At 36.7% G+C, this 288358-nt stretch overlaps 1 protein-coding gene across 2 annotated transcripts; it reads left to right on the plus strand.

Moving 5' to 3' along the window:
• Positions 1-31987: 31987 nt before the first annotated feature.
• Positions 31988-177939, plus strand: PRKD1 (protein kinase D1). Of its 2 annotated transcripts, XM_065635254.1 has the most exons (19): positions 31988-32470; positions 105548-105686; positions 131083-131214; positions 131938-132098; positions 134743-134766; positions 144874-145084; positions 146750-146827; positions 150180-150384; positions 151845-151968; positions 152737-152814; positions 154006-154285; positions 156597-156649; positions 158251-158323; positions 159322-159428; positions 159788-159949; positions 162162-162260; positions 163391-163658; positions 174726-174811; positions 176984-177939. In XM_065635254.1, exons 1-19 carry the CDS (start codon positions 32282-32284, stop codon positions 177200-177202), a joined length of 2688 nt encoding a protein of 895 aa, XP_065491326.1. In that variant the 5' UTR covers positions 31988-32281; the 3' UTR covers positions 177203-177939. The 2 variants fall into 2 exon arrangements, with proteins under 2 accessions (XP_065491326.1, XP_065491327.1); XM_065635255.1 differs by lacking the exon at positions 134743-134766.
• Positions 177940-288358: the final 110419 nt, after the last annotated feature.

Consider the following 288358-nt stretch of genomic DNA (forward strand, 5'->3'; position numbering starts at 1 on the left):
TTGACACCAAGAAATAACGGTAAGTTCAGTTGTAGTCATTCTGCCATGACGTTTACCTCCTTTTTGTCGAGTACACAGTAAAATACATTGTGAAGGATTCATGAGTTCTCTCCTGTTTTATCTGTATTGCAGTCTCACTATATTGAAGTAGCAATGGAAGGCTGTCGTGTAACAGAGACTCATTTTTGTGTAAATTACCTCCACCTAAATCTACAGATTCAATGGGAAAGAACAGGGAAGAAAAGAGACTAAGCTTATAGGCACTGTTGGTAGGAGTTATGATTGTTTCCAACCCATTCAGAGACCCTGCTGAGAGAGGTGCTGTAAAATTGCCACATTCAGCAAGAAGCTGTACAGACGTCTCTTTATCAACTACTGTAATATATTATCTTTAACTCAAATGCTGTGTCTGAGATAAGGCTTGATTAATTAAGGGCTTTCTGATTCTTCCATAAAAGACACTATGAAAGTAAAATGGTACCAGAAGAAAGCTCATAACTATACTTTAATTTAAAGTTTGTGTCTGTGTAATGGCTCCAACTGTGCATCAGCAATTTTGTAAATGCAGTTTGAGTAAATGTTACAAACCTAAAAAGAGCAGCTGTTAAATCTCTCGACAACATCTGTAACACTTCTTTTAAACATTGGGAAACCTGCTCTCTCTCATGATTAACTTCGCTTCTTGTTAAGTAATATTATATAGAACGGATACAGCAACCATTGGGGACTTTTTTGGTTTGCAGTAGTTATTTCCTTTCCACTGTAGTTGAAAAGTTATTTTTACCTTTTGTTTGGCCATAACCTTAGCAGGGGTAGCAGTAGTACAGACATTTTACTTTTCCAGGTAAGTTAAAACCATGCTTCCTATATATGATTAGCCTTATTTAACATTATACATAATCATAATTACTCTATATTAAAAAAAGATCTGGGGAACCAGCGAATATATGGAAATAACAAACAGGATGATTAATATTACTTTTAGTAATGCTTTAGATAAAATTACTGTTTATTTCCAAACAAAAAATTGTGAACCTTGAAAAACAGAAAATCAGAGTCCTTTTTGGCACAGTAAGTCAACACCAGATTCAATAGCTTTGTTCTTCATTTATCAAGATCTACCTCTCAACAGAGAATTACGAGACAATATAATAACTCTACATCAAACTGTCTTTACTTTTATACAAACTGAGTTTTACTGTGTCAGTCTTGTCAACACTGCTGAATATTAATGTGAATAAAGTTAATTGCTGGGTGGATAAAGGTCTGATGCAGTCAAAGTGAAAGAAAGCACCTAACAGAAATCTGTCATTTATGACAAGCTGTAATTTATTTCTGCTTCATGATCTGTACTGACAGGTTTCAAACTTTACTCTAGTCTTTACCATAAATTGCAATTATTATAATTCACAGCGACATTTGACCCAGAGGTTGCAACCTAGTTCACCATATAACAAAGACTTCACATCTCAGGGAATTCATTTGCATACTCCAGCATGTATTTCTTATCGTGAATCAAATTGTTTGCATTCAACAATGAACATGCACAGTAAACTTTGTGACTTGCACTGCTTAAAAAAATAGCACATTGCTTTAGCTGAAACATGAAGTGTTTATGACAAAATATTTACAGATATTTAAAGACTAAGATTAAATTTCAGTATGAGACTACAATTATTAGTAAGTTTTACAATATTAGGCATGGTGACATATTTGTCTGATGAATTTTGCTGAGTATTTTTATAATAAATTGTTTTAATAAAGGCTGTTACTGGTACCATCAACAACAAAGCTGAAGTTAACTCAGTTTAGACCCAAAGTTTTGCTCATCTGTTACTCTGCATTGTTTATAATAAAACTGTTGATGAATATTCAGTTCTTAGACCCAAGCAAAATTCCCAGTCTGACTGAGTTTATGGTATATGTCTCTAGATCTATAAACCTAGTTTTGAAATCTGGATTTATTATGAGCCTTGTCATTTCTTAAGCTTTATAAAGCTTTACAAAGCTTTACTAAGCTACAGGTACAAAAATAGCTTTAAAATTATATCAGTTTAGAAAAGATCACAAAGATTTTAGAGTTAATCAGATGATGCAGGTAATAAGAAATGGGCTACCTCTATAACATCAGACTTTTTTCAAGAGATTTAAAATTCTTCAGAAGACTCCATAGTGAATCATAGTAATTTTATTGCTATATGTATGTCAATTTCATACTAAATTAGGGCCCTAGCAAATTAAAATATTTTCTATTTTCTTTAAAACCATCAATCTTCTACATAATTTTGAAAAATCTAGTGCAAAAATAAGTATGTATTATACTATAGGTATCGACCAGAAACATAACACTTCACTTAGCTTTTTTTTGGGGTAGCATATTTCCTCTTAGAAGAAAGAACTGGGACGCTCATCTATATGTGTTATGTGCCCTTCACATTTAAAATATAGGAAGCGCAGTTAGCAGCTTTCTTGATGTCTGTCTCTCTGGTTCATCCTTTTTGTTGTATTTGACTTCTTATACCTGATTTCTGCGGGTGCTGAGGGAGCTGGCTGAAGTCATTGCTGGACCGCTCTCCATCATCTTTGCCAAGTCTTGGGAAACAGGAGAGGTGCCTGAGGACTGGAGGAAAGCAAATGTCACTCCGGTCTTCAAAAAGGGCAAGAAGGAGGACCTGGGCAACTATAGACCGGTCAGCCTCACCTCCATCCCTGGGAAAGTGATGGAACACCTTATCCTTGGTGCCATCTTAAGACATATCAAGGATAAGAGGGTCATCAGAGACAGTCAACATGGCTTCACCAAGGGGCAGTCGTGTTTGACCAACCTCATAGCCTTTTATGAAGACGTAACAAGGTGGGTTGATGATGGCAGAGCAGTGGATGTGGTCTACCTTGACTTCAGCAAAGCATTTGACACCGTCTCCCACAGCATCCTCACGGCAAAACTGAGGAAGTGTGGACTGGACGATCGGGTAGTGAGGTGGACTGTGAACTGGCTGAAGGAGAGAAGCCAGAGAGTCGTGGTCAATGGGGCGGAGTCTGGTTGGAGGCCTGTATCTAGTGGAGTGCCTCAAGGGTCAGTTCTGGGACCAATACTGTTCAATATATTCATCAATGACTTGGATGAGGGAATGGAGTGTACTATCAGCAAGTGTGCTTATGACACCAAGCTGGGAGGAGTGGCTGACACGCCAGAGGGCTGTGCTGCCATCCAGCGAGATCTGGACAGGCTGGAGAGTTGGGCGGGGAAAAATTTAATTAAATATAACAAGGGAAAATGTAGAGTCTTGCATCTGGGCAGGAACAAGCCCAGGTTCCAGTTTAAGTTGGGGAATGACCTATTAGAGAGCAGTGTAGGGGAAAGGGACCTGGGGGTCCTGGTGGACAGCAGGATGACCATGAGCCAGCACTGTGCCCTTGTGGCCAAGAAGGCCAATGGCATCCTGGGGTATATTACAAGGGGGGAGGTTAGTAGGTCGAGAGAGGTCCTCCTTCCCCTCTACTCTGCCCTGGCGAGACCTCATCTGGAATATTGTGTCCAGTTCTGGGCCCCTCAGTTCAAGAAGGACAGGGAACTGCTGGAGAGAGTCCAGCGCAGGGCCACAAAGATGATGAAGGGAGTGGAGCATCTCCTTTATGAGGAGAGGCTGAGGAAGCTGGATCTCTTTAGCTTGGAGAAGAGGAGACTGAGGGGTGACCTCATCAATGTTTATAAATATGTAAAGGGTGGGTGTCACGAAGATGGAGCCAGGCTCTTCTTGGTGACAACCAACAGTAAGACAAGGGGTAATGGGTTCAAGCTGGAACACAAGAGGTTCCACTTAACTTTGAGAAGAAACTTCTTCTCAGTCAGGGTGACGGAACACTGGAACAGGCTGCCCAGGGAGGTTGTGGATTCTCCTTCTCTGGAGACATTCAAAACCCGCCTGGACGCCTTCCTGTGTAACCTCACCTAGGTGTTCCTGCCCTGGCAGGGGGATTGGACTAGATGATCTTTCGAGGTCCCTTCCAATCCCTAACATTCTGTGATTCTGTGATTCTGTGATTTCTGATACAAGTAGTAGCACCTGTGAAAGTAGGACTGTGATTTATGATTGCTGAGTACACTTTTAATTAACTACACAGCTTTATTTATCTTGACTGTACCTTTGCCTTTTTAGGTCCATAGTTTGTCACTAAGCAACTATCAATGTTCTTCCCTCCATAAAAGTACCTTTTTTGCTACACATAATAATCTGCATTTCTGCAAAACCTCCAATTTCCCATTGACTTCACTGAGATCAGAATTAGTGTTCTCTTCCCACTTCTCCATGCAATTGTATTAACAGTCAAGAGACAACATTTAGAGAACCATAAACAGAGAAAATAATAATTAAAAAAAAAGGGGATGAGATAACATTGCTGAGAATAGCAGAGATACCTACTTGTCTCAACAGAGCAGATTTTCAGTTGCTTCTAAACGAACAACCTGCTTTGCTGAAAAACTAGTAGAGACATCTGCAGCATCACACCAGGGAAATCATACAGGCAGCACTAGGTTGAGATATTACATGGTTTTTGTTAGCAAGGCTTTGGGCTTTGAGCAGACTCCCGTCAGGATGGAGCACAGACTTGTAAGCTGACACCATTACCACCAGAGTGCATGAACTGGTGGTGAATGACAAGGAATGGTGTCCGAGAGGAGCAGGGATGCCATTCTACCAACTATGTGGACTAAATACAGAGAAGATGTCTAGGGTTAGCAGAGAGATGGAGAAACACCCAACAGTTTACACTGTTTTAGATATAACTTACTGATATAATAAGATTTATTCAATAAAAACTCTAAAAGGAAGGCTTATGAAGCATCTCAGTCTTAAAAACAATTGTTAGCCAGCACCCTTTCCGTCATCCATTCCTTATCTAGCTATTTGTTCCTTACCGATAAAAGAAACCTGAAAAATAAATGCTTTAAATGTTTAAATGCTCTACAAACATTTAAATATATACAGGAAGAGGGTTCGATTTGTTTTCTCTAGTTATATGATGAGGAATACTGGCTTTTGACAAAAATATAATGGAATAACATTGTGGTGAAATTATTTTGCCTTTGTGGCCACCTCTATTGTGCGTTTCTCCATGAATTTTATTTGAAATACTGAAACTGTCTCACGACAAAAGGCATTTAAATGCTTTTCCCCCACATATTCTTTTTCTAAATAGTGCTAAAACTATTAAGAATGAAAAAATGCATATTGAAGATGTTCAAGGTTTACGCCGTTATTTGTAGACATATGCAGAAAAATAAGAGGGAAGAAATACTGTAACAAAGCAGGAGAAAACCCATATCTGAAAACTCAGATTCATATATGACCTTTTTAAACTAAATAGTTATTCCAGGGAGGATTCTACCTTTTGTTTTCAACACCTCCATTATCTGCAGTACTACAATCCATCTATAAGTTTACCAAATGAGCAAAAAGTAGTGATTTGGGTAGCAATGTGAGAACAGTAATATCTAAAAGCATTTTTTCTTTGTTCTTTATGGAATAAAAAGTAATCTACAAACCAGTTCTGATTTTCTGAAAAATATTAAACCCGCAATTTAGAGCTGTAGCAAACCTTCAGTGCAAGACACGTCGTATCCTTTTTAACATGTCATTTTGAGTATCCTTTGTCACAAGCAAACATTTAACCATGTGATTAAGCCTGTGTTTCCTTAGCCTTTACCAAAGATACTAGTAAGACAGTTCCCTATGGCAAACAAAAGCAGTACATCACAGGATTAATGCATTTCACATGCTCTCCCTTCCTGAATTACTTCACTTAAGCATGCATATACTTTCTGATATCCAGATTATGTATACTTAGAATATAAGTCCCCGAAGTATTGTCCTTCTTAGCTAAAAGTATCTGGAAGAAATGTTTCTAGTTGCTTCTGGTTTAATTACTATGACCTTCTAAAAACATTTTGGCAGAGACTTGTTATATACCCCTACCTATAACAAAGGCGGTTATAAGAATTACCTGTCTGGAATTTATTATCTTATCCCGCTGCCTACTGAGCATGTGTCTGAATAAAAAATGATGATAAATTATATGTTCGCTAGAGCAGTGGTATGTCAAAGTTTGGACAGGTGCAGCATGTAACCCATCCTTTCCTTACTGGTTGGCCCTTAAAACTGTGCTCGTGAAACATGCTTATTGGAATGAGGTACAAACATCAAGTTCTTTGGTCCTGAAAAGTGCCGTTACTAAGAATTAAGTCATATTACCGAGAAATTCTTCTAATCAGAAGTGCTAACAACTTACAAAATTAAGCAAAGCCTTCAGCACTTGTCCATGAGATCAAATCTACTATACATAAACACCTTAGAAATCTGCCAAAAGACATAAATCTGAACAGCAAGACCTTTTTTTTTTCTAGACATATGCTATGCTCTTAATAAGGACCTGGCTCATTTTCAGGCTTATCTTTTTGTTAAGGCAGAACTGAAAGCAAAAGCCTTGGAAATAGTTAGAAAAGCAGTGTAATCACTAAGATACCGTTATCCTGTCTCTTGTAGCTTTTATAGTTGAGCTTCTCAAAGCTACAGACAGCAAATTACTCATTTGATACCTGAGCTGCATAAAGAAGATTGAAATCTGGGCTGTTAATGATCTTTTCACTCTGTTTGGGAGATTCTCTGTAAGAGCTCATGTGTAGCACAGGTGATGGCTGTCTACATTATTCCTAGACACCCAGCAAAATACAGAGGTGGAAAGTGTCATTTAGCCTAGATGCACTAGTGCTGAAAGAAATCTTATTTCTGTATGAAAGCTGTTCTAAAGAAGGAAGTGGAGACCAGACACAACTTGGAGAAAAACATTAGGTTCCTTTTTAATAATTTTTTGTAGAAAGTGACCCACATTACTAGATACCTTAAGTCAATAATCAACTTAAATGAAACAGAAATTTTGACTAGCAATTAAGCTGATGATTAATAAGAGTATAGACAAACAAATGATTCATTCAAAAGAAGATTATCCAGGTGGTATTTCTATGCCTAATGTTTTAAAAATGCTTCTGCTAAAGCCACAAAGCAATGTTTTAATTTTGGTTTGTCATTGCTAGACAGAACTTCTTACCACAAAGTTCCCCCAGGAGAAAGGAAAAATACCATCATCACTGATGGTACAATGCTGGAGTATACGAAAGATTAACTGACATACATACTCAAAGTCACACCAGCGTGTGAGATCTGGAAATTCAATGTGGGTATACAGGCTTCATGCAGCAATCAAAACATAACTATCCGCCTTCCTCCCACTTCTCTTCTTATGCTCTTTTATTAACCAGGTAAATGCAGCTGTTCTAGTATGCCATTGCTAGTTCCAAAAAACATTTAGCATGTCATTCTTCTTAGATCCTTCATCGCCCACCCAATGTGGTGAAATGCGTACATGGAATTAATATGATTTTATCCCTTTTTATCATCTTATAGATGGCACATACCAGAAAGAAGTGCAGTCCTCAGCATCTGGTTCTGAATGGCCTCAACAGGAGAAATAGTACTATCTTCATCAAGGAAAAGACTGATGAGGTTCTACTGGGCACCTCAGCAAAAAATATTTTCTATGGAGTCAGTCCAGAATGCTTATTCTACAGGCATAACTAAAAGACCAAAGTCTGATTTAAGCTATTACAGATTCCTTTAATCTATTTCTCACTTCTGTTACAAACAACTTTCTCACCAATTTATGACTTTTTGAATGCTTAACCAACTCTTTAGGCAATATTTTTTAAATAGCATTTCCATTTCTTAAATTTTTTTTTAATTGACCCAACTTAGTTCTGTCTTTTCTTAACTGTTATAAAAGTCTTCAGGTCTTCAGTCAAGGATGAAGAAAGGAGTCATGCAGTGAGGGTAGCAGAGATCTCAGCAGGGGGTTCTTAGGGCTCCTCCAAGCACTCCAGTTTCTAAAAATGGTGTCATCACACATTCCAGCAAATACATAGTTCCTTTGAGTAGAAAACCTTGACAAATAAATAAAATTTCAATTTTTAACTTCCTCTGTTAAAGAACACATTAATGAAATAATTTCATCTCTTTCTATCCTTCAGACTTAATGCAGAAAATCTGTGAAAAAGGTGGATTTTCACTAATTGAAATGGTTAAGAGAAAGTCCTGTTACAGTGCCCTGAATTCCTTCTGCAAGAAAACAAGTTTAGCATTGAAAACCTCTGTGCTGTGTTGACAGTTACATTAAGTAATCACAACGTTAATTTAGTAAGTGCTGTTAGAGAACTATCCAAAATAAAAAGAAATCTAAAAAAAAGTTCATCTATGATAAGAGCAACCTCAATAAATCATACCTTTTTTTAAAGTCAGAGGTAAAGTAACTTAGCAAACCCCATTTATAGAACTGCAGAGTTGAAAGAAGGCAGAATAAACCCAAACCTGCATTTTCTTACTGTTTTGGGGGTTTTTTTGTTGTTTTTTCTTTCTCTTTTCTAGAATACAAATCCAAAGTTACTGAAGAAAAGAACCCAGGATACCAAAAGGAAAGGAATGGAAAGAAACCATTCACCAAATGAAACGAGGCATATATGGTTTAACTTGGCATAGTTCAGCTTAGTTTAGAAGAAACAAAAATTTGCATGCATTAAGTTAATGGAAGCATTTCGGTTTGCTTCTCTTTTGATTTTAATAAATCTAACTGGTAAGATGCATGCTTGGGAACATCTCAGACAATAGATCTCCATGATGAAAAAGTAAAATCAGAGACTTATAGGACAAAGAGATTACAGAACCTTGAAGTGACATTTGTGGGGAATCAACTGGGTAGATAGCGGTGAGATTTTTTTTCTATCAGGTGGCAGCAGATGAACGCCTGTGGGGAAGCCAATAGCAACAGGAGAGATGCAGAAGTTTGCCTGACATAAAGTAAAAGAGCGATTCTGATGGGGAAATACCGAATGAGCATATGTCTGCTCCACGTAGATGTTAAACTTTGGATGACATTTTCCTCAAAAAAGAAAAACTTCTTTTAATGTTTCCTCTTTTGCTGTGGACTATCTGCCACACTGTAATAATTTGCGAATCATCCTTCAGGCACCACTTAACCTATCTAAATACAGAAAGATGAATCTGGAATACTATTCAAAGCATATATTGAATAAAAATAGCCATTCTGCTTCAGCAGCAACACAAGAGACCTGTTTTTTATTATGCATGTGAAGTGTTTAATTTAAACTGATAATAGTTAACCATGTCTGGCCTAGAGCTATTCATATCTGGGAAAAAATTCCATAATCAAAAATCCCTCTACCTCCATTCAATGCTTTCTTCTCTAAAGTCAAAGAGAGAGAGAAAAAATAATTTTGGAAACTATGAAGACTGCTTATGCGAAATACCTTTTTTCCCAGGATGTGCAGAGAAAGAAGTTAATAAGTTTATAACTCACACCGAAAGACCTAGGAGCCTTAGGTTTACCTGTGTTAAAACGTCTGGAAAACAGGAAGACGCTGCAACAGAGTTTGACATTGAGCTAGAGGTTGTCAGGGGAACACACACAAAGTATTTATGAAAAAAGGTATCTTAGAAGTCTAGGGTTTTTCAGCTGTTTAGGTGTATTTGGTTAGCTTCGAACAGAGGAATCCCAGCATCAGCATGAAGCCTAAATCCATCTCTCCTATTAAGTGAATATGCCATTATTCAAAAGTGTTTTCACATATTTTATTAATACATGACACTCATAAAAATATATTTATAATTCATAATGCATACATTTATTTTAATAAGAAAATAACTGTACCCATATTTAAAGTTTTCAATAAAATCTCATTTGGGAGAAAAAAGGATTTTTTTTTTCCCCCTGCTTTCAAAAGATTCCAGAAATTTCATGGTTTTAGACTTGACATAATATCCCTACATAATATACCTACCATAGTAAATCAATTTTAAATTAAATATTATAGAATCCAGACACTGTGTACATCTTCCATAACTTAACTAGCATATATATGGTTCAAACAGAAGGCAAAAGTTCAAGATCTTCTTTGCCTAAAGCATGTGTATATTCCACTGAAAGTAACTTTTGTCCAAGGTTGTCTGGTTTTGGCATACAGGTTTCAAATGGTTCCTAGCCCAGTCTGAGAAACAAGAAATTCAATTTTAAAGCAAGTGAAAATGAATTTAACTGCCTAATCTTTCTTTCTCTAGTAATATGTACCAATAGATGTTAATAAACCAGAAGAAAGCAGAGAAGAATATATAATTTATTGCTTAGCAACAGTTATTGAAAAGGATAACAACTTTAGCCATAAATTACTCGGAATGTAACACTCTGAGAGTGTCCAATAATGGACAATAAAAATGGTGCTGAGTAGTACCCAAAAGTAAACAGTATTCAGTATTATAGTCTTGTAAAAGAACCTGACCAGGGCTGAAAAGGTTTCTTTCCACAGCAATCTCTCAGGAATTCAACTATACTTCCTTGATGACAACTGGTGACTTTGTTTTCCTTTTAGGCCTCTCTTGATTTGGTTAACAATGGATTTTAAAAAGGTAAATATACACTTCTCTTCCTTTTCACAGTTAGATCTGACAGAAACCCAGCTTATCAAAGTCAAAGGCTACATTAGCCTTTACTGCTTATGTACAGATAAAACACTTTATCATATCAAAATGGATTATATTGGATCATACGCAACCTTGGGAGTTCATATCACATGACAGCCATAACTCATCTTTTGTGTGTGTGTGTGTGTGTGTTGCCAAGTACTTTTGCATTACTAAACCAAATCAAATGATATTTAAGTCAGACTGTCACAAATCCAGTGGCAACATAAGGCTAATGGACCTCTTCACCTTTATATGCCTTTATCTGATTTTTAATCCGCACAAGTGACCATGCTGGAATAAAATTACTGTGGACTAAGAGTCACAAAGAGATGAAAATGGACCTAACCCAATTTACCAGTCCCTTAAAAATGTGCCCTATGTGGAAAAGGAAGAAAAACTTTAACAACAACAAGACCACTTGCTTATGTAAGCTGCTATTTTAAAATACTATAACTATTCCTTCCCAAAGAAGTAGATAAATAAGTTTCTGAAAACTTATTTGTCTGTATAGAGTTCACCCCCTACTCCAACTGCAAGTTGTACAGATCCATAAAAATGAATGGTCATGTAGAATGAGGCAGAAGAAGGCAAATGTATTTCTTACACTTGGTTATTAATTAATTAACAAGATTTTACTTTGGGCTAATCAAAGATCTATGAAAGCTGAGGAGTTGAAAACCTGAGTTAAAATTTAAGACTACCATTTTTAATGAAATAATAGGTGAAATAATGCAGGTTAAAGTTCACTCCGTGTTTTGGTGTTGTGGTTTTTTTTGTTTCTGAGGGTTTTTTGTTTGATTGGTTGTTTTTTTAACCAGAAAAAGTCAAATAATAGAGTGGTAGGATGACAACTGTTATTGGCTGAAGAGTTAACCTAATACAACTTAAATGCATCGTCCTTGTATTTCCAGTAGATGGCAGGTATAGTACTTCGTACTTCTAAAAACACAGCAAAACTCTTAATTTTTTAAAACAATAAGATGCTATTATCTAGAAAAAATTGCTTATAACACAACAGTCTTTCCATATACATATATCCTTATGGAAGATATATGAAGAAGAAAAGGAATGTTTAATACAAACATATTAAATACTAAAAGCAAATTATAAAGTAATAAAACCAGAAAGAACACAGTGAATAATACTCACAGAGAACTGGAATGCTCAGAATAATATTCGCAATAAAAGTAAAACCACAACTGGCAATTTTAAAATACAAATTTGAAATAAGAAACTTTGTACTTATTTATCTTTTTCATAAATCTGCCTCTTATTAAGGCAATGGATCTATTTTTTTTCCATAAAGGAACTTTCAATTTTCTGCTATGTGTCACTGAAAAATTAAGAACCATGAAATGACAGTCAAGCATTTACAAATTCAGAGATTCCAGCAGTTAAGGTTGTCAGATAAACCAAGATCAACATTCACAATGAATGGCTTATTCTTTTTTTTACTGCAATACTGAGTAATAAAATACTTCTTGCAGCAGAGGAGTCCTCCCTCTCTCAGAAGACAGGATAGTTAATGTTCGATCACAGAGGAGGGACAAAAACTTTCATTTTCTTTCCATTGTTCAGTGTGTGACCCCATGCCTTGTTCACTGCACATTGCTACAATTTCATACTACTCTCAAGTCCATCTTATTAATTTCTGCAAGTGCTTTTCTGTGTGCACATCAGTTTCATAATGTCATGAATGCCACTTAATCTTGACCAAGGTTTGGCGAGTCGACTTTCTGATATAATCTCTGTTTTAGAAAGGGGAGAATGGATATGCATTGAGATTAAGGTTAAATGTATTTGCAAACGTTCATTGAATTGTCTGACTCTTTTAGGGGTGGTGGTGGTGATGTATGTTAAGTGTTATATCATTCCAAATATGTTAAAATCAATTTTTATTAATTTTCATTTCATTCGCAAGTGCAAGTCAAATGCAAAAAGTTAACAACTGCACACTTAGTGACAATTTTTGAGATGAATGGTTTAAAGGAAAAGACTACAATCATACACAAACTGCCGTTAAAATCACTATCTAAAACCAATTTTCTGGGCGGGTTTCCCCATCGGCATCATGAAACCATATCTCATGTTCTTTGTGCTCCGGTACCAAACAGAATAGCACCGACTTTCTAGTTGGTTTCCCTTGACATCCGCTGTTTGGTCACACCGCACTGAAAGAAGCGGGTGGAGTCATCCCAGAAGCGTGTTTAATATTCTTGGTTTCTCTGCTCAAACGCGTTATATGAATATTAATTATTCCACTTATTTCCTGTCTTGCAGCTCATATCCTCCAGCCACCTGTCAATAAATTTCAGATGGTTTATCTGTGTCTTTAGTTAACCCTTCTGGCATTCATTGGTTTTCTTTTTTGTTTTCTTTCCATCCAACCTTCTCCCTGGCTTCTTATGTCCATATATCTGCCTATTTCACTTCTGCCTCCACATTCCAATTCAGGTCAAATCTTCCTCTGTAGTTCCTATCCCTCCTCCAGCTTTCCCTGAAAACAATACATCAGTACTTTGCCTCAGTCTTCCTATGCAATCGGTTTTGGTTTGTTTGAATGGTAATTCATTGGTAAACTTCCATGTTTCACAGATTAGACACCTGACTCCCTTCTTCTGCCTTCATTATTTCTCCTAGACTCAAGTGCTATGAGTCCAGTCACCCCAGTTCTAAGACACCAGCCTGCAAAAGAGCTTTCCTCTTTTCTGTTGTCTGGAAATCACAAAACAAGGTATTATGTCATATAATGAAAAAGAAAAAAAACCAAACAACAATAGCAGACAATCATGAACACATCAATATCTATTATGCTCTTCAGTCCTGTGCCTAATATTGACTCTCTCTCTAAATAGAGAAGTTCATGCAAGGCAGCCTGGCTTTTGTCACGTACTCTAAAGTTTGCCTGCTCAGTCCCACTGTGAAGATGGCAAAAGTCCAATTTTGTCAGTAATAAGAGGCATGAGAGATGCAAGCGATGATGGAATCAACACTCAACTACTGAGCATGTTCAAACTGAATTTTTGTAAAGGCCTGTTACCTGAACAGATTTTGGTGTTTCAAGGAAATGGGAAGATTTCCATATGAATTAAAAAGCTGTCAGATTTCCTTTTCTGCTTACAAATATGTGAACTGTAGAATATTTCAAGGAAAAGAGCAAGAAAGTTTTTTACATGCTAATTTATTTCCCTCAGCTTCATTCTTGGAAACCATGCAATTAGTTTTGGCTGAATTAAAAAAATAAAACAAAATAAATTCTCATGCAGGTGCCACACATGAAAGGTTTCAGCAAAATGCATAAAGTAAATACAGTTGGAAGCAACAGATAATAGAAAAGTAACCTTAGTAAAAAGTAAGAAACTTTAATAACACATGATGAGACAAGCCCTACATTTAATATGTCTTCATACAACGCACATGTGGTAGCAATAGACATGCAGAAAAAACCATTTCTCATAATTTGCCCAGTGTTTCCTCTGCACTTTGTCTATTTCTCGCTTTGGTCATTGTAGTGAGTTCATGGTTTGGATCACGAGAGCTGGTCTGGTTTGAGTACAAGAGGAATTTCTAGTGAAGCCAGCTATGTCTTTAATGCAATTTTATTTATTTATCAAAAAAGTACAAAAATCTCTTTTTTGTACACAGAAGGAGTAAAATAGGAGATGATATCTTTGCATATGTTGCCATGCCTCAGTTAGCAAGCAGAACAAAAAGCTGCTCCAAGTGTTTTTGGTTTTGTTTTTTTATGAGGATCAGGCTCCTGGCATTTCTTTGGAATTCTGTACCATTGCATTCTTTGTGGTATTTTTTGCTGCTCCCTTCTCACACACATAGATAAAACATGCCATACACTATCTTCATTCATCCACCTTCAGATATGTTTTCAAAAAAACTTTAAAAAAATCAGGAGTTTTCCTCTAATTATAAACATAATAAAGAATATAAACACTAATTATAGATCAGTCTGAACTGTTTAAGTCTTCAGCCAGTAGCCACTTTTACAAGAAATGTGTCACTAGTATTCAGGGCTTTCTAAAAGTGGAACTTCTATAGCTTAAAAAATTGGGTTTGCAGAAATCATTAAAAATTCTAGCTGACCAGTTTTCACTTAAATGGCTTACTGCATATATATGGTACATACATACATGCTATGCAAGATAACAAGATTACACCATATAAATGTGAAAAAGACCATTTTGGATAATAAAGATATTTAATGCTGATGAAAAACCAGGATTTTTCATTAGCACTGAGTAGCACTATTAAACTCAGCCATCTTCGGTATTTTTTGTCACTTCTTTTCATGTGGGAAAAATAATATTTCCCTGAGAATATAGAAACAAGGTAAGCAATAAAAGAATAAAGGAATTCAGGGAGTAGGCCAAAACAAACAACGTTCAACACTTAACAATACTGCAAGACTTTGTCAGTTCAGAATCTTGAATTGATTCCCTGCGAACATATTACTGTTAAAAAAAGAGAAGGAAGAGAGAATGGAATTTTAACATGGCACTCTGTAGTCAGTTTATTTCACAAGTGTTGAAGGCTAGTTGAGAAAGCGGAAAATTTCTGAAGATCTTGTCACATGCTCCAAATATGTCAAACAGATCTAGAACTAAAGCCTCGAGAATGCGTATTTAGGGATAACACTATACAACAATAACTTCTTTTACACTTCTCTTGCAGCATGGTAACAGGGAATGTATCCTCAATGCTCTTCTTTTGTGTGCCACAATGAGCCGTGGAGTATTCCTGAGGAATTAATTTCCATTGCATGTTTTGATTCTTTTTTACATTATCACTGAGCAGGACCACAACATAGAAAATTGCAGGAGGATTTTCCTATAATGCAAATCTTCAATATGCCACCAGTACGTAAAGCAGCAAGTCCCCCAAAAGATACATAGTAATATATGACGAAGGCTAACACAAAAGAGATGAACAGGGATATCTGAATTCGAACTTATTTCTGGAATATCCTGTGTACTTCAAATTCAGTGTAAATATCCTATTATGTGAAATCATCAGTAAACAAAAAAAGAAAACAAACACAAAAATCCAGAAATTACCTTGTTTGTGTAGTTTCAATAAATTGCACTAGGAAACTGTCCTGTATTACTAGCAGATCCAAAAGCCAAAACCAAAATACCCTACAAATCATGACTGTCAGTATTTTGAGTCATTTTACTGAAAAGCTGCACAAACAGTTCTACTACCTTCTCTTCTCTGGCACATTCAGTTAATTCTTTTGTGACCTGTTCTGTCAGCAGAGGATAATAATAACAACTCTTTTTTTTTTTTCTCCAAACAAGATGTGCTTTAACTGGAATGCTCCAAGCTGCTACATAAATGTAGTAGAAACAAGGCTTGGCCTTATCAGTTTTCCTCCTTGCTCAGTGACAAATGCAGCACAGAGCATCACCACCTCTGGAGGCTCTGCCCAGCCAGAGCTCTAAAGCAGCCCAGGGCTTCTTGTTTACTTGTAGATGTCAAAAGCAAGTTTCCTGTTCTCCAGAGGCTTAGGCCAAAAATCTAATCACGAACACATGCATGGAAGTGGGAGCCATTAGTCTTAGGAAATTAAGTCATTGAACTATGACAGGAAAAAAGTTTGAAGTAGACATTTACTGGAATTTTCAAAATCATTATTTGAAATACAGCAGCTAGCTCTCTCTGAAATTGAGAGTGTGATGGGATTAATGTGACCATTTTGAAAACACTATCAAAACTTTTTCAAAGCATGAATGCTGGCACATTCCCCAAATAATTATAGCTGAATATAGGACTGGAGAACATGTTTATTCAGTGTCCCTGTAGAGCCAATGGAGAGAGACAAGCAGCTCTAGAGGGTGAATCATTCATAAACCATGCAAAGGTGCCTATCTCTCACCACTGACTGCCTAAGGAACTTCAAATAATTCATTTACAGGAGCCTCTGCTAAGTGCTCTAAGAAGCATGGGATTCATCTGGACTAAACAACCAGAGGTTCTCTAGTTTCATGAGTTCAGAAAGTTCTGGGGCAGGATATAAAGCCATTCAGCACTAATGTGGACCAGATATAAGATTTTGGATGACTTTTCAATAGTCCTGGAACAGAGAAGGAACAGTGAAGCAAAAAAAAATTAAAGATAAACCAGCATAACATGGACTTAGATATCTGGGATCTTATTAATCCAATTGTTCCTGAAGTCACTGTCAATCTTCTTCAGAATAGAGACAATTTTAAAAGGAAGAAAAGAAAAATAATAGTTTTCTTGATATAACAAAGACTAGAATTTTAAATGTGAGCATCCAATGAGAACAAATATTCTCAGTCCTCTTGAAAGGTTTCAATGGTTTTTTCATATGAAAGAAAGATAACAGAATGAAGAAAAGAGTGTGCATTTGAAGTGGTGATGTTACAATCACCAAAGATGATCTTGGCCATGCATTTATTGTTTTGAGAATGGAAAGCCAAATTGCCTTAATCATCACATCACCATGGATCCATTACTGTTGTGGAACATACATTGGCTTAACTGTCTCTTCAGTACTGAGTAAAACTACTCAAACTAGGGGGGTGATCCTGGTAAGAAGGCCTGAGGCAGAGAGAAAAAAAATAACAGTTTTAATTTTGAATTAATTGCTGGTAAAATAGAGCCAATGAAACTATTTCTCTTCTTACATTAGATTCCAAGAAATTGTCTGTAGGTCACAGTACTCTGACATAAACCTGGAACCTGCAGGTTTTGCATGTAAATTAACTTATTAAATTTGTCTTCACCTCATTGTGGCTAGTTTAATTCCCAGTTTCTCCAGGACAGTTATATCCAGCTGCCATGGCCGGTCTTATAGTAAGGCAATTCTTGGAGTGAAGCATGCTAACAAATTCTCCCATGTCTGTTATAAAGTCTCAAGTGTCAGAGACTGGGATGACATAGCTGAATATTTCTGACACAAAGATTTGTAAACTCATGTGTTTCAATGCTGATATTTGTAATCAGGCTTCAGAACTGGGCCAGAGCACAATTTGTACCATCTGTTTCAGCCAGGTCATAGTCAGAGAAAATAAAAAAGTCCCTGATCTGTTACTTATGAACTGCATGTAATACAGAGCTGAGCATGGCAACGACCTGCTCTAAACAGAGGATTGATCAGCCTTCATTAGCTTGTCGTCTTATTCTTGACCACCATTTTCCCCAAGGCAGAACTATACCAGTATTGTAAAGATTTTTGATGCAAAACAACCCATGTGTCAAACTTTGATAAGGAAAGATGGTGGATCTTCCTTTTATTCTATATCTCTGATGTTTAGTTCACTGCAAATTAAGCAGTGAATTTAAAGGAGGACAAATTGCCAGACAAATGCTACCCTGAGTAGGCTGATCTTTGCAATGCACATTAGAATTACAATTGGAATTACAATTAGAAAAAAGGTCAGTTGCATCCAGAAAGTATGTGTTAGAAGTTTCTTTAAAGTGAAAACCATATAATGTTCACAAATACCAGAAACTCGTTAGAGAAGAATCATGTTAGTATAAAAGCTGCTGTTCTCAAATGTAGAATCTTTACAAGATCTCCAAGCCTCAGTTAAAATGCATTCAGAAGCATATGCCAAAATGTATGAAATTATTTCTTCTTTTGCAGAAAGCCAAGATCATCTAATGATTCTTTTCAAACACTGTTTAAACTACTGTTTATCATGAACAGATATTAAATTTTGCTATCCAAACTTCTTGCTTAAGTGTGATATCTAAGATAAACCCTAGTTGGATTAATTTATTGTAATTTATATTACATGCACATATGACTGTGATTGTTGAAGTTTATTGATTTTCTGTGAACATTTTAGTCATTAAAATATGTAGTACTGTGGAAAAAGAACAAAATATGCATGCACACGCAAGAAAACTTGTTTATTTAAAGTTTAAAATATATTTAAGAAATATTTTTGAAATCCCGGTCAAATATTTATGTAGAGCTTTCAAAGTTTCAGTAAAATGAATCAAGACTTAAAAAAAAATGACTGAAGGCAAAAAGAAAAAATACTATAGACCCAGCTAAGACTTATAAAATACATTTTCAAAATGTTCATAAACCCCTGTCTCTCTTCTGCAAACAGCAATCTGTGGGATAATGTTCATGAAGATCATGCGATTCCTATCCCTCCTGTGTTATTGTATTCTCCAAAAGAATAAGGGGAGCAGGCTCAGACTTCTGCCATGAAACACTTCAGTTACGACAGCTGAACTTTATCCCAGGCAGAATAAACTTTTGACAAAGAGTGCTGGCGGAAATGTTGAACATCTATCTTCATGAATGGTATACAGAATAAATAATCCAAGCGATCTTTATGCAAGAAGCACTTTGTGACTGTTAACTAGGGAATTCAGAACTTAATCCACCTTCTTACCATATATTCAACATAAAGATTTAATTTAATCTAGTGTTATAGATGAAAATTTAAATATGCCAGACTCAGAAAATCCAAAATACTGGTTCTCACAGCTGCTGGCATTGAGCCCCTTTGCAGAGATGTATAATTTTATTAGAACAATGCTGTGAGTATATGTCACTGTGGCTATAATGCACTTAAGTGACAGTTGCTGTGAAAAAAATAAATTTCAATTTCCTGACTTCTACACAGTGTTCATATCCTCTTGAATTAACATAAATATTTGTAATGAATATAATATTTGGCATTCCACACTGAATTGTTTTGGCTTTTGGAAAAACAGAAGATGTTCCATCAGAAAGCACATATGTAATCTACCAACTACTGACTTAGTTTAATGAAGTGCTGTATTTTAAATGTACTTCAAATCTTTAATTATATTAATAGCTGATATTTTCGATTCATGGTTTGTATGTTTTGTCAATTGCACAATGTCTAAAAAGGTAACATATTTGAAAATTTAACTGAAGCCCCAGGGTGGGGGGGATTGGTTGAAATGGGAAAAAACATTTTCTGATAATTTGCTCCTCTTTCCCTCCACAGTCCCTAAAGAGTTTCCAGTACAGCTTTGTACCAGTACGATTTGTATTTGCATACTTTGAGATACTGCATTGCTCGCTCATTGAAGACTCACATAATTTATGAAACTTAACTGAATGTATTTGACTGTTGTGGTGAATACAGAGAAGGAAGCTTATGATGAGGAACAGCTGCAAGGGTCTACAAAGCATAAAGATCAATCAGCCTAATACTAAAGATGTGAGTCACTGGAGTGCTGATAAATATAATTAACTATTTCCTAGACCATATCACCTGAGATTAGGTCAAACTAATAGACACCGGCTGTTCCATGATCCCTTGACTCCAACTGTCATTGCTGCAATTAACACAGACCAGCCAAACAGGACCACCTAGGATTCTAATGAGTCAAGCTTTAGACAATGCCTTCTCTTTGCTACCTTTCACATCTCAGTGTCTCAAAGAAAGAAGATACAAAGTTACCTAAAACTATTATTTCATCAAATTTCTTCAAACAAATCACATTTATTAAGAACTTGTAACATATTTTTCTGGATATTTATAAAGCCACTCAGCAATGCTGTGTGCTCAAGTCTGAACTGAAAGAGGCAGCTGAAAGTTCACACCAACACACATGCACCCACGGTCTCCTCCCCAGAGGGGAGTGTATTTGTTCTTTCTTGGCAGGATGCAGGTGGGGGGCAAGTGGATATTGAGCTCGTTTGATATTGGTAACACCTGAATTCAATTTCCTGCTCTATCACAGACAAGTGTGGTCCGTATTTATGAGGAACTGCCTCAGCCACAAAGTACAGTGCACCGGTATGAAATGAAGCTTATATGTATACGACTTTAAAGCAAGACTGCATATCTTTATTTTCACAAAGCATTGTGACTCACGAATGTGATTCATTCCACGACTCTCAATACAGGAATAATAGTCATGTTCTGTTTTGCGAAGCTGTTGTAAAAATATACCTCAAAACCAGTCAGGTATTCAGATACCATGGGGTAAACACTTAAAAAAATTCTAAAATACGTTGCTACTCTAGTACATGCAAAGTAGCCAGTGTAAGTCCACTGATTTGTGTCCTTAGCAAAGATTTGTCTTCAAAGTAGGTCTGAAAAATACGAAGAAAAAAATTATATTTTTTCTTACTTTTAGAAATATTTAAAATGAGTCTTTACTGTGACATGTAACTGCAATATGAAAATAATGTGGTTGGAAAGGGAAAAACAATATTTAAAAAAATGGATGGCACATAGGCTGGATTAAATCACGAGATATGTTATCTGCCCACATCACAGACTAGCTTGAATCCGTATATGCAGATTGTTCCACTTACAGTTCTTCTGAAGGCGAAAATCCTTTTCCAGTTGTGCAATTCAAATAACTCAATGGTTGTGGAATTAAACTGAATAGGAAGTGGCTTTTCTTTAGAAGTTTTGGAGCAGCTTCCTGAAGCTGTATTGTGTTTTGCTTTCATAATGCATGAAACCTAACCCTAACATCACAAAAGTTATTGAAGAATCTCATTAGTCGTGATCAGTAACACAGGTAAAAGTTAAATCCTTCTTCGTGCTGTATGCTGCAAAGCTGGTTATAGTTTGCTCATTGAAACAAATAATCTTAACAAATAAATAATATTTTCTTGTGCCAATGCAAATGACCCTTATGCACCATAGCATCATTTCTCTGCAAGTGCAGCATTCCATCATTACATTTTTGGTGTTAGGGATATATATTTACAAATATACACTTGTTGATTCAGGTGAATTATCAGATTTTAACTATTCTCTTTTTTTCTTTCATTTTTAAGTGACTAAGAAGAATTTTTTTGAACAAAAGTTATTCAGAATCAGGTTAAAAATTGAACAGAAAGAAATCTGAGATACTAAGGTGAAATATTTAGCAACCTTTTCTTCACCTCTAAAGTCTTACTATATAGCTGTGCTGAAACTATCAAGGTATAGTGACACTGATAGGTATGCTGAAGACCAGATTTTCTGATTGTCCGTAGACAGTCACACACCAAGTTCCAGCTCTTACAACCTACAGAAATGAAACTGCTTGACTCAGGGGGATACCTACTGAGGGAAGGAGTAGAGCAGCCTGTATCAGGAGCTAAGGCTTTGTCATTGTTCTTTTTGTACAGACGTGCTCTAGTACCCCACAGAATCTCACCAAAGGAGGACCTGTGGGCTGAGCCTCCAGGTAAAGATTGGAGTTGCTCCAGTAATAGTTGTATGCAGAACAATACAGAGCAAATTTCCACTTAAGGTTAAGCACTATAGTCAAAATGGTATTTTTGACTTGGTTCATTCTGAGCAGAAGGAATAGATTATGTTTAAATTTACCTTTAAGGCCAAGTACCTATCAAAAAGAAATGGGCACATGGGGGTCAGTGCAGGCAATGGGATCTCTGTAACTCAGAACATATTTTATAGTCCAGTAATGGCCAGTTTTATTCTGCTTTTCTCTCTTGCCTCTGTGCTGCAGAGCTGCAGATAGTCCTATTACTCATTCACAAATGGTACAAGTATTGGAAAAAAATGAAGGAATATAGGAGTGTGAATGCACTGCACAGCCAGAATTGGTCTCTGATGAACACCGGAGGTTTGAAGGACATGATGACATTAGGTACATGGCTGTGCATGCTGCTTGTCATTGATACATGCTGCAGCTGGTCAATGTCATCTGCGGATCTGATGATACTGGTTGCTATTCCAGCACTATCTCTGTCTGGAAAAGGTAGAGCCATCTTAACATACTTCTTGAAATGTAGGTTTTTCTTGCTTTAGGTGACAACTTAAAGGCACCTCTCAGAATCATAAATTCAGATTAAGTTCTTTACTCTGTCTCAGTTTAAGATTGCATGGAAAAATCTCTAGGCTCTACAGGCTCCTTTTCATGCTTTCTTCTCTAGGAGATGTGATCCTCAAGTATTTTCAAGTCTACAACTGGATCTTTGTGCTCACAAAGAATCCAGTGGAGCTCTTTGCTAGTCTTCCTAACTGTGCAGAATCAATTAGGGACTGGGTTCTGTAGTTGGAATATAGAAATACTTATTTTTTTGTATTTAAAAGATGAAATGGGTTATAGGTGGTTAGAAAGATATACACATCCAAAAGAATAATATTCACAAAGATGATCATCTTGTCTATTTTTCTCTCTCAGTTCTGAAGTTAGCAGAAAACTGTTAATAACAAGTTCTTGAGAAATGAGAAAAAAATCTGCCTTAAACTTCTAGCAGACAGATTTCAGAGACAAATATATTGTCATGTCTTTACAACATAAAACCAAAACGTTAGCCTGACACTTTCTTGTTGAACCTAATAATGCGTAATACAAAATGTACATCTTTTAGAAAATTATCCAGTCATGTTTGGAAGATATCTACATATTAATTTCTCCACTTCCTTTGAGAGACTCCAAAGGGAAAGATGAAAAAATGTGCCATATTTCTATAAGTTTGATTTCAACTTTCAGGGTTTTTTAAATGTCATCCTTTTTTCCAAAAATTCTTTTATTCTTGATAATATTTAGTATGATAAAGATCCGATTACTTCTGTTTATTTTTATATTCTCCTGTTTGACTAACTATATTTCTATCTTATTTTGTATGTTGTATTCTCTAATCTCCCTGAAAGACATTATTCTAATCAAGTTATTTTTAAGACTCTCTTCACATGCTTCATTGTGTCAAGATCCATTAAATTTAAGCATAATCGAACACAGTTAATCTGTCTGAAATGTCTTCCTACTCTATCTTATGATTTCCTTGTTTATATAACCCTGGATGACAATGCTACAGCACTGTGTAAGGCTTCATGTTGAGATGTTTGTCTACTGTGACGATGAAAAGATGCACTTTTTTGCCCCCTGTGATTAAGCCTAAATTGTGGTTTGCATGAAAGGGCATTTTCTTTTATTACTTAAGGAAGCATTCAGCAATTAAGCCTTTTTTATGTGCAGTTACTTTTCCTATCATGGAGTAAGGCACAGGAACAGAGGGTTTGCTTCCTGTGTGTATTCATTCTACCATGTTATCCTAAGTAAACATATGATGCAATTGATGTAAGAGTGAACTTTCATTCAGTTATTTACAAGGCTTGCATGGAACAACTTGTAGTGTTCACATAATATGTAGTATGTGGTTACATGGATTACCAGTCTTTTATTTGTTGCATATGAAAATGATATGAAATGTCTCTTAATTTGATTTCCAAACAGAAAATCTATGATAAATTAAGATTGCAAGATAGTGATTGTAAATGAAAGGACAATATAGCTCTAATTATCTTAAAACCTATCCTGCTGAATTGTTAAGGTTAAATTTTTAAACCCAAACATTTTCAAGTAAGAAATTGTGATGCACAATTGTAGTACTCCTTGCAATCAATTCCTTTCCTGTGAGGCTTCAATCTTTCCATTTTTACCTTTCTCTCTCCTGCAGGTTCTTTGGGATCCCCTGCACCTTTCCATTCCTTCATCCTCTCTCCTCCTGTGTAGAACACTAGGTTCCCTCATAATGTTATTCTTAGCTCTGGCTTTTCAGTTTCATGCAGTGAAACCAAAGCAGCATCAGTAACCAACTCCAGTAAACATTAAAAGATCAATGACAATTTAGGTAAGAAATCTATTGATTCCCTGTTCCTATGGGCAGTCTCTCTTAACTCATTAAATCATTACAAGTAAGGAAACTCACTCAAAAGAATAGAGGAGTGGTGTTTATCGATTGTCTTCCATCTATTATCTCACATCTATTGTCTCAATAATCCCACCTAAGTATTACCTGGGCCTGTATGTGGTCTTAGTATTCATGTAGCAATCATTAAATAATTTATATTGCATATATTGCAAATTATATTGTCAACCAAATTTTGTGGGCAAAAATATCAAGCCACATAAAAGTATGGTAAAACTAGTCGTAGTGGGACTAACCAGTCTGACAAGCACAGTGAGCATAATTTTAAATACCAGAGCAGAAAGTCAGCAGTCATTCAGAAATATCTAGCTCCTAGATAAATTTCTAGCTCAGTTTTAAAACTGCCTGTAAACCTGTATTCTTTCCATGCTATCAGACATTGCTTAGCTCACAAGTAAGACTCTGCCATCCTTACTTACTCTTGGCCACTCTGAATCTTCTCTACTTTGATGTATCCCATAAGCTTTGGAGACAACTGTTGATGGATAGTTAACAACTTACACCTCTTTCTTTAGGCTGTATCCGCTCACAGAAATAGTATGACACCCATTCCTACAGGTCAAAATCATGCATAAATTACAACATATGTATCTGATTCTGCATGGGTAGTACTCTCATTTCCAGGACCTGGATTATTTTTTGAACTGCCAAAGAATTTCAGTGGAAATGACACGGATGCCTGGACAGCAGCCACAAAAATATTAGTGTTAAGTAACAATATAACAGGTTGCTGATGTGTAAAAGAACAAAGTTTGTAAATCAGTTATGCCTGTATGTATTAATAAGTGAACAGCACTTCAAGAACTTTACTATGATAAAAAACAAATTTAACTAAAATACAGTGTAACTGATTTTCAGTAGCATACTTATTTTACTAACTGAATTACCAATCTAGTTTCAAGAAAATTACCAAAATATTGCAAACACACTAGCTGCTTGTTGAAAGTTATCCCCAGTTAAATCATGAAAATCATGTCATCATTTCTGAAGAGGAAACAGCAGTTATGTACTACTACAAAGTCTGACTCTCAGATCTAGAAATTTCAGGTCACTGCAGCCCAGAATTCTGTAGAATTGTACAATAGTGACGCCCAGGAGACTGTTTAGTGAAATGGTGCCATGTAAGTGATAGAAAAGTGTCCTTCACACCGAGTACACTATTCAGAAATCATCTAAGAAGTAGCACTGAGAAATTTCTGAATAAAACTTGTGCTGTTCTTTCATTTGATGTACAACAACTACTCCATTTCCAGTATCCTCAGAATGGGAAACATGTCTCTCAGGCAGCAGTATCAAGCAGCAACGACCAACCGCCTTGTTCCAGAAGTACCGTGCTCCTAAGAACCAGAGAGCTAGCGAGGACAATTTGCGCAAATATGTACAAGCAATGCCAAGATACTCACACTTATCTGAATGCCTCAGTTATTCTATCATCAAGCTATAACAAACATCCTCAAAGCATACTTTGGGATAAATGGAACCTGTCCTATCCCAGAATTTGTCAAGTATAGCGAGGTCAGTTCAGAGCACAGAGAAAAAAAAACAAAACAAAGCAAAACACAACAAACAAACACCAAAAAAACCTTTTCCCTCCCAAACCAGCAAACTTTATGCTCAAAGAAAAGAAACAGAGCATGCAGACATTTGACAGAAGAAAGCTTGACCCTGCCGTCATTGAGATCCTGTTTGACTGTTAATCTACCTTGTAAGTCCGTGGTCAGTTTGCCCATGGATAGGCTTACATAAGCAGAAAACAGTTTTGCCAGCTTAAATCAGATTTTAACTTCCATTGCCAAGATATCAAAAACTTAAAGCATCTGATGTTTTGTGATATAAAAAATACTGCATCGAATTGTCTCAGATTTTCAACTTGAGTTTTGAATTTTTAAGTTTAATGTTTTAAAATGTTTTGTCATAATTATCTAAAACATTTAGCAGAAAGTCATGGAAGTTAATATTCCAAAACTTTCCTTTTAGAAATGCTGAAGCAATTAAAAAATAAGGAACATTTTAAAAAAGAAACACCCCCCCCCCCCCAAAATACCAAAAATGACAACAAAAACACACCAGCCCCACTTCCCGCCCCCCCCCCCCCCCCCCCCCCCCCCCCGCCCAGCATAAACAAACCAACAAACAAAACAATTAGGGAGATTTACTGACAGTATTTACATCAACCACTTAGATCTTAAAATGTTATCATTTTCTCATGGAAATAAGTAGCTCATCAGAAAACTCCTAACTAGTTCTACAGCTAACATCTGCTGCTTCTCTCCAAATACCCAGGAGACTTTTGCTGGTATTTCAGATATCAGCTCCATTTAACTTACCAGTTCAGCCTCTTATACAATACTGATCCCAGATCCAGTGACATCTGCATTTCCAGCTCTAGTGTCCTTTTACTTTCCACCAGTCTCCACATTTCTTCTCAAATTTCATTCCATTGTATTCACCAGTTTGTTCTTTCCTCTCTCCTTAGTTATTTTTTTTTCAGTGCTCTGTTTTTGAACCAAAGAACAACTTCTCCAACAGTGTCTGCTTCAGGAGAGAAGTTATGGAGGCATGCAGTCCACTTTAAACATAATTTCGGCATCTGAAAACAGCAGAAAGAAAAAATTGTTTCACATTTGTAGACCTGTCTTTAATAAAGAATATTTTGCTGCTTAGTAAGAATGCACATACTGGAGTCTGTATTCAACTGTAGAAATTGGAAAAAGTTCACATATTCTTAACATAAACAGATTTGGCTGAAAGTTCAGTGTTAAAATCTAAGTCTATATAAAGAATATGTAAACCACATCTAGACACAAGAGCTACTCCTTGTAAAATTTGAGGTTTCTGCTCAGGTTTGTTAGTTGGAATAGACAATACATTATCTACATTTTGCAGATCATAATATAATGAAAACTAGCTTCTGGAAACGTTGATCCATTGCCAACAGAAAAGATATGTTGGATAATGCTGTTATCCATAATGCCTTTTTTCAAGCAGGTGGTTAGTGCAGTAACAGTTAGTAACAGTGAAAAAAATAAACCTAGTAGGGGGCAAAAGTTGTTATAAAATATTCAGATAATTTTAAAAGTAGTGTCTGATAAACCTATAATATCAGGTTATTTAAATATATCACAGAAGCAATCACTAAACGATAAATACTTGCCTTTGGAGATTAGTGGACAGGTGTGATACTGGAGGATTTAGAGTAGAAAAAAAAAGTATTTAGGGCATTACAGATGTGTGAAAGTAGTCTAGAACAATAAAAAATTGTAAACACTGAAAGACAACAGTGAAATCAGTACCAGGCCAGCACTGTTTTGTTGTAAAAGACAAACCATGCCAAATGTTATAATCAAATTTCTTCCTATTACAGACCATAAACCATAGGTGTGATATATTTTGACTGATGAGCTTTTTGACACAGTCTCATAAACCATTCTTCTGAGTAAACAGAGCAAATCAGGCTGGGAAGAAAATATGAAGTCGACACAAACCTAGTTGGGTAATAACACCCGAAGAGTATGAGTGTGATGGAATTCCAGAGGAATTGGTGCTTCATCCCATTTTATTCAGTCCTTTACTAATGACCCGAATAATGACTTTTAAACTTGTGGATTATACAAAAAGGAGGTGAACTGCAAATGCCATGGAAATACTTGTGATTCGAAGTCAAATGATCTCGACAAATTGGTGTAAGAACCTGGGTAAAGAAATGGCATAAGGATGCCTGATCAAAGCAGTAAGCCTGGAGGTATGCGTGATTCAGGATTGTGTGAGGTGAGGAAAAGTGAAAAATTTTAGTGGTAGAATGCAAAAATGGGTATCAGCCTGATTCAGCAACAGTGTCTTTGCCTACTTTTACATTTCATCTATTGTTGCAGGTTGAGAAGGTAAATTTTCAATGATAAAAAGCTGTTGTTATCTTCAGCAGGGGCTTGGAAAACACCTTCTTCCACAGGCCTCTGCTCTGCATGGAACAACCTATGGAGTCCAGCAGAGATGCACAGGTAGAAGTGACCTAAGGAACAAAAGGTTTATGCCAACTCACTTTCTTGCTGGACAGATGATGCCTTTCTTCTGAGGCAGGGAGAAAGAAAGATGACTATTTTTACATCCTTGAATTTGTATGTGCTGTCACAGACAGCAAAAATCTGCCTTTTTTGATGCCCTTAAGAATATAACTGATAGACAAAGTCCATTTTCTTCCACTCTGACCTCGGGAAACAAAGAAGTTAACCACTGTACTGAGTCCAAAAGCTTATGTGTGCATAAACTCTCAGTCTGAACTCAAAAACATTTAAAAAGGTTATCCATCACTTTATTTGCTTATGCATTCTAATGACTAATGATTCTCATGGTTAAAATGTGAGCTTTATTTCCAGTCTCACTTTCTGCCCAGCTTCCAGAGACTGCTGATTCTTACTTCTTTCTCTGCTTTGGTACTATCCTTTTATCCTTGCCAAAATACACTATACTAATAAGCAACCTATTTTTCAAAATATTGATCCTGGAACTGGATAAGGTATTCCATTATCTGTCTCACAAAACCAGTAGTAATCATCTCATCATAATCACTTGTGTTATACTCTTTATGTGAATGTATCAGAACTAAATTTAGGTCAACAACTTAGACCTAAAAACTAACACTATGTCAAAGAAACTGCCTTCTAGAATATTCTCCATTGTTTAGGCATAGCCTGCATTATTCTTTACAGGGTGTTTGATCTTGTATTTTTAAAATTAAAACATATGGACCATATAATTGCTTGTGTTAAAGAGCAGAAAGATAAATTGAAAGCTGGCTGTTCGAAAAGGACCAGTTACATCACAGATGGAGAAGAACAGAAAGCAATAAACACTTCACGAAGGTGATGGTTCTTATTCCCAATGAATAGAACAGAATTCTTTTTATACAATGTAGCAAGCTGAAAGAAAGAAGAGATTTCAGTGGAGGGTCAGGTATACAATACATGAGAACACACACTGGCCACTATCCATACTTCATACTGTATTGATACAGAGTAATTACAAGTAACATTACAGCAACTATAGCCCAGCAGCAGCTGGGCAAGGTTTGCATAATGTGTTGTTACAGTGACATCCCCTGCTGACCACCCTCTTCCTGTACATAGTCAGATGTATAAACTGTGTAGCCATGTGCAGCAAACTCTTTTTTTTTTTTCCTGCAAGTTCATGTGACAGTTCAGGTACTGCTTAATTGATCTGTACAGGTCCAGTGAAACCTAAACTTCCAGAGGTTTCTCCAACTGTGCATGCACAGATAGGCTCAACCAGGCATGCACACTGTATCAGGTCACAGGGAAGAGAACAGACTGCTATGGACGGTATTTTCCCTCCCTGGCATCAGCACAATAACTCTCTCATCTGGAAGTATCACGAAATAGACGACATTTCATTCAGTACAACAGGCCAGGTTGTACTCAGGATCACATCACATGATTTCACTGAATCTTTTTATAAATAGCTTTTGTATATGACTGGCTGACACATGCTGAAGTCGTCCTGTCCTCATCTATTCCAATTACAAATGTGTACTCAACATGGCCAATACACTAATCAAACGACTTGGTGACATACAACTTTAAAAAAATATTGTAATCTTTCTTTTTGAAGAAAAACCTGTGCCCATGTTGGCATGTGGATCTGTGGATGAGTCACAACCTATGAGCTATATCGCTAGATTTCACATAGATGAGAAAACCAAGGATATATAATTCTCAGCATTGCTACTGCTACTTCTCTTTAGTTATTTTAAGAGTTGCAGAAGAGCTTTAACACTGTGTATAGTAGCTAAGGTTGTATACTGCTGTCATTTTTCCACTCTTTCCCTTGAAAGCAAATGCCATCATGCCACTCATATTGTGAAATGCTCAATTATGTGAGCCTACAATTAAATACAGCAAGAGCAGGAGAGAGGGGGACAACTCACCACTTCTATTGCCATCAGAGCCACATCTGCTTTTGCCACAGTAGGCTGTAAGGAAGAGGCACTCTGAGAACAGTTGACGACACTTTACTGCATTCAAGGATCACCTGAACAATGAAGCAAGGCTTCAGGATCTTCTAGGATGCTGCATGCAACGCGGGAGAAGTAGGAACTACAGCACTCAGGAAAAAACTGCCACTGGCTACCTGATGTGGCTCTGGCCTTGCATTTGCACTTGAATTTATGACACCCATTCAGGGAGGGCACCTGGACCTCACCAGCCCTTCCTGCAACAGATTCACACATGGACCTCACAGTCCTCCTGTACTAATTCCTGTATAGATTAGCTGGCTGGGCCACAGCTTCCTGGGAAGCCTGCAGTAGTTCTAATGCTCAGCAGGCTTTGACTTTGGAGTATAAATGTACATGCTCCAAAACATCCAAGCACCAAAACGTCTAGTATATAGGGAGCTGTTAAGAAACAGTCCGTCACAATGTTAACCAGCATAGCCAGGGTACACCACTGACTGAAACTGATTCATTTGTAAGGAAATACTGCAGACAACACCAAAATTAAGTATGATTTTCAACGGTAAAGCCAAAGAACATGGCTGAAGATCATTATTACTCCTCCTGCAATAAGAAGAAGTCTACTAAGTGGGACTAGTAATCATCTCATTCTAGAGTGCTGACATTTTCAGCAGATTCGGTAGTCTGTAGAAGATGCAGATAAAAATGCAGCAATTCCAAAAGAAAATACATCAAAGAATAAATGGATTCAAAAACTATACAGACAGTAGGGTGCTGTGCATGTGCAAATCCCAGGGGGGAAACAAGCTGATAACAGTAAAATGGGTCCTAACAAGACAGCTGCTCAAAATCAAACAATGCTGCAGCTGTACATTTGGTCAAAAAAGCAGTTTGTAAAGAAAAAGACTGTAAATTTGATCAACCACTGTACTTAAAAATATACATTTAGTACCGCCATCCTTACAGGTGCCATATATATAGCTTGAGAGTTTCTTTGTTGGTACTCAAAATAATTACAGTTCACATTCCACAGACTTCCAGATGGAGATTCGGGATGGGCTTTTTAGACTAAATGTCGCCTGCCGTCGGTCCTGTTTGCACAGACGGATGGGGCTTGCACAGACCCTGAGAGCTGGGCTGGGTAACTCATCCTGGTGTTAGGTGGCTGGGAGCTCCTCCTTAGCACAGACTGTCCCTGCAACTGGAAGCTGTTTTAGAGAAGAGATGGGTGCGAGCCCTCCCACATTTCTTCCTCCAAACCTGCGGGGGCTTCTGGAGGAAGTGGCACGGTGGTGACCGGAGCAGCGGGGTGAAGCCAGGCAGAAGAGCCGGGGTCAGGCCGGAGCTCCCGCTCCCCTGGCACTTCCCTCCGTCCTCGGGGGCAGCTGCCGCCACCCTGCCCGGGAGACGCCACCGCGCTGGCTGCCGGCGAGGATTTGCCTCGACCTGCGGCCCAGGAGGCCACAAAGGACCGGGCGAGGCGGGATGAAGGCGGCTTTGAGGGACTGCCCAACGGGGCTGACGGGGCAAGAGGCGGCTCTCCCCTCCCCGGCACCGCAGCCCACTGACTCGGCCGGGCGGAGAGACCAGACACGGCTGCGGCCAAGCCCCACCGCAGGGAAACCAGCCGACCCCGCACGGGCTGCTCGGCCCCTACCGCCTGTTGGGACGCGGCCGCCGTGTGGTGGCGGAGCGGCGCGGCCCGACCCGGCCTCGGCCCGTCCCGGTGGAGGGCGCGGCCCGTCCCGCCCCCGCGCCGCGCACAGCGCCAACAGCCGGAGCGGCGGCACCACCTCGGCGGCGCTGGGCTGGGTTCCCCCGTCGCCCTGCGCGTCTCTCTCGCCGCCTTTTCCTGTCTGCATCCTCCCCGGTCCTCTGCCCCCTCCCCCTCGGCCCCCTCGCCATTTTCACCCAAGAGGCGCTCGGCGGGACTTCCCTGAAACTTCGCGGGGGAACTCGCCAGGCGCCTCCGGGGCGGCCGCAAACTTTTCGCCGCGGCGCCCGGCTCTCCCCTTCCGTCCCTGACCCCTCTGCTCCGGCGGCGGCTCCGGCGGGGAGTTTTCGATGAGCGCCACTCCGCTGATCCGGCCGCCCAGCCCGCTGCCGCCGCCGGGGGCTGCTGCCGGGGGCGGCATCGCCTTCCACCTCCAGATCGGGCTGAGCCGGGAGCCGGTGCTGCTGCTGCAGGACTCCTCGGGGGACTTCAGTCTCGCCCATGTCCGGGAAATGGCTTGCTCCATCGTCGACCAGAAGGTAATAAGAACCTCAACCTCCCGCTGCCCCCCGAACCCACTGCCCGTAGGCGCAGCTGGTGGCTGTGAACTTTCCTTTCCCCGGCCTCCCGGCGGCTCGGTTCCGGGGCTAACGAGAGCGATCGCAACTTTTCTGCCTCTTCTCCTCCTCTGCTGCCGGTCCCGCTTCCCTCACCCCGGCCCCCCGCTCTTCCTCTGTCCCCCCCCGGCGCCGAAGAGGCTCGGTGCGGGATGCTCGCTTGCGAGCTTGACTTTCATTTTGTTGGCAATGGATGCAATTAGCTGTACTAATAACTGTTATTAAAAACAAACCCCAGCCGGATCTATCTGCCTGCTTTTTAATGCTGCGGAAGAAGAGGGGGAGGCAGAAACCTGTCAGCTGCGATGGCAGCGCGGCGCCCTGGGGCAGTTTGCGCGTTGTCCCGGCCTCTGCTGGGAGAGAAAACTTTCCACTATAAAAAAAAAAAAAAAAAAAAAAAAAAAAAAAAAAAAAAAAAAAAAAAAAGGCAAACAGCAACAAGGAAAAACCAACCCCGAGAGCCCAGGATTCAAAGCGGCGCGCAGCACTTCGCACTCCTTTCCCGGTGGCGGGCAGCGCGGCGGAGCCGTGAGCTGGGGCCGGGGGGCAGCGCCCTGGCCCGGCACTGCCGGCCCGTGGGACGGTGCTGGGCCGTGGGGGCGGACGCCGCGCCGGGGGCAGAGGGTTCTGCGGTACGGGCTGGCGCTGGGTGCCAGTCCCGGGAGCTGGCAGGTGGCCGCGGCGCAGGAGGCAGCAGCTGCGGGCGGCGGTGGGTCCCTCGGCGGCAGGGTGGGGAGCGCTGGCCCCGGGAACAAAGGTGGCACCGCTGCGGGGGTGGCACTCGCCGCTGGTCCTCTGAAACGGTAGCGTCGCTAGGCACAGGTCACCAGGAGTCTGGTAAAATTCGCGCAACGCGCTAAAATACACGTCTCTTGCATCTGAACGTTTGCTATCCTTTGCCTTTTCTGATTTCTGTGTTTACAATCATGTTGTAAACTAAAGTTCTACTTCATCAGTGTTTGTTGTGTGGAAGACTCACATAAAAGTGTCTGAGTGATTGCAAAGACCAAGTTAAAAAAACCCAACACCTAAATATTCAGGATGGTTATATTGGAACAAGTTGGACTTTTTTCCCCCCTTGTTTTTCCTGATGTAAAATAATTTCAGGCAGGGATTTTTTTAGGCAGGTGGTGTTGTGGTGTTTTTTTTTTTTTTCTTAAGTTGACAGCCTTATCTTACATCTGTTTGTACATCCCATCAATCTGAACTTCACTGGATAGCAGAATTTTTTTTTAAGAGGAACTAATGAAATATTTTCAAAAAAGTATGAAATTTCTAAATTTTCTATTTTTCTTTGTTTAACGGTTATCTGCTTTCTTAAATTCAGTTCTGAAGAAAGGTCTTCTGTTTAACATTACCATATTTCCTTTCAAAGCTAGGCCAAACTTGTTACTTGGTCACATATGCATCAGAAACAACTCAAATAGTTTTAATATTTCACCCTTCATAAGTTGTTGTGCTAGCAATAATGGAAGCATTAAGATTGTTGCATGCGTTGTTTATATTTTTGTGCTCGAGTAGTTTATTAATTTCGTGGGTTTACTATAAACTTGAGTCTAATCCTAATTTTCTAACAATGTGCCATTGTCTGAAGAAAATGAAATGCATTGGCTTGTGCTCAAAAGTCAGACTTGTTTAAGTACTGACATAAAAATTTTGAACACTTTAATTTGTTGCAGTTTTCTGACTACATAAAAGAGAGAATCATTTAGCTGCTTGTCTACAGGGCACATTTGAATGAAGAACTTTCTTCTAGTTACAGTTTCTCAGAGCCCAAATGTCTGCTTTTCCAAGTCTGTTGAGGAGGAAGTGGTGCAAAGAAAGGGAAAACTGGAAGAAAGATAGGCTTCGTGGTGTGTGAGTGTGTTTTTTTCTTGTTTGGTGGTGTTTGGTTTTTTTTTGGTTTTTTGTTTTTTTTGTTTTTTTTCTTGTGTGTGTGTGTATGTTGGTTTTTTTCTTCTTTCTTTCCAGGTGGTGGCCTGTACCTTCTCCACTCTGCAGCTTAATTTGTATGTTATTTATTCCTCAGAATCTCTGTTTTAAGCTTAAACCTGCAAATATGTCTGTATACAGGACTTCACTAATACACATTGTTTCACTAAACGTGAGGGGATGGTTTGCATATACAAAGTTACTCAGTGTAGTGGCAGAGAGCCTCTTTAAAAAAATTAAATGATAACTAGAACTGTTATGAGGTAACTTTTTGTGTGTTGTAGATTAATGATTTTCTCTTTTACTGAAAAGATTTAAAGTATTGCTTACTGTTCATTTTATAAGATGTATCTGCCTATCACAATCAAGCAGGAGACTATACTGTAAATAATATTTTATTGAAATCTCACACTATTTGCAAGTTTATTTAGGTCTGTAAAGTAGTGGCCTACCAGCTAACAATTTTGTCCCCAAGTCTCTGTCTCGTCTGGGTTGTTTAAGCAGTGGATAAAGATGAGAAAAATGTGATTTTGTTTTTCTCTTTGGCTGTCATGTTAGACTGCTAAAATCAACTCTGTTGCATGCTGTGAAATACTTAAGCAGTCCTCTTGTACACAAATTTATTTTTAGGATTGTGCTAAATTCTCTTTAGTATCAGTATCAGATGATCTGTTTATAGAGAGGCTCTTCTGTGGTAATGTGGGTATACCTGAGTCAAGATATTTCTGACCCATATTCTGCACAGATTTGTACAACAACTTAATTTAGTGCTGCTCAAAATTTATGTTAAATTGAACTAAATTTTCTCAAAGTTTGCAGAGTAGAGCATATATAGGCCAGAGTAGGATGTTAATGTAGAGGGGATATGTGCATATGTGTATATATATTTATATATGCATGCATTTATATATATGTGTAAAACCATATATCTTCATATGGTGCTTTTATAGATAAATAATATATAATATACACATGCACGCACATATATAACACTTATTGCTATGTATACTTTAGAAGTTTATATTTAGATATAAACATGTATTTGCATGTATTTACACTACTGGACTTTAAACAGCATCTGAAGTGCAAAGGTTAGGTTTTCTAATTTTGGTAGAGAGTATAATTACATTAATAGTCAAATGTATACGATGTGAAAAACAGAATGAACAAAGTGTGTCTCTTTCTCCAGTGTCCCTGAGAGGCATTTTTTCAGGAATTTTATGGGATCACAGAATGGTTTGTGTTGGAAGGGACCTTACAGATTCTCTAGTTCCAAGCCCCCTGCCATGGGCAAGGACACCTTCCACTGGACCAGGTTGCTCAAAGCCCCGTCCAGCCTGGCCTTGAACGCTTCCAGGGATGGAGCATCCACAGCTTCTCTGGGCAACCTGTGCCAGTGTCTCACCACCCTCATGGTGAACAAATTTCATCCTGAGATAGTTGTATGGAAATTTTCTTAACAAATCTGAAGGTGAAATAGTATGTACCCGTTTTGGGCAGAAATCCAAACACATTTAAATCTGTTAAGAAGTGCTCTGAAGACAACAAAATTTGATTCCTTTGACTTCGTGTGTTTTGTTTGTCCTTCTTAGAATCAATGACATGAAAACTTTGAGACTTGTTCACGTGAGGTTATTTTTTCTTCAGTTGAAATGGAATTTTAGCATTTAAATGATCATGTGGTTGACAAGAAATGAAGATCAACTGCAAAATGTGTGTCAGTGTTTGACTTCTAGGCTGACTCCCCCACAAGAACGGTGGGAGGATATTGTAAAATACAATCTTTGTTTTCTGAAAACAAATACTTTGATTATTGCCCTTTTTGGGTTATCTGCACACAATGGAACCACTTTCTCTAGGGTAAAAGTGTAATGTGAACCACACTAAGTAGGAATGTGGCGTGTTTTTAATTGTCTGGAATGATCATGTTATCAAAGACTTTACTAGTGAAAGTCAAAGAAAGGAATCTTTATACAAATTTTTATACAAATTCATGCAATTTTAATACAAAGGGGAAAAATCTGTATTTTCTATTAGTTGAAATTCTTTGTTATCATTATACTTCGCATAAAATGTTTTGGGCTACTTTTGTAGCATTGCCAAGTTTTGAAAGCTTTGAGTTCTCAAGTAAATAAATGATGCAATATTATTTGACTTGGGAATGTGGATTTTATAAAATAGCCCTTAGGTCAGCCATTAAGGTCAGATCATAGAATCATAGAATAGTTTGGGTTGGAAAGGACCATCAAAGGTCATCTAGTCCAAGCCTCCTGCAATGAGCAGGGACATCTTCAACTGGATCAGGTTGCTCAGAGCCTCATCCAGCCTGGCCTTGAATAGTGTCGATTGTTGGCTTGCCTTTGGCGTTTGAAGGCCGAGAAGTTGCAAGGAATAGGAAACACAACAAATACAGAGACAAAATTTGATCTGCATAGGCCACGTGTAGTTTACGCTGATTTATAAAAGTAATGTTGTATATAGTTCACTGGTTTGGATAATTCTGAAATTTCACAGTGAGGGGAAAAAAAAGTAATAAGCAGAAAGTAGGCCATTTCAGGAAGGGGAAGGGACCAAGGTAGTTCAAGTGGCATACTGCAGCTGGAATACTGTGCCTGAATTAATCTTTGTGTAAGGTATTCAGTGTTAAATTAGGAAAAAAATTGTTACAAGTCAAACCAAGAGCCGTTTTAAAGTATTCTTGTACCTAATCTGTCCCTGAGAATCGAACCAGACACGTTCAGGAACAAATATGCATCCACTTGTGCTTCTGGCTGTCCTCGGTATGGGAAATCTAACCTGAATAAATAAAACAGAAAAAATTAAGCTTAGTTTTGTTTTCTTAGGCTGGAATCTCCAAACCTCTGGTCTGAGCAAATAAAAGAGCTTTTCTAAAGGTTGACCCGAAAATATGCTTAACCTTTTCTGCAAGGGTTTCTTTCAAGCAACCATGGAAAACATATGGGGTTTGTTTATATGGATGATGTATTTCTCCTCCTCCTCCCCACCAATCTACAAACTCTCCTAAAATAAACAAGAGCCTGGTGGCAATGAAATCATTTCCTTCGGAGTAGGATGGGGACTCAAGGTAAATAGTATACTAGAAAGAAACATTTTTAGCCTCAGGATAAACAGAGAAACAGGTTTTTACCATGCTGACCAGAACCGATATACCGTCAATCAAATACATGGATGTAGTCATTTCATATATTCATTACATTTTGGCTGTAGTCACAGTCTTCATATGTTCTGGAAAAGTTAGTACAGATATGTTGTTTATCAGTTAAAGTCACATTCTCATTGAAGTCTTGTAACAAAATGTTAAACTTTCTTCCCTCAAGTGAGTCTTTCTCTGCATGGAATGCTTCCTTCTGCCCCTGCTGTGAAAACACCAAGTTGTTAAATTTCATTTGAGGAATGCGAGGTGCCTTGTCTTTGTGCATGTAAATATATTCCAAAGTGAAAAGACTTTTCTAGCAATCTAAGTCTTATAAACTCAAGTGAGACTTTCAATGTTTACCATTTTATCTTTTATTGACTTAACATTTATTATTCTCCACCCTGGAAACTTAAAGTCAGTGTATGTAACAGTAGTTTGTAGATTGCTTACACTTACTTTTGGAGCATGTGTGAGAAAACACCAGGAGAAGCATAACTTTGATGAAAGGGAGTCAGTGTGAATTTGTTTAAAGAAACTGTAGGGTTTTTAAGAAATGCTAACTTTGTTATCTATCCTGTCAGTGATCCAGATGAGGAAAATTGGTCTAATGCCACAAACTTATCTAGAGCATTTGAGAAATTCATTGCCAAAGATTAAAGGCTATCAAATAAATTCTCACAGAATAAGAAATAAAATGGAGCTTTGAATAGAAGATGGACTTGTAACCAAAGCAGTTGACATTTTGATTTTGAAAGGCATTATAAAAGAAGACTTGCGCTGATCTTGTGTTAGCCTCACGGATGGTTCCCCCAGGAAATATATGATTTCCATAATTATTTTAAAAAAGTAGAAGATGAATAAGCCTACGAGATGCTTCTCTCGTTGCCAATGAGATGAAGCTCTGTTGCCAGAGAAAGAATGGAATTTACTATCGAAGTTGCAACACTTCCCAGACAGAATGCATATGTGGACATAGTGTGACATGTGCTCAGTGAATTTGAAATACCTGAGGCCTGATTATCTGTCCAGTGCACCACACGGCTGGTCTGAGAATGCCCAGTAAGCCCAGTGCGTCCTAAAGGAGTGGTGGGTTTACTGTTTTTACGTAGGTGATCTGTGCTGTGGGATACGTGTGAAATCCCTGTATGGATTTGTGCAGGCTTTGTCCACAGGTATTTTCCCATGACTTCTGGAAATTCCTCACAAACATCCCAAACTATTTGCTCTTCTTATCTAGTTGGTTTTTTTTTTTTAATGTGTTTGGAGAAATCTGGCTGTGCGGTTACCAGGTGTGTTATACTGTGGTTATCTGCAAGGAAACAAGCACACTTGCAGTCTGCGTGTTGTCACTTATGGTTTCTTTTTTTACTGTATTTTGTATATGAAACTATTTCAATGAAAAACTTTTGCCAAATGTATGGTTTTATTTATTTATTTATTTTAGTGACTCTATGCTAGCACTTATTTATAGGACATCTGTGGATTTTTTAGTATATGTGAAATTAAAAATTACAAATTATAAAGACAGATTAATTACAGTGAGACTGAGTGTCGTCTATCTCAAGTAACCTGGGATAAGTCATGTATTATTTGTATTTTTTAAAAATTACTTTTGTACAATGGTGTAGGCCATCACTAACTTCTCCACTTTGCCCTCTGATTGAAATCAGAGAGGTTTAGGTTGACATTATGTAGTATGTCAGCAGTTATACAGATGGAATTAAGTATATAAATTAAATCTCTCTCCCCCCAAGTATTTACCCAAAGTATAGGTGAATTCATTTTAGCTACTCAGTGCAGATTTCTAAAGGCTTTGCACTTGTTGGGAAATGTTTTGCTTCTGCCTCTGTGTACACAAGTATATGCCACAGGTTGATCTCATTTCTAGAAATATTTGATGAATCCTCACCATACAACAGTGTTGCTGTATATGCGTCTTTAGTCAGTGCTGGCAATTGACTTGTATTTGGCTCTTGCTGCTTGGAGGAGGACTTCTCTTTCAAATTGTCTTCTGGAGCTACTATATGCTGCTTGCATAATGTCAAGTTGTCAGTTTTGGGATAGATTTGAAATCTGCTCTGGAATGTGATCCAGTAAAATACTCGTTTCATTTTTCAGCTTCAGTGTCAGACTTCAGTGTCTCTTACACAGGGTTGATCATAGAGGTTCCGCTTGAAAGGCTACCTGAATTTTGTTATCATGTCTCATTAACTCCAAAAGAATGTGGGTTATATGAGAATAAGAAAAAAAAAATCCCCACTTAATTGAAATATCTTTTACCCCATCTTTGACAGTGATTTTTCTTTCCCATATGTGTTACGTTCGTTGTGCTTTACTGCTTTGTTAGAGGAGACTCTTTATTCAATGCCTTTCTGTGCTTGGCTGGTGGGGCACTTGCTGTGGTAAGCTTGGATGCCCAGCATGAATTTTTCGGTGCTCTGCCCAGACATCACCTTTGTTTACATTCTCCTAGCTTATGCTATCCCTGTGAATGTCTAGGATTTTGCTGATCAAACCAGATTTCTTTTACAGACTTTCAACTTTCTTCTTCCTCATACTTTTAGTACTGCTAAATGATCTCTTTCTTTTGGAGACTTTCCTTTTAATTATTTCTATCCATGTAACAGTCTGAGAAGATGGCAGACTTGATGTCACTCAAAAACTGTGTATAAAGTTAAAATGACTTAGATATATCTGTCTTGGAACTTTTAAAATATAAAACCTTCAAGTATGCACTTCAAGTCAGCTACTTCATGAAGCAGATTTTTGCTTTCTAAATCCTCTACTAGTTTTATCTGCTGGAACAAAGTGTGAAGGTTGGAAAGGTAGTGTAGCGTATCACGCTAAAACGTAGAGGTAACACTGTGGACGTATTATACTGATGTATACATAGACATAAAGTTAGACATAAATTTCAGTGTATATCACTGTCTTACTTTCTTTTCCTCCATCTATTTGTTGGTTCCTTTTGCTTGTTCCTTATAATTCTGTTTTCTTCTTCAGCTGAGGAAAACTTGATCAAAAGGTAAGCTTTCACTTCTCCCACCAAGCAAAATGTATAATGGTATTGTGGTTGTCTCAGTCATAGTCTGCTGTGCGTGTGCCTCTTCTGCAGTCAGAATCAGGTTGGAAACAGTGTGAGGGCATTAAAGCTAGAACACAGTTGATTATTTTGGTCAAATATCAAGTTTTGTTCTTTTTTTAAAAAACATTAATGTACTTCATCTAATCTGGATCTTGGCTGTTTCCTAAGAGAAGAGAAGTGTTAGAAGTAGATTTTGTTAGCGTCTTGTCAGTTGCAAACACACAAACAGGGACACAGGTGGGACTGGGAGCATCATTCTGACTAGGAGGCAATTTGCCTAAAAGATGCTTGTCCTTAAAAACAGTGACTTTCACATTGCCTTATCATTTTCCTACCACCTGAGAAATCCTTTCACATAAAAATAGAAATTACTAATGTATGTGGACCATAATGTTAATGTAAACCATGGGCTACCTCTTTGCAGCACCATAAATTATGTAACATATGCCCTTATTTATGTATGGATGCTGGGCGAGGGTCTGTATTCAGACTGAAAGAGTCCTGAAAGCCCTGTGGATCCTTGGGCCACAAAGGCTTGTTTATGTGACTTAAACTTTTTAAATTGTGGTTTCGATCCATGGGAAGGGGTGAAGGAAACCCCAATGACAAAGAGGACAATGTGTTGTCAACACTATTTTTGATCTAGTTGTAGTAACTTTCACATTTTGCTCTGGAGTTCGGTTCCCCTCTACATCAGCTTTTAAAGGGTTGCATTACAGGTTTGCTGTCTGTTTACATGACATGACTCTAGGCGTGCTAATGTTGTAAGTGGTGATCTTATCTGTCTGAGGCTTTAATATTGCCACCCAACATCAACTACATCTAGGAAAGTGGGAAAATTATGCACTAAAATCAGAAAATGCAGCCTTTCAGATACTTGCAATATGTGTGAACTTATCAATTTGTTCTGGTACATTTATTATGCCTACCTCTAAAAAGGAGGAATGCAACAAAATATGTAGACTATGAGTAGGAGTCTGTCCAGTTCCAAACCCGCATGGTTTTCAGTGCATTTTTTTCCCAGAGAACTGGCTGTCCTACACAAAAAAAAAAAAAAAAAAAAAAAAAAAAAAGAGTAAAAAAAAAAAAAGTGGAGTGAAAATTGAAACAATCTGGTAAGAGTCTCTGTGTGTGCTTGTGTGGGGGCAGGGGGACTAGATTGGGGCAGAGGATCTCTTCATTCTAGACTGTGTTTTTATCCTAATTTCCCAAGGAAAATTAAACTTTGAAAGTTATCCATCGCATATAACGGTGTGTTTGTCACATGAAGCTTGATAAAGCATTGTAGCAGAAAGAGTTCAAGTAAATAGCTAACAGATTGTTAGGCAGAAAATATAGTAAAGTCAAACAATTTGGAAAATAAATACTTGTGCTCTACATCTAGAAACTTATCTCTAGTATATCTTCAGTCTGTGTTTATGATCCTGGTTTTTGTTTTCATGCCATGTGAACTTGACCCGCAGAATTAGACACAGTTCAAACCTACAAACAAATGCCAGTATCTTGACTTTCAGTTCTTAATCTAGGTTAAATGATCATCCAATGTAAACCTCCTCTTTCTTCCTTCCATTTGATTTCTTTTATTTGGCAACTGTCACAGAACCAAGGAGGTTCTGAGTTGTATTCTGGTGCTGAATTAGTTCTTGATGTGAAATAAGTAAGCACTTTAAGAGGAGTTACAAAGGTGATAAAGCTAAACCCTTCTAGCTAGTGAGAGAGGCTGAAACAAAGAGCAATGACTACAAATTATGGTTTCATTGAGATTCAGATGGTACATGAGGAAAAAACTTCCTTGCTAGGAGGGTAGTGCAGTACTGGAACAGGTACCCAGAAAGGTGGTGGAAACTTCCTCCTTCATTTTTGGACTTGAGTAAAGAAAACACTGGAAAGCTGGAAAACACTATTTCCAACAGTGCTTTTGAATCTTTGTGTTTGCATTTGTTGCATTAATGCCTAATAGATGTTAAGCAGCCTGTATTATGATAGAGCCTTAGTATATGCTTTATTGTGTACAGGAAAGAAATCCCTCCCTTCAGTACTTTGCCGTCCAGGTGTACTGAACAGCTTGTTATTACACCATGTCTTAAACCACGTGGAATGATACCTCAGCATTAAAACCAGTAGTTTGTCAGCAGTGCCTTTGAAGAAAACCGTATGAGAAGTCCATCTTAGGTTGTAGGCAAAAGCACATCAGTTCCTCATGGAAACCAGTGGTTAGCAAAAATGATTAGTAAAAACCACCAGCCCTTTCAATATGAAATAAAGACCTCAAGTCTTATGGATTAGAAATAAAAAAAATATTGTTACATAGGGGAGGGGCTGACTGAGTTAGCTGTCCTTGTGGAATGGGGAAAGGTTGGTCTGTGCAGAGGTGAAAGGAAGGAATGATAAAATGAATACACCCATCTGCTGCAAAGGTTCCTTTAAGTGGAACAGTGTGCAATTTTTCGAGGAAGGAAGACAATATACTGCTTGAGAAATGAACAGATAAGGACATGCTTGATTCATCTGTCTTCACAGGGAGGACATGTGCATGTTAGAGATGCTCCAAAGGAAAAAAGATGCATTATTTGGACCCCATCTTGCTGTTAGGGCTTAAAGGGAAGGCCAAGGGGACAACAAAACTAAAGTTAGTGCTTGTTGTATTACTTCTTGGGTTTTTTTTCTCCTTCACTTTTGCTTATTTTCCCCATGCTTCTTAAAAGGCTCTTATCAAACGGTCACACTATGTAACATAGGCATCTGAAGGTAATATCCTGGACTGACAGACAGCCATTGAGTAAACCCAGGGCATGTGGTCTACGCTAAAATTTGATTGCTGATTTTTCAACATATCTTAACGTGCTGTGCATTCACAGATGGCACTGAGCTTTATGTGCAGTTGTATGTTTAAATTTAAGAATATTAACATTTTGGTAACATTCAAGGTAGTTTCATACTGTGGTCACACAATTTTGTTAAATATCTTGATTTACCCAGAAGTAAGTGCTTTATGTTGTTAAAAAATGAAAAATAAATTTGTGGCAGTTTTACCGACAGTTTGGCAAGTTTTGCTTATTTGGATGTAACGTAGATAAAAAGATGAAGTTCCTTTTGAAGACTGAAGTACGAAACAAGAATTTCTAAATTTTTAAAGCTACTGAAAATCAGACCTAGTTGTTCAAACATGGCCTAAGAACAAAAAATTTCATATGGTCAGTTTAAAAGGTTGGCAAATGTCCGCTTCCTTATTTGAGAGGTAAATAATATGTAAAAACTTGCTGGAATGTGTTTGGAGATGCCTCGGGAAAAGATCTGAAAGAAAAAAAAAATACTCCTTGGGTTTCCCTGAAATACTGAGTGTATCTCATCCATTGTTGATGAGTGGAGCTGCATTGTTTACCTTTAATTAGGAAGCATATTTATTTTCTGATAAGAAATCGATTTTTGAGTAATGTCACCATTTTTTTCCTCTATTTAGCAGTACGAGAGGAGGGTTCTGAAAACAACAGAAATCATCATATAACAAGAGAGGCTTCACAAATGGCAACTCAAAGGTTAATTCCCATCTTTTGAATAGGAGTGCATAAAAATCTTTCACTAGTGTGGTGTGATTGTTACTCTTTTCCCAATGTGTTTCAATCAAAAACGTATGTGAATATCACTTGCCATGTTGATATCATGCTCATATGAGAACAGATAAACAATAGGACAAAAGTTTAAAAAAATATTTGGGACTGAACCTCATGATAATTACAAATACATTTATAAAGATTAATAACTTCCATTTCTTTTAATCCAAGACATGCTATTGTTTGATTCCAAAGTTTGCATTCAAATCATAATGAATTAGATAGTCAGTTCCGCAACAATTAGAAAATACATAAAGCTTTGAATGAGAATAATCTGTATGTTTATTCTTTCTCTAGATGTATAAAGAATTGCTTATGTATGTTAATGTAGCATTATGAGAGAACTTTTGCTTTCTCTACACATACTTTATTTTGTCTGTATTGAGGAAATAATCCTTTGTATTAAAATTACAAACATAAGCATTAGTATTAACACTTTGAGGTCTGCATCTTCATGTGTGTTGAAGGGCATTTCTGTACTGGCTTTTCAAACTGTGATATTAAGGGATATAGAAAATACTGAATCTAGGAAAGGTGTACATGATAATTTCTCTGACTCCTGCTGGCCATGCATGCCACTGACCAAGTCACTTCCGTAACGTATTAGTTTCCCTTTCCGAATGGTATATTGATACAGAGGAGGATTAAATATGAATAAAGCAGGATTTTGACTGAGTCAACTTAACAGAATTTCTTACTTTGTGTGAAATATCTTAAGAATTTTATATGTAGAACTTTACAAAAAAGTGATTTTTGATGAATCTTAGAATTCACAGTACAAGGATGTGTGTAATACAACCAGAAATATTGATGAATATTGATGTAATTTATCCTTAGAATGTTTCTAAAATGTTAAGATATGATGATTGTTAGTATATAGATACTTCCTAGTTGCAAATAATTAAAAAGGATTACAATTAATTATGTTAGTGTTAACTACAATGCACATTGAGGATTGGTTTTAAAATGTATGAGAAATTTGTATGGAATGTAAATGCGCTTCTAGGTATCTTTCTGACCATTAAAGTCTTGTTAGAATTTTGTGAATGAATTCTTGGGTCAAATACTCATGTTGTGTGCTAGTTCTACAGCTGGGTCTGTATTATAGTTTCTTCTGGTACAAAGAAGTTCAGTATATTGTTAAATTTTTCTGATTTGTAATTTCTTAGTATTCTTCTTTAGTAATTTCCACAGACAGAGATACACTATGGAAGAGACTACTTTTTAATGCGTTTTTTTGTAAGCTAGAATATGTAACTAAAATGCCAATGGAAAGCAAATGTCAAGCAAGCACATATTACCCCTTTGAAGAAAAGATTAATAATTTCTTGTATCGATATATTTTTTTTCTATGTATAGTGCCTTGGAAATAACAGTGTTACTGGACATTTTTGAAACTTTTTTTTCTTTCCCATGATTCTATCAAAATATAGATATACAAATTTGTGTTTCAGGTGTTTCTCAACATGAAAATATGTCAGTTTGCAGGGAAAATCAAGGTGCTTTCACATAACTTTTTAAAAAAATTTTTTTGAAACATTTTAACACATCAGATTTTATTTTTATGTTTATGTAAAAAAAACCAGGGTTTTTTTTCATTTATTTTTTCTTAGTTAAAAAAAAAAACCTTCGAATTGGTTCCTAATTTTAAGGAGATTTTTTTTTTTTTTTCAGAATCTTCTTCAGCTGTTGATGCCCTGGAAATTTCTATAGTTTTCTGATTTTAAAGGAGCCAGAATTAGCTCTCATATTATCAGAGTAAAATGCTACTGAAGTTTTTGTAGTGAAAAAATATAGAAACATCAGCATGATAAGGGTAGGTGACCTCTCTTCTTTTTGATCTTTGTTCAGTGAAACACTGTGTTTTCAAGCATATGACAGGGAATATTTTATTGAAGACTTTATATCCCAGAGGTTGTTTTGTTCATTGAAACAGGGAGTTTGCTATGTCTCCCCCTAAGTAAGCAGGATGGGATATGAAGTGTAGAAACAATGATTTGTGATGCTATGACATGGCCAGTGAAACAAGAAGTGTCGAAAGCCTTTTTGTTGCAGGTTCACATTTCTTGTGACTTTGGCTGATGCATAAGTGAGGAAGTATATAGTACAGGTAGCAGTTGAAGCCTCACTGGAAAATTATTTTTAGCAGCCCATTATTGTTAGAAGAGAGGCATACACAGTTATCATGGTCATCAGCAAGATGCTGCTGTAAACTCTTAATATTGCGGTTGACTCAGCTTTTTGGATCCATACACCTTTCGTTTTCTAATTTACCGCTTTCTAATTCAGCTCAATTCAGTTCTGACCCTGCTTTAAGCAGCATATTGGACTAGATGAACTCCCAAGGTCTCTTCCAATGTGGATGATTCTGAGCTAAAAGGGATAAAAATTGAAAAAAAAAAAAAAAAAAGGCTCTTTCCATTATTAAGTAAAATGTACATTTTCTGCTTAGCAGTCTTTTGCAGTTTCGTAGGTGGTAATATTGGGGACCACAGCTTGCAGATTCATATTGGAGTCTGTTTTATCTATTTTATATTGTATTTTCATCAAATTGCAAATATTTGCAGTGTCCCTTGTGTACTCTCTTATGCCATTTAATCTTCCTTTTTCTTTTGGAATTAAAGAAATAAAGTTGTTAAGTAAGTTATTTGTTTCTTCATGATTGGCTTTCTTATAAAGATAGATAAGGAGGAAAAAAAGTTTAAAAAGATAAATTATAATATTTTGGGTTTTTTTGTAAAGATAATTCCGGTCCCTCCAGAAGTACCCCAGTGTTCTCAATTGCTTACAATTTTTCTTGGTATTTAAAAATTTGACAGCAAAGGCTTTTCACGTTAGTAAGTCAGAGTTTCTGTTTAACTAGATATACTATATATGTAGATATTTACTCTGGGCAGTCTTTTCTCTGTGTTTAAAAAAAAAAAATTAACCAAAGACAACAAACAGCCTAACACTTGACCTCTAGGAATAATTTGTTCTTAATATTTAGACATTCACAAGAAAATATGTCTGTGGTAAGAAGAAGGTTTGATAAGTGACATGCTATACTTGAGCTCACAAAACCACTATTTTAAAAAACAGGAATATATTTTCGAGTACTATTTTTGACTACTACTGATTTTCACTGTAGCAACTGTCAGATAGAACTGTTCTAGAGTGAGAGAGAGATTTACAGTGCTGTATGAAATTGCACTTTTTTTAATGTGATGGAATAGTTTTGATCATGCAAAGTCTAATTAGGAGTAATTGGCTTACATATTGAATAAATAAAATATTTTTACAGAGTTGGTGATACCCTCTCTGGCCTCCCAAGTCCCAATCCACAAACTAACCTAACAACTTTACATACTTGGCAGGTAAATGAAACATAGGCCAAAACTCACATGAAATCAACTGACTTTTATAATGCTCTCAGCTGCTAAGAGGAAATTAATAGATTCTAAAGGTACCTGTTTCCATGTAAAATTTTCATCTGTATAATTTGGTTTTGCCAGTCTGCTGTTGAGTACAGGATTAAGATCTTAGTTAAACAAGCCTATGAGAATAAGCTAACAGCATAGTTGTCCTCCAGACATGAGCCTGCATCTATTTCTTTAATGATTCTTTTAGAGGTGAAGTGAGATGTCAGGAAATGGTTTTTAGAGAAGCAGGATCCATTTTCCTACCATTATTCTTGAACTTTTCAAAATTTATGTGTTCATTCACATTCAGCATGTAACCTCTGAATCCTTTTCTGAAGAAGTGCTAGTTAACCAGTTGTTCTCCATGCTTACTTTTCTCAAACTGTTTCTTCAGTAACACATCCCTGTAAAACTTCATCCTCTGTTCTTCAAGTCACTTCTCCATTTTGTTTGAGATGTTTTTGAATTCTAAGCCTATCTCTTAATGTGTTTGCTAGCCATCTCAGGTTCATATAGCGTGACAATTTCCTAAGAATTTTCTCCGATCCTCATGAAGATGGTCAATGAAATCGTTGTAAAGAACAGAACCAAGACCAGGTTCTGCTTTGGGACCTGCCCTTCTCGGCCTTCTTCAGCATGTCCTTGATTTCTTGCAGTGCTAAGTACTCCATTTGGATCTAGTTATCAAGTCAGTTTTGTCTCTGTTTTAAGATAATTTCACACAAGTATTGTCAGATTTTCTTCTAAGAATGTCATGTCAAACAATATTTGAAGATGTGTCAAAGTTAAAATACATTTTTATATCTAATGGTCTTTCATTAAGTTCTACTTGTCTGCAGTCATCCTTGAGTTTTCAAATGCAGTTGCCAAGGGTATTAAAATTGCCTTGAATTGTTTTATAAAATGCTAGATGCAGTTTTTCAAAGCTGTCCTTTTCTGGAAACATTTACTTTGCATGAATAGTCTGATTTTGTTTTCTCTGGCCTGGGTTAGTCATCTTTGTTCTGGTGATGTTTTTAATGAAGCTTGATTGAAAAAAACAAACAACAACAAAAACCCCAAACCAACCAACCAAAACATATTTGAAAATGTTTTTGGATATCTTTTTATATTACCAATCTCTCCACAGGGTAGCAGGCAAACTTTCCTTATATGTCCAACACTATACAACTGTAGCGAAATTCTTACTTACTATTGCTGATGATTTTTACGAATGCAGTCTCTTGTACCTTTTTTTTTGGTCTTACCTTAATTGTTTGTAGTGTTGTTTTGTACTAAACCTTCTTAATTAGACTAAGTTTCCACTCGTCTTTTTAAGTTTGAGGTTAATCAAAACCACGTGATTTGCCTAGTTCAGTCTTTTAGTACACTTACTGTTTTTTCTTTGACCTGTTTATTTTTTTAACTGAACTGCAGGTTTGGGTTCCTGCTTAGACTTTTCTCAACTCTGAGATTATTGAGGACTGCAAAGCCATTGCCTGAGGAATGTGAACTCTCTCATGGTGTAGTTGCTCTTTGCAAACGTGCTTTTCACCTTCTCATTTGCAGTCATTTCCTTTGTATTGATTGTATTCAGAATTTGAAGAGCCTTTTACTACTTTTTTCACCTTCTGATGATGTTTACCAATGCATTCTGAGAACTTGAGGGACAGTCTGATGCCTTAGTGACTAGTAAAATAGAAAGAGAAAGGAACCAGGATTTTATTTGTGCAGTCTGTTCAATGCTTGGAGCATATGGTCGCATGGCGTATTTATCACCTGTGGGAAATTTGTACCAGGTGTTGGTCCTAGGTGTGTTACCACATATCTGTGAGTGATGCAAAGCAGACTTTTCTACAGATGTGTGTGCATGCACAGGGAGCATACTGCTTGCGAAGCTTTGAGAAGATACACTTTCTTTCTGGTGCAGTAGATACCTTTGTCTGCCTTTCATGTACAGTGCTTCTATGCATGACTTTAACATCGGTTCCACTGGAGGGGAAGCTGTGCTGGCTGTACCAGTGATGTATTTCACTGTGTACTGCGCATCCAAGAGTGGATGCAAGGTGCATTTGCACCTGAAAGAAACCCTTCAGTAGGCCAAGCTGCTAGTCCACATGTGTCTCTGTCTCCTGCTGTACTTTTCTCACAAATCCCTGAGAAATTATGGTTCTGTGCTTTGAATTAGTCTGCTAGCTATTTAGAAGACTGATGCAGCTCATTTTTAAGAGTCATATGAGCCACTTCACCAGCTAATTAAGTCTTAATTATACATTAGAACATCCATATCCTCTGGTTTATTCTCCGTACTTTATGTAGTAAGCTGTTTTGTGTGAGGTCTACAAGTTGGTTTCCTCCTGTTGTGTTACTATGAGTAGCCATCTCTATCCTGTTTCATACAAAGCATGTGCTCATGCCACAAAGGCAGCGAGTGGTATCCTGGGTGGCATTAGACAAAGCGTTCCAAGCAGGTCAAGGAAGATGATCCTTCCTCTCTTCTCAGTACTGGTGAGGGCACACCTGGAGCGTTGTCTCCAGTTCTGGGCTCCTCAATACAAGAGAGACATGGACTGGAGAGAGTTCAGTGAAGGGCCACAACTATGATTAAGGGACTGAAGTATCTCTCCTAGGAGGAGAGGCTGTGAGAGCTGGGACTGTTCAGCCTGGAGAAGAGGTGGCTTGGGGGGATCCTATCAATGTATGTCAATACATGAAGGGAGGGTGTAAAGAAGTCAGTCAGGCTCTTTTCAGTGGTGCCCAGTGCCAGAACCAGAGATAATGGGTGCAAACTGCAACACAGGAGGTTCCATCTGAACATCAGGAAATACTGTTTTATTGTGAGAGTGACTGAGCACTGGCACAAATTGCTCAGAGAGATTGTGGAGTCTTCCTCCTTGGAGATACTTAAAAGCTGTCTGGACATGGTCCTGGGCAGCTGGCTCTAGGTGGCCTGGCTTGATCAGGGGGGTTGGAGCAGATGACCTCCAGAGGTCCCTACCTACCTCAACCACTCTGTGATTCTGTGAAATAAGGTGATGAACAGGAATTGACTGTGTCAATTGTTGAAGTATAATCACACTCCCAGAAGTTTAACCATTTTGCCTGGACTCCTGTGCTGAGAATTTCTGGAGTGTTTCAGTGAGTGATTTGTGGCAGGTATCCACAAACTTAATAGGCTAATTAGATTTATTGTCATAGGCTCAAAAATGTTTGGACTGGCACTTGCTTGTCTGCTTGTACTGTGATTTATGCAAAGCTTACAATATTTTTCTAAATCCTATCAAAGAGTATTTTCCAAAAAAGAATTCTGGGCCATGCTACTGAGGTATCATGCTGCTTTAATACCCAACACTGTATATTTAGTCAGCTTGTAGGACTGGCTCTATAAATAGTACTCTGATACATAGATGGAAAATAACTTCTTACAGCTTTCGGTAGAGTTTCTGAGCTTTCTTGTGATATGTCTAATATTTGAAAGTATAATCTCAAATTAATTTATACCATTTGGAGGTATAGAAAGAATAGTTTATCAAATGAACAAACCATCCAAAAATAAACTAATACAATAAATATTCGGCATGTAGTCTTGTCTCTCAATAACTTCATCTGTTCACCAAAAGAAGCATAGCTGAAAGCAATGTCTTCTACCTGTGGATGCACTTCAGTAAACATTTGTGGTTTTAATGGTTATATCAGGAAAGTAGATTTTCCTTATTTATGTTTACAGAAATAATTTTGAATTTTATTAACAGTGTTTCCAGACACATACCTGGGGAAATGTTTTATTGAAGACCTCATTTAGTGATTTACTGAAGATCTAATATGCAAGGAAGAGTAACAGAGAGGCACAAAACCCATTAAATATCACTTACAAAAATATGAACAATCTACTTGTGCATGCTGAGTTATATCAACATTAAGGAAAGCATTCTGTTCTACAGTTAAAGTTGTGTCATTTTTAAAAATATGGTCCAAGTTAAGATCACAGAAACATAGGTGTCCATTTCCTGAAAAGTGAGAAAGGACTTTAAGTTCTGTTCCTCACTTGACATGCCTTCTCTGGTCTCTTGTCTTGGACTAAATTTTCTAGGCAACACGCTCAGTTGTTACAGTCTTACTTCTAGACTTTTTTCCCTCTACTGGTGCATTTGATATCTATACTCTGATGTTCACTAAGGCTTGATTATTTGGGTTTTGTGTCATATCAAGGATTCCTGAGTGGTGGTCAAGTACTAGCCAGGTCCAGGGCTTCCAGCTGCAAAAATGAGGCCTGGTGTGTTCAGCCCAGGAAGGCTTGGGGCAACAGCTGCACAGAGGTAGATGAGTGGTCATTGAAGACTTCCCTGGCTAGCTGCGTTATGAAAAGTGAACACCATCTTGACAACAGTTGTCCATGTTTTTAGGTAATGATCTACTAATGATGTTTATTAAATATGAGAAGGAAACAAAAAGCCATGAATACATTTATGGAAGTAAATCTTCAGGGCAGTTAAAAGGTTTTTGAATTTCTTGGTTGAATTTTTGTTAAAAAACAAACAAACCAACCCGTGGCACATTTGTTCTTCACGGAATGTATGTGTTTGCTCCATGTCTTCAGTTATGTGCCAGTTTGTAGTACAGCCAGATAAGTGAGCCACTATTGCTACAAAGACTAATTTCACCTAGAAGCTGTAGAAACAAGAATATTATTTGGAAGGGGTTATCTGTCTTTGTGGATATTCGTTCTCTTTTGCTAGGGAAAAAAAGTAAATATATTTTTCCACCACTTTACCAATTTTCACATTTCTATTTCCTTGTGTGCAGACTTACTTATGTCCCAGAGTTTCAGACTCTTATTTATCTTCCACCCGGTGCTTTCTGAAATGACATTAATGTGCTTCAGCTGTCTTTGCTTCTGTCAAATTCATAACTAATGACAAAATGGTACTTTACAAATTAATCAGACTGCTTCTGGAGGAATGAAAGAGTGATCCGCATGTAATCCCTTTATCCAGAGAGGAGAAAAATATTCAAAGATGTAAATTAATAGTATGTGTAAAAGCATATGACTTAGAAATATGTAAACTGCTATATGTTGTTAAATGTTTCTACAGCTCCTCAATTCATTCTCCAACCCATTTTTAAAATGGCTTGCTACAAATGAATCAAACGTGACTCATAAATCAGAAGGTATCTTGGGTGTAGTTATGTTAGAATATTCAAAAATGTCATTACATTCAAATAATGAATTTCAAAGTGTTTATAACGTTATGCAACATCACAACTTTCAAAATGAAGTCTTCCCATTTTCAACTTTTCTTGGTCCTACTCAAAGATTTGAAAATTACATATATATTTTTCTTTCTTACCAGCAAGCATGAGCTTGCTACTGGTAGGAAATAAATGACTAGTTTATCTTGCATTATTTTTACTACTGAATATATGTTACCATTTTTTAAACTGTCATGATTTTTCTTAAGGAAAAATAATAAAAGTTATGTATCAATCCTAGTTGATCAAGAAAAGAGTCTAAAAAAATTAAGTAAAATGTAAAATTCACAATCTTCATCTCATCTGCATGAGTCTCCACTACTTTGTTTTATGTTATGGATTTGAGTGAAGTTATGGAATGTCTTGAAACAGTAGATTATCTTGTCCGGAGTATGTGGAAATCAGTTGCAGTTTCTCTAAAGGATGTGTGTACCTTACAGAGTTTTTTACTAAGCTTTGGCAGAATGCTGATTTTGCCCCCTCCCCCCCCCCCTTTTTTTTTCCATATTTTTGCAATGGTAATTTCTACAAACTCTATAAACAGGTATATTTTTTTTAATAGATGAATGTGATTAGGACTTATCAACAGAAATCCATACATATGTATAAATATAAAGATTAAAAGGTTATCCTTCCTCCGCAAAATCACGAAGTGTAAATCAGTTTTACGAACCTGTCGATTTCAGGACTACATGAAGGCATTTGAGTGTCAAATCAATAATATTCTCTGTAGGAACTATAAAGTAAACAGGAGGGTTTTGGAACAATGCCTACTCAGGCAGCTTGGCATCTGCATCCTAAAATTATCAAAGGCGTCTCTCAGTGATTCTAAGTGGTCTCCTTTTTCAAATCAGACAAGATTCAGAGAAGTGCAGCCATGAGTCTTCCTTAACCATTTCTGATGTCTTCAAGACGAAAAAGGCTTGTTTGGTTCAGTTTAGCAATAAAGCAGTGGGCACAGAGATATTGCACATTGGAAGAGATACTGTATTTCAGTTGAAAACTAAGAATTACATTTTTAGTATTTGAGGTTGCGTGTTCAAAGGTTGGAAAATCCTTCTGGTTGAAAGCAACAAGCTGGAATGGTTTTCCGGAATCTTCTGACCTACATTGATTTGCATGTCTAAAAATGTACAGAAAATTGCCATCCTTTAATAGGACAAATTGATTCATGTTTCAGTATGTTGAACACCTTAGGATATAGCAGTAGAATGTAAATTTAAGGCTGTGCGTTATGTTATTTGTGCTCATAATAGTAAATATTTTGAATGAAAACCAGATACTCTGAAGTTTTCTTCAACTCCAGCGTTTTGTATTTATGATATTAGTATGCATGAATGCCTGTGAAAAAGAGCTGCAGCTGAAGGGGTGTGCTTTTGCTCGTCATACACTAAACCTAATTTGGTCTTTGTCTCGTGAAATGTGAAGGATGTGGAGGGAATCTGAACTAGGGTTCTAATAATTTCTGATTGCACCTTTTTTTTTTTTTTTTTTTTTTTTTTAATTCTCCAAGTAATTTGCCTGACCTTCTTGGGATAATAGTGAAGCGGAAGCTGTGTTGTCATGCAAGGAGAATCAGTCAGTTGAGCAAACAGTGAGCAATACAATTGGAATATGTAACTTAGAGGAAAAAGCATGGAACCAGATGAGAAAAAAATAGCTGGGGATGTATTTATGTTTTGGGAATATTTATTTTTACAACTGAGAACAAGCACAATTTTTTAAACTACAGAAATACAGGTCTAGTTTAGACGTAGAGTTTTGGAACATACAGGTTTGTCTACATTGTCTTTATGAAAAGGGACTGTAGAAGAAAAATTCTGCAACAAAATTAAAGATTCAATTTATTAAATCAGTTCAGGTTAAGAAACCTTTAAAACTCAAGTTGGGGAACGTAAAAATAAGAATGTCAGTTACATTTTTATTTACAACTCTTTGTTAAGAGGATGTAACTCACTCCTATAGATAAGTGTAAATGTTAAGTTTCGTGGAAGGTACAAGACATAACTACGCTCAGAGATAGTATGCTAAAAATGTACAAGAAAATGCTGCACAGTTTTGGTTCAGAATGTATGTTATGTTTTAATCTTGACTGCATTTTTACATGGAGAACAAATTTGGTCTAAGCTGATTTAGAAAATGCTGCACTCCTGTCTTGGTTAGAGTTTGAAGATATAAAACTTTTCTGTGGTTTGACTGTCTTAAGAATATCATTATTTTTAGAACAATTCTTTTACTGATTATAAACAAGCTAACTAACTTCCTTAGTGCTCTCTGTCGCTGGCACAGATTTTCTACATTTATGTCAGGATAAGGATAGTCCCCTGCATTCCTTAAAATAAGTTAAGCAACAATAAAATAAATACTTGAGACTGGATGGAAGTGGTCTTTTAGATCTGATCTCCAAGCCTGGAGAAATAGTTGTCTGTGAACTTTTAATTTGCCACACACTTCCAATGTTAGGCTATTCTGTGTTTGTTTTTCCATCAACTGCGTGCCCTATTTGCACATGCATGCTTCTCGCATAGCTCCCTGAATGTCAGCCAGCACTTGAGGGCACTTCAGATTGTGTATCCACAAAAGGAATCTGTTTCCTGGGGAACCTGATTTTTTTTTTTTTTTTTTTTTTCCCTTTTACCTTCAGGATTCTTTTCAAGGAAGCCCTGCAGTTTTTTCAGAGCTGTGGAAATACTTAGACAAATGGGTTTAGGAGACCAAAGTCACGTGAGAGTAAATTTTTACTAGTCAGTGGATGTGCTAGTGTAGCTGCAAGAGACAGCTATTGGAAGAAACAAATTTGCAGAGTGCTTGGCTCCATTGCTAATAAAACCTCAGCTCTCCCTAGCATCTGATAATTGACTAGGGTTTTTTGAAGGAAACCTAGGGAACAAGAACATAGTGGAATTTACTGACTGAAATCAGGAATGAAGAAGTGTAGGCAACCCTTTAAAAAAAAAATCAGGTGTTTTGTTGTTGTTGTTGTTGTTTTGTTTTTGTTTTTTTAACCTGAGGATGAGATACTCCATAAAATGTACAAACTGAGATTGACCTTTACAAATGTAGAAAACACAGTTGGGGCGGAGCTGTAAAACTGTCAACATCTGGTTCTCTGTGCAACCTCTGTATCTGGAACCACTTACATGCTGTGTCCTAATTTATTTGCAATAGCAGAGCAGGAAATCACGTTTGTACAGCTCATGGCACAAATATCTTGAAGTAGTGAAGATCTAGTAGATTTAAAGCAATAGGTCCATTCCAGCTGTTCCACTGGCAAAGAAAGCATTTCCTATCTATTTTTTTTAATGAACGGAAGACGAAGCAGAATTGTGTCTGGAAGAAGAGGAGTATCACATAACCCAGTACTAAACTAAAGCAAAATTCGGAGTGCACCCAAAGGAGTACATATGCGTTTGAATTTTTGGGTCGTACCTCTGGGTTGAACTAGGACTGAATAGTGAAGGACACTGTTGCCAATATGAAATCATTTTCATTAGTTGCAAAGTTTGGAGTGTATGTGGTAAAAGAGGCAGGAAAAAAGTGGAAAAAGAGAAGGGATAGTGGCATAGTTGATAAAGTTGGATGCCATTTTTGGAATTTATATTCATCCCCATACCTGCTGCTAAATGACTTTGTGCAGCAAGTCAGGTAACTTTTCACTAATACTGCACCATTACTTTCTGTGTATCCAATCTCAAACCATGAGACCTGGCTTGTAGAAGTGTGGGAGCTTGCAACTGCAAGGACATGAAGTGCTTCATGTGGAATGAACTGAACATCTTGTAACAAATACAGACTTATTTCAAGTATAGGGAAAGGGCAAAAAGGAGGCAACTATCGTAGCTTTATCTTCTCAATTACCCTTCATCACTATAACTTGCAGTGCTGTGAAAAGCATTTTCTCCCATTGTTCATGCTGTGGCTCCAATCTCATCCCTTCTTTGTATTTTGTGACACAGAGGATGTGCCACCTTCATTTCTGGGTATGCATTAAATGTATCAGCCACATGTAATAGGAAGTAATTTGGAAAACCAGCAAACAAACAGGCACGTGTAAGATCAAACTGGGCACAGACAACTACTTTCTGCTTACTCTTCCTTTGACTAAGTTCCTAATAATTCAAACAGATGTACTCATATTTCTTATTTCACATGACTCTTGTAACAGTAATATTTTTTGAAAGATTAATATACTATAGCAATTAGTATCATACAAAAGTAATTGAGAAAATTTATTGAAACATTATTAAAAAAAATTACCAGCATCTTAAAATAGGTTGCTGCATACTGTGTCTGAACAGCAAGGAGAAAACAAACCACATAGTCCCAGGCATGGAGTGATGGATGGGTCAGAAGTAGTACAAATACAAGTGTAGTGACTATCAGTATTGTGGTTCTGCAAAGCAGATTAAATTTTCATAGGCAGCCTTAATTCTGGCACTTCTGAGGTTTAAAATGCCTAGCTTTGCAAACTTAAAAATCTTTTTGGTGTGTTCTGACGTCGAATGTAGTAGTTCAGAAACACACAAATGGAATGGAAATTATTTGTAGTGATGTTTTTGTGCATTGTCATTAGGCCTGGAAACCTGAAACCCTTCTTACAGTTTTGCCTATTGACTAATAATCTAGACAAATATGTGTAATGTTTCTGTTTTCATCCTGCAACTTGTCATGCCATCACATTCGGCGATGAAATATTGTATGTTTGGAAAATATCTGTAAACACTTCAGATTTAGAAAAATTCTGAGATAGTGCTATAATTTGCCAAACTGATTTTGGGTAAGTAGTTCGGGTGGTCAAAGTTTCTGTTTTCCTGGGTCATTTGTTGAACAGTATAGCAGAAGAAAATCACTGCAAGGACAAACACTTTGCAATTAAGTCATATGGTTCTTGTGAATTACAGTTTTTAAATGAATCATATTCAGAAATGGTTCTAATTTGTACTCACATCCTCTAATTTAAAAATATATTGTATGCATTCGGTTTAAGAGCACTAGTGTCTTAAATGAATGCATTTTATATATGGGAACAAATTATATATGGTAACTAATGCTAATGAGCAGCCTAGTAAATTGAATTCAACTGCATAATCTTGCATCAAAGTCCATTCATTACTCTTACAATCTAATGATCTGGAACTTCATGGTGCAATTAACTTTACTTCTTCTAGGCAACTAAATGTGTCGCCCCTTCTGCAAATATGTGCAGGACTTGGAAATTTATTTTATTTGAACCCCCTGAGGCAAGTACTTTCTGTACAGGGAAGAAAGTTTAAAAAAATCGCTTGCCTCATAAAGGGCAGAAAATGTGCATACCACTACTGACATGCTTCTACTTAAAACAAAACACCTGCAGTAGAAATTCTATTCCATTTTTCCTCGGTTGCCATCACTTCTTTCTGCTTAAGGGGGGCAGATAGGAAAGGGGTCGAAATGGCCATAGCATTTGTAGCCCTGGTGGTAAACAAATTGGCTTGATTTCTTTAATTTTTTTAAATGATACTTGTTTTCTCTTCTGGTCTCCATACTGTACCAATCTGTGTCTTGGACATAAGGGCTTTGCATCAAAATCTCACAAGCCAGACCCGTTGTTTGTCCGGCCAAGTACTCCTCTTTCCAGCAGCAGTATTTAGGAGAAGCTCTTTAAGGAGTCAGCTCAAGCCTGGCCCCTCTTAGCTCATTTTGCATGCTGCCTCCCAATTCCATATCATTGATTAGGGATTTTAGAGGGCACATATATTCTTATTTTAGTATCTGTTTTGGAACTGTGGTCCATTTACTTGTCTAATGCCTTTTTGATCCTGTTGATGCTTCTGTTTCCACACTTCCCTGCCGTAAATTCCATATATGCCATATAAAAAAAGAGCTTACAGATTTTCTGTAAGTTAGTGTACTCTGTGTGTGAGGAACCTGAGGCATTTCTTGCTGGATGGCTACTTCCAAGTACAGGGGGAGGGTTGTCTGTAGCTGTCAGCTGGAACATGCAAAGAGCTGTGTGTGTATAAATCACATTCTCTCAACAGTGATAATTTTCTCATAGTTTGTAGTCAGCTTGAGTCTTTCATAACGTATTCCAAGAATACCTCAAAAGATTTTGGAACTACAGGCCTGAATAAAGTGGATGGTGAATGCAGCTACATCAATTGTTCTGGTACGTTGTACGTCTGCCTTGCACCCTCTTTGATGAGATCCTTGCAGCTATTCAACAGTCAGATGTAGTTTTCATGTAGGGAAAAATGCAGTTGTCCTCTGCCTAATGATGGACACTACCAGTAGGGTAAAATGATGGACATGTGTATCTGAGTATTAGATACCTCTTACTTTAAGTCTGCTTAGGTTGACTGAGTATGAGCTAACTGGAGCTTCGACAGATAGTGAAGCATGGCTGCAGCGCCCATGAGATGGTGGAGTCCAGGATCTCATGTGGCAGGAACAGAATACCAAGCAGAATCACAACTCTGGCCTTCAGTAGGGCCAACTTTGGCCTTTTCAAACAAGTGCTAGGGGAAATCCTGTGGGCAAGGGTACTCGAAGGTAAAGGGGCCCAAGATAGTTGGTTAGCATTCAGGGACTGCTTCTTCCAAGCTCAAGATGAGAGCATCCCAACACATAGGAAGTCAAGGAAGGGAACCAGGAGACCTGCTTGGTTAAATAGGGAACTACTGGGCAAACTCAAGTGGAAGAGGAGAGTTTACAAATCATGGAAGGAGGGGCTGGCCACTTGCGAAGAATATAAGGCTGTTGTCAGAGGATGTAGGGAGGCAACTAGGAAAGCTAAGGCCTCCTTAGAGTTAAACCTTGTGAGAGGGATCAAGGACAACAGAAAGAGCTTCCTCAAATAGATGGCAGATAAAACTAACACTAGAGGCAATGTAGGCCCACTGATGAATGAGGTGGGTGCCCTGGTGACAGAAGATACAGAGAAGGCAGAGTTACTGAATGCCACCTTTGTCTCTGTCTACTCTGCCGGAGGCTGTCCTGAGGAGCCCCGTACCCCTGAGGCCCCAGAGGAAGGCAGGACAATGGAGGAGTTTGCCTTGGTTGATGAGGACTGGGTCAGGGAGCATTTAAGCAAGCTGGACATCCATAAATCCATGGGTCCAGATAGGATGCACCCATGGGTGCAGATGGAGCTGGCTGAGGTCATTGCTAGACCACTGTCCATCATCTTTGCCAAGTCTTGGGAAATGGGAGAGGTGCCTGAGGACTGGAGGAAAGCAAATGTCACTCCGGTCTTCAAAAAGGGCAAGAAGGAGGACCCGGGTAACTATAGACCGGTCAGCCTCACCTCCATCCCTGGAGAAGTGATGGAACAACTTATCCTTGGTGCCATCTCAAGGCATATCAAGGATAAGAGGGTCATTGGGGGCAGTCAACATGGCTTCACCAAGGGGAAGTCATGCTTGACCAAACTCATTGCCTTTTATGAGGACATAACGAGGTGGATAGATGATGGCAAAGCAGTGGATGTGGTCTTCCTTGACTTCAGCAAAGCATTTGACACAGTCTCCCGCAGCATCCTCACAGCTAAACTGAGGAAGTGTGGTCTAGATGATCAGGTAGTGAGGTGGATGGGGAAGTGGCTGAAGGAAAGAAGCCAGAGAGTTGTGGTCAATGGGGCAGAGTCTGGTTGGAGGCCTGTATCTAGTGGAGTGCTTCAAGGGTTGGTACTGGGACCACTACTATTCAATATATTCATCAACAACTTGGATGAGGGAATGGAGTGTACTATCAGCAAGTTTGCTGATGACACCAAGCTGGGAGGAGTGGCTGACACGCCAGAAGGCTGTGCTGCCATCCAGCGAGATCTGGACATACTGGAGAGTTGGGCGGGGAAAAATTTAATGAAAAATAACAAGTGCAAGTGTGGAGTCTTGCATTTGGGCAGGAACAAACCCAGGTTCCAGTTTAAGTTGGGGAATGACCTATTAGAGAGCAGTGTAGGGGAAAGGGACCTGGGGGTCCTGGTGGACAGCAGAATGACCATGAGCCAGCACTGTGCCCTTGCGGCCAGGAAGGGCAATGGCATCCTGGGGTGTATTAGAAGGGGGGTGGTTAGTAGGTCGAGAGAGGTTCTCCTTCCCCTCTACTCTGCCCTGGCGAGACCGCGTCTGGAATATTGTGTTCAGTTCTGGGCCCCTCAGTTCAAGGACAGGAACTGCTTGAGAGAGTCCAGTGCAGAGCCACGAAGAAGATTAAGGGAGTGGAGCATCTCCTTATGAGGAAAGGCTGAGGGAGCTGGGTCTCTTTAGCTTGGAGAAGAAGAGACTGAGGGGTGACCTCATTAATGTTTATAAATATATAAAGGGTAGAGTGTCACCAGGATGGAGCCAGGCTCTTCTCGGTGACAACCAATGATAGGACAAGGGGCAATGGGTACAAACTGGAACACAGGAGGTTCCACTTAAATATGAGAAGAAACTTCTTTACAGTGAGGGTGACAGAACACTGGAACAGGCTGCCCAGGGAGGTTGTGGAGTCTCCTTCTCTGGAGACATTCAAAACCTGCCTGAATGCCTTTCTGCGTAACCTCATCTAGGTGTTCCTGCTCTGGGAGGGGGATTGGACTAGGTGATCTTTCGAGGTCCCTTCCAATCCCTAACATTCTGTTATTCTGTGATTCTGCAATGGCTAAATTATCTTGGTCATATTTGATATTGTAACTGATCCTTCACTGTATTTCTAGTCCATCCTAACTGCAAAGTAAAACGTTGTTTAAGTCATAATGTAAACATTTGGTTTTCCATCAATCAAAATTCATCATGACTTGTGTTCAGTGGGCCTGAACTGAATATTACAAGGATACTAAATTTTTTTTCAGTGGTTTTTTTTGGGAAGCTTGAAAAACTCAATACTTAGGATGCCTCACATGCATATAAGCCTCCTGTATATTTATTGTAATTGTCACTTCTGAACAGAATATGAAAACCCTCCTTACATTTTTGGCTAACTGGGAGTAATTTGTCATACAGAAAACCAACAGTTTCTAATTCAGTATGTGCAATTACTTTTTCTGAGATTATTTTAATATGTTGAACTCAGTAATAAATTATTTCTTTCACTTTGTGTTTCCTCTGGCTGATTATTAGAAAACGAAACTTTTCTCTAAATATTGGTGTTTTATTTATGCATCTCCTGAGCCATCCTACTTCAGAAGAAGAGGGAGAAATAGACACACCTGAATAAAAACAATAGCAAACATCGTTGCTTAAAAATTATGTTTATTATTAAATGTGAAGAAAAACTATTATTAAATGTGAAGAATAGAGACAAAATTGCTCAGGAAGAAATGTTGTAGGATGCAAAAACAATTTGTAGCCTACTATGCTCTAAGTTTGCACAATTTTTCCAACTCAACTGATGAGCTATTAAGAAGAGAGTGACTTGGACACTTGCAGCTGTTACAGATGCAGAAATAAAGAAAGGTATCTCTACTCTGCAGGAAGGTAGTGATTTATCTTCAGAAGGCCAGTGAGAATATTGTCTCCTCACAAGGTGGTAGGATGACGGTCGCTGTGGAGTACGTCACTCACAATGGCACTGGGCAGGCTGTCAGGAGGAGGATTTTTATGCATTTCCCTTTGTCCTCACCCCCCAAAAAGACCACCAGTAATCATTGCATCTGTCTTGTTAGACTGAATACTCAGTGACATGTGCTTTACAAATATGGATCCACAGCTGAGAAAGACAATCTGGCAGGTTTTTTTGGTTTTCAGCTGTTTAACTAATTGCTATGTATGTGAAAACCGTTAAGTGGAAATAGAAATAGACCATATGAATTTTAATTATCATGAAATATAAACCCCTACTCAAACCTTGCTCTAAAAAACCAAAAAAGTTTATCTACAGATAAAAAGTGGTATTTATTTTTTCATTGTGTAGATTACATTATTTTGTAGTATATTTAATGCAGAATTAATGTAATATGATGACCTTTCAACTTTTGAATCAATGCTTGCTTGAAAAGTAGTTGTTCTTAAGTTCGGCTATGTAGCAAAAAGGCATTACAATATGAAGTTATTGTATCCTTTGTTATCTCTTTTGGCCATTGCATATTACTACATACTATTTATATTGAATCTCTACAAAAAGTTTTGGTTCTTGACTTTTTTTTAGTAAAAACATGTTTATTCTACATAATACGTTTTAGGAAGATGTTTAGGAAATTTAGATTTCATTTTAATGAAGAAGGGAATATACACACACTTCATAGAACGTCCTGAGGTGGAAGGGACCCACAAGGATAATTGAGTCTGACTCATGTCCCGGCATAGGACAACCCCAAAATTCACACTATATGTCTGAAGGCATTGTCCAATTGCTTCTTGAGCACTGTCAGGCTTGGGGCCGTCACACCTCCCTGGGGAGCCTCTTCCAGTGCTCCAACACTCTCTGGGTGAAGAACCTTTTCCTAATGTCTAACCTAAGCCTCCTCTGGTGCATCTTTCTGCCATTCCTTCGGGTTCTGTCATTGTTCGCCAAAGATAAGAGTTCAGTGCCTGTCCCTCCTGCTCCCCTTGTGAGGAAGCCGTAGACCATGATGAGGTCTCCCCTCAGTCTCCTCCATGCTGAACAAACCAAGTGACTTTAGCTGCTCCTCATACGGCTTCCCCTCCAAACCCTTTACCAACTTTGTGGCCCTCCTCTGGACACTCTCCAGTAGCTTTATATCCTTTTTATCCTGTGGTGCCCAGAACTGCACACAGTGCTCCAGGTGAGGCCACACCAGTGCAGAGCAGAGCGAGACAATCACCTCCCTCTCCCGGCTGGCAATGCTGTGCTTGATGCACCCCAGGACACGATTGGCCCGCTTGGCTGCCAGAGCACACTGTTGGCTCATGTTCAACTTGCCGTTGACCAGAACCCCCAGTTCCCTCTCTGTGGAGCTGCTCTCCAGCATCTCGTTCCCCAGTCCATATGTACAGCCAGGGTTGCTGTGTCCCAAGTGGGATATCTGGCAGTTAATCATGTTGAACTTCATGCAGTTGGTGATTGCCCAGTTCTCCAATTTGTCCAGATCCCTCTGCAGGGCCTTTCTGCTCTTGAGAGTGTTGACAGCTCCTCCCAATTTTGTGTCATTGGCAAACTTCCTTAGCATTCCCTCAAGTCCTGCATCCAAGTCATTTATGAAGACATTGCTGGCCCTAAGACAGATCCCTATGGAACCCCACTAGTAACTGGTCGCCAGCCCAACATAACCCCATTTACTAGAACCCTTTGAGCCCAGGCCATCAGCCAATTGCTCACATGCTGTATTGTGTGTTTACCCAGCTGTATGCTGGACATCTTGTCCAGGAGGATACTATGAGAGACAGTATTAAAGGCTTTACTGAGATCCAAAAAGATCATGTTGACAGGCTTCCTTTGGTCAACTAGGTGGGTAACCTTTTAATAGAAAGAAGTTACATTTTTAAGCAGGACCTTCTCCTTGTGAATCCACACTGACTGGGACCAATGACTGCTTTGTCATTCAGGTGTTTTTTCAGAAACTCCCAGAACAATCTTCTCCATGATTTTGCCACGAACAGAAGTGAGGCTGACAGGCCTGTAGTTGCCCCACGGTCATCCCTGTTGCCCCTGAAGATTTGGACAATGTTTGCCAGCTTCCAGTCAACTGGGACCTCTCCAGATTCCCTGGAGCACTAAATCACGGAGATAGGTCTCGTTATGACCTCAGCCAGCTCTTTTAGTAACCTCTGATGAATCCCATCAGGCCTCATCAATTTGTAGGGATCTAGCTGGAGCAGCAAATCCCACATAAGTTCTGGATTGATTGGGAGTTAACTGTTCATGCACTCATGGTTCTCTAGCCCAGGGCTCTGAGCGCTCCCGAGTCCATCTTCAGTGTTGAAGACCAAGGCGAAGAAAGCATTAAATGTCTCTGCTCTGATAATGTGTTTAAAAGTGTGTTTGGAACCTGTAAAAAATTTAAAACATAAGCCATTCTCCCCTAAGTCTTTGATCTCTGTGTTTTGACATATTGCTGTGGATAGAACTGACCTTATATATGGACTGTGGTGTGAAATGTGGTATGAAAGTGCTGACATTAATTTACTATTACTTTCAATATTTTGTCTCTGTTGTGAAAGTTTTAGTCTTTGGCACTTTCATCTAAGGGACTGAGTCATTACATCACTCTCTGCTTTTATTTTTTCACCTTTAAAAAGCATTAGTATATTTCACTATTTCTAGGGTTGTGTGCTTTGAGATCAGTGGGCAATGCTTACAGAAGTGTTACTGACAGTAGTGGTAGTATATAACTATTTTAAAACTTTATTCAGAATAAAAATAAGTGATTAGTAAAGTATGTCAAAAAAATAGTGCTGTATGGGTGAAGCTTATTTGTGGGAAATGTGTGTTTTAAAGATGTTTTAAATTGCTGTTAGAGGAGTACAATTAATTTATTCTATTACGGTGCTTATCAGGACAATAAAATTATTTTGAATTTTAGTTCAGATCACTTCCCAAATCATAAAATGGGAAGACTACTGCTTTAAAAATTTCTATACTATAAAGAAGCAGTGACTTTTCTGTTTACATTCTAGAATGCTAGCACGTATCTCTGTGTTACTGTGTCTGTTTTCGTTAATAGGTTATATACCTGACACGTTGCATTCACACCTCCTTCAGTGACGCACGTTTACTGTTTATGTAGATTCCACCAGGGGCCAATGTCATCGTTTCTGCCAGTTTCATATGGTGTATTGCTAAGCAACATGTGTACAAAGGACAGTGTTTGCATTCATTTTTATCTCTTTCCTGTCTCACTCCAGCCCTCCTTTTCCCTAAGAAGTGACACAAGTTTGAAAGGTGGGTATTAGCTTGTCAGGCAAAACAGTATTTTTAGTTCATACTCTATGAACGATGGAAGATGCAGTATGTAGTGAGGATTTTGGATGTTCTTCAGTTTCATTACTTAAATATTGATGACATTCCCAGAAACTTTTTTTTTCTTGAAAACACTTTTTTTTTTCTTTTGGAAGGAGTGATTCATAGTATTTTTTTATACCTCCTGGGCCACATTCACCTTGGAAAATAGTTCTGCAATTCTATTTCTCTCATGTATGCACCTATTATACTCTACTTATACAAGGTTTGGGTAAATTGTAGATTTGAGTATCCATTTCAGGTGTTGCTCAAGACCTGTCATCGCACTATCTATATTCCTGAAGTGTAAAAGTACAATGATAGAACATTATACAAATGTATATACACATAGATAGAGAAAGAGACAGGATTTCCTACAACTGGAGTTCATAGAGTGTGTGATTTTTTGCATCTGTATACAGCAAGCCAAATTCTGCTGTAAATTCTGGGGAGAAATAGGAAAAGTATAAGGGACCAGGTTCCTTGGAGTCCTAGTCTCTTAATGGATTTAAACAAAGGAATTACTGTATCAGTACAGTAACTTGTCTGTAAACTTCCATAAGTTTAAATAGATGAAATAAATATACAAGGTAATTTTTATGTCTGATCCACATAGATCTTCTTAGTTCAATGAAGGTATAGGAACAGCAGGTCTATTTTTTGGGAGGTACATTAATGGGTGTACCAAACCTCAAAGAGAAACTCAATAGTCAACCAAGTTTATATGGAAAGATAGAAGTAAAAGGCACGTTTTCTTGCCTTTCAAATACATTTTATCAATTTCACTAGGAAAACTAGGAACTCTTTTATTCTTCAGACAATATACATTGGTTTTTAATACTAATTTTACTTATACATTGCAACTTTTCTCTCTATGAAAAGATTTTCCAAGATGTTTCACTTATTTTTTTTTTCTATATGCTGTGGAGACTTCTCAAATCCAGCTTATGTTTAGTTAGATTTTTATGTGGTGGTATGTTGTGGATACCTTGTCTTTCCTACTTTTCTAGAAGGAATAGTTTGGGAAATTCATTTTATGAGCCATCATTGCTTGTCTTGCTAGATTTGGACTAGGAGCAGTTGAGTATACTGTTCACCGATAGGTTGCCTTGTAAATATACTGCATTTTAAATCTGTTATTCAAAATATGAACTGCTTTCTCAGATTTTACCGTGAAAATTAAAGGTATTTTACAGGGCTTAGATTTTGTATGTGTTTGATATTATCGTTTGCAAATAACGTATCACCAAAGGTGATCAGTAGTAAATTTATTTAATTTTTTTTTTTACTTGCATTGGCAGACTGATGGTAGCCTAATTCCTATGTTGTGTTTCCTTTTTTCTCCATTTTTGAGAGAAAAACAATGTCTTTCCCAGAATGTTTGATTACACAAAGGTGAACTCCATTATTTTTCTCATTTGATATTCATTGATTTGCATATTAATGTTTTCAATGGAAACTAAATATGCTAATTTCACAGCTTCTTAGCAGATACCTTAATCATGAGGATATTTGTATGTTTAAAAAGAATGAAGTAAACTGCAGTACTGGTTCATAAAATTATGCTACAGGTCAACCTGAAAATCATGTCTGTTCCAGGGGCCTTGTCTCCATAGGGAACAGAACCAGCTGCCACTGAAGTTAAGCCATAAATTAAGAGAATTGTGTTCTGCATTGGTTGATCCTTCTGCCTTTTACCCCCGGTTTTCTAAAGAGTCAAGCAAATATTCAGAGAGTCAGTCAGCAGGTCTTCCAACCCTTTTGTATCTGTTCTTTGGGAATGTGTTTGTACACACATGAAAAATAGGTAGCCTCTTTACCTTCACTTATGACTAGATGGATAAGGACTTCAGTGCTTTCATCTATTTTAACACGGAGTTAGTGTGGTAAAAGCCAAGAACCACTGTTTTATAATAAAAATACATAGGCAAAACTGAAAAGGAGTTCCTAAGACTTTCAAAACTATAGCTGTTCTTCTGAGATGAATTTAATTTTTTTCTTAGTGTGTAGTTAATTCCTTCCATGTCTGCAGAGATCATATTGTAATGTCAAGTTGCAACAAACCCAAATACATATAAATGAGAATAAAATTGACAGGTTTTCTATCCTAGTGAAGTAGAAAAGGAAGCAGGTCAGCTGCCGGGTTGGGGGATACCCAGGGTGGATACTTAAACCAGCCAAGGGTCTTGTGTATAGCGATGTGGGGGAAATGAGCTTATGAACAATGCAATTTAGAGCACCTAAGTTAGGACTTGCCCTAATGACCTGTACAACTGGCTTGGGGCAGTGGTGGTGGTGAGGCTGAGTTGTATCAAGTTACTAGGCACTCTTTCCATAAATATTAGATCATGAAGCACTTTAGTTTGTACTGTTCTCAGAGTATTATTTATAGCACTGGCTGGATGTCATGTGTACCCCACTATCATTGTATTTAAACTTCTCACTTTGTTTTCTTATACTGGATGGTACGTGCTGAATAATTATGTCAGTAAGTTCATGCAGTTTAGAGCTTAGTCATTACATTTCATAGTCAAATTTTGCAATTGTCATCCAAATGTCCTCATTTACATGAGATACACATCTCATAAGGCTGTCCCAGTGAGCAAAATTTAAATAAAATTCATGTCATCTTGTCATTATGAATTCTCTGAAGAGATTTTCTCTTAGGCTGTATTTCAGTGTTAACCCAATTCTTCACAGTAATTTCAGTAACATTGTTGCTTAAAATGAATAGAACATCACATTATACATCTTTTTCTTAAGAAACCTCCAGCAACCTTAAAACAACCTACCTGGACTGTGCTATTATTATTACAATAATAACAGTGCTTAAAACTAGTTGAATCTTGACTATAGGCTAATGTCTGGAAATTAATATTTTGGTGCCCTTCAAATGGCATCTAATTCAAGTTTTGCACAAAGACATTACCAAGACAGACTGATATCATATGATCTCTTGGAGCTAAATCAATATTTAAAAATCACATTTCCTATATAGTTTCTTAAAAGGAATAATTTAAATTTTCAGTAAGTTAATTTGATGAGGTAAATGTCCTTTTCCGGACCAGATTTCAATTAAGACTAAATAAAATAAATACTTTTTAAAAAACATATGCAGCAGAAATAAGTACAGTTTGTGATATATACTGTTTCAAGCCAATTCTATGAGCAGATCTAACATATTATTCTCTAATCATATGTTTAGGAGATTGGCTATTTAGTAGATTTTTAGCTTTCCAGATGCTCAGACAATGCACTTTAAGTACAGTATCCATAGATTATCTGCAGAATGCTGTAGATTAGCTATTTTAAGATATGAATTGTGAATAAAAGCTGGAGAAAAAGCAACAGCAGTTGCAAATGTGTTGTCTCAATTAGCTAATTTAAAATGTATTTACAAGTGAAAGAGACAAAGTAGGCAATGTCTGCATGTAACACTGTTACTTCATTAATATTTTATATACATATGTGTGTGTCTATAAATAAAAGCTTTGTGTGAATTCTGTCAACAGCAAAGATCATCTAAATCAGAGGCCTTTTTTGTTTGTTTATTTCCCCAGGAGTGCAGTGCAAGTCTTTATCACCAAGGACTGATTAGGAAATTTTGGACAATAATGAACATAGTTAAATTTCTCTGTTCTCTCTGTTTAGATTCTCAGAATTTTACAGTTTTGGCAGAAAGGTTGCTTCATTGCCAGTTGGAACAGTATTTTTAATTTGCTGTAATTTAGTAATTGTAACTCTTACAAAAATATATTTTATATTGAATAATTTGTGACATGTAATTGTTAGACATTAAAAATAAGGATTAAATATGTTTATTTTGATTTCAAATAATTGCCTTAAAATGCTTTTCTTACTAACAAATAGTACTTGTTGGATCTATGTCTTATGTTACCTGATTTAGCTAACTTAAAGCAAACCAAGTTCAAAGATATGTGCTTTTCATCTTCAAATAATTAGGTTGAAGAAATACTTAAGTTTATTTAATGGCTTTTCTGATGAAAGGCATTTCACAGAATCACAGAATCGCAGAATGTCAGGGATTGGAAGGGACCCTGAAAGATCATCTAGTCCAATCCTCCCGCTGGAGCAGGAACACCTAGATGAGGCTACACAGGAATGTGTCCAGGCGGGTTTTCAATGTCTCCAGAGAAGGAAGCGCCACAACCTCCCTGGGCAGCCTGTTCCAATGTTATTATTTGCTATTATTTGCTATTAATTTGTTATTATTTGTTATAAGTTGCACAGATACTTTAATGAGAAATCAATAAACAGTTCTAATAAGTATTATACACAGGTTAGAGCTTACCCAAACCAACTTTTTATGGCTTATGTCTCAGTTGCATTAGTGCAAAGTGATATACACTTTGCTTTCATTGTAGGAGCTATCGGTACTGCAGTCGAGTGTATTACAGCATATTTTCTTAAAAATCAAGAATGACAGGCCATTCAGTAATGGTTTAATTTTCTGACTTAATTTGGTTAAATAAAAATTATATCCCAGGTTCTAAAGATGCAAATGTTACATTGTTAGACTCGTGGTGAATAGAAGTTGAGTTTGAGTGAGTTCCTGCAGAACATGATGGTTCCTGTGTGTTTCGAATTGATGGAGGACAGCTACAGAGCAGACTTGCAGGCCGAAAAGAACCAGTGTACCTAAAGCCAAAAGAGTAGTCAAGTAACACTGTTATTAAAATTTTAGCCTACTCCAGTGACAACGAAAATATGAAAAATTGCTTTCTTTGTTAATTTGATTTAACTGATCACATGCTTTCAAAATCACTACTGGTTGGTTGTTAGCAGTGCTGACAATATTTCATTGATATTCTTTTATTTTCTTTAGCTGGTGGCCATATTTTTATATCATAGAAGGATAGAGCAACACAGCCTGGAAGGGACCTCAAGAGATCATGGGGCCTGGCTTGTCATGGGAAAGGAGCCAGATGCAATTATCTGGCACCCTGGCCAGCTGCATCTCAAAAAACCTCCAGTGATGTGGTCTCTACCATGGCCCTGCAGAGGTTGTTCCAGTGATTGACTGGTCTCAATGAACAAAATTTATTTCTTATCTTGAGGTGAAACATCTCCTGGTGCAACTTGTGCCCATTTCCCCTTGTCTTTTACACATGGCTCACTGAGAAGAGGGAGCTCCCATGCGCTTTGTAGCCACGCTTTAAGTCCTGAAATACCCTTTAAATACTGCAAAGTAATTACATTTGAATATGAAATTGTTAGCACTGGTAACATTTTTGCCTATATTGGGTTCTTAAGAGAACTGTCACCAAGGTATCTGGAACACTGTAATGTGTATATCTATGTATCTATATTTATATTTTATTATTATTTTTAATTGAAATCCCGGAACCATAAACCAAAAAGAGGGGAGTAATAAATTTTTTGCGCGGCTTCCCACCTAGTTTTCAGGATGCTGATATTATATAATTTAAGCTCCTCTGTTTGTTGAGGACCCCAATATTTTCATGGTTGCAGTTATCGGAACCGATGATACAGATAAATCACATTTATATAGTCAACCTATAAACCAAGTGTCTTAATAACTTGTAGTAGTTACAGGCTTCTGATGGCTAAAACTACACATCCAGCACAGACCATAAGTCAAATGCACAGAGGAATTGCGGACAATGAAGTATTAGTGGACCATTGATACTCACGTAAGGAATGAAAAAAAAAGAATCGATTGTGTTTTTTTCCATACCTCACATTTTCCTAATATGAAAACACTTTTTTTGTTCTCTGTTGTTTGCTTAGAATAACACTGTAACCACCGCTGAGAATATGCCACCATTCTTGTTGCAGATAACTCACTTAAAATGCACATGGATTGATTAAACTGCTGAAGTGCCTTGAGCGCTGACTTCCAACTGTGTGTATTCTGATTGCGGTTTCCAGCATACGCAGGGAAGTTTAGCTTGTGGAGAACAGGCAGACATTCGGGATTGCACTGCTCGATACTAATTGTGTAACAAAAATGGTAATGGAGAAAAATGTGCTTAATGTTCTCAGGTGCAAATGGGCTTTTGAAGGAAAAGGAAAAACCTGGTGTTACTGCGTTGTTAATAGTACAGATGTTCAATTTTTGTATACTTTCCGTATAAACACTAGCTATTTAACTAATAACACAAACTAGACACTTTACTGAATCCTGTTGTCATGGCTAAATTTTTCCTTGGTTTAGCCTAGTGAAGGTAAATTTTTGTAAGATCTTACAAGATTTTTGTATCTTATGTTCTACTGGAATGATCTTATTTGCACTCTTACTTGTTTTCTGAGGGATTGTCAACATGTTAACAGTTTCTAAAGGAGGAATATTAGTTATTTTAAAAATTAATTATTACAATGAAGTTGGAAATTACTGAAGGAATCCTGTTACAGATTATCATATTTTCCTGTTAAGGTGCAAACTGTGTGGCTGGTATTTATGTTGGACAGATGACTGTCAATAAATGATACCAGATCACATTCTTAAACTTATGGGGGTAAAAAGACAGCGTTAATAGAGCTACTGTGTTAGTTGTTGACATTACTAAATTTGATCTGCTGCTGACTGAGCTCTTCACCTCGAGTGTAATGAATACTTTGCGTTAAACAACTCTGCATTATTTATTTAAATCTTTCATCTAGAAACTAGATCACTTTCTGTGCTGATGGGAGTAAAGTGACTGAGTATAATCCATGAGCTAGATGCTGGTAGAGCCAAGGAATTGTCAGTCCTTAAATACACAAAGAAGTCGATCCAATGAGTTGGTTTTCAGCACTGGTTCACCATTACTGATTACAAGTATGGACATTTTGTATAAATCTCAATTATAACATGAAATTGGTGTGAGTTGTGGGCAGAGAAATCTCAGAATAGTTCTTTATTCTATGATATGTTTCTTTACATTTATAGATGTGGTTTTCTTCCAGTTTAGATTTTTTTGGCTTATTTTTTTATAGTACATACATATTTCAGATTCTACACTGCAAAGAGAGAAATTCTATGTGAACTGAATAGGCTTTTTTCTTTAAGAAAATCTAGCTATTGGCTAGAGTCACTGTTTTGAAATGTGAAGAATTTTGCACCAACCTTGGGTTTGATATTTTCATTTAAATAACGTTCTCCATGTTATTACTGAATGAATAGTGAATTTACAATCTAAAATCTGGTAACTATTCCATGACCATTTTTACTTATACAAGTATTTAACATTGAAGTTAAAATAATTAAAATTAGTGTTTATGATTAATTCAAGAACTGTTTTGCCAACCCTCTTGCTAGCAAATAGCTGGCAGTATAGTTCATCTAGAAATTAAAGGAAATTAAATTGCAAATGAAGTTACTAATGATAACAAAACCCCAAACCTCTCCTATCATATTCACAGTGGCTTAAAATTCTTGTACCTAAAACTGAGTTTGAAGTTAGCAGAACTTCAGTAAAATTGCTTGCAGGTTCCTGATTAGTTGATGAACTTACTGGAGGGGATCAGCACTTACTATCGTTTCTAGTAGGCCTAAAACTGCAGAATCAAAGATGGCTCTTGAATTCACTAAAGCTTTGCTGTCATACCTTTCAACTTTCGAGCCTGCCAGCGTGTGTGATAGAAGCCATCAAAATGTGTGAAAAATGACCCAAAAGCAGAACTGTTGTTTGCAGTTATCAATACAAACTGTTATTGTGCCATAATTGACAGATGGTTTTTCACTCTAATATCTGTTTTTAAGGATATTTTTACACTGATTTAGACAGAGTTGTGTTGTGGGTTGTGGGTTTTTTTCAGGGGGTGTGTGTGTGTTTTTTTTTTTTTCTTAAGTGAAAACAGAAACCTAGAAATTAGTGGTGCTCAGCAAGAAGGAATTGCCCTGTATAAAATCTGTAGCCATATAGTAACAAACTGAAATCTGTTATTTGAGTTGGGGCATGCTAGGGCCAAAACACGGGCTTTCAAGCCCCTGAAAGTGTGCTGATGAATAGCTGTTGGCTGGTTTGGTGTAAAATGTATTTTTCTTTCTGTAAAGCCCCGTAAGATCTGCGGTTTATTCTGCTGCAGAGAGAGGGAATACTTGAGAATTCATAAAGCTGGATAGAGTGAAAACCGATGTCTTTCTCATTTCCTTGAAGAACTTATTTGCCTAGAGCAGTGACAGCGTCTGCTGTTGAAGTGCATTCGCCCAGTTCTTCCCTCCTGCCCAGTCATTCACTTGGAGTGAATTAATGTTCATGGTAATTGTAGCTCTGCCTGAACACTGGCATTAAAATTAATGTGTTCTTAGAAAGTTCTTGTTTTCATACAGGTCACGTCTGGTTTTCCTTAGGTGCACAACTTCAAGGGTAGTGTCTGAACCAAATGTAGATTTCTCTCTAGTTTTATATTTTCTGAGAACATTGAACAGTATATTTTTAAACTATACTACATTTTTCTTGATTGAAAGTAATCAGGTTGTCATTCCTTGCTTGAGAACAGCAGTAGCCAGATGTTAGTGATGTAGAAAAGATCTGCAGTGAATAGGGAGGTGTATGTAAAGATAGGTGGGCCCTCTTATGAAAACTGTTGTGTTTCAGTGGAGAATGTTGTTGTTTGGAGAAATGTATAAAAAAGGCACCGTTTGCAATTATGCTGCATTACAAAACATATTGTGACTTTGGTCCTACCAAAGGACCATGAGGACCTACCTGCATCTGGAGCCTGGTGGTTCCATCTGCCATAGTCTTGTTGCGGAGAACAGAAGAAAATTGATCTCAAGAGAGACTAAGTGAGATAACATTATAGGAATCAGATCGGGGCAGCAGCTGTTTGAAAGAAGTCTGAGAAGTAGAAGCAGAAAGGAAGAGAGCTGTGTAAGACAGGATTGAAACAGTAAGAAATGTCAAGCTAGTGTACAAATACATGAAGTGCAGATAAATTAAGAGCTCTGAAAATGTATTATTTTTGTCTGTGAAACAGGCCATATTAGGTGTTGGGGAAAAAAACAGAAGTAGAGGGGGACAAGAGTCATGAAGGCAAACATTTGGGAATATGAACTTCTCCCCCTTTCCTTCCATACTCCACATTTTTAACAACTATCTTTTTTCCTAATGTGATCTTCTTGGATAATTGCTTGTCTAAAGTTGCTTATATGTAAATCTCAGGCACTGCTGTATGTCAGTACAACCATTCCTGGTATTAGAAAGTGTAGGAAACTAATTTCTGAATACACTCATCCATCTGTCCATATTCTACATCTGCAGATTTGCTTACCACCAGTCGGTTTAAATGTTGGTGTTTATTGGTGCTAACTGCATGGAACATGTTTGTAGCATCCACCTTTAAGCACCAGTTTGAAGTTGTTACATGCAACTTTGCCTGAAATTGAATAGAAAACTACAGCCTAAGATGTTCAGGGTTTTTTTTTATATACACACACACACATACACACACACATATATATATTCCTCTTTTTATTTTTTTTGCCTTTAAGCCATTGAAGAGTTAATACTTGTGGCTGCCACAGGAGGTTGCACTGTCACCCGCCTATTGCTAGAAATATTTCTGTCATAATCTTAATGACAATCTGAAATTATACAAAATTTGCCAGTTTGCAAGAGTATTCTCAGAGCTTCAGCTGCAGGATAACAATGAGTTTGGTATTAAAAGAATGAAAGAGGAGCCCCAGCATAGCTTGTTTATGATCCTAGTACCACTTTATGTGCATGGATGTTTTCATACTGTGGGTTGGGGTTTTTTTCTTCGTTTTATACGCCTGATGGGGAACTACTGGAGCCTTTGTACAGGGATTAAAAAAGTGGTAAAAGCAAAAGTCAGATATGTTACTGCTTTATGCAAACCAGAGTTTTAATATGATGAGCAGCAACACGTAGCCTTTAGGCATGAATGTTCAGCTGCTGAGAGCTTCAGTATCAAGTACTAATGTGGGCATTTGTACCCACTGCCCTTTCCTGTAGTGATTCCCTGTAACTTATTTACTTTATTAAACACACCAACTCTAATCTGACAGCATTTACAATCTGCCGAAGTGTAAAACTGTCACAAGTTACATTTACATTTATAGCAGAATCTGCATAGCTGTACAGGAGGTGAAAATAAGTTGATATAAACCTGTGTCAGTAAAGATGGGGTTTTGTGTACAAAATCTGGCAAAACAGTTTATCAAATTTTGGGCTGTCCTTGGTGCCAGATTAGAAATGGAAAATTTTATGAGGAAACACATGACAAATTTTTGAGTCGTGTTTATTATGGGACAAAGTACAGACAGTAAGATAGCCACTCATGCCTTGAAAGCTAACAGTAAATTGATATTAATCACTGCTTAGAATATGTTAACATGTTGCTAACTTGACATTCTCTTTTTTATCTTTTGGAGGCCTGCCCTTTTTTTTTTTTTTTTAGCAGTGCACCCTGCTTTTCTTCAGAGCTTTGACTTTAAATAAAGCTTTGCTGTCCTGGTATAATTGTTGAAACACTTGAAGAAAAAAAATGAAGCAAGTGAAAAATCCTAAACAATTTCATGAAATATAAAGATCAGACTTGTGTTTGTGTGTTGTGTTTTGGTTGTATGATTTTTGTTTGTTTGTTTTGTGTATGTGGCTTTTAAAATAAACTTTCAGGCTTGTTTAGTTTTGTGGGGTTTTTTGTTTGTTTTGTTGGCGTTTGTTTTTTGGATACTTTCACTAAAGGTGAAACTTGGGTGGATTTTAGTTACCTGCAATAATAAATGAGTTAAATAATTCATAATACATGTACTTCAGAAATAAAGATTAATATGATAAACTCTTTGTACTTTATATTTAGGAGTCTTTTGTAAAATAATGTCTTGGGATGAAAAAGTTGAGGGCATCTGAACCAAGTGCAGTGTTGTCCCCCTTTTTGCAATGTAGGATTTAAAGGAAGGGCAACCACCATGGCATGCGAAATCACAGACATTTTATTATACTTCTAACGGTTTGATATTTGTTTCATGTGGATCAAAAAAGATGGAAGACCCACGCTCAGGGTTTTGGTGTTCTTTCTCTTTGCTTGCATTTGGAAAGATGCTACCCTTTAATATTGTTTTATATCCTCCTGAAATATTCCAGTGATACTCATAATATGGGATGGTATCATGAAGATAACTGGAATTTAAACCGCTGGAAACTGAGAAATATAATGGTATATGTCACATGGGCCTGTATTGTCTTTGGAATATAGTTCAGAAACTGCTCAGTAGAACACTTGGTTGATTGAGGCTCACAGCAGCAGCAGTCCTGGGGGATCCCAGTATGGAGGAAGATGTGGGCCTGACTCAACGATAGAAGCTATGGAGATGGTGCTGTTGGGAAACTGTTTTACAATGCAGCATTTGATGCTACATCAGCAAAGAGGAGGGGAAGGTGGAAGTAGTGGCTTGACCAGGAAGTAGTCGCAGACCAGAAAATGGAAGATGAAACACAAGGTTTCTCTCACATATGTAAAATTATTGTAAATGTTGTGCAATAAAATGCTTAAGATATTGGAATACCAAGCATGTCTCTGAATCCTTTGTCTGGTAACATTAGCAAGTGTAAAGTGAGTGTAGCACTATGGAGCCGTAACTCCACATGCATTGTGGTGAATTATCCTGGGTGAGGGAGTAACACGTTGGAGTTACGTAGCTTCAGGGAAGCTTCATAAATGCAAACTTTGTCAAAATTGCTACTAACAAAATCATAATTACTTGCTAAAATTATTGTTTCTGTTAAAAGATGTTTAAGTCACCAGGACTTTTTGGCAATGTATAGCTGGTTTTGCTGGATAGGATTATGAGTCTTTGCAGAAGGTTCAGTGTCAGGAAACGGAAACTTTGGAAAACTGGAGATAAAGGCATTAACCACTGTGCTGACATAGGACGGATGGTCAAACCCTTAATTTACCCACAGCTAGCTTTACTTAGAAGGCTGAAATAAATGTGCTTCATATTGTAATAAGAATTTATGTAAATTTGTTCCAGACTCACTAATTAAGTACCACTTGAAATTAATGATTGTTTTATGCTGAAAGCATATTTATGTTTTTTTCTCTTTGTTATGGCAGAGGATAGTCCAACATTAGTATTTATTAAAACTTTTCAAGTTATCTAACATTTTACACAGTGCTGCTTCATTAATGTCTTTTAGCAATTTGTTTTTCGCTTATCAGTTTTGGAGCAGATAAGACAAGATAAGCAAGATAAGATTTTTGTTATGATACAAGATTGTTTGAGCAAAATCTTTAAACCATGGACTCCTGAAAAACAGTGTGGGTTGTTATATTTTATTTATTTATTTATTTATTTATTTATTTTTTAAACATGTTATAGATTTTTGGTAAATTGTGGGGGTTTTTTTGTTTGTTTGTTAGTTTATTTTTTCTTTTAAGAAGACTCTGATGTCAGACCATGGGCATTCAAAACAGTTATGGTTTTTTGATATATGGCTAGATAATGTCATTTATTCACACTTCTGAGTTACCAGAGTTTAACCTCTCAATTTGCAATCCTTTTCATTACAAGAGACACATAATGACATCTGCCATGCTCATGGAGATCATAAATGTACATTCTTCAGGTGTACTCTGTCTTTGCATGAAGACACTCAGAAATTGCTTCTGATTTTTCCTTAACAGATATCTAAGGAGTGGGGTGACCGATGACAAAACATTCTCGTTTAGCATGTGGCCACCTTAAATTTAATAAAACTGAAAATTTAGGCAAGCTCTAGGTTTGGTAGTGTAATATAATTATGTGGAGTTTGGGAAGGCTTTTGACACAGCCTAGCACAGGTAGTGCTGTCTCTAAACTCGGGATATTAGTATTAATTGGAGCACATTATTCATTAATTTGTGATCAAGTTAACATATCGGACCATTTTTTTGAGTTGCATAAGAAGGCGACAATCCTTGTTTTTCTCATTTGAATTTTCCAAATATACAGAAAGAAAAACTTCCATGAATTACAAGCTAACAATATGAATGCTATTTCAATACTAAAGTTTTAAATAAACCTCATTAAAGATTTTGTTTGGCAGAGTACTGCCTGACTGAACTCTGTTTCTCCTCATTCTTGTCTTTTTGTACTTTTACATAAAATCTTCATAAACTAGATGTGTCTTCCACGTGAATAAAGTTGTTAGATGTGTTCACTGATGTGATTAGGCAGAGAAATGATGGAAATATGTATATTTGATAGATAGTTAATATGGGGTTCAAGGGAAGTAAGTGGATGAAGCTGGGAATATATGGTGATTATTGACACTTTCCATTGTTCAGTTTTTTCATTTAAAGAGAAAAAGTTGGGTATCTCTTGGGTCACAGATTGTAACATAACTACCCAGGAAACTGATGCATTATTTAGCCTTCTATATTGCTGCAGCTGTCTATGAAACCAAATAAGGAAAAATATTTTCAGGCAGTATTTTAGTTCTACTGGTCAATCAGGTCAATATTGAAACCGTTTTGTGTTTATTAGGATCTTCAAAGCTCCTAAATATACTGTTTTCCTGTCAGCATAGTGGTACCAACCATAGTTGGAACTAACTGTTAATTAAAACAGTTTGTAGGTACACTTTTTATGTGGAAAAATATTTGTATATCACTTGCATTTGATCTCATTGGGATAGCAGATGTAATTTCTTCTTCACATTACTGCAGATTTCAGGTGCAGTAATGAATTAACATTTTTTGTGAGAGATTGTTTACCGAAGGAGAATATTAGGCCTGTAATCCTGTACTTCATCCCTCACTCTGCTTAGAAATATTAAGCATTGGTATATTTTTATTGTGTGCATGCATACATATATAGAACCACATGTTTACCTTTTATCAGCCACAGGAGAGGGCTCAAGAGAGTGATGTTAAAACTTAGTGCAAATATGCTGCAGGGAACATTTGCTGTTGGGTAAAGTCAAGACTCTGCGCAGTGCACCCACTGGGTATTTAGCTCTATGAGGCAAAAGCATGTAGTCACTGAGCTAAAGTTCTGATTAAATAATTTTTACTTTTCCTAAAACTCCTTGTGTCTGCTGATATTTAAATTACTAGTTATGGTGTTGGCAGACCCCACTCTGCAGTGGCATGCACTGATTGTGTTAACTGCTGTGTAGATGTTCACTTGTTGGTGTGGTAACCTGGTTCTGAGAAGCAGGAGAAAAGAACAGGGAGGACTTTGCATACGGTGGTTTCCAGTTTGGTCTCTTTTTCCTGGTGACACCCACTATCTACCAATACTGATGCAAAATGAATATTCCTTAAACTGCACCCGTGATGTGCTAGAGATCATATTCATTTAAAAGATAAATGAGAAATTTGACTTTCTAGGAAGTCAAGCTCTGGATTTTGGTTTTCAGTTTCTTACACTGGAATGCAACACTACTTTGCCTTTTGCTTGCTTAATGACTCAAGCTCCCGTGTGAAGGAATTTCTGGCAACAAGTGATTAGGTATTGTGTCAGGTAGATTTAGCAGGCAAATATACCATTCAATCAGAAGGCAATCAAAAACTATGTGATGTTACTGCAACTACTTTAGCTTGAGGTGCTTAAAAAACCAAAGTATTATGTGAATTTCCAAAAAGAAACTGAAAAACAGAAAGAAGATTGATACTCTTTATTGTTGCTGCTCAAGTTGTGACAAAATGCTGCTTGCCTTCTGAGCATTGGTACTGCTAAACACTTCGAGTTGCATTCATTGTGGTGTAAATGCAGGATGCATTAGTGCTATTGTAACCTCTTTCTGTAAGTTTGCTTTGACTGCTTTTGAAGACAACGACTAAGATAATGTTAATGCAGAAAGCTGCCTTATAAAAATGAACACTAGATCATTCTTCAACAATGTGTGTCTTTTTTCAAGTATGAAGTTGAGACTTGATTCTGCAAATACATAAGACCAAATGTGGTGATGCATCCCAGTCAGACCTCAGTCCCAGTGAAATTGCTTTTTAATTTTTTGATTCTTTTAAAAGTTGATAAACTTATGGGAGGAGTTGTCAGAGGACTTCCTGAAGATATAAGATATGCAGTTATGAAAATAATTACCTAGAAATAAATTATTTTAAAGAGTATAAATAAATGTAAATTATTAAAATTATAAATAAAATAAACTATTAAAATAATTAAAATTGTATTGTAGGAAACAATTATTTTGCAAATATAGTAGGCCCAGGCAGGATCTCTCAGCAAAGCATATTTTAATAAGGATTTTGCAAGACTGGGTGTTCTACCTAAAGGTAGAAACACCTAATAGGGCAAAAAGCCCCTGCTTATATCCCCCCCAAAATCCCGGCCACAATTTCCCTCTGCTGTTCCCCATTGGTTGGGTACTTCAGGGTTTACAGACTACCCCGACGCATACTCTTCTCCTTATCAATATGGATTCCTGGTACTTTGGTACTTCCTGGTACTTTGGCTACACTTCCCCCTAAATTAACTTGTAAATACAGGTATCAGTATATATTCTGGGAAGAGACTGTGTTTTACGTTAAGAATTCATAGTCTGATGTCTCTCCGTCCTTCCCCCTAAATTAACTTGTAAATACAGGTATCAGTATGTATACAGGTGTCAGTATATATTCCGGGAAGAGACTGTGTTTTACATTAAGAATTCATAGTCCGATGTCTCTCAGTCCTTCCCCCCTGCTGGGGTCAGGTGCCAGGTCCTCAGTTATGTAAAAACAACAGTTCTTCGTTAAACGTTCCTTATAGTATAAGCAGATGAAATAACTTGCATATAAAGAATGCAGAAAAACTAAGAGCATTAATCAGAGCATTGTAGCAATTGCCTGTAGGCATGGGAAATTGCAATATGCAGCCCACTGAAAAAGCTGTAAGACTAAAGTACTGTCAAACTAGAAGAGTATAAAATTTAAAGCAGGACATAATGACAATTTGAATGATATTTGAAACACCATGGAAGGTATGAATGCCAGTGGTAGCAGTGAAGCTTTGTTGGAAATAAATACTTGGGCCTGGTGAAGGTAGCCTCTCTTGTAGGGGTGGCTGAAGACAGAATGTGCAATGTTAAATGAAAATATTCCCAAAGCATGAGGAAAAATTTCTATGCAGTTTAATTATAAAATTCAAAACCAAGATAGAAAACATTTAAAACTGTAGTCTTTGACTCCTAGGGTAGGAAGAGGTAGTATTTTTTTTATGTTAACTGATGTGTTTGGAAAAATCATGCCAGCCCTTCTTTATGGCTAAAGTAGAAGTGGTGGCTCTACAACTAAGTACAGTTGAGAACAGTTCTGGACTTTCCTTAGTTATGTTAATCCGTGTTACAGTTCTAGTGAAAAATAATTTGTAACCTGTGCAACAGAGAGGAGTATTAGCAAAGGGTCTGGTGATACATTTGTTAGCCTGTTAGCTTCTGAAGAAAGACAGGTAGTTATGGCTTGTGCAACATTGAGAATTATTTCTATTCCTACCTCATCACAGCAGCAACAGGACAGCTTTCTTTCTTTCTCTCTCTTTCTTCCTTTCTTCCTTTCTTCCTTTCTTCCTTTCTTCCTTTCTTTTCCTCCCTCCCTCCCTCCCTTCCTCCCTTCCTCCCTTCTTTCCTTCCTTCCTTCCTTCCTTCCTTCCTTCCTTCCTTCCTTCCTTCCTTCCTTCCTTCCTTCCTTCCTTCCTTCCTTCCTTCCTTCCTTCCTTTTCCTTCCTTCCTTCCTTTTCCTTCCTTCCTTCCTTCCTTCCTTCTTTCCTTCCTTCCTTCCTTCCTTCTTTCCTTCCTTCCTTCCTTTCTTCCTTTCTTCCTTTCTTTTCCTTCCTTTCTTTCTTTGTTTTCCTTCCTTCCTTCCTTCCTTCCTTTCTTTCTTTTCCTTCCTTCCTTTCTTTCTTTCTTTTCCTTCCTTCCTTCCTTTCTTTCTTTTCCTTCCTTCCTTCCTTCCTTTCTTTCTTTCTCTCTTTCTTTCTCTCTTTCTTTCTCTCTTTTTCTCTCTTTCTCTCTTTCTTTCTCTCTTTCTTTCTTTCTTTCTCTCTTTCTCTCTTTCTTGCTTTCTCTCTTGCTAACTTGCTTGCTTGCTTGCGTGCTTGCTTGCTTGCTTTCCCTGGGTGGCTAGATCAGTCTGGATTTTAATTCCAGTGTACCTGTGAGACAGCACCTCAGAAATAAAACTTCTGTGTACAAAAAACTCACTTGGACATTTAACATTAACAGAAGTAGCTTGTTATAAAAATATCTAAACTAAACATTTCTAATGTAGATAGAGACTAGAACAATGGAGAGCCATTATAGTAATATAGATAGGTGTATTATATAGGAAAAGGTTACAAAAACTACTGAGGTGAGTAGGAAAAAAATTCTGGTGTGATGAAAATAAAGCTTGGTTTCATATTTCTATTAATTCTTAAGAACTTCCTGGAGAAAAACTTGAATTATTTGAGTTATTTATCATATGTATTAAAATTAATGCACATTAGTAAAAGTTAATGCCGTCAATTATTTTGTTACCACAAGGTAGTATAAAACACTGAAAATTTATCTCTGGGAGATTTCAGCAGATTTCAGCTTTAATATTGACTTGGTTCAAAAGATTTTGCTTTGCCTCAGCAGATTATTCATTATGCCTACTTCTAAGAGGATAAAACGGATTAACAGATTAGTAGTCATTTAGTATTTTGGTAAGATTAGTAGCAATGTGGACATGTTTTTCCCTTTATATTCAAGTAGGATTCTAGGACTGAAAAGGATCTCCTGTGTTATTGTCAGCTGTTGCAGAGAATTGTATCCTTTAACTTCTGTCATAAAATCGTCAAACTTTACTTGTAAGAAGATTTGGGTTTCTGCCTCTGGGGCTTTAGTTGGAAAGGCTATCCAAAAGATGAATCACTTTGAAGTTAAGGAAACCTCTTTAAATATACAGCCTGACTCTCTTCCTAGTCACTTGATATTAACTTCTGTTAGGCTATATCTTGGTTTTGCTTGTTCTTTTCCCTCTGTTTTAGATCTCGATATATTTGTAAGCTACTATTATTTTCTCTTTAAGGTTCACTGAGACACACTAACCAAAACTTAGTCTCATCCCATATAATACACTACCGATTTCCTTTATCATACTGCCTTCTTTCCACCTAATCAATTGTTTTTTGATTGATGGATTGAGTGACAGTGGAGTGTAGAGATTATGCATTGTACCCACATTGAAGCGTTACCAGTGCTTTGTACTATAGCACGAACAGATCCCTCTCTGTTGACTATGACTAGAACCTAAGGTATAGATTTTGTTTTGTTTTGTTTTAGGGGCATATCTCCAATTTGGTACTTAGATTTTATACTTGGTCAAGATTAAATGCACCGTTGTACTTGGTAAAAGTCTGTAAAGTTATAATACCAAAGTTAACATTGGACCTTGTATCCTCATATAACATCTTGAAAGAGATGTTTCTATCTGTGCTCTGTTTTGCTATAAGTTAGCACAAATCTTTTGATTTCAGTACAAATCATCTTTCTTAATTGACTTCTAAAATCTAGACTCATAGAATCATTTTGGTTGGAAGAGACCCTCAAGATCATCGACTCCAACCATAACCAAGTTCTGGCATTAAACCATGTGCCTAGCAACCTCATCTATATGCCTTTTAGACACCTTCAGGGATGGTGACTCCATCACTTCCCTGGGCAGCCTGTTCCAATGCCTGACAACCCTTTCCATGAAGAAACTTTTCCTAATAGCTAATCTGAACCTCCCCTGGCACAACTTGAGGCCATTTCCTCTTGTCCTATCACTTGCTACTTGGGAGAAGAGATCAACACCCTCCATGCTACAACCTCCTTTCAGGTAGTTGTAGACAGCGATAAAGCTTCCCCTCAGCCTCCTTTTCTCCAGGCTAAACAGCCCCAGTTCCCTCAGCCGCTCCTCATCAGGCTTGTGCTCCAGACCCCTCAGCAGCTTTATTGCCCTCCTCTGAACTCTCTCCAGCACCTCAGTGTCTTTCCTGTAGTGAGGGGCCCAAAATTGAACACAGGATTCAAGGTGCCGCCTCACCAGAGCTGAGTACAAGAGGACAATCACTTCCCTAGTCCTTCTCGCCACACTATTCTTCATGCACGCCAGGATGCTGTTGGCCTTTTTAGCCACCTGGGCACACTGCTGGCTCATGTTCAGCCGGCTGTCAACCCACACCCCCAGGTCCTTTTCTACCAGGCAGCTTTCCAGCCACTCTTCCCCGGGCCTGTAGTGCTGCCTGGGGTTGTTATGACCCAAGTGCAGGACCCGGCAGTTGGCCTTGTTGAACCTCATATAACTGGCCTCAGCCCCACGATCCAGCCAGTATAGATCCCTCTGTAGGGCCTTCCTACCTTCCAGCAGATCAACACTCCCACCCAACTTGGTGTCGTCTGCAAACTTATTGAGGGTGCACTCAATTCGCTCATCTAGATCATTGGTAAAGGTATTAAACAGAACTGGCCCCAATACTGAGCCCCGGGGAGCACCACTCATGACCAGCTGCCAAGTGGATTTTACTTCATTCACAACTCTTTCGGCCCGGCCATCCAGCCAGTTCTTTACCCAGTGAAGAGTACGCTTGTCCATGCCAGCTTCTCCAGGAGAATGTTGTGGGAAACAGTGTCAATGACTTTACTGAAATCTAAGTACACAACTTTCACAGCCTGTCGCTCATCTACTAGGTGGGTCACCTTGTCATATAGGGAGATCGGACTTGTCAAGCAGGACCTGCCTTTCATAAACCCATGTTGACTGGGCCTGATCACATGGTTTCCCACAGCACTCTCCTGGAGCAGCTGGCAGCTCGTGGCGTGAGGGTCTCTTCCAACCAAAATGAAGCGATTCTGTTCTAGGTTAAAAAATTAGAATGAATTAGTAAAAATAATCTATGTAGCAAGATTGCTGTTTTCGTCATTAGGGAAAAAAGCTCTCCAACTTGATAAGCCACTGTGAAGAGATGCGTTATATGCTACTATAAAGACATAAGTTCATCTTTTATAGTGAAGAAAAAATACTTGTTAAAAGATATAGATCTTGAAGTGTACTCATTTAATTTCAGAGGTCACTTCGCTATATACATTTTTATTTATTTCCAAGTCTCAAGGGAAGGAATTAATGTAAATTGATGCTGATACATGGTGAGTTATTTAGCCATTGCGGTTGGCAGGCATGGGACTCTGTGGTTTAGTGGGTTCTTATATCTTTGTGCAGACACAGACTTTGGAGGAAGAAGTGGGGGTAGGGAAAGGGGCATTTGTTTCCTGATGATTATGTTTTTATTCAAAATACAGTTGATAAGTTTTTTTCACTATTTTACTTCTTGGTATTTTGAAATTTTCTTAAAGACCCTGTTTCAGAGATGACTGCTGCATTTGAAATACAGGATTGGATGTCTCTTTGAAATGCCATTCCGTTTAGAAAGAACACCTACCATTTAAGTAAAATTATAGTGCTCTGGAAGCAAAAAAATAGTCTTTTGTCACTTCTGTGTATTTATGCATATTTCATTTTAACCAGAAGGATTTTTTTCCAGTTTGGCAGAAGTAATCATTGGCAGAATGATTTTTTTTATTTTTTTAAATACCAGTGTGAAGAGTTCTCTTTCTCTTCAAAAATTCCTCGTAACAGCATAGTTCATTTTTTTTTTCTTTCTTTCAGCTTTTTGAGAAATACAACTGGTTCCATTCACGATCAGACAATTCTATTGTTTTGGTTGTTTGGGCTTTTGGGTGAAATCAAGTGCTTTTCTCAAAGCCAGCTGTAGTTTGGGAGAAGGGAGGAGGTGGCTACTGCGGGGTGGGGAGGTTGGCCTGGGCTCTTTGGTTCTCTTGCACAGTGTGCAGACCAAGCTATGGGTGACTTGTCCTCGCCCAAACTTTTTTTTTTTTTTTTCTGAGACAACCACTGCAGAGGGGTCATTTTCCTCCACTTTTCTGGTTGTAAAAACTTTAGAGCAAAAAAGGAACTGGCCTGTATTTAAGACGAGATTTAACGGAATACAGGCAAGTGTGCAACTTGGAATGATTTTGAGTGATGTTGAGGAACATGAGATGTATTGTCATTGCACTAAAGAGCATTAAACATTTTATCTTCTTCACTTTACAAGAACATAAAAATAAATGGTTGCAAAGAAGATTTATAGACTACTTCTTATTTAGTTGTCTTTTGAGTGGTTGAAATTAGAAGCCAAACCTTGTGTATCTGTATTTTTTGCTGTATCATGAGAAATAATCAGTTTTTATGGCTTTTCTGAAATGTAACCTTTTCAAAGCAGTGAATTTTTTGTCTTTCTGAAGGAGATTATCTTCACAGACTTCTGTAGGCTGTAAACAGAGGATCTTGCTACAATCAGGTCTGTGGTTATGGGCTAAGATGATCTGCAGTCTCTAATCAGACAGGACCAAAGAGGGAACAGTGGGTAGGAAGGAGGGAATGGTCAGAAACCAGTACACACAATGTAAACTTGCATGTAATTTGAATGTGCACCTGTCTGTGGATACGAAATCCGCATATGTGCTTGCAAAACTATTTCTGGGCCCAGTAATTTGGTCTGTATTCTAGATTTGACTCTCCATAATAACACAGACATTTTGTTTAACTTCATTAAGCTTTCTTTTTGCTACTTGTTTTTTCTTGTTCTCATTTTACTGGATTTCAGTTTTATTTGTGAATAATAAAAAACCCCCTTTCTCTTCTGTGTATAGGTTACACAATTGTGGAAATGATGTTGCTGGTGAATCATTTGGTGAGGAAAATATAATTGATTGTACAGAACAGAACTTATACTTGCATGCATCCTCTTAACATAAAATTATATATTTCATTCTTTCCATTTGACTTTTTTAAAGCTTTCTTATTACTTTGTAGGTTTTACTGTGGTACAGGTTCCAAATGGTCAGCACAACAATAAGAAATTAATGTGAACCAAGAGAATCTAGTTCCTGAAAGTCGATTTTAACTTGCCATGTATAAGAGCAATTACAAGATGCTTTTTAAAAGCATGGCCTCAATCATTTTACAATGTTGAAAATTCCAAAAAGTCAGATCAATCTGCATCATACTCAATTGCACATCCCTGTTTACCTTGTTGGAGCACAGCAGTTAATGATCAATATATGCTTCTAATGGTAGGTTGTGTAAAGTCTGTTAAAGGTGACATAAACCATGAAGCATGCTTTGGTGATTGCTTTAGGCTTCTGAAATGTCATTTGTTGTTGTTGAAGCCATACATGTTGGCAGTTCGAAAGCAGGTGCTGGATCACTGTATTCAGATCAGTGCATATTTGAAATGTTTATAGCTTTGTTCTCACACAGTTGTGTACTCACCAGTTTTGGAGGCAAGAAGTAATTGCGGTGAAATTACCTGCTGAAAATACATAATTAGTTGAGTAAAAGTTTTCATTGCTGTGAAGAAAAAAAGATAAGCCATTCAAGAAGCACAAATATTATTTCTGAAGTACTTTCATATACATTGCAAGGGAAAAAACCCCCGAGATTTTCTCTTCGCAAGTTACAGAGGATCTGATACAATGAGAAAGATGTGTTTGTCATCATCCTAGTAACATGTCCATCCATGATTTCGTGAGTTAGTGATGCATAGTAAGAACACTGACACTTGTAGAGAATCAAAACAGTTGAACATATCATGGGAAAATACTTAGATTTATGTTTCTAAATGATCTTTTCATGTGTTTATGATCACATTGATACCCTCAGTGCCTGAGGAGCGCATGAATGCCTTGGGAGGTGGGTAGAGTGAAGGATGTTGGGTTGCATGTGGGTAGTGAGCATGCGGCAGGAGATATTTGTGTATGGAGCACCTTAAACGTTCAATATTGGGCATGAGAAGTGTTGGGTAAGTATCACGCATAAAGGCCACAGAGCAGAAGTACCCAGCTGCAGCTGCTCTGGCTCGGTTTGGACTCTGGCACATTCTCTGAATCCTGCACTGGCCAGGAGTCTGTTCCTCGGGATGTGCACTGAGAATTCGTGGGTCACTGCAGCACTCAAGAAAAAAGAATGTGGTCGGAGCTAAATGGATTAACCACCACTATTTTTGAATGAAAAAGTGGAATGTCTCTTTTTAGTTACATGTCACTTTACTTGACTCTTTCTTTTGCTGTGTAAGAAAAAATGTGAGAGGGGGGAAGAGAATTTGAACGTTCAACCAACAAAACTCAAAAAGTTTTTTTGTCTTGCTGGAAGACTGTCTTAGCTAAGAGCAGGAAATTCAAACAGCTTAACTGAGTTACTGCATTTTAAAATGGTGATGAATTAGGCTGTCCATGTTATTCCCTCTATTTTCCTTTCATAGGAAGTTAGTTTCCTAGCATTTTTACCCCACGTTTGTAGGTTCTTGCAGTTTACATGACACATGCTTTCTGCCTCCTTTGGTTATGAACCTTACTACCCATTTTCCTGCTTCTGATCCATTGCAAAAGACTAAAGCGGCCCACAAAAACTGAATTCTGCATATTCCTCTCTAATATCTGTGATCTTGTTCACTCAGCTGCTGGTAATACAGTCTCCTGCTCCCTGCAGACTTCGAGTTGCTAGGAACTTCATGTATTAAATGTCTGACTCTTCACCCCTGGCTGGCTGGGTGCCGAATGGCTGAGACTTGAAGCAAATGAGATTATTTTACAATGACTCGTTTGTTATTAGAACTTAGGAGGGTTTCTTTACGTGTTAGGTGAAGGTCTGAAAAGTTTTTGTAGTTTAATGTGACAGCTGCCTTTCCCCTAGCAGGAACTGGATTTTGACTTTATGTGTAGTGCTCTTCAAAATACTGTGGTTTGTGCCAAAGACTTCAGTTTCTCTATAAAAGGCAGGAAGCCATAATTTTTTTGCTGTAAGCAATGTATTTTTAATATGGTATTCTATAGTAAATGATCCTGTGAACCAGTAGCTTCAGGGAGCTGATTTAGCATTTTGTTCTTGGTGTAAATTTATTTTTTGCAGCATTCATAATGTAACAATTCTGACTTTAAACAAGGAAAAATATATCATAATCTTATACCTTTATTTTATGGCCTCGTTTAAGCATTGTTAAGTAGATGACTCTAAAAAAAAGTTTTCTTAAAATTCCATCATCTGTTGTGGAACACATTTCTGCTATTGAAAATTGTGGCACTGCACAATGAATAAAAAGTACATTAAAAAATTTTTTTTAAAAAATTGAGTGATGCTGTTTTTGCAAGAAGGCAGGAGCCAGCACTTGAAATTAAATATTCAGAGACTTGATTAAGTCCATATGTATTCACAAAAGCATTTACAAATTTTTAGCACCAGGAGAGCTTCAATCCCATCAAAAACAGTAGAGGATCTCGGTAGAGTCCAACATCAGAAGGACAGAGCCATGAGAAAAGTTTCACTCACTTGTTGACCCTCAGAACTATACTGTCAAATATCAGGCCCTTTGTATGAGAAGAGATGAGATTTAGTAGAAATTCTGTACTGGAAAAATTAAACACTTAAGTATTGGAAGATGAGAGTGGGTAGCTGAAGACAGGCAAACCTAAGCAGGAATTTAGGGTTGACAGTGTTCATTTCAGCTGTTAGAGATATGATTTCTAAGATGCACATCTCAGACATATTAAACTCTTAGGCAACTTTAGTGTTGATGTTCAAAAATATTCTTGAGGCAGATAGGTCTGACTGAAATTAAACTGTCAAATAATCTGTCAGTACTAGTTGGATGGGGGTGGACATGTATTCACCCACACCGAGATACAAAACTTTCCCTTGTGAAATGTGGCAGCTATATACTGTTGTAGAGGAGCTCTCCACAAGAGTTCAGGACAAAAAATGGGGAAGCATTTATCCAGTTGAATTTACAATGCAAATTTTAGATACTCAGAAACAAAAGTCACAGGAATATGACTTACAAAAAGGAATGTTAAACTGTAGGAATGTGCCTTATATAGTTTATTTTTCTTACTCTAAATCACAATTAATTTTTTCTTACTCTAAATCAAAAGTAATTTTTTCTTGTGTCTTTCAGAAGGCACAAGTTGCAGATACAGCAATAGAAAGACCCAAAAGGCTGCCTTCCTCTCCAAGTGTGGGTCAGCTCTGTCTCTACCCTTCTTCTCTGCCTAACCTGTTCTGAGAACCTCCAGTGATGGAGATGCCACAGCCTCCCCAAAAAGTCATTGCTAGTTTTTGAACTATCCTTAATTAATATTAAAGTCCCCTTTGAATAAACTCCTTACTGACTAGACTTTGATCTATCTTCTTTCCTCTAATCATTGCTTGGCTTTTAAAATATTTTCCTGTTTTGTTTGTTTTGTTTTGTGTGGGTGTTTTTGTTTTGTTTTGTTTTGGGTTTTTTTGGTGCTGTCCTTGGACTGTCTCTGGGCACCCAGAACTAGACAGCATTACATTAGGGTCTTATAAATGCCAAAATCGAGTGACAGGATAATGTCAGGTACCTGGTGTATTAGATACCTGTTTTGTCACCCTGAGAAGCTGTTAGCTTTCTCAGGTTAGCCTGACTGAGTGTTGTTGCTCATTAAGAGAGTATGACATTATGGTAATTTGTTCTAATTTTTTTTTTTTGGTATAAGAAAGGCCATAGGAATTGTCTGAATTAATTCCTTTTCAAACAGAGCATCTCTTTTAGAAACAAAAAGAGAAATTCGACCAGCAAAATAATTGTTGCGTAGTCTAATTCCATATAGCCTCAGCTGTCAGAAATTGGAACTTGCTGTTTCTTTGTCTGCAAGGCAGATGAATCAATAGATAATCAGATTTCACCTTCTCACACTGATGCTTATCAAAAATGATCAAATAACATTCTGACCCTCCTTTAGAAATTAAACAGTTTAATCCCCTGCTCTGCTACAGGAGACCATGTCTTTCAGTTCCTTAATTATTCTGTCATTCTTCCCTGAATCCTTTCTCTGATGTCCTAGTTTTTGAATTTTAAATGCTAGGTATGAGTACAGACTTTCCATTGCAGTTGCATCAGTGCCAAAAGCAGAGGTAATAAATCTGTATACTGCTTTGATGTTCCCCAGTTTATGGCAAAAGCAGTTCACTAAGACTGCATGTTCATCTAAATACCACATTAGCTAAATTTCATCATTGCTTTTCAGTCCCTGTTACATCAGAGCAGCCTGTATTCCATGTTTCCAGGGAGCCGACATAGTATTTTGCAAAGTCTGACTTTGTGTCGCTGTTATGTTTGTGCAGTCTCTTCATTAAGTTGCCAAATTATCTAGTTGTCATAAGCCAAGGTGGTAGTAAAATAGCAGTATTGTCCTTCATGTTTTTGTTTGTTAAACTCTGTATCTTTTGCTCCATTATTTTGATAAATCTACAGTTAAGCAAGTAGTTCTGTTTCCCTTTTTAAAAAGCAGCACATTAGTTTTCCTCCTCTTGATTGTTCCAAAACACAGCCATTGACTTTACAGGTCTTTCAATTTCGCTTTAAAGGTTTTTGGCCTTGCCATTTTAAGTGTGCAGCTTCAGTGAGTCCTCTTCAACATCCATATCAGCTGGTGTTAGAATAAAATGTATTTCATCATTAATACTTAATACTTCCTTTTCCTAAAAGGAGGGGACAGGGGTGGGCAGGGAGAAGTGATTAATAAATATTTATGGGTGGTAGAATTGTTGCAGTTCTTTTTGTTGCTAAAGTATTAGCAAAACTTTTAATGTGCCTTAAGTATGCTGACAGTAATATTTCCGCACATCTTCTCGCTTTCCTTAGTGGTTTTCTGCAGCTCTTAAGTTTCTATTTATATCTGTTGCTAGAAACTTTCTGTTTTGAATATTATATTTCAGTATATAGCAGACATATACTTTAAAACTCCTTATGCAACCTGTCAATTTCTGTTTCTGGTGCATTTTTTTAAAACAAAAAAAAAAAATTAACCTTAAGGTATACTCATATGCTTCTCTTTAAATGGTTTTCCTAGTTTTGTAAAAGTGTTCCTAGATTCACGGAAGACTTAAATACACGTTTAATCTTTACGCTTGGGCATGCTGGGAGATTTTCCTTCAGTGCATATGTGTTATTAAAGGATGTACTGGATGCAAATGGAAACACAGCAGCTACAAGCACTTTTGTTAAGAAACAATATTGCTGACAAGATATTTGGGGAGGGGAATCTTAGTTTAGGCCTTTGCTCTCAGGAGGATTTTTTCATTTTTAATCTCTTAACTGTCGTTCTGTTGACTGCCTGTTACAGAGACAGAAACTTTGTTGTGATCTATTTGTGATCCCACATATGTTTCTGTAGTTTCTGTTTCTTTAGTGATGGCCTAATGATTAGGACTGTGTTTGAAAACTTATACAGTCCAGTTTTGAAACTTTCAGGCAGAAAGGCCTAGAAACCCAAATAGCCTCTTCCTGAGTGGCTCAGTGTCTAGAAGCCTATATAGACCTCTATTATTATTATTATTATATAAAACCAGACTGGTTTTTTGTCATGTTAAAAAAATAAAATCGTGCTGTTTTCCCACCCCCAAACTGGTGTTTGGCAAGGAAAATCCTCTTGGGTGTCGGGGACAATGAATCCCAAACCTCCCATAGCATGCCTTACTCAGATCTGCAAAGAGATGCTAAATTTGCATAAAGCAATCATTTACAGACTTTTCTGTCCTTATGTTCTTTACTGGCTGTTCTGGACAGTTTTCTCTTAGTATTTTGGCTTTTCTAAGCTGTATTTTGCATGGGGAATTAACATGTATGTTATGAGTTCTAATTTATAAGTTAGTCATCCTCCCTGTACAGACCTGGTTCTAGGTATGTGTGCTCATGCTGAACTTGTGTCCAACATAAGTGCCCTCACCCTTTTCTGCTGCTATGATCTCCTGCTGATTATATTCATGTAGCATTAGGGAGCAGAGGAGTCCTGTTATTTGGTGTTGTCTCTATCCTTTATTAATAAGGATCCTGGTTATTAATAAATAGAACAAAAATAGAAAACTGAGAAGCAAAGTAGTTATTAGTACTAGAAGTTGAACCAACATGCCTCTTATACTTAAAAAACCATTCATATTTCTATCAAGTTCAGTAGAAGAAAGCCTTTACAAGGATTTTACAAATGACTCTTACTGTATTTTATGGAATATGGAATTAATGTTATAAGCAGATGAAAGAGAAAGTAGTTTTCAAGATATCACTTTATACTTCACTCAAAATGTAAGGGAGTTCTGCTTTTTCAGGAGGAAGCCATGTATTTGGGAATGCTTTAATTAAAACACCAGTCTTGATCAGAGCTGTTTCATTTTCTGTTTCTTTGAAAAAAAAGTTTAAATGTATCTTTAAGCAGTTACATAAACTGATATCTATCTTGAAGGAAATTAAGTGTATTTTGGAAACAGAGTAGAGGTATTAAAAAGTGAGAATGATCTCTAGATCTCTTACCTTTATTAGACCCGTCTAGATCTCTTACCTCAGAAACTTTGACTGCGTGTAAGTAGTTTACATGTTGTGCTATCTATAAAAAGATCAAAGACACTTGTTCTATGTCTGTCCAGGCCGAATGACATAGTTGGCCGGGTCTCCTGAATTGATGTAATGCTTGCTCAGAGATAGCTAAAACACATCTGATGGTAGACTCTCACAGAAATAGGGGGGGGGTTGTTTTTTTGTTTGTTTGTTTTTGTTTTTTTAATAATGTGTTGAATTGGCTGTTGAATTGGTTTCATCTTTCTTAAATTAGGAGTTTGTTTTTCCGGATGTAGCATATGGCATAGGATTATTAAGACTGCAGCTTCAGAAACAGTGAATGCTTGTGAGCAAGGGACTCTTTAGTCACTGTCTTAAATCTTCTCTTAATTAAGGAACTAGAAAAAATACTTGATTTTTTTAGTGATTCATCATCCTTTTTCTGCCTATTCCCTGAAGGGCATGGAAGTTTCTGCTCCAGTTCTCAACTTCCTTGGTGAGAACTACAATCTGTTCGTGAAGCATCTACATAAATGGATGCCTGTCAGCAATCTTGACACTGTTGTTGTCACATTCTTCTCCTAAGTGTTTCACAGGAAGCTCCGTAATTCCGTATTGGGGTGGACGGTGTTGGGCTGCATAGAAAACGTATGCAGGAATTATAGGAGCCTTTCTGCTGAGATTCCCATATTGCCTTAGAAAGAGAAATGTGACATTAATGTATAAGTGTTAGTAGAACAGCGCTCCCAAACTCTCAGTATGAAATACTCAAGAAGATACAAACGGTTGGTGCTTTCCCTCAGTGCTTCTGCCACTGAAAATTTTCAGGGAAATTATGCAGCCTAAGCAGAGGTTGTGTATGTGATAATACTTTTGGCTGCAACAGGATGCAAGGAGCAGTTTCTCTTTTAAGTGTCATTGTTGTGTGTTTATTATTATTACTTTTCTAAATATTTTTTATATTTTTAAAAATTTTGTTTTATTAAATTTTAATTTTTATTTATTTATTTATTTATTTATTATTTATTATTTCTTTTTATAACTAATAATAAAAATAAAGGTATTATTAAATATTATTTTATTAAATTTAAATTTTAAATTTTCTAAATATTTCTAAATATTCAGTTAACCTCTTAATCTATGACAGAAAAGTCAGCTATACAAATGTGTTTTGATTTGTGTGGCACACGAAATTTTAGAATTTTTATGTGACAAAACTATTTGAGAGTTCTCTCAATGTTTGAGTTATTGGACTTTTTCATTACATTTGCTTTATTCTGTGTTTCTTTGCATTTGAAGCTGTAACAAAATATTCACAAAACACTGAGGAAGAAGTGACAGTAAAACAGCTAAGTCTTGGAGAAGATAAATTATATTTAAGAGTTAGAAATTATTTTCAATTAAAGTAGTCCTTACATGGCATTAGTGAAAATCAATTTTGAGGACATAATCAACATATATTTTTGGTAACCCATTAGATGCAGTAATTCAGAATTAACTACTTCCACAGAAGTCTCAATGAAAAATAAATCCAGTCTTCTTAATGGAAATGGAGAAAGTTATATTAGTGGTTTGTGATAGCACTAATTATGCTAAAGATGCTTCTTCGAGAGAGGTGTATTATTATTAAAGATTTTTTATGTTTAATTGCATTGAGTGGTGGTGGGTTGATGCCAGCCAGTGGCTACTTGCCAGACTCAGTTTGGGAGCAATGAGAAAACTCCTCCCTGCTCTCCAGCTTCAGATTTATTTGAAATCACTAACAGTACTGGGAAGCAGGGTCTATGAAGTCACCATGATTTTACTGAAGTTTTCAATTGCAACCACATAAGTAAAATTAAACAATATCTTTGAGCTGTGTTCCTGATGTGCCAACTTTGCTTTCAGTTTACTGTTGGGTAAAAGGGTCTAGATTTGAAAAAAATTGCCTTGTGGAATTGTTAAGATGCCTTAATTTTGATTCTCTGCCCATATCTCTTACTGTTTGCCCTGAACAGGGAGTTTTTAAAGTCTGCATGCAAGTAGTGTGAATGATGTGGTGTATACTCAGTATTTTTGGCAGTGAACAATTTGAGTGACAGAAGGCAAGCTGAGTGGCAGGAGGCATAGGCAGCGAGAGAACAAGTTTGTTTAAAGATATGCAAAGGAAGAAACTCCTGCCTGAATGGCCCCAGGGAACAACCTGTACTGAAAGAGGCTGACAAAAAAGATAGCTCAGGTGTCAGGCTCTCTACAAAATAGCCATGTTCCTTATGTTTCACCACGGCCATGTTTCATCTGTTTCATGGATATTTCTGTGAGGGAGCTCAGCTGTATTTTTCCTCTGGGGTCATCATTGTTCCATAGACAACAGGTGCAGAAAAAGTTGTAGTTGGTGCCAGCCCAAGTCAGGGTGTGTGGGCAAAGTGCTTTGTTCCTGACCTGAGAGAGGTGAAGGAATCTGATTTCTGCAGCAAATCACTGCTGTGAACAGAATTAGCAAAATATTTGTATATGCATATTTATTATCTAAGATGTTTACATCATGGACAGTAAGAAGTTTGCTCATTTCTGACAACCCACTTGGAAAAGGCTTCTTAACTTCTATGGTGCAAGTGTCACATTGTGCTTTATAAAACGTGATTAAACAAGGCTTGTGAAGAAGAATAAATATGGTAAATGGGGAATGAGACTGCACATATTAAAGCATTTTAGTTAACTAGCTTAACTGATGTTAGGAATTTTCCAAATGGTGATGGTTCTCTGAAGTTATATCTAAAAATATATCTACAAATAAACCAAAATGAGAATATAGGCTCAAGCACTCGCCCAAAATCACATAAACATTTAGTTGTTTAATTGTGTACTTCCTGACATAGTTTGAAACATGCCAAATCACGCTCTTTCAGATGATGCCCAGGCAGTTTGGGTCTTAGCATGTGTAAAGGACTGTTTAAAATAAACAGTGGGAATGTTGTCTCCTTGATTATGGGGAGAGAGGTCAGCTATATGGCAGTGAGCCTTTTCCCTGCCACTTAGCATCAGTGACTCCTAGCTGGTTTAGTGGGTATGATCTTATAAATTTCTCTGTTTCACTTAGCAATTAGGGATTGCAAAGGCAAGAAGGAAGCAAGGACCTATACCATACTGCTGTTCGCATTCACTGCTTTAGCTCCTGGAAACCTGGCTCCTTGCTGCTATCCACAAGGATCACAAGACTTCAAACTCTTTTCTCTGCCTCTGTTGTGAGCGTATTTTCCTTGCTCTGGTCATCTCTCTTCCTAACCTTTCAAGGTTTGTTTCTTTGGCTGCTTCTTGACCTTCCCAATGCAAGGTCTTTGTTCATCAATCATTTGCCTTCCTTTCTGTACCTGTGACAAATGGGCTTGACCTAAGCCCATCTTGGGTAGTACTGCAATGTAGGCAGTATCAAGATGGTCAGCACTACTCTCTCTATTTTCTGACGCTTTTCTTTCCTGTACAACTTAAAGCTGATTGCTGGGGGGAGGTGGGAGTGGGGGGTGGGGGCACAATATAAAAGAAGGAAAGGAAATAGGCATTTATTGCCTGTCCTTGCTGTTTGGCTGCCTGGCAGGTGTTAATCACTGGAAAGGTCTAGAGAGAGTCACCATTTCTGAGATGTCTTAAGCACAGCATGAAACATTCCGGAATGAGGTGGAGAAAGCACTGCTGCTGGAGCAGGCACCAGCTCCCATTCTTACTCAGACGTTACTACATATATTCTGTGTAGCCATAGCATCAACTTTTATTTAAACTCCAGATTTTATGTTGGTTTGTATGAACTGTAGTGATGTATGTGAAGACGAATATTAACTGATGTTTTTTACAACGAAACCATGAAATCTTGTGGTATTTTCTTTACATATAAAGGAAAGACGAATATTTCATGATAGCTTTGTGCTTGGTAAATAAGACCTTTTAAAAATTTCTTGAATTTCTTAAGTCAGTTAATAGTGACTGCCACAATTAAGTGAGAATTTAGGCAGTCCTCTTGGCCAGAAATTCTCTGCTTTTCAGTATCATGAATTGGCTGTGTTGTAACCTCTGTAGAGAAAGGAAATCCTGACTTCTAAAAATAAAATGCATTGTTATTTTAAGAATATAAAAGAAGGTTTCTCTTTGTTTAATTTGATTGTTTGAAAAATTTTGTACATTTGTATCTTTATTTTAGAACAGTTGTATCAATGTAAGGCTATTTATTTATTTAGTTAGTTAGTTGTTTTTAAAGTTAGGGTTAGATCAACAACCTTGTTTAATTTAGGTCAACCTATACTTATGTTTTAGCAAGTTAGGTTAAGTCAACAAACATTCAGAGTGACTCAACTTCTCCACATGCTGTGAAGATATTGTTCAGCCCACAGTCCTTATATGTGCTGGATCATTATCTTTGTGCTGTGAAAGACTTCCAGGTTTTACCAAGGTTCTTGTTGCAAGGTAATCACTAAGGACTTCTCTAAGAGGAAGGCTTGCAAAAATCTAACTAATTTAGAAGGAAAAAGTAGGTACTTTTCAGAAGGAAAAAAATAGTTGTCACTAAGAAAAAAAAGTGGTTAAATTTAATATAAGAAAAAGGTCAATGAGGACTGAAAAAATTAAAAAGAGAACTCTCATTACTTCCTAGAATAAAGCAACAGAACCCATCCCTTACAGGAAACGGGCAAAATTACAGTAACATGAAAAGAGAAACATGAAGTGGCCTTTTTTTCTTTTGCACTTGAAGAACTGGCAATCTATCTACCTGTTCTGTTACAAAAACATGACAATTTTAATATGTCGAAAGAAGTGTTTTTGCAAAATGATCACAGCAACATGCTTTTTTCGCTATTGGATTACATTAGTAATTACTCTGAAACTAGCATAGATGTTTAGAGTTTGTTTTCCAGCTCTTCCAGATGAAGTTCTTTATGTGATCAGTTTTTCATTTGAGGCATCTACTGTGCTAATCTTCTAAATAAATAATTATTAAATCAAACTTCTGAGACAATTGTCTCACCTTAGACAGTCTCACTTTTTCTCTTAGTTAATTTCTATTAGCCATTGTGCTTTACTACAACAAAGAGGAAGGCTGCATTCAAGTAACTGTATATAGTGAATTACTATTTATTAGTTATTGAAAGCTTGCCAATTAATTTTGGAAATATGTTAACATTTAGATATGTCGGGTCTTTTAAAGTTCTGTTTCTTTAAAAATATAACCATTTGATTGTCACAGTAATAGGACAGATTTTTAAATATTGCCTTTTTTTCAGCAGTTTGTCTTTGATCCTTGTGTTGACAAGAGTCATTAATAAGACAGCACAATTATGGAAGTACATAGTTCAGCTTGTGTCTGTGTGTGGATGGACATATGCCATTGAAATTATTGAGTGATACAATGGATATTGGATTAAACCAGTTACTGAATACTTATAATCAGAGGTTCTAGTTATTGTAATTTAATATGAGTCTGAAATTTTTTTGTAGTATCACTTGAAGTCTTTTAAAATGAAAGCCCAGAATTTGCATAATCATTTGGCTTCTGTACAGTTATTGGTGAAATATTTTAGTAGATGTTCCTTACATGTTTACAGTTGCTAAGGATAAAAACACTTTAATGATTGCTTCTGCTTTAGTATCTGCTGAGGAGGGGTTAGTGCCAAGCTTCCTTTTGCCCTGTGTTTTATGGATAATCTGCTGCCTTAGTACTCACAAAAGCTGGGCAATATGAAATTGGTACATGAGATCCTGACCAGCAGTTTTTTCGTCTGAAAAAGTGGGGTTTTTTTAAGTCTTTTGAGTAGATAACATTTATGTGATGTTTTCAGGAAATGAAAGAAGCACACACCTTCAGTCTGATTACAGTTGACTTCAAATGCTGGTAGTGTTTCCTGTTTGTTTTTTTTTGTTTTTTTTTTTTTTTTTTTACCATAAAAGCTGCTACAATGTCATATAAAACATGTTTTATATGAATGTTTAGACAGCAGCTTTTAAGGCTGCTAAGTCATGCTAAGTTTAACATTTTTTTGACCTAATATCACTGTCAATAGACATAAGCAATATTTAACATTGCTTGTGGACAGCAAGAGTTGTACTTAATAAATAAGTAAATAAATAATATAAAAATGAGTAATACACATTTAACTGTTTATTTTGTCCCTGTTTATTATAGATAGTAAATTTTTTTGCATCATGATCGTTAAGTCATATGAGGTTATCTACTTTATCCTTCTATCCCAACATAGAAAGACCAGTGTCAGACTCCTAAAAATTGTTTGATTTGTTCTGTTAAAAAACCTTCCAGTAAGAAAGATGCAATTTCTTAGGCAAACAATAAGATTTTTTCAAAAATCCTTATTGTTGCAAAGCTTTCCTTGTCTCCAGTCTGATTCTCTGTATTGTATCAATTCCTGTGTTTTAGATTTGCTAATTCTTGATGTTCCGTGCAGAGGAGAAACAGATTGTTCCCTTCCTATTGGCACCAGTCTTTAATGTATTTAAAGACTAATCGTTTATGCATGGATCTCAGACGGGGACTGCATGTGTCTAGGATGAAGAACCTTCCTTTTTATGGAGAATGTATCTAATACGACTTATCTTCCTAATGGTCTTGCGTGTCTCTCATAAATTGACTTTAAGCAATAAAGTTGAAAGTACAAGTTTGGAAAATAGAAATAAGGCTTTGAAAGGATTCACAGTGCACACATTTGGTAGTCTCTTAAATAGTAATTACATTCCTTATTTTTTGTGTTTTCCTTTGATATTTTTTTAAGTGATTAAAAAATACTCTCAGCTTTTCCAGAACTTCAGTGTCTGTGGTGAACCACATTTTCAGCTTCAGGTACACTGAGCCTTTCATTCTTAGACTGAATACATTTTGTAGGTATAAGTGTCTTAGAAGCATGCTGTCCTATATTTCTTCTCCTTACACTGGAAAAAAGATTTAATAAATAGCAACATCAAGACTGGGGAAATTTGGCTAAATTGCAAATCTGGAACCCACATTTTGTAAGTGATATAAATCTTAATAGAGAGTTAATCTTCCTCTCTATTAAAAAAAAAAAAAAAGGAGGCACACTTGAAATACACAACTAAACTGCTGTGGCAGTTTAACAAGTTATCATGCTGTAAAGGTAATTTATCCTGTTTCAGTTGTAAACTAATGCACGTAAGATTAAACCACACTGAAAGCAGTTTAAGAAGATGCATTTTATTTCACACTTGGAGTAGGCAAGTAATGTGCGTGTGGACAGTTGTGATGTCTTAATGACTACTGATGAAGTGTTAAGCATCCAGAAGTAGATTATTTTTCTGAACCAGATGTAAACAATTTTCCACTCTCCTGATTCTTACAGAAATATTGCATTTCCTCATTAAAGAAATTACAATGACAGTTTTACTCCTGGTAATTCCACTTCAAGCAGCTGTTATACTGAAACAAGGGCTTTTGTTAGTGTGGGAATTTACATCCAATACTATAATTTTTAGTTAGCTTAGCATTAGGCAGCTTTTAGGTAGCTGGACATATATGCATTTCCTATTTTGCCCTGTATTTGGCAAAATAAATGCTATTTATAGTGTTGTAGCACCAAGCAATGTGTCTGCTTTTTGTTTACTTTTGTTTGTGCATGTCAACATTATTGTTGGCAGGAATAAGCTTAGCTGAGGGAATATTTTTGTCACTGTTGCAGCAGTTGGTCCTTACACAATGTTTTATTTGGAGAATCACACCATCAAAATGGCTTTCTTGGCATGAGAGTAGTTTATCTGAAGAAAACCAACTCAAACCCAGAAGATAATTCATGTATATGATTTACAAAAACCCGTTGTGACTGAATTTATTTTTCTCTACAGAATATAATAAATTATATTTCAAAGTCCACATACTTATACGTATGCATGTGTAATACATGTAATATAGCAAATACTTTTATAGGTACGATAAATAGAGCTAATCCGAAAAGAGCAAATGGAATGGGAATATAAAAAGACAATAAACAATTTAAGTCATAATGAGTTTAGAGGGAAATGCTGGTACTATCTCTGAAAAGCGAAAATTCCTTCAGCGTTTGAAAAAGATCAACTGTGCCTATTTTGAAAGATATTTTTAATTTTTCACTGCTTCTGTAAAAGAAAATTCTCACTCTTATGACATGTGATCATGCTTGTATACTGTAGCAAGGTAGGAATCTGTTTAACTAAAATTATAAACCCACCAGGATTACTTTCTCATACATATTCTAAATTTGAAATGTTGACGAGAAGAGGGAGCCAGCCCCCTGCCAGCTCAGGTGCTGGGGTGAGGGAAGAAGAGCTGCTCAGCCGTGGAGCACCACGACCCAGGGCTCCGAGTGGGTCCAGCAGGCTGTGAGGTTCAGCTCACAGTGAATAGCTCTATAAAACACCTGGGTGTCTCCTAGTGCCTGTGCCATCTGCTTTTCTATTACCTGGGCAATGCTAGCACCTGGATGGATGAAGAGAGTAATTGCAGTTCAGATTACATAGTCTCTCAAAAGCTTTGATTCACTTCCACTTAGGCTTAATGTAAAGCAAATTTCTTTAAAACCAAGAGTAACTATTTCACATCTAAGTCATGAATTCAGTTCATATTTGAACTAGAAAAATGCTTTTGGCACTAGGTTGAATAATTTATTTTAATGAGATTGGGAAGCAACAATACCTTCGGTATTAAGGTCCTTCAGCATTATTTGGTTTATTCTTAGATTTTTAATCCTTAAGATTTAGCGCATCTGAATTATTGTGAAACTTGAATTATTTCATCTTCATGTTTGGGACTGTGGGAGAAATTGTCATCTGGGTTATGTTGTCTTTATGCAAGATTAAGAATATTCCATGTAAGAAACACTTCTTTTTCAGGATTTATGCACTGTTTCTCAGAAATTCCACCCTTATGTGAAAATTACTGTTGTTAAGATATGCAGGAGTTGATTTCAATTTTACAGAAACTTCGAGTATCTTCTGCCCCTTCTCCCTTAGTTAAGACGATAGAGGATATTACTTTAGCTTCAAAATATAGCTATAGATTACAGCAAGACATGAGGACACACAGATTTGTGTTCTTGTGTAATGAAAATCGGTTTTGTCTAAACTCTTTTTTCAAAACTCTGCTGTTTTACCTTATTGGCAAACTTTTAAAGTAACTTAAAGTTAATAGAGTTCCTTAATATGACATCTCTTTTGGTAATTGAATAAAAATTGAATGTTTCTGACATGTAGGCACCAATAATAATCCCTGTGTGCAGTCAAGAGTGGTTCCTGGCTTCCCAGGAAAAAGCACTTTTCTAAGGAGAATATGAAGCGAGCAGAAGGTGCCTGCACAGTGGAATCATCCAAATGTGGCCCCGTTTCATTGCTTCACTTCATGACAAAATGGGATTTTTGCCTGGCTAATAACTCCATCAGAAGTGTGGCCTATGTGACTATTTTAAATAAAGAAAAATTCAATATCCATCTTTACTAAGTTTATTCTGTCTGGTGTTGCTTCTGTAAGTTTTGAGTGTAGTAATCTTTTACAGAGCTAGGTTTTTCATTGTTCATTATTTTACAGAGGAATATGAAAATAGAAAATACCATTTTTGCTCCTCTTTAACAGGAATAAAACCATGCATAACATTTTTAGAAACTTAGAGAGAGCAAGTTTTTGGTCCACATAGAGATGGTAAATCGTCAGTGAGAAATATTTTGGAAATGTGAATAGAACATGGCATAGTAAGCCATTCTCAGCCTAATGAACATGATAAGGTACACCTTGCTGTTACTGTGACCATTCAACTGAGAATGTGGATATGAATGGTTAGCTGATTACTAGGAAAGTTTTACAAGTATGTATCTCTTAAGTAATTGTAATACCTGTTTAGAAGTACATGTGTTGATGCTGGTGCCAACCTTGTCAAAGTCTGGCAATAGATTGCCAACTCTTTCAGTTCATAATTAGTAGATGATAGAGGTGCTCAAGGAAATGGCCTTGAAATATTATCTCATATTGTAAAGGTAAGCGATCCATCTAGGATTTTTTGTGTGGTGCAGAGTGCACATGAAGAAAAATTCTGCATCTTTAAATACATGCACTATAGCAGCATTTTCCAGATATTCTGTGGGAATGTTTTATGTTTGAGTCTGGAAATAGTTTCTGATCAGTACGAAGTCTGTATGAATAACTATATACAGCAGCTTTTTTTTTTTCTTTTTTCTTTTTTTTTTTTTTTTTTTTCCCAGGCAGATGATGTCCCCAACCAATAATTAGCAGTGGGTTGGTTCTTATGGTATAATCTGGAATAAGACAAAACTTCAGAGATTTAGATGCATTTCTTTCAAACCAGGGATCTGACAATTTTGTGTCTCTTTTCAGTGCATGCTTTAAAGCTTAAGAAAAGTATAACTTCCTTGGGATACTTGGATAGATTCTGAAGCTTCCAGTAATCAGTAATGAGTGTATTGTACTTTTTGTTGGGTTCTTTCTATTTGGTATTCTTTTCAAAGTAATTATAACCTTAGCACCTGCCAGTTCCTCTTGAGCTATGCTTGTCTTTGTGTTTCTTTCATGTTGATAAAACTCCCAAATAATACATGGAGTAGTTCAATGATGTAAAATTGAATTGAATCTTTTGTATCAGAAAAAGGGTTTCTTGGCGGTATTTTCAAAACAAAATCTTAGTTCCTTAAACTGGAAGCGTGGAAAAAAAAAACCTCTCACATTTTTGTGCTACAGAAAAAAAAATTTCCTTAGATAGTAATCTCAAGCTTACTCAAGTTTACTTTATAACCTCTGATATTTTTAAAAATGTTTTTTAGTTTAAACAGGATTTAATTTGGTTTCAAAGCTTCAACTTCCTTAGATCAAAATGGATGATTATGATTAAGTTTGGAGACTTTTTGTGTGCCTAGTACACACTTTTTGTGTGTCTAGTAACTTTAGTCTCAAGAAATAGGTATTTCCTAATGGGCATTGCATCTTAGACAGAAATGAAAAATATTTCTTCCAGCTTCCAGGCATCTTTTTGGCATTAATCTGGGGAGAAATCCTAGAATCATGGAATAATACAGACTGGAAGGGAATCTGCTTCAGGAAAGTCTAATTAGATCACCTTGCTCAGGAACTTGTCTTTGCAAAAGTTATCAGCAGAGACTAAGGGATGCAGTCACACCTCTTTCCATTCCTAGTAGATACCACATTGCTCACAGAGGAAGAGAAAGACAAATAAGCTTACTTGTTTGATGGAAAAGCCATTTTTAGAATATAGTGATAAATACTGTCATATATGAAAAAATATGTATTCTGTTTGGTACTAGTCTGAGGAATGGTCTAGTCTGCCCTCAGAATTTATTTATATTAATTGTATTTTACAGTTATGTATTTTACAGTGTAGTAAATTCTCATGGGTTTGTATTTGCAGTTTCCTGAATGTGGTTTCTATGGAATGTACGACAAAATTCTGCTATTCCGCCATGACCCTACCTCTGAAAACATTCTCCAGTTGGTGAAATCAGCTGCAGATATCCAGGAAGGAGACCTAGTTGAAGTTGTCTTGTCAGGTAACTAAAACCAATGGAAATTACTGTCATGCTTTTGCAACTGAGAACTTCCACAGTATTTTTGACCCAGATAGGATTCAAGAAAAAGGACATTTTGTTTGCATGGACTTTGACCTATGCTGGGTCAAAATCTTACTCAGATGTGTATAGACACATTATGCCTATTAATTATTTTTTTTATTGCACTATATACGTTATTACAGCGTTATTTTGTCCATATTACTAGTAAGCATCAGATTATTTTAATAAGCAATTGAAATATGTATATTTCTAGCTACATTTTTAGAGGAAAATATCATCCTGTGCAGCAAGACAATCCTTTACAAAGAAGCACAGTAGACATAGTATCTAACAAGTAACAACAAAATGCAATAAATATTTTAACATTTACTTAATTAACAGAGTAGCTTGAAGATTAGAATTGATTTTCACATATCTTGCATGAAATATCCACAGTTTAATATTTAGTTGGATAGAGTATACGTTTTTTCTTTTAGTCAGTGCAGTCAGTTCATAATTACCTGGGTAAGAATTGTCAAGGCCATTCTTGCTAACAGTGACCAGACTTTTTTTAAAGTAAGGATTTTTAGATTTGCTATATCTGAAGTGCCATAAAAATGTCCACTGGAAATGGAGTAAGTGCTTTTTCAAAGCCCTACTTAACAATGCCTGCCAGGGCTGCGCTGACTCCTTATGTGACTTATTTTTAAAACTAGGAAAGGAAGGGAGAAGAAAAATTTAAATTCTAGGTGGGGAAGAAAATAAAATTATACAAATATATATTATTTATGGATGGCTGTCCACAAGGAGTGCTTGGATGCTTGTTGTACAGAGCTATTGATTGTGTGACAGGTATAAATGATGATGTGGAAGGTGAAAAGGTGGAACACAAGAAAATAACCATTTAGTGCCTAGGAAATACAAAAGTCAGAGGAGACAAGTTGATAATATAAATCCATGCAAAGCCAGAGAATGAAAGTTATAGTGTAAAGGTGGCTAGCAGGTTAAGAGATGTAAGAAGAGATGTAGTATGAGTGAATCATGAGGTGAAAGGCAAAATTTTGTAGGCAATGAAATGACAAATGGATTGAAGGAGCATGTTTGGCCAGCAAAGTGGCTGTAAAGAGTGGATTAGTCTAACTAAAGTAGGAAATAAGCACCAATTATGTGACTGGAATGTAGAGGAATTCTGGGGATGCTGTTATGTGTCAATAGGACTTGTCAAAAAAGGATGAGGTATGTGACTAAGAATGGTGCAAAGTTTACAAGGGTATGCAGTAGAGTGAATGCTGGAATTGTTAAGATACAAAGGTGCTATTTGATAAATAAAACTTAGAACACGGCTGAATGGCTTTATTTTTGCAGCTGGAACATGCGGTTAGAGCATCTGGAAAGACACTTAAAATAGGGAGACACGTATGTCATATAAAAGTAGAAATTTAATCTATAGAAGAGTGCAGGGTTAGTGCAGAGAAAGCCAGAGCCCTAAGGAGTTCTGAAGAGTGGAGGTAAGAGTTAAGCCACATAACCTAAGCCAACTGAACTTTTAAATATAGTTTTCTTTGATAGGACCATATTCCATACTCTTTGATTAAAACCGGAAAATGTACAATAAGGAATAATGCAAGTAATTCCCTTAAGTCATCACTCATCCTTTCCATATCAGGAAACAAATATTTCCCTTTTGAAAAGATACCAGTAATGTCTATTTCATATTTTCTGCTGAAAATAATCACTCCAGATCAGTAAATCAGATGCAGTGGAAAAAAAACCTGCAAGGAATTTAGTGCTTTATTTAATGTATTGTTTATATGCTTTTGGAATGGAGGCCACATATCTTCCAGTTTGCCAAAATTAGGTAAATAGCTCTTTAAATCTTCAAGAGCAGCCCTTTATGCAGTACTTGCAAGTGATAAAGGAGAACTATGCAGTTAGAGCATTAGAAGATTAATTATTTTATTTTTTAGGTGAAGCATCTCTCTACAAAAGTGGTCAAGCATAGGCAACGCTGCAATATTTAGAGGAAGGCTATTAAACCAGCACTGTGTGAAAGTGTGTGTGGTACCTACAATTGCCCAGGGTCCACATATTTTTTTTCCTTTCACCCTCTATTGCTGGCTGAAGGCCCAGAATTTTTAATATCACAAAGTACTGTTGTACTGTGTTCTAGTAACCAGATACCAGCTAAAGGTAAATCCCCAAAGTGCACTATTATTCACTTCCTAATAATTCTGTTATACAGTTGTTGACAGTATTGAACAGCTGTATCATTTTATCTGGTTTTATTTATGATGAACTTATGAAAGAAATTAACATTCGTTTATTACCTTCTTGTTATTGATTTATGTCATTTCTGTGATAGACTGTTTCCCATTTGCAATTCACTGATTGTATCAACTGTATCAAATGTTGTGCAACAGTAGCAGTGTGTCTTGACAGGTTAAAAAAAGAAAAAGAAAACAGGGAATTTAGGGGATCCAAATCATTTAGAAGGTCATTGTAATGGAGGCAATTCATAGATTGATAAAATTGTTGTATCTTGAATATATTTATGATGGAAAATGCACATGTAAGATTATGATGTATTGAGAATTAAGTATGTTATAATTTTTTGCATACTCTTTCATAGTTTTACAGGAAATAGGGTGTGATCATACCTGCATAGTCATAGCATTTCTGAGACTTTAATTCTTGATTTTGTTAACTTATTTTCACTGAAAGTGAACTTATTTTAACTTTAACTTAACTTTAACTTTATTTTAACTTATTTTCACTGAAAGTTCTAAAGCCTGAGAATAGTCCTTGTTTCAGTTTTATCATACTATTAGAAGTAGTTAGTAATAGAATTAGTTTCTTTCTGTTTCTTATTTCATTTGGGCCTTGTGTCCTGTTCCCCAACCAGCCTCTGCTCTAGTATATCTACTTCTGGAAAATTTAAGGGAGAAGTGTTACTATATCTTTGACCAATCACCAGTCCAGTGCTAAAAGGTATTTCACATGTTATTTTGAGAGTGCTTGATTTATATAATCTTAACTACAGCCACCACTCATGTCCTCACTAAAATGAAGTGGCTTTTTTTACATAAGGAATCTTAAGGCTCTTCCAACAAGGTATACTGGTTTCTCAATTCCATATGGCCCAAAGACTACGATTTTGTTTCCATGTTTTTATTAAACAATTGAAGTAAGAATTTTTCTCCTCTCTGCCAAAAGATTTGAAAGTCTTCCTTGGGCCTTTCGTTCCTTAGCAATGAAAAATTGTTATCTAGTTTTTATGCAGATAAATGTGTATTTATAGTATTAGCAAAGCTGACAAAGTATTCTTTTTAAAAGCACTTCTTTTTAAACTAGCTTCAGAGGCAATATATTTTAAACAGTACAAAATACTTTAAAAAATGTGCCCTAAGTAGTGATAGTGCTATCAAATAATCAAGTTTGCACAGTGTTCATCCAATACATTTGATGATGCATACCAGAAATGTACTCTGACCTTGTGCAAAACATGGCAAATTACCTGGGTTTACATTATGATTTAGATTTGATTTCTTAGATTAAGTCTCTTTTGGACTAGGGAGCCCAGAGCTGGACACAGTGCACAGTACTCAAGAGTGGCTGTGCAGTGACGTTGGTCAGCACTTATGGGTGCAGCCTGTCAGGACACAGGGATTTATCTATGTCCAGTTTGGTTAAATGTTCCTTAATCTGGTTCTCCTCTGCTGAGGGCAAGTCTTCCTTCCTCCAGACTTTCTCTCTGATATCAGGGATCTGTGATTCCTGAAGGCTGGTCTTGTCAGTAAAAACTGAGGCGAATAAGGTATTGAGTACCTTGGCCTTTCCCTCGGCCTTTGTCACCAGGTTGCCTGTTCCTTTCAGCAGTGGGACCACATTTTCCCTCATCTTCCACTTGCTGCTTTACTTAAGAAGTTGAAGCTTACTATTCCTTCTTATTTAATCAAATCGTATTCTCTCTTAATCTTGTGGAAATCATCATAGCACAATATAGTGAAATGGGACTGAAAAGAGATTACAAGCATGCACCTCAGAGGCTTTAAGTAGGTCTGTATTGTAACAAGTATAAATATTAGTTCTCCTTTTTCATAGTTCTTCACCTTCTCTTTTTTTCTCCCATTGCCCGAGTTCTTGTTTGAGACTCTGCTCTTGAATTATTCTGCTTTGTTGGGTGTGCCACCATGAATAAGAAAGTTGACTTAGGTAGGGTATTAGTTATCACAGAATCACAGAATCACAGAATGTTAGAGATTGGAAGGGACCTCCAAGAGATCATCTAGTCCAATCCCCCTGCCAGAGCAGGAACACCTAGATGAGGTTACACAGTAAGGCATCCAGGTGGGTTTTGAATGTCTCCAGAGAAGGAGACTCCACAACCTCCCTGGGCAGCCTGTTCCAGTGTTCTGTCACCCTCACTGTAAAGAAGTTTCTTCTCAAATTTAAGTGGAACCTCTTGTGTTCCAGCTTGAACCCATTACCCCTTGTCTTACTGTTGGTTGTCACCAAGAAGAGCCTGGCTCCATCCTCGTGACACCCACCCTTTATATATTTATAAACATTAATCAGGTCACCCCTCAGTCTCCTCTTCTCCAAGCTAAAGAGACCCAGCTCCCTCAGCCTTTCCTCATAAGGGAGATGCTCCACTCCCTTAATCATCTTCATTGCCCTGTGCTGGACTCTCTCAAGCAGTCCCCCATCCTTCTTGAACTGAGGGGCCCAGAACTGGACACAATATTCCAGATGAGGTCTCACCAGGGCAGAGTAGAGGGGAAGGAGAACCTCTCTCGACCTACTAACCACCTCCTTTCTAATACACCCCAGGATGCCATTGGCCTTCCTGGCCACAAGGGCACAGTGCTGGCTCACGGTCATCCTGCTGTCCACCAGGACCCCCAGGTCCCTTTCCCCTACACTGCTCTCTAATAGGTCATTCCCCAACCTATACTGGAACCTGGGGTTGTTCCTGCCCAGATGCAAGACTCTACACTTGCCCTTGTTATATTTCATTAAATTTTTCCCCGTCCCACTCTTTAGTCTGCCCAGATCTCTCTGGATGGCAGCACGGCCTTCTGGCATGTCAGCCACTCCTCCCAGCTTGGTGTCATCAGCAAACTTGCTGACAGTGCACTCTATTCCCTCATCCAAGTTGTTGATGAATACATTGAATAATACTGGCCCCAGTACTGACCCTTGAGGCACTCCACTAGATGCAGGCCTCCAACCAGACTCTGCCCCATTGACCACAACTCTCTGGCTTCTTTCCTTCAGCCAGTTCACAGTCCACCCGATCGTCCAGGCCACACTTCCTCAGTTTAGCAGTGAGGATGCTGTGGGAGACTGGGTCAAATGCTTTACTGAAGTCAAGGAAGACCACATGTACCACTCTGCCATCATCTATCCACCTTGTTACGTCTTCATAAAAGGCTATGAGTTTGGTCAAGCACGACTGCCCCTTGGTGAAGCCATGTTGACTGCCCCTGATGACCCTCTTATCCTTAATATGCCTTGAGATGGCACCAAGGATAAGGTGTTCCATCACTTTCCCAGGGATGGAGGTGAGGCTGACCGGTCTATAGTTACCCAGGTCCTCCTTCTTGCCCTTTTTGAAGACCAGAGTGACATTTGCTTTCCTCCAGTCCTCAGGCACCTCTGCCGTTTCCCAAGACTTGGCAAAGATCATGGAGAGTGGTCCAGCAATGACTTCAGCCGGGTCCCTCAGCACCCGCGGGTGCACCCCATCCGGACCCATGGATTTATGGATGTCCAGATTGCTTAATTGCTCCCTAACCCAGTCCTCATCAACTAAGGCAAACTTCTCCATTGTCCTGCCTTCCTCTGAGGCCTCAGGGGTACGGGGCTCCTGAGGACAGCCTCCGGCAGAGTAGACAGAGACAAAGGTGGCATTCAGTAACTCTGCCTTCTTTGTATCTTCCGTCACCAGGGCACCCACCCCATTCATCAGTGGGCCTACGTTGCCTCTAGTGTTAGTTTTATCTGCCATGTATTTGAAGAAGCTCTTTCTGTTGTCCTTGTCCCCTCTTGCCAGGTTTAACTCTAAGGAGGCCTTAGCTTTCCTAGTTGCTTGCCTACATCCTCTGACAACAGCCTTATATTCTTCCCAAGTGGCCAGCCCCTCCTTCCATGATTTGTAAACCCTCCTCTTCCACTTGAGTTTGCCCAGCAGTTCCTTGTATAACCAAGGAGGTCTCCTGGCTCCCTTCCTTGACTTCCTACATGTTGGGATGTTCTGATCTTGAGCTTGGTAGAAGCATTCCCTGAATATTAACCAACTATCTTGGGCCCCTTTACCTTCAAGCAGCCTTGCCCACGGGATTTCCCCTAGCACTTGTTTGAAAAGGCCAAAGTTGGCTCTGCTGAAGTCCGGGGTTGCAATTCTGCTTGCTATTCTGCTCCCACCACATGAGATCCTGAACTCCACCATTTAATGGTCGCTGCAACCAAGGCAGCCCTCCACCTTTACTGCTTCAGCCAGACCCTCCTTGTTAGTGAGGACGAGATCCGGCAGCGCACCTCTCCTAGTCGGCTCCTCCACCATTTGCATCAGAAAGTTATCATCAATGCACTGGAGGAACCTCCTGGACTGAGGCTGGCTGGCTGGGTAGTCCTTCCAGCAAACATCAGGGTAGTTAAAATCCTCCATAACAACCAGAGCCTGTGACTGTGAGGCCACGCTCAGCTGCCCGTAGAAGGCCTCATCAACTTCCTCACCCTGATCTGGTGGCCTGTAATAGACACCCACAACAGTGTCACCCCTGCCAGCCTGCCCCTTAATTGTCACCCACAGACTCTCAACTCGCTCCTCAACTGCACCTGGATAGTACTCTATACATTGTAGTTGCTCTCTCACGTAAAGAGCAACTCCACCACCACGCTTGGCTGGCCTGTCTTTCCTGAGAAGGACATAGCCATCCATGACCACATTCCAGTCATGTGAGCTGTCCCACCATGTCTCTGTAATTGCCACCAGATCATAATCTCCTGACCGAACACAGGTTTCTAACTCCTCCTGCTTATTCCCCATGCTGTGTGTATTGGTGTACAGGCATTTCAGGGAGTGAGCTGAGTACAATGATTTCACCCTAGGGGTATGGGGGGCCTCCCGGTCTTTATAGATTCCAGTGTGCTGCCCCACTGATACAAGCCCAGCTACAACCCCATCCCCCTTCAAATCTAGTTAAAGCCTTCTATTATGTCTTAAGAAAGAAAACTGAGAAAGATAATTAATATAATTTAACAACAGTTCTTCAGCGTTTTCATTCAAAAAATGGCTAGTGTAAGGTCAGTTAATCTTTATCAAGCCATCGTATCACCACAGATCACCAAAATATATCTCTAAGTCTTCTGGCTACTGGAGACTTAAAATTCCAGTCTTTTTGTTACAAATCTAGACACTTCTTGAGAAGAATGGCTGTGGGGTTTTTTTTAAATTATTCATACATCTTTTCAGATTCTTTAACTTTATATCTGCCACTTATACCAGTGATCTTTCAGAACATCACTATGTAATATCTTATAAAGTTATTAGAACTCTGACATTTCTTGTACATGACCTAAACAGATGCCAATGATTTTACAGTAGGTACCAGTTTATAAATATCAGAAAGACCATTCGGATAGAATGGACTAAAGCAGTCAGGAAAGAATGTTTCAATTATTTCATTTTCTTTTCCCAAAACTATTTTAATATTTTAGTACCAGATTAAATAAATATTTCATAGCAGATCTATCAATCTAAGAGAAAATGTTTTCATTTAAAATATATTCACCTTAAATACTGATAATGGATACAAGAAATTATTGCACTAGTACATGCAATCAGAAAAGTTTCTTGTCTCTTACTTTGTGGCCTTTAGGTTCTCAATAAAAGCATAATGCATTTTTAACACTATTCTGTAAACCTAAATAGGTGTTTATTTTCAGGTACACTGTTTTTTCTAACATGTAAGATTCTTATATAATAGAAACAAAATGCCAAAGAAAATTGTAGGAGTTTTATGATTTTGTCATTTCAAGCAATGAATACCTTAAAATATTATCCAAATTTGAGATTTAAAGGCCAACAGTTCTATTGCTTATTACTTTTACTAAAGTACTGAGAAAGAAAATGTGATATGTCACAATTCCTCTTATTAATAACTGTTGTTTACAATTTTTCATCCATCTTTTTCTTCAAAAATGGCAAGTGTTCTCTTCTGGTACTACTTTAATAATAAAAAAATTAATGTGGCTTCATGGAGAACCACAGCTTGAGTATCTAGTTCATGTTTTTCTGAAGTTGAGGACTCTTTTTCCCTCCCCAGTTACAGTGGTATGATTTCAGCAAGAAACATCATTTCATATCTCTTCATGCAACTTATCTTTGTAGATTGCATTCACGTAAGTGCCTTTCTGCCAGTACAGTTGCACGTAGTTAGTTGATGAAAGCTGCTTCTTAGACTAACTGTTGGGATTTTTTTAATGAAACACTGAAATCAGCTTTTTTAAAAACAAAAACAAATAACAAATAAACAAAAAACAAACAGAACAAACAAAAAAAGACAAAAGCCAAACAGTTATTACTCACCTAGCTATGTAAAGAGATCTTGTTAGGTAACCTTGACAATGGCATGAGGTTTGCCAGAGGAGGAGGAGTGCAGACTGCTCAGTCAGCAGTTGTTGGGATCCTGAGGAGTTCAAGACCAGAAACTCTAGAAAAGAGGTGTGTCAGTCATTTGCACCTTTTCAGTTACGCTGTTATACCAGATTCCCCAGTGTGATTTCCTGAAGCTGGAATCTCAACTTTTGTCAACCTGTGTCTGCTTTCAGTGTTCCTCCTGTGCTACTGCAGGAGTTTGCTGTGAAGAGTAATTGCTAAGGCATGTTTTCTATCTTGACATGCTGTAATACCAGCTCCTAACACTACAGTAAGAGTATGTAAAAGATCAGCCACGCAGTGCCTGTTCTAATATTATAGAATTGGGAATGGTTTCCTTCCCTCAGTCGCACATTAACTTAAACATTGCAGAAATTGCTGGATTTACTTAGACTCATCTGCTAACAGTTCAGTGTTTTTCACTAGACAACACTGTGCTTGGTAGACTTTCTTTCTAAATCAAATGACAGCAAATGAAACTTGCAGCGTCATGGCCTGACACATGAAAGCCTTCGGTTCATGTCTCAAATTACACAAGAATTTAAATACATTTCCTCCATAAACACTCAAGAGCATCAGTGTCCTCCCACAGATGAGCCTTTGCTAAATGTAGCAATTCATTTCCGCAATGTTAAAATTCCTGTGTCACGGAGGGGAGGAAGGTATTCCCAGTTCTGCAATACTGGAAAAGAGAAAGAACTATATTAACAGTCTGAAATGTTCAGGGAAGTATTCAAATTAATGCAGGCAGATATTCAGACATAGTTTCAAATTATTATAGATTTTTTGCAATAGTGCATCACAAATTAGCTGAAGATGGGTTATGAAAACAGAAACATTGCGCTGTAAAATATACATATGTATGAAGAAGAGAGAAGCATGTGTAATGGGTTTATTTTCTTTTGATCCTATTTAGAATCATAGAAGGTCCTGTGTTGGAAGGGACTGACAACGATCATCAAGTCCAACTCCTGTCCCTGCATATGACAGCCCCACAGTTCACACCATATGTCTGAGGGTGCTGTCTAGTCTCTTCTTGAAGAGACTGGTCTAGTCTCTTCTGACTAGTCTAGTCTCTTCTTGTCTCCTTTTTAATTTAAAAAAAAAAAAGTCTACCTGAATACAGGGCCATAAGAATTTTTTTCATTATACTTAATAATTTGGATATGCCTTGAAAAATTATTGAAGGGAGGAAAAACCTCTTTGGAAACACAAGAGATTGGCCTTGAGCACAACAGTGGATGATATCGAGCACTTCAGCAGTGGGAAGGACAAAAGGAATGCAATATATATTCAGATGCCTATGCTGAACTGAAGTGTTTTATTTCTAGCCTATATTACAAATATCTAAACAGAATATGCATTCTAAAGTTCCGTAAATTCAAGATATATTATGGCAATTATTTTTGAATGGCATGTCTGAAAGAAGCAGTAGAACACAGAGTTACAGCTACAACTTTGCTGCTGAAAACTCTGCGCTGTGGCTAAACATCACCCGAGGCACTGATATCTGATGTCAAAAGCTATACTGATCCAGTGCATTCATTTTTTATTGCACATGTCGATACTGGTCAGGGTAGAGAAAGCTGAACTGTCAGTCCTAGTACTGTGTAGTTATATAATCAGTTCATATCCTAATACTATGTGTTTTCCTGTTTTCATTGTTGTTTACCTAATTACAAGGTGTTTTGTAAAGGCTGAACAACCTGTGTGTTTATTTTTTTTTAATTGTACTTACGTTCTTAGCAGTTTAAGGAATAATGAATATGATCATCTTCTGGCTTAGAGCTTACATTACAGGTTCTTGAAAGATATGAAAACTTATATAGAAGAATTTATAGTTGAGAGTTGTTGCTCATGGTAGCTGAAGCACTTCAGTCCAATTTGGGAAAGACAATTGTACCTGCGGATATCATACAATATAACTGAAGGAGTCTGTGGTGGAATTAGAGGTTTCTGGTGAAACACAAGAAATTTAATCAGCTCAGAATGCAGCACTTGCTGTGCTTTTATATGCAGAATGAACATTATTACTTGTATTTTGCATTGCTGAATTATGTGTTTGGATTTTAATGGAGTGTAAGAATTGCATAACTTGCGGAACAAATATGTGTACGGCTGCTGACTGGTCCAGAGGAGATAAGCACCAGCCGTGGCAGTCAGCCAGATTCATTGTCATTCAGTGCCAATATAGATTCTGGCATTTTGGAAGTGAAAGGTCAGGCATTATTATGAGACTGGAAACAAAAGGGCACGTTGAGTTACAGATTCAGTCAACTGCATGTTAGAAGAGGGAAAGGGAACTTTCGTTCTGAATGTTAGTAGCCCTCATAAATACAGTTTTAATTTTACCTCCTATAGTGTTTTCTTCCTTTTATTTTATGTATTTTTAATCTGTTTTAACACTTTGTTTCTGTTGGCTATGTGGCATTCTGATAGTGTTTGTATAGGAGATATGGGGACACTTCAGAAATGTATTAAAACCACAAGTTTGTATGTTGAACCCAGGTGGTTTATTAGGCTGCATTCCAGGTCATTCATTGAACAGTATCACTAATACTGACACAATCACCATTCTGTCAGTAATGTATTACTTGCCATGCTGCTGTTTTCTTATCCGTGCATTTTCTATTAATTTCTTCTCCAAAATGTTAGAAAGGTGCACCTGATCTCCTGATGCTCAGAAGAGGGAAGTCCTTTACTAGTGCTGTGGAAGTCTCTAGTAATGTGTTCATTGAATCCAACATTTACTTAATTAAATTGCATTTCAGACTGAAAAAGAATCCAAAACTTTGCAGAAAGGATTTTATCAAGTTGTATTTGTAGGAAGGGTTCTTTTTGATTTAGAATACTCTCAAAAATTAGTCGGCAGCCCAAAAGTTGCAGTCAAAGTTATAATCAAAGCAGCTGCAAATGTCTAGTCAGTCATTCATAAACACTGAAAGGAAGAGAAAGCAAAAGTTGCATCTCTGTAGGTCTCCCTTTAAAATGCAGTCTTACTGTTTTCTCAAGGACAGGAAGTTAATTTATGTAAGGTGAGCTTAAGCTGAAAAGTGTTTTTCAGTCTTGATGTGATTAAGTAGTGTTTGCTACCAGCTTCAACTGGACCAATGAAATATGCTTGAATGAAATATGCTTGCTCTGATACGCTGCCTTCTTTAAGCTTTACTCCTGTTTTTTGAAGCTGTTTGGTATAATTTGACTAGCCTTTAAAAATGATTTATTTCAACTGCCATTTGTTAAGGCAAATAAAGCCATATTAATGATCGAGACGTACAGTCCTTCATACCCTTTATTTCTGGAGAAGTTAAATAGTTAATACATTTTTACATTAAGTTATTACATGAGATCTGGATTGTAGATAAATTAACCTCTTTCTAAAATGAAGATTGCATTATTATTTCAAGCTGTCTACAGATGCAACCACCACCACTTCATCTGTGTATTTGTGAACTTTTTCAGATGAAGCATATTTGCCATTCTTCCCTTAAATGGAAGCACAGACTCTGTAGAACAAGCTGATAAATTAAATAAGAGTTGCTGTGGTTGTGTACATCTATACGCTGACTCTTTTTGAGTTCTGTTTTTCAAGGCCTTCAAGGAAACAAGTACATCAGATGCCTTCAGACTTACTTTCTTGCCAGCATAGTTTATGTCCTGTGTTATACCTTGTTCATGAAAGTTTAATAAAAACTGCTGTGTAAATTTGCCAAGCCTTTTCATGTTATATAGAAGGAAAAAAAAATATTTATAGTTTCAATATGAGTTTGCTTATAAAAATTCTATCTGTTTTTACTGAGGCTAAATTACATTGGGATGTAAGAGATCTTTGCCAGCCACTGGAAAGCAGAGGATGAAATGTTAGCATCTTCTGTAAATTAGTGGAATGTACTTCATCTGCTTGCTGTGAGCAGTTGTGCTCAACATGGCAGGATTCCTGAAGCAAGAGTCAAATAGCAGCTATTTTATGTTCCCTTGCTGAGCTGATGAGGGTGGGAATTGATCCACTGCTTTTGTTAAGAAGCTGTTTCTGTTTTAATGTCACATAGACGGTGCACCATCTGATCGTTAGATGCTGACATTTTATTTGGATTCAGTACAGTTTATACTCTCTTATATATGATAAAATATGTTGAACTGGATAAAAGCTGTGGATAACTATGCAGTTACAGTAAATGCTATATATCAACTGGATTGTAATGTTAGTCCAATTGCAAGCTCCTTGAGATAAACGTTATGATGTTATATCTTTGAACATCATTTTATGTTGCTTATACAGTTGGTCAAAATTCATGACTTTGCTTTGCTGCAATTGAAAAGCATTGTTCTCATGATGTCTTCACTGCTACGTTAACACACTTTCGTGTCTTTGAGAAATACAACTATCTTTTCTCTATCCTGTCTGAAATGATATATTTTAAAATTGTTCTTCTTCTACATCCTTTTAATTGTCTCTAGCTGTCATATTTTTTCATAGTTCTGTAGAGGTAAGACTCACTACTGATTAAAGTAGATTGATTTTGTATCCCTCACTGTTCATTAGCCAACATCATTCTTGGATCATGAATTTCAGATAGGTGACTGAGTTTGAAGTGCTTAGGACTAAAAGAATCTTTCCTTCTATGTTTTTATTTTGCCTCATTGTCTTCAGCTCATAAATGTTATAATCGTTACCCTCTGGATACAGACTTCAAGATTTTTATTTTTTCTGCATCAGCAGAATCTTTCTGAATTCCCCCTCCTGTATTGCCTTACCGTTTTTTTCTTTCTGCTGCAGGAGAGAGTAGGTAAAAACAGGATTAAAAAAACAGATATCCTATCAACATCACTTCCTTATATTCTTTGGCAGCATCATCAACAGTACACACTGAGTAAAATGATTGTTAGTAGAGAAGCAGTTAATGTGTCATCTTTGCTTCTAGTGCTCATACAGAAATACAGACCATGCTAGTTATTCTTCCTTGGGTCTATTTGTTTTTAGTATTTAATGATTATTTCAGCAGCAGAAAATCTGAAATAATTGCAAGATTTTTTGAATGTGGATTGCAAGACAGTAAGCTCTCCATAGGAACATTTACATTTTAAGTAAGCTTTTTGAACTCATAATTTCTCATTCATGTCAAGATTTTAGATGTAATTTTATAGCTTATTTGGTAATCATAAGCAATGTCGTTTTGTATTTATAAAAAAAAATAAACTAAATGTTGGAAAAAATACTACTGATAAAGAAGCTGAATCCTTGAGAGAAAATACACAAATCCTTCTCTCAGGACAGAACCTATTTAGGGGAGGTCACTGTTCCCCTGCAAGCTAATAGATCTCACAGGCTACATTGTTTCACCTTTAATTGTCCAGTTTTTGGAGATGGTACATTTTAATTTTATTTGTGTGCTGTTTAAAATAATATCAAGTTTTCTCTTCAGTTGAGATAGCCTACTTGGTTTTCCAGAAGTCGTACAAACAATTTGTTTTTCAAAGGCTTATAAAGAAACTATGCTTTCATGAAAGGAGGAGAGAGATGCTCAAATGGATAAATAACTATTTATGACTTAGAAAACAAAGGGCAGAAATACATGCTGTTTTCACAGTGGCAGTGGGTCACTAGCAGAGGTTCTTAGGTCTGTGCTGTTAAATACATTCATAAATGATCTAGAAAGCATGACCAGTAAAGTGTCAGTGTCACCCCAGATGAAATTCAGTATGGATCAATAAGAAGTGTCAGGAGAATTTATTGATTTGTCTGTTATAAGAGGCTCTGAGAAGTTCAAGAGAAGTTCCAGAAAAGCAAATAGAAGTCTTGGAATTCTTAGGAAAGCAATAGAGACAAACCAGAAAATGCTTATTATGTCACTGCCCTTGTATCATCTGTCTTTGTCACCTCCTCTGTGCTTCAGAGAATTTTTTGTGGCAGAGCATGGGCATCTGCATTTATAACGTGCATGTGTTGCTGAAGTTCTAGTATTTTCTTCCTGCACCCTAATGGAGTGTCTTGTGCACATCCAGAGGTGTGTGCACCCCAGTTTAGAGGTCACCGCTATAGGTTCACTTGAACTTGTATATTAGAAAAAAAATGTTCACCTCTTTAAAAAAATTAAATTGTCTTTTTTAAGTATGTGAGTAAGAAAACTTCAATTAAGTTTTCTTTCTCCTTTTCTCAGGTCTTTATATTCTTTCAGTTGTTTCTGCTACTAACACAGACTCAAATCGTAAAACTGCCAAAACACGAAGATTTCTCTTTTCCTCACCAGACTCCATCCTCTTCCACCGAATAACTACCTCTCCCACTTCATTTTCACTAGCTACAACATATAACAGGGAACAAGCCTTACTTAGGCTAAGCAGAACACTCTTTGATTTGGCATATACATTTCTATTTGATAAATTTGTTAGACAGTTTTTTGACTGGTACATGATTGTCCAAACACTTGTATTGGAGTGTTTGTTAGTTGATAGGAGTCTTGAATGGAGAATATAGCTGTAAATTATTCAGAGAGGAGCATAGTGAAAAGATAAAAGGTAACCCACTTGGAATAACTTGCCTATCAGAAGAGGTGTGTTTTTAACCTGTCAACAGTGTATTCTACACTGCTTGGATATATGTGAGGAAAAAGATCTACTGTTTGGAAATTCATTCTAATCTTTCAGTTTCTCTGAATTCATGGTCTCAATAACTCATTGCTCCAGTAGATTTAAAATTAAATATGGCTTATGTAAAAAAAAAAGTATTTCAATATCACTATTAAGCTCATCAAATTTACTTTTGTTGGCTGACTGCTGGCTTTGGTATTTTGAAAGAGCTAATAGCAATACACAGTCTCATGGTTATTTCCAATAAATGGTGTTTGCACCCCTTTGTGGTAAGATACAAATCTCCTTTTAGGAAGTGCTTGAGGTTTGTAGCTAAAGCAGGTCTGAGCACAAACAAGCAAACCACTTTCCCTTGGGGAATATAACAATTTGAAACGGAAACTGAGGAAGAGACTCAGGAACTGCCACAGGTTGCAACTGCTGTTTGGTAGCATGATTCAGACCTGGAGACACTGTCATTCCAACTGAAATCTGGCTCACGCTGACTCTTGAAGAGACCCCAAGAATGTTTTTGTTAACCTAGTTAAGGTGTGACTTGTTGCCAAAAATAAGTTTGGAGATCTTGCCTGCTTCTTAGGACATAAAAACTCCTATCACTCAAGTTTGTTGGTGCAGAAGGTTATTTATTCTGTTTGTTTCCTGGTTTGTGGGTTGGTTTTTTTTGTTTTGTTTTGTTTTGGGTTTTTTGGCTTCCTCTTCTTGACTCCAGTAAACTCTTACTCATTTCCTCTCCAAATGAAACAATTACAGTCTTTTAATCTCTCCTTATATGGAAGTCTCTTCCATGCCTTCGGTGGTTTTTCTCATCCGACAGGTTTTCCCTCTTACCTTCCTTGTTTTTGAGTTGGTCTCACAGAAACTGAGCACAATATCAAGTGAGGAATATTAGTGTCACCATTTTCCAATGTTAATTTCAGCCCTATTTATTTTTGTGCATGGGTGAAATCCTGAGTAAACTTATTAAGTCAGTAGGACACTTTTGTTATTTTCACTGGGGCACCAATATATTTTCTAAACGTTTTGCTTATCTTTTTGACTTTCAGATCTACCTGGCCAGGCACTGGAAATGTTTCCATGTTGAGTCATTCTTGAATTGTTGCATTCCATTTAAAAAAAATCAACCACAATTCAGAGCACATACAAGACAATCAAGTGATCATGCCCAGCCAGCATGAGTTTATGAAAGGCAGGTTCTGCTTGACCAGCCTGATCTCCTTATATGACAAGGTGACCCGCTTAGTGGATGAGGGAAAGGCTGTGGATGTTGTGTACTTAGACTTCAGTAAAGCTTTTGACACTGTTTCCCACAACATTCTCCTGGAGAAGCTGGCATGGACGAGCGTACTCTTCACTGGGTAAAGAACTGGCTGGATGGCCGGGCCGAAAGAGTTGTGGGTGAATGAAGTAAAATCCAGTTGGCAGCCGGTCACGAGTGGTGTTCCCCAGAGCTCAGTATTGGGCCAGTTCTGTTTAATCTCTTTATCAATGATCTGGATGAGGGACTGACTGCACCTTTAGTAAGTTTGCAGATGACACCAAGTTGGGTGGGAATGTTGATCTGCTGGAAGGTAGGAAGGCTGTACAGAGGGATCTGGACCAGCTGGATCGTGGGGCTGAGGCCAGTTATATGAGGTTCAACAAGGCCAACTGCCGGGTCCTGCACTTGGGTCATAAAAACCTCAGGCAGTGCTACAGGCTTGGGGAAGTGTGGCTGGAAAGCTGCCTGGTAGAAAAGGACCTGGGGGTGTGGGTTTACAGCCGGCTGAACATGAGCCAGCAGTGTGCCCAGGTGGCTAAAAAGGCCAACAGCATCCTGGCGTGCATGAAGAATAGTGTGGCGAGAAGGACTAGGGAAGTGATTGTCCTCTTGTACTCAGCTCTGGTGAGGCAGCACCTTGAATCCTGTGTTCAATTTTGGGCCCCTCACTACAGGAAAGACACTGAGGTGCTGGAGAGAGTTCAGAGGAGGGCAATAAAGCTGGTGAGGGGTCTGGAGCACAAGCCTGATGAGGAGCGGCTGAGGGAACTGGGGCTGTTTAGCCTGGAGAAAAGGAGGCTGAGGGGAAACTTTATCGCTGTCTACAACTACCTGAAAGGAGGTTGTAGCATGGAGAGTGTTGATCTCTTCTCCCAAGTAGCAAGTGATAGGACAAGAGGAAATGGCCTCAAGTTGTGCCAGGGGAGGTTTATATTGGCTATTAGGAAAAATGTCGTCACAGAAAGGGTCATCAGGCATTGGAACAGGCTGCCTAGGGAGGTGGTGGAATCACCACCCCTGGAGGTCTTTAAAAGACGCATATGTGAGGTTCTTAGGGACATGGTTTAATGCCAGAGTTTGGTTAATGGTTGGAGTCGATGATCTTGAGGGTCTCTTCCAGCCAATCCATGAACTAAGGTGTTGCTGATTTTTCCACTTGGGTAAAAAGTGGGTAAATTCATAAAGAAATAATTCTGTGCCAGGATTTCAAAATATATAAAACCTACTGGACTGTGCAGTTTGCAGGTTTGAAACTGTGGAATCATTCTCAAATGAATAGAAGTCCATTAGAGTTGAACTTCAAATTGTAGAGATGAATCAAGCTTATTGACTCATAAATGTTAATCTTTTATTAAAACTCTCCGTAAAGTCTGAGCTAGCACTGGACAAATGATTGCAAATGGTTTATTATCTCCTATGATTTATTGTTTAAATCTCACATCATGGGTGAGATAATGTAAACAATAATCCATAGTGAATCTAAATACTGGATTTTATTTAAGAACCAAAGAGATCAGAGCATTTACCTTACTGGATGCCTTCCACGCTGGCTCATTTGCTCCCTTCCCAGCCTTACATTCGGTAGCTCCAGGGAAGGCTGGGCACAACCTCATGTTCGTTCCTACTGTCCTACTGCTTGCAGCTCCCAGTCTTGGGTGTCACCAACCAAAATGCATGGACATACCCTGGCCTCCATCTCCCTGAACTCTTGGATCTTCCCCCACTTTAGCATCTTACCTCTAAGCAGGATGTTCACATTAGTTTTACACTCCCCCTTCTACTTCCTGAAATGACTGCATCTTTTTGGGGACCATTTTTTTCCACCTCGTCTTCTTTCTAGACCCACAGGCTCACAGTGTTTGCAAACTAAATAGTCCACATGCAGAAGCACAACATTGTGATCAGCCTTGTTGCCGATGTTTCAGTTTCCTGCCTCTGTCACTGAAGGACTGAGGTCATGCCACTGCTGCTTAGTCTGGGTGTTTTAAAAAATTTCAACTAGCCAGTACTAGTTGCAGTTAGCAAGTAGCAGGCTTCTTTCTGCTCGAGAGTTCAAAATTCAAGTCCGAAAATTTATCTCCCCCTCCATTCCTGCCTCCTACAGCCAATTACCTGCCAACTGTTAGCATTAGTAATTTAAGCTATTTTTCACTTAAATAATTTTGATAAAACAATAACAGCTAAGGAAAACAAAACAATACTTGTTGGATTAGAAGGATTTTCCTGTATGCAAAATTTAGAGTGCTGAAGTACTCACATACATATCCAGAAAACTCATTAGATCCCCATTTTCCAAGTTTCCCTATTTCAGAGCAGAACAAATAAAGAAACGGCGTGATTACAAATCTGTACATGTCTAGATGTTAGGAAGTTATAATTTCTATTATGTATTAGGATCTTGATAATCTTAGTTTAATTTTATATCAGATTTCCAGATGGAGATCGGAGATCAACTCTTTGGCTTGTATGACCTGCCCTAGCTCTGCTAACTTTGATAGAACTCTGAAAACTTAAATTGTCTTTGCCACGATGGAATATCAAAAAGAATTAAATGCTTTCCTTTCTCTTATCCCAGTGAAATAGTATATACAGTCATTAACCGTTATGGTTTAATCAGTGTTTGAAGCGGAGTAGTGTTATAATGGTATGTTATATTTATTTTTTAAGTGGTGAATGCCAGCAATTCTTGTAGGGAAGGACTCAGTTACAAGTGCCTGCAAGAAGTCCATGGCATACATTACTCTTAAAGGCATTCCAAATGGGAGAGGGTAGCAGAAGAATGTCTGCTTTTCACAACGGCATGCTGTTGCTAATCATGTGGTTGATGGTTTCTTGCACGATGAGAGACGTGGATGCTCAATGACAGCTCCCATTACGTGAAGCTCTGTTGCTTGTAATAGCAGGATGTCACCTCTGCTAATAGTTCATATCCCTTTTGGACTTAGAACTCAAAATGATCAGTAAATAATTTGCCTCTTTCTGAATGCAGGACCTTGCCTTTTTGAGTTGCAATGGCTTCTTGTTCATATTTCCAGCTGTGTTGATTGATACATCTGCTCCTGAGCCCAGAACAAGGAGTACTCGCCATTAACAACCAAGTCATCAACAGACTTGATGAAATAGTCTTGTCATAACTGTTGTAGTTTCAATGTCTCTGTTTTGCTGATAGTAGGAATGCTTAAATAGATGATGACAAGTTAGCCTGAGAGCTAACAGTGTAACAGTATCATATTAAGAACGTAACATTGCAAACTTTTCTGCAGAGTAGTAAGTTTTTCAGGGTATGGTTGTAGGCATATTTGGAACCCCTTCTTTTTCACTGCATGATTTTACATACAGCCATAAAGCTGCCTTCGCAGCATCAGTGCTCTGTCAAAGCTTAAGGATAGCCTGACATTACAGAAGCTTTTTTGTTAATAAGAAAGGTCTCAATTTCATTTGAAAAAAATATATGTCTTTCTCTTCATCAAGAGGGCTTTTTCCATGAATAACAGGAGTATTCTGAAAGTTAAAACTTGGATTGTTAGTGGCTATATGAAAGCCTTTCTGGATGCATAATCTTAAAAAGTTATGAATTACAAGATGATCGAAGAAGTTTAAAAGAAGAACCTAATTCATATATGACTTCTTCGAGAACTGCATGTTTGGAAAATGTAAGCCATGCTAGGTTTAGCCATAGAAAGTTAACTATGCCATACGGGTGGCACAAGAAGAAACATGAATTATCCATGTTTATAAAGAGTAAAGATTTGTGTAACTTGCTCATTAATATAGTTTTTCCAGATCAGGTTCTAATGAGACACTAGTTTCAGTGAATAGTGCTCTGAAATAACATCATTTCATGACACAAGCAAACAGAATGCTGGTCTATGGAGCCTGATGAGAACATGTAAATCTGAAGCATAGAAAAACACTATTTACCTTAAAAATTAAAACCCAAGACACTTCCATGCCTTTCAACAGAGTGGAACGTTGCCAAAAGAGTTTCAAAAGAAGGAGAAAGAATGATGTTTTGTATTGTTATTGCTACGTTCTGCAGTATTTACCAAATTTAAAACTTTCTCAAAATAAAATACATTTTTTCTCCCTGCCTTTTACTTTTTAATTTATGATGTCAGTATAAAATAATATGGCTTTTTTAATACATCATTATATAAAATGATATAAATTCCAGTTTTGCAGCGAGGATTTTTGAAATGTAGAATAAGAAGGATATTTTTAATTGCTTATTTTTACCATTGGTATCCTTTTCTGATCATGCTGGAAGCATCATAGAACTTGCCTCAGTTACCTTTTCAACTAACAAACAGATTGGTGTTCCTTGTCTAGTAGTTTGTTGTTAAGTTCAGTTTTGTGCTGACCTTCTCTCTGGGTAGTACCTAAGAGAATCTTTAAACTGTGGAGTAAATCCTCTAATAGTGATTTGTTGGGATGCTCGTCTACACTCCTTTGTATTTCAGCCCCAAAACCCCATACAAAGGTAGGCTCGAACAGTCCTTCACTGTTCCCTGAAACTGTTTCCTGCCTTCCCATCCTTTGTCTTTGGTTTCCGGAGCTTCCGAATATAGCTTTCAGGACCCTTCAGTTCAGCTCCTGCTCCCTTATTGACACAGAAATACAGTTCAGACGTTCTCACAGTTGATGGTAAGTGAACAGTTTTGCCAGTCAACTCACTCCTGCTGAGCTTCAACTCCAGAATATACTCAGTGATGCAGCAGATACAGGGGGGTGAGGTCACCATGAAAATGACCGCCTAACCTGGTACAGGGCTATTTAAATCCAGATGCAATTCAGCACAGACAATAATCCCAGTGTTAATTCAGTAGTCGCTTAAACACTTAGGCAAAATTTAAGTTTCCACTGAAAGGCAACTTCTTTGAAAATTGATCATCTCTGTTTTGCAACATGTATTGTACAAGAAATTGTAAGCACATTTAAAATGAAGGACATTTAAATGAAAAAAACCTACATATGTAATACTGCATGTGTGTTTCTAGTAACTGACACAGCAACTGCGCGTTGAGTATTTTAGGAGTTCTTTTGACATTTGATTTATGTCTCCCTAAAATTGGATTAATGCTATTATTGCTAAATGTGGTGGTTTTTTAATATCACATAAATTTGTAACGCGACCTAAACAAAAGATATAATAAAGTAATTTCTGAATTACTTTTTTTTGCCTTGGCAGTAGAAACATTTTTTATTACAAGAACATGAGCCATGAAAACCCATTAATTAATTTGCAGGGAGATTGGAAGGTTTAGTTTACAGCTTTAATGGAAAGGATATCAATTATTTCTTTACCCTTTGTGAAATATGGAGTTGAGAGAATGGCACTCATCAACAAAATACTTTCCATCCACTTAAAAGCTTCAAATGGAACTGAATTCAGGACTCAGGAAGAGAGCCAGATGATCAGATCCATAAGGCAAAACTGCTTGTGGGAGATTTTAATTTTGGATCTGCTTCTACAATGATATTGATATTTATTTTCTCAAAAGCTAGTATTTTAATGTAAAGATAAAATATTTTTAATCTATTATTTAAATTATTAAGCTAAATTGAAGTTACTGCATTTTCTAAGCTTAGTTGTGTTTTTAATGCACTGTACATACTATTTAAAAAAACACCCAATAAATCCATATAAACCTCTGTTCCAATCTTCCGATTTAGCAAACATCGCTTATTCAATATAGAATTTAAATACATGTGTAACTTCAAGTAGGTATTCAAGGAAATAGGCATAAACTTACGTACTTAAATACTTTTCTAGATTGAGACTTACAGTATTTTTATTTTACACATTGCTCTTGTTTTAATAGTGCTTTGATTATTACTTGTATGCTTTTAGAAACAACCTCAGGAAAGTTTATTTTTATAAACAAAAAGTGTGCGTCTCTAAAATTCACATATATGTTATCGAAATTCATGGCTATCATGTCTGAAGGTCCTATAATAGGGTCTTTTTCCTTCAGGAGAAATGCGTGCTCACTGAGTATCTTGTTTTATTAAGCTTTTTGGTTTTCTATTTGTTACGTGCAAATTCAAACTAAAGAGACAATAGCAAAGAAGTGTACATTGCAGTTCTGTTGGAAGCTGATAGGACATGGTGTTCCAGTTTGGATGCTTGTCCTTGAGAAAGGTCCCAGATACATAACTTCTCCATGATCATTTTATTATGCGAAGAAGTTGAGATGTTAATTGCAATATTCTTCATAAAGCTGTAGGTAGATATGCTGTGCAAACTCCAGAATCAAAAGTCCTGAACAGAAGGGCTGAGGCTCTGAACTTAGATTGAAACTCTGAAGGAAACAAGTAGAGAGATTTGAAGGTTTAGTGATGTGTTTACAGTGGTCTGCATTGCTGAGGAGGTATGTTGTAGCATGCTGCATGGCTGGAGTTTGCAAAATGGTGAAGACCATGTCTTCACGTGTATATCACAGTTTCGGAGGGGAAAGGAGAGCCCAAAATGACTCCTTGGTAGTAGATGACAGAAAATATTCCTGTCGGTGCTTCCATATGAGACAACAGTGGAGAATCCTACCTGTAGGCTGATCAGCACAGATGTTCGCGTGTATTTTCTACGCAGAGAGGTTACAGCATGACTGTGAACTGCTGAAAGTGTTTTGCTTGCTCCTCCTTCTTCAGTACAACTTTTCTTTAGGTTCAGTGTCATTTGCATCTATAATTTGATCTCGTCCAGCTGCTGGGCTGTCGTAGCTCAATGGGTATCCATATGTGATAGGACTACAGAGATGTCTGTTACCTGACTCTGGCACCTTTTCCTCCTGGTAGCTTTATGCCCAGATAAATGAATCCTTCTTGAACTCCACAAACCAATGGTATACTGGGGAGGTGGTGTACTACAATATGTCTTCAATATCTTCAATATGAAATTAAATAGGGAAGTTAATTGCCTGTATTTTGTTGTCTCTGTACAAGTGAATAATAAGTATGTATTTTTATATTTTTAATAACATCAAAATATATTTTAAAGTTTGATTGCGTGACCCTTCCCACATAGTCTTTGATTCAGTCAGGATTGCAGAAAAGCATCTGGCTATATGAACAGAAAAGGCAGTTGACTTTCAAGTAGACAAAGTAAAATCACAAGAAGTCAGTAATGTCTTGATGAGTTGTGTTTTCTAGTACACCAGTGAGACAATTTCCATTACAGAGTGAGCATTGCCTTAACATTGAACTTGACCGCTGTAGTCTGGAAAAAAAGTAGAAAGATAACATACTTGAACAAGTATACTTATGTGTTTGGAAGCCCTTGAGGCTAAAAAATTGCCTGGCCTAATGTAGTTACATAAATATAAAACTATTTGATTTCAGATTTGGGATGTTCTAACACATTCAACTGTTTTATGAAGTCCTAATTTTATGAATTAAGTCAGCTTTTTAACATGGCTTATTATGAAAACTAGAAACAGAATAATTGTGAAAAAAAATGAAATCCTGAATTAAAGAAACTGTTAGGTGATTTGGATTGTTATAATAAAAATAATGATAATTAAAAAACTTTTATATCTGTGAAGTCGTTGGATCCTACTTTTGTGATGGTATTCCAAATACCTCTATTAAAGTTCCCTAGACTGGAAATTAGTTGAGGCTAGAAACATGTTTTGCCTAAAAGCAGCATTTTTGTGCACAGAAGGAACTGAGTCCAGGGCATAGGTCTTTAGTAGTACTCCACTCTAATTAGTTAAAAACTTTTTTTGATTGGTATGCAGATTTCTGTTCCTTTTTTCATTAATTAACAAGGAACAAGCCAGGGGCTAAGGGTATTTGGATCTTTAGGAATTTATTTGAACTGAACCATTTAAACAATGGGGGGGATTGTTTCTTTGTTTTGTTTTTAGTTTTTTCTCTCAACTGCAAATGAGGAATGTATTTCGATTCAGAGACAAAGCATTTCTATGAAGTGGCTACATAGCTTGTCCATTCGTACTGATATCTGTGAAGAGTAAGCACGCACTTAAATCACCTGTTTAAATGGCAGTCTGAATGAGACCACGTTTGCATACATACTTAATGTTTAACAACATTTGACGTATATTATTTTTCATTACACTGTCTATGTTAAACATATTTAATAAAAGAAAATATTAAAGTATGGAAAGTATTGTGGTACTGGCTGCCTCTGTAAACTAAATAATTCTTAAAACACTGTCATTGTTTATTTTAATAATTTACGCTAGTGCCTTGAAGTAGCCCCTACAACTTTTGCAGCTGATGCTAGCTGCAGGCTTACATTACTTGGAGGGGATTGGTATTTAGGAAACAGACAGCAGCCTTCTAGACTGCCCTGCAAAGTTTTTGTCTTTATTGATGATTTGGTGTATAATTACATGTTTTCTTTTTCATCACAAATGTATATTTTTAATTTGAATGATCAGTTTACTGATACCAACATAGGCTGCTGAATCAGATATACCAAATCGTTAGCTGAAATGGCCCATTTTTGATAGATTTTCCTTTACTTGTCTAAAAAAAATGATTCTTTACTGGATGTATTCAGTTTATCTTATGTACATATACCTTCAGGTGTAGCGAGTCAAGTCTGTAAAAGAGTATGTTGAAAAATTCCCGATGTTTGATTGAACTCTGACAATTATCTTCCTTTGTTTTATTGCAAAAATATTCTCAGAGAAGTTATTTTTGTGAGTTTGTAAAAGCGGCTTTATTCTTTTCCAGGAGTCATTGTTGTATGGTGGTAAATCATTAATCTTTTTATCTTCAGAATATAGTACAATGACCAATATAAAATTCAAAGTTCATCATCACAGTGACCAAAAGGAGGTTTGCTTTGTTCTGTGAAGTAAAGGAGCATATTAGTTATGTTAATAATTTTATTAATTTTTGGAATTATCTCCTTGTTACAGCTTCTGCTACATTTGAAGACTTCCAAATCCGGCCCCATGCTCTTTTTGTTCATTCGTACCGAGCGCCAGCCTTTTGTGACCATTGTGGAGAAATGCTGTGGGGACTGGTGCGTCAGGGGCTCAAATGTGAAGGTAAGCTGCAGTGAGATGGGATTTTTCAGTCTCTGGAAGGGACCTTTCCGTTCCACTTATGCATGTTGTCTCTGATGATGCTTTTAAATTGGTTAGACATCAGAAAAGAATTACAGTAGGTAGAGACAGTAAGAACTATTGAAATGATGAACTGATTAAAGAACAAATCCTTTTGACTGCTCTGAGGTCCCCTAGATACTCGGAAATGCAAAAAAAATGGTCTAGATGTATTTTTAAGAAAAGGTTTTCTGTGTCTTACGCTTCCCTTTATGAGCCTGAGTCTGTATCTCATTGTATATCACATTAATTCAGATCATTTAACTGAAATTACTGTTAATCCATATGAGTTTGTAAGAGCTATCTTTCCTTATTTTGACACGACTATTTGACTCCTGGCAGACTGTATCCAATGGAATATCACATTGCAGTGAAAGACTTCCTTACCTCCCAGCTGCTGATCACAGAAATTGCACTTTGAAACCACAGATTTTTGAAAAATCAAAGAAGAAACACTGGTTATAGATACAACTTTTTGGAGCTTCTAATATTGTCTCTAAAAATTTGTAGAATATAGGAGCTAAGCCAGCAGAGTAAAGGAAAGAAAGTTAAATCAAAAATAAGGCTTGTGTTTTTGCATTCTTGTTGGGTTTGAACGAAACAAAAACTTCTTTGCTTTTTCCAGTAATAAACCATAATCAGATGGTTTTAAATTTATCTTTTCAGGATGTGGTCTAAACTACCATAAGAGATGTGCATTTAAAATCCCTAACAACTGCAGTGGCGTACGGAAAAGGCGCCTGTCAAACGTTTCCCTAACAGGACTCAGCTCTGTTCGGACAGTTTCTGCAGAACCCTCGTCCAGCATGTCGGATGAACCCCTTCTGGTATGGAATCCCCTAGCTATAGAGGCCATGGGCGTTGCTGCTAAGAAATAATGACATTGAGTACTATAGGATCTGTTTTTGCCTGTTAGAGACCACAGAGGAGGGTGGTATGTAAATGACAAAGCATTGTTGAGAGAAAAGGCATCTGGTCTTGAAAGGGAGGTCACCAGCTTAAGGTATGTGGGTTTAAGGTATGTGGGTTTAAGGTATGTGGCACTTCTGATACTACCAGGACTCTCCTCCCTTTGTCAAGAATTAGGTTATTTTGAAGGTGTAAAACTACCACCCATGCTCATGTGAGCAGTTGCATCTTGGAGGATGTCTTCTCTGGAACTAAAACTTGCACTTCTTCTATATCAGGTCATTATATCCGTTGGTTTATGACATTGGAAAGATTTACCTCAGGAAAAAACACTGTGACCCAAACACCATGGTGTCAAACTGAGTATCTGCCACAGTCAAGGCTACAGTTAATTAGTTGGAACCTGGGTTTTTAGCGTATTTCTAAGTGTTGAAAAGAAAGTAGGAGAAATGTCCATTATTTCCTTAAACAGATCTTTGTGGTGAATGTATGTCTATATCAGTAGATATGTTTGTAGATGTGTATGTAGACGTACAGTATACACACAGGCACACATAAATATATAGTATACTTGTATATGCATTAATATAGTAGTTTTCCATCATGAAAACAACTCTTCTGAGAACAAGATGTAATGACTGGAGTAAATTAGAATCGTATGTATTTTTTTATCTTTAACATATTTGTTCCTTTAAATGCTTATGGTCATAATATACTTGAATAGTTAAGAATTTACACTGTGTGTAAATGAATCCACTCCTAAGTGAAAGTTTTGAAAACCTTAAGGTTTAAAAGAGAGGAAAGAATTTATAAGTACACACAACAATTATCATGTTTTCCTCTCAATTAGAATATTAAACTTATTAAACTTGACATACTAAAAGGACACTATTGCAAATGATGTAGGCCTGGCGTTATATGCAGTACCGTCTATGAACCATAATTATGTACTTATGCCACTGATTATCATTAGTCTAAAGCTACTTGGAAATTAAGGTTAACATTATGAATCTGTATTTTTAATTGAAAAGCTGCATAAATGAGTAAGGTACTTAAGTTCTGCAAAAACCGCAGCAACAAATCCTTATAGATTACTCACAATTCTCAGTAGGTGTTTCAGTAATGCTGACTTATTTAGATGGAGACAAAAAATTTTGAGGAAGGCTGGCCCTTATTCTGAATTGCTTCTGGAATTTTGGTTTAAAAAATTCGATGAATGAGCATCCTGGTGTACTCTCTATAAATATTCACTGCACTGTACAGTTACAAGGTAGCAGAAAATTTCAAATTGAAAACATTTTTAATATGACTGTGTTGTTTACTGATGCATTCTTACGTGAAATGCCTGGTTTGCAAAGCTACATATTTTAAAACTTTTGAAAACATTAGAATTGCCAGTGAAGAAATACCGTAAATTTCATATATACTGAAGGTTATACTTCTCTGAGAACTTGTAACCATCAGTGTACCTGTGCTGTTGAATGAGAACGCCACACGTGCACACACACATGTGCACGCATAAAGGAAATGTATTTACAGTAGGTATAAGGATGGACATTAGCCTTGAGAAATGAAATAGCTTTCTGATTTCACTTTTATTTCAGGAAGTCATGGTATCATTTACCAGATTTTCAGAAGTGCTCTCACACATGGCTTCTAAACGTCTTCTATTTTGTTTTGGGTTTTTTGCATTCAATGTGTTTCAATTTTTTTCCGCTTTATTTAAGTGTGCTTAAGCTTTGTCAGTTCTCCTGTGTCAAATCTGTCCTTTGGACTCCATTCTTCTGCAGTACTTGTGAGATAAGTTTTATGGCAGTTTGTACTGTGATACCAAGCAAAGCATGCACTTTGGAATGCGTTTCATATTTCGATAGTTTATGTGAATATACTAAGAAAAATCATTCTCATTCACTAAATCATATCATTCTTTATTAGTATTGATGTGGCACTTGAATCGCTGATAACAAAATATAACCTCTGTTAGGGACCACTGAATTCAATCAGATGTCTGTGTATTCTTTAAATAGGACTAAAATAAATGTTATTTTTAACCCCATTTAGTATGTAGAGTCAGCAATTCGGAGAGAGGGAGTTCCTGGGGATCTTTCATAGGTGGAATTCTAAACTGTGATTTAACTTATGATTTCAGAACCTTTTTGTCAATGTTGCTCACAGTCTTAAATTTAACTTCTAAGTCTAACTTCTGGAAAAATGCCACTACCTAAGTGAAGATGTTATGTATATATTTGTATAGAGCTTTAAAAGTCTACCTCCAAAGAATAAAATCTGGCCAATATCCTTTTTTTGATGCTTAACTTCTTAGTATAAAACTCATCAACAGAAATGCTAAAAACATGTAAAACTAGGAGGATGCTATGTAACCCAGATTTTTACTTCTCATAGCTCAAATGCAATTCTTTCGCATTCTACTTTATAACAGAGAATGACAGCAAATAATCGCACATTCATGCTTGCTTCTAAAGTAACATTATTTTCTGTCTTTTTCTCCCCTTTCTTTCTTTGTTCCATTTTTTTTTTCTTCTTTCCAACTTCCTGTCTCAGTCTCCTGTCAGCCCTGGCTATGAGGTATGTACTGAATTTACTCTACTCCCTGTCATACTATCATGAAAATCCTCAGATTTATCAGTCTCAATATGAAGAAATGCAGAAATTTAATCAGATTAGTATATTATAATCTTCAGAACTCAAGACCATTTGTTTTGCTTTTAGAAAGAGTATACCCAGTGTTAAAGTCCAAAGTTCAGACTCCAAAGTGAAGGTCATAATTCTTATACTAAACAGTAAAATTAGCTAACATTGAAATATTTCAATATAAAAGTGGCTTTTTCATTTCTTGGACTTGATAGAGGTCATTGGTTGGACTGAAGCCCTTTTTTACTGGTAGTAACACATGGAAAGAACATTTTAACTTTATTTTCAGAATATTGGGTATTTGCCGGAATACTGTAGAAAAAAAACCATTTTATTTTAAGCTGAACAAACATGTCCTTTAAGTGCTCACCAGCAATACACTTCTGATACCATAATGCAGTGTAGTAGCTTTTTTTCAGAATAGAGTTGCATTAAAAAACAAACAAACAAAAACTAGTCAAGTATTCTGTATTTCTGTGGAAATAAAGATGAACAATGTACAACTAAGTTACAGCTATATACATATAAAGTCTAAATGGGAAAAGAATTTTTTTTTAATGAGTACTTCATGTCAAATGTTGTCCTCTTTGGCTTTCAATATGGATTTTCCAAATAACTTTGGTTTTTGTTTAAAGTTTCAAAAGTTGGTGAAACTGTGAAATGTTCACGTTTTTCCCTTGCAGCACATATTTGAGATGCAGTCAGAGAAGAGCAGGCTTTGGAAATGTTTTCATATTTAGAAACACTACATAGTTAATCTGAGGAATATTTTGTTATGCTGAAATGAAGATTATCATGGCCTAATATCCATCTCTTTGAAAGAAATAACTGTTTCTTCCTGGAACATGTATATACTTACTGTAGTGTGCCTAAGTATCATAGTGTGCCCCAGAATCATAACTCCACAGAACACACATAAAATAATACAAACAGGCATATTACAAAACCCCTGTTCCCTACGTCTAAGATAATTTTAATCTAAGTATATGCTATCTGAAAAGTAATGAATCCATCAATCTGGATGGTGATAGATTACCCTAAATTAACAGTAATTAAAATTAGTAATGAAAAAAAATAGAGGTATCATCTGGAGGAAGAACAAGATTGTGTTTCTTTGGTAAAAAGCGAATATGGTAACCATCTATGTTTTTACTTCAAAATATGTTTGCACAACACAATATAATTTTATTTCTATTTATATATATGTTTCTATTATTTTGGTAATTTTTATTCATTCTTCTGGAAGCAATGAATGTTGACGTGTTAAGGTAGTTTTATAGACACCCTGGAAGTGATTTCTCAGAAAAAGCCTAGCTAATTTTTACATTTAAAATAGGAATGCTGTGTCTTATGGGACACAGGTAAGTGTAATATTACAGAGTTAATTACATATTATCTTTGCTTTTTGATGCAGAATCAGGATTTATTTTTTACTAAATAATTTGAAATTTAAATAATTTTCCTTAAAAAGACTATTGACTTATCACTGACAGAATACAAAGCACCAGGTGTTGCCTGCCTCTGTAGATTTGTTTTAAGCAGAGCTGGCTTGAGGCTTCTCAGCTATATATAGAAGAGTGATTTTGCAGAACTAGGACATTAGATTCTCTGGGAGGGAATTGTCTTGAGTTGTAGGTGGCCATTTTCCCTTTCTTCCCTTGTACCCAGCTCTTACTACAGCTGCTCTTTTCTCTTCCCCACTGAAATAAGGAGTCCTCCTTTCCAATGACTCAAAAATTTCCAGTGTATGAAGCCTTTCTTTTCCACACTCAGACAGAAGACGCATCTCCTTTTCCCAGTTCAGTCCCTGTGGAGCCTCATATGCCTCCCCAGCTCACTGGACTGGAAAAAAGGAGCCCTTGAGGGAGAGGTTAAAGAAGAGCTGATTTGTGCCCTAAGCCAGTTGTAATTAGTAGGAGTTCTTTTCTAATGTCTAGAGTTCATTAGATGAAAGATCCTTGGAAGCAAAATTAATATTTCCTCTTGAAGAAAGGCACTCGAGTTAACTCTGAATTAACATCACTCACAGTTATGTTCTATTCTTGTCACCCCAAGTTATCCTTCCGTGCTCCACTGATGTACACTGCACGTTCCTCTCTGTCTTATGGGAACTTATTTTCAGCATGCTTGTTTGTTTAATAAAATACCCTCTGCTATTTTGGGGAGTGCTCCTGAAACTTTTTTGAGGTCCAAAACCTAGATGTTATTTAAAAATAATAAAAGTGTAAAATATAGGCTGTGAACTAAACCCATCCTGAGTAATGTTTACATTGATTTAGTGCCAGATTCACCAGGTGAATCTAGGGTCATGCACGGGACAGAACTGAGAATCAAGAACTCAAGTGAGTCTGGCACTGAAAGTTAAATATTTAAACAGGAATTTAATTTAATTCCACAATATTTTAGGTGTCATTTTTTAGTTTTCTTGCTTTTGTACAATTATTTAAAATATTAAAATATGTTCAAGGTGAAAAACAACTCAACAAAAACTATTTAAAATGTGGTTCACTTTTTTCTTAAAGCATTACATGTCTGTGACATTCCAAGTCCAACTGAACCCTGAATTAGAACATTGTAGGATACAGAAAGTAAATTTGGAATGGCTTACCTTACACATTACTGGGCCATAAAATAATAGTAGTTCCTGTATTAGCTGTCATGCACTAAATACTATAGTACTGAGGTTCTTGTAACTAATTCAAACTACATTAGAGCTTTTCTGATGTAATTTGCCACAATATGATTGTTTCAGAAGTTCATTACAGCTAGATGAGACCTAAAATCATGAGCCAATTATTTTAATTTAAAACACGCGTATTTAGGAAAGCAATAAGTATTGGATCAGTTGTGCACCTAATATTTTCCAAATATCTAGGAAGATAGGTAGAAGAGAAAATGGTAAAAAGCTTAAGATATACATGTTCTGAAATTTCCTATATGCCATGTCTGCTGTTGTTTTTGAACGCAACTTGTTTGTGAGAACTTGGAGAGGTTTTGTGAGTATTTGATTCTGCAGCTTGGAAGAGGAGAGAAGTTCAGGTTGTTCTTGTCCTCAGGTAATCACTACTTGTTCTTAAATCCCCTATTTTGTTTTTAGGAAAGACATACAATAATAGTAGTTGTCAGCTTATGATCCTTCAATATAAGCCACCATGGCTTAAACTGAGGAGTTGTAGACGCTCTGTGGCTGTGACAGTAGGAATTCTTTAGAAGTGTATGGTACGTCTTAGCAAACGTACACTCAAAGCTAAGTTTTTGTAATTACTAAGTACTTGACGCAAGGGTTTGTACGTATTGAAAATACAAAAAAGTGACAAACCCTGCAACACACGCTTTTTTTCCTATAGCATCTCTGAAACATCATTCATGTTTGAGCTGGGTCTTGTGAAATGGTAGAAGATCCCGAAGTGCAATTTGTATTTTGAGGAATATAGAGGCAAAATTTTATCTCCAGTTAACTGGCCCAAATATGTTCAGTGGTGCTTTCCCTTCTAATATATAAGCTTGTTTTTCTGATTGGTAACAATTTACTGTCCCCAAATTTCCTCTCTTTTGACAAGCCTCACCAGGCTGATATGTCTAGACCTCCTCTGTCCAATGCCAAAACTTTTTTGAAACCAGTGGCTGTGGTTAAGACCAAAGGCCTGCTGGTTATCCCTGATTCTGTAATGACAGTGTAGAGACAGTGTCATGTGTGCCACATTTACACAGACATTTTAAAAAAAAAAAATTAATATGTCGTAGTGTGAACCATAATTGTACAAAGATTCCCTGAACGGTTCTGTCTTGAATTATAACTTGGTTATACCACCTTTGTGTCATGTTATGTGCCTTTTTTTTTTTTCTTATTAGTTCTATGTGCAAGTTCTAGGCACAACTGAACTGCTGAGTCCAGCTTATGATATGGGCATTCTAGTAGTGCAAGAGACTTACCTGAAAATAATTTATTACTTAAAATTATTATACTTCAAATTATGAAGCACATAATAGAAGGTCAAAGTAAACTTTATATTATTGAAGAAACTTCTGTCTGTAAGATGCAGAAAAAAACTTTGAGCTATATAAGCCCTACTATGTGTGCTGTCACAAGCAAATCCTTTGTCAGCACAGGGCTTTTGTTTTGGAAAATCCCTGACTCTGAGAAGTTATTGTAGTCACACAAGGACTGCTGAAACCCAGTAATCTTCTCTTGTTACTTTACAAAATAAGACAGGTTACAGACAATATTCAAACCACTGTTCCACTGTTTGCTGGTATTGATGTCTGAGTGGAGGAACAGGGTACACAATAATTTCCATCTGTGGATAGTTTAATATTAACAGCTTGTACTGAAATCAGTTCTTCGATGTGTTTACACATGTAAGACTCAAGTGTTTTTCAGACCATAGCTATCTAACTGTGGTACTTGTAGGATTAAATCGTACACTTGACTTAAAGAGTGCAAGAAGCCTTGAAAGACAACACAGTTGATTGCATTCTAAGTGTGGTATTTCAGTATATTTAACTGAAGATTTGTTTCCTTGAATTCACTTAATTACAGTCACATAGTTTAATTTGTAAAAGAAAGTCAACATTTGCATTGCATTAAAAACATAGCAGTTCCTGTGGTTACATAGATGTCTAGCACCTCATTTGACAGTAGCTTCTTGTGAAGAAATTGTATATGAACATATTAAGGCTTTATCCTCTGACTTCAATATAGGAAGAAAATGCTAAAAATGAAACTTCACGTGGACAGTTACAGCTAGTTCGGTTTTTGTTTGTTTGTTTGTTTTAAATATACATCACTTTTCTCAGTTGCCCAAGTAAATAATTTTTTAATAAAACCTAGCTCATGGTAGTTTGCTTCTTTTGTTAAGACAAACATTTCAAAAATTTAGGAATACCTGTGTTGTTTTTGATTTAATATCTCAGTTGTAAGTACAGGAATAATGTCACAATACTTTTTAGATATTGAGCCTGTAAAAGGTTAGCACTTCTTTGTGAACAGTTTTGAAAAATTATATATTTAGGAGAATATAGGATGTGTAGCCTGTTCTCTTCTGAGTGAAGTTCACTGACTTGAATTTGTTTCCACAAGCGTCACTTAAAATAAGATGATTAAATGTTATTTCTTTTCGGACTCTTCTAAAACCTGAAACTCTTCAGCAAAGTTTTGTCAGAATCACTTGGACATTTTTAGTGGGACTGTTGAGACTTTTTAAAAGAAGTCAGGCAAACAGCAGTCTGTTTAATGTTTTAGGTCAGCCTGTACAGCTGGATTGCACGGTTGTTCCTTGTATTTGTTCCCAAGAGGCCAAATCTGCATGCAGGCAGTCAGCTTTACTGCTTCCCAGTAGGCCTTTCAGCATCTCCCTAAGGTTTCTTTGATTTCTGTGCCTGGGAGGGATAGAAGTAGTGCTAGAAGACAAACTCACTCAGGTGATAACAGCTGAATCCATTGGCAGGGAATCAGTATTTATTTCAGTTTCTTAATTGTGTTTTGCAATAGATTTGGACAAGGTAAAAACACAGACAGAGGGATCTCTTGCTGAGGGATTTTACCTTTGGGGTAACAGTTACATGGAGGATGTCTCCTTCCTGCAGTGACAGGGTTCTGCACAATCACTGTGTGCTTCTGCTACTGTAGACAAACTTCTTGTATCCTTGAATACCTTTTAACAAAGCTCAGCAGATAAACCTTAGGTAGCTTCAGTATATTCCAAAAATTTGAAGAAATTGAACAAGAAGGAGGGCAAGGCATCAGCTAGTAAGAGTCACGCAGAATGCCCCATGCTGCGGAAAAGCTTGGCACCTCTCCTTTCTTGGAATCAAAATACTTTTTTTCAAAATAAAACACTGGATTGTATTAGATAGTCTCGTAGTTTAAGGCATAATTGAATTGAAGTCTCTGGATGTGATCAGTGTCACTGGCTCGCTTGGCCATTCATTCAGTTAAATATCTGTACGTGATTCTTCATGTTTGTCACTTCGAAATTAATATTTTGAGCTGTTAAAGTATAAATTACCTTGCTGGGATGATTGTTCTAAAGGACTGTTTAGTGTTTGGAGCAGTGTAGGCTGTTAGTTTCCATGGTGTAATCCAGTTAAGCAATGATTTCCTGGGAAGTTTCCAGATTTGCTGAGTCAGTAGTCTGGCTGACTACCAGGAAAAACTAATTTATCTTTCTAACAAACCAGGCACACTGGCTGAAGGAGAAGGTGCTTTGTGGAAGAGATTCTTGCAGTTGCAGTGAAAACAGGATAGTTCCTGGTTTCCTTTCAGGGGCTTTAAATTGTGGCATCTGTCTGATGCTGGGAGTGCTGGAAGTTAAAGTTGAGGGATATTGACAGGAGTTTTGGAAGATATTGAGAGGAGAAGCTCATCAATGACAGCATGGAGAAAGCATTCCTTCTCCCTATCAGTCATGAGTCATCTGTCACCAGCTTCCCTTCCCTTCCTACCTCTGAGCAGAAGCAGAGGGTCCCATTGCCTCCAGCTGGAAGAGGGAAGGAGTGCAAGTCCATCATATCAGGCCTGGGCATGCAGGAGAGAGGCTGGATCCATGGCTGCTGATGTCTTTTGTAGTATGGGAGAAAGTGAAACTCAACTTTACCTCTTACTTGACCTGAAGGTACTGTAAATAAGTAATTGCTGGTGTGCTACATGGTGTGCTACGCTGCTATTGTGTAGCAGCCCAGTGCTTGCAGACTGGCAAAGAAAAGATGACGTACTTTTTCTGTAAATATGACTGTGAATGGAAGAGCTGACAGATACCGCCTACAAAGAATTCGTTAGAGTAAGTTTAGGCCTACTTATTTCATGTCACTTGTTTTGAGGTGAAGATGGTGAAATCATTGTGTGTGTTTATCTTTGAGCTTGTTATGCATTCTCAGTACATTATTTTTAACAGAAATATAAGCAGCAGTTTAAATATTAAAATCACATTAGAAAATTAAGGTGAGGACCAGTCTTGACAATTGACATCCTGTACTAGGTCTTCTAATGTTGTACCTTTTGTTTAGTATCGATTTCTGCTTGATCTGTAGAGAACACTTCTAAATTACTAGCAAAAATGTAGTTGATCACCTATTTTCTAACATTACTTAGCAGCCATGTGAAGTGAGATTTGAAATAAATCCTTCAAAAATTATAACTCTGTTGACCGATAGAAGTTTCAAGAAACAAGTTTAATGAAGAGCAATAAAAAAGCTTTTATCAATGGTAGCTTGATATTTTATCAAAGCTGATGGTATGATGGATGAGTCAAAAGATTGAGTCAATATAGAGCACATAGATTTCACTTTTTGTCCACCCTAACATTTTCTCAGAACCATTCAGAAGCATATACTAGCACATTAAAACTGAAAAACTGAAAGAGCAAAAACTATAGCAAGTAATTTGTCTGAAACTCATAGTGTACCACACCTGAGATTTGATCAGACATCATCTAGGCAGCACATCTCAGTGATCAGAGCCAAAGCTGTAGGCAAGCTTGTCTCTCTCTTTTAGTCATAGAAGTGCCTAAGATTAGTCTCAGTAGATTTCAGCAATACCACCGAGGTTTCTGAAACCTGCAAAGCATTTGGTGAGGAAAAGGGGGCCGACCCAGCTTTCTAAAATCCTTTGAATATGAAGTTAACTAGACGTAATTTGGACTTTTAAAAAGCTTTTAGCAGTATTCAGTTGCAAAAATAATTTTTGATTTGGCAATAATTTGCGAAAGAACGAAATCAAAGAATGACAATACAAAGTAGATTTAGTTTAGGTGATGTTAGACAGGGTTCTAAGTGAGATCGTAATGTTAGGAGATGTTTGGATCACTTGTACTTCAGGCAAGAGTAAGATTGACAAGAAATAGCTCTAGTGTTAAGAATAGTAAACTGAAACATTAATTTGTTATGGGGACATAAGGAAAGCAAACTGTAGTACTCTTTCCCGTTAGAAATTCTTACTCCTTTTCAATTAAAGTACATTTTAAGAGAATAGTGTCACAACGTGAAAAATCTACCTAATGTCCATATTCAAGGCAAAGACAGCAAAGCTTTGTGACTAATGCCATGCAGGCAGTGATTAGAATTAAGGCAAACCATTAAAGAATTACTTTATTCAAAAAGAAAATACTTACGTTAAAATGTAGTATGTCACATGTATAAGTGTTCTTGTTATGAGCACTGAAGAGCAAATTCAGAGCCAGGTATCTGACCATAGCACAGGGTTGAGGATGTCTGACTTGCAAGGCACTGGATGAAGACTGAAGTAGCGTCAGGCTGGGCCAAAACTGTCCCTATTCGACACACAGTAGCGAAAGGGCCACCTAAGTATTTCTGGCTCCTCTTGTGAGCTTTGTCCTGTCCACTGAGGGCTGTCATTTGCAGGTAGTTTGCACAAGCTGAGCGATGCAGTTTGTACTGTATATGTGGGCTCATTCTTCCTTCCTGCTGGGCTTCCGCCCTCCCTTCCAAAGCCCTGTTCATGTTGACTTCACAAGACTTAATGCAATCTGCCTTGGAAATTTTAGGTAAACAATGTTGCTAATTAACATATATTAAATAAATTTTATCCCAAAGTGAGTCTGGTTTGGTTTTTGCGTTTGGCTGGGTGTTGGTTGTTTTCCACTATGATTTACGATGAAGAAGAGACAGATGCTTTCTTATACAGTTTGTTTATGGTCACCACATGCACAGGGCTCATACAATGTATTTTGCGTATTTCTTCTTGATTTGACAGAACTGCATTTATACAGTGGATAAGCATGCGATGTTGGCATTGTTGCAGGGTAGCTCTAATGTTCAGCAAATCTATTACATAAGTGTAATAGACAGATAGTTCTGCAGTATAACCAAAAGAAAAAAGAATGATCTTCACAATAAGAAACCTACCTGATCTTTGGAAGGAGGAAACTTTTGGTTTTTTTCTTCATGTGGCAAATACACTATGAAGGCAAAGTCTGCACCTCCTTAGGTTCTTCTGCCATCAAAATTACTTTCAAATTCCTCTTTACTGCAAGATTCTCAGACAGAAGCATACAGAAATGTAGTTTTATATTTTCATGACCAGGAAATAATCAGCCTTCTTAGATGCAGAATTTCCTATAACATTATTAGTTTGGAACAAAACAGTTTTTCCAGGTAGGCCAATCTGAAGTTTCAGCTGCTACAACTTTTTGAACTGTGCAGGCACACTGGGGGATGACTCATTTTCTAGTCTTCAGTTATCAGATTACTTGCAGATGATGGCAAGAAAATGCTGAGTCTGAAATGATCAAGCTGCATCTTGTCACTTTTTTCTCCTTTCATTTTTAACTGGGGGTGTAGCTTGGTTGTTTCTCAAGGGCAATTCTTAGGATAAAGCAGTTTTCTGGGTCAGTTATTTTCTGGGGTAATTAGCATATTTACATCTAAATGAATTTAGAGGAGAAACTAAGGTAACTCATTTGTTTGAGGAATTCTTTTGATTCCGTACCTTAGACTGTGCGTATCACTTCATACATATTTATATATATGCTATATATATAAATGCCTATTGTGATCTATTGTGCATAATCTAAATGTGGTAAGGTTAGCGATAGCAAAAATTATAAATTGAAGGGATGAAAAATACTAATCTGTTTTCTATCAAAAACCTGCATGCACATTGAATAAGGTAATAATTTTATTAATGTTCATACAAAAAATACAGCCTTTCGATGTTACCTTTTACATAAAACATAAAATAAGAGAGGTTTGTGTTCTTATCAAACATAAAATGCTTTTCTGAGAAATCTTTAATGAATATTTTAATTTTGATAAAAATATGGGGTTTTTTAAATAAAAACCTTTTTCAGCCACAATGTGAAACATATGATAGTAGTCTTGGCAAATATATTGGTACCATTCCACTTTTTCAAAAGCAGTCTGAGAGAGGGTATGTTGCATGTTCTATTAGTGGTTAAAAGCACTTACGTTACTTTTTATGATGTATGAGTTACTGTTCTTCAGGCAGGTATATGTGAATATGACATTAGTTTAAAAATGAATGCATCATGGTTATTTCAAATGTTCTCTTTATGTATTTCATAGCAAAAGATGCCATCAGAATCATTCAGTGGGCGAGAGAAGAGGTCAAATTCACAGTCCTACATTGGACGACCTATTCAGCTGGACAAGATCTTACTCTCCAAGGTTAAAGTGCCTCACACTTTTGTCATCCACTCTTACACACGGCCAACAGTTTGCCAGTACTGTAAGAAGCTTCTCAAAGGGATTTTTAGACAGGGTTTGCAGTGTAAAGGTAAGTAGTCACCCTTTAGGAACATAAAAGCTAAGCATAATAAAATTAGTAAATTAACATTTGAGTAGTATGAGTTGAGGTATGTACTTACTCGTGATTTCCTCACTGAACTGTGTAGGTGTGGGCACATGTACAATTACATTGGATTCAGCTGGAGTCAGTTACAGCAATTGCTATTCCGCAGGAGCTGGTTTTGTGGCTGTTCATTCTTACCCTGCAGTACATCTGCAGTAGCTTGCATCTTTTTCATTCAGGTGTAAATTTACTTGTATTTGGCACTAGGTGAGCATGTGCTCACAGGCAGGTACAGCAGAATAGTTAACACAAGTACTATATTCTTATCTTCATTGTTTTCAATCTACAGTCTTATGCTTGAATTGAAGCCTGAATCCCAGCAGTTCAGGGTTTTGGGAGAGCTGTAATGGAAATAAAATAAGATGACCTTATATGAGAGCTTAAAACCACATTTTTTCAATGTGGCTAATGTGCTCTCAGGGCTCCTGGTGCTGTACCTTAGTAGGTGCCAAAGTGAATCAAGCCCCCTGGATTGTAGCCTAGATCACTGGCTCACCTCAGCCGACTAGAGTGCCCATGAATATGAAGCATTGTGCATGCCATGGTGTTGGATCATGTCAGCTAATGGATCCTTAAAATTGCCTTCCTTCTATTAAAATAAACAATAACTGTCATAGAATTAATCAGTAGATTTTGTGTTGCTGCCTTGAACTAACACCCTGCAAAAATATGAAGTTGCATTCATTTAGCTTAAGATGTGATGCTGATGTGATTTAACTAAAGCAAAATCTTTATGAAGGCATCACCTGTTTCAGTTCATTATGAATCCCAGTGACATAAGCAAATGTGAACCTGATTTTTTACAGAAATATTTACCTACAGTTTGGCACTGCTGTACCTCAGTTGGTTTTTTGATCAATCTGAAGTTAAATAATCACAAGGTTATAGACAACCTTAGTATATTTCTTCCTGCCTGACTCTTTGCTTTTCCAGGTGTGATAATAAATTACAGCTGTTTAGTTTAAGTAAAATGTGTTCATAAGCCAAAAGAAAACAGTTAAGATGACATCTATTAAAGTGCTACTTACACATATGAAAAAGTAAAGGTAGAGGGAAATAAAAATACCTGAAAAATAAGGAGGGTGTTGAAGGAACCCTTCACTGAAAGCTGTGTAGAAGTTGCCTTGAGATGTAGAGAACAAATATTTTCTCACTTACAGTTGTTGGCTAGGGTTCTGCTGTTTCAATTTTCAGTCCTCAGCATTGGATATGTAGTTGATCTCTTAAGATGCAGTGGGTCTGCTGCCTTCACTGGAAGAGCACCTCTGGCTTTGCAGGCAAGCACTCTGGTCTCCTCATCACTTCCCTACAAGAGCTAGCAGACACTTTGTCTGCAGCCAGCACCTCCACAGAGCTGCCCTCAGTGATGCTTTCCTTTCCTCTCAGGGAAAGACACTTTTAGCATCTTCATCCTCTCCCTGCCACTGGCAGGTGGTGTGCAGCCAGGCTAAGGAGCGCTCTCTGGACTCATTAATATGGTATTAGTGAAACAGTAGGGCTTGACATTTATAGGCTGGATAGCAGGAAAAAAAATAATTGTGACGTAGAAAAAGAAAAATAATTTTACTGTATCCTTTTTTTCCTTGTCAGACTGTAGGTTCAACTGTCACAAACGCTGTGCTCCTAAAGTGCCAAATAACTGCCTGGGGGAAGTTGCCATTAATGGAGGTAAGTCGCCTTAACAATTGTTTCTGTCATTGTTTAAACCATCAGTTAAATAAAGGAGAAATGTAAAACTGTGACATTTACAAAGACACATTTTTCCATTGCTTGGGAGTGGCCTTTCCTCTGCAGTATTTCTGTGGTACATTGAAGATGAAGTGTGGGAGGAACTCTGCAAGTGGTTCACATGCCATCAGCTTGGAGCATGTGTCCTCCAAATAGGTGGCACTGACAGACAGGCAGAGGTGGTGTCAGCAACAAAACGGCTGGGTGATCGTGGCCTGTTGAATGCAGAATGCCAAAATAAAGCAAAAAGCCACACACCTGAGAAGTTTGCGTTCACCTTGTCAGATACGAGCACCAAATTGCTTTTTTATCTGGGGGTTGGGAGGGAGGGAAGTGTTTCTTTTAGGATAATCTTCCCAAAAAGGAAAAGTATACCTGGAAGAACTGCTTAGTGTTGGTGTAGAACTAATCGTATCAGTTGCCAAAACTAAAGGCTTGAATATCAGCTGACTTTCCCATACACGTGCTGTCGGTTTTGTGTCAAGTGTAGGAATGTATGGGTAGGCTTGACAGACGGTACTGGAGAAAAAAAAAGGGTGGTTGTAGATGAGCTGTTGATTGCCTTGAAAATGTCACTTCTCTATGTGATAAGGGAATGAGAAGTGTGGTGAAGTGTTCAGTTTGTAATGCACATTGCCATGTTAAGTTGTCAGCCTAAACTGCTTCTGAGGTTAATGAAGTATTGCCTTATTAGACATCCTTTTTCAAACTTTAAATCAGTGATAAACTTTATTGAAAAGATACCAAGTTTCCAAAATTAGGAATGTTTAATATTTTTCATAGTATTTCTCATAGGAGTGTGACTGTATTACTACAAAGTTTTTCTGTTTAATGGCAATTAGTGTAGGCAAAATATTTCAGATACTGAGTATCCAACTTGAAACATGACGAGGTTCATGACTTTCCAGAAGGTCGATGTTGGACTCCTACTGTGTGTCCGATCTGATACACCTCAAACTGGACTCTTGGAGTCCCTGTTACTATTATTACTTTTTTTTTTTTTTTTTTTAATCTTTACACCAGTTATACCTCACTTCACCATTAACTATCCCATAACATAACTATTTCTTCAGGAGTGCAAGTAACAATGCTTATGGAAGTTTACGGCTTGATTTTCAAATCCAAGAGCTAAACATACACCATGAAATATCAATTCCATTGATAACAGTAAAGAGTTTTCCCTGAGATTTTGCAGTCAGAGGAAGTAACTAAATCTGCTTATAAATGATAACATTTTTCCTGCATAGATGCAGTTTTAGAGAGGAGTGCAAAACAGGATTGACCAAAAGCGCTAAGAGGAGACAGGAAGGCAAGCCTTGTTTCTGGACAGCTGGACTAATTGAACAAAATTTACATTTATTTCTAAATTACTCCTTGAAGTTCCCTCTTTCCATCTGAGGCAGCTGTACTTCATCCTTCCAACTCACCCTCTGTGCCCCTTCCCCACATTGCCCCACAAGCAACAGGCTACTTCTGTTGACTTGCCACCTACACTTCAATCTGGTGCCAGGCTGATGGGCAGTGATGGTTTCTCTGGAAGAGCTGAGTAGAAAAGCTTGTGAGGTGAGAACATGTACTCCAAGCTTACTCCAAGCGTATTCCTTGAAACTCTCCATCATAAAATTTATAGAATTTGGCTTTTCCCTACGAAATAATATCCGGAGTATGATATCTATAGCATCACAGTAGAACTTTTAGTTGTGTCTTCTGAATGACTGGTATAGGGTCCTTAGGATTACCAAAGGCAATTTCGTCCTGGTATCTCATTTCTGGTTTTACAGTAATTTAGCTCACATTATTTTCAAATTTAAAATATACAGTATCTGTCACTCTGTCCATCTGCTGTGTGATACATCTTCCCCAAAATAGTAAGTAAAGGAAGAGCTGAAGCAATAAAAATCCAAGTATGGTCTCATTAATAAACACATTATATACTAAATGTGGGAGGTTATTTTTAACTGATCGTGGATTTATTAAAAATAGAGATTTTGAAAGTATTGTAGGATAGCAAAGGAAGAGCCTTGCACTGTCAGTGTCAGTCATGACTGGATGACTGTTTCTGCTGGAGATGAAGTATAATGTGTCTCTTCATCACACAAATACAAAATAAACCTTTCAGCTGTGCACTTTCAATTTGAGTGAAATGCCGTCAATTCAAAACATTTTACTGTCAGCCAGTTCAGTTTTCTTTTGGGGCATCTTCAACATTGTGGAGGAAGGTTCTTGACAGCCACAGTTAGGCAAGAGTTTCTTGGTAAGAATATCTGGTGTCTTCCATGTGATTTTAACCTTCAATTTTCTGAATAACTGCAAACATCCCAGAAAAACTAATTCTGTCTTTACATTCTGACAGGACTGATGATTCTGACATGTTAGATCAGAGCCTGTATAACAGCAGGCTGAGTTTCAACAAAATGCCTTTTTTGGTGTGGTGGTGGTGGTGGTGGTTGTCGTTTTGGGGTTTGGTTTGTTTGTTTTTGTAATGTAAGTCAGGTAAATAAGTTTAAAGTTTTCTCTTCCTTTCTGTCTTCCAGATAAATCCATTCAAAAACAGGAATACAATAAAAAGTTATTTCTTACTTTGATCTTACTTAGGCATATCTAATCTTGAAACTGGAAATTTTAACATAATTTAAATATAAGCTGGAAGATACTATTAATACTATGTCATAGTCAAATCAGTTAAATCCTAAATATTTTTATTTTTTCTTTGCTGACATTGGACATTTTGATATTTATTAATATTTCTTTTCTAAAATAGGGAAGTCTTATTTCAATAGTATGGATTATTGTGCCATATTGTGCAGCCTTCACAGAGAACACTGGTGCAAAGGAAATATCTTTTTACCTCAAAAATGTTCACATTATAAGTAATTGTCTTGGGAGTTATTTCAATAGCTCATTGTCATGTCATCATCATATTACAGAATTCCTAGTTTTGAAATTACTGCTCCTCTAGCATCAGTTTGCAGCTGTAGCCTGCCAACAGCCATCAAGCCAGTACGCAACATTCAAACTCTAGAGAAAATCTGCCAGAAGATCTCAGAAATAAGGCTCATGAATATAGACTGTTTTACAGAAGTCCATGGATAAGAAATTCCAGTTTTCTGTAGTGATTTTCTAAATGGCTGGTTAAAAACAACACTTCAACAGTACACATAGAATACTGAGTAGAGCCAGGCAATAGAGTTCCAAAGAGAACCTGAGTTTTCCTGAAGCTCAAAATGTGTCAGGTTGTTGTGATTGCAGTATTGTATGCTTTTAGATAATAATTTCAGAAATGATATTTCAGATCTCCTTAGTCCCGGGGCTGAGTCTGACGTGGTCATGGAAGAAGGGAGTGATGACAATGACAGTGAAAGAAACAGTGGGTTTATAGATGACATGGAAGAATCTATAGCTCATGATTCTGAGATGTCAATGACAGGATGCCATAGTGACAACGGGGAAATGCAGGATGCTGATCCAGATCACGATGAGTCTAACAGGATGATCAGGTAAGCTGGGAAGCATACCTTCCATCTTCTTTTATATTTATTTGTGAGTATCATGTCTAGGGCTCGAGCGGAATCTACATGGACTGTATTCTCACTCCGTGAGAATGGGGAGAGCTAGAGATATATGGTGGCTCTGAAATTGCAATGAGATTGCTTCACTGAATGTATGGATTAAGGAGTTTAAGATAAACTTAAAAATTATTGTTAAGTTGAAGTAGCAACTGAAAACTAATGTGCAAGTAATAGTTACAGGTCTTCTCGGTTTGGAAAATAATGTTGTAAAACTTTATGTGTACATAAGCAATAGAGAACAAATTTTTAAATTTATTTTCCCAAGCATTTTTTCCCTGACTAAAAGTGCAATACCTGGTCATTTAAATAAATAAATAAAGATAAAAGAAGGAAATTGTGGTATAATCAGCTCTAGATGAATTGTTTGCATTTTCAGATACTTTTAGAAAGAAGAAAAGTTTAACAAAGTTTAAGTAGCTGTTTCAAGCAATTTCCAAAATAGATCAGTGGCTTGAAATGACTAATTGGGAAGGAAAATGGGAATTGAGTTGTGCAACTTACGTTAGAAATGTCTGAAGAAAAGAAAGCATTATTCACTTATTGGAACTGTACAGACTAGAAGGGAAAAAGTAGGGATTATTCATTGTCAGGGGACCTAAATGAATTCCAACAGCAAGGAAGGTGGGAAGATGGGCTTGGCTACTTCTTAAACCTCTTCAACTGGATATTCCAGATTTTATCTGATTATGCTGTCAGGCATACTGTCGAGTTCCTGTGTCTTCCTAATTTACTGTGTGTCAGCTGAGTCATAGAAAAATTCAGCGTGCATATACCAGAGTGTTTGGCAACGGGATGTTGCTTTAGCTCTTTGAGGATAAAATGTGTTAGCTTAAACCTCTTTTTCTGAGAGGTTCCAGCAGATGCCCTGCCAGGGTACATGCTGCAGGTCAGCTGACACATTTTCTCCTCTGTAAACCATCAGAACTCCACTGTGTATTTGAACCCAAGAAAGATCACAGTACAGTAATCTGATGGACAGTATTTACTTAGGTTATGGGAGATTCAAGATCAAGTACTGGTCTGAATCATGTATAGCACAGGCTTGAGCTGTGGCTCCCACACCCCAGCTGAGGCTATAGTAATCTGCCTGTCTTCTTAGCTCATCTGTAGGAATATTTTTGGGAGAGTGTGTGTGTGTGTGTGTGTATGTGTGTGTAAATGTTCGGAAGATCTCTGACATTCTTCTGGTGTAGCATTACAATTTTTTTTCCTTCATAGTCTCAAGGTACTTGGAATGACAAAACAAAATAGTGTCCAGTCCGGGTCTGATAGTGCTGATAGTGCTGTGGATATCATGTATACATATATATATTCTGATTTAAAAGGGTTTTTTTCTTTCTGTCCAAAGTTATCTTCTTTTTAAAAGCCTTTACTGATTTATTCTTAAGCCCTTCAACCAGCAACAATATTCCACTAATGAGAGTTGTACAATCTGTGAAGCACACAAAAAGGAGAAGTAGCACAGTAATGAAGGAGGGTTGGATGGTTCACTATACAAGCAAGGACACACTGGTAAGGAATGTTAAGGAAGGTCTGTCTTACTGTACATACTATATGGTAGTCCAGAATCAAATCCTAACAATACTTTGATAATTTACAGTCAGTCATGTAAGGCATTTTTCACAGGATTTGTGATTCCTGAAGTCCTGATGCTTGTCATAACTGAGGGCTGGCACTGCTTGTAAGAAACAGGAGACAGTTAAAACACACAAAAAATATCTGAATGTCAGTTGCAGTATCATAGGCAGCCAAATGTGAAGACATTCTTAAGGAAGTAAAAAAAAATGTTAACACCTTACGGGCAGTCTCCTAGATATCTTACTGCTAGGTGAATTGAGACTTTTGTAAAATAGGTGTAGAAAAGAGTTATTTTCATTCTGACCTGCTATAAAACAGGAATAAAAACTTCAGCATTTGGCCTTCTAAAGTGAGCTGGGGTGTTATAACTGATACAAAAAGAAAGTTTGTTCTTTTAGCAGCATACCTCTTGCAAATTGTGCTCAATGTAATGCAGACAGCAGTGACATTTTACATTTTTAAAATTTGGTCAGTTTGAGCAGAGTTAGGTTATTACTGAAACAGCAAAGTGGCCATGTAAATCCTAAACTCAAATATGAAGTCCTCATAAAAGCTTGTAATAGCAAATTAATCTTTATTGTTCACAATTCATTTCTTCACACTTAACCAAAATATTTTAGAAGTGATGCTTTTGAGAAATGAACATTTCATTAATACATGTGGAAAATGCTAGAAATATTTTTCCCTTGTTTTTCTTTGCAGAGGAAACGACACTACTGGAGACTGGACAGCAAATGTGTTACACTTTTTCAAAATGATACTGGAAGCAAATATTACAAAGTAAGGAAGATTTTTCAATCTCTTTTTTTCTAGCAATAGAATGTGATGACTAAATTGCTGAATTAATAGATACTTACTTAAAGTACACTAGTAATATAACTTTGATCTCTGCTTTCATTTTTTTAAGCTGCATATGTGTGTTTTGCCTTTCACAAGCAAGTCTCAGATCAGAAAGGTGTCAGCTAACAAGGACATGTAAAATGCATGTTGTGGAAATGGAAGGTTTTTGTACAGGGGCAATTCAGTACCAGCAACAAAATCTGCCAAGAAACTAATCTGAAATTTTGTCATTCATAATACAAATTCTTTCCAAACAATTAGGTATAGTATAAATATATATTATTTTAATTCTGTCCTTTGGACATTATGTTGTGATTTTGATTGTAAAAGATTGTTTTAATGCTCATATCCTTTTACCTGAGGCAGCTAAATTCCTTAGGCATTACTGCAATAAGTTTTAAGAATGGAAAGTATTTTTTTTGTATGGCTTCTTCTCAGGGAAATATGTCAATGAAACGTAACCTAAGTGTTATTCAGGATGCAATGATCAAGTTTATACTGATGTGAAAGGTGGATTTGGAATCTTAATGTTGAATAGATTTATTCTGCAAATAACTTACTGAAAATAAATTTTATTAAGTAAGGAGTCAACAGTGTTTAATTTTCTAGTGTAGTTCTGTTGATATATGGAATCACGGAGTCATTTTGGTTTGAAAAGACCTTTAATATCATTGAGTGCAACCATTAATCTAGCACTGTTAAGTCCACCACTAAACCGTGTCCCTAAGAACCTCATCTATATGTGTTTTAAACACCTTCAGGGATGGTGACTCAACCACTTCCCTGGGCAGCCTGTTCCAATGCCCTTTCTGTGAAGAAATTTCTCCTGATATCCAATCTAATATCCAGTCTAGCCATATGGACGGTCCTGCTTTTCTTCTGATGGTACCTCACTGCTCTCTTTGATAAGTTTAACTAAATAATTAAATTTCTACTTGGTATTGGAAAGAAACATTTAGTATTTTACCATCAACAGTTCTCTGTGCCATGGAGTTTCAGGTTACAAGAGCCTTTTTGTTTGTACAAGAAACACATGGTTAAAAGCTAATATCATAAATTAGTTAAAGTTCATGCTTTAGTTTTATATGTTGATAATCTTTACAGAGAAAGTAAAACATTTTTTTGTTTTAGGAAATCCCATTGTCTGAAATTTTGTCTCTGGAACCTGCAAAAACTTTCACTTTGCTGCCTCAAGGAGCCAATCCACATTGTTTTGAAATAAGCACAGCAAATATAGTTTATTATGTTGGAGAAAACATAGAAAACCCCTCAAGTGTTCCACTGAATAACAGTGTTATCACCAGTGGTATTGGCATTGATGTGGCACGAATGTGGGAGATAGCAATACAGCACGCCCTGATGCCTGTCATCCCTAAAGGGACATCAACTGGGTCAGGACCCAGCCTGCACAGTAAGTTTATTCGTTTCCTCTATTTCAGATAAGTAGAGTCATATCACAAATGACATTGCTTAATCTTCTGCACATGTTGTAAGTATTGCACAGCTAATGAAGACTATTCTGTCATGGCTTTTCACCTCTCTGCATGTTATTTTAAACACCACAGTTTCTCATCCATGTGTTTCCAGTTTATACTAGGACATCTGTATTAATACACAAGATGCAGATTTGTTAGTGAGCAAATAGTTTTTGTATCAGTAAGGCATGTCATCCACATTTGTGATACTGCCATGAGTAACAGCCTCCATGTGCAGAGGAGGCATGAAATTTTCCGAGCTCCAGTTGGAAATTGATAGATTTTTCCCATCATGACTGGAGCTTATGTTTCTAGCTATCGGCAGAAGCAGCTTTTCAATCTTTAGGTCACTACAGCAGGCATGATTTCATCAGATTTGGCTATACAACTGCCACAAACATTGTCCCATGCTGAGATGAAATGAGCTTAAGTGGGAAGAATAGCTGTTCTAAGCACAAGGACTGAATATGTTATATCTTTGCCTCCAATTTACATACCTTTGGGTAATTCTCTAGCAAAGATGACAGTTTATGTAAACCAAACATGAAACTCCTTAAATGTATCTCAGGTACTGATAACAAAGTAGCACAGGGCAAACAATTTCCCACTACTAGGCATGTGCTGCTGCCATTGCTCTGGCACTTGTACTCAGCCTAGCCAGCGTAAAGCAAATTTGGATATCTATACACAATTTGGATTAGACCTTTTGTTGCAATGTATACTTGATTTAGCACTTGACATCTGGATGCTATTAATGCAGTGCAAAATGCTAATGAGACCACAAGCCCTTCAGAAACCAAGTAATACAAGCAGCTGTGGCATTACATCTCCAGGCACAACAGCTCACATATAAAATGAGATCAGCTCTGTCCTTTGCTTTCTTGACTGCATTCCTGCATAAAATAGTGTCAAATTCTGGATGTCATTTCAATCAGGCTAGTTGCCTAGTAGCTCTGGTTTGAGCCCAGCATAGCTAAGCAAATCACCTAAAACACTGGACTGGGAATGACAGCTGTCTTCCCTCCCTCTTGGGAAGTTTGAAAATTTTCTTTACAAGTTAATAAATATCTTTGTTGTTTTGGTTTTTTTTTGGTATAAAAATCAAGGTCATCTGTGACCTTTAGAACAAATTCCTATGGGAAGTGAGAATGATAGCAACCTTCCATCTTCTGCTCGAAGTGTAAGGCGCCTGTCTTTTTCCATGCTTTTTTTCATGTAAACACAAAGCAGCACATACATTTGAAAATAAATTGGCAATGATAAAAGCCTCTATGTAACTGAAACATTACATTCCAAAACCAACCTATTTCTAAGGAAAGGACAAGGGAATAAGCCATATGGGGCAGAAGTTCCTCATGCCACTTACTGCAGCTAGGAGAGGTGCTGATGGACAGTAGCGAGTGTCTTCAGTGGGTAGTACAGGCTTTATAGTAGAGGACACTGGTTTCGATGAGGCTGAAATCATACTAAGAAAATGAAGTCAGCGTGAACAGGATTCTAGGCAGATGTAGGAGACAGAAGCAGCAATGCTCCAAAGAATCGTGCTTTCCTCCCCAGAATGATGTCTTTGTATAATACAGTTAGCAATAGGCATATTTTGCAATAGAATCATAGAATAGTTTGAGTTGGAAGGGACCTTTAAAGGTCATCTAGTTCAGCCCCCTCTGCAATGAGCTCTGAATTTGTAGAGGTTGGATCTGATGTTTGTTGTGTTGAAGCACAAGTGGAAGTTTTGGTTCCATTATCTGTTTTAATAATCTCTTAAGCCGGTTGAAATGTGTATTACTTTTAACAGTATGCAGACCAATTTGAATGCATATTGGCCTTCACCTGAAAAGCAATACTTTGTAGGTGACAGCATAAATAAAAATTATTATTAAATCCACTAAATAAAAACAGTTTACCCTTGTTGCAGTTATGTTACTTGCATGAGATATAAAACCCAAAAATAGAATGGAAAAAGTAATAATAAGCTTATAAACAGAAATTATGAGATTCCACTATTAAAAAATTAATAATGAAATGCATAATTCTGTCCTTTTATATACACTACAAATCTGTTATTAAGGTCACATATTTGCTGGCTGGTGTAATTTTATACTGGCTGCTAGATGAGCAAGCTGACCTAATTGGTCCCATTTCTAGAGCTGTCAGTAGATATTGATGTAATGTAAATGTCATTTCCTATTACTACATGTTTGAACTAAAAGCACAGCAATCTAAAGTAAATTTTAATCTCTTCCCCAGGGGATATATCCATCAGTATTTCTGTGTCAAACTGCCAAGTTCAAGAAAATGTGGTGAGTGTTTTCTGGATGCTGGTGCTAGACATGCTATGATTAAGCTTGCAAAGTCATTGATCTGTTTTGCAAAGAAGAATGTTAAAGGGGTTTTCATCAGCCATTTTTCACTTACTTTGTAGAAATTAGCAAACAATTAGCTTTGTTAACTTCTGAGAGAAATCATCTTCATGGCACCTTTTCTTGAGGTACAAGAATTACGTGTGGGTAATTTCACTTAACACAGAATTTAACTCTGGATCCTTGCAGGATGTTAATTACCAAAAGGAAAAGCGAGCTGTAGAAGTTCATGGAATTTGTCAACTGAACTTCGTAAAGAAAATCACTAGCCTTGATAAATATGCCGTTTCCTGTAATCACTGAGAGATCAGATATTCTCTGTTGTACGAAGATGAAACTCTACCTGAAGGAAGAGTTACATATGCTCTTACGCATATGTAAAGCATTCTGGGTTGCTTTTATGCTAGGACTGTTAGGCACAGGACAGACAGTCAAGGTGAACAGTCACGACACTTGGTTTTCTGTTCCATGGGCAGAGGAAATAAACAGGACTGTCTGCAGCCGAGTCCAGCTTTGGGGCAGCTCCGGCATTTTCCAGAAAAAGATTGTCTGCTAGGAAAGGATGTGTCCCTTCCTTTCCAAAGAAAAAGCAAGACAGCCTTTGTTATCAGCTCCTTGGTGTTCTTTTGCTCTTTTGTGTGTAGTGTATGTTGCTGGTCAAATATCAGGAAAATGAAACCAAACTTCAAACTTTGAGGTTTGTTTGAGTCTCCCAAATGAATCTGCTGACAGCTTGTGCTTTAGCCTGTGTTTAAGCCCTAAGAAACAGTGAGATGTGAGCCTTCCCCTCTGGCATAGATGGAGCATTTTACCTGTCCCAGAGGACAAACACAAACAGACAAAGCCCAGAACTGCTGATACTCGCAAAGCTTCTTATAAACTAAGGAACCACTTGCATTTTTATGGCTGATGTGAGCTGACATTGGAACTTTTTCAAGGAAATTTGAAATTCATAATTTGTCTCTTTTTGTAAAAAACAGCAGCAATTCCTAGAACTGGTATCCTGGACCTCAGGGTAGAATGTTGCTACCCTGTTTCCCTGAAAATAAGACAGAGCCTTATATTAATTTTTGCTCCAAATCTTATTACTTTTTTACATGTATAGCTGCCTGGACACTATTTAAATTGACTTTTTTATGAACTGTAACTAGGGCTTATTTTTGGAGTAAGGTTTATATTTTGAGCATCCTCAAAAATCCTGAAAAATCATGCAAGGGCTTATTTTCAGGGTAGGTCTTATTTTTGGGGAAATAGGGTAGCAAGATCCTCTTTATTTCCATATATACTTTTGTCTTCAAATTTCACAAAGATAAAGTGTAACATTGTGCACTGGGAGCTACTTAGGTGGAAGCTGGCAGTGGCTGAACCCTATCGAAGATGTGGCAACTTTTAAGAAAACTCACATAGATGTGTCTTGCAGACAGTGTATTTTGAAATGTATTATAGTATATGTATGTTATTTCAAACTAGAAAAAGCAAATTGAATACAAATTTTGTCTCCGTATCTCAGGGCTTAATATTTGTTATGTTTGTATAAACAGGATATTAGCACTGTATACCAAATCTTCCCAGATGAGGTGTTGGGATCAGGACAGTTTGGAATTGTTTATGGAGGTAAGACTTTGGTGTGCTGTACAGTTATGCTTAAGATAGAAGATTTCTTGAATGGTGAAAGTATTTGTCCTCTGAAATGTTTTGTTACAGAAATTAGCTGCCTATTGTTCTATATAAGCAGTACTCATAAAACAATTAATCTGTTTTTTGTTGACAAAGTCTTTTTGTAATTTGAAGTTTTCTACCCAGTACACTGTATATTAATAGCTTTATGTTCTCTATAGGCTCTAGTAAAGAAAACCCTGAAGTGCAGAAAACTGTTCTTTTTGACAACTATAATCGAAGAAGAAAAAAAATATATAATTTCTTCTTCCTACTGTTTTTCTTAACATGCTTTTGTGAGTTTTTTTCTGTGTTTTTCAGTAGTTTGTTTGAATTAGTTTTGGGTTTTGTGGGGGTTTTGTTGTTTGTTTTCATTTTCTTGTCCTTTTTTCCTCTCTTTTTCCTCCTCTTTTTCAGTAGTTTCTGGGGGTAGGTTTAGGTACAGCTGTTGTTTGGATAGTGTGAAGTGAGCACTAACAAAAACTTTCTCACTGAAGAATCTCTGTGGGTCTCTGATAAACCTGGAACGTGCACTCACATGCCCAAAGGCAATCACCTGTTCCATTATTTGCTAGTCTGGAACTACTGTTGGAGGACTAAGGCTACAATCTGCCAATTGCAGAGGAGGCAGCTTAAATGTATGAACAAACACATATATATCTATGAGAAAGTTAACTTTGCATCTGTATTGTTGAAAGGCAGAGCTGACTTTCTCATATGCATGTTTCTTACATGTTTAAACAGCTTTGTCAGGTGATAATGAGAAAAGTTCTCTTGTCAAAGGCTAGAAATAAGGGAAATGACAGAAAACTTTTAATGACTTACATGACTTAATTTGCTGCAAACCTGCTCTGAGAATTACTTGATTGTGGTCATTTGTACAAGCCAATGAAAGTGGAACATTTTTCAGAATTAATCATGTTAATTGATAGAGACCTTTTGTTTTATTAATGCAGGAAAACATCGCAAAACAGGAAGAGATGTTGCTATTAAAATAATTGACAAACTAAGGTTTCCAACTAAACAGGAAAGTCAACTTCGTAATGAAGTTGCAATTTTACAGGTATTTTTCTATTCTTTTTTGCTGCATTAACTCCATTTATACATTTCCATGAATACCACATAATACGATAATTGTTTTAATTGATAATCACTATTATTTTTGCTGCTTAATCTGCTTAAACAGCCAAGACCAAATGTATTAGCAATGTCACATTAGGAATTACAATTTCTGCAGTTTAAAGCACCAGGCGCAATAAGGAAAATGTATGCTTGTTAAGCTAGTTTGAGGTTCTTCCGTTCTCCTGTCCCTAGAAAATACTGAAATGTCATCTTGTTTAGGGGGTTCTGAAGACTGGCTATGTAATGATAAAACCTACGGATTATGTTGTGAAATCCTGTGCCTATATTTATCTTTAATAGAATCTTCATCATCCCGGGGTTGTAAATCTGGAGTGTATGTTTGAGACGCCAGAAAGAGTGTTTGTTGTTATGGAAAAACTCCATGGAGACATGCTAGAGATGATCTTATCAAGTGAAAAGGGCAGATTGCCAGAGAGAATAACAAAGTTTTTAATTACTCAGGTAAGAAATTAATTACAAACCTAGAAAGAGATTTGAGGTCAATTGTTATCACTATTTATTATGTTTTGCTTTTGGCATAATTTACCTGTCTGATTTATGAAAGCCCGGATTGTAAAATCAGGGATGGTAAGATGGTTTTGTGTACATTATCTAATAGGTAGTAAACCGTTAAGAGGACCTAGAACTAGACACCTGTACAGCTGTCTCTCTGCTGGAAGGAAGGGCCATCAAGCTACAGTTTCTCATATGCTTGGGAAATTAAGCACAAGAAAGGGATGCAAAGCACTAACAGCAAACTGTTGAAGACTCACACAAAGAAATTTGAGCCTCTTGAACTGCCCCATACCCAACAATTGCAGTTGATACTATACGCTTTTCTGTGCATTTTTTCTTCTATGCATTTTTCTGTGCTGAGATTTGACCTCACCACTGCCTCTGATTAAATGAGTCTGATTTCCTGTATGACTTCTCTTAACAATGTGATCTGGGTTATCTGGGTTTGTTGGGTTGTTTTTCGGTTTTGGGGTTGTGTGTTTTTTTCTTTGTTTGTTTGGTTTGGGGGGTTTTTTGGTGAGATGTTTTGTGTTTTGTTGGTTGGTTGGAGTTTTTTTTCTGTTGTCATATTACCATATTGCTTCTTTGTCCATAATACTGGTTTAAATTTAGATACACATTTGAGTACTGAGCGACTTTAGAGTCAGAGCAGCCTGTGTTTGAGCAGTCAGGAAAAATAAAGGAGCAGGAGCAACAGCGTTACCGTGGAAGTTTATTATTGGAGGTAGAACGTAAGAGGTTCCCGTGTTTTCAAGCTTTCATCGGTGAAACTGCCACCAGCTTCAGAATTTGGTTGCTTGCCTTCCCAAGTTCACACAGCCTCCTCACCATTCCCTGCTTGTCATGAAGGCATCCCAAATATAAGTTTAGGCAGACTAGCACTCCGATAACATAAGATAAAGGTTCAGATATTAGGTTAGGAAATTATTTGGGGTGCAGCGAAATAAGAATGAGGATCCACAGCGTGCATATACGCACTCACAAGGAAACAAACCAGAGCCCTCTCTGCCCCGTTTTGCCTATAATAGATAAACATTAGCCTACTGCGGCCAGGAATTTACACTCGTCTGCCCCAGACGAGGAAGGTACACTTGCCTACCAGGCAAGGACTTATTAAAGCATATATTCAGTAATTTATCACTCACCCACATGCGGAGGTGAGGCGCTCCCCATCCCCGGAGGTTACCTTAGGCGGCTTCTCCGTCTAAGGGGAGGGACTCCAGCAGCATGGCAGACCCGCAGCTCCGAGGAGACCACACAAAGGGAGTCGCCGGTGGGAACCCCATTTATAGTCTGCTCAGATCTGACTGTGGGCATTCCAGAAGCTTCTTGGCTTCTCTACACCCCGCCCCCTCGAGTGTGGGCCTTCGAGAAGCTTCTCGGCTTCTCCGGGCTGTGGGCGCTCTTGGCCCCTCTGCTCACGACCCTGCCCAGCGACTCTGGGTGTCCACAAAGAGCCGTTAACTGCCCATTGAAGGCCCCAGTTCTGAGAGAGGGATGGGCAGCTACCAGTGCAGCTGCCGCACCAGTGCTCAGGGCGTGGGGGGGAGGAAAGTGCAACTGCCAACACACTGCTCTAATATAGTGGGAAATTCTGTCAGCCCCTGACCAAACACAAGGAAAGGAGTTAAAGCCACAGGAACAGGACAAAAATTTCTGTTGCACTCTGTTGCCATGTTCTTCTGTGCAGAACGGAATAAAAATACATATCAAGGTTCCTTATGCTTTTTCTCCTCAAGAAAATGTTTAAAATGGGTCACATAATATATCTGTAAAATATTTTGAGTGCATTTATATCTGGAAGGTTATTTTGCAAATGTTCCTGCATCCAAAGATTTCACAAAAAAAAAAAAGTAAACAAGTACTTAGAACCCAGTTTAAAAAAAAAATGTTTAGAATATGAAATCTTTGGAGAGGGAAAAATCATATTCCATGCAGAGAAACATGAAGAAAACTTGAGGCATAGAAAATAGTAGCTGACATTTTTGCTCCCCCCCGCCCATTGTAGACTTTGTTGTAAAAGATACATTCTTGTTGGACTGTTTCTCTCTAGACTGGTCCTTGATTCTCTGATCACGGATATTGTCCAACAATATAAAGCAAAACGAACGATTGCCACATTTAAAACTGAATTTCTTTCTGAATTGCTTCTTCCCAGATCCTGGTTGCTTTAAGACATCTTCATTTCAAAAATATTGTGCATTGTGACCTCAAACCAGAAAATGTGTTATTGGCATCAGCTGATCCTTTCCCACAGGCAAGTAGAAAATGCCCTTTCTTAAGATAAATTGTTCAAATGAGTATGTGTTAGGAATTATTATTTTATGAACAAACAAAAAAGTGACTAGCCCCCTCTCTGTATTTCTTCCAGGAACTACACAGAATTTTTAAGTAAAAAACTGATTACTTGTTCAAAAAAGTTTGCAAAGGAGACATGTTTGAAAATCCTTGCCTTTTGCCTAAAATATTCGACTAGGTTTTCAAATGTGACATCACTACTTGTGCAATTGTTTCTAGTTTGTTCACCATTACATAACAATTTGCTTATCTGGTTGATTTGGTCTAGATAAGCAACAATTTGCAAGCAGTCCCCAGAAAGACAGGATTTTTTTGAAAGTTAGACTGGAGTTCTTGAAGAAAAACACGTTCTTTAATTTTATGATTTTAAATGTCAGGTAGATTGCAGAATATTTAAATATACTTTCTAGCTCGTTGCTGTACTTCTCATTAAAGGGTATCTGTATCGGCTCCTTTTACCTTTGATCTGCATAATTCATCTCTACGATCCCCTCCAACTGCCCATATTCAAAGGAGCACTATTGATAATTTGTAAATAATACCAGTATCAATAATTGGAAAGGAAGGTTCTATACTGCAGCGTTAAACTTTTAAGTGGTCAAATCTGTCTGTCTGAAGAAATCAGACAAGGAAGTTCACAGAGAGGAAGGGTGTAACTAGGTCCACTATAAAAGTGGAAGTTCAAGAAATAAATTTTGTGAACTTGCTTCATTTAGGATAAAACTATAGGTAAAACAGTTTTCCTGTTTGCTGTGGATTTATGCTATGAATGAATTAATATTACTTTCTGTTACTGCCTTCACCAGGAGGATGAGCTGTTAGGCCAGTCCAAAATGGCAATTCTTTCATTCTAAGCTGTCCTGTGTTACTTCTTTTACCATGGTTTATTCATGGAGTGAAGGAATAGAAGAGAGGCAGTGGACTGGTAATCTAGTCTAATGTCTCTGTGGAATAAGGGTTTTCTTCTCAAAGAGGAGTTTAAAGTATCCTTGAAGGAATAGTAGAGATGCATCTTGCAACTGAGCCATGATAAAGGTACCTCAACTATGTATTTGATAATAAAAATAACATCTGTCTTTTTTTAAACAGGTAAAACTTTGTGATTTTGGCTTTGCCCGAATCATTGGAGAGAAATCATTTCGGCGCTCGGTGGTAGGAACGCCAGCATACCTTGCTCCAGAAGTGCTGAGAAACAAAGGCTACAACAGGTCTCTGGATATGTGGTCTGTGGGTGTTATCATTTATGTGAGCCTCAGCGGTACCTTTCCATTCAATGAAGATGAAGACATACATGACCAAATCCAGAATGCTGCTTTCATGTATCCACCTAATCCATGGAAAGAAATTTCTCCTGAAGGTAATATCTGTTTGTGGCTGGTTTAATATAAATACTAAAAAAGAGTAGCTTTATTTTGCTTTTCTATTTTTTCACCCTGTACCTACTGGCAAAAAAAGAAAAATACTCTAAATTTTGAGGTACCATAATGTAATGTCTCACGTATAGACTGCATGTGGCATAACCCTGTAGCGTGGGATCTCTCCAGGAGGTGTTGAAGGAGGCACGTAGCCACCTACAGGTTGGGTTGCTACAGAATCTGGTGAGGAACCTCAGCTGCTGGAAATGGTGGTGCTTGTGTTTACTTCTGTACGTCTTCTTTCAGATCTAGTGCCTCTGTAGTCTTTTTCTTATTCTACTTGTGCCAGTACTTTAGTTTCCATTAGTAGGATGCTGTACCCTGATAGTCTTTCTGTAGAGAAGATAAAAAAGATACTGAACAATTTCAAGCAGATGAGGTTTCAAGAACAGTGTGAGAAGGTGTCATAGAAGAGGCTTCCTGCAGGGGCGAGGCGGGAGGGGAAGGCTTGGAGATTAGCAACGAGACTTTTGAAACTATAATTCTGTTCAGTGACACAGAAGATTTTTGATAGTGAAAGAACAATGTGAATAATTCACTATGAACATCTTTAAAGAAGGTAAATGAGTTTATCAAAGACGTCTCTAAACCCAACTAAGTAGGGCATTTAACAAAATTGTAAGTTTTGGTTTCACCAACATTTTCTTGTACATAACAAACATTTTCAAGCAGTTTGATTTTCTTTTGGATTTTTTTAGTCATTATCTTTATGTCTTTAACTTTTTGTGAGATTGCTTCATAAGTTTTAAAGCAAAGGAAACATTATAAGCATCAAATTCTTATCTTTTTTTTTCTGAATTATAATATGTACCAAATTGAATTAAAATATTAGCATTTACAATTTCCATTATTCACAGTACAGTTTTTCTGGGTTTCAGGTGACATGTTTAACTTAGATATTAATGGTAGCTTAAGAGAAGTGTGCCTGCCACTTACTATAATATATATTATAGCTTTGTGGGAATCTCAGCTGAAAAATGCTTTGAGAGCATTGTCTGTTGTTTTATCTCTGTGGCAGATGAAGTTGATGAGATCTGTTGGGGGTGGGGGGGAAAAGGCAGCTCTAAATCTGCACAATTACACACTGAAGTCCTCCTGAACCTACACACACTTCTGATATGTAAGCTGACAGAATCTGTTGGCAGCAATGCTTTATCTGGTGCTAGAGATAAGCAAACAGCAATCAACACAGAAGAGTCTGCAAGAAATTGTCTCCCACAAGTTCCTGCTGTGGTAGACAGAAGATTGATTTCTACATTCAGAGGTGAAGATTCAGTAGAGCACCTACAGAAAATTCACCTGGCGTGTTGTTTCTTATAGAATCGCAGCCTTCATTAAGAATTAATGGATATCAGGCTGCAGGCATGCAGAAGGATGAGAAGGAGCACACTTCAACAAATTAATAAGTTAAAATCTGCTTATACAATTGTGATTTTATTGTATATTTTGGATTCCTAGCTGATGAGCCACTCTGTTGTGCTAAACGAAAACCTGAAAAAAGTCTGAACAGATCCATTATGTTTAACGCAGGGAGTTGTAGTCTAGATCTCTGTCCAAGTATTACTTGATAACGTTGACTTTTAGAGCTCAAAATTGAACTCAAAGTTCAGATGAGCTAAGGGAAATAAAGGAGCGGTTTTCTCATGTCAGCTACTCTGGTCCGCGCTCCCGCGCAGGTCACCAGAGAACAGGTGCATGGGCCCTGTACATCTGCCGGCCCCAGCCAGTTTCTGTTACCTGTGACCATGTGGCACAGTTAAAATGCAAATCTGTACTCAGAGTCCTAACATAAATAATTTGGATTACAATGCTGAACAGTGCCATCATAATTGATGCTATAAATCACTGAAGCATTTGGGGGGAAAAGGTTTTATGAAGTTGCTTATTCAACGTTGCAAATAAAAACTGTTTGAAAAGGTATGTGTATTTAAATGTGAACAATCGCTGAGGCTCATGAATTTCTCTGCACAAAGTGCTATAAATCTAGAAAATTCAGACAGAGAATTAGTTTCAATGCCAATAGGTTACCTTTGTGCACTTGGAAATCTTCCTTTAGCCTGCCGTGGGCTCTTCCAGCTTCCCAAACAGATTAAGCTAATGAACTGGGTATTTGCCTGCCGTATTTCTTCTGTTATTCTTTTTGCCAATTATTCTTAATCATAGAATATTTTTCAAAAGAAGTTTTTACATACATTGCAATGATTACTTTTTAATTTTTTAAAAATTTTCATATAAAAAGGTCCATAACAGATTTTTTTAAAGGCATTGTAGATTTCTTGTTTTAACTGTTTCCTGGAATTTGTATCATAGCAATAATTCTCCCAAGAGGACATTAATTATCATCAACTATTTTTCCCACTCAAGGAAAGGAGATATATTGCAGTGTGGAATGTGATGCTACTGCAGAATCCAGCAAGGTCTTTGTAGATTAACATTGATCAACCTATAGCTTTCGAGCTGATATGACTGAAAATACTGTTTGTCTTGAAGTATCTATACAGTTATTTTCTTGAAAGAATCATTATTCTTTGTTTCAAAATTAAAAAATAATTATTTAAGATATATTTTTACTTGTAAGGCAGAAAAATGTTGAAGATCCAGCAGTTAGTCTAATTTATTTATTGACATTTTAAAACTCGTGCAAATATTTAAGAGAATTTGAACACATAGTAAAGAACCACAGTCTTCACAGAAGCCTTCAGCCAAAATTTTGCTGCACCGCTATAGCATTAAGAAATTCAGAACAATATTGATTAGACAAGTATCATTGTAGCAGATACAAGAAATGAAAAATAAATGTTATCTTTAATGCAGGTAAGAAAGATCTTTTTAAAGTGTTATGCTGTGTGAATTTGAAAAAATAGGAGCCATTTGTCCAAAGGTTACCATAAGTAAAACTAATGTAAATATTCTTTTTCTTCATTATTTCCTGCATTCTTCTCATATTTCCAGAAGACAGGGCTGAGTCCAAGCGCTCTTTAACAACGGACTCTACGAATTGTACATTATAGCTAGATTTTAAAAGTGATAACTTCATCGAGAGACTGTGTTACATGCCTCAGTAAGAGCAGGCAGAAACTGAGAATTCAGTGAACTTAGTAGAGCTTGGTTACTGTCTAAAATAATCAATATTAACTCTGATTTATGCATGCCAATAAAAGTGCTCATGTTCTCCTACCATATAAAATGCAATATGCGTGACTTTTTATTCTTTTTTTACTGCTGAAATATGTCAGTACTAGTTGCTATGAATGCTCATAATATGATAATCCTAGAAACACTGTTGTAAAACAGTGAGAAGCAGTAGATCAGTTTGAGCCAAAAAAGAAAATAAAAATAAATTCAAACCTATTGCTGTCTATATCAACAATCCTGCTTCATGCCCAAAGCAAGCAATGGCAGATAAGACAGACACCCTGAAACAATAGATGGGCAGCGGGGAGGAGATTACTTCACAACTGTACCAGGTTAGGATCACAGACATATGCAGCTGATACACCTGAGCTACCTGCTTCTTTAACCGCAGTAACTAGTTTGCTTGACATTCTGTGTATGTACTTTTAGTGGAACCATAGATGTTTCTAGAGTTGTGGGGTTTTTACCTTGTTATGCAATTTTTAGTTTAGATTAATGGAAGTGATCATCAACCAAGTGTATTACCAGTATCTGTGAAACCAACAGTTTTTTAAAGGGCATATAATTTGTTGCAGAATGGCTAATGAAAGCAGTGTTAGAAATTTTTGCATGCCTATTGCAAAAATTGACACTCAGGAAAGGAGAACGGTGCTCAAACCTTTTGTTTCTTGCTTATGACTATTACTCTGTCCAAGAGATCCCAATTGGATGTAAAACTTCTTGCAACTGTAGTTATTTCAGCACTCTTTTCACAGAATCACAGAATGTTAGGGATTGGAAGGGACCTCAAAAGATCTTCTAGTCCAATCCCCCCACCGGAGCAGGAACACCTAGATGAGGTTACAGAGGAATGTATCCAGGCAGGTTTTGAATGTCTCCAGAGAAGGAGACTCCACAACCTCCCTGGGCAGCCTGTTCCAGTGTTCCGTCACCTTCACTGTGAAGAAGTTTCTTCTCAAATTTAAGTGGAACCTCTTGTGTTCCAGTTTGAACCCATTACCCCTTGTCTTACCATTGGTTGTCACCGAGAAGAGCCTGGCTCCATCCTTGTGACACCCACCCTTTATATATTTATAAACATTAATGAGGTCACCCCTCAGTCTCCTCCAAGCTAAAGAGCCCCAGCTCCCTCAGCCTTTCCTCATAAAGGAGATGGTCCACTCCCTTCATCATCTTTGTTGCCCTGTGCTGGACTCTCTCAAGCAGTCCCCCGTCCTTCTTGAACTGAGGGGCCCAGAACTGGACACAATATTCCAGATGAGGTCTCACCAGGGCAGAGTAGAGGGGAAGGAGAACCTCTCTCGACCTACTAACCACCCCCCTTCTAATACACCCCAGGATGCCATTGGCCTTCCTGGCCACAAGGGCACAGTGCTGGCTCATGGTCATCCTGCTGTCCACCAGGACCCCCAGGTCCCTTTCCCCTACACTGCTCTCTAATAGGTCGTTCCCCAACCTATACTGGAACCTGGGGTTGTTCCTGCCCGAGTGTAAGACTCTACACTTGCCCTTGTTATATTTCATTAAATTTTTCCCCGCCCAACTCTCCAGCCTGTCCAGGTCTTGCTGGATGGCAGCACAGCCCTCTGTCCTGTCAGCCACTCCTCCCAGCTTGGTGTCATCAGCAAACTTGCTGATAGTACACTCTATTCCCTCATCCAGGTCATTGATGAATGTATTGAATAATACTGGCCCCAGTACTGACCGCTGAGGCACTCCACTAGATACAGGCCTCCAACTAGACTCCGTGCCATTGACCACAACTCTCTGGCTTCTTTCCTTCAGCCAGTTCACAGTCCACCTCACTACCCGATCATCCAGACCACACTTCCTCAGTTTAGCTGTGAGGATGATGTGGGAGTCTGTATCAAATGCTTTCAGACCATTACTCATGTAAAAAGTAGAAGAATAGCTAAACTTAGTTATCACCATGTTTGCTTCTGCTTTTATCATGACTAGAGAGGAATTGAAAGCTCAGATATTTTACTTTTTAGCAAAATCACATATGTTTTTGCATTTAATTCATAGTGCACAAATTTGAGTTTGTGATGCTGTGTTTGTCACCATTTTGGTTTTAGTGCTCACTAGATGCTTTTTCTGATATTGCCAAGCAACAACATGTTAATTTGGGAGCTGGAATGCAGAGGGTAGCAAAACTTTAAAAGAAAAAAAAAAAAAAAGATATCATACTTAAACATTGTGTCTGGAAAAGCTACAACAGTGGTAAAGCAGCGTCAATGTTCGCATTCTGTGTTCCTTATTCGATTATTGTTCTCAAGGTAATATTCAATTGGCTTTTAAAATAATAAACTGCATTAATAATGAAGCGGTAGATTTGTAAAAGCACATGACCCATAAGAGTTTAAACTGCATGATTATATAAAAAATATGCCTAAAATCAAGTCTGGCAGGTTTAGAGCAAAAACGTATGGGAAGAAATTGTATTTTTGAGGAGAATTGTGTCATGAATGTAATAGTGTGGTCTGTGTTAGTTTATTTTCTTGAGAATTAATTTTTATGTGCATTTTCTAGCGATTTTTAAAATAAAAACCTGCAGTCACAAGCCAAGAAAGAAGGCAGAATCAATTTGAGGGTAACATTTTTGAGTGTCTAATGGCTTTTAGTTGCTAACAACAGTTCTAGCTTCTCTGCTACTCAGAAGTGTGGTCCAGTCATTGACTATGACTTTTTTCTCTCCGTAATGTGTCTGAATTAATCTCATCAGCTCTTCCTGCTGAGAAATTCTACCTTTTTTTGTGTAATGCTTTGTCTGTCCTCTTCCCCCATTAAAACTTAACCTATAAAAACTAAGACCTTTGAATTTTTGTAGCTCTTGGAAATGCATTTTTTCCCAACTGATTATCCATTCAGAACATTTCTGTGAGCATCTTTTCCCAAAGCTTAGCCCTCATGCACAAAATCTCTTCTCTAACTTCATCAAACCCAATTGCTTTACCTTTTAAGGTTTTTCAGAGATTGTGTGTGTGCATATATACACATGGGCACACGGTCTCACAGTTATATATATGTGCACACACACAATATCACAGATTCCTCCATAGGAAATTCTTATTTCCACCTCCACTATGCAGGTGCATTTTCCCACCTTTTCCTGATAGCTTATCTCTTTTTAAAGAATACTCTCCAAAAACTGAGTTTGTGTTTGTGTGTCGAAACGGAATTGTAAATTACTGTAGAGAGGTAGTTTCTGTGGTAATCATGTATAAAACCAGGTTTTGTCACAGCCATTCAACATTGCGTTGCCCAATCTGCTATTTCTGTTCTGTCTTCAATGATTGCCAAGCCAGCTTATATTTCCAAGTTCACCCAATTGTCGCATGACAATTTGACCTTAATTAAGACTTCTTTGTGGAATTTTGCTAAGAATTAAGACGGAGGAATCTACTTGCAGAATTCTCTCATATTTTATAGCTTTAAGTTTCACATCTGTCACACGTGAAGCTATTTTCAACAGCATTACTGTTTGTTTCCAGCTTCGACCTTCCAGTCCACCAAATTAGCGTAATCTCAAAAGATTTATTTTGATTTAGATACAGGTTACTCATTGAAAGATTTTGTCCTTCTGCCTGTTAGTGTGTTTTACCCAGTGTGTCTACACTGTGGTGGCTGTTCTTTTGAACTGCATGGTCTTAAAATGTGCTATGTCAAGCTTTGAATTATTTGTGGTGTGTTTCATTTTGTCGTGGAATTTTCATAAATCATTGTATTCATAATTTTTTTTTCATCAGCTACCAACACAGCTATTACTACTAGCCTGATACGAGCTATATGATGTTCACACTGTTGATTAGGTGCTTCACGTTACTTCATATTATTAAGTAATTTGGGAGGAAACAAAACAATTTCTTCCGTGCTTTAAATTTGATCATGGTGTGCCTGTTAACACTGCTTGTAAGTCAGAAAGAAATACCACAGCTGCCTTCAAGCCAGTATTTATATAGACTTGTTTCAGCATAATGTGAATAGAAACTCTGTTTCACATATTAATGAGAAAGTCACATGAATGAGCCTTAAGTACGAGGAGGTCAAATGCATGTTACAGCTCAAAGATGCTTTCTACCTCAGTAAATTTTAAAGTAGCTGTAACTAGCTGTTTAAACTAAGCTCTTGGCTCTACTTACATGTTTGCTAGGATAGATTAGTGTTAGAAAACCTCTCTCGTAGAGGTGCAGCTTGTAAATGTCAAGGATTTCTTGAATCCATGTCCCTGAAAATAATGAGCTCTGCCAGCTGAAGATCATTTTTTGCCAAAAGAACTGCATGTGTGCTACAGCATTTGTCAACAAAGCTGTATTGACCAGCAATCGGGAAGGGGTTTATGTGTATGAAAAAATTATACCACTAATCAACAGAGCTATACTCAGAAGAATCCAGGGCCTAAGAAGTCCTGAGTTTTATGTCAACGGCAGCACCTTAAATTTTTACAAGTGATGGCTGTAAAGGTACCTAATATTATGGGTATACTTTAAAAATTCTGGACCAATTATAAAATTATTGTTAATTTGGCACTGCTTTTCCTGATATTCTTAAGGTGATTTCTTTTTTTTATAACTTACATAAGAAGTCTGTATGGTAGGACTAGATAAATGATAGGTTCATAACAGGGCTTTCAGATATTTCATAAACTTCTGTGTTAATGTGTGGGTTACATCCTAACTAGTTACAGTGGTCATTCCTATGAAAACTGTCATTATCGTGTGTTATTTTCATACCTAGAGTGAAAATTGTTACTGTGTCTTTACTACAATTAATTATTTTCTGTACAAATAAACTGCCACAAGCAGTTTCAGAATATGAACCTCCTGACTTTTCTTTCCAGTAAAATGCAACTAAAGAGCAATCTTCCCTAAAATCAAGAGGACATACAGCTTTTTAAAGCCACGTTTGAATCTTCCTATTGAGGATTCTGCTGAATGATCACCTTTCTAAATGATCGGTAGTCCTGCTACTGGAGCAGTTGGCTAGTTTATCTCCTTTAGCAAAGTCTCCAGCTCCTGGAACTTGATAAGGCCTCAGCTGGCTGTTTATACTATCCTTAAATCGTGGGAAGTAAACAGGAGCCCATAAAAGTGTTAGGAAAAGCAGCACCATAATACTCTCAGAGCTTGCATACAAGTTGCTTCCTTGGTGATAACCCGTTGGATTCCTGTAGAAGACGTGCACGCCATAGGTGGTCTTTCTTAACTCTCTGCATTTATTGAATTATTGGGTTTACAGAGGAATAATGTCAAATTTTATAAAGCTCCTAAAATGTCTGGCAAGGATTACTTTAAAATCTGATTTAAAAAAAAAAAAATCAGTCTCTAGTGAAAATTCATAAAATTTAGTTTAAAATACAATGTAGTTGCACCCCTTTCTTCAAAACTGCTTTATCTCCCTAGACAGAAAATTTAATTTTTTTAACATTTGGTGTCCCAGTTTGATTCCATGAATCACACTTGAGTTGTCTGTCCAAACTAAATGTTAATAACGTCAAAATTTTGATCTCCAATGTTTTTAAGCAGTACAACTCAAAAAGTTATCATCACCCTATTAATTAAATGATTTTTTTTTTAATTCTGAAATTGAGTCAACTTCAGTCTTACTGTTTGTACATCTTATATGAACTATGTCCAGACCAAATGATGTTAGATAGTGACTGTCAGGACAGGATGTTTTTCTATAAGCTGAAAGAGAGAGAAGAACCAGGATGTTTCCTCATTTCCTTTGAATAGTCCCACAGAACCTATCACTGTCTGAACCTCTACAATTTATTTAACAGCAGTTAAATTCAGAAGTTTCTTGTTGACAGACGAGTCCAGATCCCTAAGGAAATCCTGTAATCCTTCAGTTCCAGCACTCAGCCTGTCTGTATTGAACTCCCTAGCTTCTGCTTTCCTTTATGCAGCACTGTCCTTTTGTTGCCAGTACGTATCGCCTGCACCTTGACTTCAGATACTCGGAACTCTTACACTTGAGAAGTGGCATTTCTTCGATTGCATGATATCCTGGTAAAAGATAGAAAGTTCTTTTTGCTGTTGAAACTCATGTTTGATCTCATTCTTTACTTACATTTGAAAACTTTGAGTATTAAAACAAAGAGAATTTTATCAGATAGTTTGGGCCGTAAGTCCTCGTAATAGTCATGATTGCGTTTGTGCTTATTTATTGCTAAGAGTCAAGTGATATTCAAAACTTTCCTAGTGAAAAGAACACTAGATAAAGAACTAAAAACAAACACCAAAACTTGTTACAGAGACAGCAATATTCCAGCTGTGAAACAAGCAGGCTATCTGTGTAAACTGTTCTCAAATGATTGCTCAGTACTGCAGTCCTAACCATCTTTTGAAGTTGCCTTTTCACTTTAGTCTTTGTGTACTTTCTCTTGTGTTTGTTTCTAGACCAATGTCTTTCTGATGTGTTCAACCAGCCCCACTCATAATTTCCCTCGAGAATACAAAGAAAAATGTTATTACATGTAGTATGTCAATGTCCTGAAGGAAAAAAAAAGGGGGGGTGTGCAAACAGTTCTTCATCTTGTGGTAGCTTGGGGAGGCTGAATAACTATGTATGATTTCATCATTTCTAAGGCTCATGGTCATACCTGCTTCTAGTGGGCTGGGTGAAAGCTATGTAATAGAGACATTATTGATAGTCCATGGAAAATTGAGCTTGGAGAGAGGAAGCCTCTGTTAAAAAAGAAAAGGTTGTCCACGTTGCTGCACAAAATATAACCTCAGAGATATACTAGTTTAAACAATTCTGTCTCATCTCGTGCTCTTAAAACGGATGAGATGATTTTTCAGCTCCTTCAATATGTAGCTGGCAACAATATCCATCTGACATGTTTCACACCCAATTCCCCTCAGTGATGCCATGTCTCTGTGTTACTTTCAAGACTATCTTTCCCTGTCACCGAGATATAAACAAAGGAATGAAGGCTTAAACCAGCATACTTTGCACAAGCCAAGGGATACTGTAATGAAATGGGAAAGTGGCAGGGATATTATAATTCCTTGTGGTCTGTCAGTTTTTCTATAACATAGAAACCACACATACTGGACATTCAGCGTCACCTAGAACAGAATTTAACCTTTCATGATACCCTCTTTTTTGTTTCTTTCTTTCTTTGTTTTTAATGGCTTTATTAGAAGATTTCAAAGGTCAGCAATCTCATCCCAGAGATTTTTCCAAATAGGTCACTTAGTGTAGTTCCGTGCACTCATCATTGACTCATGGTGTCTTCAGGCACCACAGCACACATAACTGTAATTTCAGTGAATCATCGACTCCTTCAAAACCACAGAAATTAAGAAATGTGTAAAGAAGCCCTTTTGTCTTTTTGAAACACCAGACTGCTGACTGGCAGGTAGAAGCAATGTTCCGTTCAAAATTGTAGTGTTGCAAGACTTAGTGACTTACAAAACCTGATTTTTCCACACAGTGTCTGGGAAGGTGCTGCTGTCAGTCATCTAAAAGTGATATTGAGCATCTCAGAGTAATATACACATATATATATATGTGTTCACTGTGGTACCTGAGGAATACTGTAGTCCTCGCCTACCTGAGATTTTTTTCACTTGAGTAGGAACTGAGTGAGAATTGCCTTCAGACTTTGCTGCATGCCTGCAAATGAACATACAGAGGTAGACAATGCACACGCTAGCAGGCAACTGTTTAGTAAAACAATTGTAATTCCATTAGGAAGGGCCACGTGGGTACCTTCAGGGACATCAACATTGACTGCAGTTTGTAAAAAGCTGGAGGGATACCTGTCCTCTTTTTACAACTACCATGTCTATCTCTCTTGTTTGTATGTCTTAGTTGAAGCAAATATATTTAAACTGATGTTTTTCATTATTATTTCGTTCCAGCTATTGATCTCATAAATAATTTGTTACAAGTGAAAATGAGAAAGCGCTACAGTGTGGACAAAACGTTAAGCCACCCATGGTTACAGGTATTGCTACGAATTCCATCTTTTTTCCTGTGTATTTAGGCTCTAAGTATATAAAAGGTTCTAATCTTTAAGCACAATGCAATCTAAGCAGATCCACAAACCTGAGGATGTTTTCACATCCTGAGAACCTCATACTCCACCAATTTATGTATATATTCTAATTAATTTTTGCATAAGTAGCTTCCAATGCTGACCTCTCTCATGTGTTCAAAATACGCTACAAAAATATTTTGTCTTGTTTGTCCACTGAGAACATGATATATATTTATAAAACCCTTTATAGTCATTTGACTTAGATATTTTCATTGCCTGGAGTCTACCCTGATTTACTTCTTATTGAAATTAATCAGTGGGCTGCTGCTTCACGGTCGTCAGAAGAACTAGCGAAGTTGTGTGCTTTCTAGGAAAATATGTAGCCATCTTCAATTGAAATCTTTGACTGAAGACTTGAAATGTTATGAGTTTTTTAAATGCTAGGAGCCACTGTCTTCTTCTCATATCTTATTTTTTTGTCCTGGCAGCAGCCAAATCACTGCACGTTGAAAGACCTAAAAGAGAATCAGTGCAGTGAGCAGCTAAGGCGCATCCCACCACCCCCAGCCAGGGAGCAGGGCAGGCTGGGGACAGCCCAAGGCCATGGCATTGGGCATCTTCACGGGGAGAGGGATGAGCTGAGGCGAGGCTGGAACATCAGCTTATGGGATCTCTCAAGGGATCCATATTTGCATGCAGGAAAGTAATCATGACACAAGCATGGCACAGATTAAATGTGTAGGCCACAATCCCAAAGGAATCTTTATTCAAACTGAGAACTGGCTCCTACTCCAGTACTTTGTATTTGCAACTGTTTCTCAAAGTAGAGGGTGACCTGCTAGTATAGGAGGAAAAGGACTGCAACCTCACACCCTGCACTTTGCCTTCCCCAGGGACAATTCTCCTGGGCTTGCTTTCTTCCCCCTGGATTACCTGTCACTGTCCAGTCTTTTCCTCTAAGACTGCTTTTCTCCCTGACATCCATTAAAGAATGCATTTGTCTGAGCCTTTAAGGACCAGAGAGGCCAAGGCCTGCAGCAAGGTTGCTGGCTGCCTGACATGGTGGGATGGTCCTTCACCTCTCTACATTCACTTTTAGCACTTGTGCAATAGTGAGTAGAGGTGAACTAAGGTGAGGCAGTACAGCAGCACCATGGATGAGTCCTCTTTCCAGAAGAGCCCAACCTTGGAGGAGGCTAAGGAAAGCTAACAGTGAGATGTAAGGTGATTTCTGAGAGGATGGTCTGTGTAAGAAATGGGCCAAGGGGTGTCAGATACTAAGGGTGAAGGCTTTCATGCATTTACAGTGTGTGGGCTTTCTGGCACTTGGGCTAGGTGACCAGGGTTGTGTCTTAGGTTAACACAAGGTGAAGAAGAAAAGAGAAAACTGCATACAGGATCATGAGCAGAGGTTAGTTTGCATGGGACTAGGATTGGCTGCATTCTGCAGCTTCATGTATGCTTTGTGTGAGAATAAGAAAATAAATTATTGAACTTGTGATGTACTTTAGGCAGACCAGAGACTGCAGAGCTTGATGGTCTAAACAGCATGAGAACCAAACCAGTTTCTAGCCTTACTGTTGACTGTCGACATAGAGTTCCAAAGTACCTTGATATTTAGATGTCTACATCTCTTCGAGCACAGCAGTAATTGCCTAAGTTTGGAAAAGCAGATTTTTTTCTAGCCCCAGCTGAATTCATATTCTGCACCATTATACTGACATGGAGCGACTGTCTTAGCTACCTGACATGGATCACTAGGATGTACATGTATGATGTAAAGATGTTTCTTCTTCCTTATTGATCTTGTGACTAGTGTGAGGAATTATTTCACGACCCATGCCTCATTTAGACGTTACAGAAATCTGTAGACTACTGATATGTTCTGCAAAACAACCTGTAACATGTCCATACTATGCTTATGATAGAGTTAAATAAAATTAATTTATCAAATAATCTTCTATAAATGAAACCTATCTCTATAGGTAGATTTTATATTTCTTAATTATAAGATTTTTCTGTTCTGGGGCAGTAGGGATGCATGACCTTTAGACTGATGAGTTAACAGCACTTTGCATATTATTAGTAATAGAAGAGAATGTAATTTATTTTAGAACTAATACTGTTATTTTATTTCAGGACTATCAAACCTGGTTAGATTTAAGGGAACTTGAATGTAAAATGGGAGAACGTTACATTACCCATGAAAGTGATGACTCCCGATGGGAACAGTATTCAGGAGAACACGGATTACCGTATCCAGCACACCTTATCAGTCCAAGTGCTAACCATAATGAAAACACCAAGCTAGAAGAAACAGAAATGAAAGCCCTCAGTGAGCGTGTCAGCATCCTTTAAGTTGCATCCCCTATAATCTGTCAAAACACTGTGGAATTAATAAATACATGCGGTCAGGTTTAACGTTTGCCTTGCAGAACTGCCATTATTTTCTGTCAGATGGGAACAAAGCTGTTATGCTGTTACACTGTTGATGTATCTGAGTTGCCAAGACAAATCAACAGAAGCGTTTTTGTGTGACCAACTGTGTTGTATTTATAAAAGTTCCCAGAAACACTAAACTCGTTATTGTGAATGATTCATCTTGTATTTAATGTATTAAAACCTGTCTCCACGGTGCCTTTTCAAAGTAGTGTTTTTCTTGAGCCTCGTTTTGGTAAGAGAGAACTTTCTCATGAAGATCTGGGAGTTTTTGTGCATCGTTAGTATTGTAATTGTAAGCAAACTCTTGAAGAGTAGATTGTAACTGCTGTTCTGTGAACAACTTCTACCATTTGGATAAAAGCTTTATTTAGTGTTGAAAAAATAGAAAAAAATCAAAAAATAACAAATTGCATAGCACTGTACAGTTTCAAATCAGATAACCTGTCTGTATGTGTTTGCGTGTTTGTGTATATAGATACACGCATACATACACACAATATAACTTGCTCTTCAGCCTAAATGCCTTAGTAATGCAAACTGCAGCATATGTTGGTTTTATTTCCCCTTTTCTTAAAATATTCTCTAATATGAATATTCTCTAATATGTACATTCAGAAGCTAAATAACTTGTTGACTTTGCATATGTTTTCAATAAAAGCCTTGTTAAAATGCCTTCATTTGATTAATCTTTTGTTTAAAATATCCCTGGAATGCCATCAGAAGCAGGTGGAGTAAATTAGTTCATCATTAAGAAGCCCATGTGGAGGTAGGTGCGAAATTGCTGCTGGCCAACATGCGTACCTATAAAATATATTTTGTAAGAACCTACTTGGACTAGATTTTATATCGTAAGTTCAGTCAGTTTTGAAACATGCTAGGGGAGTGGAGTAGCTGAGGACACATTAATGGGAATGTAGTTTTTAAGAGAAATGTGCTGCTTCTGCTTTTCCACTGAGTTCCATTGAACTGACAAAGTAATGTGAATCTCTCCTGCTCTTCTTCCCCTGAAAACTTCAAAGATATTAATTTTCATTTCTAACAATTACATAGTGTTCCAACAGTAATGCATTTAGCTTTAACTGTGAGAGAGATTCAGGCTGCACTGTAAAGCAGGTGCCAGAGTAACTCAGTGACAAGCCGAAAATTATTCTGTGCCACAGGCTACCTCTGAAAAATAAAACCAGTTGATACACAGGTATTGAAGACTGAAGTTAAAAGAGAAAAGATGCAATACATGGGATGAGAGGCAGAACTATGCAATGATAAGAGCTAATTACTACATATGATAAACCTCTTGAATATTGCCCTTATGTTACAATCATGAGCTTTTCAGTAGATAAATCCATTCTTTCCTGAAAGAAGAGGTTTGTCCAGAGGAAGTTTTTTGCCAGGTACATAGCATGACCAAAGCCAGCAGAATTTTTCTTTGGTATTTTGCACCTCTACTGAACAGAGTGTACTGTAGATGTAAAATGAAGAAAAGGCACCTTTATTCAACCAACAGAAAATATTTTATAGAAAATTAAGAAGTATTGTGGAAAATTAGATATAAATCTCTTCTCCCTCCTCTCTACTTCCTTCCCTTACCCCCACTGGCAGAAAATAAATCCTTTTCCACTTCAGCTGGGCCCTGAAGGAAGCCTCCCTGATAGCACTGGCCTTGTAACATGTTCTGAAGCAATTCTAGTTGGGCAGAGTTCGAATGTGTTGACTATTCTGACATGCTGTAAAGTCTGTTTTCAGTCAGGACGTTCCTACAAGGCTAAATTTGGATAATCATTGCCATTGTTTCTTTTTCATCCAGCCTTAATCTTAAATCAGCTGTAAAACAAGCAGAAAAATAGACTCAGGCTGATTATCAGATTTCTGTCACTAAAACTGTATGTGTGTGTATATATTTAAAAGCAAGACTACTTAAACATCCAGTGGTGGACTCACAGATGTATAAAGATTATACTGTCTTTTAACAGCTCCAGGAGTCAAGACAAAACTAACTTTTCTTAAAGGAAATTGAGGGAAATTATCAGAATCATCTAGACTTTGTTCAGATTCTGATATCATGACTGTTCATAAGGAGCCATGATCTCACAAAAGTGCCTTAGTTTTATTGTCTCATTCCTCTATGTTAACCAGTAACAGAGATTTTTAGAGCACTACTTTCATATTCATCAACTTAGGTGAGTCAGGATTTTATTGGCGGCTTGGTTTTATTTACAATGAGTGTACCTTGAGCAAGGGTAATTTTCAACAACATAGTTAAATTTTCAAAAATATCAAATAGCATACTGCTACAGTGTTCTCAAGCATGGACATGAGGCAGGAGATTAAAAGAGAAAGTAAACTACTTTGCAGCTTGCAATGGCATCTCCAAGAATCTGGGTGACAAAACTAAAACAGTGCAACTTTTAATGACGGAAGGACATTTAGTGCTTAGACTAAAGTCCACCCTCTTCTGACTTCTGCCACAACAATGCTTAGCAGGCACAAGGGTTTGCTAAGCACAAACCTATGTTGATAAACATTTAATCTAATGGAGCACTTTTGATAAACTGTTTGCCAACAGAGCAGAGAAAAAATAACTTACTAATCTGAGAAACTTTCTGAGTAGCTATTAAACATGATTTCAAAGGAACTCTTGTTTTATTACTAGAGGCATATTATACTTTTTCTTCCCCATGCCTGTTTGGGGGATTTTTGGTTTTTTGGAGGTTTTTGGGGGTTTGTTGGGGTTTTTTTTGAGCACTGAAGCTTGCTTCATTGCTTTAAGGAACTCGTACAAATATTTATTGCTTTTCAAAAAAGAATCTCCCATTAGCCAATGTAATAAATGAAAACTTTCCCTGCTGCCATTCAAAAATGTTGCGCTGTGAAATATGAACTGCTTGCAGTTCAGCCAAACAGATGAATTCACTGACTCAAAGCCTAAATGGAAACTTGCTCTTCCAGATACATCAGCATCAAAGTATACTGAAGCACATCTGGGACTGTGTGGTCATTCATGATTTTCCTTTGCTCATTTTACTCAGGAAAAAGGAATGGTAGGCCCTCTGTAGTAGTGTTTCCATGGCCTTTACATTTTCCGTTAGGCCAAGAGTTTCTGCGCGTACATCATGGAAGGAAGACCAGTGATGGTTATGCTGCACATAAATATCAACCTGAGGATCTATTGATGATATATCATATGCATTTCAAACACATGTATACACATATCATACATCTGTAGATATATTTGTTGCGTCAAAGCTTAGCTGTGGAGTGCAGAGAAGTAGCCAACAGGTACCTGGAAGCTAGAACTTCTGATCTATGTTAAGTTGCCATTTTTACTTCTACCACCTTCTTTATTGATTCAGATAGACTTTCTTTATCCCAATGTCTTGCCCAGGCAGTTTAACCAACTCAGCAAGTAAGGTGAGCAAAATGCATGCACTTGTATAGCTCAGTTGTCACACAGTTGCTCAGATACATGTGACCGTCCATCCACATCTTCACATCGTAGAACGGAAAGGACTTCCTGTCAGTGGGCCTTGTCTCCCCTTGTCTCAGCTACTTCATCAGACCTCCTTGTTCTCATCTTAGCAGGATCTCTTCAAAACTAGTTGGATATTCTGCCTTTCTCTTTTCTTCCTCCTCCTTCCTCTTTTCCCCTCTATACTTCACTACTGAAAAGCTTTCCTAGACTCTCACTTCTCCAGTGGTTAGAAAGTTCTGGATCCTGACCTCATGTCAAAACAATAACCACATGTTTTTTGTGTCAACAACAGTCTTGTTTTTAGTTTGAGAGGTTAAGCATACCAAGTTATTTATTTTCCATTACTGGATAAATCAACACCTCTTCTGCAAACCTGAGTTTATCCTGGACAATGAAGTCACACAGGTGACACAGAAAATGTTAATAAGCTGAAAAAAACCCAGACCTTTACTGGACTAATCAGACCAGATACTTGGCATCCTGTGAAAATAGAGAGAAAGGAAAAATAAAGGAAAACTTCTAGGGAAATTTTAAAGAATTAATCACTGGACAGGTTAACTTCCATATACTACTTCAGTCCATAAGACACAGGGAGAAAGGTCAGCGTTGAGCAGTTATAGATTGTGGTGCAGTATTATTCAGATAGATCTACCAGAATATTGACATCCTGAAAACTCTGCTTCATGCAGACAAAGCAGAGCCATGTCCCTGTAGCTGTTCAGCACCCCAAACTTTGCTCAACTTAGCATTTTCACAGAGACACTAATAGTTTTTTCTATTTTTTCCCCCAGAAAAGAGGTTATTCTAGCAACAAAGGAAGCCAACCACATATTGAGCTGGCCACCTTTTACCTCATGACCAGACCTATGGCATCTGAACCAAAAGTCTCATGGTCTTATATTCCTGGCATGTGCCAGATGGGAAAGAGCTCAACCAAATCAAGTGTAAATCAGAGGAAATGTCTTGGTAGATCAGGTACTTTTCAGTGGTGACAGATTTGACACCTGAATAGATGACACCCTTTTTACTTGGCTCGTTTTTAGCAACTGGAGCAACTGAATGTTGAAATCAGAGTCTACTGGATGAGCTAATATTTGTCTGTGCTTTCTACTGAATCTTTGCTTTGCTTAGGCAAAGACCAGGGAGAACATACTGTAAGGAGTGTAAACGATTTTGGTGCTTTACTGAGCACATCTACAAACTGGAACATAAGCTGTTCACAAACAATTAGAAAAGTCTACTCAAGGTTCAGACTGAAAAGTTACTATTTTGAAAGGTCCCTGGAAATGAAGTAGTGCATCCAAGCACTGCAGTCCTACACCCAAGAGCATCCAGCTCTGCTGTGAGCCTGGAGGACCCAAGGCCTCACGCTGCAGAAGTCTACCAGGCAGGGCGCCAACCAGGAGAGCTACAAGGAAAGCAGGCTGGATGAAAACGTGCCTTTAAGGCAAATACCAAAATCTGCAAGCACTTGCGTGCTGCCAAAGTTTGACAAAAATTGGCAGATTCTGTTGAAGTATTTCTATCCAGACAAACTATTTTCCAATGAATTTATGATATTCTTGCCAACTATAATATAAATAGTTTCCAGTATAACTTCAAAAATGAATAGTGAGTTCTTGGTCATGACCTCTTATACTTTTAATGGGGACTGATTTTTCAGAAAGTCTTAATAACTACCCTTTGAAAAGAAAGTAGTTCATTTTGGTTCCACTGTTGACTTAGGCATACAAAAGCATGAATTAGTTTTGAGCGGTTAGGTCACTAAATTTAATAAGTGGAAAGTGTACTGACACATTCTCAAGAAAAAATAAAAATTGACCTGAGAGACCTGGCTCACATTTACCAAGTAAACAGCTGCAGCAGTTGAAGATGTTATTGTCTCAGCCTCCAGCTGTTTGTTACTGGCCTTATAACAGAGTAAAAATAGAACATTTCAGCCTTTTTAGTTGACACTCAAAAGCATCTGAGCACAATTTTTAATCTTAATGTTTAAGTTAATTTGCCTGATTGTGAGTTAGAGCTGCATTGCTCCATTCTGCCAGCTCTTCCACAGGGAGGCATCTGGAAAAGGGGCAGGAGGGAGAGTGCAGGTATTAAACTACTGTAGCCAGATTTGCCACAAATCATATGCCAGAGTCCTTAATTGCATTTTTCAAAAGTGAATTAGGAGCTTGCAAGCCTGAATCTCTGATTATTTCTAGGTGTCTTAGGCTTCCTGATTTCTTCTGAAATAGAATTTAAAGTTCTCAGTAAGTAATTAAGGACTGCTGAGATTTCTAACCCTGCCACTCTTGCTCCTGGCATTGTATCTCCACGTGTGCTTACTAGAGATTATTACTACAGGTGTTATAAATAGGAATTTTAATAAAAACAATAATTAAGGTGATGTTAAACACACATGTTCATGTAAAATGTATATATCCACAGGCCTTATTCTGTCAAAAGGAGGTATGTTCAAAAGCATGTACAGCCAAGAATATGCATGACAGAAAGTGATGAAAAGTTAGAGTAGGTATTTGGCTCACAGACCCACACTGGAAACCTCTAACAGGCAAAATGAGACCTGCTAGTAGAAAAATAATGACTGCGGTCTTTCATAGGCAAATAAGTAGCTCTTCTTAAGAGGCATTCTTTATGTTCCTGGGCTGAACTCAACTTTACCTTAATCCTAATGAGAAGTTTTGTACATCAAAGTTCCATCCAGAAAATGGGCCAATTCAAGATTAACTACCTTGAGTCTGATAAAGGCTTTTTCGTATTCATTGTGGCCTGAAAACAGCCTTCCTTGCCTAAAAATGCCTATGTATGTATATGCATGTATATTAATGGGAAGTTGGAAGAGTTCCTGTTAAACAAGGCATCATCAGATAGTACTATGCATTTAAAATTGAAATACACCTTCTCATTCTCAGAAATCAGTAAAACATCAAGGGAAAATTTCATGGACTGTTGGTTTTCAAGGTCACGACATTTCAGGAAATTCAAAGAGAAAGCTCTAGGATTGGGATGATGAATCCATACTTCGAAACTGGAAAGAACACGAAACAAAACTGCTAGATATCCAGAATTGTGTTTCCCTTTTTGCAGCTGTTCTGTTGAGATGTCTTATATTTTTACCTTTTCTAAAAATTTATGAACATTAGCCACCTGTCTGTGAGAAGGTCAGCAAATACCACTGTTCATGCTTCACAGCTGCTCAAAACAAATATTAAAAAAACCAAAACCAAACAAATGGACAACCCCCCCACCCCAAAACAAACAAATCAAACAGCCTCAAAAACAATCTCAAAACAAGAGTACCTTCACAGCCAGACATTATCCTGACTTATATCTTAGTTTTCTTGTGGAATTAATGACACTTGGAAAATACAACATTCAAAAATATGCAGGAATGTACAATATTCTCAGTCAGCCCCTCATTATGTTTCTATATTTAACTCCATTTGTACATGGCAAACTGACAAAGAAAGTAAATGAATGACTTGGAAGCAGAAAGCAGTAATCTGGAACTCAAAGCAAAGAAAAGGCAGGTGTACTGGGTGATGTTTTCTCACCCTTCCAGGTCAACTTGGATCCATTCAAAGAATGTGCATCTTTAAATGAGATATCCTGTGGGAGACAAAGGCCTCTGTGCATGTAAAGTGGGAATTACAATCCATTTACAAAGAAATCTTTCTGTCAGACATTGAAAGGACTTATACAGACTTTCTGCAAGTACAGCCACCGCTGCCTCAGAGATCATGGTGTTCACATGCTAGCTGCTGAGTAAAGGCACAGTCCTCGAAATCCTCTTAAGAGGCACTAGCTATCTGTAGCGAATCCATGGGTTACTGACCTCGTTCATCATAAATCTCAGCACGTGGCTAAGTAAAGCAGGATATAGTTTTGTAGGACATTATTAAACTTCACCTGGGCATCTCCTAACCCTGTGCAAAATGTGGAGCACCTCACACTGAATATTGAGAAACCAATCTTGCTAATCACTTTAGGAAAGAATGTACACACAAATAGCGTTACAATACTTAAATCCTCCACAGTGCTGTATGAAAAAAGCATGATTACATGACATAATTTACTCCTTTGTTCAAGGGGACAGAGGTGTCAGTGACTGTATTAGGACTATCACTTCTGCTGCTGCTTGTTTCCCAGCCTTCCAGCCAAAGCTGACCTTGCCCATCCCAGGAAGCATCTTGTGGCTGAGGTTCCAGTGCTTCGAGCAGGGGACACTTCATGCCCTTCATTTGACAGCCTTGGGGCCCTTTGCCCTTGCACGACACCTTGCATTCACTCAGTTCCTTTCACACCTCACAGACCTCCACCATTTCTAGATTTACTGTAGATCTGCTAGGTGGTTTTGCTTAAAATAAGACTCAGGCAGCTTGTACTTTTGCTTGAAAAAAAGACTCAGGTGGCTTTTGGACAGAAGGAAGAAGACTGTCTACCAGCTCTTCCACTGTTATAGCAGACAGCCTATGAAGGTAATGCTTCCTTGGCTCTGGGGAAGGAGACAACAGAGTGGGAAGGCTAGATGGTGCAAAGAATGCAGGACTAGTATAATAAATACTGCAGCATTTTTAATGCTTAATAACTCTGCTATCACAGATACTTAAAATCATGGTCCACTTACACCATGTGTAATTTGTTTTGCACAGGCTTATTAATGTATTCATAGCCTTAAGGGTAACAGAATTATTACTTTATTACCCTAATCCTCTCTCAATATTTATATTCTTTTGTTGGCTAACTATGGCTTTTTTTTGCCAGTAAAATTATATTGGCACATCCTCTAGAGTAGGTATATTTATAGGAGTACAAAATTCTCTCATAGCTATAGGGGTTTAATTCCTACTCATACAGAAATAGGTATACAAGTATGACTAGATCCAGACAATAATATCACTTTAACCAAATCCACATAAGTAGCACAACTTCACTGTTCAGACAAAGTCTTGGCCTCCTTTTTCAAATCACTTTGCCAAGTAGCTGTCATCATTTTATGATGTGGACAATCCGGCAGTAGCCTGAAACCACCAAAGCTATCTCTTTTAAGCCAAGTGGGTAACTATTCCATCCTGGATTGAACTCAAACCGGTCATCAAAGACAAAAATGCCAGGGTAATGCCAGTTTTCTGAGCCACTGACTAACCAGACCTTGTGTTGTCTGATTTGCATAACTGTGAAATAAGGGACTGTGTGATTTTACTCCTTTCCTAAAATCTTTTCATACTTTTTTTTTTTGGAAGATACATATTACCAATAAGGAATCATCCTTCAAGAAAACTGAAAATGCTGAAATTCAATAGGAAATGTCATAATTTTCTGTTACAGTCCTTTCAGGCTTACTGCTAAGTAGTTCTCACACAATTTGTAGTCTCCAGACACAGTAGCAGCTCTGTGGATTTGTGGACCTTGCCACCTACTGGCCATCTTCGATATCTGCATAAATGAGTTCATTAACTGAGATGCTCGACAAGGCCTGAGGCTTGTCTCAAATTAATCAGTGATCGTGCTGTTTTTGCAAAGCTGTAGTCTTATACAAAGTATGTAATATGCCAGTTTCCTATGACATTTTTGATGTGAAAACACAATAATTCATGATAAGATAGGTACTAAGTCACCTCCTGTCTAATGTTAGAATGTTTCAGAGTTTCCACCACTGTTGCTAATTACTCTGTGTTTTAGAACAATAAGGTTCCCCTGTGCCTTCAGTTTCCACAATAAAGCAAGAACTTACTTTTAAATGTAGGAGCAGATGCCCAACAGCCAGGAATCAACATTGTACTACTAGCAGCTTCTAGGCAGCGGAGTTTACAGTGCAGTGCTGCCAAGCTACTTACAGGCAGCCCCTTCCAGATAAATTTTAAAATAATGCTGCATAAAAAGAGTGCTGAATGCCCAACTTTCAGTTTAAAAGCATTAGTCAAGAAGACGTATAACTAAAATATATTCATTGAAACTATTAGCCCTTTAACTGATAATTAACATATGGGGCAAAGAGTCGATGTGAAGTACAAAGGTTAGCTTGCATAAAAAATGTTAAATGATTTGAATATAATTAAGATCCTGAAAGTTCTTTAGTACAGTTGGTCAAAGAAAAAATGTACTCACAGGAGTAAAAAATAATCTAGTTTACTTACATCCTCAGAAGCCAAATGTAATGTTTTTTTCTCTCCATCTAAGTGATTTTCCTCTCAATACAGGCCGCATAGTGGAAAAAATAGTTAAAACCACAGCTCTACTGTAATGAGAGACACTTGGGGATACAAAAAGAAAGGTAAGATGTAAAACAACCCAAAAATTGATGTGACCTCATTATTGCTCTTAGACTTTTTTCTCCTGCTTACTTCATGGTATTCCTCCTGTTTGGTCCCACCACTCTTTTGCTTTCAAACTGTTCAGTATTTGGCCTCTAATATATATTGAAAACTTTGTCAGTTTGCTTTGATATTCACCATTTTGACTGTCACCTCCTCCTAATTCTGTGGTTTTGAAGTCTACCTTCAGCTAAGTTTTTTCCACAAACAACTAGATACCCAACACCATTGAGCACTATAGTGTGTAGTTCACATCTGTTCACCATTAGAGTTCCACAAGTAAATACTCTGTCATTTACATAATTTGACCTTTGCCAGTAGATGTGCAGTTCAATCCTTCATTCCCTTGCAAATTGTTGTGTTGTAGTCCACATACTACTTGTGGAAATATTTTTCCTATTTCCCTCGCTATCCTTTCAGCTTATTTGCACATCAGGCATCATATGTTAATAGAAACGGTCTCTTCCTCTGGAATATCTTCCTCTGTGATTCTTGTGCGAGTTGTCCCAAAAGTGGCCATGGTTGGGCTCCTTTATGTATTTTTTGAATAAAACCTATTTCCAACAAAGCCTTTCTGCTAGAGGGTCTTTACATTCGTAAGGGCAAAACAACTGCAGTTCTGAAGTGGCAGTTTGGTACTGGATTACCTTTGCATCTCCTTTTCTTTACTGGGAAGAATGAGAAGATGCTACAGAGCAACAGAATGAACATGGAAAAATATAGGCAAACAGGTGGCAAATGAAAATACAAAACTACTTTCCTCCAGTCAAAGACGTGCACTTGTGAAAAGACAGAGGTGTTGGCTGCTTAAACTTTGGAGTATGATAACATTGTTCAAGTGCAGAGTAGACTAAGTCTGGTGCTGGTTTCCAAGTATAACAATGTGAAGAAAACCAAATATTGCATCAAAATGTAATCTGCAGCAGCAAAACCCTTACACTGAATGCACGTTCATTCCTGATTGTAAGTGAAGTTTATCCATACATTCAGGAGACTATGTATGTTTCTGAAAAGGTAGTTGCCCTGTTATCCTCCAGAAATTTGTATATCAAATCTAAGTACAGTTAAAGCCAAATTCAGCATTACTAAGAAGTTTACCTATTTACAGGAGTTGTATTACAAGTTAGATTAATTACTGGATGGTTCTGAACTTTCTAGTATACAAGCACTTTGCAAATCTTATTTTATTGATCTTTACAAAAGTATTGTGAAGGACAAACTACCATTAATCCTGCTACAAATTCTTCCTATGAATAAAGAGCACTGAGATATATATCAGTTAAGCAGCTTTTTTCACAGCAACAACAAAGTCTGCAGCAGAACCAGAGCAGAAACAGAACTAGAGCTCCAGAAAATGAGTTTACAATATCTTTGCCACAATAAAAAGGTGCTAATCCTTTTGTATCAGTGAAAGAAATTATTGGATAAGTTCAGGAAAACATTCTTCCTCAGTGTAATATCAGGTAATTAGATCCATTACTTGAATATTTCACTTGTTCCACTGTGATGTCTTAGTATTTTCAAATCCAACAGCACTTTTTCCCCTGAAAAGTGAGGCGTCGCAGGGCTCTGAACACGGCATTCAGACATTACTAGTCCCATTCAAAATTTGAAGATGTCTCTTCTTAGGCAAACTATCATCAGTCTCTTCTAGTGTACAGTTCCTTTGTTTGTTTGTCAAACATTCTTGAACCCACTGTGAACTGCACTATTGCTTTCCCCAAAATGTAGCCATTTAGGATCTGCATTGCTATGCAGACCCATCACCTTCTATGAGTATCATTTACCTTTACTTGGTTTTATATTGTTTGATACTTCTGAAAGAAACAAAAGAAAGCAACTTGAGTGGGAAAAAAATCTGATCTTTTCAAAAAGCATTGGGTCTACATCCTTCAAGTTATGTTCTAAAATGCACCGCTGTTTTATAAGAGCTTATTTCCTATTTGAATAAACCTTATTAAATAATAAAAACAAAATTAGCAGACAAAGCAATCTAATTCGTTTACTTTTCTTCAGTGTTTTGGTATTAAAATAGAAAGTATAAGCATTTAACAACTTTGTGGAGCCAAAGATTAGCCTAGCAAATTGCTACCAGGAGATGGCACCCTTAACAAAATAATTTGAGTGCCACATACAAGTTTATCTCAACCATTTGTATGTCTGGGTGCTTTGACAATTCCAGGTGTTGTCTGAACCCGACTCTGCAAATAATTTATCCAGACAATCCTCACATGTGAGTGATCCAAGGCACGGCGAAAGGATCCTGCACCCTGCATGGCTGGTAACTTATTTTCTTGGGTTGGCAGATCAGGACTTGTGCTGACTTAACCAAATACAGGAAGAGACTAATAGTTACTGGCCAGTATTTTCCTCTCTGATAAGCATATATAGATTTGAGAAAGGGATTGAGGCGATATAGGGATATATGTCTGTCCATATATGTCTAAACATCGTTTTATTAGTTTTTTGTTTGGTTGGTTGGTTGGGGTTTTTTTACTCTGCCATCTATAGTCTGCAACTAAGCTGCATGAAGGACTGAATGCAAATTCTCAGAGAGGTGCTGATGTGAAGTGGCCTGGCTCCAATTACAGTTGCAAGAGCCAAATGCAGGTATTCAAACACTCCTTCCAGGAGACTGAAGGTATGGCATTGTTCGTCATTCTTCCAGCACCTCCAAAGAATAGCATTAAATGATTTTGTATTTACAAGCCTGTAGGGAATCCAACTTAAAATGACAAAAACTTAAAGACTCTGAAACGTTATGCTACCCTGCTCAGAGAACATCCCTGTGGTCAAATCAGTCCTGTGGAAGGTGAAGGAAAGATTTTGGTTGATTACAATAATGTCAGAATTTCACCTGTTGACTGCAGACAAACTGGAGCTTTGCATTCACACAGCTTGCAGGATCGGATCCCTTGTGTGACAGGAAGCAAAATATTTGCCATGTGTTTCATTTCAGTTTCAAGCACTTCAGGTTTTGAATCCTCTCGGTTAAGTAATTGATGTTTGAATGCCCTGTCCCCTGCTTGGTATTTTAAAATAAACCTTGCTGTAGCACAGATTATGAATCAAAACAGCTGCTGTAGCTGAAAGTGTACTTAAATGGCAAGATGGCTCTTTGTGAATCATAGTAACTAGTCGCATATATGTTGCCTCAGCATCCAGGGAGCTAAATTTCATGCGTTTTGATTTAAAGGATTCATTATATAGATCTGATGTTTACAGCATTTTGGTTTGGTGGGTTTTTTTGTTTTGTTTTGGGTGGAGTTTTTTTGTGTCTTGTCTCCATCATCGCTTCCTGCCAAAAAAACAGTTGAACCAAAAAAAGCCCTTGTTACCAATATCTGTTGTCAAACTTGCATTTTTCATATGCCACAGCATATGAGATTATGAATAAATCTTTTGTCTTCTGCGAATGAAATGGGAAACAATTGAAAATAGGGTTTTACAAGCATTGCAGTAAGCTGTTTGTAAGACAGTCAAACTCTGGCACAGAAGCCCTTTTAGGCATGTTTAAAACATCTTCTATATTGAGATTTTTCATTTATTCCTTCAGTTCATGATGAGCTTTTAGACAGCTGAATAAAGGAAAGAAAACTTGAGCTCAAATTTTGTCTTTCTAGTGAGGTTAGGACAGGAGTTGTACATGTGCGTTATTGTAAACAAGCCAGAACATGAAAAAAAACCAGGGGATATTAAATTAGGCAGCACTAAAAACTGTGATGAAATTGCTGTTGTAAGACAGAATGTATAAAATTTTCTTGAAACATGCTAGTGCCCATGTAGGTTCTAGGTAAAAAGCCTTCATTCCTCTACTCCAACAGAAAACAGAAGTTATGGATGCCATTGCTCAAAACATGCAAAACCAGTCAGAAGGCAAAATATATGGGCACTGTGATCGAAAACAAACACAAGGGACAGAGAACGAACTAGTGTAGAGATCGTCAGGAGACCAGGAGGCGAGGTTTCAATATGGTGTTATTTTATTTGGCACAGAAATAGACTAAATAAAGTAAAAGTAGTGTAATGTTGTCAAAAATGAAAGAACTGGTGATAAATCAACAATTGGAAAAACACATGGAGTTATGAACAAGGATGTTCTTACCTTTTTGTTATCTACAGTGGAAAGGGAAATAAAAAAGTGCATGATCTTTGTAACAAACCAGAACTCAGAATACGTTTCTTATCCTAACAACAGCAGTACAGCCTAGCTGCTTGGGGCTGCCAATAATTGTTATAGTATTAATCAGTCTTTCTACTGTACAATGATTTCTGCAATAGGTCTCCACATCTTCCCTAACTTCCAGCCTTACTGCTGTAATTTACTAAAGCTTGTGCTTTGAGCTTCAGTAAGCCCTCTATGCTACATCCTGCAAGAAGCGCTCCTAAGCTATGCCCTCTAAAAAGCTATATTTAGTGCAAAATATACTATACTGCACACAGACATGATGAAAGATACAATAGAGTCCAGGGTCTCTGAACATGCAATGTTTTTACCTACATTTCTGTTTGCAGTTCAAAAACCAGAGAATTAAGACTTAAAGACATCTGAGAATCTATGTTTTTCTCTTCAATTCTTCTTGCCTATGACTTTTTGTAGAATTATTCTTCAGTTATTACCTCCATTTAAATGAATGAGGGCAGATGACACATAACACTGAGGTAAAAGCAGGATCAGTTTTAGCTCTGCATCCCTACTGGCCATTCATCTGATTGTCATGATGGAATCCAACTACTGAATTCCTGAATGTTTGGAGTCTCTGGAGCCAATGGGAAGTCTGAGCACTGCCCTTTAGCTTTCTGGCCTCTTGGCTTACTCTTAGGTTCCCTCATGACAGATGAACCTTGCCGTCCAACTTCCAATCTCAGGAGGAAGTCTAAACTCTCATTGTCACTTAAACTCCTAGAATCTCTCTGAAAAGCGATGTGTCTGGCTTATAATTTAAGCCTTCGAGAGCCAAATCAATGATATGATCAAACTTCCTGGTAGCAAAAGTTTTGTCCTCACTTTTTTAAGCAAGACCTGTTTTCTACATAATAAAATAGAGAGATTACAGATCACTGGGGAAAGAACACACATCCTAAATGCAATGCTTTCTCTGTATCTCTCCCTATGTGTGGAATTCTTGAAAGTTCATTCGTCTTCAAGAATACAGAGAAAAAAGATGCCTTCCTTCAGCAGGATGCTTCATCAGCTGCAAACTTCTCATTTTAGCTTCTACAATTATTTGCAGGTAAAATTTGCCACCAAGATGACTCTCCACTGCTTAGAGCATTTATAGCTTACAGTTACAGGTCTTGTGACAGCAGTTCCTAGAAATAAAAGCTGAAGCATGAAAGTAGGAAAACATAGGTTAGACTTGAAATCAAGGTGGATTTTTCAATCTCATGTAAATTACTATAATGTTCGTACTCCAGAAGATACGTGATAAGATTCACACATTGAGTGTGTTTTTCCAAGTAGAATATGGGCTGAGTACAACACTCCCCAAAAGGAGCAAATATTTATAACTAGACTAATCGAACTAAATATTTTGTAGCACACTAAAAAAGCTGGAAGGGTTGTGAAGCAACTAGGACAAACCTGCTGTGAAGAGACTCCAAGGAAAGCACTGTGTCAGCCTGGGTTAAGACGGAACAGAAAGGAGGTAGCACGCAGCAGGTGCAAAGACAAGAGTGGTAGATTCTCTTTGATGTGATTGCCACAAATCTGGAAATGAACAGGACCAAAGGACAAGGATGAGGCTTACAGAGGCAACTGATTTTTTAATCCAGGAGAAATTACATATATAGCCACTCTAAGTTCTTACACAGGATAGACTGTAGAATCTCATCCTAGTTATCTTCCCTATCAAGACCTAGAACTTTGGATTGGAAATTGCAGAAAGAACTCAAATCTTTAATGAAATACATCAAATATTAAGGCGTCCATCTTGTTACTTAGTAAATTTTACTGAGTGATTGAGAGGTCTCAGTATTTGAAACATGCATCTTATTTCTAGTAAAAGATGCCTAACTTCAGTTTCCAGCCAGGAAATCTTGCTAAAGAATGAGCTGCTGTCAGAAAACTTGTACCCTTGGAGACTGTGTAGAGCACAGGGTCAGGTCACCAGTCACGGAAGTTTTTCCTAGTAAGCCAGTCAGGGAGTGGGAAGCTGTTTTATATAAGACCTACAGAAAAGTTGTTTCCACAAACTCCAGGTTCCTTCTGATGTACTTTTTCTGTCCTTATGTTTCTGTTTCAGAATTGATTAGAGGAGGAAATGAAAAAGTGAAACATTCCACATGGTGAAATAAAGCTCCAACTTGCTGATTCTGATCCTCACTTCCTACAAAGAAATGCAGCTATGCCCCCAGACATCCCCCAGTCTGACAGCACTTGCATCCAAGAGCTAAAATGTTGTAAAAAAACCAAAACCAAAACAAGAAAATCCCCAACACACACACTCAAAACAACCCCCCCCAAACAACAACAACAAAGTGAAAAACAACAACAACAACCAACCAACCAACCAAACAAAAACACCCAACCAACCAAACAATCAAAAATCCCAACAAACCCCAAACCACCACGTTTATTGTTAAACATTGGACTATTTTTCAATTAGTTCTTGGTCTTTGTAGTCCTGTCCAAAATCTGATTTAGAGACCAATTTAACAGCCGGGAAATGTTCACCAACAGTAGACCAAGTCAGAGCTAAAAGCTATTGAGGTACTTCAGTGATCCCAGGCTTAACGGAGACACACTCCACTGCACTCCAGACATTTACCAAGAAACCTAGTAAGCTCAGTCCCTCTCTACTGACTTCCAGTAAGTTGTTGCATGTATCTGTACTGCTCCTTGCATATGTTTTCATGTAAATTTTAATGTGGATTGCAAGACTTTAGGTCCATCTGTCTGTATAAGGTTACCAAGAACTATGGCTTTAAATATAGCTGCCTGAAAATAAGAGAACTAGGGCAGCGTTGGAAGGCTTTCCTCTCTGCTTCCTGCCCAGCTCACTGAGAGAAGCCAATGAGTGTACTAAAAAGCAGTAGATCACCGATGACTAGACTTCAGAATCACAGGTCAGATCTCAGCAGGATTCATCCAGCTCTTCAGCTTTCCGTAGTACCTAATAGAAGCAAGCATGGAACATCAGGATGAAACCTTGAAAGGTAATCACCCGCCAGTACTAAGTTAAAATATCTCCTGAAAGTTCAGCCACTGGTAAGCAGTGTGTTGGTGGTCCTGGGCAAAATTTCCCTTCTGAATTTCACAGTCTTAATAATGACCCTTTCTCATCATAGGAGACTCTGTTTGAATGTAGCTCTTGGAAGCTGTAAAGAAGACTGATCAAATATTTTTCATCCAAACAGTTATGTATACAGAATTATGCTTTCATTTATCAAGTGTCCCTTCTAGGAAAAAAAAAATAGAGGTTAGCACACTTAGCTGTAAAAAAATTAGTTTGCTTTTACACAAAAAATAAGTTGAGACCTAAAATCCTACAATTTCTGACAAGTGGTACTGCACTCTGGTTTTAGGTTGGCATAGATTTTCTAAGATTGCTTTAATCATAGCAGTCAAATAAGTTTATTCAAAGTGACAAGATTAAGAAAGGTGTACTCCGTCATAGCTATTTGAAATAGAGATGACAGGATAGATAGACCTTTCTAGCCAGTGTCTTAGAGGGACACTGAAATCTCTACTTTTCCCGATGTTTACTTGTAGGATAAAATTAGAGGTGAGAAAAATAAAAACCTTTGAAGTTATCAAGTTCAAGTTTCTATAATGGTTGGCCTCTCATAGGCAGCTCAGATAAACTAAGATCTGAACAGCTTCCAGAGATGTTATGCATTCTTGTTTCTACAAGGTTCCACAGTTCTGATTTATTTTTTTTTTTTTCCCCCTAAGTACAAAGGCAAGCATAGAAAACAAAAGTCAATCCACTGGGAAAAATGTTCTTCTGAAACTGGATTGAGATCACTAGAGTAGTGAAATAAATTATAATTGAATTATTGTTTACTAATGATTTTGCTACATTGTACTGTGCATGTAATTTCTATCCGTTAACTACAGAAAATTGGTGAATTTTCTGTCTTTTTCCCTACCTTTAGTCCATACCCAATATTCTTTGCTTCTTCAGGCTTTTTAATGACAGTCGGAGCCCTTGAAGTTCCTTCTAAACCACAGGAGAACATGTACATCATCTCCATGTTATTTAACTGACAAAACAGATATCTAGAATTTAGTCATCTAATGGTACCTATGATGTACCTATGAGATACCTCTATGATGGAGGGTCCTGGAATGGGAAGGCAAGGCAGGGCAATTGCCTTCACAACTCAAAGGCCTAAATGTCCACGTTTTCATCTCAAACAATGTGTTATTATTTATTGTTGATAGTATAATGACCTTCTAGGCTATCAGTTAAGGTAATATGCTGGTCATGGCAGCGTTCGTGGCAGCTGGTCAACAAAAAAAAAAAGGATGTTCTTTTCTGGGAGAACTGGGAAGCCATTAATTAAAGGTCCATTAGAAGTTTCCTCTGTACATTTTCTTTATGTTCGAAACACCTTTCATGCAGCTATACTATGCAAGAGGCTACAATCTGGGTCTTACATACTAGTTTATGATATTCCCATTACTCCAGAGGTTTTATAGAAGCTGAAGAAATTCATGCAATATATAACAAGCAACCAACTTTCTCACTCTTCTGTTAGTGCAATTTGTTTATATCACTTTATCCTAAGAACTAAAAGTGAAGTAAGCTAATAAAACTCATTACAGACAGAATTTTGGTAACTACAGTCATTAGCATATTTGAAGTCTATCCTGTGTATTAGCACCGCTAATGCTAGGCTGATGGGTAGCAAAGAGCACCTGTCAAAACAAAAGAGCTTCATGCCTCACAAAGTTTAAGCCCCAGGTAAGAAACTCAGCCTTGCGGATAGGCTGAAAAGAAGATGTTGCAACCTGAAACGAAAAAGACTTGTAAGAGAGAAAATGAGATCCCTCTGGGTGCCAATAGGCTCCTGTTTGCCACAATTAAATCCTCTTTGTTTTGTTACATACATCAGTGCAAAAACAAACAGTCAGATCAAGATAAAGAGCTTGCAACACATCTTCCTTTCTTTTTCCCTCCCCATCACAATTGCCACCTTTTTCCCTGGACAAGCTTAAAAGAACTGGTGTTGCTCAGATAAAATTGATGAGACCTCTGAGCAGGTGTACAAGACAGCTTTTTGCTTTAAAAAAGTGTGAAGCACTTATGTCAATGACCTGATCAAATGATAAGCATGCTGGCTTCCTTTGCTCTCTAATTTATTTTCTCACTTGAAGAGGTTATCTAGAATTGCATGATGCCTAGGCTAAGTCTTAAAGTCTTAACACCAATGGAAATTCAATGAAATAATGCTTTTCCTGGAAACAAACAAACAAACAAACAAACAAACCAATATTGTTGAAGAGTGATGTATCCCTCCAGTTTGGACCAAATGCTTATTTCAGCAACTGTTTTCAACGTTATCGTTAATACAACATAGAGTTTCTTTGTCTAAATAAAACAAAGATACTGGCAGCATGGTGGCTAGATAAAGCTGGCAGCAACTGGGGTCAGAGCGACATACATCTTAATTATCTTTTCCAGTCAGGAACTTCGTTCAGAGACATTACCATCTACTGTATTGTAAAGTAACTACAAATGACTGCATGATGTCTTCATAAACACTGATTTCTCCCTGTAGAAGCAGTATAGTCCAATAAGGGAGTGATCAGATCAAGTGATGACACAGTCTATATCTAAATAATAAACAGCCCTTTGCATTTTATTTTTATTGGAGTGTCAAGAGTCAGCAGTGCTGCTCTTCCATGGCAATATGCTTCCTATAATGCTCAAGTGCAAAGGTGAATGGTAAAAATGAGTACTTCTTTAGCAGAGGTTGATTGTCAAAGAATAGAGAGTTAACAAACAATTTGTGCGCAGGGCAATTATCTTTGTGTTTCATAAAGTTAAAGGAGTTTGCAAAGCTTCCTCCTCCCTACCCTGTTTATGTTCTACAAATGATATGGATGTACTACCTCTAGTTAGTAAAAAAATATACAGGACAAACATCACTGCTGAATTAGTATAGAACTAATTGCAGTAACAGTTCGTGTTATTGAAGTTAAACTGATACTCAGCTTAGGTATCCTCGATGAGGTGAGATAAGGGTTCACTCAGGTGCGGATACACAATACAGTTAGAAAAAAAGAGAAGCTAAGCCAGTCTGATAATTACACTTTTTTGTTGATGACTTCCTTTCAATGAAAGAGTAGGATTCCGCAAATGAAGTATGCCTTACTGTGTTTATTTACACACACGCACATACACCACCACCACCCCCCCAAACACCTGGGTGTAAACATTTCTTGCTTTTTGACTTCAGAGTCTCTGCTGTAAGTGCTGCTCGCTCACTGCCCTCAACCTGTGGTGGATGTTGCTGCTATTTACTAAAAACCCTAAGGAGTGCAGGTGGATCTGCCTTAGTTCTTAATATATAGTCCTTAACTGGTAGTTTTAGAAACCTCAATAACTGTGGTAAAAACTTGTTGTCAAATTAAAAAAAAAGAAAAAAAAGGAATAAGAATGGAAAGGGGGCATTAAAAATTGAGAATGAATTGGAAGAAAATCCTCAGCAGACTCAGCTGAACAAACTTGCTGTCTTGCATTACCATAAGCATTCAATGACACATAGATTTTAAAAATCAAGTTCTCATGCCCTGACTACTGCAGAACAATCTTAAACTTCTAAAACCACCTATAGATTTAAAGAGATATAAAGTAAAATAAAGTAGAGAACAAGATCGTGGTGATCTTCCTCATGCTCTGTAGTGTTAGTATAATTTTGCTGGATCACATAGAGCTACTTCCGAAATGAGAATTTCACTGTCAGTAAAAGCACTGCAGTCATGCTGATTCCATTCAGATGCGGCACTTTGTCTTCCTTGGTATGTTTTGCAGCATAGCAAGGGACTCAATATTCAACAGTCTGTGGCATCAAATGTTTGGAATTTCAGTTCCAGATTTCAGTTCTCACAAAATTCTGGACTGACTCAGTCTTAGACAGTTGAAGTTTTACCCATGCAGTGACTTGGATAGCAGACAACCACGTACAACCAGGTCATCTGACTGAATCATTGCTATGTTGAGATGTCAAGATAACAGTACTGAAGTGAAGGAAATGCAGCATAATTGCCTTTTTTTTAGTTACTACAGTATTTTTATTTTTTTACTTCCAGAGAAAGAATAGTTGTTATGAATTTTTAAACTTGAAATACTTATCTCACACATACAGCTTTTATTCTGCTGCTGCCATATTCACTCACACTCAGAATTCATACTCAATTTCTTTCTAAAAGCAAAACATAAGAAACTTTCAGATAATCCATTCTTACAGCATGCACTTATGACATAATTCTGTCCTGCCACAGACATTTCTGAACTGGGACACATTAGGTAAAAAAGTCAAAATACTTCAGTGGTCATAAACCACTTATAACTTTTGCAGTTAGGGAAACAGGCTTCAATATGGCAGACAACACCAAACAACTCCAATGAAGATCTGATACACTATATTGTCCCCACAGGATGACCCAGTGTTTGGTGTATCCATTTCTTTTGTGTGATCCCATATGTCCAAGGAAGCTATGTGGTTCATTTTATAATTCATATTTGTTTCAATGTACCTACTGAAGGGATAATCCATTTATAGAAGTGAGCACTTTTTATTTTCCCCATAATGTTATTTGTATTAATATGTTCTAGAGAAAAGCTTATGTAAAACACAACATGAGAAAGAAAAATACTGAAAGATGGTTTAAAATGATAAGAATGTCAATCATTTTAAAGTAGGAAAAAGAAATACACCTCAATATTTGCATTTATAACAAGAAAAAGTTTTTTTTTCTTTTTGGAGAAGAAAGATGCACAAAAGGGCACTGTATTAGCTAAATATTGTACCTTGCAACATCAGTCATTTCCTACTCAATAATACTGAAAGGGTCTAATTTATAAGTTTTTCCATTTCCCTGTTATGCTGGTTTGTAAGTTCTGACATTGCTACTGGTATGTTAATGAGAAGCTAGTGTTCCATTAAGAGTAAACCATATGCTCTACCGCATACTGTGAAAGAGAAAGCATATAATGTGACTGTTGCCTTAGTAACACATTAATTCATTTTGTCAGTGTTGGCACAGATCATTTCATTTATAAGAAAACAAGTATAATAGTTTACCACATCTATAATATTTACAGTGTTTCTGTTACAAAACAGTGACAAAAAGAGTTTAAAAAATAGAGTTGGGATAGTATTATTAAAATATGGAATTTGTGGTAAAAATGTTCCCATACAGATTAAAAATAAGATTGGTGTAAAATTTCTTTTCACATTATTACACTAAACTGTTTGCTTTTTTGCATAAAAGTCCATGAAAAACCACAAGTATATTAGCAGTTTTTAATGAACGCTAAACAAAATATTTCTTACAACAGTTTTGTTAAGTTACAACCATTACAAGCTAATCGTATGTTAGCATGTTACTCATAACAAAGCTCAACATTTATCTCTTTTTATCTGTTCTTCCAGATGTTTGTTAGTATTTTAACACCGCTAAAATACTGGAATTAAAGTATTCTACTCTCTTAAATGATCATATCTTACGTTTTATTCACTGAAGAAGTAGGGGTATATATATCTGTAAAAGTGTATTATCTACCTTAGAACTGATACTTAATATGAATTGAGATACTGCAAAGATTTGATAAAGAAAAGAAGTGGAGAATGAGGAAAGGTAATTCCTCTTATAGTCTGCACCTGCAGAGTAGTCTCAGCCCCTCTTGTTCTTAAGGCATCGTACACCTGTAAATACATGTTTTTAAAAACAAACATTTTACATCTGTAATGCATACTGATCACTTTATACTAAAATAAACATTACATTTTTGATATTATTGTCATGAAAAAAAAACATTTTTCTTGTACGACTACTTTCTTTTGCACGTATTCCATACAAGCACTTAATAAGTCATCAGCAGTGTTTACAGCTCTTTAGTTATTTGGACTAATGCACATACCCTGTAAAGGTTCAGTAAAATTCGGTTTCTTGTCACAATATGGACAGTGGGCCACTTTATTTTCCCAAAAGTAAGGAGAAATATATCTAAATATTTCTAAAACTGTACTGAGACGGTACTTAATATATAGGGTTTTTTTAAAGGAGGATTTATGGAACTTTATGATGTAACATCGGAATAAATTCCATTAAATCTTATTAAGTCTTGTGAACTACTGTGAAGAAAAAATAAAAGAAAAAACTATGGTAAGGTAGTTCATAGTAAGTTGCATCTGGGATACAGTCACAGAACAGAATGGGTCACAAAAAAACCCCACTGAAACATTTTATCTAATTTTTGTAGCTACTTAATTTTTAAATTTTATTTCATTTCATTTATTGAAGAATAAAACAAATCTGTAAAGTCTGAAAAAAATCCTTCCTTCAACTGTAGGCATTTAGCCATTAAAATGTATTTGGCACCTATAAAATCAAATTCCATTTCTAGACTGAGTTGTTAATATTTTTAGCTTAATATTGCACAATTCAAAGAATAATGAATACGGTTACTCATATTGGATAGTTCTCAAGTACTGTAAGTAGTGCATTTAATAATCTCTTGTTATAGCTAATAAAGCAGCTATAAATAGGAATAGCTAATAGAATACCTAAAATCTTGTTACGTGCACTACTACAAGCGCAGTTCTGCATTATTGGTAGCTTTTTAAACGTATAGATTTCTTCTAACATCCAACATTCAGTTAACTCAAATTCAAAGACATTTTGTCTGAGGAAATTAAAGTTTATGTTTCCTTAGCTTCTAAAATGAAATTCCATGCTGGAAGCTGGATGTCATACTGATATAAGGTCACATGGGAACACTGAACATTTGGTATTTTTAAAGACCAGATTTAATAAGGAAAATCAAGAACTAGAAAAGCTTGTTGAACCCAAGGGTTACAGAACTTTTATGGTAGCTATATAGCTACATTTAATCCAAAAACTGTGTAGAATCCTCAAATATTCTTTCACATCATAATCAGTCATATCACATCACTCGGTATAAGTGATAGGAGAATCAGATCCATAATCTCTTCATGAATATACAGAGAGGATGAAATAAGAAAAATGAGATGAGAGGTGGTTTACACAATAAAAAAGGAGTTCTTTACCTACTGTATAGTGCAATCTCAATTACTTTCTGATGTCATCAGGATTCTGAACTTTTGGAAAACTTTGGGTCCAACAGTTCTGTATTGCTTTCTGAGAGACTGCAGAAGTTAATAAAAAAATGGAATTAATTCATTGTTGAATTTATCCTGTTTTTCTTTTAATCTAAGTATTTAAACTATTTTTCGTTATCAAACGTAATGCTTTTCCTTAGGTATCTGTGCATATTTTGCAACCGTTATGGAGAAGATATGATTTGAAATAAATTATATAATGCTAAACAACTAATATAAGCCTTGTGAAAAAGTCATTTTGTTCAGGTAGAAGCAGATGATAGCCTAAATCAACATGAATGAAAATTTACTAGCTCCACCATATCACTACTAACAAAGTTTTGAATATTGGCTACTGTTTCATACAAAGTCATAGTTACAGGATTTTGACAGTTACTACTGTGATCCTCTTTGTACAAGCCAAAGCTACTAATTTGAAACACTTACATAAATGTTTCTGGCAAAGACTGTTTTTGAGAAGTGGCTACTGAAGTTTAGAGCATGAGTTTAGGTATCTGTATTAACATATCATTGAGGAAGCCTTTCTTCAGAAATGTGCTGTTTTGAGCATGCACTTTTAACAAGCAAAGAAATCTCAGTAAGGTATATCAAATCAAATGGTAGACTCTCATCTGAACCCAGATCTGGGATAAACTTTGCCCTGATCTCTTCAAGAGCATGAACGTAAATACGTCCTGCATGTTTCCTGGACATCCCACATTTCTCACTAGTCCTTTGAAGGGCAGTTAAGGATAATTTTAGTGTGCTACTGCTCAGAAGGCAGCATGCAACACCTGGCTGGGTGAGCAGATGGAGCAATGCCTTCCGCTGAGCTGCTGATGCTAAAATTATCCAGTGCATCTCCATTAAAAAATAATGCACTTGCCCTGTCTGGACACTTCTGAAAATCTGTGTCAGAGAATTTTGATTTTACATTTCTCAGTCAGTAGCAAGCAGAATTTTGACCAAGTGTGGAGTATGGTGCAAACTCAGATTGATGCCATAAGGTTTATATATAGGTACATGTTTAACTGGATGCACCAAGGTGTTCTTCTTCTCTCCACTTCACAATGACAGGCTGCCTCTTAAATGCGTTCACTGCTGAGCAATACATCCACTTACTTAAGACTGCATGTTCCTTGCTAATCTTTTTTTAAACATTCTGGATCTGACACCAGATTATGCACTTACTCTATGTGTGTATAAAAGACCTGGGCTAATGTTTCATCACTCCTGACAGGGGAGGATGAACAAAGAACCAACCTTTGTATCAGATTCTCCAGGGAAACATTAGAAACCTCAGTCTTTAGTAATTGGCCTGAGTACTGGCAGATACCAATCGATAGCTGAAATTTAGACAAATGATTTAAAATTCTTGGAAACTAAGGTACAAGTTATTATACTACTCAACAATTATCCTTTTCATTGTTGGGTGTATATCAAGCTACATTCACAGTAGCAAAACTTTGGTGACTTTCTCCAGTGCTAGCCTTACTATAATGTGCCACTTCACTTATGAAGCACAGTACAAACAAATATTGTGGCATTTTCCTGTCTTGACATCACCCCTGCATGTTTGGGCCCCAACAGGACCACCAATGATAGAGGCTACTGTAAGAAGAGACTCTGTCCCTTAAAGGCAACCCATTTGTTTTCAGTCTGTCTTTACCACTGCTTGTGTCCAGACCTCACTTACAAGATGAAAACACCTTATGAAAAACGATTAATAAAGAAATGGGAAATTGTTAAAAAAGGTTAGAGAATCTTAATTGCAACATATAATGTTAGAATGTTTAAAAGCTATCGTCCTCTAGTCAGTGGCAAAATGTTTAGCCTGTGACAAGTCTTGCAATATGTCCATGATAGCATGTAAACACAGTACAGCTAGTCGTATCTGGCACACAAGCATTCTAACTTGCTTCTGACAGCCAGCTAACCAGAAGCTTATTTAGATTTAGGGGGTGGTGGTGATGAGTCTTTGGCAGTTGTGGAAATAGTAGCCTAACAACTTGTAATACATATAATTACTCTCCATATCCCCTGGTCAGCATATCTTCTGATATGTAAATTAGACAGAGCAAGCAGATGTATAACCTAGGAAGGATTCCAGATTCATCTTGATAAAAGTATGGTATTCATACTGGGCAGGGTTCCTTTGTCTATAACAATGCCACCACAATACCAAAAATACATTGAATGTAAAAATAAAACTATCGACCATTTCCAGGGGCTACAGTCTACATGGAACATTTTCATTTCACCTGCCATATCTAATAGGCAGGATTATTTATCAGCATCATCATCGCTCTAAGGTAGCTATGTGATGAAAACATAGGAAATTATAGAAGTTGCAAACATAAAGAAATTGATACAACTTGTGAATTTAGCTAAGAAGTGAGAAACTAGGGGAAGATGAAGATAACAGTGGTATAACTCTTGGCTACACAAGATACTTTTATGGGCATACAAAAGACTGAGATCGCTCTACCTGCCTCACCACCTACTTGCCTATTACAATTGTCTCCCCACAAACGCTGAACCAACCTATTCCAACATCCCAGGAACCTGACACCAGATAACATTGAAACTCCTAAAACAAACAAACTTTATTTCTCAGTCCAAGGAACAGTCAAGGCACACTTAAAGCAACTTTTTTTTTTTTTTTTTTTTTTTTCCCAATCAATGCTAAGGCTTATTGAACCCTTCTGGTGATTTAGCAAACTTCTAAACCAGTGAAAGTTAACATAAACCATCTATGTTACCACTAGTACTTACAGTGGTATAGGCACAGTATTATCTTTTTTTTTTTTTTGGAGTGCTTTTGCTGGAACCAATGATTCCTTTTTGTTCTCTTTCATGGCAGTGCTTAGGTTTGATGAAGTAAATCAGTTGTCTGGACATATTTGGTTTTATGAACACTTTGAATATAGTAAATCTGCTTGTTATTTAGGAAACCTCATGATTTGGCATATTGTCACACATGGCACAAATCAAACTTTTCTTAAGTTTAAATTGTTGACACAGCTAGGATGTCTCTATTGAGACATGATTTTCACTGTTTAATGATGCATTTGAGATAATGTAGCAAATGTAATCAATATTCAGTGTGAATGTTGCATGCTGTTATTATCTAGGTATACTATCACAGCATTTTAAAAGATGGGTATTTCTCTGTTAACTCGCAGAAAAACAATACTTTTTGCTCTTGGCCAGCTTCCCCAAATAGAATTGAAATGCAAGGTGGGAATTTTTCTTTGTTTGTGTATTTATTCTATCAAAATAACTTGTGTTACTGCAGTGAGTCTAAGGCTATCAGCAATTTGAGATTATCTTTCAATACAGAAATTTTTGATCAAAGCAACTGCTACAAAATCATTTCCTGGACTCGCTGCTGGAATGTTCCTGGATGCACTCAGGCTGTCTTATTTTAGTGTAAATTTAAAGCCTTTTAGATTTCCCAAGGGAAAATATTAAAAGAGGATATTGTAACCTGTTTTTTCTTTTTCTTTTTTCTTTTCTTTTCTTTTCTTTTCTTTTCTTTTCTTTTCTTTTCTTTTCTTTTCTTTTCTTTTCTTTTCTTTTCTTTTCTTTTCTTTTCTTTTCTTTTCTTTTCTTTTTTCTTTTATTTTATTGTATTTTATTGTATTTTCTTTTATTTTGTGTTAGGGCATGCAGTGTTTGGTTAGAATGCTTCTAATTGGAGCATGAAACGTTTACATTTATTGGCCTGATACATTCTACTGAATGTCCCATTGACTTGTGGGAACTGAAACAGTAAATTACATTTTTTGTTACTTGGCCATCAGGTTCATTTCAGTGGGTAATGACACATTTTTCTACCCTTACCTTTCCAAGTTCTAAAATTCTTTGCTTTCTTAACTACTGACAGTCCTGAGCCATTGACTTCATTCTGTGCATCTTCAGACTTCAAACAGGGAAAGCTTATCTTGACCTCTCTCAGAAATTTTTCTACAACAAACTTGAACAAGATGTCACTTAAAGAAACTATCTTGAGGAAAAATTCCAATTGTGTGAGCAAATCAAATAGCATGCAGTGCATATTTATAGGCTGGAGAGCTTTCTGTTGGTTCTGCAGGCTTTTAAAGTGAAATTTTCAATTCTTTATTTATATTAGATTGATAAAATCCGGGAGATTAATTCTGAATACTGCTGCATGAACAAACTATAACTTAACTATTCGCTATGCACAGGGATGGCAGTAAATACAGTAATTCTGTCACAACCTATAGAACTGAGATTTATAATATATAGTGAAATTTATTAGTTAAAGAACTAACAGGATTTAATCTGTTCAAATAATTTTGTAGTTGACCTAAAATTTTAAGGAAATCAATTTCTGTTCAATTTATCAGTCTGACCTTTATATAAGCCTTTTTATAGTTCCAGAATATTTTTATGTTTACTTTAGGGACAATTTTTCTGATTTCTAAATTCCCAACATTACATCTGTTGGCCTCATCTCTTTTTAAAAATTTTTCTTTACATAAATTGGAGTTATCTATCATGCGTATCTGTATGTTGCTGTTACTTCCCTTAAAGCCTCAGGCTTGAGAAACAAAGCAGAACTTGAAGACTCCTAGGCATAGGTGTTCGATCTCTGAAATTGTTATTTGCTTATTTTCTGTTATGATTTCAACATTAGTTGGCTGAACTACTGTACTGAGTATTGAAAAAGGTAATGTCAAAGGGAAAATTGCTTGCATTTTTGGAGATAGTCACCAGAGGGCATTTATGGACTAACTCAAGACATATTTCTGCATTCACTGTGGGAACACTGAGAAGTATTCTGAATTACGCTATATTGATATGAAAACTAAATCATTACTTTTAAAAAATTGAAAATTTTTATTTAAAATTAGATTTTATTTACAATGAGAGAAGAAAGAGAGATGACCAGTATAATTTTTGACTTCTCTAGAATTAATTAACGGTATTATATATGTCAGGTACCATGAATTTTCACACTATCTTGGAAAAAAATACAATGAGGAAAATAAAAAAAAAGAAGGGAGTAAACGCTGTTTTCTTTCTTCTAGCATTTCACAAATACATTTCTAATAAATAGTTGGAGAAAGAAACTAGATCTTTTTAAGACTTTTGCAACTGAATAAAAGCAGGGTGTGTTGATTTTTTTTTTAAAGATCATTTCATCTTTTGTACTAGAAGACATGCTAATTGATATTATTAAATACCTGCCTTTCAATGAACATAATAATAAATATTCTAATAAAATAATAAAGACTTAGAATAAATGGTTAGTGATGAGGTAGTAAAAGCTGATGTGATATTGCAAATGTAGGGTTAGGTCCAGAATATACATTTACTTAAATACTTATAAAATCAAAATCAAGGAGTTTTTATTATCAACTTCTGTGAATATCCAAAATTCTGTATTTCATGCATAGTTATATTTGAAATTGAAATAACATCTTTAGAAATGCCCTCTTTATCAAGAAGAATGTATTTTTGCCCAGTTCTCCCCAAAACAGAGATCTTGTCAGCATGAACTGCATAAAATACAACAGAAATTCTGAAATGCCATGTGTTAGACATGAAACCTTATAAAGCAAATCCTAGCTTCGATAGCAATAACCAAATACTTTAATACCTTGATTATAAACTAGACAGTTATAAGTTTTATTTTTTAGTAGAGGAGTTAAATAGAAAGAAAATGCAGGGTAAAAAACATTAACAAAATGAAGTTAAAAGACCTAAAGATCAGTTAAAGTACAAATGTTCTCCATGGGTGGATATCTGCACTCTCCTGAATCCAAAGTTAGCAGGACTCAGTGAATATCATTTTAGAAAACATAGATTTTAATTTTTTTACTGGTGTTCTAGCTTGATCATCCAGCTTCTGTTCCACAGAGACCACAGGTATTGGGAATAATAGATTTAAGGATGAAACCTTGTTGAAAGAATTACCTTATATTTAATAACAAACAAATCATGGTGGTTTTGTGGTGACATGGGTATATTGCATGCCCTTTCTTTTCCACATCTTTGTTCCTTTGTGAAAGGTTATATTCTGTTTATTGCAAAGCAGAATTTTCATATGTATTTTTAAGCCAAGGCATTCAGATTGTAGTACAATGGACATTCAAAATGTTTCCATATCTTCTATTTGTTTCACACTTCCATGGTACAACCACACTATAGCATTCTTGTGCCATCACATGATGTGTTCAGTCACCTTTCATCCCTTGTGAGTGAATACAGGTATTCCTCCAGGTATTCTATACTGGTTAAAATTATTTTAATTTATATAGTGTTAATCAGGTGTTTCCAGTCCAAAAGAAACCACAGTAAATATATTTATTGTGTAACAGGACTGCAAAATCAGCTAAGTCATGTACATGAAATCTCCTAATTACAGCAGCAGCCTTCACCTGTGTCTCTGAGAAGTTTAGAGTTAAAATAATTTAATGCCTTGAAGTTCCGGAGTATCTTCTTGTTAGAGCACTGCATGAAATATGTTTCAGAATAAGGGATTACCACTGGCAATACCTTGGTTTTCTGTTTAACCCTGAAGGTTCAGGTGTTTTCAGCTGTTTTTCAGTAACAAAAGGAGAGGGGAATGGCTACCTTGGAGGGTTTTTCCAAGATAACTACAGACCAGATCATCTACAGTGTTGTATTTAAACCAGAACCCTTAATTATGCAGCAAAATGATACCTCTTGTATTACATAAAACAACCTAATCCCCTGACTGTTACAACTGCATTACTTGTAGCAGAGAAGAGACATGAATTCTGAAGAGACTTCTTGATAACCATACATTCCATTGATAGAGAATTTACTTGAACTATACTTAATGTACTCTTATTCAAAATATCTTTACAGAGGTCAGGGCTTTAATACCCCAATGGTATTCAATATATAAGTAAACTAAATTTAAAAAGCAGAATAGAGGTAGTCTCTTCTTTCTTTGGCCGCATCCTCTTCCAGAGCTGCAAATTATGTGGTAGTCTCTCATCTCGTTCTCTGAATGCTGTGTGACCCCTCATGGGAATGTGCATTATACATACTAACTGTTTCAGAGTAACTAGTTTTGGAGTATCATAGATTTATACACATATATGTAGGTATATGTATGTGCATATACATATGCCTATATGTGCAAGCATTGCGTCTCTTTTCATATACGCAGACAATTGTCAATTGACATTTTTCTGTTCTACACTGTGTAAACTTAAGAGGCCAAAGATTTACAGACTTAAGAAATATCCAGAAAAATATTTGTTTCAGAACTTTTATAACATGTATGGTTCTTTATAAATGATCTAAAATTGATGAAATTATCATAGCCCTAGAATACTTGTGCCACTAGTTCCTCTTAAAGGACCTTGCATACATACAGTCTTCAGGTATATCACCTCATAAATGAAATTCAGATATCACCAATGTCAGAAAAGAAACCTGGTGAAAAATTTATTTCTCTGTGACATAAAACTCTGTGATGTAAATAAGCTTCTTTTTTTTTTTCACTTCAATATTTTCCCTGCATGTCTGTTTATATTCCTTATGTCTACTTTGCTCCCTTCCTTCCTTCCTTCCTTCCTTCCTTCCTTCCTTCCTTCCTTCCTTCCTTCCTTCCTTCCTTCCTTCCTTCCTTCCTTCCTTCCTTCCTTCCTTCCTTCCAACCGTCAGTGACGAGAAGCTGTGCAAAGAACAGAAAAACACAAAAGGAGTTGCTCAAAGAGGGGCAGGCTGTGTGGTTCAGAAAGAAAAGTTTAGAGTTCAGCTTGGAAGAGAAATGTGAATAGGATCAGAAAGAAGGGACTGAGATGACAGAATTTAGCACTCTGGAACAGTGAAAGAGGTCAAATGAGAATGAAACAGGAAAAAGACAATGTAGAGGAAGAAAAACAAAGGACCAAGGGTTTCTAGGACTCTACAAAACAATTAGGGCTATCAGGAAACAAGTGCAAGCTTTCTTCAAACCATTGCATTTCTAGAAAGCAATCATTACACTAATTTTTATGTAGAAATATAGCAGGTTATATAAACCATCTGAGCTTATCTTAACTAGTCATTAACTTAACTGGAGAGATGTGCTAACAGGAAAATGAGTAAAAGAGATGTAAGATTGGCGAAATAGAGAAAAGAAGGAACTAAACTGAAACCAAACGGTTAAACTAACAGATTACCAGTTTTCCCTAGGACTGGTGTGGGATCTGATGCTACTTAGCATTTTCATTAATAACACTGACAAAAAAAAAAAAAAAGGTTTTGAAATTTGCCAACGACACAAATCAGAGAGTCATAATCAAAATGTTCCACAGAAGACATCTGGATACTAAGGAGTGAAATTAGGGAAATGTGATGAAGCATATATGAGAAATCATTATCTGGAAAAATAAAACGAAGAGAAGGACTTGTTAGATTTGACTGATCCGTATTCTTTTCCAAGGGGTAGAGGAAAAAAGCAAATGTAATCCTCTACTTTACTAATTTTGGATTAATCAAGATATTTCCAGAAGAGGCATGTACCTGCTAATGCCATTACACAAGAAACTGGTAGGGTTATTTTACTACTGTATGTAGTTCTGGTCACCCATAGTCACTGAAGGTAAACTCATACTGAAATCAGTGAAGAGAACTACTGGGATGATTGGGGTGGATCTTACAGGAAGGAATTAATAGAGATGGCTTTGTTTGTGTAGACATATGAAGAACTTCAGACAAATGTCCGAGCTGATTCAGGAGCATGTCTGAACATCAAGAACACCCCACCTGCAGTGCAGGCAAGCTGTTTAGCTGGTTTTAGGGGTTTAATAGATGTGCATATATACAATGCTTGTCTGTGTGTCAGTGGTGTGTTGGACTTGGTGATCTTGAAGGTCTTTTCCAGGAAAGACAGCAGTAACAATATAAACGTTGGCACTAATGGAAACAGTGCCTGTGTAGGCCTGTAGGTTAACATCACTTGTTCTTTTTGTGTTTATTAGATGTGCAACTGCATGGAATTACACAGCATGACTAAAACACTTTCAAAGATGCAAAATAACCTTTCCTCTCATCTAAACTCTTTGCTTGGAAGGAACCGTAAACTCTAAGACATGGCATTTGTTTCTAGTAAGACATGCACTAATTTCCATGATTATGCCATTCCATCACCACCATTAGAGATTTATGGTGGAAGAAGAGGAATTTCACTCTAAGAAGTGCTAAATTCAGATTTTTATTTATATTGATTGGAATAAATATTTTAATTTTTTTAAAATAATAGTGAAAAAGTATGAACAGAAAGAATTTTTGGATGCTATAATTTATGACTTCATAGCTGACAGATTGGCTGACAAAGATTGGTGATGCTATGGATAATAGATCTGCTTCCATCTGTGGGGAGAGAAACACTTTGAATGGCAGATTTGGAACCTCTCTGCTAGACAAAGGTAGTGACAGAATGTTAGAAATATCTGAGGTTGAAGTGGAGAGATGAACAAGTCAAAGCCTTGAGAGGAGTTATTGTCCTGCTGGTGAGGAAACTAACAACATTTTTTCTTTTTTCTCTGAAGTATAAAAACTGTGTATGAAAAAGAAATATAAATTGAATCTAAAGACATTTGTGTGGGCTGATTTATTTTACAGGTCTTCTCGCCCAGTGGGTCAAAATATACTCATGAATTAAACTCACAAACTTTTTCACTGAAGTGCTTAAAAACTGTGACTAATTGCATGAGTTAAGAGGTATTACTGGACAATTAGACCACTGTTTATGAGCATAGGAGGTCTGAAGACTGACATCAAGAATCCTTGGTTTTGCTCTGAATTCTCTCGTAGCAAGTTGTAGTAATGGTGGTGAACACATACCAGCCATTGTGGCATCATTGCTACAGAGGTAATCCTCTCATGTAAATGGACACTTGAAGACAGTAACTTTTACACAGGCATCCAGGGTTGCTGGAATTTCTCTGCAGACACCCTGAGTGTGGTGTTCAACTCACATAACATCTGCTCTGTAAACAGTTGTCCAGGCGAGCCTTGTTCTCTCATCTGTATTCCTTTTTATAGCTGTGGAGAAAAGAAGAAACCACTAAGGGCCATTTCGTCCTGTCCTGAGGTGAAAGGGATCAGTCCCTCTGTGAAGGCATCTGCTGTCCAGGTGATGACAGAGGGAGCCTAAATAATTATCTTAAACCAGATGTTTAATTTTCATGTGACTAAAGTTGACTGAGGGGGATCCCAGGGCTCTTTCAGGAAAACTGATAATTTGTGGTGAGACAACGTAAGAAATTATTACTCCTAGTTATCTGCTTTGTTTCTCTGCTAGAGATTGACACCCCATCAAGGGGGTTGGTCAGCAAAATGGGGCCTTGCATTTCACATCCTAATACCTGTACTTAAATAGCCATCAATGAATTAATGCAGTACATTGTAGTTTGGAAAGCATAAATTGAGGAATAGGCATACATATTAATAGTAACACACCTTGACTTATCTGAGCATTGGTTTCTGAGTACCTAAAGAATGGCTAAAAATATTTATCTGATAAGAACAACTCTAATGCTCAAAAACATCCTAGCTCCCACTGTCCATATAGTTCATTAAGTGGTTTTAAAAATTCACAAGTGAAAATACGGGTATGAAAGACGTATTTCTCAAGTTTCTGTAAATAACGTCATCATGAATAATGAAATTTCACTACTTTGAATATGTCATTATCTTTTTCTAAATCAATTGCAGTTTAGAAAATAGATTTTTTTTATGTTGAAAACAAATAAATAATGCATTCCTCATGAATATTTCTCCCATTGCTACTGTATTAGAAGCAGTATTGGATGTTTGGAGCATTTGTGTTATAAAATAACATTGCTTCAACTTTCAAGGCTGCAATGATAATAATTAATACTTTCTATCACTACTTTATATTCATTGCAAGTACCAGTAACATTAGTGACATTGTTAAAAGTTCCTAATCTGAATGCTGCTGAGATAGACAAGATGCATGATTTTGGATCAGAACACAGAATCATTTAAACCTGGATTTACTTGCCACCATTTTTCCTGGATCTCCATCAAATGGTGCTTTGTAGAGATTATTTTGGGACCCAAAATGTTAACTATTCATTGGAATGTGCTGTACAAACTTAGAAACATGATGAATGGTATTTTAAGTATAAGCATTTAAAACATATCTGTTCTGTGTTTAAATGTCAGAACAAAGCATATTACAGGAAAAACACCTACAAATGCAAAAATGCAATAAACCCACAAAATATGGGTTAAAAATTTCCATATTTGATCTGGGTAGCAAATTATAGAGAGAGCAAAAACCCCCTACGCATAGCCATAGCTGCCAATTCTGGATCTTCCAAAAAGCAAGGGCAGGATACCAAGTACATGATTCTGCCTTGTGCCAAGCAAGCATCTATGAAAATGTCACCTTTATGCAAGTGAAACACAAAACGAGTAGAATTTGCCCTTAAATGTGAGGGGGAAAATGTTCTGAAAATAAACAAAATGCTTTTTACTGCTAATTAAAACATGAATCAATAAATATTTTCAAAGTTAAATAATACTGTTCCTCTCAAGCTGAGCACCAATCTGCTGGGTTCCAGCCAGGAGAGAATCTTTTCTAGCACAGTTACAAACAACTGATGAGTGGGGTGGAAAACAGAAACATGAATACAACTTTCACAGTAATTCAAACAAAACTGCATGGCTTTTAATGTATCAGTTAAAGGTTCTTTACCCTTTCCACCTCTTTGTATGCTGGTCAGTGTGTTGCTGGTGAGATAATGACCTACAAGGAGCAGCCAGATTACTGGAATTAAGATGTCAGTTTCAAAATAAACACCAGTTGGTTCAACAAAGCCTGGAGCTAGGATTATGTCAGGACTATGGAGACATTTAAAACCCAATTGAAGTAGAGTTACTGTTTCTGAGCAGAAAACGTGCTATAGCATCCTATTTTACTCTAGATTTTACAAACTGCTGTTGCTCATCGCCTGAAACAGATTGCTAAAACAAGGCTAGGAAGATGCTCAGGGTACAGTCCTTGCTTTGGGCACAGAATCTGATCAGATCCTTGTTTCTTGTCCTCTTGGACTCAATATCTTTGGTTTTCCTGCAAATATTTTTTCACAAGTGAGTGTGTGATTAGAGAAACAGATCCACAGTTGCTATCACCTACTCTTGTTGCTTTGTATATTGATTATGGGATAACATTCCCAGCAGAGAAGAAGTAGCAGGGACAATAAGGGTCACTTGAATTACAGAAAAGTAGCTACCAAGATTTCAGAGTTGAATCTATGATTCTTACTGACCACTCAAGAATTATTTTGTTAATTACATGAGAGTACTGAAAATTCTGTGAAGAAGTTTACCTGGAACATTCTTAGACAGATAGATATACAACAAGTTTCTTTGTTCTCTGTCTTGAAACTATTCTGAGTACAACAAACAAATTAGAAAACCACAATTCCCCTACCCCTAACTAAATTTTTAAAAGAATGGAAAAGGTGTCTATATCTGAACTGTGGGAGACTTTAAGGAAGACGACATCCCACAATAAACTCCATTTGGATCTGTATCTCTCATCTACCATTAAAAAAAAAAACCACCACCAGTTTATGGCATCCTTTAAACACCACTGTAACACTACGAAGGCAAAAAAAATTTTTTTAATTATCTTTTTTTTTTTTTTTCCTAGGGTACATCTGCTAAGGTCCTAATCAAATACATGTGTGTCACCTGTGGAACAGAGTGATATAATCTCCCTAGAAAATGACAGTGGCCCAGCTGAATACCTGAGGAAGCAGTTTTGATTTAAATGGAGATTCTGTGACTTGCAGGTCCTGCTTTTTCGTGTGCAGGCCTTTATGGTAGATCTAAAGTTTTAGGTCTTATATACCAGTACACACTTGACTCCCTTGTGCCTCTACATCCCAAAAGGTGGTTGTATACCAGCTATTCTGGATCAGTTTATCACATTACCTGTCCTTTAGGGCTTAGACTAAACAACCTGAAGTAGTGGACACAATGCACTAAATTTCCATATAAAATGTTCAAGTGACCAGTATGACTGCATTGTAGCTCAAACAGTCTTCAGAGTCACTGCTGACAGTATTCAGAGTATTTGAATTTTATAACAGCCCTGGTGCATATTTTAGAACTGCCTACAGTACTGGAAATGTTAAAGTTATTCAATCAGTGGCAAAGTTAACAGGGGAGCTATTTCTAAGTCTTATTGCCAAGTATGGGATAAAGGTTTCAGTCCTGTTAAGCAATCCTGGACAGATTTCTGGTAAGTACAGGACTAAGAATGCTCTGACCACTGACTGGTTCTGGCCAAGGACTTACCCAGCCATGGCTACATCCGATCTCTGCTTTTGAGAAGACTGTTACGAACTCTTACCCAGCTTCTCATCCTTCCACTCAGTCACTCTGTCCTGACTCTCTCAGTTTTGCTTGCCTACAGTTCTGCTACTCCTTCGTGGGTAGTGTGGGAGTATATATATGTATATCACACATATTTTTAAGCGCTTGAATGGTGGGTTTTACAGCATTTGGATGATGAGTGCTGAAAAATTCTGTGCAGCATGGGAAGTCAGGTGGTATGGAAGTATCAAGAACGGTGAGTGGTAACAATAGTAGTGTCACTGGTGGTGGGGTGATGGCACAGCACAAACTGGGGGGCCTCGAGCTGATTCATGATTCTGAGTATGTTTCTGGAGGTAGCACAACCTCTGTTTTGGTGTGGTTAACAGCACAGAATAGGCGACAGCCATACAGGAGCACTCTGGGAGGTATAATAGATGGGAGAACATGTGTCCTGCCAAAATATTTGAAAGTCCTGTTTATTACTTCACTCCATTGTGATATGAATGTGATTAAGGAATGCTGAGATCTAGCTAATCTGTTGGTTAGTGAACTAAAAGATGATGCTTGCTTTCACACTGTAATCATTTACATTCCTTTTGTGGTGAATCGTGGCAGGATGCAAAAGAGTTTGCATTATATAAGCATAAAATAAAGAACAGTAGAATTTATAGAAAATGAGTTTGCTAAATTCTGCATTAATGAAAACTTCAAAGAGCTGCTGTAACTGCTACATAGCAGTAAGGATAGGCTGAAGATGACATCTGTAGGAATACAGACATATTATTAGAAAGAGCACTAGTCTGCTTCCTACTGCATCACTTCAAACATACTTACTGGTACACTTTACCGTCTTTTGTGCTTAAGCATATGACACAGGCAAACAGAAAAATAAGCCTACTGGTCACTCTCCCTTTTTCTCTGCTGCTATACACACGAAATGCATGCATGAATATGGACTAGAACACAATGCGTTACACCACTTCCTATGTAATGCACAGGGAATACTTTACAATTTCCATATGGCTGTTTCTTACTTTGTATTTGTACTTTACCGTTCACCCTTTATTTTCTTTTGCACGTTACTTCATTTCGCTCTTTTAAAATAGGGACAAACAGAGAATGAAGTGTGATCTGATGGATAAAATAAAAGCTGGAAATGGGAGATTAATTTGTGTGCTTTATAGAACATTCATGTGCAACTTTAAAGAAGTCAAATCAGAGAAACAGTCCTTTCTGGACTCAAAGGAGTATGTTGTGAACATAAGTAAAAGCAAGATTTCAAAACATTTACTCTACTATAGTGTGTCATATATATTCTCCATACAGAGACAGATATGGCCTGGAGGTTATAAAAAGAAACTATCCATATGAAATCCAAGTCTTATAATGCTAAAACTAATATAGTTGGAGCAATGTTAATTCAGCACCTTTATGCATGTATCATGATGCTGTTTCTTTACTTGAGCCTATCTATTTTCGTGCAGTTTCTGCTTTTTTTTAAATGAATGATAAGTTATTCAATATTTGACTAGTTATTCAAAGTGTGATCTGTCTTTTTTTAGTATTCACCACAGTATTACAGATGTCTTCTTCAGTATTTTGATATGCTTGCTACAGCATCTGAATGCTACAAAAAGTTAATGAATTTATCTTCACAAAGTTCTGTGAAGATACATGGTGTTATTATTCCTGCTCTGTGGGTGAGAACCCGGTGCATGGAGAAATTACTGCTTTTGCTGAAAAAGGTGCAGCTACTCTGGAAGAAATGCAATAAGATCATCTAGTGAAGGACTGTACCATGATGCATCTATACCAAAGTATTAATTGCAGTATTTTAGGAAATACAATATCTTTAACTATAATATTTTGATTTACTAACTGTGAAAACAAACATGTTTAGAACAGTTTCTAATTTTTAAAAAAAATGGACTTTCATGTCTAGAAGAAGACTTTTAAAACTACAGAGTTTCTGGTATCGGAAGTCAATATAGTAATGACTTTTTATGTGGACCAGCCCTGATCCACGTATGAAATTAATAACTTCAGACCTACTTTTTAACTGCAGAAGTGTGAGACTCACTGGGATCCTGTTTCCAACCCTAATTCTAGAGCATAATGATCAGACTACTCTGCCTTTATGTCTCATTTCTTTCTCCTTGCTTTTTACTGGTCACCCTCCAAGTTATCTTCATACTGAATCTTTTCCCCTTTGTAAATATGTTGCTCAAGCTTCTGCTACCTTCCTTTGCTTCTTGGCTACACTTCTGTATATTTCGTGCAACTGCTTACTCAGGGCGTACCCACCTCCATCCACCTTGCCTGGGAGCCAAAAGGAGACAATGCTCAGAGATCCATAAGACCTCTGATAGAACATGATCCCAGATTTTTTTACAGTTTTATAATTGTGTTAATCTTGGGCAAATTTCAATATGTACATCAAACGTTCATTACCTATTACTCTTGAGAGGACCATTAGGTGCTCTGCACTAGAGCATCTGAACAAATAAACTAGGGTAATTTTTTGAACATGAACCACACTAGAGAGGGATTTTTTTTCTTCCTTCTACTAAGTTTAGAAACAGTAGCTCTATTTTACATGATTTTAAAAAAATATACACATGCACGTATGCACACAAATAATTAAATTAAATGAGCTTGAAGCAAACATCAAAATGTCAAATTTCAGGTAGAAATTTGGGCAGAGTTCAGGTAGGGTTATTATATTTTGGCAAAGCTGGAACATGCTGAAAAAATAGTTTTCATGATGGAAAGAACTGAACAACTTCAGTTTGGGGTACTACCTGGGGCAATGAATCATGCCATTTAAGCCACTGCATGGAATCACCCAGGAGTAAAAGCCTCAGGCAGTTCCCAGACCTCTTTTTTTGTGCTTGAGCAGAGCTTCTCCTCATACAAAATAATAGTGGACCAGCAGGTTAAAAATTCCGATATTATTATCAAGGCAGGGATTGTTTATAACATTGGAAACTTTACTGTCTTGCATCATGTTATCACTTTATCCATATCTCATCTTTCATGCCAGCATCTTCTGATAAGAAACTTTTTTCTTATGTAGTTATAAACGTATTTTAATTAAAATTTCCTGCACATTAAGTTACTTTGCTTTAGATTTTTTAAAAAATATTTTAATTGCAGTTTTCGATCTTCATTACTGTTCTTCAATGACAATTACACATTTTATTTAAAATATTTATCTGTCAAGGCAAACATATTCCTGTCTATTGACTTGGTAGACATATTTTATTGTTGTTAAAGTTTAAACCTTTCAGGGATGAAGAAATATTTAAGAAGCTTAACTGATTTAAATGTTCACCAAGAAATGTTCATGTTACATTTTTCCGAGACAAATTAGTAGGTTACTGGGCATCCAGAAATTGTCTGCCTAAGGAAAAGAAAAAAAAAAAAAGGTAAAATAATACTAAATGAAAACTTTTCTTTATAGTTGATTTTCCATTCAGTTGATGCCAACTGGAAAAAAGTTTTCAAAGAAAGCTAGCCATTATTTTTTAATTTAAAATTAATTTTGAAATTAATCCATTTACCTCTCGAGATCCTTCTGACAAACTCCTAATCTCTTCAAACTGTTGGTTTAAAAAGTGCACCAATAAATCAGCCTGTCATCAATTTCGTCTCTCACCACAGTGACTCAAAGAGTTGCATCAGCTAGATCATTTAAAGAAACCACAACTTTTTAAAAGAACATCTGCTGCTGTAATTTATAATGTATAACATAATGTCACATCCAGATTTGACAGAGTTTGGTAATGTCTTCCAATAATAGGTTGTGAGAGGTTCTGTCCTGGGATGCTGCAAACAAAGCAGCAATAAATTATTAAGAGATATAACCATCAATCTAGAAGAAAAAGAAAAATAATCAATCTCTACTTTGAATACTGACAAATATAATGCCATGCAGACTCTTTTTTAAACTGCCTGTTTCAATTTTAAGTATGTACTGGTTTCTCAGGACATAATTTCCTGAGATTAGTGAATATGAATGAAAGTGCTAAGTGCTGACAATTTGAATTCTCACTTCCTTTAACACTCAAGTGCTAAATATTGCCCAAACTTTTGCTAAAATGTTAAGTATCTATCTTTTTTTTTTTCACTAGTAAATTACCATTGATTTGAAGATCTGACAGCTACAGCCATAGTATAGTAGGAAGAACAGTGAGTGTATAGGAGAGGTACACTCCAAATCATGATAAGAAAAAAACATCCAATTTTCATGAGGAAAGAAAACACTATTTCTGAGAGAGAGCAAGAGAGCAAGTCAATGTGAGCTCAATCTGGGCAGAAACATCAGAAGAGTGGAAGTACCATGGGTAGTGAGTAGTAGTCTGTACTGATAGAGTGTATTCTTGCATATTTTTGGAAAAAGAAAAAAGCTCAGAAATGAAAGATTTTCCAGGAAAAATTCTCACTAAAAGTCTGTCATTAAGCCAGCTACTTTTGTGACTAAAATTCATTGTATGGTTTCATGTCTACATGCTCAGCGTACAGGTATTGTAAGAAGAGGAAATTTGAGATGGGAAGCCTATAGGAGATCTGCAGAGATAAAGTGGTTTAGATAAATACTCAAGTCACATTTAGAGATTTGCTATTAGTACCATCTGGTAATGAAAATATTGGTTGCTATCATGCAATTTCATTGGAATGTGGGTACCTTTTTGCTAGCTTCCCAAGAGCAGTCTGGTGTGGAAAGTCGCTTTCGATGCACATGAACGATAATGAGGAGGAGGAAAGGTGCTGGTGGAAAGCAGGCTCACATTTTTTAATGGAAAAGTTATCCACTCAGCAACAAAGGTGGTGAAGTTCCCAGTTTGAAAGTACTTTACAATCAGAGGCCTCATCAAGAGAGTCATTTTCAAAAAAGCACCACACTCCCTCATTGCAAATGAATAAAAAGCTGAGAAAACAAGCAGAGAATAAAGCTACTCTCAGCCTGGGGTTGGCTCCGTAGTGCGGCCTAAATCAATCCCCATCCTTTTTTATGCAGAGTGCACTTACATGCTGATGTGATGGCACAGTTTTGTATAAGAGGTCCCAGGTTTGGTAACTCAAAAGTGGCTTATACAGTTCTTAAAATACTTTAAAGGAGAAGGCATGTTGTCTATAATAAGCACAACTGTACACTGCAATTATAAACTAGCATTTCTTCTCATTAGAAACAGAATATTATTTCTATTTTTTGTTGTATTCATTTTATAGAAATTGTATTATCTTACAGAATCTCTGGATCATTACTTCTTTTTATCTTTACAGTATAAAATAACGTAAAAATAAATCATGACTTAGCAATGTGACCTATTCCGCGGGTTGTGCAATCTTCATTTGTCAGGACTTTGTACCCTTAGTACACACTGTCAATAATCCAGTACTATGATTTTATTCCATTCAAATTATAAAAAAATATTTTGTGTGAAACTAGAAAGTTTTGGTTCCCTTCATTTACTTCCTCTCGCTTGAGTCTTTTAGGCTTTCCAGCACTTCACCAAAACACTTTTTTTAAATGACAGTTTAGTGTCTCTCATATTTAAATGTCTCCAAAATTATGCTTGAACAAAAATACAAAATATTGCGAAGACTATAACAAAATTGAAAAAGTGTCATCACAACTATATGAGTATATTTCAATTTGCATTTCTGCAACTCATTTTAAAAGAAAGTTATCTTTTAAAAATACAAAATAGGTGGCAAATGCCCTAACTAACCATGAAGCAGGTAGTACATTGGTAGATACCCTGAATTATCAGTTTGCATTTCCTGTTTCTTCATATAATGTTACCTGACAGGTAAGAATATACGAATAAGGAGTTCTACTAGGTGGGATGTGAAACTGAGTTTATCATAACACATCAATATCCAGAATTTTCCTTCTAAACAGAATGTGGGATATTGACTCATCAATTAAGAGATAGGAACTCTGATAAAATTTTTTAAAGTATCCTAAATACCCGTCTTTTAAAATATCCATCTTTTAAATGTGACAGTACAGTACCATAACATGACACTCCTACATCATGATTTTGATGATGTATAAATCAGATGATGACAAACATCAACTGCACTCCATGTTTTCCTCATGATGTTCATAAACCTTGGTTTAGGAATGCAGATATTCAAGAACTGGCAGGGACTGTGTAAACTAGCAGATATTAATGTACCATGAAAAAGAACAAACCTTGTTTTTCTGCTCATGTACTTCTGCTACTAGAAATAAAAGATGCATGTATTTTTGGAGATAGTTTTCTTTCTGTCTGGAGCTTACTCATACTTACACCAGAAAACATTAATATTCTAAGAATGAATTCTGGTACATGAGATTTGTGGCTACTACTTACTGTATTAGGTATTAGGTATCATTATATTCAACACTACCAAGAAAAACAAATAAATCGCAAACAAATGCAAAAAGCTCCATTACCATAAAATCTACCAATTATTTACTATTTATCTACCTGCTATTGGTAAAGACAAAACGACCAAAACAAAATGTCATTTTTTTGAATTCTTTCTTTTCAAGAACTTCATATTCACATGTCATTATGAGTACAGTAAATTTCAATCGTAATTTGTATCTCTATGAATCTAACTTTCTATTCTACTGAAACATTATAATTTAACAAAGACTGAGGAACAGACAGTGAAGATCTGTCGCTTGAGGGTCATGATCTGTCACTCCTTGCTTGCCTGACATGGCCCATCTTGAAGATCATGCCTCCTTTCTATAATTGTTGGACAAGTGTTTGGGTGGTTCAAGCTGTCAGGTACTCGGACTGTACAGTAGCAATTTTTCAAATTCCAAGAAGTGCTCAGCCCTCGCTCAAGCTTTTAAGCAGAGGACTATTTCTGCTTACCTGTAAAAATTTTCTGTTCCAGAAGAGATTCTTCTTTCAGCTACACTTGTTAAAATCCGTCTATCTCAACTGACTCTAATTTAAGACAATGTAAAAAGTAGAATCAGATTATTTACATACTTTTCAATCTGTGTTGTAATACAGGATATTTATGGTGGTAAAAATAATTTTGTATTTGTGCTAATAAATCAATATTTTATATTATTTTTTTCAAAATGATAATTCTAAAAAAACCCCAGTATGTATGGACATAAAATAATATTTATTTAAAATTTTCTCATGTAAACTACTGCTGAAATCCCATAATCCATTTCTGTCTTTCCATTTCTAATAAAGCTTTTTTAGAAAACAGTTCTATTAAAAAAAAATAAAATATTTCTGAGATAATAATATGTTAGTGTCTAGCATGGGTGGTACTGAAGGATGTATAAATGCATTGATGTCATATGACTGGAATTTAATCTTTGTCTGAAATGTCAGATGCAGGTTATTGATGGGGTAATATTTATGGATCAGTGAGTCAATATTATGTTGCAATTCTTGAACAATTGAATTTTGGAAGAAAAATTCCAAGTTGAAATTGTGAAGATTAATGAGACAAGATTCCTTTATAAAAACAAGGTGTGTATGTCCATCTTTGGAATGTACCTATTCCCAGTCAATCTCTCATATGACCTCCTTGTGTAATACTTTCCTTGTGATACACCTGTTAAGACTCTTTCAAATCTTGACATAGGTGCCTATGGAAGACTGAGATTTACAGTTTGTGCTCTTATTCTTGAGTGATTCTCAAATCATCCCTTTCTGTTTCATCTCATTATACCTTCAGAGGACAAAATGTTTCTGATACATTATATTATAATGGCTAAAATATATAAACAGAAGACAGAGAATGTAGGTTCTGGGATCTCCCAAACCTATATTTAAACCTGCATCTGGTGACAAAGCATTATCAGGTGGGACTTAATTTATTCCTTATCTCTTTGGGTTAGGACACTGAGCAGCAAAGAGTTCAGAGAGAAAGTTAACTGAGGGATGCATTAATTCATAGACCTGTGATGAAGATTTTCTACTAGAATAGTCTGGGTCTGGGAACTCGGTCCTCATTTCAAAAGGATGAATATTTTCTCAGGCACAGACATGGTTCTTTTCCACCATCATTGTATTGATTTGTATGAACACTGTCCTAGCATCCTACTATGTAAGATTTTTGAGGGAGGATTGGTAAGGATTGGTTTGGGATATTCCCCAAATTTATTCTGTTACCTATATGAAAGAAGTGTATCTGTACAAGCACAAAGTTGAATTTCACATTTCTGGGTAAGAAAGCACAATGGTTTACTCCTACTCATCAGTTTGTATTGATTGCTATGCGTTTATATGAATTCAAACGTGTTTTCAGGGAAAAGCATCTTTCTTTTAAATTTTAATATGAAATCTTAGATTCTTGTCTACCATCTCCAAAGCACAGTTCTCTTTTAAGAGGGCTTTAATAAATGAGTGGGGCAACATTTACAAAGAACCATTTGTGCATTCAGCAGCAGTGCTCACACTGTCTGTTAAATGGAATTGGCCTTCACTTCTGCTTCTGAATGTGATGAATGGCATCATTCAATAATATATGTTTGTCAAGTTGCAATCTTGTGCAGTGTTAAACACAGTGTTAAGCAAGGTTCCGTCTGCATATAAAATATATTCTCTAATAAAAACAAAAAAGTAAGACAGAAAATGACAGGGAAAAACTTTGATGCAGCTATGTATGCTATCAAAATTGCTGAGAGGACTTAATCATTGGGAATGTTGTTTCACATTGAGTTTACTGTGCACAAACTTGTGAGAAGAATTCTACCTTGGGATTTAAATTGAAAAAACTACCCTTACTCATGCAAAATCCTTAAATACTTATGAAAATGAGCATATTAACAAGTCAGTGGGAAGGCAAATATTATGTATTTACATGTGTTAAATAATAAAAATTGCGGACACATATGCACAAATGCCTGCTTCACGATAAGGAACCTGTTCTCTTCACAATTTCAGAAGGGATGTAGGATTGTAACTCCTAACCTAGCAGCAATTTTTACGGAGTTTTTTTCTTTCCAAAAAAGAAAACTGACAAGCCACACAATTTTAAGTGATTCCATGATGAATCTAGTTTCTTGAAAAATATTTAAATAAGATAGTGGTCTTCCTTAGTGAGTAATGATAAACCATCGGTACTAATCATAACTGTTTAAGGCACATTCATGGTAAACCACAGAAAATAAAAAAGACGTGGCATATTGAGTGGATCAAACTTTATTTGTGCTCTCTCAGGAGCATTTTCTATTAACGTTGCTTTCTGCAAGTAATAGAAGTTTTAACCTTGGTGAGGCAGATAAGCCATTGATCTGTCAGCAGACTTTTTCCTACCTCCCACAGTATTGAGCTTCAAAAGTTTGTTTGGAAATGAAACCAAATTCTATGTTTCCTCTACAGATGGTTGACCTCTTTCAGTTAGTGGCTGCATTACTCATTTAAACAATTATACAGGTCAGAATGGTGTAATCTAAATTATTTAGTCTCTGGGTGTTTTTCAGACACCACTGACAGTCCGAGAGGATCCAGCTGCTCGTTGTACCTGGATTTGAACTCCGCAAGATAACCGAGCTTTAGTTAAGAGTCACTGTATATTTCTTCATCTGCAAAAACACATACTACAAACAAACTACTCTTAATGGACCCACGACCTTGCAGGTATCAAAACATGCAAATAGCAAGGCTAATTATTCTTAGAAGAAATGTTCAAAATAGTTTTTACTTTATTTGAATAAAAATAACTGGATGCTCCTTCATCATGCAAATCTTAAAAATACCTTTTTTGTTTGTCCCCCACAGGGAGCAATTCAAGTCTACCAAACAGACTAGCAAAATATTATGATAACCTTTTCTATCCTAATTTGTACTGGAGGCTGTGTGTGTGCTAGGATCAACATTAATTACTGTATAACATTTCAGCTGTGTAGTTCATAGAAATGTCAGGGAGTTAGCTAAAGGGGATGTGGGGTCCTGATATCAGTGGGGGGTAAGTGGCCTCAGCCATTGTGCACCATGTGGATGACGGGAATTTACAAAAATAGAATCCATAACTGAGGTGTTAAAGCTAACTAACCCCAATAAAAAGTTCTGTTTCGCCAGGAAAACCATCACATAGATAAAGTGTTCACCAGCAGTTACTTGCATTTTCTAATAAAATTTAAGTTAATAAAGTCTGGAATCCAGCAGTTAGCAAAACAGACTGTAATAATGATTCTACATAATAAGGGATCTACTTTGTTAAAGTTAATATATCAGTTTGAATTAATGCATTTTAAATTCAGATTCCTTTTGCAGCTTGAATCCAAACTAATTACAGGTTTTAAATTGTCACTAGTAGGAGCTCAGCCAAGGCATATTTCCTCTCTTCTTTAGCTGCACCCTGAGAATTCATGAATCAATTTTTTTCTGGGTCATGACTTTGCCCCGCCAGGAGCAGAGAAAACCCTTCAGTGTGAAGAAAATTTAATGGCAGAGATCCCAGTACAGGCAGAATTTGCACGCAAATGGCTAGGAAGTAAATGGCAGGAGAACTTTCCAATGCATGAGAAAGAAACCTTAAAATCATTTGTAGTAATCCAAACAGCAGTGAATTAAGCAAATAGTTTTAAGCACAGCAGTATCCATGTCTGTCTTGGCAATTTGGGATTGTTGGATGATTTAGGAGAGGGCTGCTTTTGCAAGCCTTTTTTTTAAACGGTAGAGGTCACCTTAGTACAAGTCTCTTCTGAAAAAACAGCCCTCAACAACAATAAAAAACCCTTTTCTACCCGGATAATTATGCACTTCAAAACTACTCACAACTTCCAATATTTTATACAATTTTTTAAAAAACCTAAATATATTGCCCATTTAATTTAATTATATTTAGCTGCAGAGATTATTCAGTATTAAAAGAGGATCTTTTTCAAAGCACTTTTACAGTTGTAATCAGTGATCTACACATATAGTTCATTCAAATATCTGAAAATTGGTTTGTGTTTTAAGCTTTACAATTACATAAAGATCTGTCAAACCTACTTTTTTTTTTTTTTCTTTTATATGTACCATGGGGAAAAATGTGACAAAGTAATTTGTTTCTTGGGAGGAGATTCTCAGACATAAATTGCACCTATCAAAATTCACTCATCTTCATTTAAAAAAAAAAAAAAAGCATTCAGAATCCTGACAAATCAACAAGAGATTTGGTAAATTAGCATAAAATATATCCAGCTTAATACAAATTGACAAAGCTTTTTCTACAATATTTGTTTTCATAACATGGCTACCTTTTATCAGCATTGTACCTAACATCACCTTGGTAACTGCTTTGTGAAAAAGCTCTACCAGACACTGAGAATGAAAGAAGATAATTATTTGATAAATACTTAGAAGATTCTATACACAGTGAAGGAATTTTTGTAATAATTTAAGATCCATTAGAAATAAATGCTTTGCAAAAAATATGGCCATTCAAAGTGTTCATACATTTCAAAAAGAATTATGAGAAATGGCACACAATAGCTGGCCTAACATGCAAATACATTCTTAAAAATTAAAATAGTATTTTGTTTACACTACTAGTATTACTGGATTCTGCTTTTAAGCAGTGTAACTGCTTTCGCAATTTTTTCCTCCAGATGAAGTTATTTAAAGAATACACATTAAAAATCTTAGTTAATATCTCAAGATGATTACCTTTATACGTTATCACTTCAGAAATGAAATGCCTGGGACATTCTTAAATGCTATTTTACTTCTAAATCACTCTATTAGATTTCCTGCTTGAGTGATTTGTGAAGAAAACATTACATATATATTTTTTTCTGATTACCAAACAGCGTTAGACACAAAAGTCTACTTGAAACTAGTTTACAGTTTAAAAACAGGTCTAATAACAGGTGAATGCTGAAAAATATGCAAACAAAATGGCAGACATGAATGACTTCATTTAAGGCATAATTGCTTCTCATCAACCCAAGAAATCATGCAGAAACAGTCCCTGCTTCAGCCAGCCGGGGAGAGACTGGAGAAATCACTCAGGCATGGATTCTAAATGGAAGGTCCACTCCTGGGTCTCAGCCAGGGAACCACTCCACACACAGATCCAAGCCTCGGGACAATAGTCCTTAGAATCACAGTTCATCATAACAGATAATTATACAGCAAGTAAAACAATAAGGTATTTTGGCCTTTCAATAGATAGACTAATTGTGGACTATGGAGTACTGCCTGGGAGGCATAAAACACACCCCTCCGTGAGTCATTTTATTGTGGTGAAGAGTGGCATGAATTTTGTGGAAAGGGATTTTAGGAACTGGTGAGTTCCATATGTTGTTTTTTGCTGTATGTCTCGGGCACATAGCCAGAGTTTCCACGCACACAGCTAGAAGCTTTTCTAAAAAAATTTCTTCCCACTTGCCTGTTTAAATGTTTTAAAGAACATTTATATTTTTCTTTCCCCAGCAAAGCCGGTAACCGCAATTATTTTCCTCTTTTAAACATAATAACATTTCAACTTGGATAAGGTGGAAAGAACTATATTGGTCTTTTCAAAAGGAAAATATGTTAAGATTATATATTTTATATATGGTTTTCATATCGATGAATTCATAGCACTGGGCTAAAATATTCTCTGAAACTATTGTATACCATTTGTTTTCTGGATTGTTTGTAGAGACAAAAAATGAGGAAGGAAATACATGTAGTTCAAGACAGAGCAGCTTTTGAATAATTTTAAACATGTCATTCTGTTTTATACTCAGCCAGTTCTTTTTCTTCTACTTAAAAAGATGACAAGCAAGCAAACTCTTTTCTAGCAAATACAAGTGTTAGCTCTTGGATGCCATGCAAAGAGTGCAAATGCATAAGAAGGCTGACCTCCTGCACTAGGAAACAAGTACTCTATCTTTGCAATTTGTGCAGCCCCACTGCCAGCCAATTAACTCGAAGTTGAGTTTTGACTCAAACTCATGACCCTTCAATCCCCACAGTCATGTGTTACATCTGGTATCATTGAATCAGTCCTTCCATTTTGGCTTTTTTTTTTTTAACCGTCCACTTTCTTTTTTTGCCATTTTTTTTCCCAACCACTAATGATGATTCAAGAAGCTCTGTACACTATCTGCACATTTGTTTGTTTTTGAGTAGAGCTCCCTTGGAAAAAATCTGGCATACATTTTTCTTTTCTAAGAATACCATTCAATTCTGCATTTCATGATACCCTTTTTTCCTGTTCTGTACTATAATGGTGACCATTACATCATGTACCCTGAGGGCTGTGCTTAAAAAGAGAAAGGATGGTGAAATTAACAAAAATAAAAGGAAGTCCCTGACTTGAATTCACAAACTGTGCTTGTTTTTGTTAAACAGAACAAAATCTGCAGCGACGGTAGCAAGTTCAATAACGTGTAGTGCATGCGTTTTTCTCTCGACTACAAAGCACCTTCCTTAAGAAATGCTTTTAAAATATCCAATATAAACTACTGAAGATACCATATTAAGTAGTACTCCCCAAGCTGTGAGTACATTTCTTGATTTATTTTTAGTGTTTTTCAATAGAGTACAATTTATTATCTGGAACCTGTTTTCCTCCCAATTATTTGCAAAATTCTGTTTTAAAAATTCTAATGAAGTGAAAAGAGACAGTTGATTTATTTCAGTTTTTCAGATGTCAGACCTGAAGAATTAGGCAGAGTTGAAAATACATTATGTTAGACATTTTTATTCGGTACTGCTTTTCTAAGACTCCTACTTATGCTATTGAAGTGCGGCGAATGGTAGCTGTGGTCGGTAAAGATAGATAATTCCAATGTTGAATGTGTAATCAGCCTTTCAGGGCTTAAAACATTATTTTTTTCTCATCCTGTCTACACTGGATTTTCTCACTCAGCTATTATATGTTCACTGCTTCATCCTTATGTCAGTACACCTCCATGTAAGTCTTCTACTTGCCTTTCGAAACTAGTTGAATGTATCATTCCTCCTATGTGCAAGTGTATGTGTATGCATATCCAAAATAAAATGAAAAATGAATATTGTGATGCCAACAGAGAAGTCTACATTAGTGTGGTAAAAGTTGTCATATTTCGAATGCTTTTCTGCATTTATAAAATAGTTTTATGACTATGTATGCAAGTACGAAAATGTCGTTGTATCATACACAGTAAATTTTTAACCATCAGTGAAAAATAAATGATACATTGCTATTGAATGATGTGATATTTAAATATAAAAGCAGTCGAGTGCCCTATCAGTTTCCTCTTAATATTTTGCTGGTACGAATGTTTTTCTGACTTCTAACTCACACATTTGCTAAAATGAGCTCTGCTAGATATCAGTTTGAACACAGGCACAATGTGTCTCAGTCAGATTCATAAAACAGATAGCTGAACTAGAGTTTGACTTTTGACATCAACAATCTGACTTCAATATTTCTCCACAAAAAGAGACTTCTGACTCTCATCGCTGTTTCAGTGTGATGGATAGCTTTTCAGCTGCTGACAGCAGTGAATGTAATAAATGTAATCATCCACACTGGGGGCTGAATAATTCTATTTTTTAAGTTTTCTGTCTTGTGCATTACAAATGACAAAGTAACACGTGCAGTATTACAGTCACTCCTTTCCTACTTCAACTGAAATATAAAAATATTATTATAAGTTGTCTTAGTACTTCAGTGCTAAATAAGTTTTTAATTACCTACATGTATTTTTTTTCTCTAAGAAACACTAGCAGAAACAGAGCTTAATTTGAGCTCTGTTTGACTTCTCTGATCATCTGGGTTTTCATTGTCATTGCTTCATAATAATTTAATGTCATATATAATGACATAAAACCAGGGAAAACCAAAGAAGCTGCCAATCTGAACTGATCTAAGCCTAGAAAAGCTTGATTTGTTTGTGCCAACAACATTCAGCATGGTCTGTAACTGGGCTAGTGTTCCCTTGCTATTTCATTTTCAAACAGTCATTCAGTGTACAGTGTAGCTGCTTAATCAGAGTGTTTTATCTACCACAATTAACAAAATGAGTGAATGTATATATTGGCAATACATAAAAAAGTATTAAAATTATGTTTACCATCTAGTTATCTAAACATTTTACCATCTTGTTTTTTCACTCTCTTCATGTATAAGCAACCATTATTATGTTTGTAACTAAAAGTGTACAGCGGGACCACATGCCTAATTCAGAATTAGTTCTAAACTTTCATTAAATAGCTTTACAGAGAAATATGTTTTGTTAATGTAAAACTTATTTGGAAGCATATAAAGCTGCAGTTTGCATTTTCCCCAGTCTCTGAAAGCAGTGACTTATCTTACTTTACATCTAATTAAAAGTTTATGGAGATGCAATGGATTTTTGTGCAAATTAGAATTAATTAGAGTTATTAAGAAGCCATGAAAAGAAGGATTTGAGAAATAGTGAGAAATATTATTTAAATCCTAATGGAATTCAGTGAAACCCACAGGTCTATTACAGGCCCCTGATTTGCCAGGATCACTGCAGGGAATCTAACATTAATAAGCACACTGGTAATTAAATCATTTGTTACTTTGTCTGTAATGTTGTAATGTTTCACTGATACTCTGTCAGAGCTCTTTGTGCAGATCGGAGCTAATCAAAGGTAATCAATTTTCAGCATTTGAGAAATCTGTAAATGATTATACATTCATCAGATCATTTAGTGGAGTGCAAGGAAAGTGCAATGCAATTAATCTTCCTGCATGAGGAGGAATTACCACCACAGAATTCAACAGTTATAATTAATTTCATTGTCTTGCTGTGAATTTTGATTGCTTTTCTTTGGACTGTATAGTACAAATGATGATTCATTGCAAAGTATTTGCAAAGCAAACACACCAGTGTGCTATGCAAATTAAAGTAGCTGTATAACAGATAGGTTTCAAACTTCCTATTTACTCAGGGTTGTTGAGTACTAATTTGCCAAATAATTGCTTGTTAACTTTATATGCTCTTCCTCTGAATATTGAGATTGGTAACCAATATAAATAGAAAGCACATGCTGTTTGATATCTCATGGCAAGTATTCAAAATACTAGTTAGCACTTAAACTTCCTCTAAACTAGAAAAAAACATAATTTGCAACATATTTTTAAAAAATTCATTCTACTTTCTTCAATATTTTGATTGTTTCATTTTTTTAGAGTGAACTGTACTGAAAGACACACACACACAAAAAAATAATTTAATGGCTTTACCATAAACAGCCATATAAGCTTAAACCAAGCAAAACTTTAATTTACCATTATTCCTTTAATATTCATTTTCCTACATTCCTGTTACTAAATATTAAGCTTTTTCAGGATATTATAAAATTATAATAGGCCATATAGACACATTTAGAAAATTAGTCTATGTCCCAAATACCAAACTGTCGAAACCAAATGTTGTGCTCAAGGTTCCCATACCAAATCAGAGCCTACTTGAAGTGACTGAAGTGCTGAGTAGACACATATGCTGCTGTAGATTCAGTTGCAGGGCTCAAATCTAATTTTAGACTTTGGTACAAAACTAGATGCTACAGTCAATAAGCATGATTTGCTCATTGTTAGTAAAGTACTAACAGAGGAGAGATATTCAGATTTGAGAAATGCCAAAATTTCATTGTAAAATTGCCAATTAATTTCAAAAGGTGCTGAATTGAGCTCTGTAGAGGGAAATACGGGAGTATGCATTTAGGTAGAAGTGGTAAGAATGCGTAGTTGCAGGCTATATATTTAATATGTCAGTTGATTATTAAGTCATTTCAATTTTATTTCAAAAGATGTAATACATAACAAATATTGGAAATTATCAGTGGATGTCTAGTTAGTCGTTACTGGCAGCATTATATATTAGATCCTGCTTAATTTATAATCAGGCTGAAGTTTTCATTAAAAAGGTAAACCACTACAATCCTGCATTATTTTCTTCTGTACAAATGAGGTCTGGTAACACTAATCATGTATATGATTATGGATGTATGTATATGCATGCATATACGATTACGTAGCGTATATATGTTCTTTAAAAGCCAATTATTTTATTGCTAAATGCTGTCGTTATGACAGCATCACAAGTAATACATGATGTATATATATTAAAAAAGAGAAATGTCAAAGACAGCATGAGGATGGAATGGCTGTCTCCCTTCAATATTGAACAGCAAAATTTAAACATGGTACAGCTAATTAATGTAAGATACTAACAGAGGACAGAATGAGAGATGTGATGTTCATATTTGAGAAGTGCCAAAGTGTGGATCTGGAAATACTGATTATGTAAGTGTTTCTGAGAGTCCTGGAAAATTCTTAGAATGAAAGTACACAGAAGCTTAAGACTTTTGAACTCATCTCTTCTCTGCTTCAATCTACCTGGTCACGACTAAGTCAACAGGCTAAGCCTGACTCAGTGTTTACAGTCCATAGCTGAAATCACAGACATATAAATTAGATATGAAGTAAATACCATTTAAAGAATTTAAAGCTGAACAGAAAAAGATTCTAACTACTTACAATGTGTTCTGCTAGCTCTGCATGGCTTGTAAAGGTTTTCTGCACATTGCACCTTTACTTGTACCAAGGAAAACCAAAACAAAGACAAATCTTAACATTTAGAGTACAACTGTGCATTACATGCACCTGACGAGTCCATGCTGTTACTGGTTTAAGAAATATTTATTTTTTATGTCATCAATAGTTTTGCCATCTAAAAACCAGTGAAGTGCACAATGCAAAATAGCTGGAAAACTCTTCTTGATGGATATTTAGTTTATAGTGGATCTGGATATTTTGGTGAAAACTCCCAAGACTGCAAAATTGTACTGGAAATCTTAGAAAAATAGCTCTTTTAATAAAATTGGGTGCAGTTACAGTAAAAGTTATTTCTGGCATTTGAATTGATTTGGACCATTCTCACAAGAGCATTCAACATGGACTTGTTCATCACAAGTGCAGGAAGAAACCACTGAGAAGAAAATATTTATGTGCTTCTCAATGAGAATTTTCATTTGTATTTGAACAAGGGGTGGGGCGATAAGATGAAAGGCAAGTGGAGTCTGTGGAGTCTGTTTATTCTTTGAGTCACAAAATCTTTGACATTTTACTAGGGATGAATCAAGGGCAATCAGCACAAGGCTATCCAATCCGGACTGGAGCTCTGAGGACCATGGATTTCTTTATGTCACATTTGTTCCAGGATCTTCCTTTAAGGGAATCCCAGAAAGACGTGAAAGAGGTAAAAGAGAAAGAGGTAAATAAGGAAAAACTAATATAAAATGTAGAGTTTCCCAAACCCACACATGCATATTCTACATTCCTGTGTGTAGGCACAGATGCTTTCGCCCCACTCTTATCTTCTTATAAGAGAGAAACTTCTTCTTCATTAACATTCTTCATTTTCTCTGGCTGTATGGAAGAGTTCAAATTGTTATGGTCCACATAGAGTGAAGAGTTTGAGACTGGTCAATTTAGTATTGCTTGAAGGACATTCCCAAAATGCACACTGCCCCCTTCACTGGCCCTATTGAGTTCACTTTTCTTTGTCGTCATAACCCCTGTAACATCATGGAAACCTGCAGTCCTATCCTCATTCTATGCTCCAAGCAGTTTAGCTTGTCTGAATTGCATTATGTTCACTTTTTGTAAGTAAAGTATCCCATATTTAAGTTCATTTTTTATTATTTTGCTTTTTCTTTTACTTCTTTCAATGAACTTCTATTGTCTAAAGTTTAAATTTCTGCCAAGTTTGTGAACTGCACTTGTCAGAGTATTGCCCACAACTCTGAGTTGCTTTGTTGAAGCTGTAGAAATAAAATGAATAGTATAAAAGCTTGATGGCATCTGTGGATAGGAAACTCATTAAAAGCCTCAGCCTTCTGTTTTATTTCTAACCACATTGCCCTGTGGGATTTCAAGGTCTTGCAGGATGAAACCAGCAGGACTCATTACTTCTAAAACAATGTTTAGAGTTCTATTGGTGGTGGAATGTTCTGCCAGTCAGGTAAAAAACCTAGGCCTTTATCTTTCCTGGGACAATACCAGGCAGCTCAGAAACTGCTTGGAAAAGTCATGCCTTTGAATGCAACTGCAGGTGTTGCTCCTCAAAGACTGTTGGTACCCTCCTATGCACCCTTCAAAGGAATAATAGAAAATTCACTTTGGGATTCAAATGAAGTAAGTCTAAGAAAAATTGAAATAATAGGAACAAACTTTTGAGACTTCCTACGTTTTTCCCACGAACCTATGGACCATGACTAATACCCTGAGGGCAAAAAAACATCCTTTTTCCTTCTTACACAGGCATAGAATTCATGGTGTCAGATAAATAAGCTTCATGACCTCACCTTGTTTAAGGCTACCATTCAATTACTAGCAAAGGCTAGTCACCACAGTGAGAAAAGAAAGTGGAATTCTGATTGCTCACATCAATTAGAAATAGTTCAAAATTTATATCATGAAAGAATAGTGTAAAACTATATGAACTTTCTTTGCAAGATATAAACTAAAAACATGTAGCAAAATGTGGTTAGTATTAGTTTGAGTAAACTCATGGTTCATTTTTTTCTGTGCAATTAGATACAATTATGAGAATATTCTTGAATATATGATAGAAACAGTAAGGAAATTGCAAGTGTGGAAGCAATTTAACCTCTTAAAGTAGCATCATACATTTGCTAAGCAGTATTCCTTTTACAGATTTGTTAAATAACTTATCCATAATGTCTGAAAATTTCAACCATTTTGTGAAAATGTCTAAGGTGATAATAATTTATAAATTCTGTACACTGTCTACTTATTCATTAAAAAGTATAAATCTTGACTGTGTATTAAAATACTCTTTAAAAATCAAAAGCTGCAGTTATATAAACCAATGTGAATTATCTAAAATGTGAAGAATGGCACATGCAAAACTGAACTTACAGACAAGATTTTATGAACTTTCAAACTTTAGCAAACATGTTTTAAAGAAAAATTGTTTGAGCCACAAATTCTCTTCATAGATGATCAGGTCACATAGCGATCACATTCTTGTAATTCATAAAACAGCAAGATAGGAGGACAGTCATAATGGCAGAAGAGAGCTGAGCAGCAGAATATCCTGTTTCTGTCGAAGAATTACATTCCTTTCAACAATAATGGTAATGACAAACAGATAGATTACCAACATAGAGACTGTAGACATTTTATCTTTTTGAATAGCAATAGAGTTATCACCACACCATTTAATGGATAAGCTGCAGTATTTAAACATGTTGGGTCTAAGGAATCAGAAAGAAATATACTTTTTTTTTCCTCATCAGCTTCCAATAAACTATGCCAAAAAACAGTGGTAGAGCATTTTTTATTTCTGTTTTTATTTTCTTTTCGTGAGCCTATATCAGCTCCAGAAGTTCTATAATATCTCACTAGAACAGATATTTTGAATTTCTAAGGCATTCTGTTTCTATAAAAAACTTCAGCAAAAATTCAGTCTGTAAACTGCAAGACTGTTTCCTTATAATTTAGAGTTGTATACTCTTAATGAGTCTAATGTGGCACATATTCTATGAGGTTTATTTACTTAGAATATGAAGTTCTTTCTTTTACCTACATTTACATTAGAAATAGGAAACTATAGCATTATTTCTGGTGGTAAATGAGGGTACTGAAGACTATTGGACGAACACAAATGATGCCCTTCAAAAGAAGATACAGTTGGGAGCTTTGTGTAATTGTTTCTGCATTACTGCTCCCACAGGACCAGCTGAACAGATTACCATCCCCAGCCAACCCCCAACTGTTTGTTGCCATCCTCTTGCAGAGAACACTGCCTTGCCAGATCCACTGGTTAAATTACTTGTGTGATCGCTCCCTAATTTATTTCAAAGTGAGCTGGGTTAGCAAAGCAGGCAAGCAAAAAAGATCTATTATTTCAATGGTTTATGCTGGCTCATTTTAATTTTAATAGCCTAGAAACCAATCTCAGCAGCAGTTCAGCCAGGAAAACTAAGTGGATGGCAGCTACTGAAAGCAGTCCGGGGTTGGTAAACTTCAGCTTAGAGAACTACAACTGAAAGAGGAAAGATGCCCACACCATGCAGATTTAAACCAAGGTCAAGCAAAACATTTGGGCATCTCTGTAACCTAAATCATCCAACTGTTTTAAATGTTCTTCTAATAAGCTATTAGTTAAGACTATTCTTACTTTATTGTAGAAAATGTAAGTTGTATGATGAGGTTTATTTCACATAGCTTTATATATGAAAATTAGGCATCTTCTCTGCATACGTCTTCTAAGCTTGCCCAGAAGTCAATGGAAGAGGTGCCACCTCCAGCAGGGTAATTCCCTCAGGTGTCTAAGAAAGGAGGTGTGAGCTGCATTCTGAAGACGGTTGTCAAGCCATCATTTATCTTGGAATGAGGCAAGCCATCATTTATCTTGGAATGAGGCAAGCCATCATTTATCTTGGAATATGCATCCATTCCTAGGCTGCTAATGTTAGGTGAACTGAATCCTATCCTGTCCTTAATTTGTACCTCACCAAGTGGGCCTGACAACTGCAACAATGTTATTTCTGGAAAAAAAAATCATCTTTACCAATGTCATTATAGTCTTGCCATACATTTTGGAAAAAGCTTATAAAACATCTAATTAGCATTTAGTAGTAGAGATCAGTATTTTCTAAGTATATTTCATATATATTTATATTACTGCCATCACTTCTTACTTTAACTTTCTTTAACTCTGTAGCTTCCCTGGCTTTAAATAAACTTTGGATTGTAATTAACTTTTTAAATAAATGTGCACAGTCATGCAAAAAAGACATATGCATTTCTCTGGATTAACTGTGTAGATATATGTAAATTATCTATATAGATCTCTTTTTATATAGTGTCCTAAGAAAATGGACATTTTGAGAAATATAAAAATGGAATTAATTGCTTGAAGTACAGTAAAACACTTTTACAGTCTGATTTGAAATCTACCTTCCATGTTTATTTAAAAATATTTTGCCTGAAAAGGGTCAAATTTTCCACAGCTTTTAGTAGTCATCGTTCAGACTCAGTATACAAATGTTGAAAGGTTCTCTGTCATCTTAGAAACTCCCTTCACCATTGTAAATTAACCTAAACTTATACAGTACAATTCTGCAAAGTGCTGAAGTCACAGCTCAAATCCAGTAAGTTCAAGACCTGCTCTCCACCAGTTAGTTATCAAGTACTCAAGTGAAGAGTGAATTGAAATATTTTCAACAATTAATGAGAAACGTTATTAACAACAGATTACAACTGAACAAAGATGACTTCATGAAATAATATCTCTTTCGGCAATGTGCATTTAACTTGACACTTTCTAAATTATTTTTTGCATATCCTCCTGATAACAGGAAACAGCTGTAAAGAAATGGCTAAATTTGCTAACAATCGTTATTTAGTCACTAGTGGTACTATCATATCCAGTGTTTGAGGTAGAATGACATTTCATTGTTCCATCATAAACATTACCAGACTAAACAATTTGCAACTTAATTTGAGGCCAAATTCAACTAGTCAGCTTAATAATAATAAGGGAAAGATAAGTCAGCATGAGAGTAAAAATCCAAAGCTGAAATGCTGTAGAGTTCAATTACCAAACTATACGATGCATACAGTCAGGATAATAGGATGATCCTGAATCCTGTGAAATGTACATGCAAAAAAACCCACCCCAAAACAAAACCAAAACAACCAAACAACTCACAAAAAACCAAACAAACCCAAACCAACAAAACACTAGTGAGAATGTTGTAGTTTCAACACAATTTAGAATTATTTCTCCTTCTTGACAGGCTTAAGCACGGCTTCTTTATAACGCATTTCGATAAGAATAGCTTTTTTCTTCATTCATCAAATATTATAATTTTAATTTATTGGCATATCAATACATGATTTAGGATATAATTCTAAAAGCTTTCCTGTATTAGACAAACCTGGAAGTTGTGGAAGCTGGCATATGGGGGAAAACCATTAGTAAGGAACACAGTTATAATAAAAATTCACACAATACACAGAGTGTTTTAGAATATGAAATCTTGGTAGAGCTCTGTTGCTGAAAATATACATCTCTGTTGGTCCAGTCTTATCTGAAATGGATGCTAGTTCATGTGCCTGGCTGCAAATTTTCTGTGGTCAACTGCAGATGTGATAGGACTTGCTTTTAGGTAATAATTTTGTCTTATCCGTAAGCATCCCTCCCTTGGACAACTTGAGAGGCATTAAAGGTTTGTACAGAAGAACAAGTTACCCTCTGAACTTATGTTTCTCATACTCTGAAAGAATTGCCTGCAACACACTTTTACACTGCATTGTACCACTCAGAAAGAATACAAATATGAAGTAGATGACAAGAACAAGGTTCATATCACCTTACCCTTCTGGTAAGGTTTTTCATCTTTTCATAGCTAAGGTTTCCTGCTGTCCCCTTCTAAAGATCATATACTCTTACTCTGTTGTGATTTGTTAGTTGCAAAGTGAAAAAGAAACTTTTTTTCCTGCTTATAATGAGGAAAACATTTCCTCAAGGTGATCAACAAGACTTGTTTTTTCATGGCTCTACCATTTTGCAATACAGTCTTTGTCAACTGACAAATCCAATGGTATCTGTATGTATATACAGATACATTTTTTAAATGCTGATGCATTGTTTCTTCTATTCCTTCCTTCCTTCCTTCCTCTTCCTTTTCCATTGTACCAGAAATAATATTTTATTTATCTAATCTTCACCTCTACAACTGTGCAATTATAAATGAGTTCCTCCTGCGCTGAGCTACCCCTTCCCAGCTAGTCAAGTTAAAATCACAGTTCTCTTAGAGATGACAGAGAACAAAAAGAGAGCATGCTGGAGAGTATTAAATCATGCTGCTTAGAAGACTGATGCACACAATTAAACAATTCAGGTCATAAGTGCTCATGACTATCTTGTTGATGTTAAGCTACCACACTGTACTTTATGGGAATATTTTCCATCATCTCCAACTAGCTACAAAAAATTTCTTCCATCCTGATGATGATGGTCTTGGTTATCTCCTGTACAGACTACTGTCATGCAATATGCCTTTGTTCAAAAAAAAAAAATTTATTAATATGTTAAACTTCAGTACATCTCACTCCACACCCTGGGATGGTCAGACCTGTCCTCTGGCCCTGCACTGGTTTCTTTGAAGATGCTGCAGTCATCCACATCAACTCCATTCTCTTATTTGTTGCCTAAGTTACTCCTTCATTCTCCATGTTGGAGTCACACATTTGCTGGGTTTTTACTGACACAGACTGGAGTGACTCAACTCCTATAACAGAGCTAAAACCTCGTGTTTGATACCTCACAGCTAATGCTGTACATCAGTTTGAATATTAGTGAGGCTTAAAACTTCTAGAGTTCATCAAATGTGAAAAAGCCTTTATTTTTATTCAGGTCTAAAGCTACACATGCCTATGGCAGTTGGAGTTGGTATACTGTAGCAATAACACTTTTTAATTCCTTGTTTACTCCGGAAGCAGGGGAAGGTATGGCCTAGGGGAAAATAGTAACAAAACTCAAATCTGTGCTAAATTAGTTTTCATTTTCCGTAGAAACTCTATATGTCCGACCAGGAATTTGGGCATTTTAGAATGTCCTTGAAAGAAGTATGTGCCTTTTTCAGTCATTTTTTGAAAGCAGAACTGAACTTTGAGTGTTTTATCTTCTTGTCACATTTATTAATCATTAAAGTTTCTGACATGTCTTCTTATTATTGTTTAATACTAGCATCAGTGCTAAACCATAATATAGGTGTGTACATCTGTTGTTTACTCTGAGATGATTAACTACCATATATAAAAATTCATATTAAAAATAAATTATAACATACAAATGCAATAATGATTTTTAAAAGCCTCTGCCATTGAAATATATTGATATATCTAAATAAGAAAAGGGATCACAGGTCCATATCCTACCATTGACACACAGAGAAATAAACAAAACTAAGTTGGAGAACAGACCTGTATAACATACGGCTCAGGGACTTCATGCAGCCTGCAGAGCAGCTTCACTAGCATGCCAGCTAATTAAGAGCATTGTGTACTGTTATAAAAAGCAGGGTGTGCATCTTGGATGGGCTTTTAACTAACCTCTCAGCTGAAATCAGCTGATGAAATGTGTATCTCCTCGCTAGATATATGGATGGGTGGGAGGACATTGTTTATAGTAAGAAGGGAAAAGCAAGAGACGCTGGACAGTCATGGCAAGAAGGTAAACTCGATGGTAGCAAGGGAGGGTCATGCCTGTAACACAGAAGTAAGAATGGACCTGGTGTTAACAGAATAGGTTCTAGTGGCTTACGTATTTATATGGGTCATCCTGGTTTAATAATTTCATCATTACAGCCATTCTTGCCTACATCATTCAACATCTGGATTGACTCCGGCAAACTCCTGAGGTGAATGAATGCTTCTGTCTACATGTTACAATTTTAGACCAGTTAGGAAAAAAATACATAATACAATGTAACTATTGTGTGCATAAGCTTAACGTAAGATTTCAGGGCACACAAAATTCCTTGCACCCACAATGTGATAATGATTTCTCTTGTCATCTTTGGTTCTATTATTATATATTATATTTTCTGGAATTATTCATTGTTATAGTTGTGGTAATTTATTAAAAATTGAAACTCTCTGGAATCACGGAAGGACTTCAAAAAGCAGATGAACTGTAAGGGGAAACATGCTTTCCCCAAATGTGGCTATCTCATGGTCATAAGAGACAAGATTACCATCTCAAAGGGAGTTACCTTGACATAATAGATTACTGCTTCCAAAAGGAATAAGCAGTATTTTCCTTTCCTCTCATACTTCTCTTGCTCTTTCTACCACTTTTAGTCATGGTGAGCAGTTAAATAACATGTTCCACAGGAACTGAGCATGAGAACATGGATATATTATACTTCTGAAGGTAGCTGCTTGGGCGCACTCCTGAAAGTGTTCTCTGATGGAAGTCTCAGACAGCAGCTTTCCCACAGAGAAGTTTCTCTCCCTGTGGCCATGAATGCCACATTTTCAGGAAGAACATAAAATTAGCCAGGTAAGGGGGCAAAGGAGAGGAAGAAAGAAATGCATTTCATGTACCCTTAATGTAAGCAGATGAAGTATGCTTTCTTCCTTCCATTTCAGCATCTCTGTCTTCTATAAACATTTGTAACCATGTTGACTGCTTTGAGTGTTGTGAATAAGTGCTTCTATTTACGCTTAACCATAATAAGTTAATTGTGGATTAAGTTATTCTACACACACAATGATTGTAAATGCTTAGCTAGGAGGCTGGACTACATTCATTTCTCAGCTCTCCTTTTCAGCTGCACAGGCCAGGTGAAGAGTTAGCCACAGTGAGGCCAGGAGGGACAGAACTTGCCCTGAAAATATGAGCTCCCTGGTCTGCAGTAAGATACCAGGAAACGGTATTGAATAATAAGTCTTGAACGTCACAGAAACACATCACAGTGTCAAGCTAGAGTATGTTCATGAATAAAATGGAAGTAAGTTGCTTCCAGGTTTGTTTGTGGGTTTTTTTGTTTTGTTTTGTTTTGTTTTGAAGCGCCTCACTTAGGAAAATAATTAGAATAATACAAAAATGTTTTTAGATTAAGTCTGGGGCTGGTTATCATGCCAACAAAATGAGTGATCCTTCAGGGAGAGATATAGGCAGAACATAGAATTGCTGAAATGAATCAGGAGATTGTAACTGTAACTGCATGTTATACATTCTGCATATGGCAGAAAAATCATGAATAAAAATCCAAATAAGCTATTTCCATCCTTAAGCATTTAAAGAAAGAGTCTGCAGTGACTGAACTTGGTCTTACTCTGCCTATGTGACTTTGCAGTTTTTCCTGCTTGCTTTCCGGTACTTGGTTGTCCCCTTGGTACTATTTTACTAACTGACTGTCATGTTGACTGATAATGAAAGCACTGGATTAATACAAACAATTTTTTATGCCTTCTTTTTCTCTTATTTTGTATTGCAATCCCATTTTGAAGCTTTTTTCTTCTTTTCATAAAGTATTTCGTGAGAACAAAACTTTCAGCATCACAGATATGTAAATATATCCTAAAAGCTTCCTGTACAATATACAGCACTGATATTCTAGTTGCATTTTAAATTGTTTGGAAACTTCTCTACAGTTACCTTGTAATACTTCATACTTTATGTGTTATTAGCCTGACACTATTCTCGCATTTGAACTAAGACAAGTAGATACTTTCAGATCCTAGACTGGTGAAAATCACTTCAGTGATGTGAGCTGAGTGCTTCTTATAAGCACCTTTTCCAAGCAAAATTTGTGCTGATATATCTCTAAGAAAGTGAAAACTATATATCTGGTTCAGAAGACAGGCCTATAACATTCAAATGTGCATAAGAGATGTTTGCCTTTTTATCTTATTTGCATATATTTCATAAATATGCCTGGGAAAATATTACTTATGTATAAAGGGTTCAGCCTCCAAAAAGGACATGTTTTCTCCAATATAACAGGATATATTTGTTTATTTCTGCACAGTGTTTGTGCCACTGCAGTTAAATTTGCAGCCCACATTTTGAGGATATACCACTCAGTTTGAAGTTATGATGATGATTTTCCTGTCCATATTTTTCCCCTTCAAGCAAGATGAAAAATGTTCCAGCAAAAGCATAAGAAATCTATTTTAAGATCTTCGAAGAAAAATTAATATGTTGCGACGATGATATTTCATCTTAATCTGGCATCGCCCAGGCTTGTCTCTTTCAAGGAAGGGAGGACATCTGGGAATGAGTGAAAGCCACAATAAAATAAAATCTCTTTACTGAAACTGAAATATGATGGTTGTTTCTTGACAGTTATATATTCAATGAATAGGAATAAGTGGTATGATAAAGGTGCATGATTTATTGTTATATGCAATTATATGAGCTGCAAAATATTGAAATTTTACAGGGTACTGAACTGATATTTTAGAAATAAAAATATGAAATAGAACACAGCTATACTTACGGATATTCATAGCATAAAAGCAAAAATATGCCTCCAAGTAGCTAGAGAGAATTTCAGTGAATAGGGATCCCACAGCAAATTGTTTTCTGTGATGTGCTTCTGGATTTCATATCTAATATCTGGAATAAATGAAGAAAAGAAGGGATAGTGGTTTGATATTTGAGTTTCATATTCTCTGTCACCCAATGTAGGACATGAGTCTGACCTCATTTTCACTGGTTTTACATTTATGCAATGCACTTCGTATGACTATATATATATAAAATCTCACATGAAATGGAATCATAGAATCATTTCAGTTGGAAAAGACCCTAAATTTACAATTCTGGATACCAAAATTCAGGAAAGGTAAATTCAAACTGTAAAGGAGCAAGGAGAGGATAGTAGGATGAATAGTTGATTGGTGAGCTGATCTTGTCTAAAAAGTGTTGAAAGACCATGCTGGCTTGTCTAATCTAACAGATTGAAAGTTAAAGGGAGGATAGTTGCTACCAATAAATTCTTCAGGCAGGTATCAGGAGAAAGGATGAAATATTTAAGCCATGTTGGTAAAAGAGCATTCAGATATAAACTAGCCATGAGTAAATTCGGGCTAGAAATGAACATAAGATTTCTAACCCTTTCTGAATTGAGTTTCTGGACATCTCAGGATGTCACAACTGAATAAAGTTAAAAATAGGAATCAATGGTTTAAAATATCATATTAAATGTTTCTGGTGTGAATTTCATGCATCAGTCTTTTCTAGAATGATTGAAGTGTTATTTAACATGGCTCTTAATCTGATATCCAGATCTACGGATGTCAATTTGAAACACCCCTCCACAACTTTTACAGATCATTGTCTTTCTTTATTCTAATTTTTTTTTTTTTTTAAATTCTCTCCAACATCTTCCAAAATCACAGAATCAGCTTCCTGTTTTCCTTGAATGCCAACTGCTAGAATATAACCTTTTTTTGGCAATCATACACATATGATCCATTTTCTGTATAAAATATTAACTACTAGAATTAGCATCAGATAAAATACTTTGCTATTTAATATTGCAAAACTGACAACCCAATCAATAAAAACAATTGAGTTACATTTCAAGCTACATTTACTTATATATGGTATTAGTCATCTCTGCCTGTTGTCTAAGAAATAGTTACTGGAAAGGCATATTCTGAGAATATTTTCCCCTCCTTAGGTGTCCTCTTTGCAAAAGTTGCAAATTCTTCAGAAAAGGATTTTGTAGGAGTGTCAATCAGACTTTTATGCTGCAAAAAGGAAAGTGGTGGAAAGAAGTAAAGCCTCAGCTTTAGTGACACCATCTAAAAACTGTGTTAAGAAAGAGACCAGATGAAGAACTGTTGTTAGGAGTGAGCTGCCATGGCTGCTCTCTTGGGTTCCAAAGAGCAGAAAAGGGAGGAGAACCTCCAATGGAGGTCATGAAACATGTGGCTGCAAAATTGTGCTGAATACAGTTTCTCAGTGTGGTTGATGAGATGCTTTGCAAAGTATTTGGTCTTGACATGCCTTCTCATTGACTGCTGACCCTTCTCTGACAGAGGCAAATGAAACCACACAGATGTTAATGGAGTCGGTTTCTTGTCATACCTATGACCGCCTTGTTTTAGCAAATCTCTGAGACAGCTGATACCATCCCTACTTCATTTTGATCTGTGCTAATTTTAATAGTAAAATATAGGTGATTAATTTTTGTTAGGCATGATTTTTTTTCATTCAACATTTAATAGAAAATTCCTGCCTTTAATATTAATGGTGTTATCTTGAAAATATCTCCAGCACAGTTCATATTAAAACTCAAGCTGTATCTATGGCATTTGCATTATCTCTGCATCCCTAACGGTATGCTATGCCACTAGAACACCATCAGCAACTTCCCCCTTCATATCAAACATCAAACAGAAGTCAAGAACATGGTGACTGGAGCACAGAGTTTCTTCAATCCAGTCAGATGGATAAAAAATACCTTTTCACTCTAATCAAAGGAACATCATGTATTTTTCAGAAACAGAATCAAACCCCAAATACTTGTCTTTGATCAGGAAATACATGATTAGACTATTTTGTTTTGAAATTATTTCATTTGTTGTAACTATTTGTTCAAACTGCTTTTTGTATTAGTTTAATTTTACTATTAACAGATTGTCTTATGGAAACTATCTTATGTTCATGTCTTTCAGATTGGCTAAATGCCTCAGAAGCTTGTACTTCCATCTGAAAAGATCTCAGTGATCCACTGTGGGTATATGCTCATATACAGGACTCTGGCTGTATCTGAGGGGAGAGGATTGGGATGTTATATGAAAAAAAAGAAAAAATCTGTTATTATGAAAGTAAATTCAAAGGGAATGTTTCTGATTATTTCACGTTGAAATGAGAATGCATAAATAACCATACAGTAGAAAATTTCAAAGTGAAACATACAGAAAACTTTTGTATTGCAGCTTTTTATTCTGATACTGAATTATTTACATCTCCATTACTATAGGAATTCAATAACATGCTCTACAATCCACACATCTGTGAATGCAGGATTTGGGGTGTATATTTCTAAGTGTTTATGCAGACTTTTTATAGCTATTCCTGGGCAGGCCTCTTCATTTTTTGATGTTTTCTCACAGACTTCTTGCAGAATTTTAATAATTCTTCGCTATCTGTGCTAGTGCATTATTATGCTCAGATATATGCAAGGCTTCAACCTAGTTCTTCTTTTCCTCTATATATTCTACCCACAGATCTATCCGGCTCAGTGACCTACTAATTTTGCAAATTCTCCCAAGAACCTCATGAGTCTCCTGGATACTCATCAAAGTTAAACCTTCTCTTCATTCCATTTCCACTGCTGTCTCTATCAGAGAGCAGACACCCGAGCAGGAGCACCAGCTTCACATTAGGAATTAAACACACAAGATTCTACCACTTTCCTGTGTGATACTTGTGAATGATGCTATATGTCTCAGCACTTGGAATATTTTCATTAATAATCTACATTGCTTGTCGTTTTATTGAATAGCTGTTAATTAAATAATCCTTTTGACCTCCATATAAATGTATTTTTCTCCTCAGTGGCTTCTGTCCTCGAATAACTATAAACAGTTACTAACTCCTTGATTTTTCTTCCAGTTCAAGTGGTGAATTCTTTCATGCCAAAAAGGCAATCAATACTATGGAAGGCAATGAAAAGTCAAAAAGAGGGTTGTTCCCTACTGAAAAAGACAAGTTATTTTAAATTGCAAGGAAAACATAATTATAGATAATTACAACAGATTATATTTTCTACATACATGCATTAATTAAATCACCTATTAGATAATTACATTTTTATGTGGGTTTTTTTGTCATCATCATTTGTTTTGTTTTGTTTTTTTACTTTCTATTTGGCATTACATATGATAAATCAAATATACAACAAATGAAAAATGACAGCATCTATCAAAATTGTCCTCAGAAACATTTAATTATTGATAAACATAACAAGAAAAATCCCAAAGTACTGAGACAGAAAAGTAGTATTCTTTATCTCCAGTCATCTGTGAAGCTAACTCAACAAACACAGGAGTTTTAATTCCAAATATATTCTACTATTTGCTACTAAGATCTTCTGGCCAACACACACCAGTTCTTATAGTTCCCCATGCCAGTCTAGGTCAGCTCTTAAACATTGTACAACACATGTATGAAAGGTAAAGGATAGAGAAGAAAACCATCATTTTTCTTTATCATGTATGGGATAATTATTATTTATTTAAAAGACGTAAGAGCCATAAAAACAATGTTTAGAGTACATTAAATGCCAGATTAAATCAACAAACCTACACGAAACACAGTATTGTATCTTTTACAGAATTTCATGGTGTGTGCCCAGAGATGGACAAAAGATCAATGTCTCTTACCCTCTCCTCTCAATTTCTACTAAATCTACTGGTATGTCTTGCTTAAGCCAAAATATTCAAAACTATCAGAGCTTTCTCGAGATAAAGCTGCTCCTTATATATCAACGTTCCATCGCAGATGCACAGTTTTAGTTCTCTCCTTTGATTCGCTTGTGATCAGCTCGGTGGTTTAAAACAATGGTACTTACTTTTGTAGGCAACTTGGGAAAGAAAAATAATTAACTCTATCTAGCAACACTTTCTTCTCAAAACAACACTTAAAACAAAAGAGAATAACCAACCTGGTCTTCTTCTCTTCCTTCATGACCCTCCACAACTTCGCTAATATCACAGCTTGTTTCGACTGAATCTGCAAAATAATCAGTGTCACTTTGATACTTTATACCTTAAATTCCTTCCTAAGTGCTAATCACAATAGTATCTTTCAGGCTCCAGTTGGGTTTGGATTAAATCCCTAATTTCTCTCTTCAGAAATTAGTAGTAATGATTTCTCCTATTTGGCTAATGACAACTTAGCACTGACACCGTGTGAGATACTGTATTCTTCTTGTCCCATTTCTGCCAAAAATTTTAACCTAATAAATGCAATAGAATAAGGGGCTTCTTTTTATGTCGACGTACCTAACAGCTATTTATTTTGATCATGGAATTGATTCTTTAAAGCCTCCAGCTTTTTTGCAAACAGCAATCTGGTTTTAATTAAAATGTTTGCAGAGAAATTCGCTGTAATAATAACTGGCAGTTCTGCTAAATCCTACATTTTGAATTTTTTGGTCATGAAATTCATTCTGGTTCCTAGGTCTAGATCCCAAGATACTTTGGAGGTACATGTAGTGTAGTTTAGTGAAACTGAGAACAGATACATCTATCAGCTGGAGGTGGAAATTGAGAGGAAAATTTTGCAGCCACATTGCAAATATGCTGGATCTGGTATTTCTCCTAGGAAATTGTTTCCTGCCTGTGTAGTACTGAGTCCCAGAATTTGGATCCAGACACCAGTCTGTATTGTGGTATAAATTCTGACACTCAAAAATGGCATTCAACAAGTTACACATACCTGCTGGGGCGACAGGGGTAACAACATACAGTAAGGACTGGCCATCCTGTGTCAGCTTGTATTGACAACCCTTTCATTTGTTGTAACACCCTCAATTTAGCTGGATTGGATTGTGGCAACTATATTTCTTCCTTTACGGAGCAATGGATAAAAGCAGCAGTGGCCTCCATGTAATGGTGCCTCTGGCACAAGTCTGGCATTGGGGCACATGATCACTTTCTTTTGCCCAGAAGCAGTGAGGCAAAAGGACATCAGCAAAGGTGCCCTGCCTGCACTAGTGACCTGGAAATCAAGAAAAAAGCATTACAGTAAACAGCAACTTTGCTTAGTTGTGGGTAAACCCTGGTAGTCACTGCTGGGAATAGCAGCCCTAATGTCTACTGCTCCATAACTCCTTTCAGCCCTAATAACATCTCAGCCATTTTTGCCTCCAGAGCATTTTAAACTCAGTATCACCCCTGTCACGTTGTATTTCGACACAACACTTTCCTGTTTCAACCCCAGCACAGACCAATATCTCAGTATCATTCTAAGTTTTATTTTACACAGTTATTACTACTTCAGCATCAACCCAGTCCCAGAATACCATTATCCAATATCGTCACAATTTGTTTCTCCAGATTCCTTCCATAAGGACTAGGGGGGGTGTCGGGTGGCGGGGGGGGGTGTGTGGAAATCTCTCACTAGCAGGCATAATTAATTTTGTGTTTGTTTTTAAAATAATCAGCTAATTAGTGGTGTGACATAGTTCATTTGTGACTTTAAAAATATTTATGATCCTTTATGATTTGATTCTATGCTTTGGAGGAAAATAACTTTACAGTGTTTAGAGTGTAGAACATTGCCAATTTTCTTAAAAAGAAAAGGATTTGGACTGCTGGACTAAACCTGACCAAATAGCTGCCAATCCACGATCCAGATCAGTTTTATGCATAGGAAGAGTCAGAGAACAGAGTTATCCTAGGTATATATTCTTCTAGATATGCTTGGTAAGTTTGAAAATCATCATAGTGTCTCTTTTGGGAATTGTCTATCTTCTTGCACCACTGCAACAGTAAGTGGAGCAGAAATGAAATATGGGCTTTGAAAATGAAACTCTTCAGATAAAGTCATGAAGGTGCAGGTGTTTTCCTAATTATTTCCAATATTAGATAAGACTTATCACCGAAATAATCTTTCTATGTCTCCTATATACCAAAACAATAGCAACATTAAAAAAAAAAAAAAGACAGCCCCCACAGTTTCCCTCTACAGCCATATTGTAAGTGCTTAATCCAACATGTATGGCAACATAAAGCAACTCTTACATATATCCCCATGAAGCTGCTCCTCCTCAATGAGATGAATACATTTTCAAAGAAAATAAAAAAATAGAACAAAACAAAAAAACCCCTACTGTCATTACAATACCTGCAGAGTGATACCACTAACAGACCTGGCTGTTTGTTTCTAAGCAAGAACAGCTGTGCAACAGACTGTCTGAACAGTCCCTATTACAGAATGCAACATGGATCACTGACACAAAGGAAGCACTACACCAGCTGGCTTTCTGTCTTCGAACATTTCTATTCCTAGCTGATTTACCTGTTCTCAGTCCTGTCACCTTAGCACTTCTACTACCCAATTAAAAATCAATGTTGCTGGATTCTCTCTGCTGTAAATTAGATATGATATTTTTCAGATTAAACTGGATACTTTTTTTTAACTTTGCAATACATGACTTATTTTTAAACTTATAAAAGCAGCTTGATTATTTATTTGTGGTATATTTTGTTCTCTTGTAGAGTTTAGATCAGAAAAATTCTTTTCTAATGTATTCATATGCAGTGATCTACATTTCCTAATCATAATCATGTCAGCAAAAGTGGAGCGGCTCTTAGGATAACATTTTAGTCTAGAAAATGATTTCCCTTTAAAATGGATTCAATGGACATGATGATATAAAAAGAAGATGCAAAATTACACACAACAGTTTGCATAATCAAAACAGATATGTTTTGTATTCAGGCAAGATTTCTTTTTGCTACATTAAATGGAAGAAAATAGACCTTTCAGAATTCTGCAAGTGTGCTATGGTTATAAATGCAGTAGCAGTGGAATTCCAGTAGGATTATGAAGAATATGTATAGAACTCAAAAACAGGATTCAAACAAGACACAGAGGGACAACATGAAAGGATAAAAGGTTTTGGATTTGTGGTGGTTGGTTGGTTGGTTTTTTCTTCCCTGCTATGTAACTGAAGTTAAATTTATGAAAGCTTGAAATACAGAGGTGTATCCTTTTGTGTAGAAAATTTACTGGTCGTCTTTTAAGTAAATGTGAGTTCAGATGAGATGTAATGAGCATAGAGCTTCATTCAGTAAATAATACCCAAGGTGTATGCATACCTAAATTCAGAACAAAACTTGCACATGTTATAGAAAAATGTTTTAAGTGCTCTGCAGGTGTCTCCTAGAGACACTGTTGCTCAGGAGCAGACAGACTTCAAATTAGCATTTCTCTTCCCTGACAAACAATAATCTTGATTCAACACATCAAAATAACATATTACCTATTTGCTACAGAAAATACTGTTTGTTTTCAAGGTTGATGTGAGGATAACGTTGTGACAATTATGGGGAGGTTATTGAATGAAAAACTAATGCCTTAATATTTAATTATTTGAATTTAATTGGTGTTAAAAGTTAGCTGTAATTTTGTTTTCTGTCCCAGTTATTTTTTCAGTTATTTTTCTTGCATCCTAGGAACAAATCAGAACCTTTGCAAAGTGACTGTGAAAAGCAAGAAAGAGAATAGCTGGTAGGCTACATGTCAAGCAACCCAATTGTTATACAGAGGACTCAGGTTCAAGCTCCATATCTATTAGTCTTCCAGTGCTTGGCCAGCTTAAACAAATTTTTAGTGTCTCTGAAGGAGAATGGATATTGGGTTTTCATTGAAAATGATAAGTGATGGAGGAGTAAAAGATCGCAGGGAGAGGAGAAAAAGGATTCTCAAAACTTTGCAACCAAACATAGACCTTGTGTCTCTGGACTCTTGAGAAGCAAGAGTTCCTGACTAGCACACACATTTTCTGTATTCTTTTCAGTGTTACAATCAAAAACCCATTTTCCTTGGATGAGATGACACTGACTTTTATTCCTTAGCAAAAATAACTGGGACAATGGCGGAAATTTCGACTGTATAGGAACCTTTCCTCCAAAGCGGCTCTTTTGTATAGGTGGAAATTATTTCTGCCAGTGCACTTACAAGTAAATTTTTGAGCATTGATTTAATAATGAGAAGGAGCACACTGTCTAGAATTAAATGTTTAATATATATCTACCATCTATGCACAAATGCCTTCACTCATGAGTCATAGGAAAAGGCAACATTAGAAGATAATCACAAAGGCTTAAAGAAAGGCTGTATTAGCACAGCCTCCTGACCATGGCATGAAAACAGCTGTATCCTTTATTCTGTTGTTCAGACTCCAGGGAGATCAAGTATTTGAAATGCATACAGGTTTGATTTATGAAGCCACCAACAAAACCCAACTTATTTCTGTTATTCACTAATCACTGAAAGATATAACCTTTTTTTTTGTTGCTTCCAAATACCAGTGATTAAGAATTTACTCAAGTTATCTGACCTCAATTGCAATGATTACTGTCTGCTTCACAGTGTTTACTGCATTTAAATTCATAGTGCCTTTGCAAGATAAAAATGTGCAATTGTTCATACAAATGAAGAGCTGGGAGGTTTTAAGATGAATGACAAAATTCTAAAAATTATTTAGATGTTTGAATCCTACTGAGTTCAAGGAGCTGAAATTTATCTTTCAAGGGTATGTGTGCAACTGCAAGAGTGATGGGCAGGATTCATCTCACTTAACTTTAAACTGTCTAAGCAATTTGTCAGCTCTCCTTCTACAGAAATGCAGGGCTACAAATCTCTAGAGAACAATTCAATCCTTCCCCATGCAGGATCTAAGCCAGATAAATGAATTATTCTTTGGAATAATTTTATTCTCCACTGATTACAGAAAGAGTCGAAACGGCTGGCTGCACATTGAACACAGTCAAAAGAAAGTGAAATGAATCCTATCTGGTGGATACCAGAAAATTTTAGGGCACTAGAATGTCCACTCCAGATTAACAGGTGGGATCTTCAGCCACTGTAATATGCTTTTACTGTACCTAAATCAAAAAAGTCATACTGGTAGGGAGACTACTGAGCTGTGGAAATGGGATGTACTTCCCCTCCCACTAGAAGTGAAAAAAGGAGGAATTGTCATGATAAGCCTCAGATGACTTACAAGTTTTATGGTTGTCTAAGTCTTCACTTGTGATTTCTGAAAGCCAGATGTCTAGGCACCTCTAGACCTGAAGCTCCTGAAGCTAAGCTGCCCAAGCTGTGTTGGAGTAGCCTACATTCCTCCTCATTTGCAGTGGGTGTGAATTTCTTAGTTATGAAAATTTGAAGTAATTGAAACCCTTTAATTCTCATGTAATTTAAAAATCCTTTCCCTTGAGGTTTTTACCCCTGGACGACCATTAGCAGACATACGTAAAATGACTGCTTTTTGTTTCAGTCTTGTTTTAATGGCTGGGTGTTTGCAAAATTAAAAAGATACCATTATAATAGATAATGACTGTTGTAATTGCTTGTAGTCTCAACAGAGACTTTTATCGGGAAAAATACGTCTTACTCTTATGTTACTAGATCTTTTCTCTAGCACACCATCATGACAGGATAGGAAAATCAAACACATAGTGGAAACATTCTGCAAATAGAGGATTCTAGTTTCCAGGCCACGCATACCTGACAGTCTGGTACTCTCAGTACTAAATTAAGTCTAAAGAAATTTGAAAAAATAAAGATCATAATGCTATCTACTGCTTACTAAAGGGCTGTGTAGATTCATAAAATGGACGAGTTTTCCTTTTAACAACAACAAAAAAGAAATCTATATTTCATTACAGTTGCACACTATGGTGTAAATGATTGGTTGTTGCAGAGCTAATAAAAAGATGACTACTTGCAACTGATAGCATACCCTATTTCCATCTAATTTGATGGTTTTCTGCTGGGCTGATGGGAAGCTGTAATCATAAAACATTGAAGATTCAGCGATTTCAAAGCCTGGGTGCAATTTCTACTGTTTTCTGACTATTTAGCCTTACTTCTTAGAAATCCAACCTCTTACTATTTGTTATGAAGATACTCATTAAAGTGTACACTAACACTTTCTATCTCATTTAAAATTCACTCTCTCTAACCAAACATATGAGAATAAACACTATATTTTTGTGCCAGAGATAATTATCATTTTTAATTCTTGTTATTAGTGCTTAATGGCTCTAGGCAACGCACTATTAATAAACAAAAAAGGCACAGTCTCTGCCTTAAAGGACTTCCAAATACCAGCTAAAGGTAGAAAATCAAAGAAAGTGAGGGCAATTGTTGCACCATGGCAGAATTATTATAGACCCCTTCTGTGAAGAATTTACACATTGCAACCTTGCTTCTTTTTTAACCTATTTTTAACACAGAACCTCGGACCAGGTTATGTAAATCCATGGTAGATTTTTTGGTTTTAAAAACCAATGTGTTAAACTAACAATTATTTGGAAGTGCAGTGGGCCTAAAGTTTCTGATGGCTGAAGGTAGCCAGATGTTTCCCACTTAGTTACACAAATACAATAGATATCAGCAAACCCTAATATCTGCCTATATAGCTGTTGTCAGATGGAAGTGAGGTGGTAACAACAAAGCCAAATCAATACTATTTTAATTATTTATTCTATGCCAATTAAAATATGGTCTTGAAACATGATGCATATATATTTCTAGATTTTTTTCCTTCTAGTCCTTCAAACAGGCAGGAAAACTCCATCAGGGCTTAGGAAGCATTAGATCTAGACAGAGTCTCAAAATACCAAAGCTAAGCATGATTGTGTTCCTGAAGTGGTCTCATATGAGTTGTATGCTTTTTCACTTTCTCAGTTTAAAATAACACTGGCAGTTATCTTCATTACTTCACAGCCACTAGGATCTAGCATAGATTTTCTTTTCATTTACATCTTTATATATATACACAGATAATAGAATATATGTTTATATAAGCTATAATGCTTCAGCAGCCAACAACTACCAGGTTCAGAAAATTAAGATAGTTTGAACGAAGTCTTGCAAACTTTTCCTTCAAAACTAGTCACACATTAGAACTAGTGTACCAAACATCAGTGCCTTTTATTAAAGTTAGACCCATTAAAAGGTGATGTACAAAATGCACAGAAAATATACGGTAATTTTGAAATTGCAAACAGAAACAATACCTGTGTGAGTGAATTAGTGTTTTTTTCTTTGACATTAGTTAAGCTGTTGTTATTTTGCTGTATCTAAATTCTAACATCTTAAACCAGAAGAAGAGGGCAACCAGGTGAAAGGGCTGGAAAGCATGTCCTGTGAGGAGTGGCTGAGGACTTTGGGTTTGTCTAGTTTGGAGAGAAGGAGGCTGAGGAGTGACCTCATTGCTCTCTACAGCTTCCTGAGGAGGGGATGTGGAGAGGGAGGTGCTGAGCTCTTCTCCCTGAGATCCAGTGACACGCATGTGGGAATGGCTCAAAGCTGTGCCAGGGGAGGTTCAGACAGGACATTAGGACCCATTTCATTATAGGGTGGTCAAACACTGGAACAGACTTCCTAGAGAGGTGGTTGATGCCTCAAGCCTGTCAGTGTTTAAGAGGCATTTGGACAATGCCCTTAATAATATGCTTTAACTTTCAGTCAGCCCTGAAATGGTCAGGCAGTTGGACTAGATGATCATTCTCCATTCCTTCCAACTGAACTATTCTGTTCAGTTCCTAAGACTAATTCTATTCCTAAGACTAATTCTATTCCTAAGACTAAACCAAAAGATTTTATACTAGCAGCCTCCATAGGTTGCTTAAATAAATAATAGAAAATATCATCATGTTTCTGCAAATTTTTTATTTACCTCTGTCTTTCTTTACAATCTATCATGTAAGAGCAGAGAGACTACCAACAGCTTAACTTTACTGCTTTCTATAACTGACTTCTGAAAACTAATTTTAGTCTCCGATGGCTGACTCAAATGAACAGAAAAGTTTCTATACGGAAAACCTGGGAGAATGTATTGTTTCCAGATCATTGCAAATTGCACACTTTCCTGTTACAGGAATCATATGCCTACTTAAGCTTTGAAAATATTCCTTTTTTTTTTTGTTTCTGTGAATATGCAGAAGTTGGACACTGAAACCAATGCAGCTTCCTTTCCAACTGTTGGCCTTGCTATTCGAAAGGTCAAACATACTTGAACTCAACTTCAATTACAGGTAATCAAAACCAACAAAACCCAAATCATTCATATGTTTCCTTCTTTAAAATACACTGTGTTCCTGCCTCAGCACAGGAAGCTGAATTGTATTTACCTAACTCAATTTGCTCAACGCAGCTCTCACTTAATGGTTTCTCTATAGAATATATTCATTTCCAAAGGAGTCACAGCAAGAGACACAAATGGGTAGTTTTAAAATTTATTCGTAAGTAATAAAAAGAAATGGTATTAGAGGACATCAAAATAGTATTTCAGGGATATCAAGTACTGAGATTTTGTGGAAATCTAGTGGAAAACTGTTACCGTTCAAAGATGCAAAAAACCCTATAACTTTATTTGAACTTAGGTAGTACATGTAGCATTTAGGAGGTACTAGGCTGGGTACCAAAGCTGTAAAATGCTTTTCTGTAAACAGAACACGGTATTGATATGGATGACTCATACTATTACCAGAATTCCCTTATGCAAAATTAGACTTATTTCTTGTGAAATATTCCATTGAATATTTCAGCTAACAAAGTATGAAATAAGTATGAAATAAGACATTTCTTGTGTAAGTTTTCATGTGGCCTTGAATATGGAAACTGCAGCTCGTCATTATTAAAAAAAAAAATGCTACTGTAACTTTAGAACATACAATTTCATTCTCAAAATGGTAACTAAAAGTCCTCCATTATTCATTCATAAATCCTATATCAGCATGTCAATTACAGGGGACAGTTTATATTGTTGCTATGTGGTTAACTCAATGTAGCGATTAATTAGGAGTACGTCTGGTGTTCTGAAGTGAGAGGATGACTAGATTGTGGTGGACCAGCCTCAAGCCAGCTGTTCAGCCATAGTTAGCTACTGAGACCTTACTGTCTTGAGCAGAGGTCATGCTAGACAGGATCACCAACTTCTGGATCAAAGATGACTTGTACCTTGCAGGTGGTGGCAGGGAAGTGTAGGAAAATTTCTGCCAGCATAAATGTACATAGACACATAATTTGACAACTAGTATTTATCTTGGAGTGTTTACAGAGTCATATCTATACCAATGAAACTTCCACATCTATGTACATGATCCAGCAAAGTCTGACCACTGTGTCAGGACAAGATATTGAAATTAACTACACCTCTCTCCAGCCAGCTTTGCATAACTTCTCTCTTGCATGAATAATTTTTTTCTGTACCCATCCTGAGACTGCAGTGGAATCTGCAGTCACTGGCTTCTTCAAGAAGCAGAATTAAATGGCTGGATGAAGCAAGGTTTTATAAAAACAAGTGCTATGAAATTGAATGTATGTGACAACTTTCAAGCACCACAACAGGCAAGTAAAAAGAAAAGAAATGGAAAAAACTCACTTATAGTATTAATTGAAAACCCTATGATGTTTTCAATAAAAGCCAGAAAGCAGGAAGAGTTAAAGATGGGGGTGTGGCAGGAAGGGAAGCGTGTCAAACTCATGCCTGGAGAAATTAGGTGGAAACAAGTACAGTAAATCTTACAAAAAGGAAGAAGTTGAGTAACTGGAGAGAACCTCTGAAACAGCAAACCATGCTGGTAAGAGTAGAAGACTGGAAGAATTTGTGAATGCTGCCAAGAACCGAACTTGCTCTGGAGCAATTAAACATCTGACACTAATAATTTACATACAAGCCCACAAAGCTGATTGGAAGAATACTATGAGCTAGAGCATAGACTCTTGGAGTAGTTTTAAAGATACAGTAGTCCTCTTTTATTTCTGCTAATGACTTTCCATGGTGGGGTTTTGTGCCCTTTTGGTGCCTCAGATTCCCCATTTGTAATACAGGAATAAGGATCCTTGCCTTCTTTCAAGCACGTTGAATAAAATATACTAAAAGCTAGTTACTATTAATATTATTGCTGCTTTACTGGGTTCTGCTCTAGAATTTGTAAGAGCATGTCATGTCTACCACCTTTACTATCAGTGAAATTATAGCAGCGTAGGTCCTGGAGAGTTTTTTGATAATGACTGCAAATCAGTTAAGTTTAATTTTAAGAATGGGGAATTTTGGCAATAATGAAAGGAGAAACTACAGTTTAATTATATGACTGGATCTATGTAATGACTTGCCAATAACATTCTCTTCAGCCACATACTCTTGTCACTGTCCTTACACTGGCTTGCACGCTTGCCTAACCACTTGGTGAGGCAATTAGATTTGCTAACCCAGCAGAAAAACTAATCTGGGATGGGAAGGCAGGGGGAGGAAGTAGGGGGAATGGGACCGTCCTTTTCAGTGGTAACAAGCTGTTAGGTTGGCTCAACTGCTTCATATAACCACACCACAATTTTTATGCTTGGCAAAGTATTTAGATTCTTGTTCATCAAAACAATTAGAAGTGTGCCTAAATTGAAGCATATGAGCAATCTCACCCATATTCAGTAGAACATTTACCTTTACACCTAGGTTTTATATGCCCTCCCATTTATATGATTGTTTTGGTAACTGGCTGGCATTCTTCACATGCTTGAAATTAAGCACATCTTAAAGAGCAGTGCTGAATTAGAATTAACAGAGTTTGGAAATTCATTCTGTGGTGCTATACATGAAGCTACTCAGATTCTTTGCTCATTTGTACTCAATACTAGCTTCTAATTCCTCAAAAGTCTGTTGTTAAAACTTATCCTTGTCATTCATAACCATAGCATGCCATTTGCATGGTGTTTGTGAAGTGCAGCTTATAAAGGGCATGAGGCATACCCCTTTTGACTAATATGGATTTGGCAGCTTTATATGAAAACTTATTTAGATATCCATGTAGTTACAGGAGCTTTATTCTCTTTCTACATGTTAAAAAGCCATAACAATGAAAATTAAATGAATATAAAACTTTGCAGAAAAATCACTCAATTTTGTAAGTGAAGCAGCTTTTAGCATAAAAAGCCTAGATCTTCAAAATGATTGAGTAAGATTTTCCCTGTTTATTTCGCAGATGGGTTTTCAGAGGTAGAAAAATGTAATTATAGGAAAAGCAATAAAATGTGAGCTGGTCGAGGCAGAAAGTGCAGCACTTAGAATAAGACAATTGCCTAAATTCCCTGATTGACAGATGGATGTCACATTAGATGAAAATGATAACAGATTTAGTGGACTGAAGAATAACTTCCTCTTGACAGTGCCCTGACCCTTAACCTACAACCTGACTCCTGTTAGCTTCACTAACACAGGGTAATTGTCACAGGTGCAGGATAAAAGAAACCCCTACAGCAGCTACCAGTGGTCAGAGGCTTATTTCTTTTGATGACCAGAAATGCACTGTTGAGATACAGTCAAGAAGTCCTGACCTCTGTTGACCTTTCAGGGCATTAAAATTTACCCCTGGGAAAAGGAGACTATATAAAAGGAAAATAGTCTGTTCTGACTAATGCAAAGCAGCTGTGTAATAATTAAGTTGACAAACAAAGCGGAGTGATGGTAAAGTGATTTATTTTCATCAACAGAAAAGCATGTTTCTCACACAATTGTAACACGGTTTCAACAAAGACCAGTACTGTACACTTAATAGAGTTCATGGGTTTTATAATTACAAATAAATTCTTTACCATGTCATACTCTGGATATGTGTACTATTCCAAAATGATTCTGTTGTATTTATATGCTAATAGTATCCTTTCAATAAAAGCCAGTTCTTTGAATTGTATTTAAATTTTAGGAAGGTAGAGGATTGTAACAGTATTTATAAATGACGCGGTGACAACTGTGAGACTTCACAAAAGTTTATACCTCCTTCTGTTAGAAAATAGAGTACGTTTTATTCTTTTTTTCTTCAGCAACATGAATGCGGAATTCAGAAAACACAGAGCAGCACAATGAGCTATGCAAATATATTTTATAATAGAAGAAAGAATATTATAGAAGAAAACAAAATGACTGTGTCTCCCATTAGAGTGAAGTCAATGCAGTAACCTGCCCATGTTATTTTCTTTATGCATAGAAGAAAGAATATTACATAGGGGAAAAAAAAAGAGAAATGACTGCACATCTCATGAAAGTGAAGTCAATGCAGTAAGGAAGCCTGCCTGTGTTTTCAAAATGTTTCATCTTAGAAAATGAAACAAAACAAAACAAAACAAACCACAACCAACCTCTTAAACACCTGGGAACAATGAATTGGTGTATTCAATTATTGTGTTTATTGGTGCTTAATACCAGGACTATCCAAATATTTATTCACTAAATATGAAGGAACAAAAACAATGTTCTAAATACAATAGACTTACTGGGATCAAGTTTCTGTTCAGAACAGTAGAGCTCTAAAAGACCCCGATGAAAAAGGCACAAATTACTCTAAAATTCGTTGAAGGTTCTTATTAAGGTCATAGGTCTTGCCCTGTGGTTATTATTCGTCCACAAAATGCTCTGATAAGTAATATGACACTAAATTAGTATACACAAGCCTTGGGATAACTGTGTAAAGAAAACAAAAAGATTAAGTTACCCCAACAGGAGTACTAGATAGGTATACAACTTCAGTCCATTGCGAAAGGTGTAGTAGGATCCATCCATTTTTATTCTGACTCAGGTTATTAAATGATAAAAAATATAAGGACTATTCCGATGTAAGTTATTGTCATGAACACTTGCAATAACAAAGCCTTCCTTCAGATTACTATCTTTTCAAATGTGATGAGATCATCAGGTAACGGTGTAAGATATAAAGGCTTAGCACACTGTGTTGTTAGCGCATTAAAAAAAAGAAATTGCTGGGATAATTAACAACTACCTATTTGTCTGTAGGCTCCATTCATTATGCCTGCACAAATTGGAGGTCTCCAAAATCTGTGCAGTAAAATTTAGTCTTTGTTCAGGAAGTTCGCCTTGGATTTGGGTAAAATTCTGGTTTGCTGTGTCTATTGTAATTGTGACAGGCAGTTGACATGTCTCATAGTCTAAATGTAGGGGCAAGCAGGGGGTGGTACAATGATGAAAAAAACTGCCATTCATTCTTGTGCAAAGGAAAGGTGTTTCTTAGCATATTCCAACCTATGTTCAGTCTAGAGTTGGGTCTCTGAGGTTGAAGGTCAAATCTGTGAGGTCAAAGCTATTTCTTGTCAATCTTCGTTCACTAATGACACATGAATTGGAAATTAGAACAAAGTAAGTAAAACGAATAGCCAGAAGGTGAGTGTCTGTTTTATTACTCAGAAGAGCTGGGAAATCTGGCCAATTGTTGCCCTATGTGGCTTGAATGACAGTTGTTAAGTTGAAAAAGGGACAGTGTGATGGGAATGCCACTTTAAATCTCAATTACCTCCTCCACTCCAATCAGCTTGGTAGAGCTTTAATGAAGTGCAATTCTCTGTCCTTTTCCTCATACTTCTATCTCCAGAATAAGCCTCACATTCAAGTTTGACAGCAGTACAATCAGTTTTCCATTCATCGCTGGCCCTGTTTTAACCCTGCTGAAAAAGGGCCTAATGTACGTGGCAGTGATGGCAATTAGGCAGAAAAGTAATATTAGAAACAGACAAAAGCCTTGAGTCTTTTAGCATTACAGGTGGTTTTTTTGGTTGCGTGTGTGGTTTTTTGGGTTTGTTTTTTTTGGTTTTTTTTTGGTTGTTTTTTTTTTTAATAGCCCTTTCTAGACATAAAGGAATAGGCAGTGTTGTTAAGTTCCCTTCTTCAGTCTTCTCTTAAGCTGAAAGTCCAACGATTTCAAGATTCAATTAATTAGAGACATGGAGAGCCAAAGAACAAGGTAAAAGCTACGTTCCTTCTAACTGAAGACACACTTAGTAATTGGCCTCTTATTACAATGGATATCTTCTGGGTGTATGTTTAATAAGGTTGATAAAAGTCGTCATTTCCTCATTAGGACAGTGGATGAATATACTCTGAGTGCTCGTGTCTAGAAAAAAAGGGAAAAAACATAAAAATATCACTCTCTTAAAATGTAGGAATGTAAAATATTAAAACAGAGAAGCCTGGGACTGAAACTCCGGGGTAGGAAGAGAGGAAATTATCATGTGTGTGTCTATGCACACGCAAACACAAAGCAAAAGGAAAGGAGTCTACTGGGTGCTTCACTTTCTCATTTCGTCTGAATAGGCAAAATATAGAAAGCCTTTGAGTTCCACAACACAGGCTGCCACTCGCTTGTTAACATGACATTTTGTCTGGAGAAACAAGGTAGAAGAAGCAGGTTGCAAGAGGCTTCTCGTTTAATAGGCAGTTTATACCTAGTGTTTCTCTGCTTAATCGTTTTCTATTTGTGTCATGTGAGAATTGTGTGCATACTGACGTATGCAATCTGAAGCATACGTACTCTGGATTAGAGCACCTCGGCTTTTATTTGTTCAGTTTTGTTATGTCTTTTTTCTTTTTTTTTTTTCTCCCCCTTTTTTTTTTGTTAGTTTATATAAGTTTCTGTAACAGTTCTTTTTATGCCAATTTTTTAAAATGTCAGCAAGGTTGGGGTGGGTTTTTTTTGTTTTGTTTTCCTTGATAGATTCCACGGGAACATGTGGCCCTGGTGCAAGGATCTTGTTTAAGAAAATGGGCGTTTGGAGGTAAAAAAACCCCACGCAGCAATTAGGCGGCTCTTGCCGCTCATTGGGGATGTGACACAAGTGGGTGATAGTGGCTTTCACCTCTCGCTCTCCCTTCTCTCCTGCCTGATTCCTAGAACAATCCCTGTCAGAAACACTCTTTGAAAAAGGCTGCATTAGACAATGGCTCTTCACCCTTATTTTACGCTTTAAGTAGTGGAGCAGAATGCTGTAAGGGGCTGAAAACAAGGCGTAATCTGAGAAAGACGCGCAGGCATTGTTATAACTGTGAAAACCAGAAGAACCCCTTTCAGAGCCATGACTGAAAGTGCTATGAAGACCTTTAGTCCTTTGCACTCTCCCAATCACCAATTAGACAAACATTAACATCAATTAAGCTGTTATACGGCACAGGTTCCATATAATTACCTTAATGGGTTGACGCTTTCTTTAGCAGCAATTTCTTAAACAAACTTCATCTTTTGTGCAACAGGCTAAGAAAATTTTCAGCAGGGAGCATTTCCTTTTGTCAAGTTTTCTAAAGAGACAGCTGAATTGTTCTATTTAACAACAAACACCTTCACTAAGGACCCTCGTCTTGTCCTCGTTCCCACCACATTTGACTACTAGGCTCAAAGCTTATTAACCATCAGAGACAATAAAACTGACTAGCCAGGGGAGCACAGACACATGCAGGGAGGGCAATACACAAAGAGCCTGTGAGCCTGGCACTGGTTTGCAAGCAGACCCTAGGAGAAAGCACCAATTGAATTAGTTGCCTATTTAGTATCCAAAGAGCAAGATCTGTCCTTACCAAAAGCACAAAGAAAACGAAATAGAAAAACAGGATCTTGCTCATAAAACAAGACAAATCTGCCTAATTTATTTTGTACCAGTAAGTGCTAATTAAATGCAAGCTACTCGGATTCTTCCTGTTCCTGCATCACCTAATTCTCTTAGAATCATGACAATGCTGGTCTGATTTTTCCCCCTGTTTAACAAACATTCGTTTGAAATGTACTCAAATACAGCTATAAAATGCAACCCTTATATCACTTCTATTTTTTATTTTATGTTATATCCTGGTGTTTTTAGTTTGCTGTGAAAATACTTGGAGAGGGTGAAAATGGGGGCGGGGGGCAGAGGGGTGAAAAAGAACTTGGCAGAAACAAGTCCTTAAACTATCCTTCTCTATGATGAAGAACAAATGACTTGAGGTGCCTATGGTGACCTATAGTTGTTTTCTTAGAGCCAATGTGTGTAATCAAATTTTATTGCAATTCATTGTAAGTCAAAGAAATAACCTATTTGAATAAAAATAATAATGAAGTACAAAGGGAAACTCTGCAATAGAAAAGGAAGCTGTTACATACACATGACAGCTTATAAAATGTTTTTTAATTTTTTGCTGCTCATTCTGCTCAGAAGATAGTGTCGGGTCATAACAATATGATAGTCAGTAGCCAATTCTTTTTACATGTTTAAGGTCAGGGTGTGGGTGTTATATACGAATGTTTGGTCCATTTAATCTAGCAAACACCAGTTACCACATTGGGTCAAAGGCTCAAGGCCACAACATTAAAAGGCAGCTACGAGCTTTCACGTACTCTTTAACCTCAGACCAGAGCCAGCAATGGCCAAAGTCACAGAGGAATAGCCATTTGAAAGGATTACATATATACATAGAAATATAGTTATATAGTTAAAGTTATGCTTTTACAGTGATACAATTAAAGTTATGCTTGATCTGTTCGGGATAGTATATTAAATAAAATACAGGATGAGCACCAGAGGTACTTTTCTATACATAAATTACACTAGTTATGTAATGTTCATAAAAACATACCTTTGATATGCTAATTTTTATCAGTTTCTTCAGAAAACTGACAAAGAAATAGACAGGAGATATGTATGCATAGACATGAACTGCTGCTATGATCCAATGACACTACAAACAAAATCCTCACATACATTTTTGCACTTTTTCAACTAGATCTGAAATAGTAAATTGAAACTCACAAAATTTACAGTTTATGCCTTCAGTACCAGGACGACACTGTCTCAACATGAAGTACATTTACTGGTGTGTCTCCACTGATTTTGAATCTTTTATTCTAAAGTACAACTTCCTCATGGTGTTTCCTCTGCTTTGCCATGTAATTAATTTCTTCCTGTACGTGGAGAGTCACATTAATTGACTTAATTGACAAAAAATGTGTCTAAATGTCCTTTAAGATATAATCATGAGTATTTGTGAACTTCTCCCATCCCTTTTTAGGCAAAAATATTGCATATATTGTGATCAGAACAGGGACAATTAAGGGACAGGGAAGACATGCCATCTGCATTAGATAGTCCTTTATTGTTAATCAGAAGACAAATATCTGTAGGTACCACAGAATTTTGTTTTCATTACAAAAATAAGTTATTTGGACTATTTTACTATGGCTGCATTGAAGGAGAACTTCAGAGTCAATTTGAAAATAGCAGGGGCCACAGTACATTAACAAAGATCAGCCCTGTGAGATTATTACATTTTTGCCTTGCAAGTTTATATAAATGCTGAAAAGCAAGACTTTTCATCAATATTTCAAATGACGATTATTGTATGACATAGTCTGACTTTGCACTATCTGAATTCCTACATATTATTACATAACTCACATTTATCACATCTGCTAATTTCAACATGATCCAAAATACTAGCTGTATAAGATTTTCATGAAGCAAAAGTTGTTTGGCAACGGAAGTTATAAACAGAGGTAAATCACGCCTGCTACTAATGCCAGGGAGTTGCAGATCAACCTATAATGTAGATCAGAAAAGCACAGGATGAAGATTGGTTTAATGTGATACTTTGAGTTGTGAGCTGCAGGGGTTGAAGAACTGATCCACATTTGCTTTCACTGTCGCCTGCACAAATACAGTGGCAAAGTTCAGAAGACATTTGTGCTGGTAGATGTCAGGATTCTGAGCTCTCAATTCAGTTCTTTACCAGAAAGCAAGAATCTTTCTCAGTAGCAAAAAATGCAGAACGGCATGTCTTGATTTTCTTTTAAATCACAGTGGAAGTTCTCATTGTTTCCAAGCTCCTCTTCTGCAATTTTGAACACAGAATGTGCCAGTACACAAATTTGAAAACAAGTACAATTAATCTCACAGAGACTAGTATGTAAACAGATTGACCGAATGTGTGTATAAAGAATAGCACTTGCACATCAGTTAGATATTCCTCAACCTGTGATATTTCTGCCATGTACAGGTGAGGAAGCAGGAATTAGAACTATTAATACTACAATAAACTTTAAACATTGAGTTTATTCCTATATCCTAGATGATTTTCTATCACATAAATGCACTGCTTCAGCTTGGTACTGATACAAGTAGGTACTTTATCTACACAGCACAATTGTGAATTTGGGCTATTACGGTCAGTAATATTTCAGGCACCATTAAAAACGCTCTTTACTCTTTAATTTTTACTTCAGCTATAAGTACAGCTTGAAAGGTAAATGCACCCAAATGCAAATGAGCATCCACATTTCCTCCATCTGTGTTCTCTTAGCAATATACCAGGTGACACTGGTGGTGTTTCCCAGAATGTCCAACCATTTATAAGCATTGATCCTAGTAGGGAATGACACATTGCTTCTGTTGACTCTGGGTGCCAAGTGGCTTCTTTTCTCAGCTGATTATGAAAGAAAATCCTAGGATGAACAGAGTTCAGTATTAATACACATTCTAGAAGAAATAGTTAAGCTACCCATACTACATATCTGAACCAAATTCTTTAGAAACTTCTTAAGTATTTATTGAATTATTTCCCAATACAGTCCTATCCTGTCTAAAATAGAATTGTACCTCAAATAAAAGGCTGATAGGGCTTGAGGGTTATTGAATTATGTTAGCAAAATCCAACCTTGTGTAAATTACTAGGAAGTCTTACAGAAAATGAATATGAAGGAAATCCTAATATATTAAATGTATATTTGAAAACTTAAAACATTCACATGAAGAGAGAGGCTGTAGAGTTTCCATCCTTGGAGATATTCAGAAGTCATTAGGACATGGTCCTGGGCAATGAGGTCTAGGTGACTCTGCTTCAGCAGGAGGATACGACAAGATGACCTTCAGAGGTCTCTTCCAACACACACCATCCTGTGAAACAAGAGAAAGACAAATGAATGCTCCTAACATTTTGCCTGAACTACAGATCATATTTCTACTGCCTTCTTCACTCCTTCATTCTGCTCCCTTTATTAACCTATGATTGCTCTCTCATAAACATTTCTCTCAAAACATTTCAAATTTAAGTGAGGTAAAAATCTGTAGCTACTAATTGTGGCAAAAAAAAAGATATTTAAACTTACATAGTGCTTAGAACATTCTCACTGTCAATGATAGTGTTAACAGAGTGTTTTCAATCTTTTACTGGAGCTTAATGAAATAAATGAATAAAGCAGTTTACATTTATATTGTCAGATAACAGATTAAAATTATGTGAAGGAAAATAAGTTATTGGACCATCTTTTAGAAAGGTGGTTGTACTTTTTTTCTTAGTACAATGTCAGGAAAGGATCTTAAAAGAGAGTAACTTTCTATAGTCAAAAGAAAAACATGTAACTGAAATCTGATTTGCTGGTAATGTAGCATCTCATTATGGGCCCAGGCCCATAACTGGACTTGTGTTTTGGATCACTGGAGTTGGACAGCTTGTTTTGATAATAACGTTTACAAAGCTTTAAGTCCTAATAACTTTTCTTTCCTCCAATTTCTTGTGCCTTCTATGGATATGTAACCTATTCAATGTTACATACAATATGAGGTTTTTATAGCCCTTAGTTACTGAGACTGTTTTTACTGTCGAAGCTGTGCGATTCGTGCATGATTCTCCAAAATATGAAGGTTTCAGTGTATATATTTTCCATAAAATAGATCCTATGGTCATAGAATCACAGAATAGTTTGGTTTGGAAGGGATCTTTCAAGGTCATCTAGTCCAGTTCTCCTGAAATGAGCTGGGACATCTTCAACTAGGTCAGGTTGCTCAGAGCCCCACCTAAACTGACACCGAATGTTTCCAGGGATGAGGCATTTACCACCTCTCTAGGCAAGCTGTTCCTGAATTTCACCACCTTCAAAACGCTTACATCAGTTTCAGACTTTTCCTCCAAAAGTATTTACAATAGGTTATATGTAATAAATGGCCTTTTGATAGTAGTTAGACAGACAAACAGTGGCAATTCCTGTTGCTAGTCATATTTCTCTGTTACGCAAACCCAAAAATACCTAAATGAAGAAAAACTGGTTTTAATGTTTCAAAGGTTCTTATTAAGAGCTTAGGTCAAAACTTCTTACAGTGTTGCCTCAGTGGAAATGTTGGAGAATACTTAATTTTTCTTCCTGCACTGCTATGCAAGCAAAAAACGGCGCACAATATCAGTGTATTGCACTTACTCAAACAGCATCTTTTGATATTAGGACCTGAAATATTACCATGATAATTATTTCTCCAATGAATGTATAAGAGATTTTATGTAAAATAACAGAGACATCATAAAGACATTATTAGCCTATAATGAAATCAATGACTCTTCAAATATAGTCTCTTTGAAAAGTACTTTTGCTTATGTCAGGTTCCATGCTATTTTTTTTTAAATTCAATTAACACTAGTTAATAACAGGACTTTTGAAGGCTTCTGCAGAATTCTAAAGCTTTTATGAGACATATGCATGTATAACATATAAAAAAATGCAGTTTCCAACTATTGGTATGAACTATTTATTGTTTTCTCTTTTAGAACACGAGTTGTTTAGGAACAACGAAACAGGTAAGGAGAAATAGAAGCTGAACATATTTGTTCAATACTGTGCATATGCATATGTGGTATTAAAAGGCATGTAAGTATAAAATAATTCACTGAAGGTATTAGAAATATATGCACCAAGCATGGTGGGGTACTTTTTGAATACAATTATAATCTTGTTGAATAGTTGATATCAAATAGATTTTCCCATACATATGCATCTCTCATAGTGGCATGATCTTATTAACTTCTCCTTACTCTGAAATTTTCTGAGACAAATACTGTGTATCTGCGTGTTGCCTGGTATAAGACTACCTCTAGCTGGAACTAGATAGCAGTGCAAATCTTTAAAATAATAATAGGTGTTTAGATTCAGATTTCCCATTATGCCCTTTTATTTTTTGTCTCTTTTTAGGCTCCACCTGTTGAAATTTGGAAATCGAAGGATTCTGCTTGGTCTCCCGTTGTCAGTCATTTTGTGAATTTTATTCTCCATCAACTGTATATCTGGTAGGTTATTGTGTTACTCTGAGATAGACTTTTAAATTTTCTGTCAAAAACTTGGTTAACTCTGACTGTAAAAACAACAAACTTAATCTACTCCGTAAATATATTTTATGTTAATCTCTAAGGCTCTAGAGTATCCCTATCCATGTCCACTCTGGCTTTTTAAATTAGTGACTTTTTAGAACGGGGCTCATCTATTGAGTTAATTACCACTGAGGTTTTCTTTTGGTCACTTTTGTAGTAAATATCATAAATAATAAAACATTTAGTGCCAATAAAACACTAGAAATATTTCATTGCAATATTCTGTACATGTGATGATTATTTGATAAAGCACTTGGGGCACCTATATAAAAACTGTAAGGCAAAAAAAATCCTCTTATGTCATTACAATATCCAACTTCACATAGACTTGTTTTCATCAAAACAACTGAAATAATTTGGTATGGTATGAGTTTCAAAAACAAACACACGAAAGCCTTCAAAAGGATCCACATGGACAGATCATTAGGACTGCATGGCCTCATATAGTTTGTTAAAATTCTCAGAGGTTAGTTTATATCTCGATACTTTAATAAACAGTTTCAGCTTTGGTGAAAGCTGGAAAGCTTAATCCATTAAGAGCCATTCAGAATCAAAACAAACAAACAAAGCTTTAACCACTTCAGTGACAACAGAACAAACAAGCAGTCTCCTTCGAAAATCCCAGCAATTTTAGGATCAATAGCCTCACTCTGTGCTTCTAAGTGATGAAAGCTAGAAAATCTCTGCTGTCGGCACTTTTCAGAAATGTTTCTGGCAAAGATATAGTTGCAAATTTGGTAAGTTTAGTTGAGTAATACCCATGTAGTCTAGAAGGCTGACTTAAGTACTATCACTGGTCACAGTGAAAACAAACTAACTCAAACATCACTTACAGCTGAAATTTCCTCTCTGTACCCCTAATTTACAATGTTAAAATACCTTTCAACATCTCTTCCAAGTCCTCAGTGGTTTTTTATGGTTTTTTTCTAATTACCAGCAGTAAGATTTTTCTCTTTTTGTATAGGGAATTAAAAAAATATATATTTGGAACATTTTTGTGAATGTAAAACGAGCACAGTGACTTAATCTACTAAAGAATGTAAGGTTGTTTCAAAGTCCATTTAACCTGATATGCCAATATGGATAATCAAATCAGCAAATACATCTATATACACAGAAAGAACAAAAATAAACCTTTTTTCCTTTATAAGATTAAAAGCCTGTTAGGCCCTTTTAAAACACTGCCATTGTATATTGACTTTCATGAAAATAGTGTTTACTTCATTTTACTTAGTCTAGACTTACATCATTCAGCAGAGCTTTTATATAGTATATCAGTTATCATTCCAAAGAATTTTAAATTATTCCTGCATCTCTATATAAATATTGATGTCTTTGTTTCCTGTTTTTAAAATAAAAAACTCATATTTGTTAATTTGTTTGTTATTTAAATTTCATGTTTACTCTTATTTATAAACTCAGAAGTAAAATAGATATATTTATTTTTTAGCCAGCAGTATCAGCTAGTTTGTATTTTACCCATAAATTATCTAGAAGCTTTAAATTATATACATTCTTAGGTAGTCCAAAAACACTGTAGGAATTGCCTATCTATGTCTACCAGCTAATTTATCTACTAAGAGTTGTTGGGTTATTTTTGTAATCAGCAGACATTGCTAATGGTATTTTTTAAATTAAACCAATAACATAGAACGCTGTCAGTATGAGGAATAAGAGCTGTAAAACAGAACCTCTCCCTGAATTCTTGTTTACAGATCATACAGTCTACCCAAATTTTTCAGTGGAAAGGCATAAATTCAGAATAACATTTAAAATACGTGGCTTTACACAGGGACACTATGTTGTTTAGTCCTGATTCATTAAGATGCTTGATGCGTGAGTGAGTTGTCAAACGATATGTGGGTGGCTGTAATGGCAGCATGTAGGTTTGTATGGAAAACAAGTATGGCACTGTGAAGATTTTTTCTCTCTTTCATCATATAGGTACTCACATGTAACACTTGTGAGGGGTCTGTTATGAACCTTGCTGTCAAATGAAATAATTCACCAGAAGCACATGGAAGTTTAAAAGAAAGTTCTCCAAAGGTGGAAAAAAAAAAATCAAACCACCTAGACTTTCTGTAGCCTCACCAAGTGACAGACACACAGACAGCTTCATTGCTGCCAGAACAACACACTGCACAGCCCACCAGCAAGCTATTTGTCACTGCTACAAGAATATCCTCCACAACTTGGCATCAGGGTCCCCGGGTAGCCAACTGTGCTTGCATAGTGCTGGAAGTGCTATCCAATAATAGGGAGGAAAATGATCAGAGGATATCATTATTATTACAAAATGTGTTATTGTATGAAAAACATATCTTTATAGCCATAAACATGAATAGTTTATAGGAAAATACTGATTTACTGAACACCATAAAACTGTATTCTATATGACTTTATGGAAAGACTGTGTTTAACTCAACTTTCTTTTCCCTCTCTCAAGCCCTCCTGTCCATCAAAAATGAGACTGTGTGCCATTCATCTGGTATAATATGGTAGACTTTTCATGATTGTTCGTAGAAAAAAGAGGTTTAAATAATCATTAAATAAGCATTATGGCATTATGCATTATGCCAGAGTTGAACCTGCTGAGTAACTTTGCAGGTATGTTTAATTTTTAAATTTTCATGTAAAATGGTGGAAAACCAAAGTTTACTTGTAGCAGGGCTTTCGACTCTGCTAGTTTTGGTGTGAGACTCAAAGTCACACATTGCTGTTTATGTCACAGAAGTCAAGTCCTTTCATCCTGCATTGTGTTGTGCAAGATAATTCATTAAAAGCCCAAAGGAGTACATCCTTTCATATAATCTTGGCCTATGCAGATAAACATCCCTTTATTATTGCACTAGGTCCTACATATCACATTGGATCCTACATATTTACAATTGCACTAATGTTGGCTGCACTAATTACCATCCTCAGCCAATTGCTTTTATTGAGCAGAGGGGTAGAAAAAAAGGAAAGCAGCTATTTCCAATGATCCTAAGAAAGTGAGATAGGACAATGAAAAGTAATGACTCTGAGAACAGTTAAAATATTTTCCTAAGAGAAACAGAGTAGAAATAAAGTAGCAGGAATGATGAGTTCTGATCATTTAAAAACAGAAAAAAAATAAATAGAAAAAATAAATATAAAACCCCCCACCAAATAAGAATCAAAAACAGATGGGAAAATTCTATTTCATATGAAAAACCTAGTGTAGTAATCACTTAAGTTAATAAACCAGTCTGAATTTTTCAAAGTTTGTGTTAACTTGGCCATTCCTTTTAACTGACCAAGTGTTTTATCATTAGAGCTTGATGTAACTCGAAAGGCATGTGTGGAGGTTCAAGAAAGACGGCCATTCATTTATTTTGTGATTGTGACTTGAAGCAAGGAGCACCAAGTAAAGAGCCCTCCCTTTATGGGCAGGTGGATATCCAAGGTACAGTGTGGGTAGAGAGCCAATGTAATAGCATATGGCGTGTGCATGATACATGCACAAAGCACAAGGAACAGAACATTCACGACCTGAGATTACCACAGTGCTGATTACCACAGCATATATTGTTTCCATTTTGTGAAAACTCAAGAACTTTATTCTATGAAAAATATAATATAGTGGTACTTGCACAAGATTGCTCCCTTAATGTATGGGGTAGAAACCTAACATCTCTTTATTTAAATAAGGCACTGAACAAGCTCAAGGGAAAGCTGGGTATCATTTTACTCATCTATGACCTTGTCAAGAGTCTATTTTGTTGTTAGAACTATGCATTCAGAGCTCCTTAAAAAAGGGGAAGAGACCATGAAGCTCTTATCAATTATCACCAAAATCGTTATTGATGTAGTCATTTTAAAATCATGAGAACATGGGCTCTATCTTGTCTTGACTTTTTAGTCTCTCCTCTTATGTCTAGTTCTTCTCTTATGCAGAATAGCTGGAGCTACTGGTAGGTATCCTTTTAGGTCATGGAGATAAACCAAACCATCGATCAGCAAGAAGTATCCATAGAAGAATACTTCATTGGAAGTAGTAGAGTTTTAGACTGTAAACTCATCATCAAAGGTAGATAAACTTGAGAGAGGGGAAAAGGAGAAGATAAAATGAGAAAACAACAAAATGCAATATTGCTGTTACAAAACCATACTATAATATTGTTATAAATTCCTTTTCCATATTCTGATGTTGTAAATTAGAGTAAAGCAAAAACCACAACTGGTTTGTTCTTGTTCTTACGTTGCAAGCTATCCATTTAGACCAGACCGGGTATCCTTAAAATAAATATTGCAAGACTTGTGTACATCAGTTATGTTTATATTGAACTTTCAGGCAAGGTGGTGATTTAAATTAGTATTTTTTCTTTTCTCTCTCTGGACATTTAATTTCTAAAGGCGATGACTATTTGGAGCCATTTTTATAGTTTATGTAATATGTCATACTGAAACTTAAATATCATTTCATACCCACCCACTGGAGGTAGATGGGCATTTATATTAGTGAATTTGAAAAAAGATCTAACAAAGAGTTGTTCCTTTTTGTCTCCTAAACTACTGAGATCTCTGTTCTGTCAATGAACAGCAGAAATGGGGAAGCCTTATTAACAGCATTTGAGGACCCCAGATCTCTTCCTACTAAGATTCTTTGAGGGGTTAAATTGAATTTTAAAAGTAGTTTGCTCTTCCCATATTGACATAAGGATGGCATTGGGTCTTATCCTGAGTCCATTGAAGTTATTGACATTTTACTGCTGAATTCAACATGGAGAGAATTAGCTCTAATGGAAATATGCAACTACACTTTGATACTTATTCATTAATCCTTCTCTAGAACAATGCTTTTTAAACATTCAGAATTTTTCAAAGCATTTGAAATTACACTACAATGAAAAAAATGTTGAAGCAACCTTTGCTACTGACATGGCTGCTCAAGTAGCTTTTATACCTGAGGCTTCAGATGCTGTACTTCAAAGACTTTGTCATCGAATTCTGCCTTGCTGCCTGCCAAGAGAAGGAAGTCTTACTTTAGACCACAAAGGACTGATTGGTCTGGTGCAAAAGGTCAACAAACACTACACATGCCTGGTTGGGACTAAAGCTTAGAGGGGAAATCTTGCCAAGTAGGATTAAGGTGTCTATTCTTTCTTCAGTATGTGTGCTTTGTCAAGGGAAGGAAAGCATGCATATTAAAGGAAGAAAAAGTGTAATGGGATATGAGAATCTTGCAAGTCAGGTATCTTGCAAGATAGATGAAAACAATCAAATGTGTATGAAGAGAAGTTTAAAGAGCACACCGAAGAAATGTTACTATTTCAGGTCAATCGAATCAAGGAAATTATCATAAATCTGTAGTAGCATAAAAATTCCTGCAGTAAGTGTATGGTTTGCCTGTACAGAGACGCTGTGCAGTAATCACATTTTTACTTTGAGAGGTACCATGAGCGATATATTAATATATTCAGTTAAAGAATGAGATTGACAAATATGTAGCTTGGGACAAGGAAAATATAGTTAATTGTACTCAGGAACAGAAGGATGCTGATTCACACCAAATCACCCTCAACAGGCCATACATGTACAAAAATGAGTTACAATGTACTCCCTGTTTCTGTTTTATCTAGACCTTCATTCCTTTGGTCCACTGCACTTACTTAACAGATAAAAGGATAAGAATTAAACTGCTTGCTTGTTTCAATGTTGTGGGTGTTTCCATGACTAAAATATAAACATCTCTTCACATAAACATGTCTTTCATGCTTCCTACTCAGCGATCATGGAACTGCCTGGAGGTAGAGCATAAGGACCATTAAGCAGAACGAGAAACAATAGACAAAGGAAATCAGACTTTTCTGCTGTGTAAGCATCTCACTGCAAGTGGTCTGCTTCCATTTTTTGGGGGGTGACCTCTAACTACAGAAGTGTCTCCTGAGGCAAGATTCCTGAGGGGACTCAACCTTTTTGAAGTTTGTGTGGAAAGGGAGGAAATGTCGCCTGCCTTTTCTGTACTAGCATGATGATTAGAATGTTTAGTTGGGAAATCGGTTATCATCCATGGCTCCATCACCTCAGGAGAGGACTTTAGTCACTGGGCTATGGGTGTTTAGCGAGTCTAGCCCTGGACTCTGAGCTCTGTTTCTTAATATCGTACAATATTCACTCTTTGCAATTGTCCTCAGAATTTTAGATAACTTACTAGTTCTAGATCACATCTCAGCCCTAAAGAGTATGCATCCTGTAGGAATAAAGGGGACTTTTGCTTATTCCTTGCAACTTCCAGCTAATTTATGACAGATTGGGAGACTCAGCAGGAGAATCAAAGACATTGCAGCTGCAACTGATATCAGCCACGAGCTGATATTTGTGAACAAAAACAGGAATGAACCCCCTCATCTTTTACTTTTGACTTTTTTGCATTAGCTCTACTGTAACTGTTTAAAGATGCCACAGTTTTAAACAGAAGCCAAGAGCAAGAACACAATATGCATCTCGACTATTAAAAAAGTAATGTATCAGACACTTTTTTTTTTTTTTTTTTTAAAAAAAGAGACAATTGTACATACTCAGAATAGAAAAGGTTACTCTTTGGAAAAAAATTGCACGTCTGAGACAAAAGAGGATTTGGACAAAGATCAAAAGTAAGAAATCTCAAGCTATTCTTATGGATAAAATGTAAGTTTTGTGTACAATTTCCACAATAAAGCATAAAACCCGTTGGTTTTGGACTAGAAAATTAAGAACCAGGATGCTATTGTGAGAGGAAATGGGAAAATCAGCAGATTTCATTGGAGCAATATTCTGTTATCAGTGCCCTTTCAACAAGGCAGGGGTAGGGTAACAGGAAGGAGACTTCCTAGAACTGTGCCAAATAACAAGCTGTTAATATTCAACCCAACATTTAAAAACTTTGCTGGTTTATATCTAAGACTGCTTAAGTGAAAAACTAGTTCACCTAATCAGTAGAACACAAAGAGGTCTCCTGTAAAGGCAATGCTTTATTCTGTGTAGTCACACACCACATTTCACATCAGACAATTGATCTCATAGATTCTGCAACTCCACAAGACAGTCCCTGTCACTTCCAATATTCTATGAATAAAAAATCTCCAAATTCTTCAGAATTATATTTATCAGTCTAATATATTGCTGGAGGTAGGAAGGAGGAAGTGCATAAACATTTCCAAAACCTCTTTGGCAAAAGAGGAAACTAAGTAATTTACAGGAAAGAAATCTAAGTCATTCTGAAGTGACCTTGACCTACTTTAAGAAGTGAAAACAAGGAAGGATTTTTGTGTATGTGTTTTGATTTGTTTCAAGGAGGTAAGAGTTAACTGCTGAAGTGAAGGAATGTGTGAAGTGTGCATAGTGCTGAAAGGTTGAAGTTTGGTTTCAAGCTTATCTGAAGGGTGAGGAGCAATTGAAGAACAAATATGCCAAGATCTAAGCAGACAGGGAAAATGCAACCTCCCTCTTAGATTTCTTCCTTGCTTTCTGACTGTTGAATGTCAACACTATCTATAGATTTTTAAAGGGTGAACCTGGATAAAAGTCTACATTTAATACTGTAGATATTATTAAACTAAATATTTTCTAAACATAGAGAACATATCCTAATTCATATATTTTTATATCATGACTGTAAAATATATGAAGATATTCTTATTTGAGGAATTATGCTACACCAAAAGAAACAGCATATTTTGTCAATTTATATTGGGTTTTTAGTTTTTGTTTCAAATCCGTCAAATCATTTTGCATGTTTATAACCAATCCTATTCCAGAAAACATTTATACATACATATAAATATACTACTCATGCTGTGGAAATAATGCTAAGTATAAGCTCAGTGTTTTGATGAATCCAGGCCTAAGAACAGAAATGACTGTAAACACTCTGAAAACATTTTAAGAGGAAATCCTGTAGTGTATGAAATGCAAAAACAACTAGTATGATATTCTTGGAATGCAATTGTAGAGATAACATTGTTGATCTGCTTATTAAATTCCAGAATGGAGACCAAAATAATTAAACTGCAATTCTTGGTCTGCTTTCTCACTTGTTACTTGAAGTTTGGCAACACTTTATTCAATGTCTTAACTACTATTGAAATTACTTATAACTTCACTTAAAAATTGTTATTTTATATTTACTCATGTATCCATGTACTATATTTGTCTGTTACTCTATGCTGATCTACGAATACTTTTTCACCTCTTAGCTCAACACCACCACTGGCAAAAGACAGCAGTTGAATATACAGTGTAATCTTGTGGTTCCTGGTTCACTGCTTTAACAGAAGAAATAAATTTCCTTAAAGTGAGTTTTGAGTGCATCACCATTTGGGTGTATTGCATTAAAGTGAGATGGAGGTAAAGCAGTTCACTCATACGTGGTAGCACCAAATAATTCCTAAGGCATTTAAAATAAGATTTCACTAGTTTAGTGATTATTTTAAAAAATCATAGGCGTAAATACTATTTTTCCATATTTTGTTTTTATTTTGTAAACTGGACTTTCCTCCTAACTGTGATATTGTATGTGTTTTAAAACCTATTTTTAAAACTTCTTATCAAAAGGAAAAGCAAATTAATGTAGAATAACTTTCCCTTAGTTCCAATAAGCAGCTGGCCAAAATTTCTATTACCAGCTCCAATAAGCAACAGACAAACTGGTAAAGGACATATCCTTGAACTGTGAAGATATTAAGAATCGGCTTGTAGTCTATACACTACTAAAGATATGTATTACTCATCTGTTAACAGTTAGCTATCTGTACAGTTACATTTCTAAAAATCATTATCTCATCTAGGTGATATGGGATGCTCTTTTCCACTTGCTGTAGTTAGGACGTAATCAATATGAAAGGTCAGCTAAGAAGAATGCATAACGAGGGAGATTCTCCAGCCTTTCTGTCTTAATTCAAAGTTCACATGTGATTTTCATGAAACTCTTAGTAAATACAGAATATATTTCAAGATAGGAATTTAATTACATTTAATTACAAAATACAGATCTATTACAGTCATTAGATATGGTCTTATAGAAATGTACCATATATTTATTATTTTAGACTTCAAGGTATGAAATACTTTCTTTAATAGGAACATATTGAAACAATGTCTTACATCAAAAGAAGGTGCTTTTTTTCTTAAAACCCCTTTCTAACAAGCAGATTTCTGATAACACCCAAATATGGACTAGAATCATGATAACACTATTCTATTTGCTAAAAACAAGATTTACAATGGCATTGAGCACCTGCATCTCTTGGTAAAGACAGAGAGACTCAGATATTCAACACCTCGATGACATATTGTCATTTAGATAGCTACAAAATGCAACACATTCCAGTAAACACAAGGCTGATTTAATTTTGTCTCTGTTCACTTTATTGATTTAGTTGGAATACTGCTGAGTTTACAGTGCTGCATATTAATTCCTGCCAGATTCTGCCTTTGCTGCTCACACTGAGCATTATTTTACTCTCAGGGTAGTCCCATGAAGCTCAATGGGACACCACCATGTGAGGTAGAGCAGCAGAATATGGCTCTGGTAGCAGACAGTTGTATACTGTTTTTTTAACTAGTCTTACTTTATTGTTCTAAAAAATGGGGAGAAGAAGAGGAGGTCTATTTAAATCCTTTATTTGGATTTCCATATACCACAGAAACGTTTACACATTCAAGTTTTAATTTTGCAGTGGTGTTACTATTATTTTAAATTATTATTATTTTAAAGGAAATATTCACTTTTGTGCACAAGAATAATGTACATAGAGACTTCTCTTCTGTAAGGCCCCCTTTTTCTTGGTGCTTTGAGTTTAAGCAAGGAGTTTTGTAAAAATGCTGTCCATTAAAAAAAAAAATGAACTTCTATGTAATATGGTCCTGAGAACAGACTTTGTGAATCTTCCTTACTTCTTATGGAGTGACTATGGAGTGATATAGCCCACACTGAACTGCTGCTCTTGTATCTTTTATAATATTGAACCAGATAGTAGCAAGAGAGCGTCAACATAATTCTTATTAATTATACTTTCCTCGTTCTGCTGTGACTTTCATCATTATTTTTGTTGGTTTTTAATATAACTACCCTTGCACTTATGTCATAAAAAATTCTGCCTTTTTCTCTTTTTTAATATTTGTATTCAAGACAAACAACAGGAGGTTGAAATCAGGCCATTTAAAAGAAACATCTGCTGACATTTATTCATATGCTACATGTTCCACTTTCATCATTGAATGTAATGATAAACACACATTCCAGTCAATAATGGCAATTCCCAGCCAAGCTTTACAAATGGTCTCTTTAACACCTAAATTGACAGCTCGGGAGAATTTGAGATAGAAGCTAAATATGGTACATTTGGACACTATTTCCCTAAGCCTAGAATGACTGGAAGGCTTTGACAAGCACATACACTGTGAGTATGTGGGTACAGTCTTGACTAATGCAGGTAAATACCTCATTAGACTTTTGTGTTTTGTAAAGAACTCCCAAGAAAATAATTTTTTTTTGAGGCATGACATTATGTTCTTCCTTGAAAAAGAAATCTAATTATATTTCCTTCATACAGGAGAGCTACCCTTAATGGAAGCTGAAATTTGAAATAAGTTTGCTTTTTAAAAGATAAATGTTTTGTCTGCTTTGGCTTATTATTTCTTCTGTCAAGCTTGCTAACTGCTATTGCATTAAAATCATTTCAATAAATTTGCTTTTAAAGCAATATTGTCAAAAGCTAGGTGGATTCCTTATTTAGTTCATATGTTTTTGTGTAAGAATGTCTTAGGAGTTGCCATATTGCAAAATAAGATCTTGATTGAAAGCAGTGTTCCTCAGTTATGGGTAACCAAACATGGTACATATAAAACTATTAGAGGTTTCACGATAGGAACAAACAGAAAATGTCTCATCACTTTGTATGCACATAAATATATTTTACTGAAACAATAATGGTGTCTTTTTGCATTTCTATGCATATTCTTTTCAATTTTAGTTCAGATTGATTAACCTTCTTATAACTGAATCATAGACTGATTTTAAGTCAAGCAGAAAATCACAGCTTTTCCAAACTCCTTCATGTGTGAATAGTTTCTCTTTTCAAAACTCTTGTATAGTTCAAAACAGGTCATTCATTATTTAACAAGAGGGGGGAAATTCTACACACTCAAAAATAATGAATGTAAAAATAATTATAGGATCACAAAGTTATCTTGTATAGCATAATGAAAAGTGTTAGACAAGAAGATAATGTTGTACCTCTTCATTAAAGGAAATTACTTTTCTGAAATCTGTTTAGTTTATCGTGATAGAATTGGTCCCATTTATCCCCATGAAGAACTGCAAATATTGAGGTCCTTTCTGCAGTTCTTTAAACCATAGACAATTCATTTGGATTAGAGTAGCAAGAGTCACTGGTGGCAATAGTTATACATTTTGTGTCTGTCTATGGACTCGGCTCTGCAAAGTCACTTGATCTACCTTTGCCCTAAATGCGTGTTCATCACTACCATTATTTGTGTTTACATTTCTTTTGCTTTTTACTGACACATAATGATTACTTGAAGCCTAATGTAATATTATGAGTCTATGCCTTTTAGCATGAAAATCAATAAATTCTGTATCTGATAGTGTTTGCAGCACCGCAACATAAACACATAAAAAAATTCATGGACGTGTTCAATGAGAAGGTAATAGTATATCCTGGGATGACTTTTCATAGGCCAGTGTAGAAAAACTGTTACAAATAAAATATTAAAATCCCAGTCATAATCTTTCTGTTGTTATTTAGGCATCTTTAAAGTATGCCAATGGACTGGAGTTTAGTTACTTTTATTATACTGAATGAATGTTTATCTTGAAGGAAAATAAAATTACAGCAGGACTTTCGACTTCTAAATTAGAGGAATAGACAAATTCAGTAAAACATCTAGCTCAATATCATTTAAATCTGCAGGAGTGCGTATATTGAAATACAAATCTGTATACCACTGCAAGACAAATCCAAACCTTGTGCCAGTGATCATAGTAGAAATAATGTGCTAATATTGGGTAAAAATGAAACAATCTGCAAGTAGACTGGCAACCAGGGCATGAATCTATTTAAAGCTGTAATCTTTGATAAAGCTTGAGAATGAATACCAGCTATCAAACATAAAACTATATGCATTTGATAAGTGATGCCTACCCAATTGTATATGGCACAAAAGGCAATGGTAGCCTCAGTTCTTGCAGTCATCTAATAGCAGTTATAAACAAGTTACAGTATGGCTTATAAGAAGATGGATCATTTCAATTCTGTTAAATGATGTAATTCTCCACCAAAGTATCCAACCAAGTCATCTGGATTTAATATTTATGAGCTACCCCCAGAAACATTAGAACAAATTTCCTATCACAGTGCTCTCTAACAGAAAATGGTTGTTGCCGCCTAGTTTTCCATATTATTAACAGCAATCATTTATCTTCACAAAAATGTAGTACTAGTGTGCATACCATTTTACCATGCACACTGAACTAGTTATATAATGATCGCTACAGTAAAGCAAGCAGTTCCAGAATCAGGATTCGGGCATCATCATTCTAAGACAAAAAAGATAAACGTTGACAGCATCCATTTCTCCATATATGGAGAAAAAGGGTAAAGACATAAAAATAATATTAGTTTATTTACTAAAAATAACTAGGACTTGAACCATAAATATTAAATTTTATATTTCTGGAAATGCAGTGTTGCTTGCATAGGAATGGACTAAATCACACTTATGGAGACAAAATCTTATTCGTTTTGTAAGTAAGTCTTCTAAATCAAATTCAGAGATGACTTCTGAATGAGCAGTTTCTTTGTCAAAAGCTGATCTTTACCAGTCCATGATAAAAAAAAAAAAAAAAAAGAGAGAATCAAACGATTTCTAAAAAGACAGAACACATTTACTCTTGGTCCTTTTCCTTGGTTCTTACACTAAGTTAGAAGGTTTAAAACCAAGTGAGTATTTTAAAGCTTTAATGAAATCTTGAAGCTCCACTAGAAGTTTCCGACATCTGGCTTGTCGTCAAGAATCCAAGCAAAAGGATGACCTTTTTAATTTAGAAAATGTCTGCTGTTTACATCCTGTATCTTCCTCCAAAACATGCTTGTGAAAGCTTTGTGCTGATCACATTGTGTGTTCTAGACTAGAATAGCTTAACTGTCTTCAAGTGAAAGATGTTCTGGATAAAATCCAGGGACCATCTTTCAGTTCCTCAGTGTTCAGAACTGGTAAGCGAACATTTATATAGAAGCAGCCCAATCATTTTGCAAAATTGTAACATTATTCTTATATTTAAAAAATATTTCATTTAGGCTCTGAAAATAATTGAGAACTGGCTGCTACTTTGCCAGTGTGTGGCCACTAATGTACCCAGAAACTACACAGGCCTGTTTATTTGTGCATTTTGCTTGGGTTTTTTTTCAGTTATTTCAAGGACTTTCAGAAGTTCTCAGGACCAGTGCTGCCCACTTGCCTAAGATTGCTCTAATCTCAAGAAGATATTGAACATGAATGAACTGTCAACAGAGTTCACAGTGCTACCTCTGCTTGGCACAGAACACAGTGTCTGTGCAAGGGCAAGTGAGGGACAGATCTCTGCACAATTGTCACTGTGTATTTATTTCAGACACTGTTCTCCACATCCAGTTTTTCTTTTTAAATCTATTTAAATGGCAGATGACATACACCTGCAGGTTAGCCAAAGCTGTAGTCATTTATGGGTGAATTTCCCCTCTTCTAGCTTTTTTTTTTTTCCTTTTTAAGATAGAAAGGAAACATATGGACCCATGTTTTCAAATGTTATTATTAGGCCAATATATTAGCATGGTTGTTATTATGTGAGTTTTTCTCTGAAGAAAACCCCACAAATAAATAGTAAAATTCAGGTAAATTAGCTTTGATTACCATACTAATAAAAATGTTTATATTAAACACATAAAGAATTCACTGTCTTAATAATAAAAAAGAAACTCAGAATAAAAAATCCTGCCAATGAATGTTTCGTGACTTCTAAATGGATACATTTTCCAGTGGACATTTTCCAGTGTGCACTAGAAAGTTAATATGTTCTCAGAAGATTTCTTTAATTTAGTTGTTGCTAATTTATTCACACTAATACAGGAAAAAAATACTGCAAAATTTTTCATAACAAAAAACTGTGCATATCTCTGTGTTTTAGCTGGCATGTGGTTCTACACAGATGGTTTGGGGCTTTCTTTGCTGCAAAACAGATGGGCCTCCACTGTCCCTTACCAATCAAAAGAGAACTTGAAAATATAGGAATATCTTTACTTCCATTGTGTCCTGTAATTCAAGAAATTAAATGCCTAAATATATAAATATGACTTCCTGTGTAAAATGATGGAATATCATATGTTTAATTTAAACTATTTGTCTATATTTAATGTGAAAACTGTTGGGTGGTTGTGGTTTTCTTCCAAACAATAACTAAATATTACAAAAAGCATTGACTAGAATGAGAGCAATTGCTGTTAATCTTAGCTATGTGATATTGTTGTATTTGTACTTTGCTGATACTGTTTAAATTTATTTTAGATGTGATACGATGTCATTCAAAATAATTACCAATTTAAGAGAGCAGCTTGTTGACAGATCATCTTTTATTATTTTGTTCATATACTGCACTGTATGACAGTAGCACAGACATTTACAGCGTGAATATCAGCTGACTTTGTTTTGTTCCATAAGCTTTTGCAAAGGGAAGAAGAGTGTATTCGGGGCATTTTTTTCCTATTAACACACTATCTACTGTCTCATTTTGGAGAAGTGAGATGAGGCATCAAAAAAACCCTACTGTGGCTATAATTAAAAGTCCCAGAAGAAAGAGAGGGAATTAGTTTGAAGGACTGATTCACCTTGAAATCCAAACACTGGCAGTGCCAGAGGAATATATTTACTGATCATCATATTACAAATGACACAGAATGCCAGAGTTTGGGCCTGAGTCTTCAATACAGCTGCCACTTATCTCACAATTCCTGCCACCATTGAACTTTTTATCACTTTTTGGCTAAATATTTAGAAGAAACACTCTCTGAAAAATGCTTTGTGCTATGTTTCATGATATGTTTTACGCTCAAAACCTATGCAAAACTAGGTGAGGCTCCACTTAGGCTCAGAAATCTTCTGATCTGTAATAGATCTGGCTGCAGAGGCCAGTCGAAATGCTTATAAACTATAATGCTAAAATACATTATATCAGTTTAATAAGGTCCTATTCAAGGTCCTATTCCTTTACACTTAAGCATATGGCAATAGAAGGCTTTTGAGCACATTGGACATTCCCTTGTAATGATAAGGCATCTCAGTGATAGGCAGAGAAAAGTTCCCAAGTTATATACTTGGAAACACTCTTAGGTGACTTTTTTTTTTTTTTTTTTTTAAGTGAGCTTTCTGCCAGCTATAGAAAATGAAGATAGTCATTTCAGAGCATTACATTAAGGTAATATATCTGTTATAATGGTCCATGAATTATAACAGCATATCATTTCTATCAGTGCCTTGAAAATTACAAACCTAATGCCATTTAACTTCACTAATGATGTACATTTTTATGATCCAGTAGCCTTGTGTGGGAAAGAATCACATCTTGCTGTGTCTAACTTAAAAGAAAAAGTTACAAGTCATCCAACTCATTTTAAAGTATGCTGATTTTGTTGAATGCATAGAACACTAAGCAACAGAACATCTTTTCTTTTCCTCTCCAATCTTCATTAATATTTATAGTTTAACTTTTATTTGGTACATATTGTGAAGAATATATTTTAACAGCAGACTTAGAGCTGGCTGCAATACACCATCTTCTCTTGTGTAGGTGCAGAAAAACTTCTAATTGCAGGTGATATTGTTGTTCTTTTTATGTCAATCTGCTGGAGTTATTTTTGTAATTATAATTTAAAAGGGGGAAAGGAACAGATTAAATAGTCATATCACAATGTCAGAATAGCTCTTTGAGTTCATATACATTTTAATATTCTCGAGCAATTATACCCACAAAGCTATAAAAATTCATTGGGTCATGCCAGGCATTCAGATTCAGGAATGATGTACTCCAGTTCACAGCTGAGTTACAGAGGAAATATGAATTGCTATGCCGCTTACAGTCCACTCTTCAAGTGAACTCCACAGTGACACTGAGAATAGTCTTGAGATTCTTTCCATAGCTTTTCTGAAGGCAAACGTGTTCAGGATGAATGTAGTAGACTACATGAATGGAAAAAAACCTGTACAATGGGAGAAGCAAGAAAGATGAGGGTTCCATAGTCACATAACTATGGTCATAAGCAAGCAAAGTTATTATACATGTAGTGAGGTGCGCTTCACTCTTGGATGGCATTTTATCACTCTTCAGTGGCTTTTTTTGAGGACGAGAGGAAGATCATTGGTGGCTACCAAGGGCAGTTTGTCTAGTCTTCCTTGCAGAAAAGCAAATCAAGAACAGGGATTTGAGGAAAGATGGGGTCAAAGGCCATATGGCTTGTGGAAATTTGGGGGATAAAGGAACTGCCTTTTCTTCTCCATTCAATAGGTAAAAGCAACATATAGTCCATTTAACCTGTCCTACTTTTTAATATACATATGCTAATAATCCCCTGGATACTAATTAGGAATGGTTTCATTCCTCAAAAGCATCTTTTTTTAAAGAAGTAGAAATGCTTAAACTGTGCTCACTGAATATGCAGTAATCAAATTCATGAAAGTCTTCATGTGGTACACAATGGCATTAATTATATACAAGTGAGTGGAGCACAGCTGAACTACTGACTCTTATTTAGGACTCTCCCTGACATTTGGGTTTTGATGTTTTTTAGACTGAAACTGTTTGGCTCATTTCATAAGTTATAAAGTTACAATCTTTTTTTCTCTCGATCACAGCAAGAAATGCAGAAATGTACTGAATATTTTGGAAAATAAGTAGAATTACTGTAATTTTTTATATCAACCTTTTGGATTATATTTCAAATTACAAATGGCAGGAAAATTTCATTTAAAAAATTCAAATACAATTAAAGCAAGTGTCATTTTCCTCCTATTTGTACTTTATTTGCCTTTCATAAAACCCTGTAAAGAAACATTTTGGCAACTAATAATTTAAAAAATTTGACTTGTGATTCAAAGTGTTAAAACAAAGGATGTTTTTTCAGCACATGTAACACAAGAGGTTTTTGCAGCACAGTTTCAGAACTCTTTCTTGGTAAGAAACCTTATCTAATCCTGTTTTATCCTTTAAAACTGCCTACACACTAATCTCAAGGGACAAATTTAATACTTTGCAACAAAGGGAATATAACCCTTTCAGCTTGAATAGAGGAATTGTTAGGACACCACGTGAGGTATGAATAACATTATAATGCTGCCTTTTACTTGGCAAAGGAAAAAAAAGTCTTCTCTTGCAACCAAAAGATTAAACCTTCTTCCTTGGGTTAAATTTTTTGACCCATGCTATATCCCAAGTCACCTATTTTACTGTTGTATTTGGGTCTTCTACTTCTTATGAAGTAAACACTGAGCAAATATAAGTAAACAGTTTGTTTTAGCTGAAGATAGAAAGGCACTATTTAATTGAGTTTTGATGATAGATGTGCTCCAAATGGTGCAAACATCTTTGACATGGTAAAATAATATTGTCTTATGCCATGTGTAACACTACATAAAGAATACTAGTTTAGCACTTTCTGAGTTTACAGCATTTAAGTGAGAAACGACAAAAGAAAGCCAAATAACCTAATGTGGAGAAGAACAAAGAAAACTGGATAACTTAGTTCTTTGGTAATAAGGATTAATATTAATTTTCCTTATAAATGTTTAAGACTAGCGCTTGAATTTGTACTCAAATATCTTTTTTCTTATCTTATTTTCACATATTACAGTTGTGCACAGTTATTTATTTTTATAATCCTGACCAATGTGTTGTTGTTACATTTTAGATTGCCCCATCTTTTTTAAAAAATGCATATTTGTGAACTTATAAGATATATTTGTTAAAGATAAGGCTTTTCTTATAATGATGTAAATATAATTTAACATTCTCTCTAACACACATCTTCATACACTATTTGTAGTTTGTACCTTATATGCTGTATTAATAGCAAATATATTATTGTAGTTATACTTAGCTAAGATAAAACATAGAATAATGTAGTAAATAGAGCTGTAAACCATTTTTTCCCCACATACAATGCTCTAACAATGGAGTTTTGGAGAAGTAACAATGAGGTTATCAATGAGATTATACTGAGTCTGTCTCTTCGTTATACTGAAATAATAATTATTCCTTTCATCTTGTTTCCTCTTGTCAAGAAAGAACTCCATGAACAAATATGTGGTCAATGGCAAAAGTTACTTGTCGTTGATAAGAAGAAAGATATTTAGCTCTGAGACTGCACGTAACTGGACTTAAAACAAATATTCTCTTCCCATTTCCCACAACATTCGATTTTTTAATCTCTGATTGCTGAAGTGACGGAACGATTTCCTTAAAAGCAATTTGAAATCAAATACCAGTCCTAAACTCATCTTAAGGATAGCCAGTTCCTACAGATTTCACCTGGATGGTGTGGATTGTCTTGCCACCATGTTGCCAAAACAAATTGTATTTTTCCAGTTTTTTCAATTCAATTTACATCTAAATGCAGAAGAAAAGCTCCAAGACCATTATTTATCTTCTTTACATTGCATTACATGACATTAAATCCTGTGGGTATATGTAAAAATCTTTCTCATTAGTTGCTTTTAAACAAATAATTTCCATAAGATAGAACGTCCTGCTGAGAATTTATCTCACTGTCTTCAATGTTTCTCATGGATATGAGCTGCAAACCCACTCTGGCTGGGATGTATAACAATGAACAAGACACTTAAACTCTTTCTATCCTAATGTTTCCTATTAAAGACACTCATTTTGGACAAAAGAATAAGTAGACCTATGCAAACACAGTGTTGTATTCTTTGAAATACGACATGAACTGTAGTGGCACTGGCTGCTTTATTTACTTATATATCTTAAGCACTGTCTTCTCTATAAAGATTCATCTGTTTTAGGCAACTTATTCTTGACTGTGCCAAGAATTGTAATCAATTGCGAGACCAACCTGGTTTCAATTATTTTAAAGATAAAAGGTATAGTAAAAAGGAACAGGTCTGATTATTTCCTGTCTTGCTGCTTGTGGAGTTATTATATCTGTATAGAGTGTATACAAAATGCTACCATTCTGATTTGTTGCATTTTGTACACATTTATCCTTACCTAGTGGTTTATTTTAAACGAAAACAATGAAAAGTCAGACCCACAGTTGTTACAGATAGAGTAATATGGTGTCATTTATTTCAAAGAAATTACATGCATGCTAAACCATGTTAGAGGTGTACTCAGCTTACTTAACAAAAAAAAGAGGGAAACATAGGAGTACTACCTACAGTCTTTTGTACCAGTGAGTGCAAATTACCCTACCGTATCAAATTCAAACCCTAGCAATCCAAATCTAAAGATGGAGAACTATACCTTACTACAGCAATTTCCAGCCTATGGTGACAGGAGAAAATTACCAAACTTAAACACATCAAATTGTCTCTATTTTCAATGTAAATTGCCTGTAAGAGTAATGATTAAGACTTTTCACTGTGAATTGAGGTGCCTCTTGCTAGCGAAAAAACAAAGGGATTTTAAACATAAAATGGTCATCTCCTTTATTTTGCTGTTTACTGTCAGTAACATTGACTATTCCAAATTTTTTGTCACAGAACAATACTTCAAAGCCTACACAGAAAATCCACAGTCATTACACTTTTCTTTGTGCTTACACATCTGCATGGACAGCAGTTACAATATTTCTGCTGTGATTTTCAAAAACAGTCTGCAGATGAGAAGTTTGATAAAGATTTGTCTCTTCTTTAGAAGTTTATGGACTATCTGTCTCTCACAGATAGACCTTATGTCTCAAGCATTAGGTTGGTAGACAAATGACTCAGTGGAAACCGCAGAAGTTCCTACTTCCTGATATCAGAATAATTATAACAAGGGCAAAAGTGCATCTGTGCAGAAGCAGGGTCAAGCAGAGAACACCTCGATGATGGGGGCTCCTGATGACTGAGACCCCTACTGGCTGCTCAGCACATATCATGCGATCGTGGCTTGAAGTGTGGGCGTGCCACATATCATGCGATCATCACGTGAACAGTGTAGGCATGGCAACAGCTAAAGTTTGTCATCAAGTGGAGACTAGAAAAACCCATAGTGGATACTTCACAAGTGGAATTCTCCCACCAGTCTCCAGGAGAAGAAGACAACAGTCCTGCAAGACGTCACTGGATCCACAGTGGTGACTATCTTGCTTACATCTCTCTCTCTCCCACTCTCTTTCTCTCGCTCTCTATGGACTTCTCTTGAATCAAGATAAATGTTTTAATACAATTTTGGTACTTTCCTGACATTTGGCCTCGATGATCA

The sequence above is a fragment of the Caloenas nicobarica genome, chromosome 5 (assembly GCF_036013445.1).
Source record: "Caloenas nicobarica isolate bCalNic1 chromosome 5, bCalNic1.hap1, whole genome shotgun sequence".
NCBI classification, from domain to species: Eukaryota; Metazoa; Chordata; class Aves; order Columbiformes; family Columbidae; genus Caloenas; species Caloenas nicobarica.

What these genes read in the sequence shown, in the direction of transcription:
- PRKD1 (XM_065635254.1), top strand. Translation starts at nt 32,282, where the DNA reads ATGAGCGCCACTCCGCTGATCCGGCCGCCCAGCCCGCTGCCGCCGCCG. An exon ending in TCAGGGGCTCAAATGTGAAG is followed by an intron (nt 131,215 to 131,937) that starts GTAAGCTGCAGT and finishes TTATCTTTTCAG; the next exon opens with GATGTGGTCTAAACTACCAT. An exon ending in GCCAAGTTCAAGAAAATGTG is followed by an intron (nt 156,650 to 158,250) that starts GTGAGTGTTTTC and finishes TTGTATAAACAG; the next exon opens with GATATTAGCACTGTATACCA.